The sequence below is a fragment of the Muntiacus reevesi genome, chromosome 1, assembly GCF_963930625.1.
Source record: "Muntiacus reevesi chromosome 1, mMunRee1.1, whole genome shotgun sequence".
NCBI classification, from domain to species: Eukaryota; Metazoa; Chordata; class Mammalia; order Artiodactyla; family Cervidae; genus Muntiacus; species Muntiacus reevesi.
In genome coordinates this window covers 111012052-111251950 of record NC_089249.1, presented here as the reverse complement: position 1 = coordinate 111251950, position 239899 = coordinate 111012052, and the positions used below count along the sequence as shown (strand labels likewise).

Below are 239899 nucleotides of genomic sequence, written 5' to 3'. Positions count from 1 at the left end.
CGCTGGTCATAGCAAACATCCTCTTCAACAACACAAGAGGCGACTCTACACATGGACATCACCAGATGGTCAATAGCAAAGTCAGATTGATTATCTTCTTTGCAGCCAAAGATGGAGAAGCTCTATACAGTCAGCAGAAACAAGACTGGGAGCTGACTGTGGCTCCGGACATGAACTCCTTATTGCAAAATTTAGGCTTAAATTGAAGAACATAGGGAAAAACCACTAGGCCATTCAGATATGACCTAAATCAGATCCCTTATGATTATACAGTGGAAGTGACAAGTAGATTGAGGGGAATTAGATCGGATTGAGTGCCTGAAGAACTATGGAACAGAGGTTTGTAACACTATATGGGAAGCAGTGATCAAAACCATGCCCAAGAAGAAGAAATGGAAAAAGGCAAAATGGTTGTCTGAGGCGGTCCTACAAATAACTGAGAGAAGAGAAGCAAAAGGCAAAGCAGAAAAGGAAAGATAAACCCATCTGAATGCAGAGTTCCAAAGAATAGCAAGGAGAGTTAAGAAAGCCTCCTTAAATGAACAATGCAAAGAAATAGAGGAAGACAATAGAATGGGAAAGACTAGAGAGATCTCTAAGAAAATTTAGAGATACCAAAGGAGCATTTAATGGAGGGATGAGCACAGTGAAGGACAGAAACAGTATGGACCTGACAGAAGATCTTAGGTGGCAAGAATACACAGAACTGTACAAAAAAAATCTTAATGACCTGGATAACCACAGTGGTGTGATCACTTAGCTAGAGCGAGACATCCTGGAGTGTGAAGTCAAGTGAGCTTTAGGAAGCATTTCTGTGAACAAAGCTAGTGGATGCGATGGAATTCCTCCTGAGCCATTTCAAATCCTATAAGATGATGCTGTAAAAGTGCTGCACTCAGTATGCCAGCAAATTTGGAAACTCAGCAGTGGCCACAGGACTAGAAAAGGTCAGTTTTCGTTACAATCCCAAAGAAAGTTCAGACTACTGCACAATTTTACTCATTTTACATGCCAGCAAGGTAATGCTCAAAAGCCTTCAAGCTAGACTTCAACAGTATACGAACTGAGAACTTGCCAGATGTACAAGCTGGATTTGGAAAAGGCAGAGCAAACTGAGATAAAATTGCTAACATCTGTTGGATCATAGAAAAAGTAAGGGAATTCCTGAAAAACATCTACTTCTATTTCTTTGAGTATGCTAAAGCCTTTGATTGTGTGGATCATAACAAACTGGAAAATTCTTAAAGAGATGGTAGTACTAGATCACCTTACCTGTCACCTGAGAAACCTGTATGCATGTCTAATAAGAAGCAACAGTTAGAACTGGACATGAAACAACAGACTGGTTCACAATTGGGAAAGGAGTATGTCAATGCTGTATGTTGTCACCCTGCTTATTTAACGTACAAGCAGAGTACATACATCATGCAGAATGCCAGATTAGATGAAGTACAAGCTGGAATCAAGATTGCCAGGAGAAATATCAATAAGCTCAGATATGCAGATGACACCACCCTTACCGCTGAAAGCGAAGAGGAACTAAAGAGCCTCTTGATGAAAGTGAAAGAGGAGAGTGAAAAAGTTGCCTTAAAACTCAACATTCCAAAAACTAAGGTCATAGCATCCAGTCCTATCACTTCATGGCAGATAGATGGAGAAAAAATGGAAACAGTGACTGTATTTTCTTGGTCTCCAAAGTCACTGTGGACAGTGACTGCAGCCATGAAATTAAGCCCCTTGCTCCTGGGATGAAAAGCTATGACAGACCTAGATAGCATATTAAAAAGCAGACACAGTCACTTTGCCTACAAAGTCCATATAGTCAAAGCCATGGTTTTCCCAGGAGTTATGTATGGTTGTGAGAGTAGGACCATGAAGGCGGCTGAGTGCCAAAGAATTGATGCTTTGAAACTGGTGTTGGAGAAGACTCTTGAGAATCCCTTGGATTGCAAAGGTTGCAAATCAAGTCAATAGTAAAGGAAGTCAACCCCGAAATTTCATTGGGAGGACTGATGCTGAAGCTGAAACTCCAATACTTTGGCCACCTGATGCAAAGAGCTTACTCACTGGAAAAGACACTGATGCTGGGAAGGATTGAGGGTAGGAGGAGAAGTGGGTGACAGAAGATGAGATGGTTGGATGGCATCACCGACTCAGTGGATATGAGTTTGAGCAAACTCCAGGAGATAGTGAAGGACAGGAAAGCCTGGCGTGTTGCAGACTATAGGGTTGCAAAGAGTTGGACTCGACTGAGCGATTGACAACAGTAGGTAAACAGATTAACAGATTATGCAACTATTTATATTTTTAATTTGAGAAATTTGGTGTTTAGGTTCATTGAACTTATTTTTGTGTTACTTTAAGCACACTGAGAAAAGCAAAAGTTGGATAACTTGAAGCATGATACAAGGGTTAAAGGGTACTGCTGGGTTATATTTTCTAAACAGAGAGTAAACAAAATACTGACCTATTCCTAATATTAAGTTACATAGAAAATTTGCACCTTCACCATTCAGAAGATAAAGATTTATATTGTAGTGAGAATAACTTCATGAAACAAAGCTTACATCAAGATCGTTAATTACATCTGCAAAGCCATGTTTCCAAATAAGTTCACATTCACTTCATACAGGCACTTGAAGTTAGGACTGTTGTCTTCTGGTGGGACTCAATTCAAAGGTTTATTATAGGATTTTTACAGTATTATTACAGGATGTTCTTTGTACTCCCAGTTCTTGAAAATGGTTTTTGACACCATTTTGTATTATTGTTTATTTAAATGCAGGAATTATATTTTGAATATCTGTGAGTTAGTTATTAAGAGAAAAATGAAATATTAGGAGTCCTGCTCTGAATTCTTAAATTATGGAGGGCACAGACATAAATAAAACTAAACTTGAGTTGAAATAATGTTAGGTACTATGGAATATTGGTACAGAGTTCCATGAGAACTTAGAACAAATCTAAGAGGCATTTAGGAAGGACTTACTGAATGGATTTCCATTTGAATTTGACTTTAAAAATGATAGGATTTTTTAAAAATTTGTTTTAAGTATATTTACAGTGTGTTAATTTCTTCTGTATTGTAAAGTGATTCAGTTATACATTTTTTATATTATTTTCCATTATTGTTCATTACAGGATATCAGATATAGTATATAGTAGAACCTTGTTTATCCATTATATAAATATAATAGTTTGTGTCTGCTAATCCCAGACTCCCAATCCATCCCATGGATGATAGGATTTTGATAGGCCAAAATATGGTAGGATAAGAAAACAGCATAAATAAATTCAAGGAGATTTTTGGGAGGAGAGGTGGGAGTTCAGTGGGCATACTTTAGAGAATGGTACAGTATTGGACCAGGGTTCATGTCCCTGTTTGGGCGCAGCTTCGTTTGGGCTTCCCTGGTGGCTTAGAGGGTGAAGCCTCTGCCTGCAATGTGGGAGTCCCGGGTTTGATCCCCGGCTTGGGAAGATCCCCTGGCAAAGGAAATGGGAAACCACTCCAGTACTCTTGCCTAGAAAATTCAATGGACGGAGGAGCCTGGTAAGCTACAGTCCATGGGATTGCAAAGAGTCGTACACGATTGAGCAACTTCACAGTATTGGAGAGTTCAGGATATAAAATGTTAGAATTAAGCAACATACGGTAACAACATATGACTACAGGTATCCAAATATGTGCTATGTTGCCAGAGAAATGAGAATAATTTGGATGTAATATTTGTTAGGTTGTACTTTAAAGAATGGATTAAATAGAGGCTTCGGGAGAGAAAAGCTAAGTTCAAAATGAGGGAGCAAGGTCAGACTAGGTCTGGAGTTGAGAATGAACATCTCAATATTTGAGTGCCTGATATTTTCCAAGATACTTATTGTGCTGTTCAGTTGCCCAGTCGCGTCTGCCTCTTTGTGACCCCATGGACTGCAGCACCCCAGGCCTCTCTGTCCTTCACCATCTCCTGAAGTTTGCCCACGTTCATGTCCATTGCATTGGTGATGCTATCCAGCCATCTCATCCTCTGAGGCCCTCTTCTCCTGCCCTCAATCTTTCCCAGCATCAGGAACTTAGAATTCTGAGTTAGCTGTTCTCATCAGATGACCAAAATACTGGAGTTTCAGCTTCAGCATCAGTCCTTCCAACAAGTATTCAGGGTTGATTTCTCTTAAGATTGACTGGTTTGATCTCCTTCCTGTTCAAAGGACTCTCAGGGGTCTTCTGCAGCACCATAATTCGAAAGCATCAATTCGTCAATGCTCCGCCTACTTTATGGTCTGGCTCTCATAACCATTCTTGACCACTGTGAAGACCATAGACTTGACTATAAAGACCCTGTTCAAGGCAGAGTAATGTTTCTGCTTTTCAACACGCACTCTAGGTTTGTCAACGCTTTCCTGCCAAAAAGCAAAATGTCTTCTGATTTCATAGCTACAGTCACCATCAGTGATTTTAGAGTCCAAGAAGAGGAAATTTGTCCCAAGACACTACCAGGAGAAAAATATGAAGTAGGTAGAATTACCTCCTCCTCTTTACTGGGAAACTTAGAATATGTATGTTTATACCTATTTAAAGTGTCAGGAATGGCAAGAGCATTTAAGGAGAGAGAGAGAGTGATTACTTTTGCCTGGGGCCTGACTGTGGAGTACATTTGGGAAAAGAGATTATTAGGAAAGACTTCATAAAGGAATTTAAACTGGAGCATGAATAATCGAGATCTGTAGAGAAGGGAACACACTAAGGCATTCTGCAGTGCAGGGAGAATAAGCGAAAGCTTTAAACCCACATACAGAAGAGGATAGCAGTGAGTGATTAGTGTGTGGCATAGTTAAGGCTGGAAATGATCTGGATTCTGATGGGAGTGTGGTTCTAAAGTATGTTTTACAATTAATTTGGCACTGGGATGTAGGATGAATTAGAGGGAATTGATAAGTACAAAGCTAGCTAGGGCTAGGTAAATCTGAGGTAGGAGCAGCAGTGGGGGTGTTGGTAATTCTTATTAGAGAAGTTGGATTAGCTGACAGTACTTGACTTGAGCAGGTCTTGGGTCTTTAAGATTTGAGGACTTGGGAGGCTAGTGATGTCATTAAACAGGAGCAGGTATATTTGGGGAGCAGTGGAGCAGTAAGGATGACGGGCTCGATTTAAAGAAAAGGTTGCTACTTGGAAGTAGTAGGAGAAGTGGGGTAGGATGAGGTTATGGAACAAACCTAGTTTTCAATAGCTGCTGCTTGCGCCAGGCATTGACTAGAAGCTTCTGCTCGTTATTGTTAAGCACTTGGTCTTCACCATTCTTTAAGCAATGACCTAATTTCTTTGCCTCATACAACATTCAGATTTCTTCATAGTGGTACTGTGGCAGGTATGTACAAAATTTTCAATGAAAATGTAAGTCTCACATGTTATCACAGAATAGAAATAATAATTAGAGCAGATTTTAGGTATTGAACAAAAGAAAGCAAATAATACATAGTGGGAAACCATTGTGTTGTTTTATATTAAAGCTTATTCTAAAGCAAAAGCACTTGAAAGTGTTTTCAAGAGAATACTTTCTGGGACTTTCCAGGTGGATACTCTATACTGGGAGATTCAAAAGTCCATGCTTTTGAATAGTGTTGCACAAAAAAACAGGTGGTAATAAAACCAAACCTGAAAATATTTTTTTAAAGAATTATTAAAAAAAAAAAAAAACTAATGTGAAAATGTTGATAGTTTGAGTTTTAACAAGAATGAGGTAAAGACTGTTCAGGGAAGAAAACTGTCAATAATACCTGACTATTAATAAGTTATTCAGAGTGATGAGTAAAAATGTCAGATGGTTTTGTTGTCTAACTCTGGAAAGCAGCCTTAAAAAATTTCAGGTAGTTACTGAAAGCGACCTCTTTGAAGAATTGAACTTGTGTTTTGGTATTGAGAAATATAAACTTAGGTTTAGAAAATGACAAGCATTTGCTATAGTCTAGTAGTAGTAATAATTGGAAACTAGTTAAATAGTACATTCAACAGGCAGTTCATTCCCTTCATAAGGAATCTGCAATATTCTGCAGTTATGGATTTTGTTAAGGGCTTCCCTGGTAGCTCAGATGGTAAAGAATCTGCCTGCAACTTAGGAGACCAGGGGATCGACCCCTGGGTTGGTAAAATCCCCTGGAAAAGAGAATGCAAAACCCCCACTCCAGTCTTCTTGTCTGGAGAATTCCATGGACAGAGGAGCCTGGTGGGCTACAGTCTATGGGGTTACAAAGAGTCGGACACGACTGAGTGACTACAACACACACACACATGGATTTTTTCGTAATAGAAATTGTGTCTGGGGTTAAAAGTGTTCCTTCATCCAAATCTGACTTGGAGGAAATAATGCTGATTTGTTTCTTATGTATTACTTTTCTGCTTACCTTCCTTCATGTTGTTGTGTGTTAGCTGGCAACAAAAGGGAGAATTAGTGAAGTGGTTCCAAGAAAATGAAGATGTGGTTTAGAAGAAAGGGGCAATGACTGGGAAGAATGGTGGTAGTAGATGAGAAAAACAGGAGAAAATCCTTGTTAGTTTTTTCCCTAAGTGAATAAGCTTTACAGTTTTCTAGCTATAATATAAAAGCACTTGAGTGAACAATTAAGGTAACATAAAACTTAACATAGTTCTGAAACTCCTCCAGGTTCTATAATCCAGAGCTAATGGTGTATAAACCTTATCCTTCAAGACTTTTTATCGGTTTCTGTTTTTACTGAAAGAGGATTGTGTTTTACACTTCACAAGCTTTTTACTTAATCATAGTGTGCCTTACCTTTGCATTAGCAAATACTGCTTCTAGATATTGTGCTGGGTGCAGTAGATAGAAGAGATGTTCTCTGCCTTTAGAGATTATAATCTTGTAGAGGGTTCTTATAAGTTAATTCTGATACGGTATGAAGAGTGACTTGAAGGGGAAGTGTAGAGGGTTATACCATAGAGGGATACCCAATAAGGGTTACACACATAAGAGGGATACACCATAAGTTTAAGGAATTTGGCAAAACTTCTTGGAGCAATGAATGACAAAGCTGACTTGGAAAAATTAGTAGCTAATATTTCCTGAATACTAACTACTCTTCCCTCCAGGTGAACCATCAGCTCTTTAAAGGCAGATTTTTTTAAAAATTTATTATTTTTATTTTTGGTTGCACTGGGTCTTTGGTGCTGTGCGCAGGCCTTCTGTAGTTGCGGTGAATGGGGTTATTCTTCGTGGTGTGCATGGGCTTCTCATTGCAAAGCCTTCTCATTGCAGAGCACAGGCTCTAGGCTGTGGGCTTCAGTAGTTGCCGTGTGTGGCTCCAGGGCTTGAGGGCTCCAGTAGTTTTGGCATGTGGGCTTAGTTGCTGCGGGACATGTGAAGTCTTCCTGGATCAAGGATCAAACCCATGTCCCCTGCATTGACAGGTAGATTCTTATCCACTGCACCACCAAGGAGCTCCTCCTAAAGACAGATTCTTTGCTTTTCTATTCTCCAAAGTTCTAGTTACAGTAATGCTCAAATTTTTCTTATTCTAAGATACTAAACTGTCTTGGGTATATTGTGATGAGTGTAACTTGTATTGAAGGCTATAGGGCTACAAAAGTTTTGCATTCTGTCTTCCCTTGGGTGCCTGAAAGGAAATATATTATCAAAGGAGAGTATGGGCCATCTTCATAATGTTTTCTAGCCTTTACTGTTTCCTCATTCTAAACAAAGTGACCTTTTTCATTCTTTGCTCCTTTTGTCCAAGGGGTAATGAAGGAGTAATTGCCAGCATATTTATTTTTAAATTTATGTCCCTTTGGCATTTAAGAGTTTACAGTGGTTTGTATTATAATTAATAAGTTGCTTCCTAGTTGCATATCCTGTATATGCCTTAATTCTAAGGTCCTTTATAGCAAAAAAGGAGTTGTTATCTTTATAGATGAAGGGATCAGTTATCCACTGTGTACAGTTTTCCAGTGTTATGCCATGATTGTCCACTGAAAAGTTAGCATTTGAAAGGATAGCTTCTCTGTTGAAATTCATAGAATGATGGTCTTGTAACATTGGGGAATTAGGTGTAATCTTTCCATGGTAGTATTCTAATAACCACTTCATCATGGTATAACTTCTACTGGGTGAAGCACAAGCTGGAGTCAAGACTGCTGGGAGAAAGATCAATAACCTCAGATATGCAGATGACACCACCCTTACGGCAGAAAGCAAAGAGGAACTAAAGAGCCTCTTGAACGTGAAAGAGGTGAGTGAAAAAGCTGGCTTAAAACTCAACGTTCAGAAAATGAAGAACATGGCATCCAGTCCCATCAGTTCATGGCAGATAGATGGGGAAGCAGTGAAAACAGTGACAGACTTTATTTTCTTGGGCTCCAAAATCACTGCAGATGGTGACTGCAAGCCATGAAATTAAAAGACACTTTCTTCTTGGAAGAAAGTGAAGTGAAGTTGCTCAGTCGTGTCCGACTCTTTGCAACCCCATGGACTGTAGCCTAGCAGACTCCTCCATCCATGGGATTTTCCAGGCAAGAATATTGGAGTGGGTTGCCATTTTTTCCTTCTCCAGGAGATCTTCCTGACCCTGGGATTGAACCTGGGTCTCCTGCATTGTAGGCAGATGCTTTACCATCTGAGCCACCAGGGAAGATTTTGGAAGAAAAGATATGACCAATCTAGACAGCATTTTAAGAAGCAGCAAATACTTCTTTACTTTGGCAACAAAGGTCCCTCTAGTCAAAGCTATGTTTTTTCAGCAGTCACGACTGAGCAACTTCACTTTTACTTTTCACTTTCATGCATTGGAGAAGGAAATGACAACCCACTCCAGTATTCCTGCCTGGAGAGTCCCAGGGATGGGGGAGCCTAGTGGGCTGCCATCTGTGGGGTTGTACAGAGTTGGACACGACTGACGTGACTTAGCTGCAGCAGCAGCAGCAGCATGTCTGGATGTGAGAGTTGAACCATAAAAGAAGGCTGAGTGTCGAAGAATTGATGCTTTTGAACTGTGGTGTTGAAGAAGACTCTTGAGTCCCTTGAACTGCAAGAAGAGCAAACCAGTCAATCCTAAAAGAAATTAGTTCTGAATATTCATTGAAAGCTGAAGCTGCAGTACTTTGGCCACCTGATATGAAGAACTGACTCCTTAGAAAAGACCCTGATGCTGGGAAAGACTGAAGGCAGGAGGAGAAGGGGATGACAGAGGGTGAGATGGTTGGATGGCATCACTGACTCGATGGACATGAGTTTGAGCAAGCTTGGACAGTTAGTGATGAATAGGGAAGCCTGGCGTGCTGCAGTTCATGGGGTCTCAGGGAGTCGGACACAACTGAGTGAACGATCTGAACCGAACTGAATATTGTATAACTTCTGGACAGAATTTTAGAAAATAGAATTGCTCTAAAAAGGAAAAAGGTTGACTTTGGACTCTTCTTTCATATTTCATGTCAAAATGATCAGGCTCAATTCCTTAAGAGCCTTGAAGAATATAGTATTTCACCTTTCTGCTGATAGCTAAATTCTTTAAGAACTGTACCAATACCTAAAATGACACTTGTATTTTCTTTTTTGTAAAAAATACATATTTATTTGTCTGTGCTGGGTCTTAGTTACAGCTTGCAAACTCTTAGTTGTGTCATGTGGGATCTAGTTCCCCGACCAGGGATTGAACTTGGGCCCCCTGCATTGGGAGCGTGAAGCACTAGCTACTGAACCACCAGGAGAGTCCTGACAATTTGATTTTTTTCAATGAGAATATTTTGGTTTTATTTAGCATGAAGTTAAATTATTTTATTTATTCCTGGGCTCATTCAGAAATATGTATATTACAACACAGTAGTGTCTGTTGCAGTATAAAATTCACCTGCCTCATTTTTAAGTTTTTATTTTGAAATAACTATAGATTCACAAGAAATTGCAAAAAAAAAAAAAAAAGAGGGACTTAGTTCCTGTGTACTTCTCATATATCCCAATGGTGATATTAGCATAATGGTACAATATTTAGTATAGAAAATTGACACTGGTACAATCCAGAGTTTATTCACATTTCACCAGTTTTACAGACACTCATTTGTATATATATATATACCTCTGTGAATTTTACATTGTGTTAGATTTGTGTAACTGTCACTATCAAGACTGAATTGTTCCACCACAAAACTGCCAGTTTTAGCTCTTTCTTTCCTCCTCACAGTGTGTGACGCTTTATGATTTTTCCCAACCGTAATTCCTTTGAAGTCTACCCAAAGTTGATTGTTTATTGCTGCTCACTATTCCATAATATGGATGTACCAACATTTAACTGTTCACTCTTTAAAAGAAAATTTGGGTTATTTCCAGTTTGGAACTATTACAAATGAAGTTGCTGTGTATGTGTATATAGGTTTTTATTTGAGCATATGGTTTCATTTATCAGGGGTGTGTCCTGGAGTATAAATGCTGGGTTGCATGGTAAGCGCATGTGTAGTTTTAAAAGAAATGGCCCAAATATTTTTGGAGTGACTCTACCATTTTATATTCCACTTAGCAGTGTAAGAGTGTGAGTTAATTTCTCTTGCATCCTTGCCCAGCATTTGGTGTTGTAACTATTTTTTAAATTTTAGCCTTTCTGGTATAGTGATATCTCATTGTGGTTTTAACTGGAATTATCCTAATGGCTAATGATTTTTAAACTATTTTCATGTGCTTATTTGCCATCCATATATTTTCAGTGAAATGTCCATTCATGTCATTTGCCCATTTTCTAATTGAACTGTTTTATTTTTTTAACTGTTGGACTTTGAGAATTCTTTGTATATTCTAGTCTTTTGGATATGTGATTTGCATTTATTTTTCCCCTTCAGTAGCTTATTTTTTCATCCCCTCAGTAGGTCATGGAGCAAAGGTTTTATTTTGAATGAGGTCCAGGTTTTCCTTTTATGGGTCATATATTAGGTGTCAAGTATGGAACCTCTTTGTTTAGCCCTAAGTCTTAGAGATTTTTCTCATATTTTTTTCCCAAAAAGCTTTATAGTTTTAACATTTAAGTTGATGTTTTCACCTATGTTTGACCCAGTTGCTCCAGCACCTTTTGTTTAAAAGGCTGTCTTTTCCCCTATTGAATTACTTTTGTACCTTTGTTAAAAATCAGTTTGACTTGTTTTCATGTATTCTAAAATGTCTCTTCTATTGATCTATGTGTCTATTCCTCCACCGGTACCACACTGTGTTGATTTAAGTGTCAATATAGGTAGACTTTAGTTTTTATTCTAAACTATCTTTTTCTTTTGCCTTTCCATTCCGTATAAATTTTAGAGTATGCTTGTCCTTGTCTACAAAAAAATCTTGCTAGATTTTTATGAGAATTATTTTAAATTTATAGATCAGTTTAGGAAGAACTGACTTTTTTATTATGTTGAGCCTTCTCACCTTTGAATATCGTATGTTCCTCCATTTATTTAGTTGCAGCATGTGGGATGTCAGTTCCCTGACCAGGTATTGAACCCAGACCCCTGCACTTGAAGCACAGTCTTAACCACTGAAGTCCTGAAACTAGAGTCTTGATTTCCCAAGTTCACCCAGTTAGCAAATGGTCCAAGGATAATGTAGACACCAGAATCCCAAATTGTGTTAATTAAGATTCTGGAACCAAATTCCAATCTTAATCAATTTTTATAATAGGGTAGAAGAGTGCAAAAAGCTCCCTGAGTACTTATTTAGCATTCCAGACTCTCAGAACTGAATCTTTGCCTGTTTTGAGTACCTTTGAGTACCTCCGAGTACCTCTTAGTTACAATATATGTTTGGGCAGCAGCAGAACAAGTAAATATACAAACAGAACTCTATTGAAGGGTAGAATGATTCACAATAAAAAGTGTAGAGAGCACCCTTTTAAGATGAAATCAATGAAGGCTTTAAAGATTAGACAACATTTATAATGACTGGTAGATAAATAAGACATCCTTTGATTGTAATTTTTATTGTATATACTCAGCACAGTATTCAGTGCTCATTTAATATGGCTGTGTCTGTTCATAAGTATAAAGCATTTGAGCAACACTAATTGTGCATTATTACATTTCAGCTGAAAAACCATAACATGCTGAATCAATATCTTTGAAAATTTCAGATAAACGAATTTTCTTTGGGGAAGCATACAATTATAGGTATTCAATTTTTGTCAATTTTAGGACATAACAATACTTGAGAAGGATAAACATACCTAAAATAAAATGACATACCTAAAATAAAATGACATTTCAGTTTATACTTTATTTCAATACTATTTCAACCACTTATCTATTATCTTGACATTCACATAAAAGAAAACCAATCATTAAGGATCCAAATGCAAATCATAGTGAAACTCTAGGCCTTAGTTAAATATTTTAGTATTTTAGAAGTTTACATGACTAAAAAAGTAATGATAAAATAAGCTGCCAAGTGACACCTTACTCACTTTTAGTATAATTTTTTTCACTTTTAGCATAATTTTAATGTCAAAATTGAATACACTAAAACCATATGATGCAGATAAACAAGCTTTTAGAAATATTAAAGAATTTAGTTCTTTGCATACGAATTTTACTCTATGGTTAATACAGGTAACATGCTTCTTAAATAATCTGTTTTCACTTTGTCTATAAAAATAAAATTGTCCTCAATATCCCTAAATTCTTTGTTTTCTAAATAAGGCCATTATATAATAGGAAGTTACTGAATCAAAGGTTTAAAAAAATCAGTGGCACAAATCAAATGTAGATGATGTAACAAATCCATTGTTAGGTATAGAATCAGTACAGTAAGTACAGTGACCAGCCACACATAAGAGGTAGAATTCTTAATCACAGTTTTATAGGAAAGATGCAGTAGTTTAAATCTGTACTGTTTTATTAGCTATAGTACTTAACATTCGCTTCTCATTATTAGTTTGTCAGAAGAGGAAAAAGAGCTCTTTCAAGCAGAAATCTTACTGGCCCTTGTTTTGCATGTGTTATAAGGGCTACTCCTGTATACTTAGCCAGTTAAGGTAATCACCTAAACATGGCATTTATCTCATTTTAAAAAAGCCTCAGAGTTGGGAAATCTTAAGAATAGAGGGAAATATATAAGATGGAGGGAAGTATCTCTCATTTTGTACCACTCGAGTATAAATTATAGATGAAATCATCATTGTCTCTGGATATCATTATTGCTTATTAAGAATTCAGCAGTACTAACCAACTGTACTCAGGACCTATCAGTTGATTGTTTTTAACTCTTACATGACATAATATTACAAGTGGGTATAACCTAAAAATTCTATTTAATTCATTAAGATACTAGTACTTGATTAAGACATGATTAAGTACTTGATTAAGGCAAAGGCTATAGGGTTATTCACATATTGAGTGTTGAAACTTCTGTAGGTTTTCAATTCTTATTTGAATGCCAATAAAGTGATCAGAAAGGTCATTTTATGAAAATTACAATAAAAACTAATAAATATTTATACTAGCAGGGCTTATACCATATTGTACCTAAATACTTAGAAATGATAATTTAAAACAATTGTTAAAAAATAAAACCTACACTTTTCTAACAATTAACTGGAAATTAATCTCATGGTTTATATTAGGATTGAGTGATTGTGATAAGCCAGATTCTAGATACTTATAGTTTAAGTAAACTTTATTTTGATGAGATATTCTCGTTTCCCTAAATTCTTTTATATTGACTTTATTGTTTTTTTTTTTAATGATTTTTGAGAACTCAAGATATTTACTTAACATTAGGTCCAAATTCTTTTAGCAATATTTCCTAAACAACTGCTGGTATTAATGTATCATCCAAGTCAGTAAATACATTAAAACTAACGTAACACTGTTGATAATATATTTCCCCTCATTTAATTTAAAAATCCTACATCTTAGTTAACTATTAGAATGTATCCTTATAGAAATTGGGAACGATCTTTATTTACTTCAAAGAGAAAATCTGTCCTATTTTTGATAACTATGTTCTTAGTATTTTTAAGAACTATTCAAAAGTCAGCTTTTGGGAATGTAGGCTAGGTATATAAAACTAATACTTTCTGTTAATATTTTAATTTATTTGGTTATAAAACATCCGACATACCTTTTTTTCACAGCTATGTTTCTATATACATTTAGGAGATATATATGTAAAAAGAGAAAAGTTGAGTTTTTGTTTTCTAAAGATATCCATGATTAGATAATTCTCGTATGATTTATAACTTGATATACTGAAAAACTTCTACAATTAATTTGTAATTGCCACATTTACAAAGAAATTTCTAGGTAACAATCTTCTAAAAACATTGTTCACTGTTACATTTAGGCCCAAAGTTCATTTATTTAAATCACTTAATGACATTTGCAAAACTTTTGCAAACTTAGGAAACTACTGTTACTAACATGGCTTCATTCATTTATACCTGCACAATATTTGCTATACACTTAAGTACAATCGGAACAATAAGATCACTTGCAGAGATGAAAGTTAAGCCTTTCCTTTCATATTAAAATTATACTTATTTCACACTTAATGGTAATGCCTGAAAATGTTTTGGAACAGACTGTTAATGGTCTTGAGTACAAGAGTTTATTGCGTTTTTCTGTCCCTTTTTATGAATGTTAAGTAGTCCGGAATTTTAAGTTCTACTTTTCCTCTTATCTTCAAATAGACTCTTCAGCATATACACTTGAATGGCTGACACTACAACCATTACCACTAAATTAACCATAGACCAGAAATTGACTCTATCAAAGTTGCTTTCTTGTATGTTTCGGTCACGTGCTTCAAATGCTCTAAGCAGAGTTTGGATGTGACCACTTTTGCTTAGTCTGGACTTGATCCTGTAGATAGACTCCTGGAGATAAAGAAAATAATTTTATTGTAAAAGAATGCTCAGTAATTTTAATTTAAAACTGTGCTTCACTGTACTCTTACTAGTTTAATATCCAAAAACAGTTTTAATTAAGGGGTGGGTACTATTTAAGATTTAACTAAATATCTTTACTACATAATGTTTATGTAACAGTTCTCATGATATATTTAAATTATTGTTTATAATTCTAAAAGAGAACAAAGCTACTGGGAATTGAAAATAATATGAAAATATATTTGAGTGCCGCAGTGCCAGTAATTTTACATACATTATCTTGTTAGCCCTAACAACCATAAGAAATGTTTTTATTATGGAAATGTTCCAAGATTACATTCATAAAACAAGCTTACCAACATGCAGTCTGAGTTGCACATCTGAAAAAAAATTTTTTAGTAGGGTCCTGGTGAGGAGTGATTTAAAAACTATAAAAGGTTTACATGAATATAGGGTAAAATTGAGATTAGAAATTATGTCAAAGTATTGATGGCATAAGTAAGAAAATAACAGAAACAGATTTTCCTGTATAGTCACTTTGCTTAAAATCCTCATTTAAAAGCAAAAAATATACACAAAATTTCAGAGTGCTCTGCTAAGCCTACAAAACCACAAAGTATAATATTTGTCATATATGTGTATTTGTAAAGCAATGGTAATCTAGTAATGCAAATATTTTCCAGAAAAATGTGAGATTGAGATCCCCAAATGAAAAGACCATGCATAGTTCTTTTCAATATCAGATGATGACAGTTAAGTATAAAATTGTTTATTCAAGTTTGCTGCTGTGATAAAAAATTTTGATGGGGGGGTGTAAATGGAAAATCTCCTGAAAGACACTTTATTTTTATTTAACAAAGACTAAGTATTTTAAGCCTTATTTAAATCTGAACTTTCTGGTCATTTTGTTTAATTGTGAATGAAGTCAATTTCTTGAAAAATCAGTGAAGTATTAATACTAATAAAATTTACAACTACTTGTATTTTGCACTTGTTGGCAATATAAATTTAAAATGGAAGAATATATTAATATGATTGAGATTTTAAAAATGAGTGGGAAAAAGATTGGATTTCTATCTATAGTAGCAAGACTATGGATGCATCATTTCCATTTTAAGCCAGTTCCTTATCTACAAAATGGAATAAAAGGGGAAAGGGAGTTTGGAACTGGACTAATGATAACTAAGTCTTCTTCTGAATCTCAAATTCAACTAAATTTAGTATACATATGAGATGATGAGATCAAAATTGTCATGGTAAATATTCATGGTAATCAAGCTTAATCATTTCAGTTTGTATTCACAGTTAACACCAATGTTAAAGGTAAGAAAACTAACACTTACTGTTTGCTAGATGCTGTTTTAAGCATTTATAGATAGGCCATAGCACCTTTCATCCTCACAACTCTAGAGGTGGTATTCCCAAGGGTGATAGGACACCAAGGCTTAGAGGGCTCAGTCACTAAGGAATTACACATATGATATGATCACTTAATTTTCTGACTTAGCTAACTGATCTTACAATATGTCTCTTCTTTTATAATTTGATAGTTGTTTTCTTAAGAAACCTCAACATGATCAAAATATCACACTATAAAAAAACAGTTCGGGTTATGAGTATTAGAGGCTATACATTACAGTTTCAAATTTGGAATAATCACATTATTTCTCCTACAGAAAGTTCTGTAACAGATATATATGCTGTTTATAAATATTGCTGAATAAATTCTATCAGTTGATTATATCTAGTGGCTGAAGGGTAATGACCTTTCTCCCCAACACTGGCAATACAATCATTAGTAAACAGGTTCATAAACATGCACACTTCTTTATGCATGTTTATGATAAATAAAGCATAAAGCAATTCAAGCAAAGAAGCTTTTACTCCTGAGGGTAGTGGTAGTTTCTGATAACTGCTAAGTTTGGCTGAGTTATGTTAACAATGTTCCCCAAATTAATCAAGTGATACCAAATTTCACATTATAAAATCTGTGTTGTGCGGGAAAATTCCTGTATATTTTAAATGTTTAAAAATTACTCAATTTTGTGTGTAAGCATTCTGCAGATTATTCTTAACAATCCTCTGTTTGAACATTCTAAGAGTTCTGTAGTTAAGAGCATATGTTCAAATTTGAGTTTCCCTCTCTGTGGTTCTGTCACAGAGACAATTACCAAATATCCCTAATCCATAATTTTCCTCACTGGAAAATGGGGATGATAATTCTCATAGACTTAAGTAAGGATTAGGGTAAGACAATGTAGATAATACCCAGCTCAGTGCCTATCACAAGGTAAAGTATCTAGATGTTAGTAACTTTTTATTATTTTATTCTAAAAAAACTATACTGACCAGAATGTCCTCCAGTTTCATATCCAACATATCTGTGCCAGTAATGTATTTCTTCCAGTCCTCTTGTTCTTGCTCCTGTTCTCCCATATTATCCAGGATTAATTCAAAGAAAATCACCTTCTCAGAAATGGTGCTGAATGTATTGTCAAAGCAGAACATGTAATCACCAACTTCAGTCTCTATCCTGTATTAAAAAAAGAAACTGTCCTCAGTTATCTGACTTCCATCTGGGATTAAAGAAAAAACTATTGTAAAAGAAGAAATAACATGATTTATAACTGGACAGCTTACTGACAGAAAGACCTCCGTAGTACTGAAAAGATAATGTATAATTTCTTGAAAGCAGTAACCTGAAAATAGATATTCAGGTACTTGCAACTTAAATGTGCTTGACACTGGAGCAGGATTAAAAACCTAGATAGGATACCTCAGAGTGAACCTTAATATCTATGTATTATTTAAAGTAATTTATAATGAGTTCAACTCATATGGAAACATCACTACAGACCTCCACTTTTGAGATTAATTTGTAAAGTGAGATTTTTTTTTTTAATTTTCAAAAACAATGGATTTTCCTGAATGCTTCATTGTAGGCCCCTTTGGGTTAAGTACATAATTATAATACAGTTTACAAAGATTAGGACTTCCCTGGTGGCTCAGACGGTAAAGCGTCTGTCTACAATGCGGGAGACCCAGGTTTGATCCCTGGGTCAGGAAGAACCCACGGAGAAGGAAATGGCAATCCACTCCAGTACTATTGCCCGGAAAATCCCATGGACAGAGGAGCCTGGTAGGCTACAGTCCACGGGGACCCAAAGAGGTGGACACGACTGAGCGACGCGACTTCATTTACAAAGATTAGGAATGAGTTCAGTGGTGAAGAATGAGAGGATTACTCATGGTGGCATTACCTTTACTGAATAAATGCCACTCATAACTTAAATGATCTTGATCTTCACATTAAAGATAATTGTCCTAGGCACAGTTAATTTAGCAAAATAGTTTTCTAATTTTTTGTGGAGAGAAGTTTTAACAAACTTGTACACAGGCTAATGACATTTACTACTGCTGGCCACAAAAAGTTCAAACTGTTTTAGGTTTTGTTGTGACTATTCACGAAGGTTGGTCTAAATTCGAAGTTTCCTTATCCAATATGCTGGATCGCTTAAATTTTGGGGCAGATTACATCATTTTCTACAGCCTTCTGAACAACATGTGATTTTCATCTTTTAAGCCATCTCCATCTCTCCCCTCACCCCTTATTTCTGACCTAGGTTTGTTTAGGTATAACATGTAAGTACTCAGCCATGTGATTTGATTTTAGCATATATCACCATTAATAAAAATAGCCAGTATTTATATACCTTTTCATAATTTACACACTGCTTTCACACATCATTTTTAATCCTTATCATCATATTTGAAAGTAAGCATAATTGACCTTTTCAAGGCAAGTAAAATAAGGTTCACATAGATATGTTTCTTGCCTACGATCACATAGCCTGTTCTAAGCATAGCGAAGCTTGAACTTTTGACCTTTGGTATGTATTGATCTTTCTACAATACTGCTAGAAGCCTTCTGTATTCTTTGCAGTGTCCTTAATTATGACATACCTTTGTCTTTGGAGACACATTTAACCTTTGAAGGAGTCTAAAGCAAACACTGGTATGGATATAGGGGAACAATATTAAAAGGAATAAAACAAAAATGTTGTGACTATTATGTAATATAACCTAGATGTGGGGCATTTTCCAAGGTAAAATTTCCACTATATTCTGATTAATGGCATCACTGATCCAGTAAGCATATAACCACCATATATATTCTGAAGGGCAGCATTCTTAGTCTACACATTCTCAATGAGGAGATACTCCCCCATAGGGGTGAAAATTCATTCAAGATGGGCCAAAAAAAAAAAAAAATTAGCTATGATAGTATTGCTTCAAACCTCAATCCTGACAAAATCTTATTCTTTAGTATTAGTATTTTAATTTTCTCTCATTGGGTTTTCTTGGGCATATCACAAGAAGGATGACCTCTAGGAAGGTACACAAAACATGCAGGAACAGTGCTACAAACTGCTAGCAAATAGTTGTGATTGGAGGACTTCTGAATGACTGATTACTTGATCTACAAGTCATATGGTAAGAGGCGGCCTACACAGGCCAAATGATGCCATTGGCTCTCTGGATGTTATACGTTTGATCTTCAATTGCTGAGGTGCCTTGCTTTATCTTTTATCACCTTCTATGATCTTCATCTTTTAAGCCAGTCTTGTTTTTCTTCCTCCTATTTGAAATTTACTGTGTTTAAGCATAAGAGATGACTACTTAGCAATGTGACTGGATTTTAGTATATATACTATAAATAAAAACAGCTACTACTTGTAGGCATGCGTGCTCAGTTGCATCTGACTCTGCGATCCCATGGACTGTAGCCCATCAGGCTCCTCTGTCCATGGGATTGTCCAGGCAAGAATACTGGAGTGGGTTGCCATTCCCTTCTCTAGTCAAAACTTCTATGTGCACAATCACTTGTGTCTAACACTTTTATGACCCAATGGACTGCAGCCCACCAGGCTCTGTCCATGGGATTTCCCAGGCAAGATTTCTAGAGTGGGCTGCCATTTCCTTCTCTAATACTTATATATCCCTTCATAATTTACACACTTTTATACATTTTATCTCTGTTAATCTTTGAATTTTGGGGGAAGACTTAAGTTCTGGTATGAGTTAGGCTAATAACTAATTTAGTAGTCTAGAAAAAGGATACATATGACAGTGCTGGACAAATAGGTATTACTTAAGCTGTTTAAGGCTCTGTCTGGAGACATTTTTTACTAACCTCGACTTCTGGAAGGACAGTATTTGTTTCAAAGGTTTAATTTAAGAAAAAACTATTTCAGTGGCATAACAGATTTTAATTGCCTTTAAAAAGTTAAGGGACTTCCCTAGTAGTCCAGTGGTTTAGAATCCACCTACTAATGTAGGGCACCTGGGTTCAGTCCCTGGTCTGGGAAGATTTCACATGCCCTGTAGCACCTAAGCTTGTGAACCCAACTACCGAGCCTGCACGCTAGAGAGCCTGTGCTTCGCAACAAGAGAAGCTACTGCGATGAGAAAGAAGCCTGAGCTCGGCAACCAAGAGGAGCCCACAATTAGCGAAATCCAGTGCACAGCAATGAAGACCCAGCACAACCAAACATTAACTAATTTTTTGAAAAGTTAATACAGCTAAAGATTAATTTTCATTTTAGCTTTTAGAAAGTAGATTTGTAAATTTGGTATAGTGATTAAGAGTGAGTGGCTGACTCGTTTTAAATCCTGGCTTTGCTGTTCATTAGCTGTGTAACCTGCAGCAATTTACTTAACTGCTCCATGCCTCAATTCCTTCATTGGTAAGATGATAGTAAGGACTATAGGGAAGAATAAAAAAAACTAATACATGTAAAGTGCTTAGAACAGTGACCTGGCATATCAAAAGAACACTTATAAACTCATTCTTTTTCCCCGGTTGTTTAATGAGAGACAATTTTATGTGGTCACTCACCTAAAGCCAGACATGCTGCAGTGTGAAGTCAAGTGGGCCCTAGGAATCATTACTACAAAGCTAGTTGAGGTGATAAAATTTCACCTGAGCTATTTAAAATCCTAAAAGATGATGCTGTTAAAGTGCCGCACTCAATATGTCAGCAAACTTGGAAAACTCAGCAGGGGCCACATGACTGAAAAAGGTCAGTTTTTTCATTCCAATTTAGAGGGTGATGCCAAACTACTGTACAGTTGCACTCATTTTACATGCCAGTAAATTTATGCTCAAAATCCTTCAAGCTAGGCTTCAGCAGTATGTGAACTGAGAAATTCCAGATGTACAAGCTGGGTTTCAAAGAGGCAGAGGAACCAGAGATCAAATTGCTAATATTGTTGGATCATAGAGATATCAAGAGAATTACAGAAAAACATCTGCTTCTGCTTCATTGACTACGCTAAAGCCTTTGACTGTATGGATCACAACAAACTGTGGAAATTTCTTAAAGAGCTAGGAGTATCAGACCACCTTACCAGTCTCCTGAGAAACTTGTATGTGAGTCAAGAAACAATAGAACCAGACACGGAACAAGTGATGGGTTCAATACTGGGAAAGGAGTATGACAAGACTATATATTGTCACCCTGCTTATTTAACTTTTAAGCAGAGTACATCATGTGAAATGCCAGGCAGGATGAATCACAAAGCTGGAATCAAGATTACCAAGAGAAATATAAACCTCAGATATGCAGATGATACCACTCTTCAGATGAAAGAAAGTGAAGAGGAACTGAAGGGTCTCTTGATGAAGGTGAAAGAGGAGAGTGAAAAAGCTGGCTTAAAACTCTGTATTCATAAAACTAAGATCATGGCATCCAGGCCATTACTTCATGGCAAAGAGATGGGGAAAAAGTTGGAAAGAAACAGTGACAGATTTTAACTATGTTGGCTCCAAAAGTACTGCAAATGGTGACTGCTACCTTGAAATTAAAATACACTTGCTTCTTGGAAGGAAAGCTATGACAAACCTAGACAGCATATTAAAAAGCAGAGACATCACTTTGCTAACAAAGGTTTGTATAGTCAAAGCTATGGTTTTTCCAGTAGTCCTGTACGGATGTGAGAGTTGTACCATAATGAAGGCTTGAGTGTCAAAGAATTGATGCTTTCAAACTGGTGCTGGAGAAGACTCTTGAGAGTCCCCTGGACTGCAAGGAGCTCAAACCAGTCAATCCTAAAGGAAATAAACCGTGAAAACTGATTGGAAGGACTGATGCTGAAGCTCCACTACTTTGGCCACCTGATGTGAAGAGCTGACTCACTGGAAAAGACCCTGATGCTGGGAAAGATTGAAGGCAAAAGAAGGGAGCAGCAGAGGATGAGACGGTTAGATGGCATCATTGACGCAATGGCCATGAATCTGAGCAAACTCTGCGAGATAGTAGAGGACAAAGGAGCCTGGTTACAAAGAGTTGGACACAACTTAGCGAGTGAACAATTCTTTTTAAGAAAGCAGTAACATACCTTTCCCCCCCAATCTCTAAATGAAAGCAGAAAATGGGAGAGTAATTAATATTGACAGAAATTCTATACATTTTCTATATTCTGAAATTTAAAGATGAACTTCATTTTTAGTTCTTGTTCATATACCTATCAAAGAGAAAGCATAGTTAATTTTGCTATAGCCACCTTAACTGACTTAAAGTTACCACTTCTGATTTTATTTATCAGTAGTTTATGCAGTATTTTTTTTAGAACTCTGCATAGGTAAAATGGCATTTTCGAAAGCACACTAAAATGAGTATCTTAGAAAACTATGGTTGAGACATTTTCCCACCTCGTTCACTCATACATGTATTCATATTTACTGAGTAACAATTATATGCCAGGTACTTTGGTTAAAAAGACCAGTGATTATAAATAGCTAGTACTTACATAGTGCTATGTGCTAGAGATGTTCTAAGCATTGTATAGTAGAAGCAAAAATTTTGGTTCATTCTGCTTCCTCCTAATAAATGTATATCCTTGCAGTCTTATTTAACTTCTCTAAGCCTCCTTGTCTGTAAAATGGGAATTGGAGAATCAAAGAATCTGTCTCTCACAGTGGGTTGGAATGATTAATTTAAAAGCATATAAAATGAAAAGTCTAGTTTATGGCAAATATTGGACACTCCATATCTGATATTCTTATTCCTATATGCTCACAGTTTATTTTATTTTTTTAAATACTCACAGTTTAAACACAGTAACAATACTGAGTAAACAAAGTGCTACAGTAAAATAATACAATGAAATGGAAACATTGCTGAGATGAAAAAAGAGAAATGAGATACAATATATGGCCTTTTATCAAATTCTAAACTTTTATATTTTATTTCAGTATAAAATTATAAAAAGCATTTCCTATAGGGTTTCCTGTGGTCAGATCTGTTACTTTCAGGTCTTCTAATTATCTAAAAAGAGTGACATTTGAAGGAAATAAAAATTTACATACACACACACACACACAAAGATGTATCACTGTACTGTTGTTTTAAGAAAACTACTGGCAAAAATGATATAGCCAGCAGTTTAAGATATATACCTGGAATAGTAACTTATAACAGAAAAAGCCTGTGGTGGCCAGAAAGGCAGGTTTTAAAATGCCTCAGTAGGCTGAATGCAGTACCTGTAGAATACTCATCTCATTAACCAAAGCAAAGCAAAAACTCAGTCAAGATCAAAAGAAAATGTCTAACCAAAAGATAAAAGATGAACTGATGATATTTTAGTTTAAGATAGATCACCGAAAAGGACTGTTTAAAATGTTCATATGGAATCATTTAATGCTAATACTTAGTATCAAATGTGCTGAATTTCCCTGTTCCTACTGGTATTCAGATCATGGAACCCAACGAAGAGATAACTTACGTGTGAACTCCATCTGATTTTCTTTGTTCAAAAACTAAAGTTTTTCCTTCTGGAGAAGCAAGATGGAAATCAATATCTAATCCTGCTCCATCTAAAACCTGCAGAAAGACAAAGAAGAGAAGAGCACATTTTACAAATGCTGAAAATAAAAAGTGACCATATGATGAAAAGATTTCATTTCTAAACCTTAACAAGGGTAAGAAGGTCAACACACTCACGTTAGAGCTAGAAAGGAAAGACCACTTTTTCCATCCCATTCATTTCTGGAACTTGTCCCTGTCTTGCCACTTCCTGCTGCCATACTTAAATTTAGGTCTTATGAGTATTACTGAAATAATCTCCCTATATGCAGTACCTTCATCGAGAAGTCCTATGGATTAGAAAGAAACACAGAAAAGAGTTCAATTTGTAGACCCTTTTCCTTCGGCAATTTAGGGTTTGCTGTGTAACTTTTCTGAGTTTGTTTCCTCCTCAGTATTAGCTACTACTCATCCTGGAACTCAAGACATTTATGATCTGATTCCAACTGACTTTTTCAACACATCACCTATTATTTCCCAGTATGAATTATGTATTCCAAGTAGGCCATTTACTTACTGGCCAAATAATTCAGCTTGTTCCTTTACAATTTCAAAATGTCCTGATGATGATGATGGCAGCTAACAATTATAGTTTATGCCACACATTGTTTTAAGTGCTTTATGTGGATTAATTTATTTCTCACAACAACTCTAAAAGGTAGGTCCTATTATTGTTTTCATTTTAGCCAAAACAAACACCCCTTCCCTCAAGAAAATTTAAAAAACCCTCAAAAAACAGGCACACAGAAGGTTGCCTAAGGGGAGATGGTAAATAAGTGGTATGGTCAAAATGTGAATTTAGCAATCTAACTTCAAAGGCTACTCATTTTCTTATATAACTCCATTTTCTTTTTCTTCAGGCTTTAATGGAATAATAGATTACCTATTCTTGTGCTCTACTCACTGACCAACAAACTGGTTTCAAGTGGCTAGCTAAATATACACAATTCTTTTTCCTCTTTAAATCCCAGTGAAATGAAGAAAAGATAGCATATATTGTTATATATTCATAACAATACTAGAAATCTAGGAAACCTGTTAACAGATTTGAAGAGTAAGAAATTTCTAGAGATATTCCACTGAGCAATGAATACATCTAGCTACCAATATCTATTAATCTCAAAATTCTAAAAACAGAAACACCAAATATTTGCTGAAACTAATGCCCTCTTTTTCATGTTATTAGCTTTTCTCAGAGGATCAAATTTTGGATAATAATGTAAACAGATTTAAAAATATGTTTTCTCAGATAAATGTAATATATATCCTCAGAGAAATTTAAGAATGTAAAGATCGATAAAAGAGTAAGAAAGATGCTGATATGAAAAATTCTTAGAAAAACCCAAAATATGACTGCCCAAATAAAGCTCTAACGAATAAAGCCTTAACAACAGCAGAACAGACATGGATGGAATCTAAAAATCAGAGAAAAGGAGCCAAGGAATTCTCAGAACAAAGCAAAAATTATAGATAAGAAGCATGCAGGAAATAGTAAGACCTTTATGAAGGCAGAGTTAAAGATTTTAAATAACCACCTAATAAGTATCCTAATGACTTTTCCAAAGGATTTGAAGACAACCACCTAGAAACTGAAGTAGTAGTAGAGAACTATAAAATAACAAGAACAGGGATGGCATCAGTATTCTTGCACATAAACTAGATGTAAAAATCACAAGGGAGTCATGTAGTCAATGTTCCCAAGTAAAATAATTATATTATTGAAGAGAAAGCAAAAGATAAAACCATTTTCTGATACCTAAGGACTCAAAACATTCTAAAATTACTCAAGTTTCCCCTCTAAAACCCCAAAATCATATCCATTAAATAAAAAAATAAGTGATATGACAAAACTAAGCATAGACTTCAGTAAAGCAAAAGATATTGGCAGGCTTAAATGGCATTTAAAAAAATAGAAGCTAATTTTAAAATATACAAAATACCTATTTAAAATAAACAATACCATAAATCTAAACTAAACTTCCTAATGATTTCAGTGGATCAGGTTGAACGAGTCCCACTTTCCCCTGTCTGTCATAGTCTTTCAGCCCCTCAAAGGTATTCTTCAGTCTTCTGCCTCAAAGCTTTGGATTGCCACATGCTGTTCTTTTTACCTATCACCTTGTTCCACCCCCTTATCACTAGTAAGCCTGATTCTTCACAGATCTGAACTCTACTTCTAGGATGTCTTCTTTCAATTCCCAGATAAAATCAAGTCCTTCTATTAAACATTCTCATAGCTTATGCAGTTAGCTTCATAGCAACAGGAATCAGATTGATTATATTCTTTGCAGCCAGAGATGGAGAAGCTCTATACAGTAGGCAAAAACAAGACCGAGAACTGACTGTGGCTCAGATCATGAACTCCTTATTGCCAAATTCAGACTTAAATTGAAGAAAGTAGGGAAAACTACTAGACCATTCAGGTATGATCTAAATGAAATCCCTTATGATTATACAGTGGAAGTGACAAATAGATTTAAGGGACTAGATCTGATAGACAGAGTGCCTGATGAACTATGGACGGAGGTTCATGACACTGTACAGGAAAAAGGGATCAAGACCATCCCCAAGAAAAAGAAACGCAAAAAAGCAAAATGGCTGTCTGAGGAGGCCTTATAAATAGCTGTGAAAAGAAGAGAAGTGAAAAGCAAAGGAGAAAAGGAAAGATATATCAGTTTGAATGCAGAGGTCCAAAGAATAGCAAGGAGAGATAAGAAAGCCTACCTCAGCGCTCAGTGCAAAGAAATAGAGGAAAACAATAGAATGGGAAAAATTAGAGATCTCTTCAAGAAAATTAGATACACCAAGGGAACATTTCATGCAAAGATGGGTTCAATTAAGGACATAAATGGTATGGACCTAACAGAAGCAGAAGATATTAAGAAGAGGTGGCAAGAATACACAGAAGAACTATACAAAAAATATCTTCACAATCCAGATAATCACGATGGTGTGATCACTCACCTAGGGCCAGATATCCTGGAATGTGAAGTCAAGTGGGCCTTAGGAAGTATCACTACGAACAAAGCTAGTGGAGGTGATGGAATTCCAGTTGAGCTATTTCAAATCCTAAAAGATGATGCTGTGAAAGTGCTGCACTCAATATGCCAGCAAATTTGGAAAACTCAGCAGTGGCCACAGGACTGGAAAAGGTCAGTTTTCATTCCAATTCCAAAGAAAGGAAATGTCAAAGAAAGCTCAAACTAGCGCACAATTGCACCCATCTCACATGCTAGTAAAGTAATGCTCAAAATTCTCTAAGCCAGGCTTCAACAGTAGATGAACTGTGAACTTCCATATGTTCAAGCTAGTTTAGGAAAGGCAGAGGAACCAGAGATCAAATTGCCAACATTCTTTGGATCATCAAAAAAGCAAGAGAGTTCCAGAAAAACATCTATTTCTGCTTTATTGACTACGCCAAAGCCTTTGACTGTGTGGATCACAATAAACTGTGGAAAATTCTGAAGGAGATGGGAATACCAGACCATTTGACCAGCCTCTTGAGAAACCTGTAGGCAGGTCAGGAAGCAGCAGTTAGAACTGGACATGGAACAACAGAGTGTTCCAAATAGGAAAAGGAGTACGTCAAGGCTGTATATTGTTACCCTGCTTATTTAACTTATATGCAGAGTACATCATGAGAAACGCTGGGCTGGAGGAAGCACAAGCTGGAATCAAGACTGTCAGGAGAAATATCAATAACCTCAGATATGCAGATGACACCACCCTTATGGCAGAAAGTGAAGAACTAAAGAGCCTCTTGAAAGTGAAAGAGGAAAGTGAAAAAGCTGGCTTAAAGCTTAACATTCAGAAAACTAAGATCATGGCATCTGGTCCCATTTCTTCATGGCAAATAGATGGGGAAACAGTGGAAACAGTGGTTGACTTTATTTTTGGGGGCTCCAAAATCACTGCAGATGGTGATTGCAGCCATGAAATTAAAAAACGCTTACTCCTTGAAAGGAAAGTTATGACCAACCTAGACAGCATATAAAAAAGCAGAGACATTACTTTGTCAACAAAGGTCCATCTAGTCAAGGCTATGGTTTTTCCAGTTGTCATGTATGGATGTGAAAGTTGGACTATAAAGAAAGCTGAGCGCCAAAGAATTGATGCTTTTGAACTGTGGTGTTGGAGAAGACTCTTGAGAGTCTGTTGGACTGCAAGGAGATCCAACCAGCCCATCCTAAAGGAAATCAGTCCTGGGTGTTCATTGGAAGGACTGACGTTGAAGCTGAAACTCCAATATTTTGGTCACCTGATGCGAAGAGCTGACTCATTTGAAAAGACCCTGATGTTGGGAAAGATTGAAAGTAGGAGGAGAAGGGGACGACAGAGGATAAGATGGTTAGATGGCATCACCAACTCAATGGACATGAGTTTGGGTAAACCCTGGACTTGCAGCGTGATGGACAGGGAGGCCTGGCATGCTGCGGTTCATGGGGTTGCAAAGAGTCGGACAGGAATGAGCAACTGAACTGAACTGAACTTGTATTAATTTGATTAATGTCTATCCCCTTACTAGACTGCATGAGTACACAGAGTATACTTATACTCACCAATGTTTCTGCAGTACCTAGCATAAAGCTTATAGAAACTAAGCACTCAATAATAAAAAATTTAAATGAATGATTTATTTTACTCATAAGATATATATGTATTGACATTTAAAAATTCCAAGAACTTAATATATAATGGAACTGGTCAGTTACCCTAAAAGTGTCCTCTTAAACCTGAAAAGTGTGAAATGGTTAAAATTTTTAATATGTCACAGTTAGCCAAGGGCAATGTCTAGAATGAAGACAAACCCAGTAGCTTGTAGTTATTGGAAAATTAATCACAGAGTTGGAAAATGTAAAGGGTTGAAGATTTCTACCCTACAAACCCTTGCAACATTGTCTAGGACCACAGACACCAATTGATTTTAATTCTTTCCTTAATCAAAACAGTTTAGACAGAATGCTTTAAGGGAACAATCTTTCTGAGTGATTAAAGATGCCAAGTACTAATATAAAGCTAACCCACTATATATAAAACTCTAAAAATGTAAACATAAAAAAGCTAACAATATTGAATATTTACTGTCTGTTTGGGGTGGTACATGAACACTTATTAACTGTTTGAAATCAACTCTTACTGGATGAAACTGGAGCCCCTTATACAGAATGAAGTAAGCCAGAAAGATAAACACCAATACAGTATACTAACGCATATATATGGAATTTAAAAAGATGGTAACGATAACCCCATATGCAAGACAGAAAAAGAGACACAGATGTACAGAACAGACTTTTAGACCCTGTGGGAGAAGGCGAGTGTGGGATGTTCTGAGAGAACAGCATTGAAACAAGTATACTATCAAGGGTGAAACAGATCACCAGCCCAGGCTGGATGCATGAGACAAGTGCTCAGGGCTGGTGCACTGGGAAGACCCAGAGGGATGGGATGGGGAGGGAGGCAGGAGGGGAGATCAGGATGGGGAACACATGTAAATCCATGGCTGATTCATGTCAATGTGTGGCAAAAACCACTACAATATTGTAAAGTAATCAGCCTCCAACTAATAAAAATAAATGGAAAAAAATTTAAAAAACCAAAACAAATCAACTGTTACTATTATTGTCAATATTTTACAAGGGTAGGGTTAAGTAACTTGCTCAAGATGACAGAGGTTGTAAGTGCCAGAGTCAAGATTTCAACCTAGGCATTTTTTTTCTCTACAGTTGGAGCTGTTAAGCCTAAGAGGTCAGTAGTTTACCTTTATTTATTTATTTTTTTTAGGCCATGCTGGCATCTTAGTTCCATGACCAGGGATCGAACACAAGTCCACTGCAGTGGAAGTGTGAAGTCATATCCACTGGACTGCCACAGAAGTCCCAATTTCTTTCCTAATACCTGGGTAAATGCTGATGAATTTTGAACAATAAAACTTGTTTCCTTATCTAGACTCTTTTTCTAACCCTGTAGTTTATTTCCTTACCTCTAATTTTGCCCTCCTTAAATCCATATTCCACACTGTAAAACATTTTCTAACCCTGTAGTTGGTTTCCTTACCTCTAATTTTGCCCTCCTTAAATCCATATTCTACACTGTAAAACATTTTCGACTGTTACCACATTGCTTAATCTTCAGTAGCCCTTATACAGACAAAGGTCAAAGCTACTCAGCATAGCACACAAGCTAAGATTCATGATCCAGCCTCCTGACCTCTCCAATCTCTTTTTCTTCTGTTCTCACCTAGACTTTACAGTCTTAAGAGGTCCAGCCCTTAAGCTCAGCACTTGTAGTGCTCAGTACATATTGCCCACTACTAGAACACTAACACTGTGCATTTTCAGAAATGCCTATTCATTTTGTTCCTTTTCCTAGAATGCCCCTTCTTCCCTGCATTCCTGTTTCACCTAAGCATCTTTCTGGGTTCCTATTTATTTTCTCAAGGAATTCTTTTCTGAAAACCCGGAGAAGTCCTTCTCCAACAGCATATAACCATACTTTATTTTCCAGGCAAGAACACTGGAGTGGGTTGCCATTTCCTACTCCAGGGGATCTTCCTGACCCAGGGATCCAACTTGCCTCTTCTGAGTCTCCTGCATTGGCAGGCAGATTCTTTACCGCTCTTCTACCTGCAAAGCCCCTGTTTATAAGCCAGTAACCTTTAAATATTAAGATCCCTGAAAAGGGCTCTTTCGTTTGTCCCCTCTTCTATGTCCTCGCCGCCAGGCATTACTGGCACGTGGTAAATCTTCAGTAAATTAACTTTTGAACTGAACTGGAAATCAGGAAATGCTGAGTTCCTGCCTCAGCTTGGCTCACTAACTGTAATTTCAGACACTTTATGCTTACCTTATACATTCATGCTGCTGCTGCTTAGTTGCTCAGTCGTGTCCGACTCTTCGCGACCCCATGGACTGCAGCCCGCCAGGCTCTTCTGTCCAAGAGGATTCTCCAAGCAAGAATACTAGCATGGGTTGTCCTGCCTTCCTCCAGGGGATCTTCCCAACCGAGATATTAAACCCAGATCTCTCGCATTGCCGGCAGATTCTTTGTAGTCTGAGCCACCAGGGAAGCCGTATTCATCTATAAATAATCTAATTCTAAAGTTTCTTCAGATGAAAATTCTAAATAACTTTATTTTGCTCTAAATGTGACAGGACCTGTTATTGAAAAAGATTCTCTACATCAACTATAAAAAAATTAACATCTGATTAAAAATTAGGTAACGTTAAAAAAGTTGAAAGATGAACCACATCAAGGCATTTTTCTTTTTTTTGCAGTGCTACCTAGAAACATCGAAATTTGCCATCCTGGAGCTAACGATTTCTTCTAAGAAATTACCCTCTACCAGTGACTACATAAATTAAGGCAATTCCCTATAACATCTTGCTTATTAAAAATAAAATAATGATATGGGAGAAATGCTTAGAATGCTGAAAAAAAGATTACAGAGTTTTAATATACAATTATATCTTATTTGGGTATATAACTAAGAGGGCTTCCCTGTTGGCTCACTGGTAAAGAATTAGCCTGCCAAGGCAGGAGATGCCGGTTCGATCTCTGGGCCGGGAAGATCCCCTGGAGAAGGAAATGGCAACCCACTCCAGTACTCTTGCCTGGGAAATCTCACAGACTGAGAAGCCTGGCGGGCTACAGTCCATGGGGTCGCAGTCAGAGACAACTTAACGCCTGAGCACACGCACAGACACACACATACAACTGGGAAGGAAATTCACCATTAAGCACACCAATAGCCTCTTTCAAAATATTCCAAAATAGGATTTAGTGATAATCGCATGGTCACAATTCAAAAATGCTTAACTGAAGAAGTAATAGTATAGATTTATAATACCTAAATTAAGTGAGGGTTGGGGGCGGTGATTAAAGAAACTCATTTTGTCCAGTGATTAAACAGAACGTGTCTTAGGCCTGAACTGTGAGATTTCCGGTACTTGCGCGGGTAGTGGCTAAAAAGACATGGACGAATCATTAAACAAAGAGAAAACCCACCGACATCACCAGAGCTGGCCTCTTTCCCACCGGAGGAAAGGGGAGAGGGCAGGTGGTCAATTCCAGATCCCGCCTAACTTCTAGTCCCCAGCCCTTGGAAAGCAGCGCCTCGAGAGCCGGCGCGCAGCTGCCCGGCTTCCGGGCGGTCCTCGCCTCTTTAGCAGCCGGGCGGTCCCCAAAAAACTTTCTCAGCGGGTGAGAGGCGACGACGTGCAGTTAGGCTAAAGGAAGGAGGCTGGCTCAACATCTACACTTACTTGGTACTCGATCTCCAGCGAGGCCTTCAGGGGCATGGGCTGGTAGAAACACTCCTTCTGGCCCGCCGGAAGTGTGAACGTGAAGTCGCTGTCTAAGGAGGGAGTGAAGCCGGCCGCCCTAGGCAGCAGCAGAGCGGCCAAGAGGACCACGGGGAAGGGTAGCCGGATCTTATCGCCCATTCCTGCCTGGGCGATCTCGGGCTGGGAAAGGCGTTGAGAGGCGTGGGTTATCGGCGCTTATGCTCCGCTTTTCCTTCCAGGACTCCTCGTGGTTGGCAGGCAAACCAGGAGCCTGAGAAAGCTCCAGGTGAAGGCCTGGGCGGAGGGGCGTTTCTCAGAGAGGGAAACGCCTGTCTACAAAGCGTAAGGACTGAAGGCGGAGCCAGCAGTCCTTTTCCACACCCTCCTAGGTCTTGGTTCCCTCAGGCACCGCGCCAGCGCGGACCGCCTGACACCCGGACCTCCGCAGCTTCCCATGGCCGGCCTCACACCAATGGGCGTCGTGGTGGCAATTGTGGGAAATGTAGTTCCAGGTAGGCAGGCTCGGACGCGCTCCCAGACCACAATCCCCGACAAGCCCCGCGCGTCCGGCGTCGATTCACGCTAAGGCTGCGCGGGGGGCTGGGCTGCGGTTGGGGAGGTGCGTTCCCAACGGTTCCCGCGGCAGTTCGAACTCGGCTCAACCGGGATTCTCTGGTTTCCCATAGTGTGTCTGGCGTTCCGCGCTTGGGGCCGGGGAGAGGGTCGCAGGTTTCCGAACGCGAAGGAGAGCGCGGCGTGCGCTGTCGTCGGTGGGTCTCTCTCACAGCTACGACTTGTGGTGAGCGACTGCCCCTGGAGGGTGGAAACTGGCCTACCTGAGGAGGTACAGGTCTTTCCCTCTCAGTTCCCTCAGATGCGTTTAATCTAGTCCTCGTCCTGGCTGCTCACGCTGCTCTGCAGGGTCGTATTTTAGTAGAAGAAAAATCGGGAAGGAAGTTGTTCATGTTTTCCTCCACTGTTTCCAGATGCACTAAGGACCAATTCTGTCAAATTGAGCATTCTTGATACAGAACAGTACTATATAAAGCCTTGAATGGCCTTCCAAAATGCGGAATCCTTTTCGACTACAGCCCATCTTTTTTACATACAGCGAGTATAATGAACACTTATTCTTCGGTGTGATGTGTGTGCCTGTGTATACCTGCAAACTCATTGTAATTAAGGCCCAATGATGTCAGGGCCTGTAAGAAGCATGATGTGCTTTTCCACGTATGTACAGGCGATGAATCTAGACTTTTATAACTAAGTTGAAGGGAGGAGAAATCTTTATTTGAGGATATTAAATGGCCCACTAGAAAAATGAAAATATATTTGCATATCAAACGTTTTCATTGATCCTTTAGAAGGGTGAGAGAATTCTTGGGTTAAAATTTACATAAACCTGATTTAGTTGAAACAAAATGGCGTGTTAGAATTTGCCCAAATTTTCTTTACCCTTCTTCAAGCCTTCACCATCCTGTAGGTAACTAGAGTTGTTAGAAAAAAACAGTGGGGACCTGAGCCATTGACTTTTGTTTGATAGTTTTCTCATTTAAGCAGAAACAAATTTTTGGAAACAAAAGAGGAAAGAGGAAAGAAATATTTTCTTTACTAAGGTTCCATTGTATGTTATATAATTTCGTGCCACTGTTTATTCCAGTAAGATGAAAGTTTTCTTTTTAATCTTCCTACATCTGAGAAATTTTGAGCGTGGAGTAAATTTGTTATTTTAGCTAGGTGAGGGGAAGGAAGGACAGTTTTGGAATCATCATTTAGTCACTGAAAATATTGGGTTACTATAAGTGCCTTACAGTCCTGACTATAATACACAGGACTCCTAACCTTTTGGAGGTTGAGATGTCGTCAGAATTCTAGAAGGATGATCAAAGAGAAGCTTCAATGACAAAGGTAAATGGGATCTGAAAGAGGAATGTAATTTACAGATTATTCAGGAAGATGGAGTAGTAGAGATTATAAAGCTTTCATTTAAGTTGTATTATTAATAACATGTCTTAGTACACAATAATTATGAATATTAATTGTTAGCAATAAAATGTATTTATGATTCTTTAATGTGCAAAGAGCTACTTAGTAGAGAATTTCACAACCCTTGAGATACCCATCAGTTGAAGAAACAAAAACTTTTCTTATTTATTTTTGTGAGTTAACCTGCTAAATGTCATTTTGATCTCTGTGGTTGTTATGTGAGTGTTAGCATACCATTTTAAATTTTATCGCCATGGTGAATAGAAGGGGATAACCTTTATTTGGTAATAAATTACCTTTAGGAAGATATGAATGTTATGATACCAATTTTGTCAGATGTTCAGAGCTTGTAACATGACCAAATTCAAACACTTCATATTGAAATTAATTTATAATAAGAAAACTGCAGTGTGACATAATTAAAAGATCTTTGCATCATGATGGCCTAGGTTCAAATCCTGGTTCCACCATTTACAGTTTGTGTGACCTTTTAGTTATTTGGAGTAGGAGATGGCAACCCACTTCCAGACAACCCACTTTGTCTGGAAAAGTCCACAAACAGAGGAACCTGGCGGCCTACAGTCCATGGGGTTGGAAAGAGTCAGACGTGACTGAGCATGCGCTCATGCAAGCAAGTTATTTGGCTCATTCTTAGTTTCTTCATCTTTAACATGAAATAAAAACAGTTTACACACTTGTTAGAAAGATTGAAGATGGTTAGAAAAGGGGAATTGTAATAAGTAGTCCCTGACTTAAATGAAGAATTGATTCATTGAAATTTTGTTGAACTTTCCATTATGGCTTTACACTACAGAGAAATGGATTATTGCTGGCTGTTTTGCTTTGTTGTAAATTACCATGAAAGATTTCACAACATTTGAAATAGAAAAATAATAACTCGAGTTAAGATTTATTAGTGTGAGAGAATTTTGACTGACATCACAGATTTTTTCAGGCAAGGTACAAGAAATTCATTTCTTTTTTTAAGAAATGGAATCTAGTTCATCAGACTTCTATAATAAAGATAATGAAGAAGAAAGTTTGCTGGCAAATGTTGCTTCCTTAAGACATGAACTGAAGATAACAGAATGGAGTTTGCAGAACTTAGGGGAAGAGTTATCTAGGTGAGTGAGTAAAATTATGTATAGAATTCTAACTAGGACTTTAACTGATGAATGTAAAATTTTTGAATATCATTATTGTTTGTTGTGTTTCTTGTGTGTCCAGAATAGGGAATAATGCTCCATAATTTAAAAAATAATGATTTTGAATATAACTTTCGGTTTAGAAAGAGGAACAGAACTATTATAGAAGTATTTATAAATTAAGACCTTTAATATATTAGGACTCAGTATAAAATATATGTGTAAGCTTAACTAATCTTTTATTATGACTGTTTTTTGAATCTTAAGTAACTCTAGCATAGAGGCTCCAGAAACATAGATTGCTAGTTTTAAAACTAATTATGGTTTATTGAAAATTTTATTGAAATGCCTCAAGTTCCTTTCTGGAATCTGATTTCCAGCAATATTTCAGGTGCTTATCTATTTTCTTACTTAATATGTAGAAATTTAGAGTAAATACTTAAAAGTATCCAAGAACTAAAATGTATTTTTTCTTTTTTTTCTAGTGTTAGTCCAAGTGAAAATTCTGATTATGCTCCTAATCTCTCAAGGTCTGAAAGACTCATTTTGGAAGATCTTTCTCACCCTAGCCATCTCGGACTTTTGAATTACTCATCTCATAAAAGAGTTTGTAAAATGCCCAATAGTGGTACTGATTTTCAAAAAAAGCCAAGAGATAAGGTTATCATTTTTAGACCTGCCTACTTAGAAGTAGTTTTAGACCTGTTTATTTAAAATACTTTTTCTCTGAGTTTTTTCTTCAAATGCCTAATTTATGTTTTCCATAGTCTTTTACTATAGTGCTAATAAAGACTCTTTGAATTTAAGTGGTCTATAAGAGAGTAGCTATTGTGATGTATTACTCTATTTTAAAACTTCTGTATTTATTTGCAATTAAATATCTTGTTTTCTCTGTAACCCCCTTGATTTTAGTACCATACCATGTACGTAATAGGTAATCATGGCTTATTAAGTGGTTGAAGTATATTGCTGTTTAGCCTGGGTCAGGTGCTCCATTCATTATATCTAAATTTTGTGGATGATGTTAGACATCTGTCCTGGTCTGAAACTCACTCTTTCTTCCTCTTTTTTATTCACTTGTATTCTCTATCTTACTATGTGTACTCCTCTTTCTTACTCAACCCTTTTATCTCCTTTTCCTCTATCTTCCTCCCATTTTTTATTACCCCACTGCCCGCATGCATATATACATATGGTTGCATATATACATCATAAACTTTTTTGATAGAAATTTGCTCTTCCCACTTAAGAAAGCTAGCAGTTGAGAGATTTTCTTTTAGTAAGGAAGCTGCTTGATGAAGCCATCTGAGCCTGCGTTTTAGAAAATGATTTCAAATTCCCTGTCTACAATTTTATGTAATTTTGAAAAATTTGATGTGTATCCTAATTCAAATTGCTGACTTTTTATTGTATATATGCCTTCATTGAAATCATTGTGTTTTACCCTAAGCAAAATCAAAAGTTACATGACAAATTGAAAGGGGAAAACTACTGATGATGTCTATTAAAGACAAATGAAAGCTCTTTAATAATAAGAGCTCCTAGAAATAAGGAAAAATCATCAAACCAGTGGAAATATATGCAAAAGGCATGAATGGGAAAGGAAATTAAAACAAATAAAAAGAGTTCAATCTCAGTCATAAAAAGAGAAATTCACTACCAGATTATTAAACATCCTGAGTTTGGCACTGTATTTTGTGGGTGATATTAGGGGGAAATAGGCATTCTCATGCCTTGCTGGTAGAAATGCAAAGTGACATAATCTCAGTGGAAAGACATTTGGTAGTATTTACCAAAACCACAAATTCGTTTACCTTTAACTTGGAAATCCTATTTCTGGAAAGCTACCTGCATAAGTATAAAATGAGGCCTTGTTTGTCATAACAAAAGACTAGAAATAGCTCAGTTGTCCAGTAATAGGGTATTGGTTGAATAAATACGCAATGAATACTGCAGTTAAGCGGGTAAAAAGATAAAAGGAGTTTCTCACTAAATTGATTGTGGAGAGTTTGCCAGGATGTATTGTTGAAGTGAAAAACCATATTTACTATTGTAGTTTTGCATAAAAGCTGTCGTGGGGGATGGGTAATTTGTATTGTTTGTGTATGTATATGGAAGCACTAGGAGACTAGATTTAAGATCCTAACTTAATTAATGACTCGCCTATAGAAGGAGTTTCCTGTTTTTTGGCTGTCTAATTTGTGTTATACAAAAATTTGTAAGTAAGAAATTTGTAAAGATGGTTACCTATTTACTAAACATGGGAATGATACTTCTGTATGTATTCTTTTTTTATATAGTTCTGACTTTTGAATTATATAAATACATTACTTATTCAAAAAATAAAATTAAATCATGTTTTGGAAACCTCAACTAATGAAAATTAAAATACTTTATTATAAAATATATATTCAAAAAAGTATAATTGAAGTATATGTACAGTTAACAGTGGCTCAGTAGTAAAGAATCTGCCTGCAGTGCAGAAGCCGCAGGAGACATGAGTTCCATCCTTGGGTTGGGAGGATCCCCTGGAGCAGGGCATGGCAACCCACTCCAGTATCCTTGCCTGGAGAATCCCATGGACAGAAGAGCCTGGCGGGTTACAGATCATAGGGTTGCAAAGAGTAGGATTCAGCTGAAGTAACTGAGCATGCAAAGAATAATTTATCTATTTTATTGTTTGTGGGCATTTCAGTTCTTACCATTTTTATATAATCTTCAGGTACAAAAGTACAAAAGTTTCTATCAGATTTATACACAGGAGTAATACTGTTGAGTCTTAGCGTGTTCAACTTTACTGGATGATACCAAGTTTTCCAAAGTGTACCACTGTTTTACAAGCCAAATGTATTTACTTACTTGTTCACCATCTGCTGAGGAGAGAGTGCTGATTGTCTCACGTATCTTCACCAACACTAAGTATCTTCACCTATTTTTCTGAGCTACTTAATCATTTTATTGATAATTGTTCATTGTATTATATATAATACTTAGTGAAGTAATTCAAAATAGATTGTTCTTTTTCATTTTTTAGATGTCTTTTTCATCTTCTACCCCTGTGGATCAGGAAATCAGAAGTCTTCGAGAGAAACTTAATAAACTTAGGCAACAGAATGCCTGTTTAGTTTCACAGAATCATTCTTTAATGACTAAAATAGAATCTGTCCACTTTGAATTGACACAGTCAAGAGCAAAAGTATGTTTCTTGATATGGTGACTATGCCAACAGAAAAGAATCATCTTAAGATTTGTAATTGGAAAAATATTCCTTGTATTACCTTAATGTGTTATATATAATGATTTTTAGTGTAATATATCAACCTATTATAGAATCAATTTTATATGAATTTAATATTTGAAAATTATTTAGAGGAACTAGTATAATCTATGCATTTGGATAAGTCAGAGCTTCTTAAAATTCTTAAGATTACCAATTTGTGTGGTTTTGCTTTTTGTACAAAGAAAATATATAGCTTACTTATCTTCCTCTTTAAAATAATACATCCTCATTGTTGAAAACTTCAAAAATAGAAAAAAGAAAAGGGAGAAAGATAACCCAGTTTCCACCATCTAGAAACTACTTTATTGGTTTATCATATAATTGAATATTACACATTTGAATAGTTTTGTTTTTTCCTGTGTTTTATACTTCTTATATAGTCTAAGCATTTTTTGGTGCATTTACTTAGCTTTTCCAACAACCATTTTTTATGGTAGCATTAATGTTTTCTTATGTGAGTATACCATAACTTAATAACTCTCCTGTTTAAGTGGTTTCCTTTATTTTTCAGTATGATTGATATTGTACGAAAAAATTAGAAGAAACAAAAGAGTTCAGTAATAGAGGCATGGTAAATGCATATATATACTTATATATATATATATGCATACAAATAATTAATTGCTACCAAGCTTACTTCTGTTACTTAAGGTAAAAGCATATATCAGTGTATCAGTATTACAATATATTAATATATCAATACTAAAACATATCTATATATGAATACTAAAATGCACAGTTTTTTACTTTCATGGGACTTTGTAAAGTTTAGATGATATTTATAGAGGCACTTAGAGTGGTATCTGTACAGTCAGCACTCAGAAACTTACCTGAAATATTTAGTGGCAGAAACAAACACACAGTAACTAATCTGTTTTGTTTTTTATAAAATGAGCCTATTTGTCTCTATGTTTATATTTTAGTACATGTATATATATATACATATAATGTATATAAGGAAAGAAAGGCTGTGCTATAACTCTGGGAACTATTAGAGCATCATAGTGAGACTTTGACTGTTTTTTAGACATAATTGTTTTAAGTAGTACAGTTATGGGAGGTCTTTATTTTTCTTTTGTTCTTTTCAAACAAAACAAAGTACACTATTGTGCTTAAGGAGAAAAATGCTGTAGTGAACATAAAACTTTTGGTGTTTGGGATTATTTCTGGGGTCGATTTCCAGAATGGTCAAATCACACAGAAAGAGTTTTTTCAGGCATTTACTGCACTCTCTCTACATTCAATAGTCTACTGATTAAAAAAAAAACACAAAAAAACTATACTTTTTAATTTCTTTGAGGCAAAAATATCTTGTTTTTCTTGATTTCTCATGAGATTTACCTTCTCAGTGCATTTACCATTTCTTTTGATGTGTCTGTTTATTATATTTTAATTTTTTAGTCCCCTATAGATTCTTTTTAAAGTAATAGAGGCTTAATTATTTGAAGTTTTAGAGATATTAAAAGAGTTTTACTAATAACTACTAAACTATTAACATTTTGTTCCTTTGAGCATATAATACACCAATGGCAGTAAGATATTTGTATTTTATGTACTTCTCAGTTTTTCTTTTTTGTAAGAACTGGGGTATTTTGGCTTATTGAATTTTATTTTATTTCATTTTGGTGATGCTGGATCTCCATTGGGGTGTCCTTCTCTTGTCTGAAGAGCATGGGCTCAGTAGTTCTGGCGCTTGGGCTCTCCACATGTGGCATGTGGGCTTAGTTGCCTCACAGCATGTGGAATCTTGGTTCCCCGATCAGAATTCGAACCTGTGTACCCTGCATTGGAAGGTAGATTCTTAACTGTTGGATCACCAGGAAAGTCCCCCATCTCAGCATTTTCTAAATTGCTTAATAAAATATTTTTTAGGGAGGTTGCCTTTTCCAGGGCAGGTCTCAGCTTTGATGTTGCATATGTGCCGCTTTTGGAAATCTTTTGCTGAAATTCCCCTTTGTACTGGACAACATATTCATAATTTACCTTTTAGCAAAGTTTGTATAGCCGTTATAGTTCTGGAGCTTGATATCTTGTCCTTTCTGGGCTACCCTTCAGGCCTGCTGTCCAGCTGTCTTCCTGGGACTTCTCTTTGATGTTCTTCCAGGTTGGGTCTATGGTTTCCCAGATCTCATGTTGACTGTTTTGGTTTACTCTTTCTTTAGTTGAAGCATGTTTTCCAGTAGCTTCCTTGCCTGTTTGAAATGTCTTAATTTCTCCCCAACACTTGATTGAATTTTAGAATGAAAATTATTTTCCTTCAGAGGTTGTAGGACACTGCTTTCTTGTCTTATATCCTCTAGTGTATGTCTGGAATGTTTAATTCCATTGTGAATTACATTTCCTAGCATATAATAGGATTTCCCTGGTGGCTCAGATGGTAAAGTGTCTGCCTACAAAGCGGGAGATCCAGGTTCGGTCCCTGGGTCAGGAAGATCCTCTGGAGAAGGAATGGCAACCCACTCCAGTACTCTTGCCTGGAAAACCCCATGGATGGAGGAGTATGGTAGGCAGATGGGGTTGCAAAGAGTATATTTTTCATTTGCTTTTCCATTTATGGTAGCTTTTAGTATTTTCCTTCTTTCCACGGTGTTTTAAAATTTCATAGTGATTTATCTTTGAGTAGGCCTTTGGTATTTATTGTACTGGTTACGTAAAGATTCTTCTGGTTGAAACCTTGTGTCCTGAAATTTTTCTTATGTAATCTTGATTATTTCCTTCCCTTTGTTTTCTTTCTTCTGTCTTTCCTAACATGATTGGTCCTTTAAATCTTTGAAGTTTTTGCCTGGTATTTTCCATCTCTTTGTCTTCCTGTGATACTTTTTCAGAGATTTCCTCAATGTTGTCATCCTATTGAATCTTTTATTTTGACTGTCATAATTTTTCATTTTCTATAACTTTTCATGTTCTCTAATTGTTTTGTATTTGCAGTATCCTCTCATTGCTCTCTCAATGATTTGTGTGTGTGTGTGTGTATGTATGTATTTGCCTTGCTTCTGCCAATTGCTTTTAACTTTTGTTTTGACCTCTCAGATGTTGGTGTTCTGGCTGTTTCTATCTAAGAGAAGGCACTTAAATGCTGTTTGGAAACTCTCTCTGCAAAGTTGAGATTTGTTGTCCACTGAGCTTCATTTGTTGGTAATGGTTGAGGAGGTGGCTCTTTTGTTGGGAGCCATGTCCCTTCTCCCATTCAGTATTCATATATGAGGTCTTTTACTTTGAAATTCTTGAGTTTCTGCAGCAAAGAATCCTTTGATTTCTTACCTGTGAGGTAGCCTCAGATGAGGTGGGATAGGAGGCTAGAAACTGACTGTTCTGTATTGATCTCTTTGTTTTTTAACTCTACCTCATCTCCGCTCATCATTCCACAAAATGTTTCAAGAGTCCCAAATGTTTCCTGTTCCGTTTCTCCAGATTCGTAAACTGTCTGTCTCTCTTCTTAAGTGGAAGGCTCTTGGTGACTCTTGACTCCTGGTGTTCTGAGCATGAGAAAAGGAGGGACTTATCAAAGAGATCTTGAACTATGTTCCCAGTTTCCTTTTCTAGATCTCACCCCTGTCTTGCACTATATAACTCATGCTTCCTTTTTCTGGGGATATTTAGTGTTCTTTTCCAGACACCATTTAGGTTGTTGATTTCCATCATCTTGCACTCTTCATAGTCCAAGTCGTATTTTCTAGATTTTCTCTATAATCATGTTTTCTAAATTTAGGCTTTAAAAAGAGTCAATAAGTATTTTTACGTAATTTTAAATGATTCGATCTTTGACACTTAATTTTCTGATTTATGTGAAATTAATCTTTTTAGTTAGTGTCAGTAGAGTTTCTCTTTTCCCTAAGTAGTTAACCAGTTATGATACTAAGTTGAGGATAATGGGAGGATCTTACATGAGACTGGCTTGTGATGATGACATGCCCATGTAAGTTGATAGACAAGATGAGTTTCATAATTGAAGGTTGATTGGGGAGTTCTATTGAATTTCCATCAGATGGTAAGAGAAACTAAGGAGCAAATAGATTAATTTATTTTGTAAAGACAGTGCTCTGAAAGTTGTTTTTTGTTTTAGGTTTCTATGCTTGAATCTGCTCAAAAACAGGCAGCCAATGTACCAATCTTAGAAGAACAGATTATAAATTTGGAAGCAGAAGTTTCAGCCCAAGATAAAGTTTTGAGGTAAGATTTACAGCTTTTTTTTTTTTTAAAAAAACACATTTCATTGATTAGAATGTAACATCATGTGAGTGTGTGAATCTCATCCATATTTTCACCTGGGAAGTTGCTAACAATGTCTGTTTTTATCATATGAAATCTCATGTTGTTGTTTAGTCGCTAAGTCCTGTCTGACTCTGCAACGCCATGAACTATAACCCACCAGGCTCCTCTGTCCATGGGATTTCCCAGGCAAGGGTACTGGAGTATGTTGCTGTTTGCTTCCCCAGGGGATCTTCCCCACACAGGGATCAAACCTGTGTTTCTTGCATTGCGGGTGGATTCTTGACCACTGAGCCACCTGAGAAGCCCACTTACGGCTTTCAAATACTTATTTTCAACTTTTATTTTTGACATATCTTGTTAAATTTTGACCCCCACCCAGGCTTCCCTGGTGACTTAGATGGTAAAGAGTCTGCCTGCAATGCAGGAGACCCAGGTTCAATCCCTGCATCAGGAAGATCCCTGGAGAAGGAAATGGCAACCCACTTCAGTATTCATGCCTGGAAAATCCCATGGACGGAGAAGCCTGGCAGGCTATACCCCATGGGTTTGCGAAGAGTCAGACATGACTGAAGTGACTTAGCATGCACACACAGATAGACTCTCTCAGAACTTGATGAATCTGTTTTCAATTTATCATAATTTTTCACTGTAGGATACATGCAGTTGTATGGCAGCTAAAAAAGACTAAATATAAGCTGAGATATTTAATTATATGTTTTCATTAATATGAACTAGTTTGGTTATTGTCCCATGTAGTTATGCTCGCTTCTTTGATGGGAATTCAAAGAAATACAAGGAATCAGGTGCTTTATAATTTGTCTTTTTCTGCTTTGAATACATGAGAAATACATGCATATTAAATAGCATATTGTTCCATTTTAGTGATTCTCAAAGATTAATTCTGGGACCAGCAGTATGAGCATAATCTGGAAACATGTAAGAAATGCAAATCTCAGTTCTGGTCTCAGACTTTCTGAATCACAGACTCTGGGAGTTGGGACCCAGCAGTCTATGTTTTAACAAGTCCTATAGATGATTCTGATGCACACTAAAATCATATCTCATGACCATCAGAATTTTGTAATTTTCTTAGAAATACATGTATTATGTTTATTCCTAGGTATTTTATATTTTGGTTGTTGTGAATTTGTTCTTTTTTTTTTTTTTTTTTAGCCATGTGGCATGTGAGATCTTAGTTCCCTGACCTGGGATTGAACTCAGGCCCTTGGGAATGAGAGTGCAGAGTCCCAACCACTGAACTGCCTGGCAATTCCCAATTTGTTCTCATTCTGTTCATTGATAGTATATAGGAAGGCTACTGCTTTTTGTATAATACTATAATTATATCTCCAGGGATTTTCCAGGTAGCTAATGATATTATCAGCAAAAAAAGAATTTTGCCTTTTCTTTTCTGAAATTTATACTTGGTACTTTTTCATTTTTGCTTTTTGCAGTGTCAGAAAAATCATTGGATATGGTGGTGATAATAGTCATCCTTATCTTCTGAAATATACCTAATGCTTCTAGGTATCATCAAATAGGATATCAGCTTTTATTTCAGATACATTTATCATTTGATGGCAGCATCCTTTTATTCCTTGTTAAACCTCATAGTACACTAGTGATGTATAAGCCTTTACTCTGCCTCATGTTAAATATTTGTTTCTCTTAACTCAGTGATTTAAAATAATGGAATTCCTGACGTTGAACTGTTCTTGCATACCTGAAATAATCTCTTCAACAGCCTTTAAAAGTATCTTTATTTTATAGAGAGGCAGAAGATAAATTAGAGCAGAGTCAGAAAATGGTAATTGAAAAAGAACAGAGTTTGCAGAAGTCCCAAGAGGAATGTATAAGGTTGAAGGTGGACTTACTTGAACAAAGTAAACAAGGAAAGAGGTATGTGTTTTTAAAGGAAATAATTGTATTTCTAGGGGAAAAACAAAGAATATAGTACCTATTTAAAATTCTGCATAGTTTCTGAAGTAAAAAAAATTTCAGAAATTTGTCAGTGGAAAATATAATGTTTTTTGTCCTTTAAAAATTTTTGATGAAAATTTTCATGAGTAGACTTTATATGTTATTGGCATTTTGAATTGGGATTAATTCCTTAAAGCCTGATAATGACTATCAATGAAATGGCATTTACATATTTCTTAAATAAAATTCATAAGAAAGTGGTTTGGTCTTCCTTTAGAAATAGATAAGTAATGTGAAAATATCTATTCTGTATAAGCCATGTCTTTTTTTTAAAGCCGTATCTTAAGATAAAGTTTTCTAGATAACTGACCACATAATTATTAACTTTGAATGTTAATTAACTTTTATACTAATAAAGATAAAAGCTTTTTAGTTTAATGAGATTTTACCATATAATGTCATTGTAACAGTTTTTACACAGGGTAAAATCATAATCTGCATATTTATCATCTTTGGCAACAAAATATGTTTTAAAATTTCATCCTATGATATAAGTAATGTTATGAAGAAAGTGTTTTTGAAAAGTTGTCATAAATAGATAAATATTCGTTTGCATGTGCATTTAAATTTCTAAAAACTGCTCAAAACCTATCTATGTTGTTTTTTCATTAAAATGAGTTTGGAAGAATATTTTCTCAGCAGTGTTTGGTTAGTATAGTTCAAGTTACAGTATATATTTGGTAGGCATTATTACTCAGTGAAAATGTTTAGGTTTTGGAGTCAAACCAGCCTCAATGACCCTCAATGACTTTGTTACCTTGAAGAAACTATTTAACCTTCTTGAACCTCAGTTTGTTAATATTAAGTCAAGATGATATTGTCTTGATGTGAAGGATAAGTGAAAGAAGAACTGTAAGGTGCTTCATAAATAATAAACACTAACCAATGTAGCTGTTGTAAATATAAACCATGTGGTCAAATATTCTGAAAATCAGACTTTACTTACTCAGATGAACTTTTTGTATGTAGATATTTAACAAGATAATACATGAAGACTAACCTTATAATATAGCTAAGAAAAAGTACAGAAAGAGTAACTGGTTCTCTGTAGAACTTAAGATAGAGATGATTTTTTATGGAAGGGGATTTTTTTTTGTTTTTGGTTGTACTGGTTCTTCGTTGCTCACACAGGCTTTCTCTTTTTGGAGAGAGAGGGGCTGGCTGCTCTCTAGTTGTGGTGCGTAAGCTTCTCATTGTGGTGCCTTCTCTTATTGTGGAGAACAGGCTCTGTGTGCATGGGCTTCAGTAATTGTGGCTCAGAGGCCCAGGTACTCCCCAGCATGTGAAATCTTCCTGGACCAGTGATCAGTCAAACCTGTGTCCCCCACGTTGCAAAGCGGATTCTTATCCACTGGTGTACCAGGGAAGTCCAGGGTTAGGGTATTGACTTTGCTGTCATAAGGTGGATAAGTAGGGATGCATGCGTTCTGGACAACATGTGCAAAGGCAGAGAAATACAAAAGAACATCTTTTCTGAAGAATGCTAGGAATTTTGTGTACTTATAAATGAACAGATTATAGTAGGATGTAAGGAAAAAGACAGACTTGGTCCAGACTGTAAATGGCTTTGTGTTTTATGCCATAGGATTTGTATTTTAACCTAGGGAGCATAAATCATCAATTCAGATTTTTAGGTAGAGATGTGATATGAAGACTCTTGGAACTTTTTGAAGAACTAGAATGAATATTGGCATTCTCAAGTTGAAATATCAAAACCTTTGCAAAGACTTTTGAGGGTAGAGATTAATCGTAATGGATTAAAAAGCCAGTGTAAGGCAGAGATTGTTTAGCCTTATACAGTTTATAAGAGATATGCTTAAAACATAAAGACACAGAATAAGTAACAAGGTCCTGCTGTATAGGACAGGAAGCTATATTGAATATCCTGTGATTAAACCATAATGGAAAAGAATATGAAAAAAGAATATATATATGTATAACTGAGTCACTTTGCTGTATAGCAGAAATTAAATGCAACATTTTATATTTTTTAAAAAAACACATAAGGACACAGAAAAGATGAATGCAAAGGGATGAAAATAAATGTTTTAGGGAGAAAACAAAATAGTTATATTAGTATCACAGAATAGATTTAAGTGCAACAAGCATTACTAGAGTTAAAAAGAACTCTTTTGTATTTATATATATATATATATATATATATGTATATATATGGAGGAAGAAATGGCAACCCACTCCAGTACTCTTGCCTGGAGAATCCCATGGACGGAGGAGCCTGGTAGGCTGCAGTCCATGGGGTCACAAAGAGTCGGACACGACTGAGTGACTTCACTTCACTCACTTCATACTTTATCACTGGAGAAGGAAATGGCAACCCACTCTAGTATTCTTTTTTTTTTTTTTCCATTTACTTTTATTAGTTGGAGGCTAATTACTTTACGATATTGTAGTGGTTTTTGCCATACATTGACATGAATCAGCCATGAATTTACATATATTCCCCATCCCAATCCCCCCTCCCAACTCTAGTATTCTTGCCTGGAGAGTCCCATGGACAGGAGCCTGGCTGGCCATGGTCCATGGGGTCACAGAGAGTTGGACACGACTGAAGTGACTAAGCACACACACACACACGTGTATATATATATATATGTAATGTTTAGATAACACTTTAGCAGGAAGCTATAAAGATTCTAAACATATCTAATAATCTTGTCCCAAAGTACATAAAGAAAATAACAAAATTTCAAGTAGAAGTGAACAAATCTGTAATCACACAGGGAACACTTTTACGGATTTACTAGAATTGTTAGATTAAGCAACAAAAAAGTAAGAAACTGAAGAGTTGAGTGACTATTAATCTAATGGATGTATGTATGGAATCCTGTAGCCAACCATTTGAGAGTGCACATTCTTTTAGACACTCCTAGAATATTTATACTTTGTTACCTTATTCTGCCAGAAAACATGAATTTTAACAAAGATAAAAATGTTTATGTCATACATATCATCCTCTCAGAACATAGTATAATTAAATTATGTATGACAGCCCTACGCCCCACCACGGTCCTCCCTCCCTGAAAACCATGTAGTTTGAAAATGTAAAATAAGCCTTCTCACTACTCGTGGATCATTGAAGACATTATGATGAAAATTGGAAGACTTAGAACTGATATTAAAAATGTTTCATATTGCAGCTTGTGGGCTGTAGCCAAAGATATTCTTAAAAGAAAATTTTTAGTCTCCTGTGCATGTATTAAAATTAGTATATGAATGAACTAAAATATTCAATTTATATAGTCAGGAAAAGGACATAAAGCACATCAAAAGAAAAATATAAGTATTTAAATAATAAAGGGTGAAATGGATAAATAGAAAAACAATGAAACAATAGAGAATCCCCAAAACCCAGATGTTTTCTTTCCCTCCACGGTGACCAAGATAATGGGCATTACATAAGATTGATCCAGGAGAAAATTAATCCACAAAAACCAATATTGGAATTGAAAAGGATCCTGTAAATTACAAATTTAGCTGTGTTTTAAGAAATAAGACCAATACTGTGAACCGTTTTAGGATAATACATTTGAAAACTTAAACTAAATAAATGATTTTCCAACAAAATAAAGTTTAACAAAACTAACTTAAGAATAAATTGAAAACCTTAGTTTTTTAACCATTAAAGGTATTGAATCAATTGTTAGAAATTTCCCCACAAGAAATAAAATTTTCAAAATGATGATGATGATTCTGTATATATGTGTTAGAATACGGTATTTATCTTTCTCTTTCTGACTCACTTCACTCTGTATAATAGGTTCTGGGTTCATCCACCTCATTAGAACTGACTCAAATGCATTCCTTTTTATGGCTGAGTAATATTCCATTGTGTATATGCACCACAACTTCTTTATCCATTCAGCTGTCACTGGACATCTAGGTTGCTCCCATGTTCTAGCTATTGTAAATAGTGCTGCAGTGAACAATGGGATACATATATCTCTTTCAATTTTGGTTTCCTCAGGGTATATGCCCAGGAGTGGAGTTGCTGGGTCATATGGTAGTTTTATTCCTAGTTTTTTAAGGACTTTCCATACCGTCTTCCATAGTGGCTGTATCAATTTACATTCCCACCAAGAGTGCAAGAGCATACCCTTTTCTCCACACCCTCTTCAGCATTTATTGTTTGTAGACTTTTTGATAAGGGCCATTCTGACCGGTATGAGGTGATACCTCATTGTAGTTTTGATTTGCATTTCTCTAATAATGAGCGATGTTGAGCGTCTTTTCATGTGTTAGCCGTCTGTATTTCTTCTTTGGAGAAATGTCTGTTTAGGTCTTTTTCCGACTTTTTGATTGGGTTGTTTGTTTTTCTGGTATTGAGTTGTATGAGCTGCTTGTATATTTTGAGAGTTAATCCTTTGTCAGTTGTTTCATTTGCTATTATTTTCTCCCATTCTGAGGGTTGTCTTTTCATCTTGCTTATAGTTTCCTTTGCTGTGCAAAAGCTTTTTTAAGTTTAATCAGGTCGCACTTGTTTACTTTTGTTTTTATTTCTGTTACTCTAGGAGATGGGTCATAGAGTATCTTGCTTTATGTCATTGAGTGTTCTGCCTGTGTTTTCCTCTAAGAGTTTTATAGTTTCTGGTCCTACATGTAAGTCTTTAATCCACCTTGAGTTTATCTTTGTGTGTGGTGTTAGGAAGTGTTCTAATTTTATTTTACATGTACCTGTCCAGTTCTCCGAGCACCATTTATTGAAGAGGCTGTCTTTGCCCCATTGTATATTCTTGCCTCCTTTGTCAAAACTAAGGTACCCATAGGTGCATGGGTTTATTTCTGGGCCTTCTATCTTGCTCCATTGGTCTATATTTCTGTTTTTGTGCCAGTACCATACTGTCTTGATGACTGTAGCTTTGTAGTATAACCTGGGGTAAGAAAGCTTGATTCCTCCAGCTCCATTCTTCTTTCTCAAGACTACTCTGGCTATTCAGGGTCTTTTGTGTTTCCATATGAATTGTGAAATTTTTTGTTCTAGTTCTGTGAAAAATGCCATTGGTATTTTGATAGGGATCCCATTGAATCTGTAGATTGTGTTTGGTAGTATAGTCATTTTCACAATATTGTTTCTTCCTACCCATGAACATGGAATATCCCTCCATCTGCTTATGTCATCTTTGATTTCTTTCATTAGTGTCTTATAATTTTCTGTGTACAGTTCTTTTGTCTAGAAAAATGGTACTGAAGAATTTATTTACAGGACAACAGTGGAGAAACAGACTTAGAGAATAGACTTACTGACATGGGGAGTGGGGAGGAGAGGGTGAGGTATATGGAAAGAGTAACATGGAAACTCACATTACCATATGTAAAATAGATAGCCAATGGGAATTTGCTGTATGGCTCAGGAAACTCAAACATGGACTCTGTATCAACCTAGAGGGGTGGGGGTGGGAAGGGAGATAGGAGGGAGTTTCAAAAGGGAGGGGATATATGTATACCTATATCATATAGGCTGATTCATGTTAAGGTTTGACAGAAAATAGCAAAATTCTGTAAAGCAGTTATCCTTCAATAAAAAATTAATTAAAAAATGATGATGATGAGAGGAAACATTTCCATTATGGCTCACAGTAGCTAAAATGAAAAAGACTTACAGATTCAAGTTTTTAATGTTGTAGAGCAACTGAAATTTTAATATATTTCTAGTAGGAGCATAAATTGGTAGAACCACTTTGGAAAACTGTTTACCAATGTCTTCTAAATTTAAATGTTAAGTCACCCTATGATCCAGAATCCATTCCAACAGAAATGAAGTCCCATATCTATCAAAAGATATGTGCCAGGGTGCTAGAAGTAGCTGTATTCATAACTACTAAGTGTTCATCAATAGTAGAATCAATAAATATATTCACATTATGAAATGTATGCATTAGTGAAAAAGATCAACTATAGCTATTTAACAACAGAGATAAATAACAGATATAATGTTAAGCAAAGGAAGCCAGATGCAAAAGAATACTGTATTTACTTAAGAAATCAAGAATAGGCAAAATTAATGTGATGTTAAAAGTTCAGATAGTGCTTACCTTTTTGGATAAAGAGTATTGACTGAGAGGGTGCACATAGGAGCTTTTTGCGTGCTGGAAATGTTCTGTATTTGATCTGGATATTAGTTATGTGGGTACATATGTATATACGAAGAATTGATGCTTTTGAGTTGTGAATCAGTCCTAAAGAAAATCAACCTGAATATTCACTGAAAGGACTAGCTGAAGCTATAGTACTTTGGCCACCTGATCTGAAGAGTCAACTCATTGGAGAAAACCCTGATGCTGGGAAACATTGAAGGCAAAAGAAGAGGGCGGCAGAAGATAACATGGTTAGATAGCATCACTGACTCATTGGACATGAATTTGAGCAAACTCTGGGAGATAGTGGAAGACAGAGGAGCCTGGCATGCTATAGTCCATGGGTCCCAAAGAGTTGGAGATGACTTAGCGGCTGAATAAACAATATGTATATACAAATTCATTCACTTAAGATGAGCACTTTACCCAATGGAAAATTAAAATAAAATAGAAACTATACGTTAAACATAAAAAAATCTACAGAAGAATAGGTACAGTCTTAATGGAAGTTTAAAAATGCGCTCAAGGGACTTCCCTCGTGGTCCAGTGGCTAACACTCCATGCCCTCAATGCAGGAGGCCAGAGTTTGATCCCTGGTCAGGGAACTAGACTCCACATGCTGCAACCAAGAAGTTGGATGCCACAACTAAAGAAGCTGCATCCATAATGAAGACCTGTTGTAGTCAAATAAATAAATAAATAAATATTTTTAATTAAAAAAAATGTGCTCAAGATTTGTTTTAATCAGGTATGGCAAGATACACAGACATGGAAATGTCTGTCATGAAGGAAGTTTTTATACTCAAAGTACTAGAAATAAGAGACATGACATGCCATGTAGAGGGGATCATTCAGGGAAGTTTAAGTATGAAGTTTATTTAGAAGGCAGAGGGAGTAGGGAGAAAAGCATAAACAAGAGATTTTACTGTGATTTCTGTGGGAAGAAATGGTTGAGGTTGGGTATTCAACCTTCAGATTGGCTAGTATGAATAATATCAATAGGCTGGCATGTAAGACTGTCGTGAGTTGTCTGATAATTGGTCCTGGGGTGATTAGGACAGGAGGCTTCGCCTGGAGTGTGAGAGCCAGATAGAGGAATGGAGAGTAGGCTCTGGGTTGCTTAGTTTATATATAAAAGGTGCACCCCCATGCATAGTTTACTAATCACTGAGAATTGGCTAGTGCTGGGAGGGCCAGTCTTCATAAGGTCAGTAAGACAACAGATGGCAAAACATCAGACTAAAATGAGAATACAATGGAGAAAATAATAAAACTTTTTTGAAAGTCTTAAGATCTAACTAATGAGGTATATACCATTTTTCTGTAAGGGAACCTAACATAAAGGTGTCAGTTTCCCCCCAATAATATATATTTACAGTGCAACACCAACTAGTATCCTAACAATTTTGATAAAAGTTAATGAACTGACCCTAAAAATCATGTGGAAGAACCAAAGTTCAAGAACAAATAAGGCACTTTTGAAGCTGTAGGCCAAGCCTGAGAACATGTCTATAGATAAGCAAGACTTCTAAAGTTATACTGATTAAGTCAATGTGATATTTGTATGTGTGTGCTTGCTAAGTCACTTCAGTTGTGTCCGACTCTTTGTGAACCTATGGACCATAGCCCTCCAGGCTCCATGGCTACTGTCCATGGGATTCTCCAGGCAAGAATACTAGAGTGGGTTGCCATACCCTCCTCCAGGGGATCTTCCCAATCCAGGAATTGAATCCCTATCTCATTATGTTTCCTGCATTGGAAGTCAAGGTCTTTACCACTAGTGCCACCTGGGAAACTCGATATTGGTATCAGTTCCGTTCAGTTCAGTCACTCAGTCATATCTGACTCTTTGCGACCCCATGAATTGCAGCATGCCAGGCCTCCCTGTCCATCATCAACTCCTGGAGTTTACTCAAACTCATGCCCATCGAGTCGGTGATACCATCCAGCCATCTCATCATCTGTCGTTCCCTTCTCCTCCTGCCCCCAATCCCTTCCAGCATCAGGGTCTTTTCCAATGAGTCAACTCTTCGCATGAGGTGGCCAAAGTATTGGAGTTTCAGCTTCAGCATCAGTCCTTCCAATGAGCACCCAGGACTGATCTCCTTTAGGATGGACTGGTTGGATCTCCTTACAGTCCAAGGGACTCTCAAGAGTCTTCTCCAACACCATAGTTCAAAAGCATCAATTTTTCGGTGCTCAGCTTTCCTCACAGTCCAACTCTCACATCCATATAGGTATAAACAAAGGTTAGTCATACAGGACAAAGACCCTTAAGCAAAAACACATACAGTGGAATCTTGATATGTAATAAGTGGCATTACAAATCAGAGCGAAGGATGACAGACTCAATGATTTAGGTACTGGACAAACTGACATCATGTGTTTCATTTGTGATATAGTGAGAAGGGTATATCACCAGTTATGTGGTGTGCCTCTCAAGAATGAATAGCCTGAAACTAGTTATGAGGAAACATCAGACAAGCTCAGCTTAGTCTTCTGTAAAACAACTGTTTATTCTTGAAAAATGTCAGAGTTATGAAGGACTAAGAAAAACTGAGAAGATGTTCCAGGTTAAGACTAGAGAGACATGATAACTTAAAGCAATAAGTGATCCTGGATCAGAAGAAATAAAATTCCATAAAGAAATTATTGGAATAATTAATAACATTTATATATAGTTGGACCATAAAGAAGGCTGAGCACCAAAGAGTTGATGCTTTCAAATTGTGGTGCTAGAGAAGACTCTTGAGTCCCTTGGACAGTAAGGGGATCAAATCAGTCATTTCTAAAGGAAATCAATCTGAATATTCATTGGAAGGACTGATGCTTAAGCTTAAGCTCCAATACTCTGGCTACATGATGTGAAGAGATAACTCATTAGAAAAGACCCTGATTCTGGGAAAGCAGGAAGAGAAAGGGGCAACAGAATATGAGATGATTGAATGGCATCACTGACTCAAACTCCAGGAATAGGGAAGGACAGGGAAGCTAGGCATGCTTCATTAAGTGGGGTCACAGGATGGGACAGACTTAGTGACTGAGTAGCAACATTGTATCAATTTTAGATTTCTTAAATTTGATAGTTACTTATGATTATATATGTGGAGAAGGAAATGGCAACCCACTCCAGTACTCTTGCCTGGAAAATCCCATGGATGGAAGAGCCTCGTAGGCTACAGTCTGTGGGTCGCAAAGAGTCAGACACGACTGAGCAACTTCACCTTCACCTTACGGTTATATGAAACAGTCTTCACATTCTTAGAAGATATATGCTGAAGTATTTAGGACTGAAGTTTATTAATTACTCCAGAATATATAGTTCAGTGCAAAAATATCTCTCAAGTGAGAGACATAAAGCAGTGGTAGCAAATTGACAAAAATCCACATTAAGGGGTTACTGGTTTAAAATTTTAAAAACAAAAACTTCAGAAATGACGCTGAATGAAGTGGTTATTGATTAAAAAGTTAAAATAGATTCCTCATACAATACCTGCATTAAAAAAAAAATTTCAGATGTATCAAAGGCCCAATTGTGAAAAGGAGAACTAGGAGAAAAAATATAGGGGGATCTTTTCTATGTTGTATCACGGTAGGGAAGGATGTTTTAAAATGAGAGCCAGAAAACATAAATATTACAGGAAGAGATTGCTGTTGTTCCGTCACTAAGTTGTGTCTGACCCTGCAACCCTATGGACTGCAGCATGTCAGGCCCCCCTTACCATCTACTGGAGTTTGCCCAAGTTCACGTTCTTTGAATCAATGATTCTATCCAACCGTCTCATCCTCTGCCACCCTCTTCTTTTGCCTTCTTTCTTTCCCAGCATCAGGGCCTTTTCCAGTGAGTGGGATCTTTGCATCAGGTGGCCAAAGTATTGGAGCTTCAGCTTCAGTCTTTCCAGTGAATGTTCAGGGTTGATTTTCTTTAGAATTGACTGGTTTGATCTCCTTGCAGTCCAAGCGATTCCTCAGAGTCTTCTCCAGCACCACAGTTCAAAAGCATAAATTCTTCAGTGCTCAGCCTATTTTATTGTCCAACTGTCAGATCCCTGATGACTAGCAGAAAGATCATAGCTTTGACTATATGGACCTTTGTCGGCACTGATGTCTTTGCTTTTTAAATATGGCGTCTAGGTTTGTCATAATTTTCCTTTCAAGAAGCAAGCAGCTTCTAATTTCATGGCTGCAGTCACCATCTACAGGGATTTTGGAGCCCGAGAAGAGGAAATCTGTCACTGCTTCCACTGTTTCCCCTTCTATTTTCCATGAAGTGATTGGGCTAGGTGCCATGATCTTTGTTTTTTTAAAATGTTGAATCTTAAGCCAGCTTTTTCACTCTTCTCTTCCATCCTTATCAAGAGGCTCGTTAGCTCCTCTTTGCTTTCTGCATAAGGGTGGTGTCATCTGCATATCTGAGGTTATTGATGGTCCTGGCAGTCTTGACTTTCGCTTGTAAACTCATCCAGCCCGGCATTTCACATGTTATACTCTGCATATGTTTAATAAGCAGGACGACAACATACAGCCTTGTTGTACTCCTTTCCCAGTTTTGAACTTGTCAGTTGTTCCATGAAAGGTTCTAAGTGTTGCTTCTTGACTTGCATACAGGTTTCTCAGGAGGAAGGAGGGATGGCATGGGGTAGGGGATATACAGTAATAAAAGACAAAGAGTTTGAAGAGGTAAAGGACAGAAAGTTCAAATGACCAATAAACATGAAAGTTGTTAACCTTAGTGTCATCAAAAACGTAAATTAAAATTATAGTAAGTTTATAAAGCTACAGTCACTTCACACTGTTATTTGATTGGCAAAAGTTTTAAATTTGATAGTGACTATAGTAACTTACTGAACATTTATTGTGTGTAAATGCTTCTAAGTGCTCCTGGTGTGTAACTTACTTATTCCTCATACTGTCATTTGAGATTGATAATACGCTGCTTTTATAGATGAGGAAACCGAATTAGAAGCTAAAGTTACCCCATTAGAAAGTGGTAGAGGGAGAATTTGAACCCAAGCAACTGACTCTAGACCCCAGGGAATTTAATACCATGCCAGATGTTGTAGTGTAAAGTGGTTAGTTAGAAAGATTATGGAAACAGGTTACGTTTCAAGTTATCTGTGAGATCTTGGGCAAGTTACTTAACCTCTCATTTTCTGATTTTGGGCACCTACTTTTTTTCTTTTAATACTAAGAAGATTTTAAAAATCATTTATATTTTTGGTTGTGCTGGATCTTCGTTGCTGCAAGGCAGCTGTCTCTAGTTTTCAGAGAACAGGGTGGGGGCTATTTTGGTTGCAGTGTGCAGGCTTCTTGTGGTGCCTTCTCTTGTTTCTATGGACAGGCTCTAGGGGCACAGGCTGAGTAACTGCAGACAGAGGAGCCTGGCAGGCTACAGTCCATAGGGTGCAAAGAGTCGGACACAACTGAAGTGACTTACCACACACATTGGCCTGCAGTGTGCTTAGGTGTCAGTAAATTCTCATACCTATTGCCAAGGAGCTATGCAGCAGAGATGTTCACTGTAACACGGTGTTAACTGGAGGCAACCTTAGTGCCTAGCAACTAAAAAATGGATGAACAAATTATTCTACTTTTATACCACACAATAGTATAGGGTAGATTTTTTAAAAAATGAACTATAGTCACAGGGGTGACATAGATAGAACTTGATGATAATTAATAAAAGTAGTCTGTAGAAGGACATATATATATATATATACATTGTGGTGCCATTCATATAAAGTATAAAAACATGGAAAAAAGCCTAGAAGGGATGGGGTGGCAGGTGGGAGGGAGATTCTGGAGGGATTACATATGTATACCTATGGCTGATTCAGGTTGATGTATGGCAGAAACCAACACAATATTGTAAAGCAGTTATCCTCCAGATAAAAATAAATTTAAAAGAAACATGGAAAAGAAAGTACAATCCTTCATTGAATATAAGATTACATAGATTTTTTAAGGTGTACCGTTATTTTAGTAATCATTAAAAAATATCACCATGAAACCATGGTATGCCATCAGAATTAAAATAACCTACCAATTTAAGAGGTGTTAAAAACGTGAAAACAAAACAAAACAAAAAAGTGAAAACAGTGTGCCTCTTAAAATAGATAAGCTGTGATGTATTGTTTGTGGGTTTTTTGGTTAACCTATGAATATACAAAATGTATAGTAATAAAAAGTTAGACTAGTATTATCTCTGTGGTAGAAGTCAGGGGAATGGAATTTGGAGGGGAATACACAGGAATGTCAACTCTAATGTCTGTGATATTTTCTTTGCTTAAGATAAAGGCTATGTGAAATAAAAATAGCAAAGAGTTTAAGATTCATAAAAGTTGGGTTGAGAATACACGGGTTTACTTATCCATTCTTTTCTGTGTGGCTGAAAATGTTAAGCCCTTTTTAAAGAAATTGGTGGTAAGGAAGAGTAGTTAAGTATAAAGTGGATAAGTTTGGCTTGAACGGTGACAGAGGAAAGCACATATCTGTGAAGGTTTTTGTTTGAGAAATGTTGCAGGTATCCTTTGCTGTCTGAATTCTAGCTATGTCAATGAAGGAATGGAGTATATTCTCTTAGATTTTCAAATAAATCCCTTTTTTTTTTTAATCTGAAACTTTGATCCAAGTAGATAACTCAGGTAATATGCAGTTGCTCTCCAAATTTAAGAATCTCTTATATTCAGGAAGTAAGAGATACTTTATTTTTCTCTCTTTTGGAAAACACATTTTACCTTTTAAAATATTTTTTTGGCTGTGCCATGCAGCATGTGGGATCTTAGTCCCTCCAACGAGAGATCAAACTCATGCCCTCTGGCTTTGGAAACGCAGAATCTTAACCATTGGACTGTCGGGAAAGTCCTGTGAGATACTTTGACTTGAATTTGTAAGCCCATAGAGAAGAGACTGAAAATACAAAAATATAAGTTCCTGAAAGGGAAGCACTAAGATCTAGAGTATAGATAAAGGAATTCATTTTGGATAAGAGAAGAGTTGCTAACTTTAAAATAATGGAATAAAAATAGATTTGAATATAGAAAAATTTTTAGATATGGATGTGAAATTGACCAAATTCCAGCCCAGTAGTCTCAGTTCAGTGTGAGAGATATGAGGAAAGGTCAGAATCAATTGAGAGGTGAGACAACATGGTTAGCAGTGGTTGGCTTTTGTTGTTAAGATTTTGTATCTTTTATCAGTAGAAGTTACTGTCATTTGAGATACATTTTTAAAAATTACTTGGCCTTTGCAAAGATCATAAGATTTACTGAGTATTTTTAATATACTAGACCATGGACTGTTTCTGTAATACCTTAATTTTGAGATCTATCATACAGTCTCAGGCTACTTCCCTAATCTGTCTTTTCCAGATAGGAAAAAAAATTGCCAACACATAAGAATGTTTCAAAGTTTATAAGTATCTTTTGCTTTTCATGTAGATATCTTATATTGAGGAAATTATTGTAGTCTAATCTTCATTGTTCATTTTAAGTCTTACACTCTTTTTTTTTTAACACAGAAATCTGCTTCTCTCTAATTCCTTTATAATTAAATACAGGTTACTTTGGAACTTACATACACAAGTACAGAGCATTCTTTACTTTTATTAATTATCTGTTTTTTAATTTTAGAGCTGAACGGCAAAGGAATGAAGCACTATATAATGCTGAAGAGCTAAGTAAAGCTTTCCAACATTATAAAGAAAAAGTGGCTGAAAAATTGGAAAAGGTAAGAGGCAATTGTGCAAATTCAGTGTTTTGTATTGTCCATGTTCTGAAAATAAAGATAGACATAAAATATCTTTATTTATAGTTAAAGCAAGGAGTAATTTTTATGATCTCATTCATAATAATTGAAATAAAGAATGTATAATGATTAGTTAATTTAATATTTACAGTCTTATAATGAGCATTAGTTTTCTTATCCAAGGAAGGAAAAGAGTGGAGATAAGAGAACAAACAAAATATAGAGAAAGATGAGATGAGTGAACAGTTTGGAGCTATAAAAGTAAAAGCAGGAAATTTGTTCCCATCACCTCAGTGAAAATGAAGGCAGAGTAGATTATGTAGCCTTTCATTGGTCTCTAGATAGAACACCCTGAGAGGCGCTCCACTTCTGTCTCAGAGGAAGTTTCCTTGAATAGGTTCTACATAGTAATATAGGGTTTAATTACATTCATTGAATATATTCAAGTAATACCACATGACAATAAATCTCTTTGGAGGGAGGTCATGTTGGACATTCAGATAAATTCTTTATATCCTTAACTAATATTTATAAATTCTGTTCAAAGAAAGGTAGAAAGGAAAGAAATATTAACAATTAAAAGAATTAAGATTCCATTAGATACTGAAGTTTTAAGTGTGAATTAATAAGACCACTGTTTTGAAAGCCTTAGAAAAGTTCCCTGTGGGAAAGAAATACTGTAGAAAGGATTTTTTTTTTTTTTGCCATACCGCATGGCTTGTGGGATCTCAGTTCCCCAACCAAGGGTTGAACCCAGGCCCCTTGGCAGTGATATCATGGATTCCTAACCACAGGACTGCCAGGGAATTTTTAATAAGGTGATCTGGAGGAGGAGGTAGAATCCTTAGTATGGGAAATATCCTCCTGGAGAAGGAGGACTTTATAGAAGAAAGAGGAAAATGGAAGAGATTAGTTTTTTGACATGTCTCCTCAGGATTGTTGATTTCACAACTGCTCAGCATAGCCCTAGACTCTAACAAAGGAACTGGGGCTGATCTGTCCAGTCCTCCACTCTAACTGCTCAAATCTGGCTGTTTGACATTTTATAACTTTTAAGTTTGGGGCTGTGATTTCAATGGGAGTATTCTGTGGCTAAAATTTCAAAAATTGCTTCTCTGGAACATTTGCCTTTGGTAACTTAACGTTACTGAAGTTAGCAACATTACCTTTTAGTAACAGTGTATCTTGCCTTGTCAAGTTGCTTGCCTTGTCCACATAAGACCAGCACAGTTCTCCTTATAGATAATAGTGTTATTGTCCTCTCTTGAAGCTGTTAACTATTTCTGGATAGGTGTTAATATTCCCTCTCTCTGTTCTTTGTTGCTAGAAGTTCACTTTCTTCCTTTCACTACAATTGGGGACTTAAACCTGTGGAGTACTTACTCCATTCTCCTCTTTATTTCTGAAATCACTGCATTTGAAATACCTAAAACTTATGACCACATTAATATGTCGACTTAAAACAGATTATTGTTTTAGGTTCAAGCTGAAGAAGAAATATTAGAGAAAAATCTAATTAATTGTGAAAAAGAAAATAAAAGGCTACAGGAAAAGTGTGGTCTGTATAAAAATGAACTTGAAATTCTAAAAGAGAAATTAAGGTACAGTATCCTATTATAGAAAAAGGATTTTTTGTGTGTAAGTAGAGGAAAAACTGAAATATTTAAAAATAGAATATTTTGTATTCTATAATTAATGGCTTTAAATTATGTAGAAAGATAGATTGTTTTCTACTTATAAGGTTAAGGTTATCAATGAATAAAACATGTGTTGATGTTAACATCCTTAAATAGAGTAGTATGATCAACATATTTGCCTTGCATACATATAGAAAAAATTATCATAGACCTAAAGTCCTTGTAATGTGACCACATCAGCTAGTTAGTAAAATACATATTCTTCAGATTAGGAGGAATCACCTAGTTTAACCTTCTCATTTCAAGGTGTAAAAAACATGAAAAAGGGAACTGATGAAATTCAGTTACAGTTCTAAAATTAGATTACTCTGTTTGACATGTTTATATATATTAAAAAATAATGCTGCATAATAATCTTATTAATAGTTAATTCGATTTTACCTTTTAGAGTTGTGGCTAATAGTTCATGATTTTTCCTTATACTTTCTAAAACTTGATGCTGCAAAATATCGTGTTAGGATTTTGGAGTTACTCTCCTGCCGTACACTTTTTAAAAGGGAGCAGAAATGCCTCCAAAATAGTGGAGTTATTCTGTGCAATTACTGTGGAACACTGGGCAAGTTTCATCTTTCTTTGTTCCATTTTCCTTATCTTTAATCAGGGAGTAACAATAGTACCAGGCACATAAAGTTGTGAGTGCCTAACATGCATAAGATAGGCACTCAGTAAATGTGAGTAGGTTTCAGGACTAAGCTTTAAAATATCTTAAAAGTGAGATTGATTAACATGATTATTGAAAGTGAATGTATAGTTTTCATTTTTATGCTTTTTTCTTCATAGGCAATTAAAAGAAGAAAATAATAATGGGAAAGAAAAATTAAGGATCATGGCAGTGAAAAATTCAGAAGTCATGGCACAACTAACTGAATCTAGACAAAGTATTCTGAAGCTAGAGAGTGACTTGGAGGACAAAGACGAAATACTTAGAGAAAAATTTTCTCTAATGAATGAAAACCGAGAATTAAAAGTTCGTATTGCGACACAGAATGAGAGACTGGATTTGTGTCAGCAGGAAATAGAAAGTTCTAGGGTAGAACTGAGAAGTTTGGAAAAAATTATGTCCCAGTTGCCTGTGAGTATGTGACAAGGAAAATTTTACCTATGTGCTTTGTAAGAGATCATAATTTTGTTGTTGCTTTATTACCTTCCATTTTTTTCCTTATGTACCTGCTTTCAGTCATCAGTTCTATTCTATCTCATCCTTTTTTCTTTTCTAAACTTACCTTTCTACTGTTCTACCCTGTCTCAGTCTCTTTTATGCCATGTATAAGAATGCCATCGAATTTCTTAAAACAGTTTTATTAAAGGAACTTTATATATCATGATATTCACCTATTTTAAGTATACTCTTCAATGATTTTTAGTAAATCTACAAGTATGGAAACAATCATCACAATCCAATTTTCATACATTTCTATCCCCCAAAGGCCCCTTGTGCCTATTTGTAATTAGTCCCCATACTGTGATGCTGTGAAAGATTGAAGGCAGGAGGAGAAAGGGGACACAGAGGATGAGATGATTGGATGGCATCTCTGACTCAATGGACAGAAGTTTGAGCAAACTCCAGGAGATGGTACCCTGTAAAAGAAAATGGCAACCCACTCCAGTGTTCTTGCCTGAAAAATCCCATGGACAGAGGAGCCTCATGGGCACAGTCCATGGGGTTGCACAGACATGGGGTCGGGTACAACTTAGCATCTGAACAGCAACAACCCATCCCCACTCCTAGGGGATCCACTCTTCTGCCTCGAGATTTGTCTTCTCTGAACATTTCATATAACTGGATTATACAACATGTGATCTTTTGCATTCTTAATGTTTTTGAGGATCTTTCATTGTGATGTGTATCAGTATTTCATTTCTTTCTTTTGTTTAATCCTATTCCTTTGTGTGGATCTGCCACATTTATTCATTCACCAATAGGAGGACGTTTGGGTTTTTTCCCCTTTTGGACTGTTATAAATGATGCTGTTTTGAATATTTGCTTACAAGTCTTCACTACAAGTTTCTCTTGAGTAGATGCCTAGAAGTAGATTTGCTGAGTCATGTGGTAAATTTATGCCAAATTGTTTTCCAAAGTGGCTGCACCACTTTAATTCTCATCAGCAATATATGAGGATTTCTGTTTCTCTGCATCTTAGCCAGTATTATTGACTTATTCTTGTCTGTCTTTGATTACAGCCATCTTAATGAGTATTAATTGATATCACATGGTGATTTTAATGTTCATTTCCCTGTTGACTGTTGAACAGCTTTTCATATACCTTTTAGAATTGTTTTTGTGGTAGCATGTGGCCACCTTTTCTCTGAGTTATATATATATGACCATATTTATGAATGAGGTTAGGAAGAAAATAAGTGTACTTGTATCAGAAATTTGTTATTGATAGGTGTAAAGTAAAGGTGAGATCAGGAGAAAAGGTATAGATAAATGTGTCATGGTTGGTTTTACATATGAATGGATGGTAGATTTTTACCAGTTTTAAACTGTCATGGATTTAGGGCGCTGAAAGAGACCTTAGTAATCATTCAATTCAATACCATCATTTTATTGGTGAAGAAATGTACCCAAGGAAGTAAATAATTTACCTGCTAGTGAGTGGCAGATTTAAAACCAGAACATGGAATTCTTGGTTCTCATCCCCCTGCGATATCTACTTTCCTAGGATGCTGATTATTTGCTTAAATTTTTAATTGTACTGATTACTTGTGAAATTTGGTAATAATAAAATACAGGTAGCATTCATTTTAAATTGATGCTTTCATTTAACTTAATATTAAGAATTACCTGATATATGGTTCTGAAAGTCAAATGGTAATACATGCTTGATCATCCTATGTAACATGGTTTGGAAATGTGAATTTAGAAAAAATTTTCTATTTCTAAAAAGTGTGATTTGGTTTTAGTTTGAAGGTAGTAGTCATTAAGTGCTTACCTTTCCCTTTTAACAGCTAATTTTTAAAATTCTCTATTCAAAACATACAGCATACATACAGAGATCAATGTAGTACATTTGCTAAATCTGGGAAATATTTTGATATCTACTGCAGAATAAAATCTTTTAGGGAGATAGAACCTCATTATATATTTTATTAATCCCAATTCTTTTCTCTACTCAGAGGTAGCCACTGTTCTGAAATTCATATGTATCCTTCTTGTCCATATTTTAAATATTGCCCCATACAGATACATCCAGGAAAAAAAATAGAGTTTAGTGCATTTTTGAAAATACTATATATGCCTCTGTTTTTCATTCCATGTTGTTATGAAATATCTCCATAATGAATTGTATAATACAGATTTAACTATTATAGTTTTCCCATTAGTATTTTATAATGTATAATAAATTTATACATTTATACATTCTATTATGGCTGTTAGATTATTTCTGTCTATGAAATTTTTCAACTTGAAGTTCTGCATAAAATTGATTATGTCATAGGTATTATAAGTTTATATATCTTTGTTTTTAAACTTGCAGTTAAAAAGAGAAATATTTGGTTTTAAATCACCTCTTTCTAAGCACCAGATGAGTAGTTTGTCAAATAAGCAAGACAGTTACATTGGCTGCTGCGAGACAAATAAAATGGTGATTTCGGAATTGAGGTATGGTTTTCAGATCCTGAAGTTGTAGCAAATACAGTGTTTTTTAAAAATTGGTAATTAAGATCTTTGATTAAATTGAAAAATATGCATAGAAGTCTAGAGAATGTTTTAACAAATATCTATATTTCCACATGAGTTTGAGCAAGTTCTGGGAGTTGGTGGTGAACAGGAAAGCCTGTCGTGCTGCAGTCTATGGGGTTGCAAAGAGCTAGACAGGACTGTTCGACTGAACTGAACTGATATTTCCACAGTGAAGAGTTGATTCTTCTTAACATTTTTTGGTACTTTTTTTTGAATCTGTTTCTTTAAATAAAAAATGAAACACTACAGGATGGATAATTCCCTTTAATCTGTAACACTAGTACCATTCTGCTCCTAAATATCTATTATCTTGAGTTGGGTATCTACTCTTCAATTCATTTGTGCATGTTTACACTCATATGCATAAATATACTGTTTTTATATTGTTTGTAATTTTGATTTTTTACTCAGCATCATTTTTAAATCCTTCCATGTTGAGGTAGGTAGGTAGAATGATTGATCAATGGATGGATTAGTATTGTTAGTTTAGTTTTAATAGAAGTTCAAGAGTCTATCTTATAACTTCATCACAATTTATCCATTCCTTTATTTATAGTTACCTTATAGTAAGTCTCCTACATACAGTTAAGTTCCATTCCAAGAGTGTGTTCTTAAGTCCAACAAAGTTAACCTAGGTACCCAACTAATACAATCTGCTATGTAATATATATTTTACATATATATGTATATATATATATATATAAACTGTAGTGGGTTTATAATACTTTTCACACAATACATAAAAAAACAAACACAAAAAAAATTTTAAATCTTATAGCACAGTAACTTGAAAAGTACAGTAGCACAGTACAATAATTGGCATACAGGGGTTGGTATCAAGTGAACAGGCAAGACAGGTTACTAACTGAAGGAGGGAGAGGTGGGAGATGGTAGAGTTGAAGGATCATCAGCAATAGAAGATGGAGGGCAAGCTGTAGTTTCACTCACATCTGACATTGATGGCACAGGTTCTTGTTCCTTGCTGAATTCAGTTCTACCTCTTGAAAAAAATGATTCAGTGATGTCTGGGTAGTAGATCTTTTTTTCTCATCATAAATGACACAGTAACACTGGATTGCATTCTGAACAGCTGCTGCCATCTTCATGTACTGTTCTACATTTGGGTCCTGTGCCTTGAAAACTAACAGTGCCTCCTCAAATAAAATTCCCTTGCCATTTCCTGCACCATGAATCTCTTTAGTTCTTCAGTTACTTCTTCTTCCCCTTGTGTCTTGTTGTCCTTTCTCTGGGCTTCCAATTCCATCAGATCTTCAGTGAAGTTGTTCTCTTGCAGATATAGCTGTAGGTTCTTGCTGAGGGTCATTAGGTTGCTGAAGACCTCTTTGGACTCCTCATTCACCTTCTCAAATCCACAAAAATTGTGAACACACTGTGGGCAAAGGTTCCTCCAACCCCCATTCATAATAACAGCCATTAAGTCACACCAAGCAAAGTCATTGTTTTTTTATGGCCTATCCAGTGACTCCCAGTGTTAGTCACTCAGTTGTGTTCATCTCTTTGCAGCCCCATGAACTATAGCCCCCCAGGCTCCTCTGTCCATGGAATTCTCCGAACAAGAATACTGGAGTGGGTATCCATTCCCTTCTCCAGGGGATCTTCCCACCCCAGGGATCGAACCCAGGTCTCCCATAGTGCAGACAGATTCTCTACTGTCTGAGCCGCCAGGGAAACCCTTATGACCTATAGTCAATGTTTTTTATGTTACAGTCCTTCCAAAATTGTAGCAAGGTTGTTCCTGATTTGCCACTCACCTTTACTGTTTGATGAAAAAAGTCTGACATAAATAATATTTCTTTAAAGTCTCTACAACTCCCTGGTCCTTAGGTTGGATGAGCAATGAAGTGTTTGGTGGCAGATGCACTACTTTGATGTTAGGATGATAGTTGCCCATGAATGGGGAATGGCCTGGAGCATTGTTGTGCAGCAAGAGTATTGAATGGGACATCCTTCTCCAAGCAAAACCATCCCGGAAAAGAGCCTGTATGACTCAGGCTTTAGGGTTAGTCTTCCACACAACAGGAAGAAAACCCTTGGCTATGTTTTTAAGGGCTCTTGGGTTCTCTGAATAATGAACTGAGAGACTTCAGCTTCGTATCACTAAAAGTGTTACCCCTAAATAATAGTTATCCTATCCTTTGCTGCTTTTATAGTCTACCATCAACTTTTCCTCCTCACTGATGTAACTTCAGTTTGGCATTCTTTTCTAGTACAGCCCTGTCTCATCCACATTAAAAACCATCTTGGGTAAATACATGCCTTCATCAATAATTTCTCACAAGCACTTTAGGAAATTCCTGGGTAGCTACCATATCTGCATTCACTGCCTCACCACTTACTTTTATCTTGTGAAAATTGGCTCTAGCCTTGAATTGATGAAACCAGTCATGACTGGCATTTAAAGATGTGCCCAATAGTGGCTCAGACGGTAAAGCATCTGCCTACAATGTGGGAAACCCGGGTTCGATCCCTGGGTTGGGAACATCCTCTGGAGAAGGAAACGGCAACCCATTCCAGTACTCTTGCCTGGAAAGTCGCATGGGTGGAGAAGCCTGGTAGGCTACTGCCCATGGGGTCGCAAGAGTCGGACACGACTTAGCAACTTCAACTTTCACTGTTTCTTTGCCATGTTTCTTAAAGTTTTCATAAAGGCTTTTAGCTTTTTCTTGAATCAGCATTAAACTGAGCAGGCCTTGACACTGATGCTTATCTTGCATCCACACACCAAGAAGTTTCTCTGTCTCTTCCATCACTTTTCCATGCTTCTTTCATATTACTGTCGACATCATCAGCACAGCAGACTTCACGTTCCATAAGTTTGTCCATTTCCTTTGGATTTGTGCCAATGGTTGAACGATTCATGTTACAAGAACTAGCGATGTCTCCGATCTTTTTGACTCCACTCTCAATTATTTTCACTTTTGTTTCCAACATCATCACTTGGAGCTTCTTAACACCTATATCACCACTGCATTTACGCTTGTTTCTGGACATCCTGGGCTTGAAATAAAGATAAGGTACTACCGTACCCTCTGCAGCACTATGCAGTAAAGGGTACAAAAGCACAGCCCCTTGCAAGAGGATGCACACACATGACAGTGCACCAGACATATCAACTAACTTGTGCTTGGACATGGGAATGTACATCCACATCTTTGTAAGTTTGCAACTTGAAGGAGGCTTACCGTAGGTATAGTTTTCATCTGTTAAAAATAATGATGTGTATACTTACCTGGCAGGGGAGATACCATGATCACGAAGGTGGTTTTCCCAGGGCGAGGCTTATCCATTGCACTCCGGATGTGCTGACCCCTGTGATTTCCCCAAATGTGGGAAACTCGACTGCATAATTTGTGGTAGTGGGGGACTGCGTTCGCGCTTTCCCCTGAGGGAAAAAAAAAAAAAAAGAAAAATAATGCTGTGAAGTATATATACATGTTTCCTGTATAATATGTGAGAGTTTCCCTAGCAGCTGTTTCCAAAAGTAGAATTGCTGGGTTGTAGGGTGGGTACTATCCAGTTTCTGAAGTAACTTGAACCTGTTGACAATGTAGTCAGTGGTTTGTAAGATTTTCTGTATGCTGGCCAATAGTTGACTAATATCAGAGTTTTAATTAAAATTTTTTTAATTTGAAAGGGGAAAATGGAATGTGATATTTTTACAGAATCTTTCTAATGCTTTTTGGTTTATTTTCTTTTGTGCCAGGATTAAACTTGCAATAAAAGAGGCAGAAATTCAGAAGCTTCAGGCAAACCTGACTGCAAATCAGTTATCTCACAATCTTACTGCTTGTAATGACTGCCAAGAAGGTCGAAAATTAAATAGTTTAGAAATAGAACCCGTAAAACTAGGTAACCAAGTAGGTGAGTATGTACAATTCTTTTAATAAATTGTAATTAGAGTTCTTTATGATGGTTTTTTTTAATGGCTGTATCATAGTGTCACGTGTACTTTTTGTTGTTTTTGCATGTGGGATCTGTTGGTTTCTATTATCAAACATACCTGATAATCTGTTACTACTACTTAGTGTTGATAAGAGAGTAAAAAATTATTTCAAAATTATTAAATTTTGTATCATTCTTTAAAAATATACTTTTTTAAACTAAGATTTCCTTACATTTTATGATGTATCCATCTAAAATATGAAATGCAATACATTTTGTCAAATGTTTGTTTTTTCATACGTATAGTACGTATATACCCTTGTTACCATCACACAGTTAAGACATATAGTAGTCCCTGCCTGTCCTCCCAGGATATGTTCTAAGACCTCCAGTGAATGCCTGAAGCTACCGATGGTACTCACCCCTATATACTATGAAGTTTTTTCCTGTACATACAAATGATAAAGTTTAATTTGTAAATTAGGCACAGTAAGAGGTTAACAACAATAACTAACAATAAAATAGAATAATTATAACAGTATACTATAATAAAAGTTATAGGAATGTGGCCTCTCTGTCTTTCCCTCTATTGTACACTTTAAATGGCTTTTTCATCTTCACATGTTGTGGCTGTAACTTTTGCAGTTTGACCTATGATAGCAAAATTAGCACAAATTTCTTTTTCACAATTTCGTGGATAGAAGATTCTTACTATAGCTCTTAGCACCCTTGGCATATAACTTTTTTCTTTTGTTATTAAATCTAGAACTTTCACCTTTTCACTGAAGCACATTACAGCTTCTTTTTGGAATATTTGAATCTCTAGCATTACTACTTTTGCACTTCGGGACCATTATTAAGTAAAATAAGTATTACTTGAACACATGCTCCATGATACTGCAACAGTCGATTTGATAACCTAGTTGACCACTAAGTGGCTAAAAGGCACAATGCCAGGACAAAGGGATTATTTACATCCTTGGCAATTTGGAGCTGGATGACAAGGGACAGTGTAAGCCTTTGTCATACCACTCAGAATACCACACAGTTTAAAACTTAGGAATTGTTTATTTCTGGAATTTTCCATGTATTATATTCAAGCCTCAGCTGACAGCAGGTAACTGAAACCTCAGAATGTGAAACTGAGGATAAAAGAGGACTACAGTATATTTCCTTCAGGTTCCATATATTCTTTCCCAGTTACTTTGGGCTTAATATTCTCTTCCTTTTAAAATTTTCTTAAAGTGAAAGCTTATTAACTTTAAATCTTCCTTTTCAAAAGTATTTAAGGGTATAAACTTACTTTTAGGCAATACTTCAGCTGCATTTTCAGCTAACTAAAATTAGCTGTATAACCTAATTTTAGGTTATGTTTACATTTTATTCAGTTCAAAGTATCTTATAATATCTCCTATGTGTGTTTATTTCCAAATATTTAGTCATTTTCCAGATATCTCTGTTATTAGTGGTGGATATTAGGTTGTTTTCATTAAACAAATGAATTCATGAAAGAACCTGATTTGAATTTTTTAAATGTTTTTTGAAACTCAGTTTATTGACCAGCATATGATCTCTCTTGATGAATATTCCTGATTCACTTGAAAAAATTCTGTATTCTGTAATTATTGGGTGAAAAATTTTTTGCAATTCTTTTGAGATATAGTTGTCATACAGCACTGTGTATAGCATAATGACTTAATTTACATATATTATGAAATGATTTTCACAGTAAATTGGTTAACATACATCATCTCGTATATATACCAAAAAATAAAAAGGAGAATGTCTTAAAATCTACTCTGTTAACAACTTTCAAATATAAAACAGTATAACCTATTGTCATTGTATTGTACATTAGGACCAGCTTTTATTTTTAACATACTTGGTTCTTAACCAGTAATTAACATGAAGAAACCACTGTATAGAAGAAAACTTGTAGTATTTATAATACCATTAAGTATCCTACATACAAACCCTCAAGCTGCAAACTTTCAAAGATGCGAGCTTGCCTTCGCCTGTCCAACCATATAAATTAGTTCACGTGTCTGGCATACATTGTCACAGGTGTGCATCCTCTACAAGTGGATGTGCTTTTGTGTCCTTTACATTATAGAGTACAGTATCTTTCTTTCAAGCCCGAGATGTCCAGAAGTAAGCATAGAAGCAGTGGTGATGTACTGCTAACAGGTACCAGCTGTTATACTGTACCACTGTACTTTCCAAAGTACTGTACTGTAAGTTTTAAAATGTTTATTTTTTTGTGTTTGTTTTCTTTTAAGTATTTGTTTGAAAAACAGCTGATCACAGCTGCCTTTGTTGGACTTACGAATGTGCTCTCAGAATGGAACTCATTTATATGTAGGGGACTTACTGTGATAGCAGATCAATTGAATTCCTTATATATGATTATCTAGGTTATTAAGTAGTCTTTTTAAGACTCTCTTCATTTTATTTATTTGTTGCTTTAAAAAATTTGAATATTGCCCCTTTCTTCTTTCTTCCTTTCTTTTTTTCTTCTGTCTTTATTGTAAAGTAAATGTAATTGACCTGCAACACTGTGTTAGTTCAAGCTGTACAATATAATGATTGGACATTACAAAATCACCATGATAGGTCTAGTTACCATTTGATGCCATACAGTGTTACTAGGATATTATTGACTGTATTGTCCATACTGTACCTTTTATCTCCATGATTCATTTATTTTGTAACCAAGTTTGTACCTCTTAGTCTCTCTCACCTGTTTCACTTATCTCCTTCCCTTTCCCCCTTCCCAGCTGCAACCACCAGGTTGTTCTCTGTATAGTTAGAGTCTGTTTCTTTTTTGTTATGTTTGTTCATTTGTTTTGTTTTTTAGATTCCATACATAAATTTTATATGAATGAAATACATAGTATTTGTTTTTCCTCTGTCTAGCTTATTTTACTTATCATAATACCCTCTAGATCAATCCATGCTGTTGCAAATAATCAGGATTTCACTCTTTTTTAACTGATTAATATTCTATTTTATAAATACGTTCTATATATACACCTTCTTTATCCATTCATCAATTGATGAACACTTAGGTTGCTACCATATCTGGGCTGTTGTAAAATACACTGCAATGAATATAGGAGTACAGATAAATTTTCTAACTAGTATTTTATTTTCTTCAGAAGTATACCCAAAAGTGGTATTACTGGGTCATATGGTGGTTTTAAAAATAAAAAAAGGCACCCCCATACTGTTTTCCACAGTGTCTCTACCAATTTATATTCTCTCGCAGTGCACTAAAAGTATACTTCTCTCCACATTCTTGTTCACAGTTGTTATTTGTTGTGTTTTTGATAATAACCATTCTGATAGGTTTGAGGTAGTTCATTGTGGTTTTGATTTGTATTTCTCTGATGATAAGTGTTGTTGAGCATCTTCTCATGTGCCTGTTGGCATCTGTATGTGTTCTTTGGAAAAATGTCTATTCATGTCCTCTGCCTGTCTTTAAAATCAGGTTGTCTGTTTTAGTGATATTGAGCTGTGTGAGTTCTTTGTATATTTTGGATATTAACCCCTTATAAGATTATATCATTTGCAAATACCTCCTTCAGTAGGGTGCCTCATTTTGTTGATAATTTCATTCATTGTGCAAAAGCATTTTAGTTTGATGTAGTCCTACTTGTTTATTATTGCTTTTGTTTTCCTTGCCTGAGGAGACTAGATCCCCAAAATACTGCTAAGACTGATGTCAGAGAGCTTACTGCCTATGTTTTCTTCTAGAAATACTATGATTTCAGATCTTATCATTGTCTTTACTCCATTGTGAGTTTATTGTTGTATGTGGTTTAAGAAAGTAGCCCATTTAGGTTCTTTTGCATATCTCTGTCCATTTATTAGAGGGGCTATCTTTTTCCCATTGTATATTCTTGCTTCTTTGCCATAGATTAATTGAACATAAAATGCAAATTTATTTCTGGGCTATATCCTTTGTTCCACTGAACTATGTGTCTAGTTTTGTGCCAGTGCCATACCATTTTGATTACTGTAGATCTCTAGAATAGTTTCAAATCATAGAGCATGATACTCCGAGCTTTGTTCTTCTTTCTTTAGACTGTTTTGGCTGTTTGGGATTTTTTTGTGTTTCCATACAGATTTTCTTTCAGATAATATCCAGAAGTGGAATTGCTAGATCTCATGGTAGTTCTGTTTTTAATTTTTGAGGAACTGCCGTACTGTTCTTCATAGTTACTGTGCCAGTTTACATTCCCACCAGCAGTATACAGGGTTCATTTTTCCCAACATCCTCACCAGTAGTTGTTATATCTTGTCTTTTTGATACAGCCTTTCTAACAGCTGTCAAGTGATAGCTCACTGTGTGTTTTTTTCCTAATTTTTTTATTTAATCTTTTTCCCATTCTTATTCAAATTCTTTTCCTATTTAGGATATTACAGAATATTGAGTAGAGTTCCTTGTGCTATATAGTAGGTTCTTGTTGGCTATTTTTTTTTAATTGAAGCATAATAGTTAATTTACAGTGTTGTATCAATCTCTGCTGTAGACAAAGTGACTCAGTTATACACAAATAAACATTCTTTTTTATATTCTTTTTCATTAGGGTTTATCACAAGATAAACTATACTGAATATAGTTCCCTGTACTATTCAAATTAGGATCTTGTTGCTATGTTATTGTAGTTTGGATTTAGATTTTCATGATGCTTAGTGTTGTTTGTACCTATTGGCCATTGGTGTCTTCTCTGGAAAAATGTCTGTTCAGATTCTCTGCCTTTATTTTTGGTGTTGAGTTGTGATTTTTTAAAGAGGTTCAGAATATTAACCCTTTATCAGATACATGATTTGTAAATATTTTCTCCCATTCCATAAGTTGACTTTTCATTTTGTTGATGGTTTCCTTTGCTATATAGGAACTTTTTAGTTTGATATAGTCCTGCTCATTTGGTTTTGCTTTTGATGTAAAATGCAAAAAAAAAAGAAAAAACACCAAAAGACAGTCATTGTTGAGACTGATGTCTAATAGCTTACAGTCAATGTTGTTGTTTTTTTTCTAGGAATTTTATACTTCCTGTCTTATGTTCATGGTTCATGTCTTTAATCCATTTTTAAGTTAATTTTTGTATATGGTGTAAGATAATTGTTGAGTTTCATTCTTTTATATGTTGCTGTCCAGTTTTCCTGACACTGTTTATTGAAGAGACTGTTCTTTCCCTGTGGAATACTCTTCACTCCTTTGTTGTAAATGAATTGACCATTATTTATGATCTTTCTGTTTTTGTCCCATTGATCTATATGTCTGTTTTTATGCCAGTGTTATACTTTTTTGATTGCTATAGCTTTGTCATATAGTTTGAAACCAGGTAATATAATGCCTTCAGTTTTGTTCTTCTTTCTCTTTTGTAGTTCCATATAAATTTTAGGCTTGTTTATTCAATTTCTGTGAAAAATACCTTTGGAATTTGGATAGGGGTTGAATTGAATCAGTAGATCACTTCCAGTAATATAAATATTTTCACAATGTTAATTCTTCTAATCCATAAGGATGAAGTGTCTTTCCATTTATTTGTCTTCAGTTTCTTTCATCAGTGTCATAGTTTTCAGTATACAGATCTCTTACCTATTTGGTTATATTTATTCCTAACTATTTAATTCTTTTTGACTCAATTGTAAATGGGATTATTCTCTAATTTCTCCTTCCTGTTGTTGTTGTTCAGTTGCTCAGTCATGTCCGACTCTGTGACCCAGTGGCTGCAGCACGCCAGACTGTCCTTCTCTATCTCCTGGAGTTTACTGAAATTCATGTCTATTGAGTCAGTGATGCCATCCAACCATCTTATCCTCCGTCTTCCCCTTCTCCTGCCCTCAGTTTTTCCCAGCAGCAGGGTCTTTTCCAGTCAGTCAGCTCTTCACATCAGGTAGCCAGAGTATTGGAACTTCAGCATCAGTCCTTCCAATTAATATTCAGGGTTGATTTTCTCCAGGATTGACTGGTTTGATCTCCTTGCAGTCGAAGAGACTCTCAAGAGTCTTCTCCAGCACCACAATTAAAAGCATCAATTCTGTGGTGCTTGGCCTTCAAATAGAAGGGGAAAAGGTGGAAGTAGTGACAGATTTCCTCTTTTTGGGCTCCAAAATCACTGTGGGAGGTGACTGCAGCCGTGAAATCAGAAGATGATTGCCTTTTTGCAGGAAAGCTATGACAAATCTAGACAGAGCAGAGACTTTACTCTGCCAACAAAGGTCCATATAGTCAAGGCTATGGTCTTCCCATTGGTCACATATGGTCATGAGAGCTGGACCATAAAGAAGGCAGAATGCTAAAGAATTGATGTCTTTGAACTGTACTGGAAAAGACTCCTGAAAGACCCTTGGACAGCAAGGAGATCAAACCAGTCAATCTTAAGATAAATCAATGCTGAATATTCACTGGAAGGACTGATGCTAAAGCTGAAACTCCAATACTTTGGCCACGTGATGCGAAGAACCGACTCATTGGAAAAGACCCTGATGCTGGGAAAGATTGAGGGCAGGAGGAGAAAAGGGCATCAGAGGATGAGATGGCTGGAAGGCATCACTGATGCAATGAACATGAAATTGGGCAAACTCTGGGAGATGATGAGGTGCAGGGAGGCCTGGCGTACTGCAGTCCATGGGGTTGTGAAGAGTCGGTCACGACTGGGTGACTGAACAGTAACAACAGCCTTCTTTATGGCCTATCTCACATCCGTACATGACTGCTGTAAAAACCATAGCTTTGACTAGATGGACCTTTGTTGGCAAAGTGATGTCTCTGCTTTTTAATACGCTGTCTAGGTTGGTCATAGCTTTTCTTCCAAGGAGCAAGTGTCTTTTGATTTCACGTCTGCAGTCGCTATCTGCAGTGATTTTGGAGACCAATAAAATAAAGTCTGTCACTGTTTCCATTGTTTCCCCATCTATTTGCCATGAAGTGATGGGATTGGTTGAAGTACTTCAAGTGTGTTGAAGAGAAGAGACATTACTTCGCTAACAAAGGTCCGTCTTGTCAAAGCTATGGTTTTTCTAGTAGTCATGTTTGGATGTGAGAGTTGGACTATAAAGAAAGCTGAGTGTTGAAGAATTGATGCTTTTGAACTGTGGTGTTGGAGAAGACTCTTGAGAGTCCCTTGGACTTCAAGAAGATCAAACCAGTCAATCCTAAAGGAAGTCAGTCCTAAATATTCATTGGAAAGACTGACACTGAAGCTGAAACTCCAATACTTTGGCCACCTGATGTGAAGAACTGACTCATTGGAAAAGACCCTGACGCTGGGAAAGATTGAAGGCATGTGGAGAAGGGGATGACAGAGGATGAGATAGTTGGATGGCATCACCGACTTGATGGATGTGAGTTTGAGCAAGCTTCAGGAGTTGGTGATGGACAGGGAATCCTGGCTTGCTGCAGTTCATGGGGTTGCAAAGAGTCAGACATGACTGAGTGACTGAACTGATGGGACCGGATGCCATGATGTTCTTTTTTTTGAATGTTGAGTTTTAAGCCAGCTTTTTCACTCTCCTCTATCACCTTCATCAATAGGCTCCTTAGTTCGTCTTCACTTTGTGCCATTAGGGTGGTATCATTGCATACCTGAGGTTATTGATATTTCTCTCAGCAATCTTGATTCCAGTTTGAGCTTCATCCAGCCCGGCTTTTGCATCATGTACTCTGCATATAAGTTAAATAAGCAGAGTGACAACATATAGCCTTAATGTATAGTTTCTTATGGTTCATAGTTTATTCAGAATTAAGATTTTTCCACTTGAAGTAAAATATAAAAACTTTATAAGACTATAGGTCTCTTTCAGTTCAGTTCAGTTCAGTCACTCAATCGTGTCTGACTCTTTGCGACCCCGTGAATCGCAGCACGCCAGGCCTCCCTGTCTATAACCAACTCCCGGAGTCTACCCAAACCCATGCCCATCGAGTCAGTGATGCCATCCAGCCATCTCATCCTCTGTCGTCCCCTTCTCCTCCTGCCCCCAATCCCTCCCAGCATCAAGGTCTTTTCCAATGAATCAACTCTTCGCATGAGGTGGCCAAAGTACTGGAGTTTCAGCAACAGCATCAGTCCTTCCAATGAACACCCAGGACTCCTTTAGGATGGACTGGTTGGATCTCCCTGCAGTCCAAGGGACTCTCAAGAGTCTTCTCCAACACCATAGTTCAAAAGCATCAATTTTTCTGCACTCAGCTTTCTTCACAGTCCGACTCTCACATCCATACATGACCCCTGGAAAAACCATAGCCTTGACCAGAAGGACCTTTGTTGGCAAAGTAAAGTCCCTGCTTTTTTTTTTTTTTTTAATTTTATTTTATTAGTTGGAGGCCAATTACTTCACAACATTTCAGTGAAGTCCCTGCTTTTTAATATGCTATCTAGGTTGGTCATAACTTTCCTTCCAAGGAGTAAGCGCCTTTTAATTTCATGGCTGCAATCACCATCTGCAGTGATTTTGGAGCCCCCAAAAATAAAGTCTCCCCATCTATTTCCCATGAAGTGATGAGACCAAATGCCATGATCTTAGTTTTCTGAATGTTAAGCTTTAAGCCAACTTTTTCACTCTCATCTTTCACTTTCATCAAGAGGCTTTTTAGTTCCTCTTCACTTTCTGCCATAAGGGTGGTGTCATCTGCATATCTGAGGTTATTGATATTTCTCCTGGCAATCTTGATTCCAGCTAGTGCTTCATTCAGCCCAGCATTTCTCATAGGTCTCTTTACCATTCGTATTTTATGTTGTAATTGTCCAGTGTATTATACCAACATACATTGAAAACCTCACTAGGCAATACTATTTTTTCTTTCGTCTGTTCATAATTTCATAGTTATCACTCTGGCTTTTTGTTGATTAGTGTTTGCCTGGGAAGACTTTTTCCATCCTTAAAAGGATGTATCTTTGTATATGAGAGAGTTTCTGATAGAAAACATATAATCGATTCTTACTTTTATAACTATTCATTCTTTTACCCTTTTATTGGAATGTGTGGGTTACTTACATTTAATGTAATCATTGATCTTTTTGGGTTTAAATCTACCGTCTTGTTATTTGTTTGCTTTTTATTCTGTTGGGTTTTGTTCATTTTTCTTGCCTTCTTTTGAATGAATTTTAGTATTTTGATTTTTTAATGCCTTCTATTAAGTAATTAATTATACCTCTTTATTTTTTTAGTGGTTGCCCTAGGGGTTAGCATATGTATCTTTAACCTGTCATGTGCTATCTTCAAATACAATGGACTGCTGGCAGAAATGATGGTAGAGAAGATTAGATGTCTTAAGTGATTAGAGGGAATACTGTCAAGAATGATGGGGTCAGCAGAGGGAATTCTAATTAGAGGTTGTGGTAATATTTGTTATATATTCTCTAACATCAAAGAAGAACAGAGTCAATAGTAGAGTGTTTAGAAAGTGAATTATTAGGGATATGGAGAATTGATGGGAAATGGTACTTATGCAACCCTTGAAGGCATAGTTTCTCTCTGCTTGTTTACACATCAGTGTATTCTCATGCAGTCATCTACATTGTGCATCTACTTTAAAGCACCCCTGAAAGCTTGTTTACCTTTCAGTCGGCAATTGTGTGTATACATTTATAATGGAGAAAGGGTATATTCAAACAACTACCTCTGATAACACTCGGTAGTTTTAAAGAGCATTACTGAATTCTCATCATTTGGTTTGGAATATGAAGGATTCAGTGTTTTTGGCTTTTCAGTTTGCATCTGTATACAGTATATCAAAATGATCAAGTTATCCAAATAAATTTATGACGAATTTTGGTTTAAGGACATAAGACAATGTTTTTGTGTTTTGTTTTGTTTTCAAATAATGATTTGTATCCAAACAGTGGGGTTTTTAAAGATGGAGAAGGGCTCTTTGTGGTACATAAAGATAGTCCTTATGTTATGAAGTGATAGTCTAGAAAAGTGAGTTGAGTCAGAACTTATTCCTACTTTATATATTTAATAATAGTACCTTGCTTATCGTGTTTCTTCACTATATTTTCTTTAATGTATATTTCATCCACTTTAGTATTCTTTAGATCAGAAAGTAAATATGATTACATCTTTCAACACTAAAATGAGTTTTTATTCTTTGAGTTTTATAGAGAACAGCTTTCCTTTTATGTTTATTAACAGAAAGTTTAAAAGAGCAAAATCAGCATACTATGAACAAGCAATATGAAAGAGAAAGGCAAAGACTTGCTTCTGGAATAGAAGAATTACGTGATAAGTTGATGCAAATAGAAGCTGAGAATTCTGATCTGAAGGTTAATATGGCGCACAGAACTAGTCAGTTTCAACTCATTCAAGAGGAGCTGCTAGAGAAAGCTTCAAACTCTAGCAAACTGGAAAGTGAAGTAAGCTTAAATTAGCTATATGTACTAAATTTTGAGAGAAGAAAAAAGTGTTGTATGGTTTTGTAAAAATTGTATGTTAAAGATGAGGTTTATACACTAAAAAAATGGTATCATGTAAATTATAACTTCTTTTAAAATTATATTTTGAAACTTTTGAGTTTTAATGTATGTTAAAAGTAGGAAAACAGTGGCTAAATTTGGTGAGACTTAAACTGTACTCCTTTCTATTATTTCTTCTAAGTGTAAGTTAATATGGCTAATACATATTACAAATAAAAAATTTGGATTATGTAATTGGAAAACAACGGGTAGTAATAGAGGATTTTGTATTTTAGCAAATAGAACCTGGAAAGTTTGTTAAATATGCAGGTTTTGGGTCCTGTTCCAGTGATTTCTGATTCAGTAGGTATGGAATAATGCTAGCTAAGGAATCTGCATTTTTAAACAGCTGCATGTAAATCTGATACAGATATCTTTTGGATTATATCCTGAAAAGGGGATACTGTATGTTTTGTGAATATCTAATCTTCATTTCCACTGAGGACAGAACAAGGGTGCCTTATTAGGTAATTGTGTACTAGGACCACATGTGTATATGATAGTCACCCTTCAAATCACAGGTTGCCGCTCTTTAAGGGCACTTTTTAAATGTCTGATTTCTCATCTTAAAGTCTATAGCCAAGACTAGGGATAAGACCTGTGGGATAGGAACTTATGTTAATGATAGAAAAGAGAGTTAGTTCATAATTATAGCCATCAGCTTACTTGGAAAATTGTCAGGTACTAAGGTTAATAACTTTTTTTTTTAAATTAAAATATTAGCACAGTCCTGTTGAAAATACAGAAAGGGACAAAAAAGAAAATAAAACATTGGTAATTCTACCAGTAGAAACACTGCTGTTAACATTTTATTGTACTAATTTCAGTGTTTAACAGCTACTTTTACAAAATGGGTTAGGTGAGGTCCTGTTTGAACATAGGGGTCTGAATTAATGGAATAGGATGTGTCATATTCTGCTCTTCCCTTCACTGTTTTTCTTCTGAATTGTCATGTATTTTTTAAAATAATTTTAAATTTATTTCAATGTGTTTTCAGATGACAAAGAAATGTTCTCAACTTTTAACTTTAGAGAAACAGCTAGAAGAAAAAATAGTTGCTTATTCCTCCATTGCTGCAAAAAATGCAGAACTGGAACAGGAACTTATGGTAAAAATTACCTCTTTTTGCTACAAATTTACTGTGTCTTTAAGGAACTTAATTTGTAACAGCATGTTTGTTTTAGTATAATTATTCTAAAATAGACCATGTAGGAAGGTATAAATTCTATCAGACTCTTTCAATTATTCAGTTTTTAGTTCTGTATTTTTAAGTTAATATGGAAAGTTGTTATCTAAAGTTTCTTATTTTTATTTTAGTAGAATTGAAGGAACTGGGAGTAGTTCTTTGATATGTTTCATGAATTTTTAAATAGTTTGATCTTATTTTGATACAGTTTTTAAATAACTACTTTGTCTTTTTTTATAACTATTGAAATATTCTTAAAGCTTGACGTTGACTGTTGTGATTCTTTAAAGAATAGAGTATAATAAATTTTATTCTTTACTAATATACCTTTTTTATAATGTACTTTTATGAAAAACTAGGTCTTAATTATATTCTTTTAAAGTGTTTTTGTATTTCTAGGAAAAGAATGAAAAGATTAGGAGCCTGGAAACCAATATAAATACAGAGCATGAGAAAATTTGTTTAGCTTTTGAAAAGGCAAAGAAAATTCATCTTGACCAGCATAAAGAAATGGAAAGGCAGATTGAACGAGTAAGATATTAATTATGTTTTTATAAGTAAATGTAATATATATTTAGAATATGAATACTGAAAATCTTAAACATTACTAACTTGGTTTTTTTGTTTAAATATATTAGGAAGCAAGACAGAAAAGTTAGTAGTAAGTACTATAATTAGAATCCCATTACTTCTAGATCATTTTACAATGCTTTCTCCTTTAGTACTCCTGCCATTTGTTTCAGTCATTATTTTTTGACATTATCAGACTAGAGTGATTCTATAACTCTTTTTCCACTAGAGATTTCATTTGCCTGAAGATTGGTTGAGTAGATGTTCTCTTGATCTTGGGTTAAAAGTGAAGAGCAAAAACAAAAGTAAAGGAGGAATTGTGAGACCAGAAGCACAAGACTAAATAAAAAAGAGTTTGGATGGGTTTAATAGCAGAATGTATTAATATTTAACACACACAAATACAAGCTTATAATATAGAGCAATAGAAATTAGTGTGAGCAACAGAGAGAAAGAAAATTTAGGGAAGAAACAAACACAGACTTAGAGACCTGTTGAATAGTATCAGAAGGTCTAACATTTATGTCACCAGAGTACCAAAGAGGAGAAGAATGAGACTGGTACAAAAAATATTTGAAGGAATAATGATTAAAATTTTGCCAACTTGTGAAGGAAATAAATTTATAAATTCAACAAGCTTAAAGAGGATTTTTGTTGTTGTTCAGTCGCTCAGTTGTATCCGACTCCTTACGACCCTATGGATTGCAGCACACCAGGCTTCCCTCTCCTTCTCTAGCTTCTGGTGTTTGCTCAAACTCATGTCTATTGAGTTGGTGATGCCATCCAACCCTCATCCTGTGTCGTCCCCCTTTCCTCCTGCTCTCAATCTTTCCCAGCATCAGGGTCTTTTCCAGTGAGTCAGCTCTTCACATCAGGTGGCCAGAGTATTGGAGCTTCAGTTTCAGTCTTTCCAATGAATATTCCAGATTGGTTTCCTTTAGGATTGACTGGTTTGATCTCCTTGCTGTCCAAGGGACTCTCAAGAGTCTTCTCCAGAACCACAGTTCACCATCAGTTCTTTAGTGCTCAATCTTCTTTATGGTCCATCTCACATCCATACATGATGACTATAAAAACTATAGCTTTGAGTATATGGACCTTTGTTGGCAAAGTGATGTCTTTGCTTTTTAATATGCTATCCAGGTTTGTCATAGCTTTTCTTCCAAGGAGCAAGCATCTTTTAATTTCATGGCTACAGTCCCTATCCACAGTGATTTTAGAGCCCAAGAAAATAAAAGTCTGTTACTGTTTCCACTTTTTCCCCATCTATTTACCATGAAGTGATGGGACTGGAAGCAAAGAAAATAACTTCAAGACACATCAGAATGGTTGCTGAGAATCTTGAAAGCAGTCAGAGATAAATAACGCATTGCATATAGAGGAACAAAGATTAAAATTACTGCAGACTTCTCATCAAAAATAAAAAACTGAACTGTGAAGGTTAGAAGACTGAAGAACATATTTTTTTGACTGCTCAGAGAAAAATTGTCAACCTAGAATTTTATGTCCAGCAATAATATTCTTTAGGAGATCAAACCAGTCATCCTAAAGGCAGTCAACCCTTAATATTCATTGGTAGGATTGATGCTGAAACTGAAGCTCCAATACTTTGGCTATCTGATTCGAAGAGCCAACTCCTTGGAAAAGACTCTGATTCTGGGAAAGATTGAAGGCAAAAGGAGAAGTGGGTGGCAGAGGATCAGATGGTTAGGTAGCATCACTAACTCAATGGATATGAATTTGAGCAAATTCTAGGAGTTAGTGGAGGATGGAGAAGCCTGGCTTGCTGCAATCTCCATGGCATTGCAAAGAGTTGGATACAATTTAGCAACTGAGAAACAGCAATCCTGATGAGTTGTGAGGTGGCATTTCAGTGTAATTTGATTTGCATTTCCCTCATGATCAGTGATATTGAGAATGTTTTCATGTCTTTGTTAGCCAGTCATATATCTTTAGAGAAATGTGTATTCAGTTCCTTTGCCCATTTTTTTAATTGGGTTGTTTTTATATTGTTATTGAGTTTTAGGACTTCTCTATATATTCTTGATATTGATCCCTTATCAGGTATATGATTTGCAAATAGTCTCTCATTCTGTCGGTTTCATTTTTACTCTGTTGAGAGTCTTTGGATACACAGAATATTAGAATTTTCATTAATTCTAATTTGTCTATTTTTTCTTTTGTTGCTCGCATCTTTGATGTCATATTTAAGAAATTTTTACTAAATCCAGTGTCATGAAACTTTTCTTCTAAGATTTCTTCCAAGACTTCTTTTTTTTAATGTCTGACATTTATGTCTTTTGTCCATTTTTAGTTAATTTTTATGGTGCTAGGTAAGGGTCTAACTTCATTCTTTTTGCATGTGGATATCCTGTTTTATCTGCACTGTTTGTTAGAAGAACTGTCCTTTTCCCCCACTGAATGATCTTGGCTCCCTTGTCAAAGTCATTTGACCATATGTGTGAGTATTTATTTCTGGGCTTTTGATTCTGTTCTATTGGTGTATATATTTGTCTTATGCCAATTTACACTGTTTTTGTTACTGTAGCTTTGTAATATTGATAGATTTGAAGTCAGGAAGTGAGGAAACTCCAGTTTTCTTCATTTTCAGGATAGTTTCAGCTGTTCAGGGTCCCTTGAGATTTCATATGAATTTTAAGATGGGTTTTTCTGTTTCAACAAAAAAGGTCTTTGGGATTTTAAAAGAGATTGTATTGCATTGAGCAATACTGACATTTTAACAGTATTAAATCTTCTAATCTGTGAACTTGGAATATGTTTCTATTTATGTTTTCTTTGGGGCTTCCCTGGTGGCTAAGGTGCTAAAGAATCTGCCTGCAATGTGGGAGACTCAGGTTCGATCCCTGGGGTGGGAAGATCCCATGAAGAAGGGAATGGCAACCCACTCCAATATTCTTGCCTGGGAAATTCCATGGACAGAGGAGCCTGGCGGGCTATAGTCCATGGGGTCACAGAGTCAGAAACGACCGAGCAACTAACACTTTGACTTACGTTTTCTTTAATTCCTTTCATCCATGTTTTATAATTTTCATTGTACAACTCTTTTACCTCCTTGGTTAATTCCTAAGTATTTTTTTCTTTTTGGTACTACTATAACAAATCGTTTTTGTCATTTTCTCTTCAGATTGTTCATTGTTCATGTATAGAAATGCAGCTAATTTCTGTGTGTTAAATTATATCCTCTGCTTTTCTAATTTCATTTATCAGTTCTAGCAGGTTTATTGTGTGAAATCTTTAAGTTTTATTTTTTTACAGTATATATAAAATTATATCATCTACCAGCAGATAGTTTTACTTCTTCCTTTCCAATTTGTATGCTTTTTTTTTCTTGCTTAATTCCTGTGGCTGGAACTTCCAAGACTGTGTTGAATAGAAGTGGTGAGAGGGGCATCCCTTTCTTGTTTCTGAGCATAGAAGATAAGCTTTCAGTCTTTCGTCATTGACTATGTTAGCTGTAGGTTTTTCATCTCAGGGTTTTATTTTGTGAAGGTAGTTTCCTTCTGTTCCTAATGTGTTAAGTGTTTCTGTCATGAGAGTTTATTGAATTTTGTCCTTCTGGGACTTCTGTGATGTGCACATTGGTCTGCTTGACAGTGTCCAACAGGTCCCTTATGTTCTGTTCACTTCAGTCTTTTTTCTTTCTGTTCCTCTAATTGATGGTGTGTTATTTGTTTTCATTTGAGTGTCTCCATTCCACGGTTCCTTGGTTTTAATCATTTCAGCTGACTTGTTGCTACTCTGTTTTTATAGTGTGTATGTGTGCCTGTGATATATGTCACATATGAATGATTTTATACCTTTTACATAATATGCACAAATATTCACATAAACATAGCAGCTTATTCATATTTTGTCTTCACAAAACTTTTGGATATTTGATAACAGTCTGTTAGTGGTAAAGTTGTAAAGACAAACATTTCTAATGAAAGTATTAATTTTTATACACTTTGTAAGAAATACCTAATGAAGTTAGAAATGCGCATATCCTACAACCAGGAAGTCCACTTCTAGGTGGTATGTTCTCAAGAAACTCTAATACATGTACGTAAAGAGATACATACAAAGATTGTTACTGTAACATTATCATTTTAGTGAAAAAGAATACTATCCATTCCCAAGTAGAAGAGTGAACAAGCTGTAGTTTGTTGTTATAATGGAATACTCTCTTTGAACTAGATCCATATATGGATATATATAAATATTTAAAACAATATTATGCCTCCTGCATTGACAGGTGGGTTCTTTACCACTGAGCCACCAGGGAAGCCCTAAAAGAATATTAAGTGAAAGAAGCTAGTTGCTGAAACTTGGAACTAGTGTTGATATTGTCTATGTGAATTTTCAAAACAGAAAATTACATTACATTCATGGGTCTACATATGTAGTTAAAAGCATGGAAAACATGCATGAAGCTGAGACACACTAGAGAATGATACAGAACAGTTTCAGTATAGTATTGGTGAGGGAGGAAAAGAATAAGACCTGGATTTGTGATTTCATTTCTTCTCTAAAAGGCGGGAAACTAAAGGAAATTTTGCAAAATGCAATCATCTGTGTAATTTCAATAGTAATATAACATGTGAGTGTTATATTTTATGTGTACATTTGACTTTGAACAATGTGAAAGTTAGGGGTGCCAACTCTTGCACAATTGAAAATCTACGTATAACTTTATAGTCAGCCCTCTTATCCAAGGTTCCTATCTGTGGATTCAAACAACCTCTGGTGGTGTAATACTGTAGTACACATTTATTGAAAAGAATCCATGTATAAGTGGACTCAGGCAGTTTAAACCTGCTTTGTTCAAGAATGGACTGTATTTAAAATGTTTTGGATTTTAAAAAAAGTTAACTTGAAAATTAATAAACCCTGGTTCTGTTTTTAGCTTGAATCTCAACTAGAGACAAAAGAACAACAATTTAAAGAACAAGAAAAGACTATGTCTGTGCTACAGCAAGATATAATATGTAAACAACATCATCTTGAATCACTAGACAGACTCTTGACAGAAAGCAAAGAGGTAAAATCATCTTTATAAAAGTGCTCTTTAAAAGCTGATTAATATTTTAAGTTTATTTTTTAACATTCTTTTAATTATAATCAAATCAATTTTTCAACAACTTGTTACTAATGCTAAAATATGTATACACTTACTTATTTTTTGCTACCAATCTGTATGTTTTTAGGAGACGGAAAAGGAAAATGTGAAGAAAGATGAAGCTTTGAAAGCATTACAGAACCAAGTATCTGAAGAAACGATCAAGGCTAGTATGCTAATACTTAAAAAAATTTTTTCTTTTAATTTTTTTTTTATTAATAGAGACATTCTTGTGGCTTTTTTAGTTTACTCTATAAATTGTAAAAATCATTTATTTAAAAATGAATAAAGTAGTAAAAATTTTACCTAAATCAATGAACTTAGTTTCTTTAAACTCAGAATTGCGGTAATGAATAAAAGGAATCAAGACAGGAATGAATCTCATTAACAGATGGGGAACATGAAGTATATAGGCAAATGCTGAAAGAAATTTACTGAATTTGAGTTGCTCTTTGCTCATTTGCTGTTGAAGGTTATGGTAGCATGAAGCATTTGCAGCTTTATGAACACTTGAACCAGGTTACATGCTGCCTTTCTAAAAATGTTTTAACTAATTGAAAGGAAAAACAGCCTTCTCCTTAATTTTTTTTTCCTAGCTGACAAAAACATTTCATTTTCTTAGTGACTTCAGAATATTCACACTATAGCATTTTTAGTACAATACACCAGTTCGTACTCACTTTATTATTTTTCTTGATCAAGGGAATTTAAGGAATAGGTTTAAATACTGCTTACCTTTTTAGAAAATGTTTTAGGATGTCTGGCCTACAGATCCTTGACAGTTGACCCCAGTCTATTTTGCCAGTCTCATCTCTCCAATACCCATCTCTTATAAATTCATGCTTTTGGTACCCTGCTGCTGCTGCTGCTGCTAAGTCGCTTCAGTCATGTCTGACTCTGTGCGACCCCATAGACGGCAGCCCACCAGGCTCCACCATCCCTGAGATTCTCTAGGCAAGAACACTGGAGTGGTTTGCCATTTCCTTATCCAATGCATTAAAGTGAAAAGTAAAAGTGAAGTCACTCAGTCGTATCCAACTCTTCACGACCCACGGACTGCAGCCTACCAGGCTCCTCCGTCCATGGGATTTTCCAGGCAAGAGTACTGGAGTGGGGTGCCGTTGCCTTCTCCGATTGGTACCATAAGCTCCTGCCAACTTACTACTCCTTTTCACAGTGCTTTGTCTCCGAATGTACTTCACTGTCCCTAAATGCCCTTTCTCACTTGTTTATGGCTGTTTATTCTTCAGGACTCCAATCTCTGGCTCCCTGGTTTGCAGTAATAATTAATTTTCTAAATAAATCTCTTCTTTAATAGTGTTTTATATCTTAAGGTGGACTATCTATTCATTGGTTGAAGTAGTGAGGTAACATTAGGAGATAACTGTAAAATATTGAGTGTATCATAAGCATTCATTAGTATTTTTCCTTTTTGTTGCTTAGGTCAGACAACTAGATTCAGCACTGGAAATTTGTAAGGAAGAACTTGCCTTGCATTTGAACCAATTGGAAGGAAATAAAGAAAAGTTTGAAAAACAGCTAAAGAAGAAATCTGAGGAGGTAAGTAAATTAACATTTCATCACGTGTGGCTTCCCAGGTGGCAGTGGTAAAGAATCCACCAATACAGGAGACGAAGGAGACCTGGGTTCAATCCCTAGGTCAGGAAGATTCCCTGGAGCAGGAAATGGCAATCCACTCCAGCATTCTTGCCTGGAAAATTCCATGGACAGAGGAACTTGGTGGGCTACAGTCATTGGGGTCACAAAGAGAAGAGTCAGACATGACTGACTGAGCATATACACATACAGCTAGGTTTTAGAAAATATTATTTGATTCATAGTCCATCCATTCTGATAGTAACAGGTGATGTTATAAAGATATTTTACCAAATCAGTGGATATTCCCCAGTCACATACTAGCTGAATAATTAAATGGCCCCAGAGCATATTGATAGAAAGCCAGCTGAAAAAACTACATTTTGATGATCCAGAACACAAAGCTAATAAATACTCCTCTGAGTTTTTACCTCAGGCAAATATTCTTTTACAGATTTTGAAATACATTTATGATTAAAATAGTAGTGACTTTGAGGTCCCAAATTATTTTGAAAATATTTTAATTTTGTATTAAATGCTTTAAAAAGTGATAAAGTATGTGTTCATATGGAATTACATTGTCAACGTGATAGAAGAAAATAAACATTAAATAGATGAGAATAAGCCTAAACTATTTCTTCATAAAGCATTTATTCAGTAAAATAAATCCTTTTATTAATAAATACCTTTATTCAAATTGATGAACTTAAGTTTTGTGAAGTTGGCATTGTGTCAGTAACTTTCCTGGGTTATATTTTATTTTTTAGTAGTAATTTGCTTTCAAACTAAAGTGGAAGTTAAAGGGTAGTAGAGTGATAAAGATATAGGTTCATTTTTGTGAATTAATATTTGTGTTTCAAATAAATATTTTTGGTACTTAAGTATTTTTAATTGAAATTATTTTGCTAGTGGCTAGGTTACTGAAATAAAACTTTTTTTTTCCCATTTATTTTTATTAGTTGGAGGCTAATTACTTTACAGTATTGTAGTGGTTTTTGCCATACATTGACATGAATCAGCCATGGATTTACATGTGTTCCCCATCCTGAACCCCCCTCCCACCTCCCTCCCCATGAAATAAAATTTTTATTTGTTCTTATGTGGTATAAGTTTCTTAGTGTTTTGGTTAGGCCTTATCTTTTTTCTAATATTTTATCTTCCTTTATTAACTGGTCCATTTTTTTCTTTGCATAAGAAAGTAAGTATAACAAGGTGTTACAGTAAAGCAAAGAATAGTGTTTACTCTCCGACATAAATCACAGCAAGATCTTCTATGACCCACCTCCCAGAATATTGGAAATAAAAGCAAAAATAAACAAATGGGACCTAATGAAAATTAAAAGCTTTTGCACAACAAAGTAAACTATAAGTAAGGTGAAAAGACAGCCCTCAGATTGGGAGAAAATAATAACAAATGAGGAAACAGACAAAGGATTAATCTCAAAAATATACAAGCAACTCCTGAAGCTCAATTCCAGAAAAATAAACGACCCAATCAAAAAATGGGCCAAAGAACTAAACAGACATTTCTCCAAAGAAGACATACAGATGGCTAACAAACACATGAAAAGATGCTCAACATCACTCATCATCAGAGAAATGCAAATCAAAACCACAATGAGGTACCATTACACGCCAGTCAGGATGGCTGCTATCCAAAAGTCTACAAGCAATAAATGCTGGAGAGGGTGTGGAGAAAAGGGAACCCTCTTACACTGTTGGTGGGAATGCAAACTAGTACAGCCACTATGGAAAACAGTGTGGAGATTTCTTAAAAAACTGGAAATAGAACTGCCATATGACCCAGCAATACCACTTCTGGGCATACACACTGAGGAATCCAGATCTGAAAGAGACACGTGCACCCCAATGTTCATCGCAGCACTGTTTATAATAGCCAGGACATGGACGCAACCCAGATGCCCATCAGCAGATGAATGGATGAGGAAGCTGTGGTACATATACACCATGGAATATTATTCAGCCGTTAAAAAGAATTCATTTGAATCAGTTCTAATGAGATGGATGAAACTGGAGCCCATTATACAGAGTGAAGTAAGCCAGAAAGATAAAGAACATTACAGTATACTAACACATATATACGGAATTTAGATAGATGGTAGCGATAACCCTATATGCAAAACAGAAAAAGAGACACAGAAGTACAGAACAGACTTTTGAACTCTGGGGGAGAATGTGAGGGTGGGATGTTTTGAAAGAACAGCATGTATATTATCTATGGTGAAACAGACCACCAGCCCAGGTGGGATGCATGAGTCAAGTGCTCGGGCCTGGTGCACTGGGAGGACCCTGAGGAGTCGGGTGGAGAGGGAGGTGGGAGGGCGGATCGGGATGGGGAATACGTGTAACTATATGGCTGATTCATATCAATGTATGACAAAACCCACTGAAATGTTGTGAAGTGATTGGCCTCCAACTAATAAAATAATATTTAAAAAAAAAAAAAAAAAGAATAGTGTTTAAACTTTTCTTGCAGGCAAGTCAGTTCTATATAAAATAAACTACAGCAGAGGTGTGATCTGTAGTTTTGTCAGGAACTAACAGGAAAAACAAAACAGATGTTAATGATACATATTTACACTAATTATTTTCATACAGACAAAATTAAGGTAGTTTATCATTAAAAAGAATTATCATAATAATAATAGAAATTGCACAGTTGCCTGTTAGATCTAAAGTTCTCCAATTTTAGTAAAGAGTCATCATATAGTGAAGTAGTTTGAAATTTAAGAACTTCTTGTTATAAACAAAGAATATTTGACTCAAGCCTTTCATGTTGCTGTTGACTGTTTGACTGCCAGATAATTAGAAAAAAGAACCAAATCAGAATTCATCTCCACTGTTTCTTAGGAGTTTAAAACTGCTTTCTTCTGGATTGGTATTTATTAGAAAGATTGTTTGCCAAAAAGGAATGGCTTTATTTTCCTTCATTTAAAAAATTACTACATAGGCAACAATAAGAAATCTGTTAAAGAAGATTTACCTACAGTTCACGCTAATACTAATACTTTTCACTTTTCTATTTGCTTGAGTGTTTTTCATGTTAATGAAATGGGGTTCTTTTTTTTCCACCTTATTTTATAAAATTTTATATTTGCTGTTGTCCTTTAAATTAGGATTTTAAATGTTTGCATCTTTCAAAATCTGATTTATATGTCATTTAGTTAAACTTTCCCCTTACTTTAGGGACCAGGTGACAAATATTATAAAATACATATTAAGTTATGCTGTATTATTTATACAATTTTAAAATGGCTTCTTTTGGCACTTTGTAGGATTTAGATTATTGGACAAAGGGCCTTTTTTTCCCTCCCTTCTTAATAGATTCTTCCAGATAACTCTAAAGGTATCATATGTTAATGATACTTTTTTGCTTTAAAGCAGTTTTGGGGACCAGCATATTAAAGTCCTAAATATTTGGAATGAATGAATACAGTTTCTTAGATGGGTATTCCTTTTTGAGTTTTTTGGAGCAAGAATATTCAGGAGTGCTTTGCTGGAGTATTATTTTACAGACAGTGGCAATGATAGCAACAATAATATACTAAATAGCACCTAACATTTATGCAATGTTTTCATGGCTATAGCTTATTATCAGTAAGGATAAAAGATAACATCAGATGCAGTATGAAGAAATCTATGGCTTCCTATGTTCTCTTCCTCGTTCTGAGAGAAGTCACATAGAATACACTTCTTTCTATAGAAGTGAAATGCAGTAACATGTATGCAGTATGTCTGCCCAAGGAAGCCTGCTTATGGCTCTTTTTATTAGGGAGCTGGTCACATAAGAACAGCCATAGGTATCAAAATTCCAAGTTCCCAGAAAGAAAGCATGATTTGGTGTCGTAGCCAGGGAAAACAATCTTATCACTTAGGGAATATTTCAAAAGCCATATTCTCAGACATCAGCCAAGAATCAACCCTATTAATAGGTTGATGAAGAAGCAATTGCAGTTTCAAACTGTGAATTTTAAATCATTGTAACTAGGCTCAAACACATCCTTAATAATCAAATAATCAAAATAGAAACCATAACAATCAACACATTTTTGTCAACAAGAAATAAGTTTGTTTATTCCTGTAGCATAAAAATCTGCTTCAGGATTCTGAAAACTCTTAAGAAAGCATTTCCTGCCTCTTGCTGGCTATGGAAGTATTTTCCCTGCAAAAAGTTGTTAAGATGCTTGAAATGGTAGTCGGTTGATGAGAGATTAGGTGAATATGACAGCTGAGGCAAAAGTTCACATCCCAGTTCATTGGGCATTGTCTTGCAAAAGAATTGGGCCCATTCTGTTGACCAATGCCCGGTGCAGCTGTTGCAGTTTTTGGTGCATCTCATTGATTTGCTGAGCATACTTCTCGATGTAATAGTTTTGCCACGATTCATAAAGCTGTATTGAATCAAAGGGCAGCAGACCACCAAACAGTGATCATGACCTTTTTTGATGCACGCTGGGCTTTGGGATATGTTTTGTCTTTTTCTTGGTCCAGTCACTGAGCTGGTCGTTGCCATTTGTGGTATAAAGTCCACTTTTCTCGAACCATTCATTCGAGAAATGGTTCATTGTTGTTGTGCAGAATAAAAGAAGATGACACTGCAAAACGCCAATTTTTTTTTATTTTTGGTCAGCTCATGAGGCATCAATATAGAGATTTTTCACCCTTCCAGTTTGCTTCAAATGCCGAATGACTGTAGAATGGTCGATGAGTTCTTGGGCAGCTTCACGTGTAGTTGTAGGAAGTTTAGCTTCAATGATCCTTTCAATTGGTCTTTGTCAACTTCTGATGGCTGGCCACTGCATTCCTCATCTTCAAAGCTCTCGTCTCCTTTGCAAAACTTCTTGAAACATCACTGCACTGTACGTTCATTAGCAAAATGCATTTTAATGTTGTGAGTTGTCTCTGCTGCTTAATGACGCATTTTGAACTCAAATAAGAAAATCACTCAAATTTGCGTTTTTGTTTAACATCATTTCTAGTCTAAAATAAATATAAAATACATAGCAACTAATAAGTCATTAGCAAAAGTCATAAACCAAGAAATATGCATTAAAATGGTGTATAACATAACCACATTTATTTAAGAATGTATTCCAGTATCAAACAGCACAGTTCAACAATGCAAAACTGATTACTTTTGCACCAACCCAATAACATATCTTCCTCAGAAAAATGAGCCCTGCCCTTCCACATAATAAATTATAGCAATGAATACAATTGTCCCATGTAACAAATGAGGATAATTATCTAATGAGGTAGACACCATTGACATTTTATTGCTTTTTATTTGAAATTATAATGAGAAATTTATATATTTGCTAGATATATTGTTTACAGAAAGAGCTGAAGATTAAAAATCACAGTCTTCAAGAAACTGCTGAGCAAAATGTTATTCTGCAGCATACTCTTCAACAACAGCAGCAAATGTTACAACAAGAGACAATTAGAAATGGAGAGCTAGAAGACATTCAAACGAAACTTGAAAAACAGGTATATTTTATTGGTCAAAATGGAGTTATGATATAGAAAGTTTTTATTTTTATTTTTTTTAGAAAGTTTTTAAATTGATAATAGATTTACTTTGCTAGTTATATAAATTGCTATTTAAACTTCACAGATACCATATTGAGTTACTACTCCAAAGAAAGAGTCCTGGGACATTTTGTAGTAGAATCTAATCTTCTTTCATTCATTCCCAAGTTCATATGAATTATTCTGACAGATATTTTACATTTTTTATTTGTTTTTCTCTTGTCAAACTTAACAGAAGAGTATAAATTAAAAAAAATGATAGTTCTCTGTAATCTCACTACACCTCACCCTTTTGTCCTTTGTATGACTTTTTAATCTATATATTCTAAATTTACCCTCAGCCTCTCCAGTAGCACTAAGGAATTTCCTCTCTGTATATTCAAAGAGATCGGGCAGGTATTCTATATTTTCTTCTTTAGAGACGTCTGTCCTGTGGCTTTCCATCCTTTTTGCTCAAGTCTAGACCTACTGTTTGCTATGCCTGATGCACAGCTTCATCCTGGAGCATTTCTTCATCTCATCTGTGTTTGATTTCTACTTTATAAATTCCTTGTTGTTGACTCTAGTATTTAAAAGATTGATTTGTAATTCTTGTTCTTTCTGAAAATGATTTTATTTCTGTAATTGTATAGCTTTCTTCTGTTTTTTCTTTTTTAAGTCTGTCAGTTCGTTTGTATTTTTGGTTTGATGATTTTATTTCTATGTGCTATTTAGGAGATTTTTTTTGTTTTTTCTGATTTCTTTGAAGGGTCTAAAGAAGTTTATGTCTAAAAATTCCTTCAGAACTTGGGATAAATTTTCTAGTATATATTTTTTTATACTTTTTATTCATGTTCCACTATGTACAGGTTTTGTATTGGATATATTCAATTTTTTACTTATCTTTAGATTTTTTCTGCAAATCATTGTGCCATTTAATCAAGCACAGAGTGGGTAGAATTTTCCATGGTTCCCTTCCCTTTTTACCTGGTTACTACTTTAATTTTATACTTGAAACTTGAGTTGGGAGTTGTGGTTATTAATGACTTATAGTCTGTACTGAGTTCTTCAGTGAGAGGTTTTAAAGAGCAGGGAGGATATTAAAGTCATTAGTGAAGTGAAGTTGCTTAGTCATGTCCGACTGTTAGCAACCCCATGGACTGCAGCCTACCAGGCTCCTCTGTCATTAGTGAGATACTAATTTTTGAGATCACAGTCATGTAAATGTTCATTGAAAACAAAATGGCTGAGGTTAACTATGGAGAGAATATAGAATGAGGGGTGAGATGATTGACTTCAGCAGAGCTCTGAAGGATGCAGTCATGGAAGCCAAAGTATTTCATGAAATGAGAGATAATTGGTGTCATGGGCTATTGCAATCAGTGTCAAGTATTGTCAAGTAAATTGAAGGTTGAGTAATGTCCATTGGATGTAGCTGCATGGAAGCCTTTGACATAGTGTAGTTTCTTTAGAGTGGCCAGATTTCTATGGGTTGAGGAATGAATGAGAAGAAAGAAAAATACTACAAAAAGCATAGAAAAAAATCTGAGAAGTTGAACTACAGAGAGAAGAAAAGAAGTGGTAGTTGGAGGTGGTATGGAGGAAAGGTTTTTATGATGGGAAGGTCTTTGACATGTGTACATGCTAATATAAAGAAACCAGAAGAAAGATATTGAGATACAGCAGAGAGTAGAGATGGTTAATAGTTTGAAGTTCCTGAGAAAGTGGACAGGAATTGAATCCAGAACACCTGTGAAGTAGTTTGACTTATATAGGGGGAAGAATACTTCCTTCAGTGTAGTGAAACAGAAGGAAGAATGAATAGGAACAAATGCAAGTAAGGAATCCTTCACTATATGAACCAATTTGTGAAGAAGGAGAGGAAGGAACATAGTTTGACAAGAGAATAAAGAACATTTCACATGAGGATAATGAAAAGAGGAACATTTATCATTATTTTGTCCAGTTATTTTAAGTCCTATTTTAGTGTTATGATGTGGTCACTTGTATAAATATGCATAATATATAAATGAAATATCTTTCTTATTAAAAATTAAGTTTTGCCCTCATATTTCCAAAACACAATTTTTTGGTCTTTACTTTGAAATTGAATGATAATCTAGGATACAAATTTATATAAATATTTTTCTTCTGAGGAATACTGGGCTGTGTTTGATTTTAAAATATTTACTAAAAATTGCTTTCCAAGGTATCAAAACTGGAACAAGAGCTTCAGAAACAAAGGGAAAGTTCAGCTGAAAAGTTGAGGAAAATGGAGGAGAAATGTGAAGCAGCTACATATGAAGCAGATTTGAAAAGGCAAAAAATTATTGAGCTTACTGGTACTACCAGGTAAAATGAACATGTTAGTTTTTGTCTGCCTTTTTTACCATCAGTCATATTTGAGTTTCAAAATAAGATAATGTTCAGTGAAGTATTTACTTGAGAAATTAATTTCTCCACGATCTGTATTCCTATAGCATTCCTATACCTCCCTTTTATCCTTCATTATGCTTTTTTTTAATTATAGCTTATTATCCTTTACCCTCCTACTATATTGTAAGTTCCTTAAGGCCAAGATAATTTGTGGTTTATTTTAAGAGTCCTCCCACAACAATTAGCATGGTTCCTTGTACCTCATATCCTAATCCTAATGGGGACGCTAGAGAAAAACCTGAAGGTTAAAACAGAACCACAGGGCTTTATCTGAAGCCTTTGAGGTGAAATGCATCTGAGTTCAGTTTTTCAGATTTCAGAGGGAAAGCAAGGTATCAACATACATATTATGTGTGTTAAGTCGCTTCAGTGTGTCCAGCTGTTTGTGACCCCATGAACTGTAGGCCACCAGGCTCCTCTGTCTGTGTGATTCTCCAGGCAAGAAGACTGGATTGGGTTGCTATTTCCTTCTGCAGGGGATCTTCCTGATCAGAGATTGAACCTATGTCTCTTATATCTCCCGCATTGGCAGGCAGGTTCTTTACCTCTAACTCAGCAACTGTTGTATTAAATTGAATTGTGAATAATGTTAAAAGTGGCAGGGAAAGATGATAGAACATTTTCATGGATTCTAATTGTTTATAGGGAGGGAATAACTTAATAAAAGAAAGTTGACTCCTATTGATTGAACATTAAAATCACCTGAGGAGCTTTAAAAGTACTGATGCTTAGGTCCCACCTCTAAAGATCCTGATTTAATATGGCTGCACTGGGCTAAGACATGAAAAAAAAAAAGAAGGGAATTAAGAGCTGAAAGCTATACCTAGCTTCCTCAGACTGCTTCTGTTTTGTCGACAAGAGTTGACATAGTATTTTACTCTTAATTATCCCACCATTCTACCAACAGGAGTAAGAGTTAACTTATACATTTGAACCACAACATCCTCAGACTCCCTCTCCCCCTCTGACAAGAATAAAGATAAGACCTTTGTGCTTTGAGTAGCAACTTGCTTCCCCAGATGTCCTCAACTCTGTCAAGGGGGTCAAGAAGATATCCTGAGTTTAAGACCACAGTTCTTCAAACTTTTCTTCCATCAATAGTTATCTATCCACTAATGCAGCCTCACCACCATTGTGTACCTTAATTCCACAGAGAGTATTCAGCCTTTTAACTTTACTTTTACTTGTTTCAGACACCACAAGAAGCAATAGATTGGCATTAGAATTACCCTCATTTCTCTCATACTAAGTCCCCAAAACCTCATGAGTTTTCTTTCCTTTTCTCACCCTATCTGAACTTCAGACAGATTTTCACTTCATTCTCTGGAATTCACAATCCATCCTGAGAGACATCCCTTATATCCTCTATCTCTTCTTTTCTCTTGCTGTAACAGAAGTGTGACTCTCCACTGAGGGCATTGCCTCTTCCCCTGCAGCCCTCTAAAGTAAAAACTTGCCCCCATAGTTCTTGTACCAAAGAATTGAGATATGGAATAGTATAACATAACCATGAACCTCATGTTATCAGATCATATTCTTCACTGTTGCTGACACCAGTAGATCACCTGACTTACTAAAGCTGAATCCAACACTAGTTCTGTCTTTATTCTTGGGGATTTCAATATACATCTATCTAGCTGATCCTCATCCACTCACTCACATGGTTTACAGTAGATTTTATCATTTCCGATACCTCTGTTATTTCAACGTAATCTGAATACTGTTCATCTACATGTGTGTTATTTACCCCATTCCCTTTAATACCCCAAATTCAACAATTCTTTGATGTAACTAGGACCTCTGATCCTTCAAATCTACCACTTTCTCATTCCCTAATGTCCTTTCTCCTCTCTTTACCTAGCTTAAATTCTGCTCATTAAAATCACTGATTGGCATATGGCTATTCCCTTACCTCTCTCTTACTTTGTGGTACTCAGAACTAAAAATCCAACTCAGAATAATTCATGCTTGCATCTTTACAGAGGCTGGAGAAAAATATAACTACAGTGACCAGTCTTACTTTAAATCCATAATTTCAAAACCTTAAGCATTTTCTTAATGCTGTCTGGAAGTCACAATATTACTCATTCTTGTAAGGGGGACTATCTTACACCTTTGCATTTTCTTTCATAACTCCAACAGCCTCTCCCCAATCCTTCCTCTCACTTACGATCTTGCTTTTGTTTCACTAAGAAAATTGAAATAATTGCTGCTTTGTTTTCTTACACCCATCCTTTGATTTCTAGACAAAAACTTTTCATAATTATAGCTGAAAGGCGCATTCAATTCCTCTAAGTTCTAATTACTAGTAGGAAACTTATGAACTAAATGAATAAATTTCACAAGAAAGATATATTCTAATTCCAAGATCTTCTCTTCAGGAAGCAAGATTTTTCTGTATTCCAACTATTGGCTTCTTTCATTTCTGAAACTATAATTTATAAAACTGTCTTTCTCTCCCAGAGCTATTAGTGTTAAAATACATGTTATAGAGCTCCTTGGATCTGTTTTAAAATTAAAATATCTCTAGATAGAAAACTAATTCATTGAGTACCCTCTGTGTGCCAGGCAATGTACTAAGTAAACACATCATTTAGTTGTGTTTAGTGGTGTGTAATTGGTGCAGAATTACAGTCTATTAATTATTTATTTTATTTTGTTTATTTATTTCTAATTAGGCAAGTAAAACTCGAGATGGATCAATACAGAGAAGAGCTATCTAAAATGGAAAAAGAAATAATGCACCTAAAACGAGATGGAGAAAATAAAGCAATGCATCTCTCTCAGTTAGACATGATTTTAGAACAGACAAAGACAGAACTAGATAAGAAAACAAGTGCTGGTAAGCGACAGGGTGGCTCAGCCCTGCTGCCTACAACTGTATATTTAAAGAAATGGAATAAAGTGAGACTCTGAGATGAGGGAAAAGGATAATCCTTGGTATCCTGTCTCTTACTCTGATAGATGAATAAAGTTAGGTACTCTTAGTTATAATTATTTACAAAGTTCTGAGTAACAAGTAACTTATATATAATTCTAAAATTATTCTCTGCTTTTAACAGTGAAGGATTTAGAAAAGTTACAGCACCACACTGAAACTGAGCTAACAGAAGCCTTGCAGAAACGGGAGGCGCTAGAGACTGAACTGCAAAATGCTCATGGAGAATTAAAGAGTACTCTAAGACAACTCCAGGAATTGAGAGATGTTCTGCAGAAGGCTCAATTATCATTAGAGGAAAAATATACTACAATAAAGGATCTCACTGCTGAACTTAGGTGAGTTAAATTCTAAGAAAGGATATCACAGTAACAGGTATTTCTCTTTATTACCTTTAGTCCTTGGGTCATATTATAGACTTTATTGTTGAATTCTGGATGTCCAAATTTCTCAACTGCGTTTAGCTCACTGTGGTTCATTCTAGACATTATATCCAGTGCTCCATCTCACTAATTCAGCTATTGCTGTTAGCTAATATTTGCATCCTTGGTCTTTGGACCATTTTACTTTGGCCCTCTTCTGTATCCCATGGTGGTAAAAAATGACTGGGCCAGCATACAGCAATGGTTAATAGCAAAGTAATATTAACATGTGCCATGGCTATGCCGAGTATTTCATATGTGATCTCATTTCTTTACAACAAGCAAATATAAGTTCCACATTATCACCTTTTTACACGTGAGAAAACTGAGAAAATTAAGTAAAATGCCAAGTCAGATAGTGAAACCCAAGTCTAAGTCTAAAATCATGGTTCTTAGATTATCAGCAATAGCATAAAGTACTGTTCAGGACACATCTATGGTGAGTATGGGTGGAGAGCCAGACTAGAGCCCAATTGTGGCAAATAAATTCTGAAAAGGAAAACAAATCAGGGTGTGAAATGTGTAATGAAAGAACAGGATAGAGAGCAGCAAGGTGACCCAGAAACTTAGATGTTGTATCCTTTGACTCAGTGCAGCACCCTTTCCCTTTTCTACTCACAAACTCATTCTTCGTAAGTTTCATGTAGCTTTAGATACCAGTACAATGCGCCAGAGACTTCTAAACACATATCTCTAGTAATGACCTCATCTCCAAACTCCAGACTCCTATCTCATGACTTACTTGCTATCTCTGCTTAAGTATTTTAAAGAGGCATCTTACACTTGACTAAAACAATTCATTTTTTAAATTCATAACCCTGTACTTCCTCCAACTCATTATTATGCATTGGCTAAAGTCAGAAATCTATATATAAGATTACATTTATCTCTTTCCCTCCCCTTTTTCATCCAGTCTATTAGCAAGTTGCCTACAGAGTCACTTCAGTTGTGTCTGACTCTTTGCAACCCCATGGACTGTAGCCCACCAGGCTTCTCTATCCATGGAATTTCCCAGGCAAGAATACTGGAGTGAGTTGCCAGACCCTCCTCCGAGGGATCTTCCCTACCCAGGGATCAAACCCACGTCTCTAATGTCTCCTGCATTGGCAGTCAGGTTCTTTACCACTAGTGCCCCTTAGGAAGCCCAATTAGCAAGTTTATGTCAACTTTTATTTCCAAAACATATTCTGAAATCTGTTGATTTCTTGGCCTTTTTTCTGCTACTTAGCCCAAGCCATCATCATCTCCCACCTGGTCTGTTGCTGAGGCTTCCTAACTGGCCTGCCAGCTTAAATTCTTGACCTTCCTCACAATTCATTCTCCACAGAGTGGATTTAAGTTTATGATTTAAAGTGTAAGTCAGATCATACTGCTTTCCTACTTGAACTTTCTGATGACTTCCCAAAAGATCCAGAATAATACCCAAACTCCTTCAGAAATATAAATCAAAACCACAATGAGATACCACTTCAGACCCACTAAGGTGGCTATAATAAAAACAAAACAAAACAAAAAACCCAAATAGAAAATAACAGATGAGAAATTTTTATTTTTTTAATTTTTTATTATTTTTTTTCAAGATAAACGTATATTGTTCTTCTGTTCCCAATTATAGTCTGTTTCATTAACTTGCAAGGGAATGACACAGATCCATCGATAATCAGTGTGGTAAGACAGAGCTAATTTTACTGCTAATGCTTGTAATTCAGTTCCTATGTGCATTACAGCTTCTTCCAAAGCATCTACTTCCATCTCTAGTTTTCTATCTATGATTTTTTGAATAGATAAAGTCAGTGACACATTTCTTGAGATGTTATTAACAAATTGAGCTGTATGCACTTTTTCGGTAAGAGCTACTGCTGCCACTGTAATGGAGGCAATCGTGGCTATCAAGGCAGAGATTGCCAAGATAAGTAAACCTGCAAAACACTTAGCTCTCATAAGATCTTGTAATTGTTGAAATCACAGCTAAACCATAATTGTCATACCAATGAATAGTAACATTAACAGGAACCATAAGATATGGGGGTGTTGCAAAACCACAAACAAGCAAACATTAAATCAGGAGCTGAGGCAAGAGGATAGCATACATTGTTTACAAGTAACTATGGTTGGACCTCCAGTATAATCAGCAAATATCTGTGCATCATTAGAATTATTAGTGAAAAGGAAAACACAGGGAGAGTGCAAGCAGCTAATGGAGAGAAGATACTAGCATATTTATGTCTAATTAATGTGATCTCGGAGGTGGCGGCAAGCGCTTTCCGTATTTCAGGCTGCCAATGTGTCTGGTTGTTTAAAGGAAAAGATAACATGGCAGGGACAAACTGATTGTGATGCCATCTGTTGGCAGCCAGTGGCCAAGGGACAGTCTTTTTCAACCAATTAGTGTATTTTGTAGTATAGTTATTAGATTCTTTAGGGTGATACCCTGGGTTTGAGTTGCTCTCATCTTGTATAGAATAATTACTGTTTCCTGGTATTTTGTAGCTGATTTGAGAATCATAAGTACATGATTTCCATATAGGATAGCCTAATTTTTCATCAATGGCTTTCCATATCATCTGACGGGGCAGTATCATTACATTTGGGATATTTCTTTGGAGCTTGGACAAAAGTTGAATAGTATGGATCAAGAATTCCAGGCAATCGAGCTTGAAGCACCCAAACTAGTCGTTTTGAATTTTGTTTGGTAACTTTTAGTGGCAACTCAGTCATAAAAATATGAAGTGTACCATCCACCCAAAGGATGGGGTCGAGGTGTGTGGATCTGCATGGGGCTATTGGTTCAAGTAACGACCTGGAATGGAGGGGGGTTAGGGAAGTAGGCCCAATATACTCCAGGTGTGGCTGAGGAGGTATTTACCTGACAAGCAAGCAGAGCAAGGATAGCTATGAAAACCTTTTCAGGAGTAGGAGCATGTCCTGTCGACGCAGCTGTATCTTGAGCTGGGTGACAGACGTTCATGATTTGTCCCCAGGTTGGGAGAGCAGCCTGTCGAGTGGCTTGTGTTGTGCGTTTTCTACAGGATACGGGGATGGATCATGCCAGGTCTCTCAAGGATAGCCCTGAATCTGCTTAGTGGTAGGTTCATGTGGATATTCATCTGGAGTCTCTGGTGTTGTCTGTGCTTGATTTCTTTAGAGTTTCCATGCTGGAGGAGGGGGAGGCCCCCTTTTTCCTTTTTGGCTGAGAAAGCAGAGGCATTGGGTCCTCAGGGAACTGAGACATGCTGGATCAGTCTGTCAGAAATCTAAATGGTTGACTCTGCATCCGGTCAGGGCACTCTGGCCAGTTGTCTGCATCAGGAGGAGACCAGGGACAAAAAGGGTCCCAGTTGCAGCTGCTGCCTCTGGTCCATTGGCAGGTAAGCTGACCCCGGGATCCAGCCCCGGTGGAGTCCAGGTGTTTCCTTCAGATGAGCAGCATCGGCGAAGAAAAGAAAGCGAGTCGAGTCTTGGTTGAGTGCAGAATGAAGACTCCAGATGAGAAATTTTTAAAGCTCCAGCCTCTGTGGAAAACAGTTTGGCAGTTTAACTCATCAGTGAGTTAAACATAGTATTAACCTTGTAACTCAGTAATTCCACTGTTAGGTTTAAGTACCCAAAAGAATTGAAAAGAGGTGTTCAAACAAAAATTGTGCTCAAATGTTTGTAGCACCTCTATTCCCAATAGCCACCAAGTGGAAACGGCCCAGATGGATACTGATAGCTGTGAATGGATAAACCAGTGTGGTATATCCATACAAATCAGCCTTGAAAAGGAATAGAGTACTGACACATGCTGCAGCACGGATAAACCTTACAAATATGCTAAATGAAAGAAACCACATACATGTTGCATAATTCCATTTATATGAAATATCCAAAATTGGCAAATCCACAGAGATAGAAACCAGGTTAATTTTGTGGGGCTGGGGGAAGGGAGAATGGAAGAAAACTGCCAATGGGTGTGGGGTTACTATCCAGAGGGATGAAAAAGTATTGGAAATAGTGATGATGGTTACACAACATTGTGAATATATATTCAGTGTAACTGCACAGTATGCTTTAAAGCAGTTAAAATGGTTAAAATCTTACGTGTATTTTGCCACAGTTGGAAAAAAAAATCCAAGCTCCTTTTCCTAGAATACAAAGCCCTGCATAACAAAGTTTCTGCCTCTTTCTCTGGCCTCATTCTGTATTGTTCTCCTTGCTGCTGACCTTTTTATTCTACTTAAAGCTTACGAAGTTTTTTCCCACCTTAGGACTTTTGCCATAGCTGTTTCTTTGGCCTGAAATAGCCTGAAATAATTGTTGTGTGGCCAGTTTCTTCATACCCTTCACATTACCTCATAGAGCCCTTCCCTCACCACCTATTCTAAAATAGTCTTCCAGCCACTGTCTCATCATTGTATTTAATGCTCTGACATAGCACTTTATATTTTTCTTATTGAATTATTGTTTATGGTCCATCTCCTCTGGAGCTAGTAGAATGTAAACTCCATGTAATGAAGGACAAATATCCTATTGACTATTAAATCCATAGTCATAGAACCTTGACATTTAGGAAACATCCAGTAAATATTTACTAAATAAATAAGGGAATGGATGGATGAGAGAAGTAAGAACAAAATCTTAAAATTCTAGCTAGTAGCTGAATTTTAGAAGCACAGCTATTCTTACAGACAGCAATTAGAGTTATCATTAGAATTCATTTTATATTACTTTTAGAATATTAGTTTAGTCTTGTATTAACTCTTCAGGCTTTTAGGGGAACAGTAAACAGCTCATTAAAGAAGTTCAGAACCTGCTTTTTAAATCCAGTACCTTTATTATATTGTTTCATATTTAAGACTAGAAAATCATATGATAATTCAAGATCAAAAACATTTTCATCCTTTGTCATATCAGAACTTAGAATTCAAAATTAAAATTCTCTAATATCAAGCTTCAAAGTGGTATAAATCTTGAAGTTATGTCATTTTAAGTTTCTTTATAATATAAAATTATTCTTAAGTTAGTGTTTTTGGAGGGCTAGAATTTTTTTAAAAACATTTAAAATATTTCTGTAGTAGATTTCACTACTTCACTAAATATAAGGTGTCATTTTGAGTAAAATTCCTGTGAGAAATGCAGTGGTCGTTTACTAAACCGTGGATATCAGTGACAAAAGCCATGAGATAAATGCCTCATTCAGTTATCATGAACTCATAGCTGTTACATATAAAAGACTTTCAAATGGTCCTTTGATCTATAGATTAAAATACAGACATATTTTAAAAATTCTTTTACTGATTCAATCCTATTTCTTGGGAGTGCTTTTAGCATTTAGCTTAAATTGTCTGCAGAAGTAGAATTTAAGTTAACTTGTGCCTTTTTAGAACACGATATTAAAGTAGTTGTATTGATATCAGTCGTTTTCTTTATGCATTATTCCTTTAATTTGAGGTCTCTCAATCTGAAATAATTGAATGTATCCTGTCACTTAACTTACAGGAAGGGTAACCCAATTGTTTTGATTTTTTAAAACTATAATAGTCCTACTTACTTGCTTAGGTCTTTTTCACTTTGATAAATTGCAGGGAATGCAAGATGGAGATTGAAGACAAAAAGCAAGAACTTCTTGAAATGGATCAGGCACTTAAGGAAAGAAATTGGGAGCTAAAGCAAAGAGCAGCTCAAGTTGGTTTTCTTAACTATATTTTAATGAAATTTTCTGTTAAAAATACAATCACTTGAGGTTTCAGAGGTCCCCTCATTTTGGTAAAGTAGTTTTTATAGCTATTTCTTTTTTCTGTGCACATAGTATTTTTTAAATTAGAAATATGTCATCTCTCTCTCTCTCTTGGTTTTTTTTTTTTTGCTATTTTTACAGCAGGTGGATTTTGGGGAGTGAAGGTTAGCTTAGTGTCTGAACCTTTTGATCTCTTATAATACTGTATATCAGAAGAAAATGTGATTAAAGGAGTTACTTGCTCAACTAGTATTTATTGGAGGAATGGAAATATCCAGAAGGCATTTTTAGCATCTTTTCTAATATAATTTTATTTATTTATTTTTGGCTGCACTGGTTCTTTGTTGCTTTGCGTGGGTTTTCTCTTGTTGTGGTGAACGGAGGCTACTCTCTAGTTGTGGTGCCCAGGTTTTCTCATTGCAGTAGCCTCCCTTGTTGCGGAGCACAGGCTGTAAGGTGTGTAGGCTTGAGTAGTTGTAGCTCTGGCTCAGTAATTGTGGCACATGGGCTTAGTTCTCCTGTAGCATGTGGAATCGGATTAAACCTGTGTCGCCTGCATTGGTGGACTGATTCTTAACCACTGGCCTACCAGGGAAGCTCTGCAGCATCTTTTTAAAAAGACTTCTTTTTTAGAGCAGATTTAGGTTCACAGCAAATTTGAACAATAGGTACAGAGATTTCCCACATACCCACCCTGCCCCAAAGAAGGCACAACCTTCCCCCATTATCAACATTTCCTTCCAGGATGGTATATTTGTTAAAGCTGATGAACCTACATTGACATTTCATAATCACCCAAAATCCATAGTTTATATTATCATTCACTCTTGTGTTATTCATTCTATGAGTTTGGACAGACATCCATCATTATGGTATCATTCAGAATATCTTCAGTGCCTTAAAAATCTTTTGTACCCCACTTACTCATCCCTGTCTCTCTTCCCCCAACCATGGTAACCAGTGATCTTTTTGCTGTCTCTAGTTTTGCCTTTTCCAAAATATTATACAGTTGTTGTTGATCATGTTCAGTCATTAAGTAGTGTCCAACTCCTTGTGACTCAATGGACTGCAGCACGCCAGGCTTCCCTGTCCTTCACTATCTCCCAGAAGTTGTTCAAACTCATGTCCATTGAGTCAGTGATGCCACCCAGCCATCTTATCCTCATTCACTCGCTTCTCCTCCTGCCCTCCATCTTTCTCAGCATCAGGGTCTTTTCCAGTGAGTGGACTCTTCTCATCAGGTGGCCAAAGTATTGGCACTTCAGCATCAGTCCTTCCAATAAATAGTCAGGGTTGATTGCCTTTAGAATTGACTGGTTTGATCTCCTTGCTGTCCCGGGGACTCTCAAGAGTCTTATTCCAGCATCACAATTTGAAAGCATCAGTTCTTCAGCACTCAGCCTTCTTGATTGTCCAACACCCTCCATACACAACTACTGGAAATACCATAACTTTGACTATACAGACCTTTGTCAGCAAAGTGATGTCTCTCCTTTTTAACATGCTGTCTAGGTTTGTCATAGCTTTTCCTCCAAGGAGCAAACATCTTTTAATTTTGTGGCTGCAGTCACCATCCACAGTGATTTTGGAGCCCAAGAAAATAAAATCTGTCACTGTTTCCACTTTTTCCCCATCTTTTTGCCCTGAAGTGATGGGACCAGATACCATGATCTTAGTTTTTTTATTGTTGAGTTTTAAGCCAGCTTTTCCACTCTTCTCTTTCACTTTCATCAAGAGTCTCTTTAGTTCCTTTTGGTTTTTCTGCATAAGGGTGGTCTCATCTGCATATCTGAGGTTATTGATATTTCTCCCAGCAATCTTTGATTCCAGCTTGTGCTTCATCCAGCCCAGCATTTCTCATGATGTACTATGCATATAAGTTAAATAAACAGGATGACAGTATACACCTTGATGTACTCCTTTTCCAATTTGGAACCAATCCATTGTTCCATGTCCAGTTCTAACTATTGCTTTTTGACCTGCATACAGGTTTCTCAGGAAATAGGTAAAGTGGTCTGTATTCCCATCTCTTGAAGAATTTTCCACAGTTTGTCATATCCACACAGTCAAATGCTTTAGTGTAGTCATTGAAGCAGAAGTAGATTTTTTTTGGAATTTCCTTGCTTTCTCTATGATCCAGTGGATGTTGGGAACTTGATCTCTGGTTCCTCTGTGATTTTTTTTTTCTTAATGTGATTAGTTATATTAATTAATTTTCAAATGTGGAGTATAGTTCTTTTTATACATTTTTGAGTATGATTCACTATATTTTGTTGAGAATTTTTACATCTATGTTCATGAAGGATACTGGTCTATGGTTTTCTTTATTTATAATGTCTCTGGTGTTGGTATTAGGGTGTTGGTATTAGGGTAATGCTAGCCTTAGAGAATGAGTTAGTACTTCCTCTGTTTCTGTCTTCTGAGCGAGAGTGTAAAGAAGTGGCAGTTTCTTCCTTAAATGTTTGATAAAATTCACCAATGAACCCATCTGAACCTGGAGCTTTCTGTTTTGGAAAGTTATTAATCATTGATTCAGTTTCTTTAGTGGATATAGGCTTATTCAGTTTATCCATTTCTTGTATGAGTTTTGGCAGATTGTGCCTTTTGAGTAGCTGGCCAGTTACATCTAATTTTATTTAAATTCATGGACTGAGAGCTGTTTATAACATTTCTGTATTATCCTATTAATGTCCTTGATGTTTGTAGTAATATCTCCTTTTTCATTTCTCGTATTAGCAGTTTATATCTTCTCTTTTTTTATTAGTCTGGCTAGAGGCTTATTGCTATTAATCTTTTTGAAGAGCCAGTTTTTGGCTTTGTTGATTTTCTCTATTGATTCCCTAATTTTAATTGCTACTCTGGTTTTTAGCATTTTTTTCTCTGCTTAGTTTGGATTTGATTTGTTCTTCCTTTTCTAGTTTGTAAGATGGAAGCTCAGCAGATTAATTTTAGATCTTTCTTCTTTTTTCATATATGCATTCAATGCATAGATATTCCTAAGCAATGCTTTTGCTGCATCCCATGGTTTTCATGTTGCATTGTAGTATTTAGCATAAAATGAAATTTGAATAATTTTGTCACTTGTTTGAATATATGATTATATATTGGGTTCAAGATCCAGTATTATTAAGCAATGATTATTTTTCTCATTCTTTTTAATAATTTATTTGAGGTGCATTTTTCTTCAGTTATACCCACTGTAAATAATTCTAAATAACATTCCAAGCATACAGTTTTTCACATTAGAATAAGATTGAACAGTAGCTTAATGTTGCTTTTGTGTTTAGGTTACACATTTGGATATGACTATTCGTGGGCACAGGGGAGAAATGGAACAGAAAATAATTAAATTAGAGGGTACTGTGGAGAAATCAGAATTAGAACTTAAAGAAAGCAGCAGACAGGTAAATTATTAAAAATTATGTCTTAAATTATTTAAAAAATGACTCATTAACTATAAACATATGCTATTCACATAAAATGGCTTCTGACTAGAATAGATACCATAAAAGTACTGCATTGAACTGTGCCACACAACTTGTGGGATTTTAGGTCCCCAGTCTAGGATTGAACCTGATCCCTTGGCAATGAGAGTGTGGAGTCCTAACAAGTGGGCTGCCAGGGAATTCCCAATGATGCATAATTTTCATTATCTTATACTTGCTACATTATATTCATTTTCTTCTCTTAAATTTTTTCCCAACTTTATTGAGGTATAATTGATAGTAAAAAGTGGCATATATTTTAGGTGTACAATGTGATGTTTAAATGGACATATACATTATGAAATAATTATCAGAATTAAACTAATTAGCATATCTGCCACCTCATATAGTTACTTTTTTTTTTTATGAAAGCACCAAGTGCGCAACATAGTATATTTTAGGTATACACATAAGCATCTTATTAGGCACAAAATTCTGATATTTACGTCAAAGTTATGTTTGTCTCAAGAAAAACACATTTAAAAATTTTTCTATTTTAGATATACAAGTTTAAAGCTTGACTTACATGGATTGCAGTTATGATGGAAGAATTATTTTTCTTTATTTACATTAACATTGCTCTGTTTAAAATTCAGATAGAAAGTTTGAATGAAAAATTGCAAAATGCCAAAGAACAACTTCGAGAAAAAGAGTTTATAACACTACAAAATGAACAAGAGATAAGTCAACTGAGAAAAGAAACTGAACGGGCCCAACAAAAGATGAAAGAAATGGAAAGTGTAAGCAGATTATTTTCCTCCTAAGGAAGGTTGATACAGATCTTTGTTTTAAACTGATTGGTTTTATATGTGATTGGTGTTTAATATGCACAGAAAGTGTGCCATAAGTATTCTTAGGCTAATTATTTGTGCCAGATATCTATTAATTTCCTTATCTTCTTAATTACTTTATTATTGGTGAGTTATCATGTTATTTGTCTTTACATTCTCTATAGGCATTGGCATGATATCTCTTACATAGTAAACCCATGATATATGCTCACTTGGTCAATAAATAAATATTTTAATTGAGAACCTACTATGTGATAGAACTGAAGATCAGATATTAATAGGATGCACTACTTTGTCCTTGAAGAACTCTATTCAGAGAATGAATTAACAGATAACGGTATATTACTGATGTCAAGTACTTCAAGTTGCCAGATGAAGTTTGATAACTTCATATCAGTTTGCATGTGTGTTGACTTCTGAACTCATTCTACCCACTTGCCTTTTTAAAATGAATTTGCTTCTAAGAGCTCTTGTAGATGTAACTTTTTCTTGTTTTTAAATACTATGCTCAGTTTTAAAACTTACTATATAGCTCCTTCTGGCATTTGATTAACTGATTTTCTGTCTCATCCAGTCATATTTAAACTCCACAAGGGTAACTACTTTATCTCCTGTTTTCTCCTTTATCCTCAATACCTATAATAGTACATATTCCATAGTAAGCATGAATAAATATTAGTCGAATTATATATATATATATAAATTAAGCAGGGTCTCTGATAGCAAGTTTGGGTTCTAGGCCAAAAAAGAAAAAGATTGTTGACTCAGTTGTTTCATGTTCTCAAACAAGGGCTGGCTAAAAGTATTTACATGAGATTTATACTGATACACAACCCAGTGGGACCTTGGGCCCCCATTCTAGACATCAGGGTCCTTGTAATTTGTACTGGTTTCTTTCTTTCTTATTAGTCCTAAAGTTAAGTGTCATTACCTACCATCTTTTTTTTTTTTTTTTTTCTATTAGTTGGAGGCTAATTACTTCACAACATTTCAGTCGGTTTTGTCATACATTGATATGAATCAGCCATAGAGTTACACGTATTCCCCATCCCGATCCCCCCTCCCACCTCCCTCTCCACCCGATTCCTCTGGGTCTTCCCAGTGCACCAGGCACCTACCATCTTATCTATGTCATCAAGCTAATTTAAAACTAATTTACTTTTTAATGATTTTTTTTTCCTCCAGAAATAGTACTTTACTAGGGATTTAACTGAGAAATGTGAAATATTTCAGAGAGAGTAGCAGCAGTCCCAGTAACAAATTTCACTTTTGCAGAGAATAAGGTCGTCCTTAACCCAGCTATGTGGATTAATTGTGGGCTTTATTTATACCAGTATTTTCTCCATCTTTGACATGGATAATCAAATATTAACTTCTTTCTTCTCTTTATATTATTATGTATTCTGTCATGTTACTTCATACTGTTAAAGGATTATGCAGCTTGCATGTTGAAGGCATGCAAAAATATACCTTTGAGTCCTTGATTTATTACAGTACTTTTGTCATTTTCTTACTATTAAAAAATTTTTTTTTCTGAATATCAGTTTCGCAGTGGTTTATATTCATTGTATGTTAAAATATATAGATGTTTAGTTGGAACGGAGTAAGTCACTTATTAAAAGAGAAATCAGAGTAAGAAATAGATTATCTGGGTCATTTTATTTTGAAACATACAAATGTCTTGTGCACTTCAGGTTATGAAAGAGCAGGAACAGTACATTGCAACTCAGTACAAGGAGGCCATAGATTTGGAGCAAGAATTGAGACTAACTCGGGAGCAGATGCAGAACTCTCATACAGAATTGGTGGAGGCTCGTCATCAACAAGTCCAAGCACAGAGAGAAATAGAAAGGCTCTCAAGTGAACTTGAGGAAATAAAGCAACTCTCTAAAGAGAAAGTAATTCCTATTCTAATTTTACCTTATTGAAAATCTTAAAGTTTTTAACATTTGCTTGTTTTGACAGTAGAATATCGTTTTTATAAAAGTTGTGTTCCACAGCAGTGTGAACGTACTTAAAAATAGTTAAGGTGATAAATTTTGTGTTATGTATATATTACTCAAAAAAAAAAAACTGTGTTATATTTAGCCTAGCATTGTAGTATAATTAGGAAGTCTCTCAGAACTGAATTTTAGTCAAACTGGTTAGTTTTCAATAACATAAGTTATAAAGCACTTTCAGACTTTCAAGTGAATTGGAGCTACCACTGGGACAGAAAAAGAAATCTAATGCATCTTTTTTAAGTAAAAAAATTTGCATTTGTAGCCATTTATAGATGAAAACTATCTAGATTTATAGCTGTTAGGAACCTGCAGTCTAGAACCTTGGGGAGGAAAAGTGCTTTTACATAGCAAGACTACTAATATAAATTGTACTTCCCTAGTATTACATAGAAATTTAACAACTTGCCTTAAAAATATTTAGATTAATATGCTTGGCTTAATTACTTAGACTATTAGAAAAATGTATTTATTGATATTCTACAAAAGTTCTTGTGATTTTTCTGCTTTTTACTATGGTTCTAATTCAGTATGGGTTTTGAGTGAAAGTGTTTTTACATTTAGTTTTGGTTAACCTGATGGCATTTTTATTCACATTTCTGGATGGTTAAACTAATAAAAAATATATAAGGAATTTTTATTAGACTATGTCAGGCACTTGGGAGTCTACTAAGAGAAGGGAAACTATCTACTTTTATCTCATTTCTGTCCTTATCAGTGATATATAAATGTAGTATAATTGATTTTATCTGATAAACCAAGCTCAGTTAATCAAATAACTAATTGAAAGTGGAGAATTATTAAGAATGACAGCTTAAATATTATATTTTAACCCCAAACTCTAAGTTTACAGTCATTTGTTAACCTTTTAATATGGGACCAAATCTTAGCTCTTTCTATATGGGTAGGGTCACTTGATTACATTCCACCTAGTTTTTCTTGCATAAACCACACTCATATGCCATCATCTATAGTTTCCATTTGGTTTTTTAAAATAGAGTTAAGAGACATTCATAAATCAGTCAGAGGACAGCATCTCTTATATTTTGTATGAGATTTCCCACAATATTTTACAACTAATTAGGTAGCAAACGTTTGTGTCTCACTTGTCGAATTGTCTCAAAGCATATAACTTAGTTTTCATATAAAAATATTCCTTTTGCATGCGCATTTCATCTGTATTCATAATGTATAATAAAATTACATAATTGTAGTCACAAACACAGCTGTCATAGATACGTTTGATACATGCACAACTGACTGTAGATAAGCAAACAGCACATATGGTGAGCAAAAAGACCTAGGCATGCCTAAAGAGGAGACTACTATCTGCTAAAGTTCAGTGTCCTGTGGTTATTAGTTTATTTTACCAAAAGCATTGATTAGTGAACTTGCAATAATAAACAATATACTGATAATTTCCCATTTGTACTCTGTTAAATATCTAGATTAAATTCTAGATTGTTACACTTTTTAAAGTGTACATTTAATAAGGTAACTGTGTATGAGTGTTCATACAGTATTACAAAAGACTGAAGTACTTCCATAAATGTTATGAATTGTTTAGCTACAATAACCAAATAAACAAGTAGTGTAACCTTTGCTTAATATGTCATTTTTAAGGAAGCTCATGGAAAATATTTAGCTGAAGAATTGGGGGCTTCTCAAGTACGTGAAACTCAGTTAGAAGCAAGAATGCAAGCAGAAATCAAGAAATTGTCAACAGAAGTAGAATCTCTCAAAGAAGCATATCATCTAGAGGTAAAGAAAAATTTAATTTGTTCCATTACTCCCTGCTAAAGTGTGTTGATCTATCTGAACAAAGTATAAATCTAGCTTTTAAATGTTTATTATAGGGAAACACATTTGGTCTTTTCTGGTAGGCTGAACATATTATTTTCACTTCATATTCCAGTGTACTAATACCCTATGGGTTAAGAGCTTGAATTCTTTAGCCAGGCATACTGGTTCTAAATCTCAGTTCATTACTTGGTACTTATGTAACCTTAGGCAACTAACTTAACATCTCTGACTAAAATGGATATAATAATGCTATCTATTTCATAGAACTGTGTGGAGAATTAAATTAATTAATGTAGTTTATGTTCTTACACCAGAGCCTGGCACGTCATTATCATTGTCATAACTTTATTATAAAGTAACACTTGCCAAAATTACCTGGAGGTATTTAATAACCAATGTAAGCAGTTTCATGTGATGTCAATCTATTAATGTGTGGTAGTTTTCAAGGTTTGCTCTGATCATAAGTTAGAGAGGCAATATGATAGTTTGCTCTTTGTCAGTATGTCCTGAACCTTTACAGAGATGGACAGTGTTATCAATTAGAATAGCATTTCTTGTCTTTTTTAAAACTGTATTTGAACATATTCAAATTTAAGGCTCCTTATGAAACATTCTAATAAAGCATTTTTCTGGATGGTGCTTGTTGCAGATGTTGTTGTTTAGTCACTAAGTCACGTCTGACTCTTTGTGACCCCGTGGATTGCCTCATGCCAGGCTCCTCTGTCCTCCACTATCTCCCGGAATTTGCTCAGACTCATGTCCATTGAGTCAGTGATGCTATCTAACCATCTCAAAGACATTTATATTAAACTCATTTTGAGGGAGTTTGGTTAACATCTTTTTGAGGAATAAATATTGTTTTTGGTCAACATGTCTTGCTTAAATGCATTTAGAGTCAAATCTCTTTGAAAACATTGTGTCTGCCAAACAAAACATATTTGTGTGCTGAATCCAGTCCTAAGGCCAAGAGATTACAACCTTTGGTCTTTGAAGACAAATGTGAATGCTGATGAGTTCACCATAATTATTTGATATTAGCTGGTCAACATGGTGACCTTCAGTAATAATTGGTCCATCTCAAGTATTTGCCAGCAGCAACTCAATAAGCTTTTATTACATGGTCTATATTTCTACTTTTAATTACCAAATTTTTTACTTTCAGTTTTATAAGCCTCTTAAAATTATTATAAGCTGATAGTACAAAAAATGAATTGTAAACATTGGTTCTAGTATTGCTGTTTAATATCTAGTATTAATACTTTATATGCAGCATATGAAAATACCTAATATGGACACTTTCACAGAGCTGCCACTGGTGGCTTTGAGGCCTGTTGGGGATGAAGGCACCCAGCACAATGCTTTTCTGGTTAGACCCCAGACATGTAGGTCCAATTGACTCTTGTGGTGGTACAGAAGGATGAAAGCTCTACATAGGAACATGATGTGAATGGAAGAGACCTGTCATTATGCAAACAGTATGGCACTCATAAACAGACAATAAAAAGAGCACTCATCTCAAAGAGAACAGCACTTGTGTCACAGTATAAGTTAGGTGCTTGTGGAACAGCTTTTGATAAATGAGGTCTTCCAGCCAGACAATGATTCCTTTGGACCCATTACCTTATATTCATGATCAGATTGGATCACCTCCCATCCTGAGGCTCCCCAAGACTTTTGAATAGCTTTTCAGTGATCCTTAAGAAAGACACCCTCCCAGAGAAATGCAGTGTTTATATACAATGCATTGGGTCTCTAGGAAACACCAAAGTTATCAGTGAAGAATATGGCAAGTGACTCAAAGGGTACTGTGAAGTGTTTTTGTATGGCTTGATAGTAAAGCTCCTAGAACCAGTTTCTGTCTCTGCAAGGTTCCAAACATTTGGAAGAAGCTAACCAGTGCCTGGAAACCCTTTTCCCTATCCATTTACACCAGTTACAGCATGCTATTAGTTGCAACATTATTGAGGGTTACAGAGCTCTTGTGAAGTAGATTGAAGATGAATCTGCTAACATACCTAGAGTTCCTCCAGAACATAGTCATGAGGATAATATGAATTTGCCCAAACCTGTGGAACCCTTTAAGGAATGAAAAGAGTGGATAATAAAATGGATAATAAAATTTTCCAAAAAAAGAACCTTCAAATAGGAGTAATTAAAATAAATACTTGCAGGTTAAAAATATATATATATAGGTTTGTTGTGGTTGTTCTTAAGAAAGATGTTTTTAAAGTTTGTATGTTGTTTGAATATAAAATGAAAGTATGTTATTAAGTAGGAAAAGGGATTGATAATTTTTAACTAATTTTTTAAATAGGTTTTAGAATTGTCAGGAAACTCAATTGCAAAGCTGATTTTTTTTCAATAAAATGAAATTTTTAAAAACTTTTTTATGGACAGTTTTTAACATATTCAGAAGTAGAATGGTATAAATCTTCCAGTATATTAGTACTGTTGTTCAGTTGCTCAATCATGTCTGACTCTGCGACCCCATGGACTGTAGCACACCAGGCTTCCCTGTCCTTCACCATCTCCCAGAGGTTGCTCAAACTCATGTCTATTGAGTCAGTGATGCCATCCAACCATCTCATCCTCTGTCGTCCCCTTCTCCTCCTGCCTTCAATCTTTCCCAGCATCAGGGTCATTTCCAATGAGTGGGCTCTTTGCATCAGGTGGCCAAAGTATTGGAGTTTCAGCTTCAGCATCAGTCCTTCCAGTGTATATACAGGGTTGATTTCCTCCAGGATTGACTGGTTTGATCTCCTTGTTGTCCAAGGGGCTCTCGAGAGTTTTCTCCAGCACCACAGTTCAAGGATATCAGTTCTTTGCTGCTCAAGCCTTTTTTATAGTCCAGCTCTCACATCCATATATGACTACTGGAAAAACCATAGCTCTGACTATGCAGACCTTTGTAGGCAAAGTAATGTCTCTGCTTTTTAATACTGTGTCTAGATTTGTCTTAATTTTTCTTCCAAGAAGCAAGTGTCTTTTAATTTAATGGCTGCAGTCACCATCCACAGTGATTTTGGAGCCCAAGAAAATAAAGTTTGTCATTCTTTCGATTGTTTCCCCATCTACTTTCCATGAAGTGATATAACCAGATGCCATGATTTTCATTTTTTGAATGTTGAGTTTTAAGCTAGCTTTCATCAAGAGGCTCTTCAGTTCCTCTTCGCTTTCTGCCATAAGGGTGGTGTCATCTGCATATCTAAGGTTATTGATATTTCTCCCAGCATTCTTGATTCCAACTTGTGATTCATCCAGCCTGGCATTTTGCATGATGTATTCTGAATATAAGTTAAATAAGCAGGGTGACAGTATACACCCTTGACGTACTTTTTCCTGATTTGGAACCAGTCCATTATTGCATGTCTGGTTCTAACAGTTGCTTCTTGACCTGCATACAGATTTCATAGGAGGCAGGTAAGGTGGTCTGGTATTCCCATCTCTTTAAGAATTTTCCAGTTTGTTGTGATCTACATAGTCAAAGGCTTTTTCATAGTCAATGAAGCAGAAGAATGTTTTTCTGGAATTCCCTTGCTTTTTCTATGATCCAGTGGATGTTGGCAATTTGAGCTCTAATTGCCTTTTCTAAATCCAGCTTGTACATCTGGAAGTTCTCATTGCATGTACTGTTGAAACCTAGCTTGAAGGATTTTGAGCATTACCTTGCTCACTTGTGAAATGAGCATAATTGTACAGTAATTTGAACATTCTCTGGCATTGCCTTTCTTTTGGATTGGAATGGAAACTGACCTTATTCAGTATTATGGCCACTGCTTAGTTTCCAAATTTGCTGGTATATTGAGTTCAGTACTTTCACAGCATCATCTTTTAGGTTTTGAAATAGCTCAACTGGAATTTTATCATCTCCACTAGCTTTGTTTGTCATGATGCTTCCTAAACCCCACTTGACTTCACACTTCAGGATGTCTGGCTCTAGGTGAGTGATCACACTGTCGTGGTTATCCAGATCATTAAGTTCTTTTTTGTATTTGTTGTTGTTCAGTCTCTCAGTCGTGTCTGACTCTGTGACCTCATGGACTGCAGGATCCCAGGCTTCCCTGTCCTTCACCATCTCCCAGAGCTTGCTCAAACTCATGTCCATTGAGTCAGTGATGCCATCTAGCCATCTCATCATCTTTTTTATATAGTTCTTCTGTATTCTTGTCATCTCTTAATATCTTCTGCTTCTGTTTAGTTCATACTGTTTCTGTCCTTCATTGAGCCCATCTTTACATGAAATGTTCCCTTGGTATCTCAGATTTTCTTGAAAAGATCTCTAGTCTTTTCCATTCTGTTGTTTTCCCTTATTTCTTTCATATATATTGCTCAGCTTCAATAATTTTCAACTCCTGTCTGAGTCTTGTGACCCCATGGACTGTATGTAGCCTGCCAGGCTCCTCTGTCCATGGGATTCTCCAAGCAAAAACACTGGAGTCGGTTGCCACTCCTTCTCCAAGGGATCTTCCTGACCCAGGAATTGAACCAGGGTCTCCTGCATTGCAGGCAGATTCTTTACCAAGAAGCCTGCTCATGGCCAATTTTACTTAATCTGTAAGTATGTTGACTATTTCTTTTATATAAAAGGAAATACTTTTGAGAATGAAGAAGAGTGCTGTTATTAATTACCCCAGAACACCAGGCATAAAACCTGAACGATTGTAGGCAAACTGGGAAGTATGATCACCATACCTTTAACCTCTCTCAGGTCTCTTTTTCCCTCTCTCACATACCCTATAATTTTGGGGGAAGGAAATCCAAAACATGACTGTTTCATCAATAAACATTTCTATAAATATATCTGAAAGATAGGAACTATTTAAAAAATATAACCACAATGCCATTATCATACTTAAAATTTGACTCTAATTCCTTGATATCATCAAACATGTAGTCATTGGTCAGATTTCCTCAATTATGTCTTCCTCAAAAATGTGTTTATAACTGATTTCTTCAAATCAGGATCCAAAAGTAGTCCATTGTACTTAGTTAACTGTTCTTAAGTAAATTTAAGACTATTTTCTCTCTAATATGTTATTTGTTGAGAAATCACTATAAATAGGATTTGCTTTTATTTCAAGTGGAAATGGAAAGTATTAGAATGTTATTGAAACCAACTTCATCCTATTTTCTTTCTTCCTTTCCGTTTCAATGTGGGGGCTGTGTAGATGATTTCACATCAGGAAAACCATGCAAAGTGGAAGATTTCTGTTGATTCTCAGAAGACTTCTGTTCAGCAACTAAACGAACAGTTAGAGAAAGCAAAACTAGAACTAGAAGAAGCCCAGGACACGGTAAGCAGTTTGCATCAGCAAGTCCAAGACAGGAATGAAGTAATTGAAGCTACAAATGAAGCATTGCTTATTAAGGTAAGTAAACAGGTAAAATACATAAAGCAGAACTATAGTGAAGTAAATTTATGACTGATTTTCCCATAATCAGAATTCCTGGAGTTTGTAGAACACTTAATAACCAAAAATTGACCTATTGAATAACAGGCCCTTTATTTAGAAGATACTGAATTTGGAGATTATTAATAAGAAATGTATCATATTGCCTCAAGAGAAATAATTATGTTCAAACATGAACTTAAAAAAAACTTTTTTTTGGTGAGAACATTTAAGTTCTGCTTTTTCAGCAAATTTCATTTATATACTGGTTTTATCAACTATAGTCATCATACTATACATTAAACCCTCAGTCATCTTATACCTGAAAAGATGTACCTTTTGAGCAACCTATTTTGCTTACCTCCCAGTCTCCCAGTCTCTGGCAACCACTCTTGCTATTTCTATGAGTTTGGCTTTTTTTTTTTTTAAGATTCCACATTCAAATAATATCATGCAGCATTTGTCTTTCTCTGTTTTATTTCACTTAGTGTAATGCCCTAAAGGTCCATTTATGTTGTTCCAAAGGGCATATTGTATATTCAATTGTATATGTATTTACCACATCTTTTTTTTTTTTTACCACATCTTCTTTATTCATTCATCGATGGGTACTTTTTTCCTTATCTGAGCTAATTGTGAATAATGTTTCAGTGAACACAGGAGTGCATTTGATAACCTGTTTTCATTCCCTTTGAATATATACCCAGAAATGGTGTTGCTGGATCATATGACAGTTCTATTTTTCATTTTTGGAGGAACCTCCACGCTGTTTCCCTTAGTGCCTGTACCAGGTAGCTTGCCTACCAACAGTAAACACCGTCTCCCTTTTCTCCATATCCTCGCCAACACTCATTTCTTGTCTTTTAATGATAGCCATTCTGGTGGGTGTAAGGTGATATCTCATTTGATTTTGATATGCATTTCCCAGGTGACTAGTGATATTGAGTACCTTTTCATGTACTTATTGGCTCTTTGTAAATCTTCTTTGAAAAAAATGTATATTCAATTCCTCTACCTTTTTAAAAACTGAATGGTTTGTTTCTTTGCTATTAAATTATATGAGTTCTTCATGTGGTTTAGATATTAACTCCTTATCAGATAAATGACTTGCAGATATTTTCTCCCATTTTATATGTTGCCTTTTTACTGGTTTCCATTGCTGTGCAAGAACTTTTTAGTTTGTATAGTCCCTCTTTTTTATTTTTACTTTTGTTGCCTTTACTTTTGTTAGCAAATCCAAAGAATCATTGCCATGCCCAGTATCAAGATGCTTATTCCCTATTTTTTTCTTCTTTCTCGGTTTGAGTTGATTTTTGTGTATGGTGTAGGACTAGGGTCCAGCTTCATTCTTTTGCATCTGGCTCTCTGGTTTTCCCAGCATGATTCATTGAAGATAATTATTCTTTCCCAATTGTATGTTCTTAGTTCTTTGTCATAAATTAACTGGCTATACATACATAGGTTTATTTCTGGGCTATCTATTCTGTTCCATTTATCTGTGTGTCCATTTCTATGCTACTGTGTACCATAGTGTTTTATTATTGTTACTATAGCTTTGTAATGTGGTTTGAAATCAGGAAATATGATGTTTCCAACTTTGTTATTTCTCAAAATTGCTTTAACTATTTAGGGTCTTTTGTGGTTCCATTCAAATTTTAGGATAGCTTGTTCTATATTTATGAAAAATACCGTTGAAATTTTGATAGGGGTTGAATTGAATCTACATTACTTAGGATAGTAAGGACATTTTCACAATATTTTATTCTTCCAGTTCATGAGCACAAAATATCTTTCCATTTATTTGTATCTTCATTTTCTTTCATCATTATCTTACAGTTTTCTGTGTACAGGTCTTTCACCTCTTTGGTTAAATGTACTCCTAGGCATTTGATTCTTTTTGATAAAATTGTAAATGAAATTATTTTACTAATTTCTCTAATAGTTCATTATTAATATATAGAAATACAACAGATTTTTATATACTAATTTTGTATCCTGCTATTTGCCAAATTCATTTACTAGTTCAAACAGTTTTTTGGTGGCGTCTTTAGGGTTTTCTCTCTCTCTCTCTCTCTCTCTCTCTCTCTATATATATATAATCATGTCATTTGCAAACAGTTACAGTTTTACATCTTCCTTTCCAATTTGGATTCCTTTTATTCCTTTTTTTCTTCCTGATTTCTCTGGCTCCTAATCCCAATATTCTGTTGACTAGAAATGGTGAGTCAGCCTCCTTGTCTTGTTCCTGATGTTACAGGAAATGCTTTCAGTTTTTCACTGCTGAGGGTCATGTTAACTGTGGACTTGTTACATGTAACCTTTATTATCTTGGTGTACATTCCCCCTGTACCCGCTTGTTGCATTGTGCATTTTCTTCATGAATGAATATTGAATTTTGTCAAATGCTTTTTCTCCATCTGTTGAGGTGATCATATAATTTTTATCTTCTTTTTATTAATGTGGTATCACATTAATTTGCAGATGATGAACCATCCTTACATGCCTGTAACTAATCTCTCACTTGATCATGGTATATGATTCTTTTAATGTATTGTTGAGTTCAGTTTGCTATTATTTCTTTTAAATATTTATTTATTTTAAAATACTTTTTATTGATCCTGGAATATATTGTTTTACAGTGTTTTAGTTTCTGATGTACAGCAAAGTGAATCAATTTTACACATACATATATCCACTCTTTTTTATTTTCCCTTTCCATCTAGGTCACCATAGAGCACTGTGTAGAATTCCCTTTGCTATACAAAGATTCTCATTAGTTATCTGTTTTACGTATGGTAATAAAGGAGGTAAATCCTGGGTGTTCATTGGAAGGACTGATGCTGAAGCTGAAACTCCAATACTTTGACCACCTCATGCGAAGAGTTGACTCGTTGGAAAAGATCCTGATGCTGGGAGGGATTGGGGGCAGGAGGAGAAGGGAATGACAGAGGATGAGATGGCTGGGTGGCATCACTGACTCAATGGGCATGAGTTTGAGTAAACTCCGGGAGTTAGTAATGGACAGGGAGGCCTGGCGTGCTGCGATTCATGGGGTCGTAAAGAGTCGGACACGACTGAGCGACTGAACTGAACTGAATGTAAATATGTCAATTCCAGTCTCCCAATTCATCCCATCCCTCTTTCCTCCTTGATAACCGTAAGTTTGTTTTCTACATCAGTTGCTCTATTTCTGCTTTGTAAATAAGTTCATCTGTACCATTTTTATAGGTTCCACATACAAGCAATATTATACGACATTTGTCTTTCTCTTTCTGACTTACTTTATCTCTGTATGACAATCCCTAGGCCCCTCCATTTCACTGCAAATGACATTATTTCATTCTCTTTCTGGCTGAATAATATTGTATATATGTTCCACATCTTCTTTATTCATTCCTCTGTTGATGGACATTTAGGTTTCTTCCATGTCCTGGCTATTGTAAATAGTGCTGCAAGGTGCATGTATCTTTTAGATGATAGTTTTCTCCAGATATATGCCCAGGAACGGGATTCCTGGATCATATGGTAGCTCTACTTTTATTGTTTTAAGCAATCTCCACACTGGTTTCCTTAGTGTCTGTACCAATTTACATTTCTACCAACAGTATAGGAGAGTTCTCTTTTCTCCATTTATTGTTTGATTTTTTGATGAAAGCCATTCAGTTTGCTGTTATTTTAAAAAAATTTTTGTACCTGTGTTTATCAGAGATATTGGCCTGTAATTTTCTTTTCTTGTCTGGTTTTGGTATTAGGATAATACTGGCATTATAAAATGAATTTGAAAATGTTCCCTCCTCTTTCTTTAGAAGATTTTGAGAAGGATTTATGTTAATTCATAAACATTTGTTAGAATTTGCCAATAAAACCTTTTGGTGCTAGACTTCTGTATGGGAGGTTTTTTAAATTATTATTACTGATTCAATCTCCTTACTGGCAATTGGTCTAAGGAGATCTCACTTTGTATTTCTTCATTATTTGGTCTTGGTGGGTTGCATGTTTCTAAGATTTATCTCTTTTTTCCCTTGGCTGACCAGTTTGTTACTGTACAATTGTTCATAGTAGTCCCTTATGATCCCTTATCTCTTTGGTATCAAGTTGTAACATCTCTTTCATTTCTTATTTTATTTAAATTCTCTCTTTTTCTCTTATTAAGCCTTGCTAATGGTTTGTCTATTGTGTTTATCTTTTTTAAGAACTCAGCTATTAGTTTCATTAATCTTTTATATTGTCCTTTTAGTCTCTTTATTTCCACTCTGATCTTTATTTCATTCATTCACCTAACTTTGGGCTTAGTTTGTTCTTCCTTTTCTGTTTCTTTAAGGTAGAAATTTAGGTTGTTTTATTGGTGTCTTTCTTGTTCCTTACTATATAAATACAGTGTTTATCACTATAAATTTCCCACTTGCATCTGCTTTTGCTATGTCCTATAAGTTTTGGTTTACTATATTTCTGTTTTAATTTGTCTGAAGATTTTTTTAATTTTCCTGTTCATTTATTTGTTTTATTTTTATTTATTATTTATTTAATATTTATAATAATGTATAATATTTATAATAATTATATAATATGTAAATTAATATATTAGTTAATATTGATATGTTTATATAATATGTATATAATTATATATAATGATATTACAATCATTATATAATTATATGCAATCATTATAGAATTATGTACAATCATACAACCATTATATAATTATATATTAATATTAATAATTAACATTAATAAATAATTATATGTGATTGTTATAATAATATATACAATATGTGATAATATATAATTATCTAATATATTTATAATAATTATTTAATAATTATAACTATTTTGTTTCTTTTTTGTTTCTTTTTTATTTATTTATTTTATTATTTTATTTTTCTGTTGATTTCTTTGACACGATGGTAGTTACATCACATGTTGTTTAATCTCCATGTAATTGTGGGTTTTCCAGTTTTCTTCTTGTAATTAATTTCTGGTTTTATACCATTATGGTTGGAAGATGGTTGATATGATTTTAATCTTCCTAAATTTGTTTTTGTTCTATTAATCTTCCTAAATTTATTAAGACTTGTTTTATGACTTAACATATGATCCATCCTGGAGAATGTTCCATATTCACTTGAGAAAGATAGGTACACTCCTACCCTGTGTTGGATGGAATGTTCTGTAACTGTTAAGTCTGTTTGGTCTAACTTACGGTTCAAGTCCAATGTTTTCATAATGATTTTTTGTATGGATGATCTATCTATTGATGAAACTAGGGTATTGAAGTCCCCTACATTAATATATGCTTATCTCTTTCTCCCTTGGTCTGTTAATACTTATTTTATATGTTTGGGTGTTCCTGTGTTTCTTAGGTGCAAAATATATACAAATGTTATATTCTTTTGTTAGCTTGATTCCTTTAGCATTATATAATGACCTTCTTTGTCCCTTGTTACTTTCCGGCTTAAAGTCCAGGAAGACACTTGTAATTTGGAACAGGCTTGAGGGAGAAGGTAGAGAAAGTGTCTTCTGGCCTCCTTGGTCTCTCAGGTGCCCCTTGTTGTTTGTTGTTTAGTAACCAAGTCGTGTCTAACTGTTTGTGACCCTATGGATTGCAGCACACGAGGCTTCCCTGTCCCCCATCATCTCCTGGAGTTTGCCTAAGTTCATGTCCATTGATTCAGTGATGCCATCCAACCATCTCATCCTGTGTCACCCTTTTCTGCTTCTGCCTTCACTCTTTCCCAGCATCAGGGTCTTTTGCAGTGAGTCAACTGTTCACATCAGGTGACCAAGGTATTGGAACTTCAGTATCAGTCCTTCCAAAGAGTATTCAAGGTTGATTTCCTTTAAGATTGACTGATCTCCTTGCTTTCCAAGGAACTCTCAAGAGTCTTCTCCAGCACCACAGGTGCCCCAGATGCATGCTAAAATAGAAGCCTGACCTCTGGGCAGAAACTTTTAAAGTATGAAAATAGACTTATTTTGGAGAAAGACTGGAAGATGGGCATATCTTGCTTGCTTCTTCTGTACTGAATTCTAAGGTATTAGCCATGGTACATCCTTGCAAGCCTGTTAAGAGCTGCTTCTTTGTTTGCTATAATCCTGTGCGTCTCAGGGACGCAGGCCCCATTGGCTTTCACAGCTAAGTGTTTTGAAAACCCATTGCTCACATGGAAGTCTTAAAAGTTGGAACACTACATGTGGGATCCAAGCCCTTTACTCTTCAGGAAGAAACTGGAAGCCAGGTGTTCCTTCCCATTGTAGGCCTGTGCTTGGCATGGCCTTTATGGCAAAAGTGAAGCCCAGCTTTCCTGTTAGTTTTGATGTGGGCTTTTCTCATTCACCCAATGTGTAGATGTTTCTCAGCTAGTTTTTTCAAAGGGAATTGTTCCTTATATAGTTGTAGATTTCATCATTTGTACCTGGAAGGAGATATGAAAGGAGCTTACATTGCCATCTTGGCCTGGCCAATTGAATCATGATGTTTACTTTAGAGGGTTTTAAAAAATTTTTTTGAACTATAAAAGTATGACAACTCATTTACAGGAGACTTGGAAAATACAGAACAAGATTACATATAGTTATACTATATATTATAATTTTTTAAGTAGATAAATTAAGCTTTTTAGTTGGGGTTTCAATATAAAACTCTCAAAAATTAACAGAATGAGTATACAAGAGAAGAAGGATATAGTAGACCTGAAAAGCTCTGTGAACCAATTAAACATAATTAAGATTTATACATTTTCACACATCAGTAAGATACAAATTATATTCAAGTTCCCATAGATTGTAAACTAGGAGACACTGAAACATATCCAAAGACATAAAACAAGGTTCAAAAATTTCATGGTCTAAAGGTATTGAAATCATAGAGTCAGTTCTGTTATCACTGTGTTATTATGTTAGAAATCAGTATCAAGGATATTTGAAAATAACACGTATATTTTCAAGTGCAATGTGACATTTACCAAAAGAGAGCTTCAACTTAGCCATCAAAAGCCTCAGTTTAAAAAAAAAAAGCCTCAATAAAGTTAGACTGAAAAAAACAGATGGTAATTGCAGAGGAGAAAGCATTTAATGAGAAATTAATATAAAAATGAGAAATTAATGCTAAAGATACTTTTTTAAAAATCCCATGTATTTGGAAGTTTAATGTCAACTTTTAAATGATGGATGTATCTAAGAAGCCATAACAAGGAAAATTAGAAAATGTTTGTAATTGAATGAAAATGAAAAGAGAATTTACCAGCATTTGTTGCATGCAGCTGAGGTGGCTCAGTGAAATTAAATACAATGTGGAGTCTTGAATGAGGCATGAAAACAAATAATGAGCAGCATAAAATGTTGTGAGATTTGAACATCATCTGTACATTGGTTAATAACAGTGTATCACTTGTTAATTTCCTGTGTTTTTTAAATAACATAGTATTTCTTTATGTTCTCAGAATTGGATTAGAAGTTTCAAGCCTCATTCAAATTTTTTTTTAAATCACTAAGATAATACATTTTCTGAACTTTTACCAGTAATACTAGATGCCAAAATACATGACACTATATCAAAGTTTTGAGTCAATATAAATTAGAACTCTAGCATTCTGTTCATACTAAACCAACCAAGTAGAATCAAAGTGTCATAAATTTAGCTAGGCAAAAATTCACAATTTTTCTAAAATATATATATTATACATACTATATATATATGTTAAAAAAGCTTTTCTACTACACTTGATAACAGCTTGAGAAACAACAAAAAAGAGAGAAATTGGAAAACATGAGCTAAATGAAATGAGAGCATTGACTATGAAACAGAAAACATGAATCAAACTATATAAAAGTAAAATATCATCATCATATAGTTCAGTTGTTTTTAAACATGGCTATTCATTGGAAATACATCTGGCACTTTGGAGAAGAGTAGCAATACCTGGGCACTTTTATTTTTCAAAAAATTTCAAGATAATTCTGTTGTGCATCTGGATTTTAAAAAGTGAATACAAGTTTTTCTGTTAAATGGTAATTTTAGTGATATAAAATTCTGTTCTTTTTAGTTGACCAATCATGATACAATGATATTAAGCAAATAACAATTACATAATCATAATACTGAAAGATGTTTATCAGTTTTCATAGTCGATAGCCAGACAAAAAATAAAAAATAATTACAATTGCAAGCCATAATGGAAACATAATTAACCTCACAATATGAAATAATTACATATAGTTTTGGGCATAGAGTGTTATGATAAGTGGAAGTGCATATGTGCACATGTTCTCATCCTCCCATTCAGTCTATGTCTTTTGATTGGTGCATTTAATCCATTTATAGTTAAGGTAATTATCAATATGTATGATCCTATGATTCTGTTGGGCTTCCCTGGTGGCTCTGACAGTAAAGGATCCACCTGTAATGTGGGAGACCCAGGTTCGATCCCTGGATTGAGAAGATCCCCTGGAGGAGAGCATGGCAACCCACTCAAGTACTCTTGTCTGGAGAATCCCCGCGGACAAAGGAGCCTGGCGGGCTACAGTCCATGGGGTCACAAAGAGTCTGACACCACTGAACAACTAAGCACAGCACAGCACATGATCCTATTACCACTTTCTTTTTTTCAATTTATTTTTTTATTGAAGGATAGTTGCTTTAAAGAATTATGTTGTTTTCTGTCAAACCTCAACATGAATCAGCCATAGGTATAAATATATCCCCTCCCTTTAGAACCTCCCTCCCATCTCCCTCCCCATCCCACCCTTCTAGGTTGATACAGAGTCCCTGTTTGAGTTTCCTGAGCCATACAGCAAATTCCTGTTGGCTACCTATTTTACGTATGGCCTATTACCATGTTCTTAATTGTTTTGGGTTTATTTTTTGTAGATCTTTTCTTTTGTGTTTCCTGCCTAGAGAACTTCCTTTAGTATTTTTTGTAAAGTTGTTTTGGTGATGCTGAATTCTTTTAGTTTTGCTTGTCTGGAAAACTTTGGATTTCTCTATCAAATCTGAATGAGAGTCTTGCTGGATAGATTATTCTCAGTTGTAGGTTCTTCCCTTTCATCGCTTTTAATGTATCATGCCATTCCGTTCTGGCTTGGAGAGTTTCTGTTAAGAAATCAGCTGATAATCTGATGGGAGTTCCCTTGAGTATTATTTGTCATTTTTCCCTTATTGCTTTTAACATTTTATCTTTGTCTTTAATTTTTATCAGTTTGATTATTGTGTGTCTTGGTGTGTTTCTCGTTGTATTTTGCCTGGGACTCTCTGCATTTCCTGGACTTGGTTGACAATTTCCTTTCCCATATTGAGGAAGTTTTCAGCTGTTCAGATGTTTTCTTGGGTCCCTTCTCTCTCTCTTTCTGGGATCACTGTAATGTAAATGTTGTTGCATTAACTTAGACTGTCTTCATTTTTTTTTTCCATTCTTTTTTCTATATTCTGTTTTGTGGCAGTGATTTCCACCATTCTGTCTTCCAGGTCACTTAACCTGTTCTTCTGCCTCTGTTATTGATTCCTTCTAGTGCATTGTTCATCTCTGCTTGTTTGTCCTTAGTTCTTCTAGACTTTTGGTAAACATTTCTTACATCTTCTCTATTGTTTTCATGAGATCCTGGATCATCATCATTATCATTAGAAAACGCAAGATTATATTTAAAAAATATTTTTACTGGTTTTGAGTACATATGTGATTTTTCAGATAGACTCTTGCTGGTTATTCACCCCTATTGATCATGGCAGTTTATTCTTGAATTTGGAATTAATATCAGTATGATGCATATAAATAATTTAATATTAGTTCATATTGCCAATATGTATGATTGTCAGCTAAGACCTTAAAAAAGGCCAACCCCACTGATAGTTGTGAAGCAATAAATGATTTTATAGTAAAGTGGAAGTTATTGAAAAGCAAAGAAACTCAATTATTACTATAGAAATACTTGTAATTATTATGCTGAGCACTTAAATTCCTTTTATAAAATGCTTGATATTGACTTACCTGGTGGTCCAGTTGCTAAGACTGCACTCGCAGTGCTCAGGGCCTCGGTTCTTTCCCGGGTCAGGAAACTAGATCCCACATACCACAAGTGAGTTCTCATGCTGCAACTAAAGATCCCATGTGTGGCAGCTAAGACCCAGCGCAGCCAAACACATTTTTTTTTTTCTTTTTCAATGCTTAATATTCATAGTGCTACAGGAAAGTTGAATAAACAAAATCCAAAATTATGTTTCAGGTGAACCCTCTATACTTTTATTGAAATAGTAATATACTTAGTGTTCTGGGGATTTACAACATTTATATGAAATTATAAAACCTCATTGCAAAAAAATTGAATCTAAAAATTTTAGAGATTCTGCATAGTATATCTCTGTCACTTGTTAGTAGTAATCTCTGCTCACTTGTTAGGTATTACCAATGAGATAAATATGGTGGCTTTGGACTTATCAATTATTCAGAAGTGTGTAAATTCACCTACTTAGAAAGTTGTCAAAATATTCTCAATATAGCAGCAATTCTTAAATGAACTATAGGTACATAGATCTTAGAACATGCACCATGATTAGCCAGGATAGCAGGCAGAAGGTAGGATTTCTTTGTTTTCTGACAGTAGCTCTCCAAGTCAATTTAAGCTGGCTCTAAGGTCCAGTTTGGAGAGAAGTTAAGGAGGATAAGAGAAAAAGAAGAAAAACTAAGAAAAGAACAGAAGCTGGCATAAATGTAACAATTAAAAGTAACTATAAATAGTGGAAAGCTATTCACTGAAAGCAGCAGTAAATGACAGAGAACAGAAACAGAAGTGAGGGAGAAGAGAAGAACACTGAGGCAACTGATCTTTTCAGTTTAATAGCCTAAAAAGTACTCTAGTATTTGAGTATGTCTGGAGTAAGGGCAAAGGTAAATCCATTTTCTGAAGGCCATAAAACATCAGTGTAGTATGGCCTACTACAGTAAGGACCACAACAGTGAGCTGCTTTGAGTCTTAAGAAAAAGTTGAATTATGTTTAATATATTTGGTTTACTACATTTCTTCATGAAAGTTAGGTGTTGAACTCTAAGTTAAATGGAATCCTACTTATCTGAGATAACCACATTTCTTAGTGTGACTGGATAACACATAGAAGTTTAAAAGAAACTTAAACTGCACATGACCTTATATATGTGAACTTTATAGTTATTTCATTAAATGATTGTGGTTATAAGAATGTGAATACAAAATTTGCTTGAAAAAATTGGCATTTCTGCCACTTATAAATCAAGTTTGCTTAGAATAAACTGGTATAAAGACAGCAGAAGTGAAATATGCATTTTGTAATGCACACTGTGGTTATGACAGTTTTAGCTATAAGCACAGTATTTTTAGAAAGAATAGAAGCTATCAGTTTAAAAGTGACTGGTTTAGAAATATGTATCTTATGGATATTTGTAAGAAAAGGAGAATGTATTTGAACAGGGGACTATTGTACATATTGTATAACTTTTGAAATTAAAATGTCCTCCCTTAATTTCTTTGACTTGATTGCTTTTCAGTGTATGCAGTCTCAATTCTTGGAATCCCAAAGTTGGGTCACAGGACACAAATGAAGGACATGGAAAAACAGAAATGAAAAGTTTATTTATTAAGGATTGATTTTATTAAACATTAATTATTTAAAGGCTTTTCTTTAAAAATTTTCTAGTAAAGATTTCTTGTGATAATGACATATACAGCAGAGTAGCTCATATGCATTTAGTTCCTATTAGACATTCTGAAGGACGTTGTTTTTTATGTGTATATATGTTAGATTGACAAATGATTATGTACCTTTTTATACTTTTGCAAAAAAAAATTTATATGTAAGATTTCAGTCTTTAATAGAAATTTATATTATCATCAATACTCAGAAAAATTGTATGAGGAACATACAGTTTTCATGGAATTCCTTATATAGTTTAAACAAATGCTAATGACTATAGATAACTATCCCAAAATGAAGGGTTTTAATGTTGTTTTAACGTTGTTTTAACTACATAGTTTTAACTACGTACTTTTAACGTAGTTAACAACCCTCACAAGTTGTTATATAAAGGATTTCTGTACTGTACTAGAACAAAGTTTAACTTAGATGACTTCTAAGTCTATGATTTTCTAAGTAATTCATTTATTTAACAGATATGTAATCAGCACCTACTATGTACCAATTTTTCTGTAGGAATCAGAATTAACCAGATTACAAGCCAAAATTTCTGGACATGAAAGGGCAGAAGACATCAAATTTCTACCAGCCTCATTTACATCTCCAGTAGAAATTACGCCTGATATTCAAGATTCAAAATTAGCTAAGCATTCTCACACAGCTTTTTTCAAGTGTAGAAAACTACGTCGCTCTATTAGTGCCAGTGATCTTAGTTTCAGAACTCATAGTGATGAAGATCTTTCTGAAGAATTACTACAGGACTTAAAAAAAATGCAATTGGAACAACCTTCAACATTAGAAGAAAGCCAGAGAGATCTAACTTATACCCAGTCAGACTCATTTAAACCTCTCACGTATGACCTCAATGATGATAATTCTGAGAATAATGACTTCAGTACTCTGAGTGGAATGCTAAGATACATAAACAAAGAAGTGCGACTATTAAAAAAATCTTCTATGCAAACAGGTGCTGGTTCAACTCAGGTATGTAACTTACGTTAGAAGTTATAATAATTTGTCTCCAATGAGGATCATTTTCTTTTTTTAAGGAAAAAATACATACATTTAAATAAAATACTCATGTCATTAGGTGATGTGCACAATTATTGAAAGTATGAAAAAACTTGTAAGTTCAGAACACTTTTACCTAGACAAGTAGAGTTGAAAATTTAGCTTTTAAAATTAATTTTTGTTAAAATAGGCTAATATTTGATTAAGTAGAATCTCTATACTTGATTAAAGACTAACTCTACCTCATATTAGGAAAGTATTTTTAACTCCAGAGTACTGGAGAATGTTTTTTGGAGTGCTAAAATTAGTTGTGTTCCTGGACTTCCTCGAAACCATTCTAGTAAAGATTATTAAGGTAGACTTTTGTTTTTGTCATAGGCTTCCATAGTGACTCAGAATATCACATTCACATGATTTTTCTACTTCCATTATTTCTTGAACATACCATACTGAAGAGGCAACTTTATCGCTGCTACACATACATTACAGACTACTTGACATTGTTTATAAGCAGTTAATCTATAGTTTGCACACAAAAATAAACATTTTTTTCAGGTAATTTCACCTTTTTTGAAATGTCCCTTTTCCTCATTTCAAGCATATCAAAGTAGGTTTGGTGGCCTAAAATGTTAAAAAAGTGTTTTTTGAATGGATCCAAGACAGACTGTTGGAGCTTTTATTCATTTCTCCACATCCTTCCTTACATGATTAAAAAGAACTTAATTTGGAACTCCCTGTTGGCATAATGGGCTTCCCTGGTGGCTCAGATGGTAAAGAATTTGCCTGCGATGCAGGAGACCTGGGTTCAATCCCTGGGTTGGGAAGATCCCCTAGAGGAAGAAATGGCAGCCCACTCCAGTATTCTTGCCTGGAGAATCCCTATGGGCAGAGGAGCCTGTCAGGTTACAGTCCATGGGGTCGCAAAAAGTCAGACATGACTGAGCGACTAAGCACAGCTGCTAGCCCAGTGGTTAGGATTCCAGGCTTTGACTGGATTCACCCCCTGGTCAAGGAACTGAGATCCCACATTGTTAGTTTCCTTTCTTGGATTTTCTTAATGGTTAATTATTTTGTCAGTTCCATTCACAATAGAGCCTCTAGCAGAGTAGTATTTTGCTTTCAGGTTTTGACAAAAGCTTCAAAAAGTTAAACACACATCCAATTTTGAACACAGGTTTCAAGAGTTCACACAAATGTCAAGTTAAAAACTCCTGCTTTAAAGCAGTGGAAGTATTGTGAGTTAATTACCTGATTCACAGTTTATCAGGAACTTGAAAGAAGTATTGTTTATCCATTTTGTTTTCAAAAAAAAAAAAGCAGTTTTCAAAATACAGTCTGTATACCATGCTGTAAGATGAAAAATAAGAATTGAGAAAATCAGTGATTAGGTAACAATTAAAAGTATAAGGGAAAAAAAGGATGAAGTGGGAGTACAAGTAAATACCTAGAGACATGATAACATTTTCAAATTCCTAGCCCAGGTAAAGATCAAGATATGACAAGAATATTTGACCTGTAGTTTTAGAATCTCCTGAGACATTTCCCTCTATGTTTCTACTCTATATATTGTGCTGCTGCTTTGGACAAGCATTTCTGTCCTGTCTTTTTTCTTTCCTCCTCTGTTTTTCTCTCTTCTCTTTTTTTTCTCTCTTCTGTTTTTCATTGACTTTATCAATTTAATTTAATCTTTCACTCCCTCCTGGCCACCCCCCAACCAGAATTGTTTGCATCCATCCAATCCATTACTGACTTTCTGATTCTTGTTTTTGCAATTGACTAAATATTCTGCACTCTTGTTTTAAATTATGCCCCTAATTATTACAGTGGTTTTTTAATGTTAAATCATGATTTCAAATAATAATTTATTATTTTGCATTATTCCAGGGAGAAAATTTATAGTTAAAAGAAGATGTTGATGTGATGAAAAGTGGAAGTTTTGGTACTGTGTAGTGTTTACTTATTATATGTAGTTCCTACTTCATATAAACTGCTATTTTATTGCTTTTAAATAAATTTTATATTTTAAGATTTTTAAAGAAAGTTCTTTCTTTTAAAGCTTACTTATACTTTTTGTGAAAATTAATTCAATTTATTCATTATTCTGGTTTGAACTTGCTACTTTCCTTTATCTTTTACTTAGAAATCATTATTAAAATGCATAAGTACAAAAAAAAATGCATAAGTACATTGAATAACATATTTTCAATCAGACCGCCATGTTATTTGCTTATTTTTCTAGTGATAATTTATTTTTAAAAGAAGTAATATGAATTTAGAGCTCATTCTGCCACAGGTTCATAATTGTACTAATAATAGCTAACTTTTGTTAAATGTTTACAACTTATCAGGCACTGTTTTAAGCTCTTCATATTTATTGACTCATTTAATCCACATAACAGTCTTTAAAGTAGATATTACAGGCATACCTCAGAGATATTGCAGCTTTAGTTCCAGACCATTGCAAAAAAGCAGTAAACAAATTAAATCACAGTAAACAAACATAATTCGTTATGTTTACATAACTATGTATGTTAGTCTGTGTAGCATTATGTCTAAAAAAAAATCAATGTACATGCCTTAATTTTAAAATGCTGTTATTACTAAAAAATACTAACCATTACCTGAGCCTTCAGCAAGTCATAATCTTTTTTTGGTGAAGGATCTTGCCTCTCTCTTGGTGGTTGCTGAAGGTTAGGGGTGACTGTGGCAATTTCTTGAAATAAGACAACAATGAAGATTGTCACATTGATTGACTCGCTCTTTAACAAACAATTATCTGTAACATACAATGCTGTTTGATAACATTACCAACAGTAGGACTTCTTTCAGAACTGGATTCAATTCTCTCAAATCCCGCTTTATCAGCTAAGTTTATGTGATATTCTAAGTCCTTTGTTGTCATTTCAACAAGCTTTACAGCATCTTCACCAGGAGTAGGTTCTATTCCAAAAAACTACTGTCTTTGCTCATCCTTAAGAAGTAACCATTCTTTCATCTTGAGATTGTGGCAGTTCCATCAAAACTTCAGTTTGGTTCAGTTGCTCAGTCATGTCTGACTCTTTGCGACCCCATGGACTACAGCACGTCAGGCTTCCAGGTCCTGGAGCTTGCTCAAACTCAAGTCCATTGAGTTGGTGATACCATCCAACCATCTCATCTTCTGTCGTCCCCTTCTCCTCCCGCCTTCAATCTTTCCCGGCATCAGGGTCTTTTCCAAGGAGTCAGTTCTTCGCATCAGGTGGCCAAAGTATTGGAGCTTCAGCTTCAGAATTAGTCCTTTCAATAAATATTCAAGACTGATTTCCTTCAGGATTGACTGGTTGGATCTCCTTGCAGTCCAGGGGACTCTCAAGAGTCTTCTCTAACACCACAGTTCAAAAGCATCAATTCTTCAGTACTCAGCTTTCTTTATAATACATGGGGAAGGCAATGGCACCCCACTCCAGTACTCTTGCCTGGAGAATCCCAGGAATGGACGAGCATGGTGGGCTGCCATCTATGGGGTCGCACAGAGTCGGACACTACTGAAGTGACTTAGCAGCAGCAGCACATCCATACATGACTACTGGAAAAATCATAGCTTTCACTAGACAGACCTTTGTTGGCAAAGTAATGTCTCTGCTTTTTAGTATGCTGTCTAGGTTGGTCATACCTTTACTTCCAAGGAGCAAGCGTCTTCTAATTTCATGGCTTCAGTCATCATCTGCAGTGATTTTGGAGCCCAAGAAAATAAAGTCTGTCATTGTTTCCCCATCTATTTGCCATAAAATGATGGGACTGGATGCCATGATATTCATTTTTTGAATGTTGAGTTTTAAGCCAGCTTTTTCACTCTCCTCTTTGACTTTCATCAAGAGGCTCTTTAGTTCTTTGCTTTCTGCCATAAGGGTGGTGTCATCTGCGTATCTGAGGTTACTGATATTGCTCCCAGCAATCTCAATTCCAGCTTGTGCTTCATCCAGCCTGGCATTTTGCATGATGTACTGTGCATATAAGTTAAATAAGCTGGGTGACAATATACAGCCTTGACATACTTCAGGCTCCACTTCTAATTCTAGTTCTCCTGCTGCTTTCCCCACTAAAGTCTTAAACACCTCCAAGTCATCCAGGAGGGTTGGGATTAACTTCTAAATTCATGTGAATGTTGATATTTTGACTCAGTAATGATATTTTGAATCAGTAATGTTCTTAATGTCATTTAGCATAGTGAATCCTTTCTGGAAGATTTTCAGTTTGCTTTGCTTAGATTCATCAGAGGAATCACTCAGCTATAGCCTTAGAAAAATTTATTTCTCGAGTAATAACTCTTTGAAACTAGAAATTGCTCCTTGATCTGTGGGCTACAGAATGAGTGTTGTGTTAAACAGTCATAAAGACAACATTAATCTAGCTTTACATCTCCATCCAAGCTCTTAGTGGTCAAGACCTTTGTAAATGAGCAGTAGTATTTTGAAAGAAATCTTTTTTTCTGAGCAGTAGGTCACAACAGTTGGATTCAGATATTCAGTAAACCATGTTGTAAACAGATGTATTGCCATCCAGGATTTATTGTTGCATTTACAGAGCACAGGCAGAGTAGATTTAGCATAATTTTTAAGGGCTATGGGATTTTCAGAATGGAAAATGAGCATTGGCTTCAAGTCACCATTTGCATTAGCCCCTGACAGAAAGTGAGCCAGTCTTTGCAACTTTGAAGCCAGGTATTGACTTCTCCTATCTATGTATGAAAGACCTGCATGGTATCTTCTTTCAATCAAAGGCTATTTGGTCTACGTTGAAAGTCTGTTTAGTGTAACCACTTTCATTAATTATCTTAACTAGTTCTCCATAACTAAGTGACTTGCTGCAGCTTCTGTTCTACATCAGCACTGCTGCTTCACCCTGCAATGTGATGTGGGGAGGTGGCATCTTCCCTTAACCTCATGAACCAGCCTCTGCTGGCTTCAAGCTTTTTTCTGCAGCTTCCTCACCTCCCAGCCTCTACAGAATTGAAGAGCATTCAGGCCTTAATTAAGAGTTGGACATAACTGAGCGACTCGGGACAGCACAGCACAGGGCCTTGATTAGGCTTTGGTGAAAGGGAATGCTGTGTCTGGTTTGATATTCTATTCAAATCACTAAAACTTTTTTCATATCAACAATTAGTAACATAAAGTACTGAGGAAAAAATTTGATGTGAGACATGAAACCTGTATATTAAAAAGTTCAAAACATTGCTAAGACAAAGATTTAAAGAAATAGAGAATATATATTCTCTATATAATAAAGAACATGCTTGGTGTTCATTATTGCTAAGATGTCAATTCTCTCCCAAACTGATTAATGTATAGATTCAGTGCAGACCCAAACAGAATTCCAATAGGTTTTTTTCTTTTTCTTTGAAGAAGTCAACAAGCTGATTCTAACAGTTAATTGGAAGTGTTAAGGACTTAGAGTAGAAAAATAATCTGGAAAAAGAACAGAGTTGGAAGACTTACACTGTGTTACCTAATTTCAAGAATTATTATAAAATTACAATTCAGTAGATCCAAAAATGAGCTCATAAATGTATCAGTGGAACAGATTATGTACTTATATATTTATATGATTTAATATGTATTTACATATACAATATGTAAAGGTATATATTTAATTGATTTTCAGCAAGGCACCAAAGTAATTCAATTTTGCAAGGAAAGTCCTTAACCAATTATGATGGAATTTTTGAAGAAACCAAAGGGGAAAAAATAATCTCAACCTCTACCTCATATTTTAAAAATTAAGTTAGGGTGGCTCATAGACCTAAATGTAAAAGCTAAAAGTAAAAAAATTCTAGAACAAACAGAATAACCTCATGACTCTGAAGTATGTAGAGATTTCTTAGGACCCAAAAAGCACTAGTTATAAAAATTAATAAATTAGTTGATCAAAATTAAAAACTTCTTTCAAATCTCTAACCATTAAGAAAATGAGAGCTTCGTTGGTGACTCAGTGCTAAAGAATCAACCTGCCAATGCAGGAGACACGGATGTGATCCTTCCCACGGATGTGGGAAGATCCCACATGCTGCAAAGCAGCTGAGCCCATGCGCCACAACTATTGAGGCTGTGCTCTGAAGCCTGGGAGCCACAGCTACTGAAGCCCCTGTACCCGAGAGCCCGTGCTCGCAAGAGAAGCCACCACACTGAGAATCCCACTCAGTGCAAGAGAAAGTAACCCCCATGTGACACAACTAGAGAAAAGCCTCTACAGCCTAAGCCCGCTTTAATACAATAAATTATTTTTTAAAATGAAGATGCATACTACAGAGCAGGAGCTATAAATACATGAGACATAAAACTTTTACTCAAAAAAATTTTTTTAAAAAAGAAAAAAATACATAAATTTAAAAAGTTTTTAATCCCAATTTAAAAATAAGTAAAAGACTTAGATACTTCAAAGAATAATATATGCGAGTGGTCATGTGAACATTTAAAAGTATTCAACATCTTCAGTCATTAAGAAAATGAAAATAAAACCCCAACAGGCTAAATGGGTAGAATTAGAATAACTAATATTAACAAATGAACAACAAAAAAGAATAGCTAATATTAAAATGACTGGTAATGCAAAGTGATGTGGAATATCTAGAATCACTTTGGAAAATCCTTTGGCAGTTCATTTTAATTTCTGCTTACATCTATTATATGATCCAGCAGTACCATTCTTGGGTATTTAGGGAAATGAAATGAAAACATTTGTCCACCAAAAGACTTGTACATTCATGTTCATAGTATCTTTTCTCATTTGTAGCCAAAAACTGAAAAAACTATAGTCCATGAATATAAGAAAAATAGACAGCCTGATACATTCATACATTTAAATACTATTAGAAGAATAAACTCCTGTTATACAGGATAACATATGTAAGTCTCAAAAACATACTGAATGAAAAAAGCTATATATAAAACTAAATACTATATGACTTTTAAGAACAAACAAAACCAATATATAATAAAAATCAAAATAGTGCTTGTCTGTCAGGGGCAGGACATTGAATAGAAAAGGGATAGAGGAAATTTCCTAGGATAATAGAAATGTTCTGTCTTGATTAGGGTGTTACACAGCACAGGTATGTATACATTTGATAAAATTCATTGACTTACATTCTTACAATATCTGGCTTAATTGTTTATTAGTTCTATATCACTAATAAAAATTTAGATATTTAGAATAAGGAGAAACGGGCTTTGAGATCATATAGATCTGGATTTGATCCTGGTTTCTTCACTTTTAAAAGCAGGTGACCTTGAGCTAGTTATTGACTCACTGAACTTTAGTCTCCTTAAATGTAAAATAGAGGCAATAGCTTTAGAAGCTTATGGCAAGGATAAATTTAGATAACACACATGAAATACTAGTATACTACCTGAATAGAGTAAGTACCCAATAGACAATAACTGCTATCATTGAGGCAGTATAATGTTGAGGTCAAGAGTGTGGGCTCTGGAACCAGATTACTTCTGAACCAGTGGCTTTGCCACCAGTTTACTGTGTCACATTGGGCAAGTTATTTAATCTTTCTGTGCCTTTGTTTCCTCAGTAATAAAATAGGATAATGGCACATACCTGAAATGGTTATTATCAGTATTAAGTCAAATATGCTTAGAGCACTTAGAATAATACCTGGCAATAGTAAGTGATCAGTAAATCCCCTATTACCTACTGTTATTATTAATTTTCTCATTTAACCTAGGTATTATGATGGTCTATCACTTCAAATCACTCCCTTGCCATTATCCTGAAATTTTTAGTTTTTTACTTACATGGAAAAGCTTTACTCAATTCATTAACTGTCCTTTTTTCCCCTTATATTTAAGTTGTTATATATTGTTTGGGAAAAGCATACAACCATGCTGTGGAGAAGACTGCTAATATTTCACCAAAATTGGTCCTTTTCCTTTTTCTGTAATTACAGAGTTTTAGCTGGGCTCAGTGGCCAGACACTATATTTCCCAGCCTCTTCAGTGACTTAAGTTCTCATCAGAAGGCTACAAGCAGAAATGTGTATAACTTCAGGCCTGGGCATTAAAATATTATATATGTGCTCCTCCAAGGTCTTTTCCTTTCTCTTAAGCTGGAATGGCCTGCAACCAACTTCAATCATGTAGATGAGGAAACCACCGTAGGAGATGGCAGAAAAATGAAATAGAAAGAACCTGGGTGCCTATGTGACCTCAAGCATTCTCCTTGGATTATTACATAAGAGAGAAATAAAATTCTGTCTTTTTGAAACCACTGATTATTGAGGATCTCTATGTAAAGTAGCTTAACCTTACCCTAATTTTATGCCATTGCCTAAAGATTCTTTGTATTAATCTTTATCTCCAAATGGATCAACTCTTCACTACTCCTAAGTCTATCATGACACCCATACACAGATACATATTTTGCAGGTGACTTTACCTCCTACTTCAAAGAAAGAGTGGCAGCCATCAGACAATTTCTACAATTTCCTGCCCCTACATTTACAGACTTAATCTGCACTCAGTTTACCTCATGTTCACCTGAGTGAAGTTTAGGTTTCCCTCTAGGTAATCTGTTTACCTTTATTTTGAATCCCTCTCTGTATCCTTAGGGACTTATCCCCTTCATCAATAGTTTCCTCTCATCTCTCTTGTCAACTGTTAATTTTTTTTCCCATCAACATTAAACATATCCAAGTCTCACCTAACCTAAAAAAGAAAAATCTTTTCCTCAATCTCACATCCTCAGTCTAGCTTCCATTCCGTCATGTTCTTACATGGCCCATATTCTTGAAAGAGTTCATTAAATTAACTGTTTCTGTTTCATTTCCCCTCCCTTCTCATGTTCCTGCAAGAGATCCAGCTTTTTTGGTTATTTCCCAGACATATCCCAGAACCTCCGTGAATACTTTATATCCTTTAAATTCATTCTAGTTGTCAGATATCACCTAAGCCAGAGAGGCAAAGCTAACAGGATAAGTTGACCATAGCAAACATTTGATTTATTTTAAAACTATTCAAAAGATGCATGCATAATATTTTTTGAGACTGTATTATTTTGTTTCCAGTAGATGTCCAATTAATTCCACTTTGCTTGGATTCCATTGTTACCATGTAACCTTATAAGTATACATTTGCTTCACACAAGCTTTTTATTAGTAAGATGAGACTATGATAGTGTGTCAGTATGACTGTCTAGTAAATTTCATTTATAAATTATTTGGGTTAAATATCAGTCTTCTATGAATGATTGCCATGTATCAGTTTTTCTAAATAAATAGATTTTGTTATCTACAAAGCTGAGTATCAAGCTATAAGCCATAGTAGGTTTATGAGGGAATACCATAACATGGCTCTCTTTTGAGGGGTCAGTTTACTGTCTGAAGATAAAGCCTTACAGCTTGCTATACATATTTTAAAAAAATATGTATTAGGCAGAGTGAACACAGTGTAGACTTAGGACAAATAAAACAACTTTTTGTTGACAGGGAAGAGGGGTATTGTTCTTAAATCTGGCCTTTCTCAAGGGGAGATTTTTAAAAGCAAGGGGGCACCAAATATTGTACTTAATGGATTGGCAAAACAACTATAGGATAAAAGCGAAGTATAATTTAAAGGTGAGGGAGTACAGGAAAATCTTAGAATTAGGGCAATAAAAGTGTGCTGTGCTTAGTCGCTCAGTCATGTCTGACTCTTGGTGACCCCAGGGACTGTAGCCTGCCAGGCTCCTCTGTCCATGGGAATTCTCCAGGCAAGAACACTGGAGTGGGTTGCCATGCCCTCCTCCAGGGGATCTTCCCAACCCAGGGATTGAACCCAGGTCTCCCACATTGCACGCGGATTCTTTACCGTCTGAGCCACCAGAGAAGCAAGCCCAAGTAAACTGGAGTGGGTAGCCTATGTAAATTAGGTCAAGCTATTAGAGCTGACCTGCTCTACTACATTATTTCAAACACTCCTATCATAAGTGGCTCCAGTTATTTAACCAAGTAATGAAAGTTGGTGATGGACAGGGAGGCCTGGCGTGCTGAAGTTCATGGGGTCACAAAGAGTCAGACACAACTGAGTGACTGAACTGAACTGACTGAATGAAAATCAACATAGACACAAGCTCACATCTAAAAGAAACTAGGGCCTGCTTGAAAGAAAACAAACATTAGCTATAAGGAAGATACTTAATCAAAATGAAAAAGTATAGATACAGTAATGAAAATATTTAAAAGCTTCATTTTATTATGCTGTGTCATATAAAATATGCCATTGCCTCTACCAAAGCTTGAAATTTACTTAGCAGATTAATAAAATTGGTAAACAAAATGTGATGTTTACTGAAATGTGTAATTCAATAAATGTCTGCTTTTGTTTTTGTACCTACTGATACGTTGTAGGGCTGTGGAGAATTAGGAAGATCAGAGAAATTTGGTATGAGGCATTCTGGGAGCCTAAGATTCTGGGGACATATTTTTGTTACTCATGATTAAACTTTTAAGGAAATTTTTGAAATGCTTAAGAGAACAGTTTGTACTGAGAAATTTCACTGAGGATTGCTGGGCTAAGACTCATCTGTGAAATACACCAATGGGTGATTATTGAATCCCTTGTTCAGGTATAGTTGTACAGAAATAAATGTAGCTTTAGAAGTTGTACTGAATGAAACCTGAAAGGAAGCATGAGGGCACACAATTAAGTGAGGATTAAAGAAAACAAACAAGTGATTTAACTGTAGAAGATACCATAAGCCATACCAACTACTTGTGGACTGCTGATCAGGAAATTGCCAAAAGCCATGGTGCTGTAGTGAAGGATGATTTAGCTCTCCAGTCAGCTAATGGACATTCTATTCTACTAAAAACAGCAGTTGACTAAAAAGTAGGCTGACTATCAGGATAATTCTGTAAACAATGTAGGGAACTGCTACTTTTATTCTGTTTGACAGTTAATGGATTTGAAAAATGATGAAAGAATTGAGCATATCATCTTGGAGTTAGTAAAATCTAGGCCTACTAGGCATGGTCAGAAATGTATCCTCAGGGAATTCCCTGGTGGTCCAGTGGTTAGGATGCAGGCTTTTCACTACCATGGGCCAGGGTTTGATTCCTGATCAGGGAACTAAGATCCCACAAACCATGTGTCATGGCTTAAAAAAAAAAAATTTTTTTTTTTAATACACCTTCAAATTTATGAAAAAAATTTCAAAAATTAGGAGAAAAATGTGGCATCATCTTATGAATCCACAAAATGGTATAACCCAAGAGGCATGGAAAGCTGTAAAAATTATGAAGACATAATGGTATTGTGAGACTGAATGCCAACATTTTAAAATACTTTTATTTGCTTGGAGTCAGACCTTTCTAGGGTTGTTAGATACAGGATATAAACTAACATTATTACTAGAGACCTCAAATGCCTTCACTAGCTCCTCAGTTGAAGTAGAGGCTCCATGAAAGCTAGGTGATAAATGGAGCCCTGACCCAAGCACACTCAGTGGGTCCAAGGGTCTACAAATCCACCTTTTGGTAATTTCTCTGGCCCCTGTACACACAATTGGGATGCATATACTTAGTAGTTGACCAAAAACCACCAAGGTATGAAAGTTCAGTTAGAAACCTTTGTACCTCTTTTCTAGCCAACAGTAAATCAGAAGTGATACTGCAACCTAGGTGGAATTACTGAGATTAGTGCCAACATGAACAATTTAAAGGATGCATTATATTTTTATTCACTTCACTTGAGTGATCCAGGTGAGGTGTAGAAGATGATTTTTGACTAAAGTTAAACAAATGGCTGCTATGCAAGACGTGGTATCTTTATTTAGAGATCAACATAGCCTGGCACTTCATATTCAGCTATTGATCTTCAAAACCATTCTGTCAATTCTCATACAAAAAAGATTAAAAAAAAAAGTTTTTAAAAAGGAGGGTCATCAATAAATTGTTCCAATGTATTCTTAGGTCAGTCTCCCAAGGCAATAGAAGTAAAAGCAAATATAAATGGGACCTAATCAAGCTTATATGCTTTTGCACAGCAAAGGGAACCATAAACAAAAGGAAAAGACAAACTACAGACTGGCAGAAAATATTTGCAAATGAAGCAACTGACAAGGGCTTAACTTCTAAAATGTACATATGGCTCATATAACCCAATAACAAAAAAACAAGCAACCCAATAAAAAAACTGGGTAGAAGACCTAAATAGACATTACTCCAAAGAAGACATACAGATGCCCAAGAGGTACATGAAAAGATGCTCAACATTGCTAATTATTAGAGAAATGCAAATCAAAACTACAATGGGGTAGTCAGAATGACCGTTACTAAAAAGTCTACAAATAACAAACGCTGGAGAGGATGTGGAGAAAAGAGAACCTTCATACACTGTTGGTGGGAATGTAAATTGGTGCAGATACTATGTTCAAGGGAGAATAGTATGGAAGTCCGTTAAAAAACTAAAATTAGAGTTGCCATATGATCCAGCAATCCACTCCTTGGATTTCCTGATAAAACTCTAATTTGAAAAGATATATGCACCTCAATGTTCATAGCAGTACTATTTACAATAACTGAGAAAAAAATGGAAGCAACCTAAATGTCCATCAACAGATGAATGGATAAAGAAGATGTGGTATATATACATGATGAACTACTACTGGGTGATAAAAAACATGAAATAATGCCATTTGCAGTATTATGGATGGATCTAGACATTATCATACTAAGTGAAGTACGTAATAAAAAGACAAATACCTTATGATAGCACTTATATATGTGATCTAAAATATGACACAAATGAACTTATTTATGAAACAGAAACAGACTCACAGACTTAGAAAACAAACTTATGGTTACCAAGGGTGTAGGGTAGGATAAATTAGGAGTTTTGGATTAGCAGATATAAAATACTGTATGTAACAGATAAACAATAAGGCCCTGCTGTATAGCACAAGGAAATACATTCAACATCCTGTAATAAACCATAATGGAAAAGAATATGAAAAAATATATACATTTATGTATAACTGAATCACTTTTCTGTACAGCAGAAACTAACACACCATTGTAAATCAGCTGTACTTCAATTTAAAAAAAAAGTCATGTCAGCAGTACATACAAGCTGTCTTGAGTCTACATTAATGCGCCCTGAAATTTGTCAAAATAATCTGCAGGGACCTCGATTGTCTTAATAGTCCATAAAACCATTTCACCAGTGCATGATTCTGTATATTTAGTATATAATGACATACTAGTCAGACTTGGCAAGCAGGAAATGACGAATACTCTTGAAACTCTAGTGGGATACATACTTGCCAGAGAGTGAAAGATAAATCTGTAAAGATTCAGACACCTGCCACATCATTGACATCTTTGAGATTCTGGTGGTCTAGGAATTGATGAAACAACCCTTCTAAGTAAAGAGCAAGTTATTACACCAGGTACTCCATACTAGGGGACACAACGCTTGATGGATCTATGTAAATTTTGGAAACAGTATATACTGCTCCAAACCATTTATTTTGAAATTTAGAAGGTTGCCAGATTTGAGTGAGGATGATTCTATGATAGGTCCAGGCTGCAATGCAAGTTGCCCTGCTCCTCGGATCATGTAATTTGGCAGATCCCTTGGTAGTAGAGGATCCATGGTAGATAAAAACATTAAGAGGAATCTCTCACAAGCTTTAATGAGAGAGCTATAGCACAAATCCCTAGGGTTCTGGAGCAAGGTCATACTTTTTGCAGCAGAGAATTATATGCTTTTTGAGAAGCATCTCCAGTCATGCTATTGAGCACATGTGCATGAGACATCAAGTAACTGCTACAAGAGCTTCCATTATGAGCTAATTTAGTAGCAATCTATTAAACAATGAAAATGATAGTACAGAAACCAAACTTGGGGAGTTTGGAAGGCACAAATAGGGTACATGAAAAAGGGAGCTAGACCCCCATATCACCATCTCTATTACAGTAAGATGTCTCCTTTAGCTTTCACCTACATGGCTTTATTGGGGGGATGGTCTATAAGATGGCTGATGGAGGAAGGAAAAGCTTAGACTTGGATTAAAGAGGAATTGACTCCATATGTTGCATGAGCCAAAATATGGAACGATGCTAAACTATAGCTGTGTTGGGGGGAGGTCTTCTAAGTGAGCAGAACTATGAGATTGACCATAACACTTTTAAGTTAGAAATAAATAATAAAAAAGATACATAGAAAAAACCCTGTATGTAAGAAACATTTCTGATTAACTCATAAGTCAAAAAAGGAATAATGGAAAAATTGTAAATGTTTTGAACTGAAGTATAGCATAGTACTATGTTTCAAAGCTTGTGTGAGTACAGCTAAAACAATATTTAGAGAAGTCTATTATAACCACCAATAGATACACTTTTTTAAAAAGACAAACTAAAAGTGAATTAGTTAAACATCTCTCTAGAAGTTTTAAAATGAAGATCAACAGCATCACTCATTATCAGAGAAATGCAAATCAAAACCACAATGAGGTACCATTACACACCAGTCAGGATGGCTGCTATCCAAAAGTCTACAAGCAATAAATGCTGGAGAGGGTGTGGAGAAAAGGGAACCCTCTTACACTGTTGGTGGGAATGCAAACTAGTATAGCCATTATGGAGAACAGTGTGGAGATTCCTTAAAAAACTGGAAATAGAACTACCATATGACCCAGCAATCCCACTTCTGGGCATACACACCAAAGAAACCAGATCTGAAAGAGACACGTGCACCCCAATGTTCATCGCAGCACTGTTTATAATAGCCAGGACATGGAAGCAACCTAGATGCCCATCAGCAGATGAATGGATAAGAAAGTTGTGGTACATATACACCATGGAATATTACTCAGCCATTAAAAAGAATACATTTGAATCAGTTCTAATGAGATGGATGAAACTGGAGCCCATTATACAGAGTGAAGTAAGCCAGAAAGATAAAGACCAAAACAGTATACTAACACATATATATATATATGGAATTTAGAAAGATAGTAGCGATAACCCTATATGCAAAACAGAAAAAGAGACACAGATGTACAGAACAGACTTTTGAACTCTGTGGGAGAAGGCGAGGGTGGGATGTTTCGAGAGAATAGCATCAAAACATGTATATTATCTATGGTGAAACAGATCACCAGCCCAGGTGGGATGCATGAGACAAGTGCTCGGGCCTGGTGCGTTGAGAAGACCCAGAGGGACTGGGTAGAGAGGGAGGTGGGAGGGGGGATCGGGATGGGGAACACATGTAAATCCATGGCTGATTCATGTCAATGTATGACAAAAACCACTACAATATTGTAAAGTAATTAGCCTCCAACTAATAAAAATAAAGGGGAAAAAATAAAATGAAGAGCAAAATTAATATAAAAAAGATGATAATGGTATGAAAAATGAATGAAATAAAAAGCAAGTATAAGACAGAATATAAAAAGCCAAAAGTTGTTTTTTCAAAAGGCTGGTATAATTGAAATATCTGGTGAGCTGATCAAGTGAAAAAGAAGCCAATAATTAGCAATAATTGTAATGAAAGAGGGAATGTACCTAACATGCTGCAGACATTAAAATTTTAATAGGAGGATATTAAAACGTTAAGAATAATTTTAAATTTACTTTAAGCATAATCTGAGATTCTTAGAAAAATAACATAAATTTATCAAAACTTTCATAAGATACCAACACTTCACAAAGAAAGTACAAGAAAGGGATATTATAAGTTAGCCTTATTCATGAACATAGTTGCTTAATCCTAAAAACTAAGCAAACTGCATTTCTGCCTTTGGTCAAAATGCAATAACAAGGACTAGATATATCCTCCTGCCTGAAATAATCAAAAGACTAGAAAAATACATGAAGCAACAGTTTTGGGGTTTTGTTTCTTTTTACTTTTATTTGCTCTTATTTTATGCTGAATTTATTTCTAGTTCATAAACTTTTGTCTCTTCAGTTTATCAGGGATATCTTTTTCTTCTATGCAGCCTACTCTTCTGGTTTAGGAGCAATTTATTCTTTTTCCAGAAGAACAAATTGTGGAAAATTTGTGGCAGAGATGCTCATGCATAGGTTAATCCAATACTAGCATTGTGGTGCATCTTGGGGGATTTTTTTCACCAGATGTATTCAATGACCAGAAAACCTACATCTAAACCTGTAAGTTAAACATTTCTCTTTGCATTTTTAAGCATGTGTAGCACTCTTTTTGGGCCACTGACTCTGTGTCTAGCTCTATCCATTATTTAGCCAACTGGCTTTTCCAGCAGTCAGGTACGGATGTGAGAATTGAACCATAAAGAAGGCTGAGCACTGAAGAACTGATACTTTTGAACTGTGGTGCTAGAGAAGACTCTTGAGAGTCCCCTGGACAGCAAGGAGATCAAGTTAGTCAATCCTAAAGGAAATCAACCCAGAATATTCACTGGAAGGACTAATGCTAAAGTTGAACCTGCAGTACTTTGGCCACCTGATGTGAAAAGCCAACTCATTGGAAAAGCCCCTAATGCTGGGAAGATTGAAGGCGGGAAGAGAAAGGGATGACAGAGGATGAGATGATTGGATGGCATCACCGACTCAATAGACATGAGTTGAAGCAAATTCCAGGAGATGAAGGACAGAAAATCCCGGCATGCTGCAATCCATGGGGTCACAAAGAGTCGGACTTGACTTGGCGACTGAACTGAACTGAACCATTGTAACAGAATGGCATACATTGCTTCTGTAGAGTGCCATCTTTCAGATACTTGGAGGTTTTTTGGACATGCAGACTATTGATGACCTGAGTAATTTTGTCAGTGTTCTTAAAGTTTGGACACAAAGACTCAAACCTCTTTATTTGCATGATTTTGTGGAGTTTTTTGGCTCAAGTAAATAGTGAACCCTTTTCAGAAATCACCTTAAAGTGATTAAAAGAAGACCATGAAATGACACTTTTCAAGACACTGGAGTTCAGGCAACAATGGACAATGATTCCTTATAGGAGAAAAAGACCCAGCAAACCCTCCATTTCCACCAACTTATTACCTGGAGAGAGTTTCTAGGCAGTGCACAGGAGCCCTGAAGAATCAAAGAAGAAGTTATCAGTTATCCTGAATTGAAGGGACCGGATAAGAATCAGGAGTCTTCAAAGCTAGAGTTAACGGGGCAGAGTACTAGAGAGGAGGGAGCTGCACAGAGATAACTTGAAATCTGCAAACAATTCCCATCAAGTTTACTAGTAAGTAATGAATGGTGAATATATATGAGAAAACTACATAAATCCAAGGAAAGAACCACCTGAATTAATTGGAGAGAGCTCAGACAAATCTGAAAATAATTTCTCTTCCCACCAGTGAGGGTGGAAAATCTCATCATTATCAGGGCATCAGGTGGAATTCTCAGAAGTTTTGCCTCAGTAGTGGAGAAGTAAATCCTAGACTAAATGCCCCCCTGGTACCACACAGATACTAAAAATGAGACCTGAAAGAATAAAAATTGTTTCTGAATAGCTTAATCATGTGTAAAAAACAAATATCAAGAATAAGCTATTTATAGGAATAAACAATAATCATCATTCAATAAAGTAAAAAAGAAGTAAACAGAACTGGAGCTGAAAAATACAATGTTAGAACTGAAAAATTTAATAGCTTCAAAAACAGATCAGCAAACTCCTTTGAAATTAGCTAGTTACAAGAAGAAAGTGAAGGTCGCTCAGTCGTGTCTGACTCTTTGCAACCCCAAGGACTGTACAGTTCATGGAATTCTCCAGGCCAGAATACTGGAGTAGACTTCCCTTCTCCAGGGGATCTTCCCAACCCAGGGAACAGGGGAGGAGCTAAGATGGCAGAGGAATAGGACGGGGAGACCACTTTCTCCCCTACAAATTCATCGAAAGAACAGTTGGATGCTGAGCAAACTCCACGAAACAACTTCTGATCGGTAGCAGAGGACATCAGGCGCCCAGAAAAGCAGCTCATTGTCTTTGAAAGGAGGTAGGACAAAATATAAAAGATAAAAAGAGAGACAAAAAAGTTAGGGATGGAGACCCGTCCTGGGAAGGGAGTCATAATAGAGAAAGTTTCCAACCACCACCCAGGGAACAAGAAGAAAGAGTGAGGTAAAAAAAGAGTGAAGAAAGCCTATGTGAATTATGTGATAATCTCAAGCAAATGAAAATAAGCATCATTGAATTTCAGAAGGAGAAGAGAGCCAGAAAGGGGCAGAAAGTTTATTCAAAATCTAACGTCTGAAAACCCCAAATTTTGAGAAAGATCTAGACACCCAGGTACCTAAAGCTTGAAGGACCAAAAGCAAGATCAACTCAAGGAAGATTACCTTGAAACACATTATGATAAAGGTGTTAAAATTCAAAGACAGGAGAATTTTGAAAGCAGTATGAGCAAACCAACTCATATACTAGGGAACCTCCATAAGGATATCAGCAGATGTCTCCACAGAAACCTAGCAGACCAGAAGGGAGAAGGATGATACATTGAAAGTACTGAAAGAAAAAAAAAAAAAAGCCAACTAATACTATACTCAATAAAACTGTCCTTCAGAAGACATACAGATGGTCAATAGACACATGAAAAAAAATGTTCAACATTGCTCATTATTAGAGAAATGGAAATCAAAACTACAATGAGGTATTACCTCACACCAATCAGAATAGCCATCATAATAAAATTTACAAACAATAAATGCTGGAGAGGGAACACTTGCACAACAATACAACTTGAAAGTTGGTAGGAATGTAAATTGATACATCCACTTTGGAGAACAGTATGGAGACTTCTTTAAAAACTAGAAATAAAACCACCATATGACCCAGCTATTCCATTACTGGGCATCTACCCTGAGAAAGCCATAATTCAAAGTGACACATGTACCCAAATATTCATAGCAGCGCTATTTACAATAACTAGGACATGGAAGCAATCTAGATGTCCATCAACAGATGAATGGATAAAGAAGTTGTAGTATACACATAAAATGTAATATTACTCAGCCATAAAAGGAACAGATTTGAGTCAGTTCTAGCAGGATGGATGAACCTAGAGCCTCTTATAGGGAGCGAAGGAAGTCAGAAAGAGAAAAACAAATGTCATATATTAATGCATATATAGAGAATCTAGAAAAATGGTACTAATGAACCTATTTGCAGGGTAGCAATAGAGACACAGACATTGAGAACAGAATTGTGGACACAGTGGGAAAGGAGAAAGTGGGATGAATTGAGAGTAGCATTGAAATATATACATTACTATATGTAAAATAGATAGTGGGAATTTGCTATATGACGCAGGGAGCTCAACCCAGTGCTCTTTGACAACCTAGACAGGTGGGATGGGTTGGGGGATGGGAAGGGAGTATTAGAGGGAGGGGACATATATATAGCCATGGCTGATTCATGTTGATGTATAGCAGGGACCAACACAACAATGTAAAGCAATTATCCTCCAATTCAAAAACAAAAACAAAACACTGTTCTTCAGAAAAGAAGGAGACATAAAGATTTTCCCAGACAAAAGCTGAGAGTTCTTCACCACTGCCTTATAAGAAATGCTGAAGGAAGTTCTTCAAGTTGAAACAAAAGGCTACTAATTAGTAACATGAAAACTTACGAAAAGGAAAAGTAAATATGTAGTCAAATTCAGAATAAAACTGTAGTGATGGTGCTTTTAACTTTAGGTATAAAAGTTAAAAGAAATAGTATTAAAAATTATTATAGCTGCAATAACTTGTTAATGGATTACTATATAAACTAAAGTGTGGCATCAATGGCATAAAATAGGAGAGGAGAAGTATAAGTGTAGAGTTTTTGTATATGACTGTAAGTAAGTTGCTATTGTCTCACAATAGACTATTCGAACTATAAGATGTTTTATGTAACCCTTGTGGTAACCACAAAGAAAAATCTCTGGTAGGTACACAAAAGATAAAGAGAAAAAACTTAAAGTATACCACTATATTTTTTTTTTTGCTATTTAAAAAAAATATCACAGGAAGACCAGAGGGGAACAAAGGAAGCAATTAACAAAAGGGTAATATTTCTTGCCTTTGCTTTTGTTGTCAAATCCAAATAATCGTTGCCAAGACCAGTGTCAAGAAGCATTTCTCTATGTTGTCTTCCAGGAGTTTTATGATTTCAAGACTTTTAAATCTTTTATCCATTATGAGTTAATATTTGTGTATGGTGTAAGATGGGGGTCCAGTTTCATTCTCTTTCATGTGAATATCTGGATTTCCCAACACTATTTTTTGAAGATACTATCTTTTCTTCATTGTGTATTCTTAGTGCCTTTGTTGAAAACTAATTGACCATATATGAATGAGTTTCTATCTGAGCTCATTATTCTGTTCCAGAATTATGTGTCTATTTTTAGGCCAGTTCTGTACTGTTTTGATTTCTATAGCTTTATAATGTAGTTTGAAATCAGAAGGTGAGATGCTTTCAGCTTTGCTCTCCATGCTTAAGATTACTTTGGCTCTTTGGAGTCTTTTGTGGTTCCATTTAAATTTGGGGATTGTTTTTCCTATTTCTGCAAAAGTGCAATTGGAATTTTAATAGGGATTGTGTTGAATCTGTAGATCACTTTGGGCAGTAAAGACATTTTCACAGTACTAATTTTTCCAATCACAAGCTAGAATATCTTTCCTTTTATTTGTGCCTTTTTAAATTTCTTTCATCAGTGTTTTGCAGTTTTCAGTGTATAGATCTTTCACTTTCCAGGTTAAATATATCCTTAAGCATTTTATTCTTTTTGATGCTATTATAAATAAGTTCCCTTAATTTCTTTTTCAGAGAGTTTCTCTTATTACCTGCCTCTTCAGCTTCTCAGGTTAGGCTAGAAGTCTGATCTTCAGGCTGCAGCTGGGAAAGTCAGGATTTTAGATATGCAGTTTAGGTTCTTTCAGGGCAAAATCAGGAGCTGGTTGTTTTTGCCTAACCAATCTGTGCTGAGCCAGAGGGAGTATCCCCTAGAAGTTCTTGTGACCCCATTATCGAGCTACCTCTTTGTTATCTGTGGTCCCAGAGAACTTGTGAATGCTTAACACCATCATGTCCCACAGGTAGGTGATTTAGGAGCCATTTCCTCAGCTGGCAGACATAGAAGGTAGACTGCTAGATATTTTTCCAAATTCTTTTAAGGAGAAGCTACAGACTTGGTTTCATCGCTGGGCTTAATGGATTTGGGGTGGGGAGGTGCCAGAAGTTCCCACACACCCTTTCAGTCTTGCAGATGACTACTAAGTGTAAGTCCCATTAGCTCCCAGGTGCAAGCCAACCTGAAGCCTAACCCTCAACCCTTGGAAAGTATCTGGGAAAGTATGCAGTCAAAGCTCTTCCAGGGAGAAATTATTTTTGCCTGTTTCCCCTGTGCTGGGCCTAGGGATAATAACTATGAGAAATGCTTCCATTTCTGTGTAAAACTGCCTATTAGTTTAATGTGGTCCCATGATATTTGTGAATGCTGAGCCGTTTTGGCTCTCAGAGCAAACTGATTTGGGAGCCAGTTCCTCAGGTGGCAGCTGTAGAAGCTGGGATGTTAGATATGTGGACAAGCTCCTTCCGGGGAATAGCTGGGGACTTGGTTTTGCTCTTGGAGTAAGCTAGCGGCAGAAGGAAGGAGATGTGCCCAAAAGGTCTTTCAGGCTCCTGAGAATTTTCCACCGAGATGCAGTCTGATTAAAAGCCAGACCCTTTTTGTTGCAATGGTGAATGGTATTGTTTCCTTAATTTCTCTTTCTGTTTTCTCATTGTTAGTTCATTCTCATTCTCTTCTCATAGGAAGAGACACAGAAGTATAGAACAGACTTTTGGACTCTATGGGAGAAGGTGAGGGTGGGATGATCTGAGAGAACAGCATCGAAACATGTATATTATCAACTGTGAAACAGATCGCCAGTCCAGGTTGGATGCATGAGACAAGTGCTCGGAGCTGGTGCACTGGGATGACCCAGAGGGATGGGATGAGGAGGGAGGAGGGAGAGGGGATCAGGATGGGGAACACATGTAAATCCATGGCTGGTTCATGTCAATGTATGGCAAAAACCACTACAATATTGTAAAGTAATTAGCCTCCAACTAATAAAAATAAATGAAAAAAATAAAAATAAAAGCCAGACCCTCGGACAGCAGCTGGGAAAGATGAAGTTTAACCCTTCTAGAGAAAGATTAGGTACTCGGTGTTTTGCCTGCTCCCTCTGAACTGAGCCCAAGGGGACAATTGTGGCAACAAAGATTATTCTTGAGTCCTAAGGTTTAAATGAACTTGTCTTCATAGGTTTTGGACTTTTTGGGACCTGTGACATTTTTCTTTTTTCCAATTTATCCTGTTTGGAATGGGAACGTTTATCCTATGCCTGTCCCACTATTGTATTTTAGAACCACCTAACTTGTCTGGTTTCATAAGTTTGCTGCTAGATGGGAATTATGCCTTAGGATGTATCATAGCTTAAGATTTCTACTTACCTGATTTAGATGTTAGTTAGATGAGACTTTGATGATGGAGTTGGTAATGGAATGGGTTGAGACTTTTGAGGCTGTTGATATGGGGTGAATGTATTTTGATTTCAAGAAGGAAATTAATTTTCGGGGGCAAGGGCAGAGAGCAGAATGTTATGCACTGAATTGTATTCTCTCAAAATTCATAGGTTAATGCTCTAACTCCAATATAACTGTATTTGGAGATAGGGCCTTTAAGGAGCGTAAGACCTTCATCCAGTAGGACTAGTGTGTCCTTACAAGGAAGGAAGAGATGTCCTTACAAGAAGATAAAGAGATACCAGGAGTGCACACAGATAGAAAAAAGGCCATCTGAGGATACCCACAATGACAGCCATCTGGATTTGCAGCCTCCAGGAATTGTGAGAAAATAAATTTCTGTTGTTTAAGCCACCAAGTCTGTGTTTTTTTTGTTATGACAGTTAATTAATATGGTAGCTGATTAATACAGTTGGAAATAGGAGTGACTTCTATTAGATGTGGGCTTCCCTGGTAACTCAGAGGGTAAAGCGTCTGGCTGCAATGCGGGAGACCCAGGTTTGATCCCCAGGTCAGTAAGATCTCCTGGAGAAGGAAATGGCAACCCACTCCAGCACTCTTGCCTGGAAAATCCCATGGATGGAGGAGCCATGGTGGTCCATGGGGTCGCAAAGAGTCAGACATGACTGAGTGACTTCACTTCTTTTTGGAAAAATGAAATGTTCTAAAAGTGATTGTGATAATGGTTCTATTATATATACTCTTAAAAACAGGCAAGATGAATTATGTCTCAACAAAACATTTTTTAAAAGTCAGTAAAATTCATCATATTAACAAAGTAAAAAATTTAAAAACATCATCAACAGACACAAAGAGCTTTTAACAAAATCTAACCTCCATTTCTGACTAGAAAAGAACTCTAGGAGAAAGTATTTTCAAATCATATATTTAACAAGAGATTAATATCCAGCATATAGGAAGAAATTTTAAAACTCACAGCAACAACAACTATGATAATTATGCAATTTAAAAATGGGCAAAGGACTTGTGAGTAGATACTTCTCCAAAAAAGATATACAAATGGACAACAAGCACATGAAAAGATGCTAACTAATCGTTAGAATAATGCAGATCTAAACCACAGAGATACCAAGTCACATCCATTAGGATGGCTATTACTTAAAACAACAGAAAATAACAAGTGTTAGTGAGGATGTAACGAAGTTAGAAACCTTGTATGTTACTGAAGAGAATGTAAAATGGAATGGAAAGCAGTATGGCAGTTCCTCAAAAAATTAAAGCTAGAGTTACTCTATTATCCAGCAATTCCACTTCTGAGTATATATCAAAAAGAATTGAAAGCAGAGATTTGAAGAGTTACTTGTACACCAATGTTCCTAACAGCATTATTCACAAATAGCCAAAAGATGGAAACAGCCCGAGTGTCCAATGATGGATAACTGGATAAAGAAAATGTAATATATGCATACAAAAATGGAATAATATTGAGCCTTAATAAGGAAGGAAATTCTGATTTATGCTACAGTTGGATGAACCTAGAAATCTTTATGCTAAGTGAAATAAGCTAGATATAAAAGGACAAATATTGTGTGATTTCATTTAAATATGTTACTTAGAATAGGCAAATTCATGGAAACGATGGTTCTTGTGAGCTGGAGGAAGGGAATGGAGATTTATTGTTTAATAGGCACAGAGTTTTAGTTTAGGATGATGAAAAATTCTGGAGATGGATAGTGGCTGTGGTTGCACAATAATGTGAATATACCTAATGCCACTAAACTATATACTTCAAATGGTGAGCTGTATACTTCAAAATGGCTAAAATGGGAAAAATTTTTTTGTTATGTATATCTTACTACAATAAAAAACAAACTTTCAGCAGTCTAGGAATAGATTAACTTAATCTGACAAGGCACACCTATGAGAAACCTATAACTGACACCATACTTAATGGCAGAAGACCGAGTGATATCCCCCTAAGATTATAAACAGGGTAAAGCTCCCTACTCTCACCATTTCGTTGCCACTGTTTTTGTTTGTTTTTGTTTTTATTCATTTACTTGGCTGCATCGGGTCTTAGTTGCGGCACACGGGATCTTCATTGCATCATGTTTTGCTGTGGTGCCCACGCTCAGTGGTCGCAGCTCATGGACTCCAGAGTGCATGGGGTAAGGTACTTGCAACATGCCAGCCTGGTCACTTTGCAACATGTGGGATCCTAGTTCCCCAGTCAGGGATCTAATCCACTGGACCACCACGGAAGGCCCTCTTTTCAACTTTTAGTGGGGGTTTCAGATGGTGCAATATGGAGCAGAAATAAAGGCTTCCAGAGTTGAAGGGATGACAATCCCAATCAAGATCACAGCAGGAATTTTTTTTTTTAAGAAATTCACAAACTTTATGTTCAAAACAAGAAAAGCTAAACAATGTGTTGTTTAGGTAAGCATAGCCAATAACTATAAAGAAAAGCAAGAGAATGTTTAACACAAAAATCAGGATAGTGGTTATCTCTGGAAGTGGTGAGGGAATTTAACTAGGGAGGAGCATGCAGAGAATTTTGGGGCTATAGGATGACCTGGATAGTGGGTAGAAAAATTAGTCACTTTATTATTATTTAAACTACACATGAAAATTTCCATATAATTTTACATTACACTGTGTATCCTAGCCTATTTTTAGAAAGTCACATTCCTCAAAAGTCTTCAAATTAAAGGAATATAAGGCAAGTAAACAGGATTTAAAGAGGCTTCAGATAGGGCTTCCTGGTGGCTCAGATGGTAAAATTTGCCTGCAACATGGGAGACCCAGGTTTGGTCCCTGGGTGGGAAAGTTCTTCTGGAGAAGGGAATGGCAACCCACTCCAGTATTCTTGCCTGGAGAATCCCTTTGACAGATGAGCTTGGCGAGCTACAGTCCATAGAGTTGTACACGACTGAGCAACTAACACACATAAGATAGGGACACATTAACATCATATAATTAGGGAATTTGGAGGAAAAGGAAGAGAGGTCAAGGATCTCTTGGAGAAAATAGAAATGAGAAATTCCAATGTCAAATCCTCTGTCCAAATAATACGGCATCCGATTTGAAAAGACAGTGAAAAGGAAGGCTTCTAGGTAGCATTGCACAACTGAGTGAACTGGAACAATGCTCAGGTCTGCGCCAGGCTCGTAGGTTTAAATTCTAGCTTCCTTCCCCAAAGAGAATTGTTTGTGAAATAATGGGCACCACTGTGAATTTGATTGTATGTAGGACCCAATGTTAAGATCCTACATAGTAAATGGATACGAGTTTGAGCAAACGCTGGGAGACAGTAAAGGACAGGGAAGCCTGGTGTGCTGCTGTTCATGGTGTTGCAAAGAATTGGACACGACTTGGTGACCAAACAACAGCAACATAGTAAAAAAAATCATGTTTATTTGATCTATTGCCCCAAATGTAGAGGTTTAAAACAATGTCCATTTATCATCTAATATTTCTGCAGATAAGATTCTCTACTCAGGACGTTATGGTCAAAATCCAAGTGTTGATAGGGCTTGTGACCCTTTGTGGAGGCTTTGGGGAGGAATTTACTTCCCAGGCTTCTTCAGGTTGTCAGAATTTAGTTCCTTGTGGGTCTAGGACTAAATCTGTTTTCTTGATCTGTGTCTCTCTTCATCTCCAAGCCAGCAACTGGGAGTCAAATCCTCCTGATGCTTCAAAGTGACATCCTCTTCTTTTTTTCCTGCAGCATCTGGAGAATATTCTCTACCTTTAATAGTTTGTGTGATTAGGTTAGATCTACCTAGGTAATTGTGGATACTTTTTTAAGGTCACCCTTTTGTAAGGTCAACTAATAACCTTAATTGCATCTGCAAAGCCCCTTCTCTGCAGTACTTAGAGTAGTGTTTGATTGAATAACCAGGGGCAGGAATCTTACAATAGGTGGGACATCTTTAGAATCATGCCTATCATAGTTATCATCTATGGCAAGAAACATTTCAGTAATTGAGTATTACTATTCTCACGGAGAAGGCAATGGCACCCCACTCCAGTACTCTTGCTTGGAAAATCCCATGGATGGAGGAGCCTGGTAGGCTGCAGTCCCTGGGGTCGCGAAGAGTCAGACATGACTGAGCGACTTCACTTTCACTTTTCACTTTTATGCATTGGAGAAGGAAATGGCAACCCACTCCAGTGTTCTTGCCTGGAGAATCTCAGGGATGGGGTCGCACAGAGTCGGACATGGCTGAAATGACTTAGCAGTAGTATTCTCATGGCACTGTGCTGGGACATGAAGATTTTAAATGTACAGTCAACTTACTTCAAGGTATATATAATCTAGTTGTGTGGCCATTAATATAAAGGAAATGTTTGCATGGAATGTGGTTTTGTGGAGAATTTGTCTTAAAATACTTTTCCAATTGTATCATCTTGAGTTCAGTCAACTTTTCAAAATTATTCCGTTCACTTTCATTTTTAAAAATAAACCCAGTACATTGACTGCGTTTATTCACTTGTCCATATTAACAGTTAAATCATAATTTAACAGGTAAAAAAATCTTTTTAGTAAGTAAAATTATTCTTCTCTAGTCTTATGGAGTCAATAATTTGGGAGGTCCAAATAAACTATGGAAGAGCAAAAAAAAAATGATAATAATAATTTGGGAGGAAGGGGATGAAAACCTAAAAAACAAAACTTACCTGAGATCTAAAACCTGAACCAAATCTTAGATGCCAAGTATTACTGCAGTGGAAGCATTTCAGTAGCTTCCTGTACAACATGCTAGTTCTCTTTTCTTTAAATGGACTAAATACTGTATTGGTCTTTATCTTTCTGGCTTACTTCACTCTGTATAATGGGCTCCAGTTTCATCCATCTCATTAGAACTGATTCAAATGCATCCTTTTTAATGGCTGAGTAATATTCCATGGTGTATATGTACCACAGCTTCCTTATCCATTCGTCTGCTGATGGGCATCTAGGTTGCTTCCATGTCCTGGCTATTATAAACAGTGCTGCGATGAACATTGGGGTGCACGTGTCTCTTTCAGATCTGGATTCCTCAGTGTGTATGCCCAGGAGTGGGATTGCTGGGTCATATGGCAGTTCTATTTCCAGTTTTTTAAGAAATCTCCACGCTGTTCTCCAATACAGTATACTAACACATATATATGAAATTTAGAAAGATGGTAATGATAACCCTATATGCAAAACAGGAAAAGAGACACAGATGTACAGAACAGAATTTTGGACTCTGTGGGAGAAGGCGAGGGTGGGATGTTTCGAGAGAACAGCATCGAACCATGTATATTATCTAGGGTGAAACAGATCACCAGCCCAGGCTGGATGCATGAGACAAGTGCTCAGGGCTGGGGAACTGGGAAGACCCAGAGGAATCGGGTAGAGAGGGAGGTGGGAGGGGGGATCGGGATGGGGAATACGTGTAAATCCATGGCTGATTCATGTCAATGTGTGACAAAAACCACTACAATATTTAAAGTAATTAGCCTCCAACTAATAAAAATAAATGAAAAAAATGCACTGTAAAAAAATAAAACATTTAAAAATAAATAAATAAATAAATGGACTAAATAGAAGTGGTACAACAGTAGGATCATTTTAACCGAATAACCAAATCAGGGAAATGTTTAGTGCTTTAAACGTATTTCTCAATAATAATTTTGTAGTCTAGCCATATTTCTATTTACCTCGTTAAATTTGGATATCCTCATGTATTATGATTCATTCGAGAAGTTAATAGCGTCAGCATTTTACAACAGACACTGTCTAAAGTAGTTAGGAGAAGACAGAAAGCTTTTAGTTCAAGTCATCTCCCCTTGACTAGAGAGCTCAATAAGCCATTTCCTCATGTTGAAATAAAAGCTGTTTAATGAGAATCCAGATAAAATTGTTTTACCGGAAAAGTGTGTGTGTGTGTGTGTGTGTGTGTAATAAGGCCATGCAAACAGTATTTGATATATCTAAATCCTAGTAAGATAAAAAAAAGGTTGACACACTTTTAAGTTTCATTTTAGCTATATTGTATTACCCTGACCAATATTGCTTACCTGTTTTGAATGGTACTTGTTTTAGCCTTTGAATTCATTGCACAATGGCTGTTTGTTTTTCTGTCACCCAAAGATCACATTTAATGTGCTGTTTTATATCCTTCTAACCTTCTTTTCTGAGCATAGAAATTTTAAATAATTATTAATGAAATATAGTTGATCTACAATATCATGTTATTTTCAGGTGTCAAATCACTGTGACACTTGCATACATTATGGAATGATCACCACAGTAAATCTAGTAACCATCTGTCCCCATACAAAGTTATTGCAATATTATGACCGTATTCCTTATCCCTGTGTCTTATTTACTTTATAACTGGAGGTTCGTAATTCACCAGTATTCTCCCACATACCCACCTTTGCCCTACCACCCATTATGCTCTGTATCTATGAGTCTGTTTTCACTTTGTATGTTTGCTTTGTTTTTTTAGATTCTCACATATTCATGAGAATGTAAGGTATTTGTCTTTCTCTGACTTATTTCACTTAGCATAGTACTTTCTAGATCCGTCATGTTGTCAAAATGGCAAGATTTCACTCTTTTTTTGGTTTGGCTGAGTAATATTTCATTGTACATAAGAGATACATATATATGTAATGTTATATATACAACATATTTTTATGCATTCATCTATCAGTGGACATTTAGCTTGTTTCCATATGTTGGCTATTGTAAAAACTGCTGCAATGAATATTGGGGTACATGTGTCTTTTCTAATTAGTGTTTTCTATTTCTTTTGATAAAAATACAGAAGTAAAATTCCTGGGTCATATGGCACATCTATTTTTATATTTTTAAGAAACTTCTATACTGTCTTCCGTATGCGTTGCACTAATTTACAATTCCACTAACAGTACACGGGTTCTCTTTTCCCACATCATCGCTCAGTTCGGTCAGTTCAGTCGCTCAGTTGTGTCTGACTCTTTGTGACCCCTTGGACTGCAGCACATTAGGCTTCCCTGTCTGTCACCAACTCCCGGAGCCTACTCAAACTCAGGTCCATCGCGTCGGTGATACCATACAACCATCTCATCCTCTGTCGTCCCCTTCTCCCGCCTTCAATCTTTCCCAGCATCGGGGTCTTTTCCAATGAGTCGGTTCTTCGCATCAGGTGGCCAAACATCATTGCTAACACTTGTTATTTGTTGTCTTTTTGATGATAGCTATTCTGACCCGTATGAGGTGATATCTCACTGTGTTTTGATTTGCATTTCTCTGACGATTACTGATATTGGCAACTTTTTATGTGTCTGTTGGCCACCTTCTTTGGAAAGATGTCTATTCAGGTCCTCTGCCTATTTTTAAATCAGGTTGTTTGTTTTTTCTTTGATGTTGAGTTGTTTGTGTTCTTTGTATGCTTTCAATATTAACCCCTATCAAATACAGTGTTTGCAAATATCCTTTTGCTTTGTTGATAGTTTCTTTTGCTGTGCAAAAGATTTTTAGTTTTATTTAGTTCCATTTGTTTATTTTTTCTCATTTCTTTTGTCTGGTTTTCAAAGCCAGACATTCTGAGGGCTTATCTTCTCAGTACTTGACCTCCATTATAGGGATCCTGAAGTGGGACTTAGACTTATTTCTCCTTGGGGAGGACTTCTATGATTGTGAAATTCCTTCCAGTTGGGGTGTTGTTGACTCGGGGGTGTGGTCCTGAATATACTACATCTCTACCTTTCCTACCCATCTCATTGTAGTTCCTTCTTAATATCTTTAGTTGTACTCATCTTTTCTGGCAGTCTTCATGTTGTTCTCATAGATAGTTGCTCTGTAAGCAGTTATGATTTTGGTTTGCCTGGGGGAGGAGGTGATTTCAGGGTCTTTCTACTCTGCCATTTTGCCCACAGTCCCCACAATAGCTAGTTTTTAATACAATCTGCTTTTTTTTTCTCTTTCCCATTTAACACTGACCACTACCATGGCTTGATGGTCTCTTGTCTCTGATCTTCTCCAATACCATTGTCTAAGGACCTCCTGTTTCTTTGATAATTCATCTTGGGCTCCCTCACAGCTTAGATGTTGTGATTTCCTTGGACCTATTCTTTATGATGTACTTATCTGAATGCCTCATCCATTCTTATGGCTTCATTTATAGATGTGTAGAAACCCTCCCCGGAAAGGACTAATTGCTGTTGTTTTGTTCACTGCCAGTTCATTTTTGTCAAAGACTTAAGATTATTTTCAGTAATTTAATTGTTTCACAGAAAAATATTGTATCTTTCCCAATTTTAGTTTTGCTGTCAGAGCACCCTCAAAAAATTCTATGTCAAGACATTAAAACAAAGTGTTTTTGTTTTTTCCTAAAATTTTTAGTTATTGTTTCCCTGAGTCTTTTCAGGATCCACATATAGGGAAAAAAAGCACTTTTCAGGATCCACATATAGGGAATCTCAGCAGCCAATAGAGGGAGCCAGCCACTTACACAATGACTGAGAAATGGGTCCTCCTCCTTCCCTGTTCTAATCAATTTCTAAGTCAGAAAGTCAAGTCTTCTTGGTAAAGGTCTTAGTTAATGTGTTTATATTATCCGTCCTTTGTGATTTGTACTGATGTATAAACATGAAGGCAGAGACAGTTATGGCGCACGTATATTTCTCCCCAGCATAAAAATACCTTCTATATCCCTCACTGCTGGGCAAAATAACCAGTTCAGAGTTGGATTTCTTTCTCAACTTTTCTTTGTCTACCCCTCTGTCATGATTTTCCGCCTTAGTTGTAAAGTTTATCATATTATTGTGTTGCTCAACTGAATGGCTGTAATTATAATAACTGACTTTAAAGTGGTCCGATTTCTTTTCCCCTTTTCTCTGTTTCTATTTTTCTACCTTTCCTCTCCTTCCCTCATATATTCCCAATTCTGTTTTCCTGTTTATGTTTAATTTTTTGAATACCTTACCCCTGAAAGCAATGTTACAAGAAATGGGGAAGCTGTGCTGTACAACACTCTAGAAGTAAGAAGAGTCTAACACAGGCCTGATGTGGAGCCACATGCTGCCTGACTGGTGGAACTTCCTCTGGGGCTGGTCTTCCATAGCAGATGTGGGTGACTGTTGTACCTCATCATCCAGACAGAAAAGAAATCTCTCCAGGTCTTTCTAGAGAAAAAGAGTAAGCAAGGTGGGTGGCTCTGAAGCATCTGAGAATGTGGTTCACAACAGTGCACAATGTTAGCTAAATAAGACAAAATCCATTCCCATTACAGAGAAAAGATCAAAGAGCTTGTAAACTCAAGCAAATACAAGAGCTACCACATTGATGAGACCAAAAATCCATTTAGATCAGTTTTTATTTTTGAAATAATGTAACAAAGAAAGTTTTGTGGGAAAGTATATTGCATATTGTGGCTCTCTCAAAATATCCCTAAGCATCCATTTGTTTTTATAATCCACTACAACTTTTCATCCCTAAAGTATTTAAATTCTTTTGGGTAGTCTTCCATTTCAGTTTACAAATCCTCTTGGAATTAGAAGCTCCTTGTGTTAATAGTCATTTATTTATTTTTTAAAAGCATTATTGTGTACTTCACGCCAGGCACTGTTTTACACATGTCCTGAGAATACAAAGATGAAAAGACAGAATCCCTTCACCCTTGAAAAGATTAGAATAATGGGAAAGATTTCTAATGAATAAAGTGTAAAGTAGTAATCTTATCCTAAATCACCTTTTAAAACGATGCTTTCTTTCTAATTTATAGATTTATAGAATAAATTCAAGCAGACTCTATACTATTTGTAAGTGAAAGTACTGTACAGAAACATCACTTTTATTATTGAGATGTAGGCTTTTAATGCATATAATAGTTCTTCCTTTCTTTTCTGATTCCGACTTCAGTTACTTTTCAATATGCCTACAATGTGCCAGGCACTATGCTAGGAATCAAATATGAATATGACATTGCCTCTGACTCTCCAAGTTGTTTATTTTACATCTCCTGTCTCCTTAAACCTCCTACACTTCATCTTCCCCCTCAGCTGGTGATCTCATTTTACACTTCACTGAAGGAACAGAAGTTATCAGGCAATAATTAACTTCATCTTCTCACCACCAGATACTTGCACTCCCTCCTTTCACAATGAAAAAGCATATCCTGTCGTCTCTAGGGTGCTGGATTGCATGCCTGCCTAGTTGAAGATTAACGCCTGCCATGATCTGTTTTACTTCATGCCTTGGTAATCTCCTCAAGTAAACTCTCCCTAGAACCATATCCTCGCCAACATATGCCCTTTTTTTCACGGTGAAACTTATCGATAGTTGCTTATACTTGCCGTCTTCACTTCCTCAATTCTCTTTCTCTGTTCGATCCCTTCCAATCTTATGCTCGTTGCATTTGTGGAAATGACCGCTGTCAAATCTGTCACCAGTGACAGACTTTACCTTGCCAATTTCAGTGTTAGTCCTCAGTCCTCTCTAATTTGACCTCTCTGCTGGATTTGGCAGCTACAAACAGTTCCTCCGATTTGACACACAGTCTACTGTTAGCTTCAGCCACGTGCTCTCAGTTTTCTTTCTATATCAGTGGAGTTGCTTCTGGGTCACCTCTTCCTTCCTTTACTCACCTCCAAAATTAAAGTGCCCTGGGCCTCAGTTCTAGGGCCACTTTTCTTCTGGACTTAAACTCACTCCGTAAGTAGGTACATCTAGTCTCATTGCTTTAAATACAATCTGTATGCTGATGAATTAGAATTACATGTCCGACTGTTCTCTCCTTACATCTCCATACCTGAATATCTAGCTGCCTTCTCACATCTCCGCTTGTGTCTCTTAGCACATCTGAACTATAACAAGACCAAAACAGAATTGTTAGTCTCCCTCCAGAGTTTTTTTTCTATCACAATCTTCTCCATCTCGGATAAAACATCCCCACTCACCCAGTGCTTCTTCTCACCACCCCCATCCAATCCATCAGCAATTCTTCTTAGTCTTATCTGCAAAGTGGAACCTGACTCAAAATTCTCACCACCATGACTGCCACCACCTTGATCCAAGCCATCCTCATCTCTTGCCTAGATGACTGCAATGGCCATCTGTTCTTCCTCTGAGTTTACCTTATTGCCCACCACTAGAGAAGCCAGAGAGGCTTTAAAGGTTAATCACATCACTGTCCTCACCACCAAACACTTGTACCCCCTCCCTACGTTTCAATGTGGAAAAAAAAAGGCATAAGCTGGCGAGGATGTGGGGTCTAGGAAGAGTTTACTTGAGGATAATATTAAGGCATGGAGTAGAACAGACCATGGCAGGAGTTAATCTTCAACTAGTCAGGCATGCAATCCAGAGCCCTAGAGATGGCAGGGTATGCTTCTTCATTGTGAAAGGAGGGAGTACAAGTGTCTGGTGGTAAAAAGATGAAGTGAGAGAAAACTCTCTGATAACTTCCCATTACCATTAGAATAAACTGAAGTTCTTTTCAAAGCCTCTGATACCTGCAAAAATTTCTTGACTCCTCTGCTCCCACTCTTAGCTTGTTCACACACTCTGACCACATGGGCCTGCTTTACAGCCCTTGTTTAATGCCAAATGCATTTCTGTCTCAAGGTTTAGCCCTTGCTGTTCCCTACGCCTGGAACACTCTCCCACAGCTCGCTTACCGTGGCTGACTCCCTCTCATTACTCACTTCCTAGACTTGTCAGTGCAGATGTTGTCTCCTCATATCCCTTCATACTCTATCCAAGTATTCTGCCCACCCACTGCCTATCCCCAAAGTAACTCTATACTCATCACCGTTTTATTTTTTCACAAGACTTAGCATCACCTGAAAGTGTTTATTTGTCCACATTGTTTTGGTTTCTCTTCTCACCAGAATGTAAGACAAACAGAAGGACTCTCAAGTGTTTTACTCACCCTACATCCCCAGTGTCTGGCATATAGAGATGCTTAATAAACAGTTACTAAATGAATCGATGAATGAAAGGGAAGGCATGCAAGCCAGCATATGATAACCTTCAGTGATATGAACTGTGACAAAGATGATGAACCAAGGAAATGATCCATGAAGATAAGTAGCTACCTAAGTGCTGGATACTTTCTGTATACCTTGAAAATGTAAGATTGCATTTTTATTATTCAATTTTTTAAAACTCCCTTTTATTGAATGAAAGATTCTTTAAGTTCTATAGTGCTTTACAATTTTCAAAGGTTTCACAAACATGATTTCATGTAATCCCATAATAACTATCTTTTTAAGTCCCATGCCCCTATACTGCCAGTCCCCCTCCCCCCTCCCCACTGGTAAACATCTAATTCGTTCTCTGTATCTGTGAATCTGCTTCTTGTTTTATTCACTGGTTTGTTATATGTTTAGATCCCATATATAAGTGATATATGGTATTTATTTTTCTCTGTCTGACTTATTTCACTTAGTAAAATGCCCTCCAAGTTCATTCATATTGTTTCAAGTGACAAAATTTCATTCTTTATGGCTGGGTAACATTCCACTGTGTGTGTGTATGTGTGCGTAAATATAATGGAGCAGTCTCAGCTCAGCTCATGAGCACTTCCTACGGCATGGCATTGGGATGTGTCAATGGTGCGTGTGTGTGCTCAGTCACACAGTCGCGTTCATCTCCTGGCAACCCCACAGACTGTAGCCCACCAGGCTCTTCTGTCCATGGAATTTTCCAGGCAAGAATACTGGAGTGGGTTGCCATTTCCTACTCCAGAGGATCTTCCCAACTAAGGGACCAAGCACTGAGCCACCTGGGAAGCATTATTCCGTCATAAAAAAGAAATAATGCCATTTGCAGCAACATGGATGGGCCTGGAGATTATCATGCTAAGTGAAGTAAGCCAGACAGAGGGAAACAAATATTGTATGATATCGCTTATAATATGGACTCTTAAAAAAAAATGATATAAATGGACAAGAAAATAAACTTCTGGTTACCAAGGAGGAAAGAAAGAAGATCATTTTTCATTCTTCCTTCCGTGGCTCAACTAAACCACAATTAATGGTATTTACTGTATTTCACAGTTGAACTAATCTAAAGAGTTGATGAATAACCTAAAAGTATCCTAGATCTATGCCAATTTATGATATTTCATCTCAGATGGAAAATTATTGACAGTTTCTGTAAAGTACTTAAAACATTTCTTATTAATAGAATCACAGATGTCGAAAAAAACTTATTGTTACCAAGGGGAATGGGGAAGCAAATAAATTGAGACATACACACACTGCTATATATAAAATAGATAACTGATAAGGATCTACTGTATAGCACAGGGAACTTTACTCAACATTTTTTAGTGACCTATATGGGAAAAGAATCTAAAAAAGTGTGGATTTATGTATATGTATAACTGATTCACTTTTCTGTATAGCAGAAACAAACACAAGACATAAATCAAGTATACTCCAATAAAGTTTTTTTTAAATAACATTTCTTATCCCCAAAAGGTAATACACTCAATTTGTGCCCTATCCTCAGAGATTTCCCTGCCACCAATTCCATATTCCAGGGAGAGGGAATCTGATGGGCCCAGTTTAGGGCAGGTCCAATCAGTAACGGCAGAGGTGAGGTGATAGTTAAGGGGTGGCACAGTCTAGTGCCAATAATCAGGAGCTCTGGATAGAGTGGCCATTTAAAACTGTGTTTGCTGTGAAGCTGTGGTGAGAAGGAAGCCCTTGTAGGAATGTAGGAATGTACAATGTACATTGGGGCAGCCACTGTGGAAAACAGTATGGAGGTTTCTCAGAAAACAAACTAGAACTACTGTGAAAGTGAAAGTTGCGCAGTCGTGTCCGACTCTTTGTGACCCCATGGACTGTACAGTCCTTGGAATCCTCCAGGCCAGAATACTGGAGTGGGTAGCCTTTCCCTTCTCCAGGGGATCTTCCCAACCCAGGAGTCAAGCCCAGGTCTCCTGCACTGCAGGTGGATTCTTTACCAGCTGAACCGCCAAGGAAGCCCTACTATATGACCCAGTAATTCCAGTCCTGGAGATATATATAATATATATATAAAACCCCAGAACACTAATTTGAGAAGATATATGCACACCAAGATTCATTTTTGTTGTTGTTCAGTTGCAACCCTATGGACTGCAGCACTCCAGGGTTCCCTGTCCTTCACTATCTCCCCGAGTTTGCTCAAACTCATGTCCATTGATTTGGTGATGCCATCCAACCATCTCATCCTCTGTTGCCCCCTTCTCCTCCTGCCTCAATCTTTCCCAGCATCAAGGTCTTTTTCTATGAGTCGGCCAAGGTTCATAGCAGCATTATTTACAATTGCCAAGACATGGAAGTAGCCTAAGTGTCCATCAACAGATAAATGGATGAAGATAATGTGGTATATACATACAGTGGAATACTACCTGGCTACAAAAAAAAAAAGAATGAAAATTTGCCATTTACAGGAACATGAGTGGACTTGGAGGGTATTATGCTTGGTGTAGTAGGTCAGACAGAGAAAGACAAATACTGTAGGTTATCACCAATATGTGAAATATAAAAAGTATAGCAAACTAGTGAATATAACAAAAAAGAAGCAGACTTACAGATATAGAGGATAAACCAGTGGTTACCAGTGGGCAGAGGGAAGCAGGGAGGGACAAGATAGAGGTATGAGTGAAAGGTGAAAGTGTTAGTCACTCAGTCACATCTGACTCTTTTGCGACCCCATGGAGTGAAGCCGGCCAGGCTCCTCTGTCAATGGAATTCTCCAGGCAAGAATACTGGAGTGGGTAGCCATTCCCTTCTCCAGGGGATCTTCCTGACCCACAGATCGAACCCAAGTCTTCTCCATTGCAGGCAGATTCTTCACCATCTGAGCCATTGGGGGACCCCTAAAGGTAAAAGATTAAGAGTTAAAAGCTATTATGTATAAAATAAGGGCTTCCCTGGTGTCTAACTGTAAAGAATCTACCTGCAGTGCAGGAGCCACAGGAGACACAGGAGATCCAGGTTCGATCCCTGGGTTGGGAAGATCCCCTGGAGAAAGAAATGGCAACCCACTCCAGTAGTTTTCCTCCTGGAGAATCCCATGGACAGAGGAGCCTGGCAGGCTACAGTCCACAGGGTTGCAGAGTCGGACATGACTGAAGTGACTTTGCACACACACATGCATGTATCAAATAAGTCACAAGGATATATTGTACAACTCGGGGAATATAGCCAGTGTTTAGTAACAACTATAGATGGAGCATAACCTTTAAAAATTGTGAATCACTATATTGTATACCTATAACTTATATTGTACATTGACTATACTTTGATTTTTTAAAATGGAAAAAGGCTCCAAAACTATGTCTCCTAAATTTAGCAACTGAGTAACTTTCTTCTCAATATTCTTTGAGGATGCCCTGATGATGTATCAAAATTTGGTCATTGATCCAGTTGTTAGTATCATTCTAACATAGAAACTTCTGAGGCTAAAAGAGATCATTCTGCACTTGATTTAACCCTCTATCAAGAGCAGGAGTGATTGGGACTTATACAAACTCTCTGGTCCCACCTAGTTCCACAGGGGCAGGTCTGAGCATCTCTAAATAAAAGGCCTAGAGTCTGAGCAGAAAGACCCACTGGGAGCTAACTCTGGAGCTCTGAGGCCCAAATGTAGACCTCACCTGGGCTATAACCTCTGCCCATAAATTTCGCCAACTAAGTAAGGCTTATCCCAACTTTCCATTGATTAGGTCTTAAATCCTTCAGAAAAGATGTTTCAGCCTTACCATTCCCATCTGACCAAGCTCTTGGCCATTTTGCCTCATCTGTGTCTTTTAAATGACCAGGCATTGAGCAGGTTACAGAGGATATGGTGGAGGATGAAATAGATGTGGCCTCTCTTCTGATAGGGCTCTCGCACTTTATTTTTGACCAAGACTGTCATAAACCCTTCTGGTTTTGTTCTCTACCTCAATCCTCACTCATGGGAACTTGTTTCTTGTTGAAATGCTTGCTGAATTAGTCCTTAACCACTATGTGAAGACTGGGTCAAGGGGGAAAGGAAGAATTATTCTGTGTCTCTTCTGTATAAAAAAATATTTTTCCTGCTTATCAAAGATACAACAAATAAACAAACATACTTTGGATCAGCTGAAACACATATCAAGTTTTTTTTTCATTTTATTTTTCCTGTAGGAGGGCACTAGATTATCTTATATACAGAATTCTCTTCTTTAACCTACTACTTATCTCCCTCAATCCTTAATCTTTTTAGCCAGGGTCTAATAAGACTGAAACACTATGGGAATTCAGGCTTCAGTAGTTGTGGTTCAGTTCAGTTCAGTCACTCAGTCATGTCCTACTCTTTGCGACCCCATGGACTGTAGCACACACCAGGCTTCCCTGCCCATCACCAACTCCCAGAGCTTGCTCAAACTCATGTCCCTTGAGTCGATGATGCCATCCAACCATCTCATCTTCTGTCATCCCCTTCCTCTCCTGCCTTCAATCTTTTCCAACATCAGGGTCTTTTCCAGTGAGTCAGTTCTTTGTACCAGGTGGCCAAAGTATTGGAGCAAACTCAAAAGCTTTAGCATCAGTCCTTCCAATGAATATTCAGGACTGATTTCCTTTAGGATTGAACTGGTTTGATCTTCTTGCAGTAGTTGTGGTACACGGGCCTAGTTGCCCTATGACATACAGAGTCTTCTCGGACCAGAGACTGAACAAGTGTCCCCTATGTTGGCAGGTGGACTCTTAACCACTGGGCCAGGAAGTCTACTCACCTGGTTTTTGACCCATCCATGTTGTTGCATGTATAAGTATTTGTTCTTTCGTGTGAAAATACTGCAGTTGTTTCCTCATTCTGTTGATGGAGTAGGTTGTTTTGGGCTACTATAAATGAATCTACTCTTAACATTTGCCTTTTTGATAACATGCTTTTCCTTGGGGTGTCTGGAAATGGAATTACTGGGTCATAAGGTAGGTGTATGTTTAACTCTATAAAAAAAACCTGCTAAACAGTTTTCCAAAGTAGTTGAACCACTTTGCACTCCCAGCAGCATGGTACTCTAGTTCCAGCTGTTCCACATTCTCACCACAACATATTAATGCAGCAGGTCAGGCCTCCCTCCTGCTCCACCAGCTTGTCTCCTCAGACTCCCTGTGAACTACTGTGCTGAAGGGTTGGACAACTTTCAGAGACGGTGGTGGAGCCAGTCTTTTTGTATTAGTCATTCTGGTGGGTGTTTAGTGGTATCTCACTGTGGTTTTAACTTTAATTTTTCTGATGACAAATGATATTGAGCAAGTGCATTTTCAGAGTATATAGCCATTTGAATATCTTCTTTATGAAATAATGGTTTAAATTTTTGCCTATATTTATAGTTTTGTTTAACTTATTATTGTTGAATTGTGGGATTCTGAATATGACTAAGATATATGTGAAAGTGAAAGTGTTAGCTGCTGTGTCCTGTCTGACTCTTTGTGACCCCATGACCTGTTGCTCTCCAGGCTCCTCTGTCCATGGAATTCTCTAGGCAAGAATACTGGAGTGGGTTGCCATTCCCTTCTCCAGGGCATCTTCCCAACCCAGGGATCGAACCCAGGTCTCTTGTGTTGCAAGTGGATTCTTTACTGCCTGAGCCACTAGGGAGGCCCAAGATATATGTATTATGAATATTTTCTCCTGGTTTATAGCTTCCCTTTTTACTTTCTTCATGATATATTTTAATGAACTAAAATCTTGAATTTTGATAAAGTAATACATCAGATTTTTGATTTAGGATTAGTTGCTTACATGTCCTGCCTAAGAAAGCTTTAACTATGCCAAGGCACTTAGTTTTTCCCATTTTCTCTGAGGACATTTACAGTTTTCATATTTAGTTTCGTATTTAGTTTAACAATGCTGACTCAGAAGACCTTGGATTTCCACAGCTGCCACTGAACTTGTGTCCTTAATTCCATCCTCACTCTCCCTACTGTCCCTTCTCACAGCAGCTACAGTGACCTTTAAAAACAGAATTCAGCTCAGTCATTTCTCTGATTGAGAACTCTGGCAACTCTTTGTTTCATTCACAATAAAAGCTAAATTCTTCTCACTGGCCCACTTCCCCGATTTTCTCTCCTGCTCCCTTGCTGGCTCAATCTGCTTCAGTGTCACTGGGCTTCTTGCTGTTCTTAGAAAGTGAACATGCTAGGTACAATTGCATGTGTTTTCTTGGTCTCAAATACTCTTTTCAGATATACACAGAACAACTCCCTCCCATCCCTCAAGTCTTTTTTCAGTTGTCTCTTTTCCATAATGCTGACCATGGCCACCATGTTTCAAACTGTACTTGCTCCCCATCTTTGCACTCCCCATCTTCCTAAGCCTGTTCTTCCTTTCCATGGTACTTTGCATCTCTTATTTATTTTGTTTATTATTCATTTTCTGTCTCCTTCTGCTACAGTGTAAGCTCCTTAAGGGCAGTGATTTTGGTCTGTTTTATTTGCTGATGTTCACAAGCCCATAAGACAGAGCCTAGAATATAGAAGACAATTCATACATTTGATGTTTATTTGTTTGTTTTAGTTTTTACAAGTAAGCCTTCCAAACATTAGAAAAGCAGAGAAGACAGTATAATAAACCAACACTTATCAGTCATTTGGATTTAACCATTATTAATATTTTTCCATATTTGTTTGTTCTATATTTTTTGCTAAAACATTTCAAGTAAACTATAGATATCATGATGGCAAATCCTTAATATTTCAGTATATATCTGTAAAAAAAAGACAGCCTTCTACATAACTCTAGTGCCATTCTATACTTAATAAAATTGATGATAATTCTCTCTCTCTCTTTTCACATCTGATTAGATGCCAAATCTGTCTCAATTTTTTAGGCCTCTTATTCCCATGTGTATTATTTCTATCTCCATTATCACTTAGACTACTGCAATAATAATTATTATTTTGATTTATTATATTAATAGTAATACAGTATCATTCTTTATATTAACTCATTTAATCATAACTGGTCTTGGCTGCTGGGAAACTCACAGCCCAACTTGCAGTTCACCTATAAAAAGTGAACATGCTTTGTGGTGTGCATATTTTTTCCTAACCTTACGCATTCCTGCTCCCAACATCCCTAACTTTGTCTTGTTTTTTTTCTTCCTTTATTTTCCCTGTAATCTGTTACATTACAGCTTGTTAGTGAATGGCATCTTTCAGTGTTCACACACCTGTATAGTCCCTATCCCTTAGATCTGAACTAAGCCTGTGACTTGCTTCAAGCAACAGCATGTAGCAAAACTGATACCATGTCAGGCAGCCCCAAGCCTCAACTTGGAGGAGGTTGAGGGCCTTTCATTTTGTGCTATTGGGAATCTTGAATCACCCTGTTAAGAAGTCTGGCTATTCTGCTGTAGAGACCACGTGGAAAGAAGCCATGTAAAGAGGCCATATAGCCCTATTTAAGATAGACAACCAACAAAGACCTAGTATATAGCACAGGGAACTTGGCTCAATGTTCTGTAATAACCTAAACGGGAAAAGAATTTGCACAAGAGTGGATACTTGTACAGGTATAACTGAATCACTTTGCTGTACACATATAACTAACACATAATTATTAATCGACTATACTCCACTACAAAATTAAAAAGAATGCATGTAGAGAGAAAGAGGTCCTGAAACTACATGGATAGAGAGAGAAACTCCACTCAAGTGTCCCAGTGTCCCAGCTGAACCAAGTATTGATTATGTAATCATGAGAAATTAATGAGTTAACTATGTAAAGAATAACCAAATGGCTTCATCCTGGAACACCCAAGCCAAGACATTCCTCTTGCTTTTGGCGGTATTTCTTAAAATCTAGCCTGAAGCCCATCTGTATCAGAATGACATTGGATGCTTATTTAGAAGGGAAATTTTGAGTCCAAAACCAGAATCCCTTGGGCAAAGGAGGGGAATCTGCATCTTAAGTGAGACTTCCCCAATTGATCGATAAGCACTGTAAAGTTTAAGAATCTGTTTAAGGACTTTTTGTTCCTTATTTTCCACCCTCTTTTTTAACGATCTACTGCTCTCCTCTGAAGAATTTGATCCTGCTCATTGTCCAGGATGCTGAACCAAAGTTCTAAATGCTGAACCAAAGGTTCTAAATCAAATAATTTCTCATTGTTGCTATTTTCCTGTCACTTACCCAACTCTGTTCTACCTGGTTCATTGTTTCTGGATCTACTTTGTCTCCAGGAGATTTCCTGGTTTTGAGGTGCCTCTCATATTTCAGCAGAAGAAACTCATGCCTTTAACATTCTGAAGTTGTTGGCTGTACAGACTAGTTCTGATTCTCACCTTATTTCAGCCCAGCCACATCAACGGTTCTCATCCTTAAAAAATCATAATGAGAGATTGAAAACTAGATATAGTAGTTCAATTTGTGGTAAGAAAAATACATTCATACAATGACTTTGTCAATTAGGAGTTGATTTTGTTGAATTCAATGAGATCAATTTTATTGATCTTATTCAGGGGTATGCTGAACGCAAAAGCCAGATTTTGCAGTATGTTGATGAATGGGAGCTGAAAGTTAGAGATTTGTACCACAGTGGGAAACACTGAACATACTTATAGGTGGAAGAAAGGAATCAGTAAGGAAGAGAAAGTTTTAACAAAATAATGTGTGTGAAAGTCAGTTCAGTTCAGTTCAGTTGCTCAGTTGTGTCCGATTCTTTGTGACCCCATAGACTGTAGCATGCCAGGCTTCCCTGTCCATCACCAACTCCCAGAGCTTGGTCAAACTCATCTCCATCGAGTTGGTGATGCCATCCAACCATCTAGTCCTCTGTCATCCCCTTCTCTTCCCTCCTTCAATCTTTTACAGCATCAGGGTCTTTTCTAGTGAGTCAGTTCTTTGCATCAGGTGGACAAAGTATTGGAGCTTCAGCTTTAGCATCAGTCCTTTCAATGAATATTCAGGACTGATTTCCTTTAGGATTGACTGGTTTGATCTCCTTGCTGTCCAAGGGACTCTGAAGCGACTTCTCCAACATCACAGTTGGAAAGCATCAATTCTTCAGCGATCAGCTTTCTCTATGATCCAACTCTCACATCCATACCTGAGTACTGGAAAAACCATAGCTCTGACTATATGTACCTTTGTTGGCAAAATAATGTCTCTGCTTTTTAATATGCTGTCTAGGTTGGTCATAGCTTTTCTTCCAAGGAGCAAGCATCTTTTGATTTCATGGCTGAAATCACCATCTGCAGTGATTTTGAAGCCCAAGAAAATAGTCTGTCACTGTTTCCATTGTTTCCCCATCTATTTGCTATGAAGTGATGGGACTGGAGGCCATGATCTTGTTTATTTGAATGTTGAGTTTTAAGCCAGCTTTTTCACTCTCCTCTTTCACTTTCATCAAGAGTCTCTTCAGTTCCTCTTCACTTTCTGCCATAAGGGTGGTGCCATCTGCATATCTGAGGTTATTGTTATTTCTCCCAGCAATCTTGATTCCACCTTATGCTTCATCCAGCCCTAAGAGAAGATAGGATGATCTGAAAGTGATGATAATTGATTACAAAAAAGGACACAGAGGAAGAAGGAAGGTGTTACTGTTTTCTACTGTTGCATAACAAATTACCCCAAACTTAGCAACTCTTTTTATTGTAGCTCATGATTTTAGCATCAGCAATTTGGGCAGAGTTAAGCTGGGTGATTCTTCTGCCCCATGTGATATCATATGAGGTCACTTACCAGACCAATCGGTGGATGGATGGGTTAGTCTAGAAAGTACAAGATTGCTCCATCCATACTTCTGATGCCTTGGAAGTGTGACTATAAGGTTGGGCTGAGCTGAAAATGCAACCAGAGCTTCTATAGGTGGCCATTCCCAGGCCAGTCTCAGGATGATAGTCCTTCTTACATCATGGCTCAGTCTTCCAAAGAGAATATTCCAAATATCCTGGAAAGAAGTTGCAAGACCTAGTCTTAGGTCCCAGAATGTCTCTTCTGATGACTTCTGTTGGTCAAATAAGTCACTGACTTTAGTGACAGCCCAGATTCAAGGGGAAGTTACTTAAGACTCCACCTCCTGGTGAGAGGAACGTCAGAGAATTTACAGCCATTTTAAATCTTTTGCAACAGAAAGGATAGGTTGGGTCAAGTCAGAGAACGTATAAAAAAATTGCCTTGGACGTGAAGGGAGACCACCTGTCCTGGACTTCTAAATGTTGGAGTATCCAGAGTTCTGTTCTTAGATCTCTATGTACTATCTCCTTAGGTGATCCCATCAAGTCCTATTGCTTCAAAGACCTTCATATGCTGATGACTTTCAAGTTCTTATATCTAACCTCCAAATTCTCACCTGACTTCCAGACTTGTATATCCAACCCACTACTGAACATATCCACTAAGATGTCCAATAAGCATCTCAAATGTAACATGGCCAAAACAAAGTCTTTGATTTCCAGCCTACCCATCCTAGTAAGTAATAAACATATACACTAAATTACTCAAGACACATGCCTAGGAGCCCTATTGGCTCTTTCCTTTTCCTCACATAGCACTTTCAGCTCATCAATAAATTTCTACTTCACATTCATCAACATCGGCTCCAATTTCCAAAACATCCTGAACCCAACCACGTCTCTCCTTCTCTGCACTTCTTATCTATGTCAATGCCATCCTCACCTTCCTTTGGTCTTCTTGTTGCACTCCTGCCCCTCATTGCTCTTCTTCTATTCATATAACAGCCAGAGTAATCTCAGCAAAGTACAAGTCAAAGGATATAATTTTCTGAAGACTCCCTACTGCAATCAGAACAACCTACAAACTTTTCATCAGGGTCTGTGAGGCCCTCCAAATCTTGCTCCATCTGCCTTTTGTTCTCATCTCCCTCCACTCTTCCCCTTGTTCGTTGAGTTCTAACCACTGTGATCTTTCTGTCCCATGAATATTGGAAGCTTGTTCCTGCCTCAAGCCATCCCACCTGTCACTTATTCTGCTTGGAGAGATCCTCTAGATCTTCATGTGCTTCCTTTTTTTTTATCATTTAGATGGTAAAAAAAAAAAAAAATGACTCAAATGTCACTTTCTCAGAGAGGCCATCCTTGACCACTGTAGCTAAAGTACTACATCTCCTTAGTCACCTTCATCTGTATCCTATTACAGCTCCTTCATAATATGTATCAGTACCTGAAGTTCTTATTTGTTTATTTTTTAATATGTTTATTGCTTGCTCTCCTTCACCAGAACATAAACTCCTTGGGGGCATTATTACTGTCTGTCTTATTTACAGCTCTTTTCTAGTACTTAGAACAATATAGGCCACTAAATAGGAACACAATAAATTTTCATTTAAAATGGCTATTTCTTTATTCTGCAAGTAGGTTGAGAGAAGACGGGAGAAGGGAAATCCTCTTTTCTATGTGATATGGGACATAAAGTGTTTGGCTTATAGAAATAGGTTGGGCAGGAATTTCAGAAAGGTAATTAACCATTCTAGATTCTCCTCTCACTGTTCAAATTGTGTGTTTTTTTCTAAGAAAAAGATCAATAGCTGAGTATTATTGTTTTGACCTCTGTTTCCTAAAAATAAATTTGATTTTTTATCCTTTTAGAATCCATGGGCTTTCAAAAACACTAATCTCACATCATTTAAAATTCTGGCCTAGAATTAATTTTCTTTGATTCATTTGTTGTGTCTTGTTTTTGTTTTCCTCCCTCTCTTTAAAGGATCTGCTGTATCTGGCCCTGACAGCACAGGACCAAACTAAGTGAAGTATGAACATCAATGCTTTCTTTCCTTAAGGCCTTTCATTATAACCCTAAGTCAATCCTTGCATGTGCCCACATCCACACAACTACCTCTGCTTCCCATCATTAGAGTCTAGGTGTTTCACAAGAATTAAATTTGTACCTTAATATCCATGCTTCCTTCTCTCTTTCCAATCAATGATCTATATCTTTTGCAAGAATTACATAGGCATTTTTTTCTTATATGTGTTTGTCATGTTTTACATTTGAACAAAAAGTTCTATTCAAGGTATGTTTGGGCTGCAAAATTTATTTTCTTAATCAACTTTTTTTGTCTATGTTTTCTTAAAATGACTCATAACATTTTTTTCATTATTCATTTTATTGGCTCACATATACCACTCCTCCAGGATGTTGCTGTGAACTGAATGTGAATTTATGAAGGTGATAAAAGAGTAATTAAACAAAGAACATTTCTGACAGATGAAAGCACTGTTAATTATTTTTCCTTAGAGAAATGCCCTTATGTACACAGATTTTGAAAGCCAGATCAACGGGCTGGACATGCTCAACCAGTTCTAATCTATTCTGAAAGCAGAAAGCAACATGTGTGATTCATTTCTCAGACATTTCAGAAAGTCAAATATGTTTCTGTGTAATATCACACATTAAGAGCTTCACGCAAGCTTTTGACTTGCCTTTTTGCAAAAACCTGTATGCTGTTTAGGCTTCCCTGGTGGCTCAGTGATAAAGAACCTACCTACCAACGCAGGAGACGTGGGTTTGATCCCTGGGTCAGGAAGATCCCCTGGAGAAGGAAATGGCAACCCTCTCCAGTATTTTTGCCTGGGAAATCCCATGGACAGAGGAGCTTGGCAGGCTACAATCCACAGGGTCACAAAGAGTCGGACTCTTAGCAACTAAACAACAACATATGCTGTTTACAAGTGTGACTAAAGAACCAGATTGGACATGAACACACAACCATAACTGATCAGCAGCCAGATACACTTCTATAGGGCCCTCATACCTGGCCCAAACAAGGGCTTTTAAGAATAAGCCTCTACTATATATAAGTCTATGGAGCAACGGGTTCTAAGTTAGACATTGCTCAACCTCTTTTAGCCTGTGCCTGATATGGAATCTTGATTAGGGAGCCTACTTTTTGAGTAGTCCACACTGGGTCAACCACATGTATAGGAGTAAAGAACACAATATCACTCTGAATGTGTGTCTGTGATTGTTCTCTTCTTTTCTGAACATTTGTTGGGGTGCTAGGAATTTCCCTGATCTATTTTCTCACCTCCAAGCAGATGTGGATATAAACTATTCCTAGACTATGTAGTGGTTTAATTTATTCTTGTGAATTTCCAAAGAAGATTCCACAGCTTGCTTTAGGATTCAGCAGTACTTATTCCAACCCACTAATTCTAATATTCATTTTCCCAGGAGGACAAAATTAGTGGTATTTGGCTCTAAGTTCCCACTCTGGCTTCCTTATAAGGACATTCAACTTCTTAAGTTTTTCTCATTTTCATGGGCCCCGCGTGGTCTCTCAGGCTTTAGGAGCTTTTTTCTTCCTGCTCAAAATCAGCCTCCTGCCAGAACTCCAGCCAGGACTCTGCAGCCGTCTTTCCCTACTCTTGCTGGGGCTCTGCTCAAAATTGATGGAGGAGCAGGTAGGGATTCCCAAGCCTGCCCTTCTGGTGAACAATACAGATCTCTTAGTTGTAAACCAGCCCTTGGGCTAATGGGCTAACACAGTTTAAGCCTCCAAGAGTCAGTTGTTAAGAATTTAAAACAATTTCTTCATTGACTGGGACAGACAAGCATTAATCTGTCATAATAAGCAATTCCTCAGAGACAGAAGGTTGCCTCTCTTGGTTTTCTGCTACCTTAAAATGAGTTTCCTCCCTTCCCAAGCAGGCGCATCCTCCCGCCCCCCCCCCCCCCCCCAACCAGAATTGTTAGAAAAAGTCTCTTGTTGGGTTTAGGAAATATAATCATTGTATTCTAGGGGACTAACCATCAAATTCTTACGTCGTTTTCTCTAGGAGGTTTTGAGGATTTGAGAATGTCATGTAAATAATATTCTCTTACTCTGATATCTTAGACTTTTCCAAGTGAATTTGATGATTATACATCTTTCTCCCCCTATTTGACCAAGGTGGGCCTTGTATACACAGCATCTTTAACACTTCCTGAGCTTGATGGAATTCCAAGGGAGCTATAGTACATGCATCTGCCTTATTTTGCATGCAACTTGGCATCCATGTCTGCTTTCCAGTAGTCTCAACTCAATCCTGTCCTTCCACCCTCCACCCAACTCCTACACATCCATGGTTACAAAGCAGCTTTGGGATATTAAAAATAGCCACCACTGCCCAGCCCCACCCCACCCCTGAGCATGCACGTGTGAGTGCACACTCACACACATACAGATACACACATAGACGTTTAGAGCCCTTGGATTTAAGCTCTTCAGCAAAGATGGAGAAATATCTGCTTTGGAGGCAAAATAAGCAACACTTTCAAATAAGCAGAACTACTGTCATATTGTCTATTAACTGCAAGCAAAACAGGACTTTAGAGTTCACCACCACCATAATCAAGCCCTGTCATCTCTTGCCTGGATTCCTAAAACAATTTCCCTACTTTGAACACATTCTCCACACCATATCCAGTGTTCTTTTAAAATCATATCATGTCACTTCTTTGCTGAAGTCCTTTTGATGGCTGCCCATTAACACAGAATAGAATCTGAACTCCATATGCTTCCCTTCAAGGCCCTTATCTTCTCACTTCTCCAAACTCATTTCATGCACTCTCTGCCTGCTCACTTGGCTCAGTCATGTCAGCCCTCTGTCAGTTGCTAGGACCTAACAAGCTCTTTCCAGAATTAGGGCCTTTGTACTTGCTATTCCATTGCCTAGAAAGGCTGTTCTTCTGGTCCAGTCCACAACTGGCTCCTCCTCATTCTTCAGGTTTCAGATTAAATGTCACCTTCCCGGAGGGGCCTTCCCTGACCATGATAAAGGTAATTATCAGATTGCTGTTACTTCTGCAGTAATGGTGTGTGTGTGTTAAGTCGCTTCAATCATGTCTGACTCTTTGAGACCCTATGGACTATAGCCTGCCAGGCTCCTCTGTCCATGGGATTCTCCAGGCAAGAATACTGGAGTGGGTAGCCATGCCCTCCTCCAGGGGATCTTCCCGACCCAGGAATCAAATTCAAGTCTCCTGTAGCTCCTGCGTTGCAGGCAGATTCTTGACTGCTGAGCCCCCAGGGAAGCAGTAGTATAATCAATAATAATAGGGAAGAATAGTTGTTTTTTATTCGTTCAGTCATGTCCGACTCTTTGCAAGCCCATAGACTGTAGCCTGCCAGACTCCTCTGTCCCTGGGATTTCCCAGGCAAGAATACTGGAGCAGGTTGCCATTTCCTCCTCCAAAGGGTCTTTCCAACCCAGGGATTAAACCTGTATCTCCTGCATCTTCTGCATTGGCAGGCAGATTCTTTACCACTGAGCCACTTGGGAAGCCCCAGATAAGAATAGTAGGTCATTTCTATTAATCTCTATCATTTATCTTTCTTATTTCCTTCAGAACTTAGCTGTGTCCTCTCTATTTATTATCTGTCTCTTTAGCTTAAGAAATGTTAGCATCTCCACAGTATCAGCATTGTGTGTCTTGTTCATTGCTGGGCCCTTGTCTCCTGGTATAGTGCCTGGCATCCATACCATGCAATTAGTGAATACTTGTTGAAGGAATAAAATTTTAGGATTAGAAAGTAATTTAGAAGTCACCTAATCTGTCTAGTCCCGTACCCCAATCCAGGGCTTTATTTTTAGTAATGCAGAGGCTACTTGAATAGTAGTGTTTATGCTAATGGAGAACAAAAAAGAACAATAAGAAGGAGCTGTTTCCCTTTCCTGAATTGATTTTACCTTATTTGTTCTGAGATCAGCTTTGCTTTTTACAACATAGACAACAAGTAAAATGAGTCATTTATTCTTAGCAATGACCAGTGTGTTCTCTTGGCAAAACTCTATTAGCCTTTGCCCTGCTTCATTCCGTACCCCAAGGCCAAATTTGCCTGTTACTCCAGGTGTTTCTTGACTTCCTATTTTTGCATTTCAGTCCCCTATAATGAAAAGGACATCTTTTTTGGGTGTTAGTTCTAAAAGGTCTTGTAGGTCTTCATAGAACCGTTCAACTTCAGCTTCTTCAGCATTACTGGTTGGGGCATAGGCTTGGATTACCATGATATTGAATGGTTTGCCTTGGAAATGAACAGAGATCATTCTGTCATTTTTGAGACTGCATCCAAGTACTGCATTTCGGACTCTTTTGTTGACCATGATGGCTACTACATTTCTTCTGAGGGATTCCTGCCCACAGTAGTAGATATAATGGTCATCTCAGTTAAATTCACCCATTCTAGTACTTTTTTAGTTCGCTGATGTTGACATTCACTCTTGCCATCTCCTGTTTGACCACTTCCAATTTGCCTTGATTCATGGACCTAACATTCCAGGTTCCTATGCAATATTGCTCTTTACAGCATCGAACCTTGCTTCAATCACATCCACAACTGGATATTGTTTTTGCTTTGGCTCCATCCCTTCATTCTTTCTGGAGTTATTTCTCCACTGGTCCAATAAACTGTGGAAAATTCTTCAAGAGATGGGAATACCAGACCACCTGACCTGCCTCTTGAGAAACCTATATGCAGGTCAGGAGGCAACAGTTAGAACTGGACATGGAACAACAGACTGGTTCCAAACAGGAAAAGGAGTACGCCAAGGCTGTATGTTGTCACCCTGCTTATTTAAATTACATGCAGAGTACATCATGAGAAATGCTGGGCTGGAAGAAGCACAAGCTGGAATCAAGATTGCCTGGAGAAATATCAATAACCTCAGATATGCAGATGACACCACCCTTATGGCAGAAAGTGAAAAAGAACTAAAAAGCCTCTTGATGAAAGTGAAAGATGAGAGTGAAAAAACTGGCTTAAAGCTTAACATTCAGAAAACTAAGATCATGGCATCTGGTCTCATCACTTCATGGGAAATAGACGGGGAAACAGTGGTTGACTTTATTTTTTTGGGCTCCAGAATCACTGCAGATGGTGACTGCAGCCATGAAATTAAGACACTTACTCCTTGGAAGGATAGTTATGACCAACCTAGACAGCATATTAAAAAGCAGAGACATTACTTTGCCAACAAAGGTCCATCTAGTCAAGGCTATGGTTTTTCCAGTAGTCATGTATGGATGTGAGAGTTGGACTGTGAAGAAAGCTGAGCACTGAAAAATTGATGCTTTTGAGCTGTGGTGTTGGAGAAGACTCTTGAGAGTCCTTTGGACTGCAAGGAGATCCAACCAGTCCATCCTAAAGGAGATCAGTCCTGGGTGTTCATTGGAAGGACTGATGCTGAAGCTGAAACTCCAATACTTTGGCCACCTTATGGGAAGAGTTGACTCATTGGAAAAGACCCTGATGCTGGGAGGGATTGGGGGCAGGAGGAAAAGGGGACAACAGAAGATGAGGTGGCTGGAAGGCATCACCGACTTGATGGGCATGAGTTTGAGTAACCTCTGGGAGTTGGTGATGGACAGGGAGGCCTGGTGTGCTGTGATTCATGGGGTTGCAAAGAATGGGACACGACTGAGTGACTGAACTGAACTGAATTGATTTTTAGCAAACCAGCTAATTATGTGGCCACTCCCTTGAAGGTGGTGATAGTTGAGTGAGTTCTAAATTAATGTTCATATATTTTTTCACTAAATCTTAAAGATTTTGCCTATTAACCTAAGTATCCCTTAATGAATTATTTTCCAAACCATGGGTTTTGACTCACTGAGTAATGAATCTATCTATTATATTACAATGAGCATTTGAAAAATAGATTAGAAAACATAAGAGTGCATTGCATTGAAAAGATTAGTAAAGATTATTGTAAAGATAAGTGCTACTGATGAAAGTTTGGTCTCAGTCATATATGTGACTGTGTTTATGTGTGGGTACTATGGCCATGTAAAATATGTTTCTTATTGTAGGATGTAAACAACAAAAAGTCTGAAAGCCACTGTCCAAATGAAAAAATTCAGTGTTTTACAGTAGAAAAGAGGCTATCTGGTAGTCCTAGGATGACATTTGAGTTTACCTCCTGAGGTTGTCTGGATTGAGGAGGATGAGGGTGATAATTCTGCCATACTTCAGATGAAAGCACTATCTGGCTTGTGGCCAGAAAACACTATTATAAAAATCTCCTAGAAGCATGAGAATTACATCACATATTTCAATATTCAAAATAAACTACAAACACAACATATAGATAATGATTTTCATTATTCTTTATTACTTTTCTTCTCTATTTCTTTATCAGAATAACATTATGGCCCAACAGATTAAGGCCAAAATGATCAGGAGTATGGTTAAGAGTCTAGGTGGAGGGAAAATGAGTGAAGGACCCCAACAGAACATTGTGAGTTCTCCTTTTTGTATCAGTTTTCTTCTGTAAAAGGCTTTTCCTTTTACAGTGAAATAGGAAGCAAGATCATCTATTGAGAAGGAGATGGGGAGATGTTGGAGTTGTGAGGAGAGGAGAAGCAGTTAGTTGTAGGAGACTGAATGGATTAAGGGAATGTCATGTGACTGTGGGCAGCACTAAGATGTTTATTAAAGTGGGACCAATTGGCGTGCTGTGTATTCAGCTGGGGATGCAAGCATACAGTAATCAGAGAGTTGAATTTAACCACAGTTGAAAGGAAAGTTCTGTTTAGGGAAAGTGAACAGTATAAACAAAGTTCGAGTGCTTGGAATTACATGATGTATAACAAAAAGAATGTTCAAACTACTGCACAGTTGCACTCATCTCACATGCTAGCAAAGTAATGCTCAAAGTTCTCCAAGCCAGGCTTTAACAGTACATGACCATGAACTTCTACATGTTCAAGCTGGGTTTAGAAAAGGCAGAGGAACCAGAGATCAAATTGCCAACATCTGTTGGATCATTGAAAAAGCAGAGAGTTCCAGAAAAACATCTGCTTTATTGACTATGCCAAAGCCTTTGACTGTGTGGATCACAACAAACTGTGGAAAATTCTTCAAGAGATGGGAATACCAGATCACCTGACCTGCCTCTTGAGAAATCTGTATGCAGGTCAAGAAGCAACAGTTAGAACCGGACATGGAACAACAGACTGGTTCCAAATCAGGAAAGGAGTACGTCAAGGCTGTATATTGTCACCCTGTTCATTTAAGTTAAATGCAGAGTACATCATGAGAAACACTGGGCTGGATGAAGCACAAGCTGGAATCAAGATTTCCGGGAAAAATATCAATAATCCCAGATATACAGATGACACCACCTTTATGGCAGAAAGTGAAAGAAAAACTAAAGAGCCTCTTCATGAAAGTGAAAGAGGAGAGTGAAAATGTTGGCTTAAAACTCAACATTCAGAAAACTAAGATCATGGCATCTGGTCCTATCACTTCATGGCAAATAGATGGGGAAACAGTGGAAACAGTGAGAGACTTTATTTTTTGCGGCTCCAGAATCACTGCAGATGATGACTGCAGCCATGAAATTAAACGACATTTGCTCCTTGGAAGAAAAGTTATGACCCACCTAGATAGTATATTAAAAAGCAGAGACATTACTTTGCCAACAAATGTTCGACTAGTCAAAGGTATGGTTTTTTCAGTAGTCATGTAGGGATGTGAGAGTTGGACTATAAAGAAAGCTGAGCGCCGAAGAATTGATACTTATGAGGTGTGGTGTTGGAGAAGACTCCTGAGAGTCCCTTAGACAGCAGGGAGATCCAGCCAGTCAGTTCTAAAGGAAATCAGTCCTGAATATTCATTGGGAGGACTGATGCCGAAGCTGAAACTCCAATTCTTTGGCCACCTGAAGCGAAGAACCAATTAATTTGAAAAGATCCTGATGCTGGGAAAGATTGAAGGTGGGAAGAGAAGGGGGCGACAGAGGATGAGATATTTGGATGGCATCACAAACTCAATGGACATTAGTTTGAGTAAACTCCAGGAGCTGGTGATGGACAGGGAGGCCTGGCATGCTGCAGTCCATGGTGTCCCAGAGTTGGACACGACTGAGCAACTGAACTGAAGTCCATTAAGTCAACCCTTGAGTTTATCCACTTCCATGGGAATTTTTTCAATAAATATTTTGGAACATTTTTGGGAGATTTTTGACAACTTGAAAAACTCACAGATGAACTGTGTATGAAGATCTGTTTAGTCAAAGCTATGGTTTTTCCAGTGGTCATGTATGGATGTGAGACCTGGACCATAAAGAAGGCTGAGTGCCAAAGAATTGATGCTTTTGGACTGTGGTGCTGGAGAAGACTCTTGAGAATCCCTCAGACAGCAAGAAGATCAACCCCATCAATACTAGAGGAAATCAGTCCTGAATATTCACTGGAAGAACTGATGCTGAAGCTCAAACTCCAATACTTTGGCAACCTGATGGGAAGAACTGACTCATTTGAAAAGACCCTGATGCTGGGAAAGATTGAAGACGGAAGGAGAAGGGGATGACAGAGGATGAAATGGTTGGATGGCATCCGTGACTCAATGGACATAAGTTTGTGTAAACTCTGGGATTTGGTGATAGACAGGGAGGCCTGGCATGCTGCAGTTCATAGGGTCGCAAACAGTTGGACATGACTGGGCAACTGAACTGAACAAGAAAGGTATATTGCTGTTTCTTCATTATCAATACATGTATTATTACACCTGTAAATAAAAGTTAATTTCTTTTCACATTATCTTTTCATTTTTGATATCTAATGTTAGGAATACATTTAACATTTACAGTGTTTTGTACCATATAAGACAATATTGTTGTAGGTACTGGCAGACAGTTCATTTTGTAGACACACAACATAATTTTACTCTATTGATAAATACAGTATAATACTGTAAATGTATTTTCTCTTCCTTATGAATTTATTAATGCATTTTCTTTTATCTAACTTACTTTAAGAACACAGTATATGGTACATATAACATACAAAATATGTTAATTGATGGTATTATTGGTAAGACTTTAGGTCTGCAGTAAACTATTAGATTCTCTAAGAATCTTTTCAGGATCACTTTCAGTTTCTACTCACTAACTAGCTGTCTGTATCTGTTATTGGAACTCTTAAAGAGACAATCAAACTGCGACCCTGTCTCTCTCTGACTGAAACTTTTTGAACCAAAGCTTTTTTCTTTGTCATGACAGAGAAAGCAGGTGAAAAGGGTACATGGGTCGGTCCCTTGATGCAGAATATGGCCACCTAGGGCTTCTCATTCACCAGTGGCCATGGTCAGAGTTCTGCTAGAAAGAACAGTGGGGATGGCAGTCACTGAGACTGACATTTATCTCTCCTTCTAAATGTGAGCTTTTGAGGGTAGAGGTATGTTTTAGGTACTTTTTAATGCTTAAAGCCCTGCATTATTGGCACATAGTAGGTTCTCAATATATGTTATTGAACAAATGAATGAATTGATGGATGGCTATCTGGACTCCTCAATTAGATTGTTAGCTCCCTTAACTGGCCCCAAAATTTGACTGGCCCCAAAGTTAAAAGCAAATCCTTAAAATTAACAAATTACAGGACTACCTTGGAGATTATTTTAGGAAATGCTGTTTTTAAAGAAACAATTGAAGTATTAATAGAAATGTTTTATAGTTTTGTTTTAATGATTTTTATTAGTATCCATATCAATTTTTAATGTTACATAATAGTTTTGCAATGACCTGAATTAAGAATTTGTTCTCTCATGCATCTTAAACACTCACCAATTAGAAAAATTTTAAATAGTAATTTATATTGGTTTTCCTTATTTATTTAAATAGTATCTTACAGCACTTCTCTGGGTAATGAAAATCACTTTTTACAGGTAGTAGGTATGTACTTCGGTATTTGTTGACTCCCCTGTGAGCAAGTGAGTCATTGACCAAGAAGCTGGAGTGGGGTGATACGTACCTTGGAGAACGTAATCATCCCCATGGTAACCCAGAGCCTTCTTGGCTACTACCTCTTCCCACATCTTTGTTATATTCAAAGGAGGAAGTTATTATTTACTTTAGATTTTATATTTTAATACATTTTTCAGGGCACAAATTCCTAACTTCTGCCATTCTTGTGTATAAAACATTGCCATAGGAATAATAAAAACTAGTGATTATGATACTTTATGAAATGAAAAATTATCTACCAATTCTATAATATTTTAAGATTCAAAAAATTTTTTTCCTCAATTTTGCATCATGATTATCAAACTGTTGGAATGAAAACATTCTTAACCAAATGGCTAAATGATTATTTTTACCTATTTTGAAAAGGCAACCACTAAGTAACATTATATATTTCATTTTAAAATGTTTCCATTTATCAAAAACCCCCACAAAACTCCTGTTTTGTAGCTAACTTTAAAAATAATGACAGGCAACGGAAAAATATTTAACAATCCAGTAATCCCTCTTCCCTACAGTTTATTATATTTTTCCAGTACCTTTCCAGTAATTGTATTATATGTTGGTGTTGAGTTGGTGGTGAGGGAGAGACCAAGAGAGAGAGAAAGAGAGAGAGAGACATAGAGAGGGAGAGAGGAGATGCTTTCCCAATACATTTTGTTCTGTATCACATTAAAAAAAAAAACTTTATTGTGAACATTTTTCAAATATTTTACTATGGTGTCATTTTTATTGGTAATAATATAGATGTTTTATTGAATAAATTTACCATAGTTTATTTAACCAGCTCCCTTTTTGTTGGACATTTTAATTTTTTCAAACTTTCACCAATACCAAGCATAAAACAAAAAAGAAAAAGGGGATAGAAAGAGAGAGAGGAGGGGGTAGGGTAGAAGGAGAGAGCAAGGAAGGAAACTGCAAAAATATCTTGTGACACACATATATTTCCTTAGCATACATTTTCTTATCATTACATCAGTGTTGAATTTCTAGTTAAAAGGTATGTGCTTTTCAGACATTTTGTCAAAGAGCAGTTGAGAACTGCTCTAGTACCCTCTCTAACACTGATGTTCTCTTCTAGAATAATCCTTATCAATTCAACAGGCAAAAAAGACACTTTAATATTGCTTTCATTTGCATTTTATTACAGATGAATACAATTCATCTTTATTGACCTCCCCCTTTTTCTTTACTTATTCATTTGGCTGTGCTGGGTCTTAGTTGTGACAGGTGACCTCTTAGTTGCAGGATGTGAGATCTCCTTCCCTCACCAGAGGAGGAACCTCAGTCCTCTGCATTGGCAACGAGGAGTCTTGGCCACTGGACTACCAGGTGAGTCCCCTATTGACCCTATCTATTTCTGCTTTTCTGACTTACTTGCCCATTTTTCTATTTGGCTATTTATCCTTTTCTTACTGATTTGTAAGACTTCTTACCCTTCATCCATTTTTCTCCCTTCTAGTTTGGCGTCAAGCCTTTAATTTTTTGTTGATTTTTTTTCCTTAAAGTTCGTTATGTGCCTTTAATTTGTTGGTGATCTCTGAAACACTTTACACTTTTTTATGTATTTTAAAAATCAGTCTTTGCTTTATATTTCATGTGCTATAAATCCCATTTCCAAGATTATTCATAAGTATTTTTTAGTAATTTTATGATTTGACTTTTATATTAAAATCTTTAATCCACCAAGAATCTAATTTAGCCCATGGCGTATACATATGGACATCAGCAGAGGGTCAATACTGAAATCAGATTGATTATACTCTTTGCAGTCAAAGATGGAGAAGTTCTATACAGTCAGCAAAAACAAGACCAGGAGCTGACTATGGCTCAGATCATGAACTCCTTATTGCTAAATTCAGACTTAAATTGAAGAAAGTAGGGAAAACCAACAGACCATCCCAGGTATGACCTAAATCAAACCTCTTATGATTATACAGTGGAAGTGACAAATAGATTCAAAGGATTAGATCTGATAGACAGAGTGCCTGAAGAACTATGGATGGAGGTTAATGACATTGTAAAGGAGGCAGTGATCAAGACCATCCACAAGAAAAATGAAAAAAGGCAAAATGGTTGTCTGAGGAGGCCTTACAAATAGCTGAGGAAAGAAGAGAAGCTAAAGGCAAAGGAGAAAAGGAAAGATATTCCCATGTGAATGCAGAGTTCCAAAGAATAGCAAGGAGAGAGAAGAAAACCTTCCTCAATGATCAATGCAAAGAAATAGAGGAAAACAATAGAATGGGAAGGACTAGAGATCTCTTCAAGAAAATTAGAGATACCAAGGGAACATTTCATGCAAGGACAGGCACAATAAAGGACAGAAATGGTATGAACCTAACAGAAGCAGAAGATATTAAGAGGAGGTGGCAAGAATACACAGAAGAACTGTACAAGAAAAGATCTTCATGATCCAGATAACTACAATGGTATGATCACTCACCTAGAGCCAGACATCCTGGAATGTGAAGTCAAGTGGGCCTTCGGAAGTATCACTATGAACAAAGCTAGTGGAAGTGATGAAATTCCAGTTAAGCTATTTCAAATCCTAAAAGATGATGCTGTGAAAGGGTTGTACTCAATATCCCAGCAAATTTGGAAAACTCAGCAGTGGCCACAGGACAGGAAATGGTCAGTTTTCATTCCAATCCCAAAGAAAGGCAATGTCAAAGAATGTTCAAACTACCGCACAGTTACACTTCTCTCACATGCTAGCAAAGTAATGCTCAAAATTCTCCAAGCCAGGCTTTAATAGTACATGACCATGAACTTCTACATGTTCAAGCTGGGTTTAGAAAAGGCAGAGGAACCAGAGATCAAATTGCTAACATTCACTGGATTATCCAAAAAGCAAGAGTTCCAGAAAAACATCTGCTTTATTGACTATGCCAAAGCCTTTGACTGTGTGGATCACAACAAACTGTGGAAAATTCTTCAAGTGATGGGAATACCAGACCACCTGACCTGCCTCTTGAGAAATCTGTATGCAGGTCAAGAAGCAACAGTTAGAACCGGACATGGAACAACAGACTGGTTCCAAATCAGGAAAGGAGTACGTCAAGGCTGTATATTGTCACCCTGCTTATTTAATTTATATACAGAGTACATCATGCGAAATGCTGGGCTGGATGAAGCACAAGCTGGAATCAAGATTGCTGGGAGAAATATCAATAACCTCAGATATATAGATTACACCACCCTTATGGCAGAAAAAAAGAAAAACTAAAGAGCCTGTTGATGAAAGTGAAAGAGGAGAGTGAAAATGTTGGCTTAAAACTCAACATTCTGAAAACTAAGATCATGGTGTCCAGTCCTATCACTTCATGGCAAATAGATGGGGAAACAGTGACAGACTTTAATTTTTGGGCTCCAAAATCACTGCAGATAATGACTGCAGCCATGAAATTAAACAACGCTTGCTCCTTGGAAGAAAAGCTATGACCCACCTAGACAGCATACTAAAAAGCAGAGACATTACTTGGCCAACAAATGTCCATCTAGTCAAAGGTATGGTTTTTCCAGTAGTCATGTAGGGATGTGAGAGTTGGACTATAAAGAAAGCTAAGCGCCAAAGAATTGATGCTTTTGAGGTGTGGTGTTGGAGAAGACTCTTGAGAATCTCTTGGACTGCAAGGAGATCAAACCAGTCAATCCTAAAGGAAATCAGTTCTGAATATTCATTCAAAGGACTGATGCCGAAGCTGAAACTCCAATACTCTGGTCACTTGATGTGAAGAACTGACTCATTGGAAAAGACCCTGATGCTGGGCAAGATTGAAGGCAGGAGGAGAAGGGCATGACAGAGGATGAGATGGCTGGATGTCCATCACTGACTCGATGGACATGAGTTTGATTATGCTCCAGGAGTTGGTGATGGACAGGGAAGCCTGGCATGCTGCAATCTATAGGGTGGCAAAGAGTTGGACATGACTGAGCGACTAAACTGACTGACTGTGGTATATTTTCCTCTTAACAGTTGGCTAGTGGCTCCTTCACTTATTGCTTAATTTATACTTTTTTTGCTGATTAGGAATGCCTCTGTTATTATTTCTCTCCTTAGGTCTCCGTAACTTTGATATTAACCTGAAGCTTTAAAGCTGTTTGACACATTTAACCATTTTCCTTCTCGGTTAGCAACTATGTGGAAGATGAAGAGATGTCAGTTCAAATGCCAGAAAGATACTAAATGAATTGTTGGCTTTAAAAAAAAAAATCAAAAATGCTGTAAGTATTTTATAACAATGTTATTGCTCATATAGATTTGTGTTGTTAGGTATTTAAAATTTTTTATTGCTGTGTATCTGGGCTGAAATGATATATGATTTTATAATCATATTTTTCTCAACAAGCCAGTAATCTTAATGTATTATGTATATGTGCATAAATGTATGTATTATTATTATGCAGAAGCTAAATATTATTTATGAATTTATGAAATGCTGAACAAATTTCATATACATGGGTAAGTTTCTGTAACCAGTTTATGAAGTTAAATGTATTGGTTCATGGTTTTCCAACACAATCAACATAATTACAAACAGAAATTGATGTTAATTTTGCTATTCTTTTATTTTTTTTAAAAAAGAGAGAGGACCCTTGCCCTGTTTTTTTAAAAAAATTGCTTTTTTATTTATTTTTTGGCTGTGCTGTGGCTCTGTTGCTGTGATCGGGCTTTCTCTAGCTGGGTTGGGCATGGGCTCTAGGGTGCTTCAGTAGCTGTGGTGCATAGGCTTAGCTGCTGTGCAGCATGTGGGATCTTCCTGGATCAGGGATCAAACCCGTGTCCACTGCACTGGCAGGAGCCTTCTTAACCAATGGACCACCAGGGAAGTTCAACTTTACTATCCTTTAAATTGAAGTTGCAAACACATAGAAAGGCATCTGTGTGAAACATAGGCTTATCTTTGTGCTTAAGTTGTCCTTGTTACCTAAACAAACAATCATAAAAATACGTGTTTCTGATCAAAACAATAATCTTTAGTTCTAGTAAAGATGAACGTTCTGATGGTGAACACCGTAAACTGGGGTTTACTTGAGAACTGACTTTCTCAACTACTTTACCTATAATTTTGCCACAAATTAAGCCACTTACCACTAGGTGCTTCTGAAAATACTATATTTGGTCAGTTAATCCATTTCCTGTTTCAGTTAATCCATTTCCTGTCTCATTGTGATGAACGCTGGCCTTAACCCTGACAATAATTTAGGTCAAACTACATAACCACAACCATAAGGGTAAATCTGTAGAATTTTATGTTAGGTCATTCCAAGGATTAATATATGTAATTCACTTATCTTCCTCCTTGTAATTCCTTAGGCACTTTTAGAATTATTTTGGTACACTGATAATTGTTAAAGATACTTGCTATCAAAAACCAACATTCAATCCTGTGTGTGAGCCTGACTGAAAAAAGAGCTATAATAGTTATTACCAAGAAAATGTTCCGTAAATTGCTTGGGTAGAATCTCTAAAGCCTGTTCTTTTCCCAGTGCTCATTTACAGTTAAGAAAACAAACCCAGGTGGCAAGGGAATTTCGCCTGAAAAAAGGCTTATCTCCCTACCCGCCTTGACAGACAAACTCAGTTTTATCTCTTGGCTCATATTACAAAGCATGGCTGTTCTCCAAATCAAGAGGATGATTTTTTTTTTTAATGTTTCTCATTTCCTTCTCTTTAATAATAATGCTTTCTACAGTGTATAGAGACTATCCATCACTTCATCTCCACAGTTTCTCAAAAATCATTTCACCTATTCCAATTTCCTGTTCTATGACAAGAACCTCTTGGACAATTCTGCCCACTTTTCTTGTAAAATCCTGATTTACAAGCTAGAAAACCAGGCAGTATTCATTCTCTTGGGAGTTTTCTTGATTTCATGTCAGATTCTTGTCTTGCTTCTTTTATTCTTTTACTCTTGATTGTTCCAGGCTTATTTTCTTTCCTAATCAGTCTTTTTCTGCTCACAATCATCTTTATGGTCCCATATGTCAATCTCCATGTTCGTAATCCAGGGCAAGGGAGCAATCATGTGGACTACACATCCTTATTTTCATTTTATGGCTCGGTTTAGATACTATTAATTGGAATATCCATGAGCACAGGAATTATGTCCATCTTGTGCAGCACTGTACACTGTACACTGTACAGTGCCTGCCATAGAATGCTCAGTAGATTTTTATTGAATTAATAATAGCCACCATTTAATAAATCTACTTATCAAATGATAGGTATTGTGTCATGCAAAAAAGGTATGTCATTTTATAAATGAAAAGACTGAAACTTAGAAAATTAAATAACTTGCTCTTGGTCACAATGGCTAGTTAAGGCTGAAGAACTAAAACCTGACCTAATCCGAGCTATGGAAGTCTCAGTGCCCACATGCAATCTCTACAGTAACAGTGCAGCAGCAGGAGAACATAACCATGAGGAAAGCTTGACTTTAAATCCTGACTCTGAGGCTGAAGAGTTAATAAACACTCTGTGCTTCAGTTTCATTATTAACTAGACACCATTTATTGAAAAAACATTCATTGGTTTCCAGTCACTCCACCTTAGAGTTGTTCTCTAATCTGCTACATTGCCTTATTTAGTTTAACACAGTTGGCACTGAAGATCACCAAAGGCTTAGACCCCTACAAATGACGGCTTAATACCCTAGTAGGCAATGTTCTCAGTCAGTTGAGATATTAGCTGCAAACAAGGAAGTGTGTAATGGATTGTCATACACACCAGTTACAACTTCAATAGTAGCAGGAATATACTGCTGGAAGGTCTGAAGACTGAAAAAGTACCCATTTTTTTCCTCTTTTAAAATGACTGCCACTGTTTTCTTCTTTCCTTTCTTTCTATAGCAACCATTGAGGCTCCTGAATCCCAAGATTATTTATAGAGTGTACTGGTAGTGATTATACTTACCATTTAGTCCTTAGATTGCAAGACCATGAGGAATCACAGATAGATGAGAACTAGAAGAATGGGCACTTTACATCCAGAGGTCAGGACTAAGTGAACAATAACACTAAGATGTCCTTCCCACCAGCTGGACTGGATGTTCCTTTGGTCCTGAAAGAGGGCAAGAGCAGGGGCTGTTGTAATAGAATGATTGGATCAAGTAGGCAGGCTGAAGACATTTTTGTCATCATACATGTGGGGAAAGGCAACTAAGTAATAAAGTACAGTGGATACCTCCCTCTTAGGCCAAACACAGGGTTCACAGTGGTCTCCCTCCCCAGCACAGGGGGAACAGCAGCACCATCCAACACATGTAACTTGTAGTCTAAACTGCATGGCTGAGTGAAGCAGGTGTAGATATCTGACCCAAACTGGACAGACTTGTTCTCCTTGATAACTGGAATTTTGAACTGAGATGCAAAGAGATGGGGAATTGTTTTTAGCCCATGAGGAGGACAGTTTATGGATTCCTATTGCTGAGTTTCCCTGATTATCCAGCAATTACCAACATTCTGTGAGATACGCCAGTATCCTTCTGGTAAAGTCAACTTAACGGGCTAGAGTTATTTACTCTAAACAAGTGGAAGAACTTCACATACTACATTTCCCTGAAGCACTTTCTCTCAAGCTACTCCTTCATGTTCCTTTCCCTTATACCCGCCACCAAAGTATCACAGTTCATCAAGAATTCCACGATGTTCTCTATCACGGAGCTTTTGGTGTTCCCCTGCATGAAATTCCTTTTCTTCCTGAAAACTTTTTCAAGGATTATCTCCTCTATAACACTTTCAATCATCACCCTATACTTACCTGTTGATTTGCAGGATCCTCCACTATTCATGGGTTTTCCTTGTAGCTCAGCTGGTAAAGAATCTGCCTGCAATGTGGGAGACCTGGGTTCAGTCCCTGGGTTGGGAAGATCCCCTGGAAAAGGAAAAGGCTACCCACTCTAGTATTCTGGCCTGGAGAATTCCAAGGATGGTATAATCAGTCCATGGGGTTGCAAAGAGTCAGATGGAAAATGAATAAACCCAGCCAATTCCAGAACAACTGCCCAACTAACATAGAGACTCCTAAGAAATAATAACTGGTTATCGTTTTAATCCACTGACTTTTGGGGTAACTTGCTAGGCAACATTTTATTGTGGGAATAAATAATTGGCACAATATCTGTGGGTTAGATTTCACATGGGGATCACCAGTTTAAGAGCTTTTCTAGATAAAGATTTAAAATCCAAGGACTGCTTTTTCAAGCCCCGTTGTGTATGTGAAGAATGGATACTTTTACAAATTAACAGAAACTTCTCACTACTTACTAATATAAGACATTTAAAAACTAGAAAAAGATTTTTTAAAAACTTTAAAGAAAAATCAAAAGTAAAATCACCAATAATTTCTCTATTTCAACACAAATATGTTAGTTTTCAGTGTTTCTATTCAGCCATTTACATATATATTTTCATATAATTCTAATAACAATAATGCTATATTTTGCTTTAATATTAAAGGAAAAATGCTATTTCATACACAGTAATTTTAATCACTCCATAAAAATTCTTCAAACAGGTATATTATATTATATCTGTATTATTTTAGATTCCCTTTTTTCCCCCTTATTACCAAGAAGTGTCAAAGTACAGCTTTTTTCTTTCTTTGGTATTATTGCTTTAAATATGAAGGTTGGTGGACAAGGAAATGGCAACCCACTCCAGTATTCTTGCCTGGAGAATCCCATGGACGGAGGAGCCTGGTGGGCTACAGTCCACGGGGTCGCAAAGAGTTGGATATGACTGAGCGACTTCACTTTCACTTTCACTTTCAACCCTCAGCTGAGAAGACTTTCAGCTCTAGTGTTTGCTATTGATTGTTTTCTTGAGTTCTCAAAGACCTGTGACCATATTTTTTTAAGTTGCCTGTTTTCTAATTGCATCACTTTACACACTGTTGTCTAATAATATGTGGTATTTAGAATGCCTTCTTAATTATTTTGAGCAGCCATTGCCTGTATTTTCTTAGCACCTCCTTGGTTTTCTTATGTGAACTCATCTGACAGGGAAATGCAGCTTTGTTGTTTGCCCTCTCTGCATACTGGACCGTCTGAGTCAGTGTTCTAACTAATCCCTGATGGTCTCTGAGCTACTGTTCTGCCAGACTCAGTAGTTATGTGCTTCAGGAATTTTTCGGTAGAATTGGTCCTATTAGGAGACTCTTTTTTTTTTTTTTTTTATTAGGAGACTCTTGGTGTCACCTTTGTTATCTTAAAAGCTGGTCCCTTCGCTGAGGCTCTTAATTTTTTGAAAACTTGATTCTATTTCAGCTGAAAATTGGCAAGGCTATTTAAAAAATTGATGGAAGCCATTTAAGAAATTGAAAAGTAATCGCAAACAACATTGGGTAGTTGTGACTTTCAGTTCTGTATCAGTTGAATTTTTGTGCTCTTTTCCCTGGGTATGTGGTGGTTCTATTTTTCTCCAATAAAACTTTTTATTTAAAAAAAAAAAAAATATGAAGGCTGGGATGGTGTCTTTCTTACCTACTGCTATTGTCCCAAATACCTAGCAAAGTATATGGTAGATACACAATAAACATTCACTGACTATTTATTCATGCAAGCAAGAATGAACAATTGGATTTACATAAGGAAAGGCTTTCTAATTCTGTCTGCTTCAAATGATTCTAAACTCGTACAATCAAAAAGTTATCATTTGGAAAAAAAACATGTTTGCATCACGTATTGAATTACCTATAGATAAAGGAATCCGTTATTCACCTTAAAATTTGCAGTTACAAACCTGACCCATAAAATAGATGAAAGAATCCCAAGGTTTTTATTCATGAACTGCTTCTACAAATATCACTAGATGAACACCATCTATTCTCAGTTCTTATTCCCTTCTCTGCAACTCTTGACATTTTTGGCTACTTCTTAAACTCCATCATGTATCAGTTTCTACGATCACTGTTTATAATCACTCACTTATAGTCTTGTCTTCAGGGTTGACTGGTTCAAGATGTCAGGGTACAAGGACATGTGCCCATCTCCTGTGAGAGCACCAACTAGCTTTTGAACAACCATGGACAGGAGGATGCTGGAACCCACCAAAAAAAGATATCCCACATCTAAAGACAAAGGAGAGGCCACAACGAAATGGTGGGGGGAGGGCACAATCACGATAAAGTTAAATCCTATACCCGCCTAGTGGGCAACCCACAAACTGGAGAACACTAATACCAAAGAAGTTCTCCCACTCTTGTGATGGTTCTGAGCGTCCTAGCCTGGGGACCCAACAAAGGGACTAGGAATCCCCAGGAATTCTGACTGTGAAGGCCAACAGGATTTGATTGCAGGACTTCCATAGGACTGGGAGAAATACAGACTTCACACTTGGAGGGCACAAACAACATCTTGTGAGTGCCAGGACTGAGGAGAAAGGAGCAGTGACCCCACAGGAGACTGAACCAGACCTACCAGCTAGTGTTCGATGAACTCTTGCAGAGGCGTGGGTCAGCAGTGGCTCGCTGCAGGGATGGGGGCACTGGCAGCAGCAGTCCTAGAAGTGCCCCTTGGTGTGAGCCCTCTTGGAGGTCACCGTTGGTTTTCAGTCGCTAAGTTGTGTCTGACTACTTGCAACTCTATGAACTGCAGCATGCCAGGCTTCCCTGTCCTTCACCATCTCATGGAGTTTCTCAAACTCATGTCCATTGAATTGGTGATGCCATCCAACTATCTCATCCTGTCACCCCCTTTCCCTTCTGCCCTTAATCTTTCCTAGCATCAAAGTCTTTTCCAATGAGTAGGCTCTTCGCATCAGGTGGCCAAAATATTGGAGCTTCAGCATAGTCCTTCCAGTTAATATTCACGGTTGATTTCCTTTAGGATTGACCAGTTTGATCTTGCTGTCCAAGGGACTCTCAAGGATCTTCTCCAGCACTACAAATTGAAAGCAGCAGGCAATTGGATTACAGTTTTACTAAGAACAGCCCTGCCCACTAGAGCAAGATCCAGTTCTCACTGCCAGTCCCTCCCATCTGGAAGCCTGCACAAGCTGCTTAGCCTCATCCACCAGAGGGCAGACAGAAGAGGCAACTACAATTCTGCAGCCTCAAGAAGGAAAACCACAATCACAGAAAGTAAATCAAAATGAAAATACAGAGGACTATGTCCCAGATGAAAGAAAAAGATAAAACCCTAGAAAAAATAACTAAATGAAGAACAGATAGGCAACCTTTCAGAAAAAGAACTCAGACTAATGATAGTGAAGATGATCCAGGGTTTTGGAAAAAGAATGGAGAAGATGCAAGAAATGTTTACCAGAGAACCTAGAAGAACTAAAGAACAAACAAGAGATGAACACTGTACTAGAAGGAATAATCTTGTCTTCAGTCTGTTATATGAAACACGCCCAGATCTGTATATCTAATCCTGATCATTCTATTTGGACCTTTCAATCACATCCACCTCCATTTCCTTAAAGTCTTACTTTGCTTGTATTGTCAATCTACACCTCTTTTCCTTTGAACTACATGTTATGTGTCTCCTAGCCTTTGCAATTTTTTCTTGACCCTGCTTCTTCCTCAAGTGTCACTCCATTGCCCCTTTCCCTTCACCACCCAACTTTTGGAAAGTGTGTTCTGTGCTCCTTGCTCTTTTCCGCATTCCTCTCCTTAACTGTTTGCATGTTGACTTCTACTTTGTCCTATTGACCTTTTACTTCAGTGATTGATCCCCTTCCAACAATGCTTCTCTGTGGCATCTCACACCCTTCCAACTTAAGCCTGCACACCTAGAGGAACCAACAAGAAAAACCACCACAATGATAAACCCCACACACAACTAGAGAGTAGCCCCGACTCTGGACAACTAAAGAAATCCCACCAGCAACAAAGACCCAAGGCTGCTAAAAATAAAGAGCATCGCAACCCACTCCAGTGTTCTTGCCTGGAGAATCCCACAGACAGAGAAGACTGGCAGGTGGCAGTCCATAGGGTTGCACAGAATCGGACTTGATTGAAGTGACAGCACACACTCGCGCAAACATGAACAAAAAAATTCCCCTCGTGGCTTCCTTTGCACTGTACCTTCTTGGTTTCTAACAAGTCTCCCCTGACATACTTTCTTCTTTTTGTCTTTGGACTTCTTTTCTACTCTACTATCCTTAAAGGTCCTCATTCACCTCCAGAGTTAACAAATATTTACCAAGTGCCTATTATGTAGCAGGATCTGTGAGGCCCCAGGGATAGAGGGATGAACAAACCAGAAGCTCACTGCATCTGTAGTACTTCCTTTTGTAATTTTTTAAAATTATTATTTATTTTTGGCTATGCTGGGTCTTCCAGGGAGTGGACTTTCTCTAGTTGTGGTGGTGGTGGGGGTACTCTTCATAGCAAGCTGGACCCTTTCGAGTTGTGAAGAACAAAAATTGGATTTCCAGAAGAGTATTATGAAGTTACGTAGGAAACAAACAAGCATGTAGAAAGGAAACAAGATATATAGGAAGGAAACTCTTTCATAGGCCTACATCTGAGCCAACAGTTTCACATTCCTATTTTGAAGAAAAAGTTTAAAATATTTTATCAAAGACATTTTATTTTGACTAAACTTAGTAATGCTAAGAAACAAATGTCTACACTGCAGAAATTAAAGAACCTGCAAGTGTACTGGAGAAAAGGCTAAAAAAAAAAAAAAAAAAGAACAAGTAAGTATGGTTTCCTCAAGATGCCACATCTAGGGTCGTACACCGAAATACAAAACTTTAAGAAAACATTTCAAACAAGCCAGTTGCTGCCAAAGTATGTACAACAACTGTATATGATTAACTAAAGTGCCTAAACTGATTTAAACGTGATCTCTTTTACTTTTGAGAAATTGCAACAGTCTATTTATAACACAGCCTCTTCTTCAGAAAGACAAACTTACTTTATAGCAAACTTACTTAAAAAAAAAAATGCAATTTTTGTAAAGAACTTGTCACACATTTGCTTCCCTGGAAAGGAGAGAAAATCAGTTTCTGAATACACTTTAACCCACTTTCCCCCACCTTATCAGAACCAATACATCACGGAAAACGTCTAAGTTGGAACCTTGTAATTTGGCTCATTGTAGACTATGCCTCTCCACTACGTTGGATCTTATTTTTAGTTTCCAGCTTAGCTGTTAATTAGTAGTGGCTGTCACTTCTGTTTCATTTCCCATAAACCCAGAAAATGGGTGGAGGACCATAGAGAGCTTTGGCCCAAATAAAGTCTATTAGATATCATCAACAGCTTTTTCCTCCACGACGCAGACCCAGGAAAACGGAGTTTTCCTTTTCCCACATCCCATTCCCGAGCCTGGACTTCGCTCCTCTTCCTTTCAATCTCAATTCGGGCTCCTTAACGTTAGCAAAGAAAGTTCTTTGAACAAAATCCAGCGCTCCTTTGTCTACAAACGTGGCTGAGAAAGGGTTCCGAGGCTTCAGCTGGCTGAGAGAAGGTAGTGGCAGCGATCCACCCTAGCCAGTACACCCACCCACTTCAACCCATCACAACCCGCGTCTGGTGCCGAAGCCCTGGCGCGTGCTCGGGTGTCTTCGGTACCGCGAGGCGTGCGCTCGCCCGGTTACTATCCCTGGGAAGGGGCGGGATCCCAGAACGCGTGCCGGGACTGCGGCAGGCGGAAGCTGCTGGCGGAGAAGACGGGCGGTTCCCGCCGGCGAGGGTGGGGGAAGGGCGGCCGCCACACCCGGAAGTTGGTCTGGAAGTGGGGTGGGGGGGTAACGTGTGGGGGCGAGGCTTCCGGTAGCGCAAAGGGTATCGGGAGAGGCTTCCAGTAAACCTTCTTCTCTGGCCTCTGGAGGGACCACCGTTGGGGTGGCTTCGGCTTCCACGATCTGCGTTCGGGCTAAACGGTCACAGTAGACGCCGCCGCCGGCCCCCTTGTGCCTGGTTCTGTTTGTATTCGTTCCCAGGAGACCGTCCCGGTTCCGGCAGCGGCTGCGGCCGACATGTTGTGAGGCGGCGGCGCGGGTGTCTGAAGGATGGTTTGGCCGAGGCGGGGGCATCGGCTGCTGGCGGCGGCGGCAGCAGCGGGGGCTCCGGTTCTGTAGAGCCTTGCCCACTGAGTGTCCGCCCTGTTCCGCGGCCAGACCAGTGCCCCCGGACCTTGCCTCTGCTCCGCGCCGTTGGGGAACGGTTAGACGACAGCGCACGCCCCTCTGAGGAGACACGAAGGGGGTTCTCCAGTGCTCAGATTCCGGACCACCTTGCCTTCCCCTCTCCGACGTGGGCAGTGCTGTCCCCAGAATCCTCAGCACCACCCCCCCCCCCCCGCCCCCGCCACTCCAACTTTGCTCCCAACCTCGGCTTAAATCTTTCACATACACGGGTGTTCCCCTCTCTCTCCAGCCACCCCTGGCCCCTTAATTTTCTGCACGCTCATCTCAGAGGGACTCCTGGATCGCTCTCCGAGGGCGGCCTTTTGAAAAATCGTCGTGGACCAGAGTTGAGTTTTTAAAAGTCGGGGCGCGAGAGAGAAGGTGCGATGGCTTCCTCATCTGGGAACGATGATGATCTCACTATACCCAGGGCTGCTATCAATAAGATGATCAAAGAGACTCTCCCCAATGTCCGGGTGGCTAACGATGCCCGGGAGCTGGTGGTGAACTGCTGCACTGAATTCATTCACCTTATATCTTCTGAAGCCAATGAGATTTGCAACAAATCGGAAAAGAAAACCATCTCGCCAGAGCACGTCATACAAGGTAAGTGGTATTTGTGGGATTTTGTTTCAAAGAGGGGCCGGGGACAGCCTGCTGGTCGCGTGACGCGTTCATGTCAAAGCCTTCAGTTCTGTCTCCTGGTTAGTACTGGTAACTGAAAAGCCATTGCGGGCATGGAGGCAGCTGGTGCCTTCAGACCTCTCTGTAGTATTCTCGTGGTCCTTTTCAAACAGCAAATGCAGGTGAGAGCTGCAGGCGATTAAGTCGGCTAACATCCCCCCACAGAAAGTAGTAGTAGCGGCCTCAGCTTACAGCCAGGTAAACCTAAAAGAACTTTGCCTGCCTAAAGTGAAACCTGGATCATGACAACTGAGAGAGGAAGCCAGAAGTTCTTGGAGAATTAGAATTCAGACAGGAAGTTCAAGCTTGAGTGGAGAGGACACCCCTTTCCCACCCGACCTTTTTCACCAGTGTAGAAGAAAAGATCAATTTTCAGAACATGAGTAAAAATATTCTTAACGTGAATGTTCACAATTGTAAAGTTTATTAGTGTTGACTGGAGTATATTTTCTGCTTTAAAAACGGTTTCATGGGCCTCCCTGGTGGCTCAGATGGTAGAGTCTGCCTGCAGTGTGGGAGATCCAGGTTCGATCCCTGGGTAAGGAAGTCCCCTGGAGGAGGAAATGGCAACCCACTCCAGTACTCTTGCCTGGAAAATCCCATGGATAGAGGAGCCTGGCGGGCTGCAGTCCATGAGTTCGCAGAGTCGGACACGACTGAACGACTTCACACACACCGTTCATCAACAAGTTGCCAAAGCACTCCAGTTCTATTCTGTGAGAAAGAGGCAGTCAGTGTTCTTTAACCTTCCTTCCTTCCTTTCTTCCTTCCTTCCATAGCTTGCATTGTTCCTTGGAGGTAGATTTTTAAAGCTTGGGTTTAAAGATCGTGAGATTTTTTTTTCTTGGAACTTTTCCCTTTTGTTTCCTGCTGTCGTCCCCGTGTAGATGTATACACTTAAGCGTTTATTGAACAGCACTTATGAAAGTTTAAGTTTCTCCTCTTATATATTGGAAAGGATTTAGTTCAGTTAATAGGGCTTTGGGGGACCATATTCTGATGGTGTGTTTCAGGAATGGGGAGACATTTACTAGTCATTTTTGGGAAGCACTTTCTGTGACTGGTACATATAATCTTATGGGAAGGTTGTGGTCAATTTTGAAGTGATAGCTTACCTTTTATAATAACCCAATTAAAATTCTAACAATTTCTGGATCGCTTTTGAAGTTAGAAAAAAAAATTCATTGTTAATTTAATTTTGGTAGGCAGACAGTTATCTACCATTTTATTGTTACAGTTTAACTTTTTAAAAGGTGACTTTCCTGTTATTCTGAAGTAGAGGACACATCAGCTCATATTCACCATATACAGTATTTTATGGTAGTTATTGACCGAAGCATTTTGTCATTTCATTTTTTAAATGACTTCTGTAATTTCATTTTTGATTCTTAATGATATATAAAACATACTCTGACATTTCCATTTCAGTATATAAGGAGAAAAATCCCTAGGAAAAGGTATATTTGACTTTAAAGCTAGTATTCTATTTGTTTAGAGTACTCTGGCAAGTAAAATGAAAGCCAAGTCGTCTATTTTTTGTCTTGTGTTTTTATTTTTACATTATATGTGCAATTGTCATAAATCTTTCATAAGATTGTCCAACACAAATAGCTGTAATTTCCTTTTATAACTCATACAAGAGAAAATGGATGTTTTATCAACATTGCCTTTCTAATGAAAATTGCAAAAGATTTCAAAAGGATCTGCTTAAACATTTGTTTACACCACGGAAGTGGGGATCTTTCAAAAAATCTAATAACGCCTTACAATCTGTCTTCTTGGGTAGAGTTTATTCTTTTCTAGGATATATTTAGATTTCTGATTGACATGATGGAAGAAACCTGCAGCTGTAGCTAGCAGTATGCTAGCTAAATAGCTCAACTTTGGAATAAGCTAAATTCAGTTTAACATATGAGTGAGAAAATTCCAGTGAAAGCATTTTCCTTATGTACTGAGGATGATTTATTAATTAAAAAAAAATAATGACCTGTTACAGCATTATAAAATTACTTTTGTTTTCTTGTAACATTGCTGTTCTTAAGTGTTAGATAAGGATGTACATTTTAACCCCAAATTCTCCCAAGTTAGAGGGATAGACTTTATATATTTATAATCTCATATTGCTTAATCATTTAAAGAAATTTTTGTCTTGCGTGATTAAAATTTTTTAAAAGAAATCCTTGAGGTGTGTATTTTTTTAGGTGTTTAAAGTGTAATTTTATAGACTAACTCTGGAAAGCTGATTATGACATTTTTTTATGCTGTTCTGTCAATTTGATTATTTAGGAATGTAAGATATATCCAAGTGGAATAATGTACATTTTAAAGTGGTTTGATTCTAACATATTTAAGTTTGGAATTTTTTAGTAATACATTTAATGAACTAGACTTTGCTTCAGGACATTTCAGTTGCCACTTTGCTTTGCCTTCTCAGAGCAAATTAAGCATTGGAGGCAGTTTTGTAAAATGCAAGCTAAAGTTGAACAAATTTTATTGCCAGTAAATCTGAAATTATATAACCTAGTTAAAATTTAAAAAAAATATAAATATTTTGCTTATTTTGAGTTTAAGAACATGGACTTGGCATTGAAGATAACATACACACAAATAGAGGGAGTTCTACACTTCAAAGATTTTTTATTTTGTTTCTGGGTTTCTGTGAACACATTCTTAAATGAGTTCTGACATGTTCTGTTGCATTATGGAAAGAACTGACATTGAGAGTTAAGAACTGCAAAGTGTATTGTGAAGTGTTTGGCCTTAGGGAAATCTGTTAACTAAGGTTTCCCCATTTATGTATAAATAATACTTAATGGTTTCAGGTATAAGTAGCAATTATTGAGAATCAGTCAGAATTGAGAAACTTATATGAAATATATGCTACAATTATAATTTAAAAAACTATATGATACTGATTAAAATGTAAAACTGAAGGTCTGTTATGTTTAACCTCATGTCATGATGCCATTTATAAAGAGAAAGTGTAAATAGGAATATTTTAAATATTATTTTTACTTCTGCATTTTAAGTCTGTTGCTACATTTTATTTCTTACTTTTTTGAGAATAGTAACTGCAAGTTAGTCAAAGTTTGAAAAAGCCTCTGAGGATTCACTTCAGCAGTTGTATTGCTCCAATCCCTCTCACGCTGGTACTTGGTAAAATACAATAAAAATGAATCACTAGAGAAACAAAATGAAAAATTTTGATACTGCATTCAACAGAAATAAAATTACGGTCAAATTTCTATGATGTTTCTTTTTTTCCCCAGCTTTTTGAACTATAATTGACATAGAACATTGTGTAAGTTTAAGTTTTACAACCTAATGATTTGGTGTGTGTATATATTATGAATTAATTATCACAATAAAATTAGTTAACACAGCCATCACTTCACATAGCTACAGTTTTGCTGTGAAGGCTCTTAAAATGCTTACTTTGAGTTTCTGTACTTAACTCATTGCAGACAATTACATGCAGTTGTGATACAAATCCACAGATCATACTTTAAGTATCCTTGTTCTAAAGCTTCAACCACAGTCTGTTTTGGAAAGTGGATTTGAAGTAGTTTTGCAATCAGGGGATCTAAGTGATTGCAAAGAAGTTGTATTGTAGTAATAGTAATAATAATGAGAATAGCATTGTATTGCCTAGATAAGCATCCATACTGATACTTTTTTTCTGAAGGGACGCAAGTAATTTGCATTGAACAGTTTATCATACACAGGTCCTTTTCAAGTTAGGACTTTACTATCTTCTTTAAAATCAGTATGTCTTTTGTTTTTGTTTTCCTTCTGCCACCCAACAGTTAACTTTTGGATTGGCACTGTGCTAGATACTGCTAAGGATATAAAGATGAATGATATTTGATTCTCGCTCTGCCATCCATCTCTTGTTGTTGTCCCGGATCCCCAGGAGTGGTGATACCATAGAGAAGGGATCCCTAACCCCTGGTTAGAACTGGGCCACACACAGGAGGGTGAGCAGTGGGTGAGCAGGAAGCTTCATCTGCCACTCACCATCACTCACATTACCACCGTGGGAAAATTGTCTTCCACAAAACTGGTCCCTGATGCCAAAAAGTTTGGGGACAGCTGCCATAGATGACATGATTCTTCAGGGTCTTTGTTAGGCCATTAAGCCAAGAAATCACTTTGGCCTACCTTCTCTTAATGTATTTTAAGTGAACTACAGCACCTGCCTCCCCTAACGTACAAACAAAAGAAAGTAGAGAAATTAGAGAAAGCCATTTTTTATATTTTAGTTTTTTTAAATGAAAAGCATACACTATGCATTTGAAGGATAAAATAATTCACACAAATTCATGTTATAACAAAACTTTTGGGAGTACATCATTACTGTAAAATATAAGATATACCTATGTTAAAATTGTTGTTGGGTGTACATTTTTACCTTTTTTTTTTTTTAGTCATAACTGTCTATCTTTCAAATTGAAAAAATATTGCTAAGGGTTTTTTTCCCCCTAATATGCTGTAAGGTAGATGTCAGCAGGCCTTTGAGAAACAAGTGATAGGTGTTTTATCCACAAATTTAAAAATAGATGTACTATTATTCATTTTATTTATTTTTATTGTTTTAGCTTTCACTCTGAGATCCTTAGAGCCAGGGCCATCAGCAGTCCATAAAATCCCTTTGTACAAATTAGAAAAAGATACTCCTTCCTTGAAAGCCTTTATTACCATCTGCCAGAAAAAGTGCCCTAATAAGAATTCAGATCTATGATGTTTACAGTATGAATGGCTCTGCTCAGACACGTTGCTGTTGTGCACTGAACAACCTGCACAGGTAAGATGGTCCTGCTTAGGAGACATTTCCTTATCCTTTAAGATTCTCCTTTATGTAAAATGGGGGTATTACTACTGCATGATAACAGATGTAAAATATCCCTGTTTAGAAAATGCTATATCCAGTTAATCATATTTGTTAGCCAAAATATGTTTAAAATTAGGATTAGTACAGTTTTGAGATTAAATTTTTGGCTGCTCTTGTTGAACCATTTTTTTGAGAGTACAGTGTACTCAGTGTTGAGAGCACAGCTTTTTCAATAATATTTAATGTTAACCTTGGATTTACTTGCAGTTTTCTTTTGAAAGCAGTGTTCTCAACCATAATGATTTTAGTAGCGATTCTTTTTTCTTTTTTTTTAACCCAGGACCGCCATGGTTTAAGGTAGATTGGATTGAAGTTATTAATGTCTAGTTTTGAATTCATGATATTTGAAGAGTTGTCTCTCTGTTGCATTGATTTGTTAATTTTGTGAATTTAATATACTTGTTTAGCTAGAATTGAATGGGGTGGTAGTAGCTGTGTCACTTCGCTGGTGGCTCAGTGGTAAAGAACCTTCTTGCCAGTGCAAAAGATGCAAGTTCGATCCCTGGGTTGGGAAGATCCCCTGGAGTAGGAAATGGCAACCCACTCCGTTATATCTTGTCTGGAGAATCCCATGGACAGAGGAGCCTGGTGGGCTATAATGCATGGGTTCACAAGGAGTTGGACACAACTGAGCAACTAAGCAACAACAGCAACAGTGCGTAGCTGTGCATTTATCTGGGTCCTGTACACTTACTAGAAAAAATAAGTTTAAAAACTGAAGATGAATAATACATCGTCCAAGTTAGGTAAGGAACTCTTCTGTGTTGGACATTGTGTTAAATGCCTTCAGTTGATTACTTGTTGATTCCTCCAACCCTTAAAGTAATAAAGTACAATAATATAATAATAAATGCTTTATTTTGTTCCTTCTGTGGGCCAAACTCTTTTCTTGGCTCTTTGTTTATATTAATTCATTTATTTTTCATAGCAACATGATCTGATGAAATGTAGGCACTGTTATTCTTGTTTTCTAAGAACAGGGGTGAAGGAACTTACCTTAAGTCACACAGCTAATCTAAGAGCTGGGTGTCAGTTCCTGGCAGCCTTAGGGGCTGCATGCTTAACCGTTATAGTGCTTCTGATTGTAGGAAGTGTTATAAAATAGACACTGTTACCATTTTAGATATGGAAAATTGAAGCTTAGATATTAAGTAATATATCCAAGATTATACAAATACAGTGAGAACCAAGTTTCAAATTCTGTCTATTTTCAAAAAGGGGAGATTACTTCTGTCTAAAAGCAAGAGAATTCCAGAAAAAACGTCTGTTTCTGCTGCATTAAAGGCTTTGACTGTGTGGATCACAACAAACTGTGGACAATTCTTAAAGAGATGGAATTACCAGACCATCTTACCTGCCTCCTGAGAAGTCTGTATGCAGGTCAAGAAGCAACAGTTAGAACCAGACATGGAACAATGGACTGGTTCTAAATCAGGAAAGGAGTACATCAAGGCTGCATGTTGTCACCCTGCTTATTTAACTTATATGCAGAGTACATCATGCGAAATGCTGGGCTGGATGAAGCACAAGCTGGAATCAAGATTGCTGGGAGAAATATCAATAACCTCAGATATGCAGATGACATAAGTGAAAGAGAAGAAGAAACTAAAGTGAAAGTGAAAAACTAAAGAGTCTCTTGATGAAAGTGAAAGAGGAGAGTGAAAAGTTGGCTTAAAGCTCAACATTCAGAAAACTAAGATCATGGTATCCAATCCCATCACTTCATGGCAAATTAGATGGGGAAACAATGGAAACAGCGAGAGACTTTATTTTCTTGGGCTCCAAAATCACTGCAGATGATGAGTGCAGCTATGAAATTAAAAGATGCTTGCTCCTTGGAAGAAAAGCTATGACCCACCTAGACAGCATATTAAAAAGCAGAGACATTACTTCGCTAACAAACATCCTTCTAGTCAAAGCTATGGTTTTTCCAAGTTGTCATGTGTGGATGTGAGATTTGGACTGTAAAGAAAGCTGAGTCCCAAAGAATTCATGCTTTTGAAGCGTGGTGTTGGACAAGACTCTTGAGAGACTGCAGGGAGATCCAACCAGTCCATTCTGAAGGAAATCAACCCAGGATATTCGTTGGAAGGACTGATGCTGAAGCTGAAACTTCAGTATTTTGGCCACCTGATGGGAAGAACTGACTCATTGGAAAAGATCCTGATGCTGGGCAAGATTGAAGGCAGGAGGAGAAGGGGACAACAGAGGATGAGATGGTTGGATGGCATCACTGACTCAATGGACATGAGTTGGAGCAGGCTCCGGGAGTTGGTGATGAACAGGGAAGCCTGGTGTGCTACAGTCCATGGGGTTGCAAAGAGTTGCACACTACTGAGCCACTGAATCGAGCAGATTTCTGTCTAGGAGGATCAGGCAAGCTAAATTTGAAGACAGAGATTGATCTGGATTGTGAATGAATTACTGTCAGCATGAATTTGGGAAACCAGTGCCTGTTGGGAAACACTGAGTGATCAGGTTTAGCAAAGTATTCAGGGATTTAATGGCAGAAATAAAGCTGGAAAGGTAGCTGGGACTAGATCCTGGAGGATCTTACTGTAGGGCTAAAGAAATAAAACTTCTTTAGATTGTAGTGGAACACATAAGTCATTTACTAGTTTCTTTTGATATTATTTCCAGCCAGTATTATTGAAAATACACTACTATGCTTGTGCCTTTAAAAAGAGAAAATACAAATGAAAAACTTTGGCTTCTAGCATTAACACTTAAAAAATAATGTCTGTCAATTCAAGTAAAAAATTCAGGCTGCCTAGTTTTCACTTAATTTCCTACTATACCCCCAAGCTCCTTGAGGCCAGGAATTAGGTGGTAGTTAATTTGGTAATTTGGTAAATAGAATTCAGAATAATGTCTTATTGAAATTTGGGGAGGGTCAAAAGAATGGGGTCTGTAAGTTAAAATTCAAGTAGTAGCAGTCTACTTCTTGACATCAGGTTATTTCTAAAGATGGTTGGTGAAAACAGCTTAACATACGAAATAATTTAAAACTGTAAATCACTCAAGATGCCTTTAAAAACTTCAGCTTACATGGGAATGTACATTTTAAAGGTATATTTGGTATTCTCCCTGAAAAGCAAATTCCTAGATTTAGAACTTAGGGCATCTTTACTGAGGAAGTCTGGTTCATCATAACTGTTGAAAGTCTGTAAAAATAATTTAAGTTCATTTACCATGTTTTTTACCACCTGTATTTCATTGTTGGTTTAGAAAGCAAAGTATGACTTTGGGGCATTAGTCAACATATCGAAAACTATATAATTTTAAATACTGTGAACCAAAAGGAAATTTTATGCTTTGTCTTTCTAGATTATAGAAGGCTTTATTTTCTTATAAATTTTTCTTTCTAAATGTGAAAAAATAGAATATTTTGTTGATGTTTCTTTTATCCTTATAGTCTCCTTTATCTCCGTTTTTCTTCCACATCACTTTAAATATTTTTGCAGTATTTCTTGTTAAGTTTGATTTCCAGGGTCTTTGGCTGAATAAATTCCAAATTTCATAAGTTATTTCCAGCAGTATTTCTTAAACTTGGCAGGTTGAGTGTCTTTGCTAAAAATAGTTTCCTGTTGGTATATTAGACAAAAGAACTTAACTATTCTTTCCTCCTATCCTGCTGTAAGTTAAAGCTTATGTTACCAGACTACTTTTTCTAAGCCTACTTTTTCTAAATATATTTCCTAACAAATATATTCCAAATATTTCCTTTTTTTGTATTCTTTGAGAAAATGACTGACTTAATTTATTTACTATGAGTGGTACACGAAAAAATGTTTTCTTAGTAAAACCACATGTTCTTACATTGGACCTTTTTTTCTTCCCTCACAGGAAATGCTTTAGTTTTTAAAAAATTGAAAAGGAAAAGTGAAGGCCTGTGCCTTGATATGTTCCTTAAGTTTTAACTAATTTGCAATCTAATATTAAGAAAGCTGATAAATATTTTGTCTTAGTCATACAGATGATTATTGTGCACCGTAAAATAGGTAAAATTATTAGAAGACAATAGTCTTCCCCTCGAAATACCTCCCCCCACTACCCCCAACCTTCCCACTGGCAAACTTCACAAAATATTCCATTGGTGAAGAAAAAGTGGTATTTTATCACTTTCTGATGTTTTCTTATTTTCATTTTCCCAGCACTAGAAAGTTTAGGCTTTGGCTCTTATATCAGTGAAGTAAAAGAAGTCTTACAAGAATGCAAGACAGTAGCATTAAAAAGAAGAAAGGCCAGTTCTCGTTTGGAAAATCTTGGCATTCCCGAAGAAGAATTATTGAGACAGCAACAGGAATTATTTGCAAAAGTAAGTAACACATATTAAATTATTTCATCTGAATCTGACCCTTTTTGTACGCCAAAGTCATACTGTTTTCCTAAATCATTTCCCAAGTCAATATGCATGTCCATACAATTTTGTTTTTGTGGCTGATTGTTTGATCACAGAGTCTGATGTTAGATCTGGCCAGTTTGACTCTCTTTGGCCGACTGTTTAAAAGTAAATATTTGCAGCAACCTGTTTTCTGAAGAGAACAACTCCAAATGACTACTGAGACTTGACTTTGATGTTTTTTTCAGGCAGAATGACCATTTAAAAGCATGAAAAGTATACCTAAACATTCGTAAGATTTAAACTGATGGACTGGTGAGAAAATATTTTATTAAATTTTTAGACGAATGGCATATTAAAAAAATCTGGCTAACATTTACTTTTTAGTTAACTTAGGTCTTTACTACACCTTTAAAACACTCTAATCTTAAAAACTTTGAAGGGCCAGTGGAACAGAGAAAGGCAGAAAACTTTTCTCCTTTTTTGCTTGTTCTAATGTCAAGTCTGTGGAGGATTAGCAACAAGAACTATTTGTTATTTCCCTCTATTTTTTAAAAAAGGAGACCACCGGGAGCTGGAATCGAGTGGAGTTTGTGACTGGCCTCTCAGAATTTCTCCAGTGTTACTGCTCTGCCATCTTCTTGGCCTGCCTTAGCCCATTGTCAGAATCCTGGGTACCTTCTTCATTCCCTTCCAGGTCCCTTGGTGACAGTAGAAACAAGCTCTGTAACGTATTTTGGAGCATCGCTCTGTGGAAGATCTTATTTTCCAAAGATGACTGCTATAGTATCTCTTAACCTTCCTTTGTCTCTATGGCCCACTGTGCCATAGCAGTGTTATAGCAGAGGCAACAAAGGCTGGCAGCATTCATTACCTGATAAAAATACCTAGAAATGAGGTTTAGGAGATGAAGAAGCCCATGCAGCATGCAACACAGCTTCCACGTGGAGTGAATAACACAACAACCAATATGCACATATGCCCCATGCTGATGCAAAGAAAAAAGCTTTCCATCAGTCCTTTCTACCCAGGCATGGGATGCACTGGGCCTGGTGCAGAATACCCACAGGCAAAAACAAGAAGAAATTGAGAGGGAAAAATTGGCCTTCCCTCCTTCTCTGCCAGGTTCCCTGAAGCTGGGGAGAAGATAGTTACAGTGTACAGTGGTTTCTCTTCTTTTTTAAAAAATTAATTATGTTTGGCTGTGCTGGGTCTTCATTGGTATGTGAGCTTTTCTATAGATGCAGTTAGCAGGAGCTACTCTCTAGTAGCAGGGCAGGAGCTTCTCCTTGCAGTGGATTCTCTTGTCATGGAGCTTGGGCACACAGGCTTCAGAAGTTGCAGCTCCTGGGCTCTACAGCACAGGCTCAGTAGGTGTGATACACAGGCTTAACTCTTCCACGGCAAGTGGGATCTTTCCCGGTCAAGGACTGAACCCGTGTCTCCTGCATTGGCAGGCGAATCACTGAGCCACGAGGGAAACCCTACAGTGATCCTTGAATGACTAAATATTCACTCCCTATAAGACTGAGAGCTTAATAACCTGGTTATTAAGAATGCAGATCACTGTCCAAGGCTAAATTTATCATCAGGGACTGAGATATCGTACCGATATTTTCACTTGCTCTTCTCTACCTCCTTCCTACTTACCCTGCAAAGGCAGGAGCAAGGAATTACGAACTTGAAGATTTACAAGAACAGCTTAAAAAATAGTCCATTCCATTTTTGGGTACTACTGAAATGCTCAGATTGCTTAAGCAAACTATCTATAAGTACATACTTTTTTGATATAAAGCATCGAACTCACTTTCCAGTGGGAAGATCTTGAAAGTTAGACCTAAATCGTTGGGTCAGAGGTGATCCTGTGGTAAAGAGGATGTAAAATACAGTGTTTCAGTTCTTCAGAGATAACTTATTTCATCATAGGAATAGTGCTGTGTGATCATTTACAGTTGTCTGTCCCTGCCATTAGTTTGTAAACTCCCAGACGCCTGAACCTATTATTAATTGTATCTCTGCTGCTGCTTCTAAATCACTTCAGTCATGTCCGACTCTGTGCGACCCCATAGACGGGAGCCCACCAGGCTCTGCTGTCCTTGGGATTCTCCAGGCAAGAACACTGGAGTGGGTCGCCATTTCCTTCTCCAGTGCATGAAAGTGAAAAGTGAAAGTGAAGTTGCTCAGGTGTGTCTGACTCTTCGTGACCCCATAGACTGCAGCCCACCAGGCTCCTCCATCCATGGAATTTTCCAGGCAAGAGGACTGGAGTGGGTTGCCATTGCCTTCTCTGAATTGTATTTCTAGCACCCATCTAACATGGTTAACTAGCACAGGGGGAGTATTCAATATTTGTTGAATGACTGAGTTAAATTGATGTGTCAGGGAAGCACAGGACTCTAGGGGTGGAACAGACTTTTGAAATCATTTACTTCAACCTTGATCTTCCAAATTATGATTCTGAAGTTTGAGGAGGTTCAAGAATCTATTCACCATTAGGAAAAAAAAAAGAAGGTGGGGGGAGAAGTGAGGCTGTTTTTTCCCTACAAAGTTCTGGCTTCTCATTTGAAAATGAAAGACAGGTTTGCTTTGAATAAAAAAGGTGAGAATTGCTTCAAGTTACTGTAATTACCATTAGAACTAGGAAATACCATTTTAGGTCATCTCTTCCAGATTAGCTCCATAACATCTTTTTGTAGTCGTTAACCAGTTTGGTTTATATTAAAAGTTGTTTAAATTTTAAGTTATCAAGCACTAGACACCAGATACCATTTAAACTAATAAGGAAGATACAGCTTACCAGTGTTTATTGAGTTCTAACCATGTGTTAATCATGTGCCAAGTGTTTTACCAATATTATTTAATCCTCACAACAACATGGAAAATAGGTGCTAAAGTAGAAAAGCCTTTGAGGCAGGCACGACCATGTGCAAACAGTGTTGTAATCCATATGAATATGAGGTACGAATGGAGGATTGATAATTTTTTTAAAAAGCTCGTGGCTGTTATTTATTGAGTCTCTACTATGATAGATCACCTACAGGGTGCCAAAGTAAATATTTGATAAAGGGAAAGATGCTCTGCTAAATACTTTATATACTTTGCAGAGTTTTTAATGAACAATACAAATTTTACTGTACTCATTTACACTTTAAGAAACAGATTCAGAGATGGAGAGGCATGCATGAGATCATTTGTTCTACAGACATTTATTAAAGTCTTCACTATTTACCAGATATAGTGCTAGGTGCTAAGCTTATAATAGTGTAAAAAAAGAGACGTGATTATGTCATTATGAAGCTTAGTTTACTGGGAAGGATCGACTTAGACAAATGAAATGGGTAAATATCTTCTGACTTCAAAACCTGTGCTCTTTCTACAATACTGTGCCAATACTCTAGCCGCCATTTTGTTTATTTAAATTTTATTTTGGAACTTTTAAATGGAATGAATGTGCTTTATCATTTCTATGAGAAAAACTTAAATGAAAGAAATAATCTACTGGCTGCAAATTCTGTCTTCACTTTTCTACCCTTGTCATCTGTTGTTGTTTTTTTTCCTCCCTTATCTCCTTTCTATCTTGCCCTGACCTATGGATAAAAAATACCCTAGTATTTCTTTGCTCTTGTGAGAAAAATCAGAAGAGAAGTAAAATTGCTGTAGCTGCTTAGTACTTTTCCTAGAGCACATAGTGTTAATACTTTAGTCTTAAATATGAATGGAACTGATAAATTATTATACCATCTTTTTCATAACTTTCATTTCACTTAATCATTTAGACTTTATTTTACATACTAACAAAAAGCAGCCTCTTTTAGAGAAGCTGTCTTTCACTGCTAGCAGCAAATATTTGAAAGGAGGTACCACTAGTATGTTGAGGTTAAAGTTAACTGTAAATTGTAAATGAATCATATTAGCATGTGGGAGTGGGAATCTTAAAACATAATGAAAATTTCCAGAAAAAGTGGGTTAGCAAGTAATGCCTATTTACTTCTCTTTCACTCTTCCATTTTAGAAGGAAAATACTTTGGATGAATTGGGTAAGAAGCAAGATAGGAGGAAAGAAATTAGAGTAAATACCACTAAAAATTTTAATTTATGGATATAAATACAAACAGTATTTACCAGTCAGTATTGATTTTAAAGGTATCAGAGTCCTTTTTGTTCAGTGAGAAAAGTATTGGTGCTGATATGGGGCAATGGTACCCAAAAAAGTCAGTTAAATTTTAAATATAACCAGTACATGTCTTTTCAAATTATTGAACAAACTATGAGATAATGAACAAACTATGAGATAAAGCAGCTTTGTAATAACACCTTTGTAGAGACTTGAGATTATTTGATTTTTTTGTGTGCTACAAAATTATACCTATTTATAGTTGATTAGGCCACAGAGTAGGTATTCTTAAGTTGATTAAATTGATATATTTGGTTTGCTCTACAGTTTTCAAGTATTTTCTGTGAAGCATTCTTAGTCTGTTTTGAACTCTGGGTATTCCTGCCATAATAGTAAATATGCCTATGTATTATGGAAATTTTTCCATATTTCTTTATAAAAATAGGTAGAAGTAGTTACTAAAATATCTGGTCTTTAATTTCCTCAACAAACACAAAAAAACATTTTTGTCTCAGAGGGGAGGTATAATATAGATACCTTAACATCTGTTATATGAGGTTGGCTACTCATGAGGAAGCTATAAAGAGATCCCCAAGTACAGATTTTAATGTAGAAGTGTGCCAGTTACTAAGCAACTATTCCAGCATGAAATCCCCTTCCTGTGCTAGCTTTGAGAATGGGCACAGTAGTCTGCAAACCATGTTTCTGCTTTTCTAGCTGACTTTCCTAGACTCTGCTGCTAGTGGGGGGCTCTGAAGGGAGATTACATGGCTGGGTGGAAGAAGGCACTTGTTCCTTTCTTTTACTTCCAGTTGGCTTCAGGTTCCTTTGAGCAACGCAGCAATGCTTCACCCTGGCTGCATCAGTTTTTTCCTGTAGCAGCAACTGAATCTGGTTTGCAGTTTCTCTAATACTTACAGAACCAACCTGAACATGCATCCCCTTCCTCAGGTATGTGGGTCTCAAATCTTGGGGCCCTCTTCTAAACTTAGAGATGGTAGTACCAGCCAAATATACTCCTTCTTCAGAAGTCTGAGTTTCAGTTCTGTGGTTTGCTCCTCAAACCTTCTAAGTTTTAAAAATTTCAGCCTCTTCCCTTGTTTCACTTTTAAGGTTGGTGGCTGCTTCCTGTAGTTGCCATGCACAAATCTTAGTGTTTGTTTCGCCTCTTCAATTACCTAGTTATAACCTTTATACTTGGTTAATGATCTTTTATATTTACATTCTTTGTTTCCCTAACTAGTGTGACTTATGTCTCCTTATTAGACCCCAAATAATACTGGAAGGAATCAGAAACAAACTTACTGGAGAAAATAGTATTTCAGGAGTATTTAAAGGAAGAGAGGAATTACAGTAGGTGAAAATCAGATTTCAAAAAGAATGACTATCAGCATGAGTAAATGTAGCAGAAATGGGAGAGTATGAAGTATCATTAGAAAACATTTTATGTTCTAGGTGGGGTTTTTTTGGGTGTTTTGTTTTGTTTTTTAGCACAAGATAAATGCTTTGAAAGAAGATTAGAGAAAATATAGTGGAGCACACCGAAATTCGGAGGGTCTAAATTCTAGGCTGAGAAATTTGGACTTAATTGGTAACAATTAAATGATATTTTTATGTATTATAATTATCCCCAGGGAATGTTTGGAAAATAAATGCATAACATTATTAAGAAAAGTTGGAAATGTACATGGTAAAAAATCTTAATCTTAAGGTTACGCTGAGCATTATTGTTTTCCCACAAAACATTCGTTCATTCAGAAACCCCTTGGGGCCTGTATGCTGGGAAAGCAACAACGAATGTGGAAACATTTTCTGTTCTCAAGTCTAGAGGAGAAAAAAGATAATATACTCAGGTAATTAGAGAACAAAATAGATAGGTATGGGAATGCATAGGAGAATAATAGACTATGAAATAGAGCGGAGAATGTAACCTAGAAAGATCAAGAAAACTGATGTGTGTTTTAAATACTGGCTAGCAACTGGCCATTCCTAAACGAGGGAATGAGCCAGGCTAAAAGATTAATTCTGAAAAAAGGCAGAAATGGAGAAACAACATTGTTTTGGTAAACTCTTAATGGGAAATTATGTGATTTTTTTCAAGAACAGATTCATTTTTCCCTTCTTGGTATAGTTTTTCTGCTAATGAAATTAAATTGGGAAGGAACCTTAGCTCATACAACAGAGCATGTAATACCTGTCGATGTACCTTGGTTTCTCAGATCCAGTGGTGGTTTTTATAGAGGTTATTTCAAATGAATGGATTTTAACTATCCTCAAATTCAGTACTAGATAAATATTTTCACTAGTTTGTATGTGGGAAGGGTATGTTCTGTGTGTATGTGTGTGTGCACATACATATGTGTGCATTTATAAAGAGGGGAAAGGGGCAGAGGAAGAAAGAAATGTATCTATAGGGTAGGGAACTATGATAGAAACTTTAAAGAAATATCAGGATAGCTATTGCATTCATGTTCAGTACTTTTCTGTAACAGAGGTACTGTACTAGTGATATTCTAAACCACAGATACAATTTTTAGATTGCAAGTATTTACATCAAAATTATAAGTTAGAGGACAGAAGAGTCAAGTGAAACAAAAGAGAGGCAAACACAGGGAAAAGAAAACCAGAGAGAGAATGTTGTGATTTTTCTGTGAACTTTTTTAGGTTCTTCAGTTGAACCACTATGTGACATAAAAGGAAACTTTTATAGAAAACTTTAACGGAAACTTTTGGAAACTCTCCCTAAGAGAATTGAGAAGCAGCAGCCTCTCATTATATTTTCTTACAGAGTTAATGTCCTGATGTACAACATCTATAGTGGTTGGAAAATACCCAATTTAATAATGACTCAGTTTATGGTTGGCTTGATATACAAAGTGTGCATGTTACAGGTTAAAAAAAATTTTTTTTAATGTTTTTTGTGTTTAGGCTAGACAGCAACAAGCGGAATTGGCCCAACAGGAATGGCTTCAAATGCAGCAAGCTGCCCAGCAAGCCCAGCTTGCCGCTGCATCAGCAAGTGCATCCACCCAGGCAGGATCTTCTCAGGACGAAGACGACGATGATGATATCTGAAATCCACCAGCTGAGTTTCTATTTCCTATAAAATGTTTTTCTCTGCACAAGAAAACAGTGAAAAAATGCTTATCTGTAATTTTGCATCTTGGTGGACTTGCCATTGGTATTCTAGGGATATCTGCTGTTAAGTTTCATCTGTTGTGTGCTATTCATGTAAAATCTGTCTCTTTGAACTGTTGAAAATTTAAGGTTCAGTATAATATCAATTTTGAATTTTTAATGGTGTTTATGAAATTTTAGATAGCAGTGAGTCTGTTTGATCAATAAACAGTGTTACAGAAAACTTCAAGTTTATAAAAATACAGTGAAATTTATACAGAAGCTCTAAATCTTCATTTGCATTTCCTCTGCCCTTTTAACTAAACTAAAAATTGGGAATTTTAAATTATTGGGGGGAGGTGCTGTGTGATATAGTAGACATTAGATCAGGTTGGTGAAAAAACAAAGCTCAGTTTTGCAGTATCTGGATTTTGTCTTTTAAAATGAGTATATATATATACAGGCAATAAACATACATGCTCAGATAAATATACTTGTTTAAAAAAGATCTCAAAACAATGCATTCAAAAACTAGGAAGGAGTATGTTCAATAGTAGTTATAAAATTTGATAGGTTATGTTTTCAATTTTGTTTTTATTTTATGTAGAGCTAAAAACTTAAGTTTCATTATAGCATAATTCATCTTCAGCTACACTATTACATTTCAAAGACTGCCCAGTTTTGAGTACTGTCATGATTCTTAGTATTTCACTCCAGTAATCATTAATAGTATTACTTGCTTAGTCCATCTTGTGAAACAATTGCTTAGGTTGCATTGGTTGGTTCATGAATATTAAGACCTTTCCTAGGGGAAAGAAATGACAGTTAATGAGCATGCTTGCGATAAGAGGGGATTCTTTTTGTAATTTAACTTGTAGTTATAGTTTCCTTGTTGTTTGTTTTTAGCATTACTTTTACAGTTTCTTGACTAGATGGCCTAGAGTGTCCAATACTTCCTTTGAAATGGCATCATTATCTCCATCATAATTGAGTGATAGCTTTAAAAAATGATTAGTTTTGTTTTGTTTAAGAAAATGTGTCATAATTGATTAGCCCTATATGAAACATAAATAATTTTAACCTGCTTGTTAAAAGGGGAAAGCTTTAATTTGGTTCTAATAAGTAAAATACAATAGTGATTTTTATAGGAATCCAGTGTTTTGAAGAACTGGCCTATTGTGTTTGTATTTTGAAAACAAAATGGAAAAGCCACTTAAGATAGTATGAAGTAATCTAAATCACTATGTCAGTTGCCAAATTGTTTAAACTTGTGTATTCACCAGGTCTAAAGATAGATTGTGGCTGCTAGAATTCCAGTTTTAATTGAAGAGCTAAATAAGTCAAATGTACAAGTATTAGATTTCTTAATGATCATATTCTTAATGATCATATTTTGCAGTTTTAGAAAAAGTGAAATATTGTTACACATTTATTAAATAAATAATAAATAAATTTCCATGCCACAAATAGGTTAATCCTGCTGAATGTTTTGAGTTAAAGTTGATACTGTATCCATGAGTGTGTTTGAACAAGATAGAAGGGATTGTTTTTTTTAAAAGTTTAAGTACCAAAGGTAGTCTAGTCTAAGAAATAATAAGTTAATAAGTGTTGGCTTTTCTAATTTGTACTGTAACATCCTTATACTTTCTATTTTAAGTATATCTGTTTCTTAGGAAAAAACGTAGATATTTTCCATACCTTTTTTTTGATGCAGAGTTCAGGTTAATTAATATTTTACTGCATCTGATAATGTATTATATGTTCAAATCCTAGTGACTTTCATTTTGACATTCTTGTGATTTTCATATGCTGTATTCTTCAAGCAATAAAATCTGATGTGTTTTATAAATTGTTTTTATATTTAATGATCTGTACAGATTGATGGCATGAGATTTCTATTACTACCATTTTTACTAGTTTCAAGAATCCTAGTTCCCCCCAGAACAATTTTGATCTTTTGGTATATAGTATTTGACTTTCTTCTTTGTTTACTGTTATTTCAGAAAATGTGGTTTTACTTGTATTTTTGTAATTTACAGTCCTAGGATGCAGGCATAACAGAGCTAATTCAGCAGTGTTTTAGTTTATTTTTTAGGAATTAACTATTATATTCTATCTTTTGTTGAGATTTTTAAAATCTTTTGGAGAGAGACACAATTTTTAGTATTCTTGAGAAATAAAGTTATTGTTTGGTAAGTATTTTCCCCACCTCCTTGAATATGTCTGTCTTTTTCAGCAGACTGTCAGATTGAAAAGTGTTGAAAAGACATCAATTTTTAAAATTACATATACCATACTTGTAGAAGAGTACATAAATAAAGGTTTTCACAAATTAAATATATTCATTTTGCCACCTTCAGATTAAGAAACAGTATTATGAGAACCCCAGAAGCTCTCTTTTTGCCCCTATCTCCACACTTTCTTCTTCCTCCCCAGAAGTAACTACTTTTCTGACTTCTAAAATCAGTTTGTCTGTCTTTTATTTTATGTAAATGCAGTTATACATAATACACTCTTTGTTTTGCTCATTGTTTTATTTTTGAGTGTATTGATTTCCTGATGCCACTGTAACAAAATACCACAAACTTAAGGAATTTAAAACAACACAAATGTATTCTCTTGCAGTCCTGAAGATCAGAAGTCCAAAATCAGTTTTATTAGGTCAGAGGCAAGATTGGTTCCTGAATCTGGAAATTGTAAGTGGAGAATCCATTTCCTTATCTTTTTTCAGTTTCCAGGGTCTGCCTATAATCCTTGGCTTGTGGCTTCTTCCTCTGTTCAAAGCTTCTGCTTTTATCATCACATCATCTTTCTTCTGTAGTCAAATGTTCCTCTGCATCAACACTTAGGGCCCACCTGGATAATCCAGGATAATCCCCATCTCAAGATCATTAATTTAATCACATCCACAAGATCATTTTTGCCATATTAGGTAACATTTACAGGTTTCAGGGCTTCAATCCTAGGTATTTTAGGAGGTAGTTACTTAACCTGCCCAAGTGAGGTTTATTCATATTGTTGCATGCATTTGTAGTTCATTCATTCTTATTGCTGAATAGTATTTCATTATATGCAGAATTTATCCTTTCTGTCATTGATGGACATTTGAATAGTTTCTAGTTGTGGACTAGTATGAATAATTCTGTGGAGAACATTCTTATACCTGTTATTTTGTGAGTGTATACATGCGTCTCTGTTGAATCTATACCTGAAAGTGGAATTGTTGGGTTAAAGGGTGTGTATATATTTGGTATTTAGTATGTACTTTCAGTTTTCCAAAGTGTTTGTAAAAAGGCACCATTTTAATGTGTACTATGATAATGAATTACTATAATGGTCTAGTGACCTAGAATGTTCAGTAGTTTCTCGAAATTCCTAAATTACACCAAATGAGTTATACTTGCTACAGGAGGTCTGTTATTTAGTATGATACAAGAGGAAAATAAAAGCAAAAGTATTTGAGTATCTTGTTATTGACACAGTAGTATTATACATTCATTAGATTATTGCTCCTCAGAAGAAATGTAAGTTTTAAGTAATTATAAACATTATGTTGAGTTTAAAAGTAGTATCTTGTAGAAAGTTCATGATTTAAGTTTTTAACTGAATTAAAAAGTTTTTTGTTATAACTATTTGGATTCATAGATATTTCCTCTTATCCAGTGGCCACTGGAAAGAATTAGCCAGTCCACATGGGATAGGCACTGCCTTCCACTGGCTTCACTTGGATATTTTTTTCCCTTCTTCTCTGTCTGTAACAGCTCGTCCCTTCTATTTTTCACCTCGTCCCATGGCATAGCATATCATGGTAGGACTGGCCCGGGTAAGGAGAATGGTAGCGTAAATAGCCTCCTCTCACCTACCCCCACTTGTCATAAACATAACCACTGATCCTTGTCTTGTAAACTCAAAATAAAAGACCTACCCTTAGCATTTGTGCTGAAACTAGCTTTTTCCTGTAAAAGATGTAAATGAAAAGAGAAAGTAGGGAATCAAAGGAGGTACTTCCATTTTAATCAGTTTCTACCAGAAATCAAGCAACTTGGTGAAACCTTAGAATAAGATCTTAGAAGAGGGTTCCCAACCCAGGACTATAGGCGTTTTGGACCAGTTAGTTTCTTGTTGTGAGAGACTATCCTGTGTCTCAGGAAGGTTAGCAGCATGCCTGGCCTGTACCTACTGGATGCAAGTAGCAACCCCTGCTCCCCAGCCCCATTGAAACAACTTAGAAATGTCTCCAGACATTGCCAAAGGTCTCTTGGGGTGCAAAATCACCCCTGTTGAGAAGCATCACCTTAGAACATCCAGGTTTTTACTTTCAGGATAGAGTACTAGGGGAAAGACTGAAACTGAACCTCTGTTGGAAACAAAACATGCTGTCAGAAAAAGACCAAAAGAAACAGGGTGATATGGAGAGAATAGGCCCAGGATTAAAATGTATTTGTAAAACAGTCAAATCTTAAAGGTGGCTCTTAACTTCACATTTGCAGATCCTTTCGCCCCCTAGAACCCTAACTCCAGTTCTTTGAAATCTACCTCCTTGCTGTTGTTAACTTCAAGATCCTAGCCATGCCCTGTTTAAGATAGACAGGTGTATACCATTTCATTACTATATGTATATATATATATCTTTTAACAATCATGATTTTATTGTAAACACTTGAGTGCTGTTTGTGTATTTTTTGAATTTATTTATTTGGCTGCACCAGGTTTTGGTTGCAACATTTGGGATCTAGTTCCCAAAACCAGGGATCGAACCTGGGCCCCCTGCATTGGGAGGGCAAAGTCTTAGCCACTGGATCATCAGGGAAGTCCCCAGTCATGAATTTTTAAAAAAATGTTTTTATTGTGGTTAAATATGCATATAAAATTTATCATTTTAAGCATTTTTAAGTGTTCAGTTCATTGGCATTAAACACATTGTTATTGTTGTCTAACCATCACCACTGTCTCTAGAATCCCAAACTGAAAACACTGCACCCACTAAGCAATAACTACCCATTCTTCTCTCCACCAGCCTCGGATAAATATTCTACTTTCTCTAGATATTTCTTAGAAGTGGAGTCATACAGTGCTTGTCCTTTTGTGCCTGGCTTATTTCACTTAGCATAATACTTTCAAAGTTCATCCATGTTGTAGCATGTATCAAAACTTCATTCCTTATTAAGGCTGAATAATATTCCGTTGTGTGTATATGCCATATTTATCTATTAATCTGTGAATGGGTTGCTTCCACCTTTTTGCTACTATGATTAAGGCTGCTATGGACATGGTTACAAATACCTGTTTGGTCCTTAAAATGTTTGAGTGTACAGATCTGTACATTGAGAACTGAAAGAAGGAAGGCAGTGTAATATGAATGCACATATAAAGACAATTTCAGTTCAGTTCAGTCGCACAGTTGTGTCCGACTTTCTGTGACCCCATGAACCGCAGCACACCAGGCCTCCCTGTCCGTCACCAACTCCCGGAGTCCACCCAAACCCATGTCCATTGAGTCGGTGATGCCATCCAACCATCTCATCCTCTTTCATCCCCTTCTCCTGCCTTCAGTCTTGAAGGCATCAGGGTCTTTTCAAATGAGTCAACTCTTCGCATCAAGTGGCCAAAGTATTGTAGTTTTAGCGTCAACATCAGTCCTTCCAATGAACACCCAGGACTGATTATAACGTGATAAATGTGATATGAAAAAATGGGACCAACATTTTTCTTCTAGATATTTACATATGTTACTTTGGTTTCTCATCATCTCTGTGACAGTAGGTAGCAATAGTTCATAGTGGCAAACTGGTAACACTGCTAAACCATTATATAAAGTAGACTTAAAAGATGCAATATTTTATTTTATTTATGAAACTTCATATCTTAAAATGTGCCTGCTGCATGCTCAGTCACTTCAGTCGTGTCCAAACACTTTAAGACCTTATGGACTGTAGACCATCCGGCTCCTCTGTCCATGGGATTCTCCAGGCAAGAATATTGGAGTGGGTTGCCATGCCTTCTGCCAGGGGATCTTCCCAACCCAGGGATTGAACCCACATCTCCTGCATTGCAGGCAGATTCTTTACCCACTGAGTCACCTTGGAAGCCTATGCATAATATAGTGTGTGAAAATAGTCCATGGCTGTTTCCTTTCAATTTCATCTTACCTAGTTATGTTTCTTTCTTGTTATATTTTTATATGAATAACAGTTGTCATGGACAGGGAATTAGTAATGAAGCTAGAAAATTTGTCAAAAAAATTTTAGTGTGATTGAGAGTTTTTTATTGGGAATTGAGGGTAGAAGGAGGTAATCGATTATACCTCATGATGGAAGAAAAATCTGTGTGTGCTGTTCAAGCAGCTAATCAAAATGTCTGGTTATGAAATTAACTTCCGGTAAGTTTGTTGCCTTTATTGTGCCTATAAAAAGAAGCATTCATATTTATGTCATTAATAAACTTCTGGGGGCGTAGTAGTATATAGTATAGTTAAGATAAAAGAGATAACTGGTATTTTTTTGAGAAGCATTTGTTTGGTGTATTGCTAGGGTATGTTTTATAAGCCTAATAGTATTAGGTTTATATATGCAGTTGAATCATGCATATACTTGTAGCCCCTATGAAATTTGATCTGTCTTTATTATAAACATTTTACAAATAAGGAAACAAAGTTTAAAAGAAATTAAATAATACAATAACGTCTAGCAAGCGGATATCAGAATTTGAACCCCAATCTAAGTAGTTCTGAGGGTTATGTTTTTTCTGTTGAATCATTCTGCTTTCCCCCCAGAAGCATTCTGGGGACACTGGGGTAAATCTTTATACCTTTATTTGAAGGTCATTTTAAAAATTATAAATCTGCCTGAGGATACCAAACTTGTGTGCTATTGTGAGATAATTGTAGAGACCGTTCTAAGGAAGCCGAGGTAATGTCTGGTAATATTTTTAGCATCCTTTTTCTGCACACTGTTGTCCAAATGATTCACTTTGTGTTATGCAGAATATGAAACATTGTTACAGAAGCTATTTTAAGCTGATTTATGGTACAGGCATATATGGAACTTTTCCTTTGGTCAGAATACTTGGAAGCCTATAGGAATATGTGACGTGACACCAGGTTTCTACAGTTTCATCTTAACCAAATACTGCAAAATTTTGAATTTTTTTGAAATAAGCTCCAAAAAACCAAGTCCAAATTAAAAATTTTAATTGCAAATCCCATATTCATATCCCAGTAACAAGCTTGTGCATGCTCACTCAGTGGTGTCCGACTCTGCGACCCTATGGGCTGTATAGCCTGCCAGGCTCTTCTAGCCATGGGATTTCCCTGGCAAGAATACTGGAGTGGGTTGCCATTTCCTCCTCCAGTGGATCTTCCCAACCCAGGGATTGAACCTGAATAATCTCCTGCATCTCCGGAGAAGGCAATGGCACCCCACTCCAGTACTCTTGCCTGGAAAATCCCGTGGACGGAGGAGCCTGGTAGGCTGCAGTCCATGGGGTCGCTAAGAGTTGGACACAACTGAGTGACTTCACTTTCACTTTTCACTTTCATGCATTGGAGAAGGAAATGCAACCCACTCCAGTGTTCTTGCCTGGAGAATCCCGGGGACGGCGGAGCCTGGTGGGCTGCTGTCTGTGGGGTCGCACAGAGTCTGACACAACTGAAGCGACTTAGGAGCAGCAGCAGCTCCTGCATCTCCTGCATTGGCAGGCAGATTCTTTACTGCTGAGCCACCTGAGAATCCATAACATCATACGAATAGGAAACAGTCATGCAATCAAAAATATCCAGGCATTGTCAGGAGTAATCTGATTTTTCCTTTGATCAGAATCTTTCAGTTGCTTCCAAACAGATTTTGAGATCATGTCACTTTCCTATTTCAGTATATACAGGCCTTTCATCTAGCTTCTACCCCTCACTAGCTTACCTGCCCTCCTTATACCCACACAACTCCTTGATTCTAGGTTCATTAAAATGTTTGTAGTTCCACTAAGGTGTAGTGGTAATTTCCAGTCATCACTGCCTTTCTGCATGCTCTTTATCTAAAACACCATTATCCACTCCTGCATTTTCTCTGTTTAATTGCTTCTCAGAAACTCAACTCTAGGCTTGACTTTCAAGATGCTGCAGTCTATTCTATTCCCCCACTGCCCTATGGGCATATCTCTAATGTAGTATTTGTCATGCTGTCCTGGAATTACAGGTGTATTTATCTTTTTATTCCATTCATTCAAGAGCTCCTTGAGGATGTGGGCTATGTCTTGATCTTGGACTCCCATTTGTATCACAGTACCCTGTGTATAGCAGATGTTATAAAATATTGATTGAAGGAAATGATGTAAATCAGTAGATAAAATGGTTGGTGAGTTTTTTTATTAGTGATCTTCAGGAAACATTTAGGAATTGTAGCAGATGCTATTAGTTGCTACCGAACAGCCATCCCTTCTTTTTTTTTTTTTTGTTATCAAAACTCAAGTTCTTGTGTGGCAGTATACTACAGGGCATGTATCTTGATAGCTGTAAGGCAGTCATGGCATCCTCTTGTCCTCTCTGCCTGTGATCCATCTGGGTTGGACATGCTGGGACGTAGAGGGAAGCTGTGGAAGTTTCAGAGAGAGGCTTTCTTCCCTTAAAGGAAACACTTTTTTCCCCCTTTTCTCTCTTCCTGCATTGTTTACAGTTAAAGCCTGGAGCTGTCCTGTAACTATTAATGTAAGGTGGCAAAGTTATAATATGCTGAGAATTGTGGAAGGGGAGAGATGGAGAGTCAAGGTCTTTGAGGAGATCATTGAGCCACATCAATCCTAAATTGGCTGTTAGAAGCAGACTTCTTTTTATATAGCATGATTTAAGTGGCTTTGTTGATTGAGCCAGTATGTAGTTGAATGGCGGCCCTAGTAAGATACATGTATGTCAGAACCCCCAGAATGTGTGCATGTGCCCATCCTTGGAAGAAGGGATTTTTGTGGATGTAATTAGTTAAGGAACTTAAGCTGAGATCATCCTGGATTATATGGGTAGGCCCTAAATCCCATGACAAGTATCCTGTAAGAGGTACTTACGCAGAGGAGAAGAGAAATGGACACTGAGAAGACAGTGTGAATCAGATACAGGATTAGAATTCTGCAGTGACAATCCAAGGAGCATCTGGAGCCACCTGCAGCTGGAAGAGGCAAGGAGGGATTCTCTGTTGCCTCCAGAGGGAGAATGGCCCTGCTGACACCTTACTTTTGACATCCAGAACTGAGAAAATTTCTGTAATTTTAAGCCATGTAGTTTGTGGTAATTAGTTAACAGCAACTTCAGGAAGTAATACAAACCATAAGTCAATTCTTCTGTTGGTTGCAGGCAAAAATATCTTAGTATAAGGATTTTTAGAAAAATTTTCAAACTAAACATATGAAATGATAATAATTGGTAATAATTCAGGAAGAAATCCTAGAGTCCCTGAAAATTCTTTCTGTAAGACTTAAAAACTAAGATTAATACAACGTTGAGGTATCCTGGGGGTGGGATGATAGGACACTGTCTGCACCTTTACATAAAACCTGGGACATAACCTATTGAAACCAACTAAAACAGGGCAATTCCTCTAGGATTCCACTCCAAAAAAATAACCAAGTGCCCAAGGATAGACATAGATAGATGTAGAAACAGTTGCTGCAGTAAACGTCTGTATAACAAAAATTTGGTGACTGCACTAATTATTTTTAGTAGATGTTCTCTTTTCTAATTTATATTAGTAGGGACTGGATTAACAGTGATACTCTGTACCACAAAGTACTATGTAATCTTTTATTTGTTTTCCAGCTTCATTCAGATATTATTGACATAATAACATATGGTGTACAACATGATGATTTGATCATGTATGTATTGTGAAATGATTATCACAGTAAGGTTAGTTAACACCTCTGTCCTCACATAATTACCTTTTGTGTGTGTGTGTGTGTGCGTGTGCGTGTGTGTGTGTGTGTGTGAAGATAACTTTTAAGATCTACTTTCTTAACTTCCAAGTATATGATGCAATATTGTTAATTATAATCACCATGCTATTCATTATTAGACTCCAGAACTTACTTATCTTGTGCTGGAAGATTATACCCTTTGACCAGCATCTATTTTCTCCTACCCCTAACCCCTGGCAACCATTGTTCTACACGCTATTTCTTTGAGTTCACCTTTTTTAGATTTCACATATAAGTGAGAGCATATGGCACCTGTTTTTCTCTGTCTGGTTTACTTCACTAGCATAACTCCCTCAAAATCCATCCATATTATTGCAGAAGGCAAGATTTCTTTCTTTTTTATGGCTGAATAATATTCCTGTGTGTGTATCTTGCATTTTTTAATCCCTTTATCCATCAATGGACACTCAGCTTGTTTCCATGTTTAGTTCTATGTACTCTTTTAAAAGTGGAAAATCAGTGTGGAGTTGTCTATAATTTATTTTTGAGAGAAAAAGCAAGATGCAGAATAGAACGTATACCATGACCTTCTGTGTATAAAAACAAAGCTAACATTTGTATATGCACAGGATGAAAAGTCAAGAAGGCATAACAATGTTAACATTTCTAGAAAGTGGGAGTGCAAAGGAAGACACTTGCCTTTCTACACTTTCGTATTTGCACTTTGCTTTTTTTAAAAAAACATTGCCTTTAAGTAAAACCGTTGAGTATCAACCCCTAGAACAGTGAGTGATCTCCAATTTAAGAAAACTCCAGGGAATAGCTGTAAAATTAAAGCTTGGAGAAAAACAATTAGAAAAATAATAAGGCAAGAAAAACAGCTTCACAATGAACAGCCTTAGGGCCTTCTTCAACCAGGACAGATATGAACCCACTCTCAAAGTTATGAATATTATGATAGTAAACATCAGACTTACTAAAAAGGAATGCTTTTTGATGGAAAATACAATATGGGTTCTGTTTGGGAAGTACTACTTGGCACAATGAAAAATTACCTTATATAATTAATTTAGACCTGGTTGATAACAAATAGACTCAACCAAGATTTTAGCAAATTGACAGATGACAGATCCTTCAATAGCAACCAAAAAAGAATGCCATATGCGTAATATATGCTGATGATTGTAACAGGTAACTAGGTGCTGGATACTTATTTATTTGGACATTTTATATGTTACTTATGTAGTCTTCATAATTCCCTGTAAAGTAGATGTTATCACCACTTAAGATAGGAAAGTGGTTAAGCTCCTTAAGTAACTTGTCCCAGGTGATACTGGTAGGAAGTGGCACATCTGGAATTTAAGGCTATCTCTCTACCTGACTTCACTTTCCCAGCAGCAGCTTCCAGGGAGTAATGGCCAATAGCAAATTATGCCTTCCTTAAGACCATTTTTGATAATGATATCCAAGGTCAGGCTCATTATGGGAATTTTTTGTTCCTGTTTTTAAATATAGTCAAAAGTGATTGGGATTTGAGATAGCTTCAGAAATACATATACTTTGAACAGAAAAATATATATGTATAAATTTAAATATCTGAAAAAGAAGGAAAAGGAAATCAAGACCAGTAAGAATTTCAGAATGAAGATATGGAAACTATTAGATCTTACACAATTAAAGTTGCAAAATTGAGATTATTAGGGGCCAAATCAAAAGATGGATCACAACAAACTGGAAAATTCTTAAAGAGATGGGAATATCAGACCATCTTACCTGCCTTCTGAGAAACCCCTATGTAGGGCAAGAAGCAACCGTTAGAACCGGACATGAAACAACAGACTGGTTCAAAATCGGGAAAGAAGTACATCAAGGCTGTATATTGTCACCTTGCTTGTTTAACTTAAATGCAGAGTACATCATGCAAAATGCTGGGCTGGATGAATCACAAGTTGGAATCAAGATTGCTGGGAGAAATATCAATAACCTCGGAAATGCAGATGACACCAGCTTTATGGCAGAAAGCATAGAGGAAAGAGGAACTAAAGAGCCTCTTGTTGAAGGTGAAAAAGGAGAGTGAAAAGGTTGTCTTAAAACTCAACTTTCAAAAAACTAAGATCATGGCATCCAGTCCCATCACTTCATGGCAAATAGACGGGAAAACAGTGGAAACAGTGACAGACTTTATTTCCCTGGGCTCCAAAATCACTGCAGATGGTGACTGCAGCCATGAAATTAAAAGATGCTTGCTCCTTGGAAGAAAAGCTATGACCCGTATTAAAAAGCAGAGACATCACTGAGCGACCGAACAACAACAAATAGGCATTGATTGTGTTTCCAAGCAATTAGATAATTAAAAAAAAAACTTTTAAAGATTGTTATTTTTAGATTTTCCTATTTTAAAACGTCTTGCCTTTTTTTTTTTTCAGTTGAACACAAGCTGTTTCCTGTTTATCTTTTTTATTTCTGAGTTAATCAGAAGAGACTAGATTTTGCCTCAGTAGCAGCCTCAAAATTAGTGGCTTAGAACAATAGTGTACTCCTCACTCATGCTATTGTCCATGGGCTCTGCTCCATGTTGTTCTCACTAAAAGATGCTGGTCGGCTGAGGCTTCACTCTCTGAAACATCACAGAACTACAACCAGCGGAGGGAGAAGGTCAAACTGTGCAACAACTCTTATAAGGCTTCCTCCTGGAAGTGACACTCTTCAATTCTATTCAATTTTATTGGCCAAAACAAATCACATGGCCACTACTAACTTCAAGCGGGCAAGCATGTGTAGTCCCACTGTGTGCCTGGAAGGAAGAAAATCAGAAATACTAGGGAATAGCAATATTTGTTTCCACTCTTCTGGTCGTTAAATGTTCATTTAATTCTCCTCCTTGCTTGCAAAATACATCTATCTCATTCCCAGGGTAGACACACCAAAAACATCATCTAGTCAGGACATCTAGTTCAAAACCCAGAATCTGAGAGTTACATGTAGTTATCTCTGCATTAAGTACAGATGTTCCTTCTTTTGATCTAAGCACCCATGCCAGAAGACAAGTTGTCTATCCCTATGGATGAGATAGGCACAGCAAAGAATCCCGTTTGAAAGGAATAACAGAAGTAGAGGCTCATCTGTGGTAGTTGTGAAATCCTGTGGGCAGCTGTTTTGAGGACCCTTTATCACTCTGGGGAGTGGGGTATGTTCTTTGATTAAGCCCTGGCTCTGCTCCCTGTAAGTGGCTCCTTTGTTCACTGTTCTCCACTACTCATGATTCTTTCTGTGACTGATTCTTCCTTTTCTGTTATCCTCTGTGTCTCCTTCTGGAATAGGTTTTGGGGGGTAATATGACCTCCTTAGGGGCTGAGCAGCTTTCTCAGTCTGCTGTGTGCACACAGATGGAGTTCTAAAGGTGAAAAGACATTTAGGCTAGTGGTTATTTTGGACGTACAACTCTCTCAGAAACATAACCAGGAGGGGGGAAAAGTCCAAACTAGTCATTTTCATCAGCTCCATACTTCCTTCAAGATGTTAATTCTCATTTGGTATCTAATTTGTTTTCTAGCCCCAGTTCATCCTCCTGTCTCTACCTCTCCCTGTCTTCTTCCCATCTCCCTCTCTCTCACAGTGATTACATAGGTTTACCAAACTTTGATGAAAGAGTTACTTTCCCTTAATCTCTTTTCCCTAAGCCGCTGTGTCCAAATGACTTTTGTTGGTTGGATCTTTGATCTGGGACCTTTTAGTCTGTTCATTAAAAGTTTTTTAAAAAATGGGTGAAAAAGCCATTCTTTTAATTTGATACATTGCCTCCAGGCTGAGTTTTAGTCATCCTTTATCATTCCAAACATTTCTCAATTGTATCGAACTATTTGGGGTTGAGAAGTAGTTACTTATTTCAACTCTGCTGCTGCTAAGTCACTTCAGTCATGTCTGACTCTGTGCGACCCCATAGACAGCAGCCAAGTTCTCAAAATTGGAGTCTGTTCCTTTCATTCTTGCTTACCAACTGGTCAGTTCTTTTCCCACTTCATCTCTTTTTTGTAATATCTTGCCTAATGCAGCCAACAGTGATGAACACACAACATTTTGTTTTCCAGTCTTCCCCTTAAACTGTAGATTTATTACATGACCTGTCTTCCAAGTTAGCTGTGAACAACCGTTTTGTGAAATGTTTCGCCACTGTATATCATGGATTGCTCTCGCTCCATCCTCTGAAAATGGTTTCCTTCCTGCTTCCCATCTCTCTTAATTATTTTAGGTTCTTGTTATGGTAGCACCTCACTTTAGATAACAGTTTCTACCTTAAATGAAGATGATGTAGATTTTCCTGCAGTAATCTGAAATTCTCAGTGGCTCAAAAAAATAAAAATTTACTTATCACTCATGCTACTTGTCTTCACAGTGTGGAGCAGAGCTCTTTAACTACCCCAAATAGACAGAAAACCTCTCTACAGGTATTCCCAAAGACAGAATGCTTACCCTGGGGGACACTCCAGACTCTTAGGGTTCACAGGAAGGATAATTTTTAAGGACTCAATATCTGGGTCCTCAATTAACATATATACTTTTAAAAAATTGATCTGCCTTATTTTTTAAATCAATTTTTGAATCTCAGTGGCTGAAATAGAAATTTCTGATTCATAGAGAAGTCTAATAGCTGGAAGGGAGATAGGTGCTTAGTTACTCAATATCTAACTGGTGGAAGGGGGAGGAAAGAGAGCAGCTTGCAGATCATGCATTGGTAATTGTTACAGACCAGACTGGGAAGCAACATAAGTCACTTCCATTCACATTCTGTTGTCCAGAATTCAGTTTACATGGCCATGTCTAACTTCAAGAGATGCTTTTTGCCTATGAAGCAGAGGAGGTAGGTAGGTTGGGTAAACAGCTAATCAGTCTTTGATATAATGGTGAATATCAAATTATTAAACTATCTAGTTTCATTTTTTGCACATATAAAAGATAAAAGTCACAGTCTTTTTAAAGGCAGTATTTAAAATGCCATGGAAAATGTCTTTTACAACTATTTTAACTTATGATGAAAAATTTTATATCTCCTTCAAAAGGAGCAAGGACCAGTAGCAATAAGAACTGCCAACACCCAATCTTCGTTTCTAAATACCATTCTCTGGATCCTTGTATATGTATGGATGAGCCCCTTCACTGTTCACCAGAAATTATCACAATATTGTTAATTGGCTATACCTCTATACAAAATGTTGTTGGTATTAAATAAGCAAATACCATTCTCTAACATACACACATTCTCTACTAAAACAAATCAGGACTGTTAGGAGAAATGGCTGATTCTTGGGGCGGGAAAACACAAGATGAGCTTAGAGCATCTTGTAGTACCAGGAAGTCTGGAAGTGCTAAAAAAATCAGTGATAATTGAGCACGTCAAAGAGACACAAGAATCAAACTGAAGGAACTCTCAATGGCCAAAGCTGGAACAATTTGAGCAACAAAATAATGTGGTATTAGGTTATAACCCAAAGTATAAAGCACATGTCCACAAGTCCATGGTGGTATAGATAAATGATTGAAATAAATGGGGGAAAAGAGAAAATGTTCCTTACAGAAGAATTCTACATAATTTATGTGGATGTTGCCACCTCCTAAAGTGGACCTTAGTTACCACCTCTCTTGCTTTGGAATAAAGCTGGACTTAGTGACTCATTTCTAAAGAACAGAGGGTAGAATGGGAAAAATGGTAATCTCACAGTAGAGAAAACTGCAGGTACCATCTTAACCAGGTGACTAAGGTTAACATTACTGGTGGTGTCATGTAGATATCATGTATACCCTAATATGATGTAATGAGAAAGGGGTTTCAATTCTGTGGCATTCTTCCCCAAAACCCATAATCCTAGTTTAATCATGAGAAAAATCTCAGACAAGTATAAATTAAGAGACATTCTACAGAAGTATCTGACCTCAGAGTTGCCAAGGTCTTTAAAAACAAGGAACATCTGAAACACTCACAGACCAGAGAAGACTAAGAGGAAATGGCAGCTAAATGCAATGTGGTATCCTAGATTGGATGATGGAATAGAAAAATGTTGTTTAAAAGGGAAGACCCAGAGGAATCGGGTGGAGAGGGAGGTGGGATGGGGGACCAGGATGGGGAATTCGTGTAACTCTATGGCTGATTCATATCAATGTATGACAAAACCCACTGAAAAATAAAAAATTTAAAAAAAAGCTAATGAAATCTGAGTAAAACATGTAGTACAGTTAATAGTGATGTCCCAGTGTTGGATTCTTAGTTTTGACAAATAAGCCCAATGACGTAATATTAAGGGAAACTGCAACAGAGTATAAGAGGACTCTGTACTGTCCTTGCACTTTTCTTGAAATCTAAAATAGCATCAAATAACTGTTAGTCTTCAAGATTTGTTTGGAAAGCATCTCCTCATTCTGTCCACCAATCTTAGCCTATTATGTCGTGAACTTGTCCACTCTGAACAATGTCCACTTGTCCACTCATGAACTTCACATTCCCACAATCAAAAGACCAACCTTAACCATGACTTACCCAAACCTATATATCCTGTCTTTGCCCTCCCTCCTCTGAAATGCACTTAAAACTTGATCTTGGAAATGGTAATTTTTTTCCTTTACCGCAGTATGTAATAACCTCTGCTTTGCTTTCTCCATAGGTTCTTTTGATAGCTCTTCAGTAGGAGCCATTATTTTAAAAGAGCAAACGTTAAAAATATCTCTTGTGGAAATTGTATGAATCAGAAATTAGATGATATCATAAACTTCTTAATAATTTTCTTTGGTGTGGTAGGGAGGTTATGTATATAAATATCCTTTCTCCTAGAACGTGCTTGCTGAATTATTTAGGGGTAAAATGTCTATTTAGCAGTAAACTATTTAGGGGTAAAGTGTCATGGCACCTGCAATTTATTTTTAAGTGGTTTAGGAAAAAAAATACACAAAAAGTATGACAAAGTGTTGACAAATGTTAAGTCTATTCTGGGGAGAAGGTAATGGAGGGTGTTAAATTTTTTTTTTTTTTAATTTTTCTATATATCTGGAATTTTTCCTAGTAAAATGTTAATAAAAATGATAAATATTTATAAATTTCAAATTAAAGGCCATGTAGATATGTATAATAGTTGTCTCCAGGTTAACCAACACAATAGTTATGATAGTGGCAATTGCATGCCATTTGAATGGTAGGTAGTTCCACTATACATATTAAAGTATTAATACCGGGATGCACATGTCTGGAATACAGAAAACCCAATCTTTGTTGAGCTGGTACAATAATGGAAAGAATGCTAGGCTGGGAGTAGGGAGCATAGAGTTTTCTAATCTTGGGTCTGTTCCTATTTAGCAATGAGACCTTGAAGAAATCACTTATCTTTTCTTGATCCTAGTTTCCCTATTATAAAAAGAATTAGGTAAGTGCATAGTATTGGACGTTCTAGCCAGAGTAATTAGGCAAGAAGAAATAAAAAGCATCCAAATTGGAAAGGAAGAAGTAAAATGATCTCTTTTGAAGATGATATGATCTATATGTAGAAATCCCTAAAGATTCCACAAAAAAAATACTGTTAGAACTAGTAAGTTCAGCAAAGTAGCAGGATATAAGGGCTTTCCAGATGGTACAGTGGTAAAGAATCTGCCTGCCAATGCAGGAGATGCAAGAGACATGGGTTTGATCCCTATAGTTTTGTAGTGTTGTCTGAAGTCTGGTAGGGTTATATCTTCAGCTTTGTTCTTTTTTCTCAGGATTACTTTGGCAATTCTGGGTCCTTTATGGTTCCATGTAAATTTTAGGATTGGCACTCTTGTAAAAAAAAATCACTTGACTACATTCATGAGGGCTTATTTCTTGATTCTCTATTCCATTGGTCTATATGTCTGTCTTTATGCGGTTACTACACTGTTTTGATTATTGTAGCTTTGTAATAAGCTTGAAAATCAGAAAATGTGAGTCATCCATTTTTCTTCTTCTTTTTCAAAATAGTTTTGGCTATTTTGGTCCCCTTGTCATTCCATATGAATTTTAGGAGAGTTTTTCTATTTCTGCAAAAATGTCATTGAGATTTTGGTAGGGATTGCATTGAATCTGTAGATCACTTTGGGTAGTATTGACAGCTTTACAACTCCCTGTCCATCACCACCTCCCAGAGTCCACCCAAACCCATGTTCATCAAGTCGATGATGCCATCCAACTATCTCATCCTCTGTCATCCTCTTCTCCTCCCGCCCTCAATCTTTCCCAGCATCAGGGTCTTTTCAAATGAGTCAGCTCTTTGCATCAGTTGGCCAAAGTACTGGAGTTTCAGCTTCAGTATCAGTCCTTCCAATGAGCACCCAGGACTGATCTCCCTTAGGATGGACTGGTTGGATCTCCTTGCAGTCCAAGGGACACTCAAGAGTCTTCTCCAACACCACAATTCAAAAGCATCAGTTCTTCGGCACTCAGCTTTCTTTATAGTCCAACTCACACATCCGTACATGACCAGTGGAAAAACCGTAGCCTTGACTAGATGGACCTTTGTTGGCAAAGTAATGTCTCTGCTTTTTAATATGCTGTCTAGGTTGGTCATAACTTTCCTTCCAAGGAGTAAGCGTTTTTTAATTTCATGGCTGCAGTCACCATCTGCAGTGATTTTGGAGCCCAAAAAAATAAAGTCAGCCACTGTCTCCACTCTTTCCTCATCTACCTGCCATGAAGTGATGGGACCGGATGCCATGATCTTAGTTTTCTTAATGTTGAGCTTTAAGCCAACTTTTTCACTCTCCTCTTTCACTTTCATCAAGAGGCTCTTTAGTTCTTCACTTTCTGCCATAAGGGTGGTGTCATCTGCATATCTGAGGTTATTGATATTTCTCCAGGCAATCTTGATTCCAGCTTGTGCTTCTTCCAGCCCAGCATTTCGCATGATGTACTCTGCATATAAGTTAAATAAGCAGGGTGACAATATACAGCCTTACAGAAATTTACCTGATTTTCGTATATTAACTTTATATCCTGCCGTGTGCATGCTCAGTCACCTAGTCATGTGTGACTCTTTGTGACCCCATGGACTGTAGCCCACCAAGTTCCTCTGTCCATGGAATTTTCTAGGCAAGAATTCTGGAGCAGGTTGCCATTTCCTACTCAGGGGTTCTTCCCGACTCAAGGATCAAACCCACATCTTCTGGGGCTTCTGCACTGGCAGGAAGATTCTTTACCACTAATGCCACCTGGGAAGCCGCAGTAGAAGATCACCTAGCCATGAAAAAGAATGCAAGAATGAAATAATGCCATTTGAAGCAACATGGATGGACCTAGATATTATCATAGTAAGTGAAGTAAGTCAGACAAAGACAAATATCATATGCCATCACTTATATGTGGAATCTAAAAAAGATACAAATGAGCTTATTTACAGAATAGAAACAGAGTCACAGACATAGAAAACAAATTTATGGTTACCAAAGGGGAAACAAGGGGAGGGATAAGTTAGGAGTTTGGGGTTAACAGATACAATTGACTGTATCTAAAATAGATAAACAATGAGGTCCTACTGTATGGCACAAGGAATTATATTCAATATCTTGTAATAAACTGTAATGGAAAATCTGAAGAGAATATATATATTATATATATATCTTCACTAAAAAAATGGGTAAAAGACTTGAATAGACATTTCTCAGAAGAAAGTATTCAGTTCAGTTCAGTCGCTCAGTCATATCCAACTCTTTGCGACTGCATGGACTGCATCACGCCAGACTTCCCTGTCCATCACCAACTCCCGGAGTTTACCCAAACTCATGTCCATTGAGTTGGTGATGCCATCCAACCGTCTCATCCTCTGTAGTCCACTTCTCCTCCCACCTTCAGTTTTCTGCAGCATCGGGGTCTTTTCCAACTAGTTGGTTCTTCGCATCAGATAGTGGCCAAAGTATTGGAGTTTCAGCTTCAGCATCAGTTCTTCCAATGAATATTCAGGACTGATTTCCTTTAGGATTGACAGGTTGGATCTCATTGCAGTCCAAGGGACACTCAAGAGTTTTCTCCAACACCACAGTTCAAAAGCATCAATTCTTCTGCGCTTAGCTTTCTTTATAGTCCAACTCTCACATCCATACATGACTGCTGGCGAAACCATAGCTTTGACTAGACGGACATTTGTTGGCAAAGTAGTGTCTCTGCTTTTTAATATGCTGTCTAGGTTGGTCATAGCTTTTTTCCCAAGGAGCAAGCATCTTTTAATTTCATGGCTTCAGTCACCATCTGCAGTGATTTTGGAGCTCAAGAAAATACAGTCTCTCACTGTTTCCATTGTTTTCCCATCTATTTTCATGAAGTGATGGGACTGGATGCCATGATCTTAATTTTCTGAATGTTGAATTTTAAGCCAACTTTTTCACTCTCCTCTTTCACTTTCATCAAGAGGTTCTTTAGTTCTTTGCTTTCTGCCATAAGGGTGGGTGTCATCTGCATATCTGAGGATATTGATATTACTCCCAGCAATCTCGATTCCAGCTTGTGCTTCATAAAGGCCAATAAGCACATGAAAAGATATTTTACATCAAGAATCATAATGGAAATGCAAATCAAAACTACACTGAGATACCACTTCATCCTGTTAGAATGGCAATCATCACAAATACAGAAAACAAGGAGAGGATGTGGAGGAATTAGAACATTTGATCGCTGTTGATGGCTTGTAAAATGGTCCAGCTGCTGTGGAAAACAGTTATAGTGGTTTCTTAAAAAACTAAACATAGAATTACCATATGATCCAACAATTCCACTTCTGGATATATACCCAAAATAACTGAAAGCAGGGATCATGATTAGCTATTTGTATACCCACAGTCATAGCACCATTTTTCACTAGCTAAAATATGGGTGCAGTCCAAGTGCCAGTCTACAGATAAAGGGAAAGGTAAAATGCATGTATGTATATGTATATATATATATATATATATATGTATATACACACACACAATGGAATATTCAGCTTTAAAAAGGAAGGAAATTCTAATTTCCTTCGTACCATCAGGACATTATGCTAAGTGAAATAAGCCCATCACAGAAAGACAAATACTATATAATTCCACTTATATGAGTTACTTGGAGTAATCAAAATCATAGAGACAGAAAGCAGATTGAAACGGGAGTTGCTTAATGGGTATAGAATTTCAGTCTTTCAGGATAAAAAGAGTTATAGAAATGGATTGTCATGGTTTCACAACATCAATGTATTTTTTGACAATTCCTCATTTTATCAATATATTTAATACTACTTAACGACACTTAAAATCGTTAAGATGGTGAATTTGTTAGGTTTATTTTACCAGAATAAAAAAAATAGAAAAGAAAATTGTCCATAGGGGAACTCCAAACTAAGAGAATATTTTCACATATTGACTCTACCTATCTTATTTAGGGTGAGAGGAGGTAGTTCTTTCCTCCCAAGATGGGTAGAAGATTGACTTGTATAACTAAATTGTGGGTTCAGGGAGACAAAACCTCAACTCAGTAACCAGTATAAATGTTTTAATTATTATTCCTGTTTGTCTTCTTTAAAGTCATCCCATAGATAAAACAAAAATGCTTACTTCTCTGCCCACCGTCCCCCCGCCCCCCACCGCAGATGAAACAAAAAACTTCTAAGTCAGGAATGTTTTGACTACATGCTTACTTTATACATTACAATTCTATTTGTTATGTGTGTACTTTAATATATAGTGAAGCTGAATATTCTTCTGATAGTTTCATGCTCAGTTTTCTGTTCTGGTATTATATTTTTGGCTTCTCTTTGCTACCTTAGGATTTTTACTTATATACAAGCCCCTCAACACTTATTTCAGTTTATCTGACTTTTGAGGAAGAGTTTTTACACATATTCAGTTTCTACCTGACTGGAATTGTTAGCTTGGATGAAAACAAAACAAAACAAAAAACAGAACTGACGGGGACTTTTGCTTCATGCCAGGATGTGGTAAAGAGACTGGATTCACCTTGTCACGTTAAACAAACAAACAAAAATAGACAAAATGTATGGAAAAAAAGGTGTATCCCTCTCCTTTTAATGCTATAACAAATTACCACAAACTTTGTGGCTTACAGTAATGCCAACTTATTTTGCATTTCTGATAGAGTCTGAAATGGATCTCACTGGGCTGAAACTGAAGTGTTTGCAGGAAGATTTAGGGGAGAATCTGTTTCCTTGATTTTTATAGGTTGTGAGGCTGGAAAAGCAGCTTATGCATTCATTGACATAGCTCCCTTCCATCTTCAGACAGCTCTGCTGCTGTCTTCACATCTCCTCTGACTCTTAGCCCTCCTGCATCTTATTTCACTTATAAGGATGCTTGTTATGACCTTTTTAAATCAATATTTCCTAATTAGAGCAGAAAGTGTGCAATGGTGAGCCACAGTTTAGCAACAGGCTCAGGCTACCAGAAAAGTTGAAATACATTTTATTACTTTTCTAGGAAGTACATGACATCCCTTGAGAAGCTACATGTTGAAGTCGAAGTGAAGGTGGGGAAGGCTATAGGGCCCGGGGCACATGCCTCGATTTTAGGATCTGTGGGTGGAATGCTTTGGGCTTTCTGGCTCAGACAAGAGTGGTCAATTCAAACCAAAAAAAGCTGGGTTCTCGTCATCTTTTCAGAGGTCTTATCTAAAGGGCATTCAAGGAGACGGCCATGAGAGGTGGGGGAGAGGTTGGGAAAACTCATATCAAGAACTCACAATTGTTTGTGACTCCGCGGGGTCTTAAACTGATATTAGCCCCCCTCATGCAAGTGCATGCCCTGGATAACAGCCTG

At 36.7% G+C, this 239899-nt stretch overlaps 3 protein-coding genes, 1 long non-coding RNA gene and 1 other non-coding gene across 18 annotated transcripts; 3 read left to right on the top strand and 2 right to left on the bottom strand.

The window, feature by feature from the left end:
• Window positions 1-11921: 11921 nt before the first annotated feature.
• On the bottom strand, window positions 11922-32432 carry TMED5 (transmembrane p24 trafficking protein 5). Of its 2 annotated transcripts, XM_065908603.1 has the most exons (5): window positions 31973-32432; window positions 23632-23729; window positions 17175-17377; window positions 15201-15230; window positions 14626-14832 (listed from the first exon to the last, which is right to left on the bottom strand). In XM_065908603.1, exons 1-5 carry the CDS (start codon window positions 32150-32152, stop codon window positions 14771-14773), a joined length of 573 nt encoding a protein of 190 aa, XP_065764675.1. In that variant the 5' UTR covers window positions 32153-32432; the 3' UTR covers window positions 14626-14770. The 2 variants fall into 2 exon arrangements, with proteins under 2 accessions (XP_065764665.1, XP_065764675.1); XM_065908593.1 differs by lacking the exon at window positions 15201-15230 and having other exon boundaries at window positions 11922-14832; window positions 17194-17377; window positions 31973-32383.
• Window positions 32433-32611: 179 nt separating this feature from the next.
• On the top strand, window positions 32612-131879 carry CCDC18 (coiled-coil domain containing 18). Of its 12 annotated transcripts, none has more exons than XM_065908534.1 (29): window positions 32612-32792; window positions 34968-35103; window positions 35610-35784; window positions 38159-38320; window positions 42468-42574; window positions 44387-44515; window positions 58320-58416; window positions 59914-60035; window positions 60912-61203; window positions 63614-63738; window positions 67544-67701; window positions 77869-78089; window positions 79186-79296; window positions 79774-79905; window positions 84851-84985; window positions 85152-85229; window positions 86507-86623; window positions 92003-92170; window positions 94401-94543; window positions 97306-97469; window positions 97690-97903; window positions 103552-103651; window positions 106991-107107; window positions 107785-107928; window positions 109674-109877; window positions 111603-111740; window positions 116951-117151; window positions 129345-129812; window positions 131724-131879. In XM_065908534.1, the coding sequence occupies exons 2-29, from the start codon at window positions 34970-34972 to the stop codon at window positions 131736-131738; spliced, it is 4371 nt and encodes a 1456-aa protein (XP_065764606.1). In that variant the 5' UTR covers window positions 32612-32792; window positions 34968-34969; the 3' UTR covers window positions 131739-131879. The 12 variants fall into 12 exon arrangements, with proteins under 12 accessions (XP_065764606.1, XP_065764562.1, XP_065764570.1 ...); XM_065908490.1 differs by lacking the exon at window positions 131724-131879 and adding an exon at window positions 33826-33901 and having other exon boundaries at window positions 129345-131691; XM_065908498.1 differs by lacking the exon at window positions 131724-131879 and adding an exon at window positions 33826-33901 and having other exon boundaries at window positions 34935-35103; window positions 129345-131691.
• Window positions 67062-67225, top strand: LOC136156514 (U1 spliceosomal RNA). Its single transcript, XR_010661055.1, has one exon. It is a non-coding gene; the product is annotated as a U1 spliceosomal RNA (small nuclear RNA).
• Window positions 131880-172790: 40911 nt separating the features above from the next.
• On the bottom strand, window positions 172791-199631 carry LOC136163379 (uncharacterized). Of its 2 annotated transcripts, XR_010662237.1 has the most exons (5): window positions 199447-199631; window positions 196408-196869; window positions 192903-193049; window positions 173988-174195; window positions 172791-173788 (listed from the first exon to the last, which is right to left on the bottom strand). It is a non-coding gene; the product is annotated as an uncharacterized lncRNA (long non-coding RNA). The 2 variants fall into 2 exon arrangements; XR_010662233.1 differs by lacking the exon at window positions 199447-199631 and having other exon boundaries at window positions 196408-196941.
• An 826-nt stretch (window positions 199632-200457) lies between these two features.
• DR1 (down-regulator of transcription 1) lies at window positions 200458-219068 on the top strand. The gene is made up of 3 exons (XM_065908468.1): window positions 200458-200677; window positions 209801-209964; window positions 217031-219068. The coding sequence occupies exons 1-3, from the start codon at window positions 200458-200460 to the stop codon at window positions 217175-217177; spliced, it is 531 nt and encodes a 176-aa protein (XP_065764540.1). The 3' UTR covers window positions 217178-219068.
• The last annotated feature ends 20831 nt before the right edge of the window (window positions 219069-239899 follow it).

Excerpts from the sequence above, each read along its gene's own strand:
- CCDC18 (XM_065908481.1), top strand. The coding sequence starts at position 34,970 with ATGGAATCTAGTTCATCAGACTTCTATAATAAAGATAATGAAGAAGAA. Across the intron at positions 97,904-103,551 it reads GATCTCACTGCTGAACTTAG|GGAATGCAAGATGGAGATTG; the intron begins GTGAGTTAAATT and ends GATAAATTGCAG. Across the intron at positions 117,152-129,344 it reads ATGAAGCATTGCTTATTAAG|GAATCAGAATTAACCAGATT; the intron begins GTAAGTAAACAG and ends ATTTTTCTGTAG.
- TMED5 (XM_065908593.1), bottom strand. The coding sequence starts at position 32,152 with ATGGGCGATAAGATCCGGCTACCCTTCCCCGTGGTCCTCTTGGCCGCT. Across the intron at positions 23,730-31,972 it reads CGCTGGAGATCGAGTACCAA|GTTTTAGATGGAGCAGGATT; the intron begins GTAAGTGTAGAT and ends GTCTTTCTGCAG. Across the intron at positions 14,833-17,193 it reads TGAAACTGGAGGACATTCTG|GAGTCTATCTACAGGATCAA; the intron begins GTCAGTATAGTT and ends CTTTATCTCCAG.
- DR1 (XM_065908468.1), top strand. The coding sequence starts at position 200,458 with ATGGCTTCCTCATCTGGGAACGATGATGATCTCACTATACCCAGGGCT. Across the intron at positions 200,678-209,800 it reads GCCAGAGCACGTCATACAAG|CACTAGAAAGTTTAGGCTTT; the intron begins GTAAGTGGTATT and ends TCATTTTCCCAG. Across the intron at positions 209,965-217,030 it reads AACAGGAATTATTTGCAAAA|GCTAGACAGCAACAAGCGGA; the intron begins GTAAGTAACACA and ends TTTTGTGTTTAG.